Source organism: Aulostomus chinensis, chromosome 1, assembly GCF_037954235.1.
Source record: "Aulostomus chinensis isolate RoL2024-O1b breed Wild chromosome 1, RoL_Achi_v1.0, whole genome shotgun sequence".
NCBI lineage: Eukaryota > Metazoa > Chordata > Actinopteri > Syngnathiformes > Aulostomidae > Aulostomus > Aulostomus chinensis.
In genome coordinates, this window is record NC_141320.1 from 58,388,533 (window position 1) to 58,675,808 (window position 287,276).

Here is a 287,276-nt window from a genome sequence, read left to right on the forward strand (position 1 = left end):
CTTCATTGTTTAACAGGCCTCCGTCGCCACCGAGAGCAGGAAAACTATACATAACAGGCCTTTTTAGGGAAGACAATGAAGGTGATATAATGGGAAAGTAATTGAATCCTTTAATCCTGGTTTATTTTAAGCAGTTTTTCAACTCTTAATTTCCACTAGAGCTGCTCCAGCAATAGGCTGTATTACACAAGCCGGGGGCTCCATACAGGATAATTAACTTAGAATGACTTTTCATGCTCTGAAATCCTTTGAAAATGAGTCTTCTGCATCATCAGCTTGTTTCCTGATGGTTGGAGCGTTGTTTGTTTTTTTGTTGTTGTTGTTTTTTTCTGAGGATGCAGCAGGACACAAAAGGAAGAAGAAGAAGAAGAAAAAACAGGTGCATCTACACAGCAACTACGGGGGGGGGGGGGAGGAAAAAAAGGGAAATATACTCACTTTGTCCTTCGAATTTCCGAATTATTACTCCCAAAAATGTGTTTTGTGGCGCGACATGACCCCTCCGGACAGGCATGGTTCAACCCCCACCCACCCCCCACCCACCCCCAAAAAAGAAAGATGATAAAAATGTAAATATCTGGCTGTCCGAATAGAGAACAAGCCCCTGAACGGCCAAAATAACAAGTTCTACCGGGCGAAAACCGAAGCCAGAAGGGCTCCCGGGTCTCTTTGTCACCAGTCACTCATCCTCCAAAGAAAAATCTCCCCCCTCCTTGCTTGTTTTTTTCTTTTTTTTTCTCTCCTCTCTCTCTTTCCCACCCCCCCCAGAGTCCACACACCCCCCCGTGTTTCCTCCCTCCCCCCCCCTCCTTATTTCAACTCAGACGGGTCCCCGGTTGAGCGCATCGCACGCGCTGCCTCCCCGCGCTTCTCCTCGCCGACGTGAAGCTAAAAAGAAAAGAGCCGGTAAATCGCATCTCACCGCCCGCTCCTCGGAAAACACTGCGAGCGTCTGACTGCGCTGGAGAGACTGAGCGAGCGAGCGTGTGTGTGTGTGAGAGAGAGAGACAGATAGGAGGAGAGAGAGAGAGAGACTCTATTGTTGTGGGAGGGAGACTGATGGTCTCCGAGGCCAATGGCTGAGGGGCTGACAGGCGGCATCGACACCGCCGAGGGAAAGCCCCCCATAGAAGCCTTAGACCAAGCGGCAGACGTGGGGAGAGAGAGACAGAGACAGAGAGAGTGGAGTCGAGGCAGGGCTGGCCAGCTATTTGTAACGGGTCCTGGAAACGGTAACAGTTGCGGTGTCACCAGACAGGTTGTCAGTAAAATACCGTTTAAGAACGGAAGCGCCGGTGTGAAAAGGGAAACACCGGGTACCATGAATGATAGCAGGTGTGCTAGCTAGCCGGGTACCATGAACGATAGCAGGTGTGCTAGCTAGCCGGGTACCATGAATGATAGCAGGTGTGCTAGCTAGCCGGGTACCATGAACGATAGCAGGTGTGCTAGCTAGCCTCACCTCTCTGTTTGAGGAGGGGGGAAAAGAAACTTTCATGTATAAATAAACGCTTATTTACAACTAAGAGTAAAGGAACTGAGTTTTGGAAGTATTTCTTCACCTGTTTTTCAAGTGCCCGCCTCTCTCAGCGTCGGGGAACCTTGAACCGACATGTTTGATGTGTGGAGGTTCCACAGTTCTTGTGTGTGTAAAAAAAAAAAAAAGGGGGGGGGGGAGCAGAGGCCCCGTGGTGCAGCTGCACCAGGAGGCGCTGGCCATGGTGCTGCCGCTGCCGAGGCGACTCTCTTCTCCTCCCGCAGCTGCAGTACCGCACACTGGTGACGGAAGAAGTACTAACAGCGCCTGTACTTGTAGTGTACTCTGTAACAGTAGAAATACCTATGTAAAAATTGTACCCCGGTGAAAGTAGTGAAAGTAAAGTGTAGTTTTCAAGCTCAGAAGTATATAAACTTCATTGCATTTTCTCTATGCAAAATGTTTCATTTGATGAAATCAGTTGGGGTAAATAATATAGGGTATATGAAGTTATATATATATATATATATATATATATATATATATTTCAAGTAAAACCCCTCAATAATGTGCTTAAGTACAGTAATGGAGTAAAAATTCGTAGTTACTTAACCATGTTTGGATGACTTTAAACAAACATTTTGGTTTTGTTCTCACTTATTTTTTGTTCTCTTTTGTCGGTTACCAAACTTTTGCTGGCGCAAATGAATCCAAATCAAGTGTGAAAAGCTTTGTTGGATTCTACCCACAGGGGGCGCTCCAGTGATATTATACCCTGATATGTCGACTTATTACTTTGACTTCAATCATAAATCGGAATTGAATAAAATTTTGCATCTTCGTGACAGCTTAGCAGAATGGAACAAACATCTCCACCTTGTGGTCATTAATCAAACATTATGACATTTAACCATTATATGTTATCCATATAATTGTTTTTAAATGTTGTATTCGTCAAAATTTCACCTGCAGGTGGCACTGTAAGCGTTTTCTAAGTTGTTGCTAGTGCGTTAACTTGCAGCGGTAGCTTCAGTAGCCGCACAGTAGCTACAGTAGCAACAGCTGCAGTCAAAATATCTCCAAGTATTCTTATATAGTATTACTACTTTTGAGCAGAGTTTTCAAGTTTCAGCTACTCAGTATGTCCCTAGTCATACTGTAGCTATTTTACACCTTGTTTGGGTATTTCCATCTGAAAATGTATCAGGGTATTTGTTTAGCATATACTTAGCGTGTCGAGATCGCAGTATAAAAAAAGTACACATTTTTCTCGGAAACGTAGTAAAATTGAAGTACAAAGGAACAATTTATATCCACAAATCTCTGATTTTGAACTGCACAATTGGGCTGATCCCTTCAAAAATTGCCACACACAAAGTGTCTTACTTTTGTTTTGCCCAGTGTGAGAATCATGGCAGGAGATCAAAACTGGAGGTTTTACACGGTTTATACTCTTTCTTTTCATCCCCTCCGTTTATTCCTGACTCGTTCCGCATGTCCGTCTGATTCAGCGCCTCTCCCGGTGTCTTACACTCAGAGACGTAAAGGCAAGAAAGAAAAAAAGAAAAAGCACCCCGAAACATCTGTCCTGGTCTCATACTAGCTCTCCCTCCATCTGCTCCATTGAGAAAAAAAATCTACAATGTGCACAGACGTGGGGGTCGGGGGGGGGGGGGCTGCATATGCTGCTTTTACAACCTTTGGTTCAAACCCGCAGGACATGTGGACACAGGAAAAACCTGCATACGAGAACCCAATGAATGAAGTCAAATGTATTTTTACTGTATTTCAACGGGAAAGTGCAGGTTTTTGTGCCACGCGTTCAGTCAGATCAGCTAAAAATGCAAATACAAATGTAAACTGAAAGCTTTTAACCAACTGTATCAAGTGAATTCATACGTTTTGTTCACGCTAAGGTTTTCTCTCCACCAGTCCGATTCAGTTCCAAGTGGAAGGAGAAGTTTCGACAAAGGCTCTTATTCTTTCTTTCTTTTTGAAAGCGTGCCCGTCGATGAATGGAGCTGGACGATATTAGCTGGGACTCACACACTGAGGCCACAGCGTCAACACTCACCTGATTCAAGAACAGATTTCATCTCAGTATCACAGGAAATGAATATTTCAAACGAGGTTGTTCAAAAGTATGTCGGGTATTTATTGCTGGGTCGTAAAATGAAATTTGGAGACGTTCCAAACCTTCCTTTGACCGCCCACTTTCAGAACAGCTCCGGTTCATTTCCTCCATTGATGTTTCATGAATTTCTAAAAATAAAGTTATGTATAAAATCTGGGACGAAGCCAACCAGCAGGCAGAGATGTAACATAAAACACTGGATTCGTAGCACAAATATAACAGAAATAGAACACAAACATAAAGAAAAGAGCAAAACTGTGAACATTATCGCCCAAATTTTTTTTTTTTTTTTTTAAATAATTACATTTTGTGACTAATCGTTTTTTTCTCTTAATTCGGCAGCCAGATTCACCTCAAACAATCCGGAACTTGTGAAATCGGCAGATGGTGACAAGATCAGTAAGGACTTCCATGGTAACCAATCAGAGAGCTCACTGCTATACTTTGGGATTGTGGGTAATGTAGTAATTCTCTGTGAGATTGTTTTAAAAAAAGTCTTTTTTTTCTGTTTAAAAAGCTGATGTCATAGGAACTTGAGGGTTCGACAAGAATATGAATAGGATTTCCGTTTTCATGAAGCAGAATATCTCTGTACTCAGAAGCTCATTGGCTGTATGAAAGGCCAATCATCAACGCAATTTGTTGCAACTGCGATGCTAATTTTGGCGAGCAACTTTGGCTAATTATTTTGCTAACTCTGATGACTTAGCATTGCACTGCATAGCATAGCACTGCGCAAGGTTGTGCCTGCTATTGCCCCTCGAGGCCAGAAAGATGTGCTCACTATTGCCCCTAGAGGCCAAAGAGAAAATGACGCTTGCGTCCTGCGCCGCACACAAGCAAGCACTCACCTTGCTGGTTCTTTTGTGTCCCACACCCCCTCGTTTTCAAGCTGGACCTGGATATTTTGGCCATAATTGCTTTTTTAATTATTCCCTTCCATGAGCACCGGTGGTTTGAGGGGAACCAGCAGCGGCTTATGGATGGATGACTTATGGACAAATGTTAGACCCGTTATGGATGATCTGAACCTGTTTTTGTGGGACTCTGATGACTCCTGGATCCAGACTTGAGGGTGAGTGCCATCGCTGATGGTTGGCCTGCCAGTTACATGATTAATGTGTGCTGTGTACCTGCCGTAGTGGTTGTGTCTGTGAGTTCCGGAGCAGTTTGCCAACATGGCGATATGAACTTTCGGCTTGACTGTTAGGAACTGTATCAGAGACAAGATGGCCCACTGAAGAGTCACTTCCTGTATCTTAGCAACTGCCCCGCCCCAACGGGTTCTGAATCTTTTCTCTCTAATGAGATGTGGGAATTTTCCTTTCATATAAAATGTAATTTTCAAATTTTTTTTTTTTATTTATTCGTTGGAAACTGCACTTATCACCCGTCCCGCTGTCTCAGCAATATAATCTTCAAGATCTGGCAACGCATCTCTTCTCCCTGGTGTTTGAGCTGTCAGTCTGACTTAATTGCTGTGCTCCTGGTATCACTTTCTTGCCAGATCCAGAGATATTTTAGGGGTTTTAATTTACATATTTTTCTCTTGTTCCCATGGAGTCCTGGTCGAGGCTCCAAACGGTGTTATTGTTGTTGTTATCACGGAGTATCTTTGGTTTGTTTCCTCTGGTCTGACCTTTGTCTTTCTCGAAGGATTTTGCAATTCTTGTGTCACTTCACTACAGCCAGCCTGCAAAGTGGAGCGACCGCCACTTCGAGTTGTGCCGGCAGCGTTAGCATGTTAGCCTCTTCACTAGCACGCTCCCCTTCCCTTGCCATCTCCCGTCTGGTGCAGGACTGAGCTCGTCTACTCGGTGGAAGTCGCACCGACCCGGAGAGGAGAGTTAAATTGGAAGTCCAGAGATCAGGAAGTGGTGTCGTCTCCGATCCAAGATGATGCTTGTATTCAGGCGTGGACAATTTAGAAGATTCGTAATTCAATTTACAGAACACACGCTGTGTTTTGAAATACAAGCGACAGTCACCTTGATATGAAACAACATACACCTCCATGGAAGACTGCAACGCCCATCCGTCAATCCCCCTAATTGCTGGCACCATCAAACTCTCGGTGCGAAAGATTCGGGGGCAACTGACAGGTTGTAGATTAGCAATTAGACTTCTTTATCTAATTATTATCACCAATATTTACAGACTGATCAGAGAGAGTAGCTTTATTGTCTTTGAAACATTAGAATTATATGAGACCAAAGTACCAGGATCTCTCTTTTTTTTTTTTTTTTTACTCATAGTCCTTGAACATCTCAATGTAAATGCTACTGGCAAGGAAACTGAGTGGTTTATGCAGCTATAACTAGATAGAACTGTATATGCTCTCCATTTATTGGGAAGATCTCTTCATCTATTTATGGCCTTCATAAGACTGTGACCTTCAGGCGGGTTTTGAGTCCCACTTAGTGGAGGAAATTATGTTTTATCCCTGAGATGAGTTAAAAGTTTAACACAGACAGTGAAGAGACGGAAACATGAAGTAGTGACTGTTGGTCGTAGTGGTTATGTTGAAGGGAGCCGGGCGGTGATCTCACAGGGTTTGAGAATATCATAGGAGACATTTCGTGTAAGTAAACTGATTTTAGCTTTTAACTCGGAGGTAGCACAACAAACTGCACTACAATAATAAATAGGTGATTGTAGTAGCTTTGGGTACAACTGGTTGGATAACTACCTGGCGTTTACTTGACTTCAAAAGCCAGAAACTACTCAGTACATGTCAAGTTTGTTCGTTCGCAAACTTCAGCTCCTTGAAGAAAAAAAGTACTGCTTTCATTATCAGGGTTTAAAGTAATACTACACCCAAAAACCTGTAATTCTGGCCATTCAAGTACTCTCGAGCACATCATTTTCCATCATGCATTACTTCTCTGTGACTCCCAAACGCAGAAAGAGCCAATCACCTCGAAACTAAAGCATAGCTAAAAAAAAAAAAAAGCTAAAAAAAAAACAACTCCCTAAAAACTTCAGCTCACTAACCTTCAAGTACATTGCCCGGTAAACTCAGCGTGCTGCTTCATCCCCAAACACTTTGATTGGAGTGAAAGGCGCCACCGTCCGCTTGGAGCTAAACATACGTGGCCGGTTCTTCCTGCATCTTTGTGAGCTTGATGCCTTTTTTGTGAGTACTTCAAAAGGTAAAACAGACCTTTTTTTGGGAACATTAAGAGGCTAAAACTACTGTATAAGGTGTGTTTCAGCAGTATTGGGTGTTGTGTTATGGTCTGCGATGTCCCCACAATAGAAAAAGATTGAGCTGAAGCAGCCGTTTTATAATTGGAGCTGAGTCAGCAGGTGAATGATTACAATATTGGCCTACGGGATCATCACAATTATTTTGATGTATTGGAAGGCAAAAAAAAGAGGTCATTACTATACATTGTCACCTTGCCCTGAGCCCTGCTAATTAGATAGACTAATGCCGAACACTGTAAGCTAGTGACAAACTGTCAATCATGTTGCAGATTTAACATCCCACCTGGTTGAGTGATATATCGATCCAGAAGGTGCGAGTAGAAAGATCAGCCTGGGTTCAAGCCCTCTTGACAGCCATCATCCATCCTGCTGAAATGTTCTCCAGCAGGAGCAGGTGCCGAATTCCCACCTGATCCTGACGTCTCTTGGAAAATTAAAATCAATAGAAAACCACATCATTTCCCCATCCACTGTCAGCACTAAATCATTTAAGATTGGCTTTTGCCACGCAGAATTTAGGGATGCAACCGACTGTCAAATAGCCCCCGACCACTCGGATGTGACTCAGGATTTAAAGGTTAGGACCTACAAGGGTTTATTCCGCAGCTTTTGTGAGTGTAGCAAAGCTAACATGGTTAATTACATAGCCTGCCAGCAAACCAGCAATGATTTCCCCTGGTGGTTGTAAAGGATCTCTATTACTATGAGGCGTTTTCTCTGACCTCAGCCCACGAGAGAGGCTCGGTGAACTGTATTCATTAAATGACTGATGCAGACTAATCCACTCACCATCAACTCCTCGATGAGCGTCCCAGCTCCAATCACAAGCGTATCTAAATGCATCTGTTGCGTCCGACTGTCTCTCTATTGCACATCATCGCCTTCAGCTTGAAATGCCATTTTTTTTTATGCTTTACCTAAAAGCAGCGAGTGTCAAAACAATGCTAACGGTAGCTAACGGTATCCTCTGGGGACCAGGAACCGTACGAATTAGTCAAGCCAGAATTTGAGAAGAGAGTCTCCTGTGAACCAAAGTTAGCAACCTTCTCGTGATACAAGGTATAGAATTGAGGACCACCACGATGCTCCTTCTGGGGACTACGAATACGTGAAGTAATGTCACTTTTCCAGCTGCTAATTACATTTAGGAACAATGGCAGTGCTGTGCTGTGAGTGAACGTGAAATTGAACTGCCGATGATGAGGAAGCGGGGTAAATCTGATTGTTGATGATGATTTGGCTTGATGGCGTAACAGCGGTGCTGATTAGCGAGGTTATTCCCCATCGGTACATTCCTGCATGAGAAAATAAATTCCACTGTGCAATAATGGTTCAGCTGAGCCTCCTTGCTGCTTCCTGCAGCTGCCGGGAGGAGTTTTTAGAGGAGAATATCCCCTCATAAGCCTGAGTCTATCAGCTCAGATGTTCCATTCATTTTTTTAGTTGAATCTTTTCACTATGTGGAGCAATTTAAGGCCTGGGTCCCTAATCCATGGATCACTCACTCGGGGCAAATGGCTGCCTACACCCCGGAATTACCCTTTTTCTAGGCTCTCGCTTTTTGTCTGGGAGTTCTTGATGTTTGCTGGCCCTTCATCTCCACTGTGACTGGGAGCCGGGACGAGGGGACATCGCTGGTGGTCGTCACAGTCGAGTGAGAAATAGACAACATCAAACAGAAAGTGTTGGTGAATTAAGTACAGTAGGATGATGTCTCACTCCAGACTTTTTCCACAGCCGGCCCCCCTTCCACAGATAAAGGTCTCACCTTTCCTCATCGGTTTTCTCGCTATCTTTTCGGAGCTGTATAGTTCAGCTTAGTGGTTCATGGGAAATACGCAGTGGGGATGCGGTGTTGGCGTGTAAATGATAACCTCCACGTCACTCCCAGATACTGCTGGCGGCTCTGTGTGAAGCTGCGGCTTTGTCTTGTGTCAGTGTCGCCATCACAGCTAAATGCCTGTGACTGCACAGCTCATCGCTAAAGAGAGGTGTCATCCCAGAGATGCATCACCCCGCACATGTCTCCGACTCTCTGGTAGTCCACTCGAGGTGCCAGAGTGGTGTGACTCTGACTCAGTAATGTGTGTGTGTGTGTGTGTGTGTGTGCTTGTCCCTGTGAGGGCAGATTTAGGTTTGCCATTTCTGTCAAGTCGCATCATTTTGGCTTGTTCATGTAGAGTTGTAACTGTGGCAGGCAACGTCCGAGTGGGGCCTCAGCTCGGCTGGGAGTCGGCTGGCATTGGTCCCCAGACGGTCAACCCAGAAGAGTACACGAGATCCACCGCTGGCCCAGAGGTCGTTTCCTGTCCTCTGAGCCATGTTGCAATGAGCGCCTGACAACTGCGAGTGAGATCAAAAGTTCTGTGCGGTGTTAGACCTCTATTCATTCGTCTCCAGTCTCAGTTGTGTCCCTTTCTGAAAATATCGCTTAATTTACAGAGCGGACTAGCTCCAAACTGAACAAAACCATTCACGGTGGCCAGATCACGTGCATTAATGTATAAACTGCAAACAACATTAACTCCTTCCCGCTATTGCCGCACCTCTATGTCCATAAAGACAAGTGAGGAAGAAGCACCTGTAGAGCCTGAAGAGGGCGCAGATGTTGCGACTCTCTGGGGGGGCCTGTAGCGCTGCTGCACCAGGCCGACTCAGGAGCACTTAAGTCGGGTAGAGGAGGCGGGTGGACGCACTGATTGTCCGACGAAATCAGCGGAAGACAATTGCGGAGGACTGACCTGAAACACGGGTCCGTTTGCTCTGTCTGACAGCCTGCTGTTGCCAGTTATTGGGTGGTTGACCACATTCTGCCTGGCATTTAAATTGGAACATAATTTCTCTCTCCTGCGGGATGGCAGGATTATTTTATTTAGAAACATGTTCATACTTGCTGCACGCTCACGTGAAAATAACTAATTCCAGTGGGTTAAAGTATGTAAAGCTCTTTTTTATTGGCGGTTGCTATGGTGAATTGTAGTGTCAGGGCTCCATTAACGCTGGCTCTTTACAGTTGTGGTGCAACGTGCTAAACTTCGAGTTAACCCACTCAGATTTGATTAATTCAACTCAAATCAGCTGTTCTGAACCCAGAAACTCCGAGTTTTCCGTCTGAGGTTGAATCAACCCAGAGTTCAGAGTTTGACCGAGGGTTGGTTGAACCTCCCTCCTGTAACGGACCTCCAGGACCTCCCTGGACTCCTGCTGGGAGCATCCATCACTGATCCAAATCCAGCTGTGGCATTACAGAGCCCTGTGCTTCCTCCCCCCCGGTGTAGCTGGCCTCTGTAAACACGTGTTAACACCTGAGATTTAGGCTCATCATACATCTCCCCGTGTAATTAAACCAGGCGGTAATTGCCATTACAGATGGTGACAATTGCATCTGTGTACAAGAGCAGCTGGATGTTCTCTGGCTAAAGTCTCACACACACACACACACACACACACACAAACCGCTCCTCTGCTGGCAGCAGTAGTTGGCAGCAGAGCTACTTTGGGCAACACTAAAAACTTGACTGCAGCTCAACTTTCCGCTACCATCCACGTGAGAAGCGCTCTGGCTACTTTTCCCTATCAACTCCCACAGAAAAGGCTTTTTTTTATTGGAAGGATAGCATTTCTCTCTGAGTAATGTGATAATATCGCCGCATAATCTGCGCACAATGACTACACCAGAGTCACGGGCTCAGTTGTTGACAGCGCGCCAAGTTATTTTTAGGCTCCCAATTGATTTTTTTCTCCTCATCCTGGTAATTTGTGTGTTTTATTCCTGATGATTTATTGAGTGTTGCAGCGCGATTACCGGTTATGTTGCACGCTCGTACATGCTGTCTGCAGGTGCCGCAGAGTTCCATCCCGTTCTTCTCTTGTGTTTCTTGCTTTCTCTTTTATTTCACAAACACAAATCATCATCAGCGTCTATTATTTGATAAACTGAATTAACTTCTGACTAAAATTAGAAATCTCTGTGTCTCTGTCTGACTGGATTAAGCGGACGACCATTCACCTGGTCCATATCCATCCATCCATCCATTTTCTTCCTCTTATCCTGTTACGGGTCATGGTGGGGGGGGGTGGAGCCTATCCCAGCAGCCTTCAGGTGAGAGGCAGGGTTCACCCTGGACAGGTCACCAGTCCATCTCAGGGCCAACACATATAGACAGACAACCATTCACACTCACAGTCACACCTACGGTCAATTTAGAGTATCAGTCAGCCTCGTCCCCTCTTGATGTCTTTGGACTGTGGAGGAAGCTGGAGTACCAGAGAGAACCCACACAGGAACAGGGAGAACATGGAGACTCCACACAGAAAGATCCTCTGCTGGAGCCAGGACTCAAGCCTGGAACCTTCTTGCTGTGAGGCCACAGTGCTGACCACTGCACCACCGCGCCCTGGTCCATATCAGTTGCTCAATATCTATAATATATCAATTATATTAATATTTCTGAAGTGTGTGACAAAGCTACAAGTCCAGTTTGTCGCAAAAACTCGCACCAGCTACAGGATAAGCGCTCTAAATAATCCACGATTCACCCGGCGAGTCACTATCTGAATAAATACTCAAGAGACTGATTGGTTTCAGGACCAATTTACGTAACATAGAACATCTAAGTTCTCAAGTTCTTACGTTGTGAGGAGGTAAGGAGGTGAATGTTTACCGTAGTAATACTTCCTTTGTAGATCCACATCAGTTAAAGTGAATATGTGGCCATATGTTCCTCTCCACAAGTGAAGGTCTCCCAGCCTGAAGCTGCCCCGTAGGTTTGGGAGACATCAGCGGGTGCCCCTGGATGGCTCGCCAGACGGCAGCCGGTTGAACAGGCTGCAGTTCGGCTGGAGGACGTTGCCCAGTGTGCCTTCACCTCCCTGGTGTCGCTGGTGCTCTGTAGATGGGTAGCAATGACAATGGGAGGTTTGAATCACCCGTGTGTGTGTGTGTGTGTGTGTGTGTGTGCGCAAGTGGATTAATATGCTAATTTAATATCTGCCTTCAAAGTGAGTCAAAATTTTTCTTAAAGTTATTTTATATCGCGGAAAGAGATTTGTGCATGAGGCATGAGTAGATTAGTTCGTGTGACAACCTCGAGATACAACAGGGTTTGTGTTCCTATCTAAATCACTGAGGCGAAAACCTGCTTCATAAAGAGTGTGTGTGTGTGTGTGTGTGTGTGTGTGTGTGTGTGTGTGTGTGTGTGTGTGTGTGTGTGTGTGTGTGTGTGTGATCAACGATTCTAAAGATCACATGTGTCATGTTCTGTGTTCCAGTACGTCTGTTTGTGTAGAGTTACAGTAAGCCATGTTCCTCTACCACATCCACAGGGAATTTATGTTTGGTAAACACACACACACACACACACACACACACACACACACGCGTCTCATCAGTTCATGAAGAGTTGATGGTTTCAGGCAGCCTAACTATTAAGAGTTTATCCCTCCAGAGACCAGCTCACTATCTGATTGCTCCATCCCTCCTGTTCATTACCGTACTGTTGTCAAAACCTCTGGCAGTTGACCCAAGCAATCTCAACCCCCCCACCCCCCCCACCCCCGTCACCGCCCCCTTCACCCCCATCCTCCAGTCTGTCTCTCGCTCTCTCGCCTGCTTTCATTCTGTGCCAGCTCCAGCCGGTCTGGGGGATCAGGAGCCAGGGTTGCCTTAGCAACGTGTCCTATCCCTATCACTGGATGGATCATTCCTTGATTCTGTTACCTCCAACTCTCCTCGATGTGCACAAACAAACACACACACACACACACACACAGCTGCTGTGGTTCATGTTAATTAGATCAGAGGGTAAAACCAGTGGTCAAAAGTTGGTACTTTGTAGTCGAAAGGTAATCTTTAAGAATGTGTATAAAAACAGAAGGAAAAACATGAGCTGTGGTTTGATTTGTAAAGTTTCAAGATGAAAGATGAATTAATGTAATTATTATGATCCATATTCTATTCAATATCTAATTCTAAGCAATGGTAGTGAATGGGTAGAGTTAGCAGATGCTAAAAAAATGTCTTTCTCTGAATGGTGTGTGCCTGCATCAATATCACTACGGTTGGACGTAACGTTTTCAAGGAAAATATTCGGAGATATTCGGATTCCAGAATCAGACGGAACTACCTTTTTGTCTGATTCTGGGGACGATGGAAGATGAAGTTCATCCAAAATGATGTCGACAGTACTTCTGTGTCACTTCCGGTTACGGAAAAAATGAAGTAACTCCCCCTGGGACAGATGACGCTCGGACCGCTGGGGTATCCCTACTCCACGCCGCCATTTGCAGACATCTATAACCAGGTAAGAGGACATTTTGACCACTTACAGTATTCACAAATGTATTAAGGTAAAAGTGAAGTACTCCCGTTTTCTTATGTGTCCGTGTCGCTCGCATCCTCAAAGTTGCAGTAATCCATGCAATAAAATAGAGCAAAGAACTGCAAAAACGTGTGAGGCGTTTCTTTTGCGTCATCAGTCAATATTTTGCTCCAGGAGGGCCCGTGGTTCTCCTCTGAGGGATTTCTTCCACTGACAGGGCGTTAGTCCGAGGTCAGAGGAAAGCACGGGTCGCATCCTCCAGGGAAGAAATGTAGACGTGCAGCTGCACGCTGGAGAGAGGGGAAGGCTCGATTTGGTCGCACAAACTTAAAACGTACGCAGAAAAGGTGGCACGTGATGAGCGTGCAAAGACGCTCACGCGCGGAGACGCAAGCCCTACCAGGGTCATCGCCGAGAGGGAGGCGCTCAAACGTAACATTCCGCTGCCAGGAGGGATGAGACACCGGTGATTTAATTAGCAGCTCTGTCTAATTGTTCTTCCAGGTACAATTCACAATATTGGTGAACTGGAACAGAACCATTTAGAGACGTGTCCCTCTCAAACACCGTGAGGGACACTGCCTTGAGGAGATTTAGTTTGATGATATTTTATTTTTATTTTATTCTAATCTTGAATTTCTCTTTTAATGTAATATTATATCTTATTTATCACTTTATGACATACCGGAGTGGTCATACATTTATTCCTGTGGCGCTGGCATCACCCCCCCCCCCCAAAAAAAAGTAAAAATACCTATCTTGGACCTGGTTCTAATTTTTATTTTTTTTTCCTGAGTTGAGTGTTCAAAATTGCTAAAATTCTCACAAATGATTTCTTCTTCCTTTTTCAGTTTCGTCTGTGATGGAAGACAATTTAACGTCCTCTTAAATCTCCCCGTTGCCATGGATGTCACGATCTTCTTTTGCGGGGTTTGTTCACGTTGTGTATATTAAAGTATTATTTGTGAGCGGTACTTTGCCTTAAAGTCGTTCCGGGTGATGGTCGGGTTGTTGTACACGGCGACGCCCCTCAATGTCTGAGAGAAAGCAAAAAGACAAAATACTGGATTTAAAAAGTAACTTTTTATTCAAAGCGGAAGCTGTGGAACAAACTTCCAGGGTTTCTGGAACTTCTGGGCTTGTAAGACTGTAGACGAAGCAGAGAACACTATCCCGTCAAGCCAGGATTGTGAGGTTACGTGTATTTCTTTGAGTCTTTGTTCTGTCGCTCCACGCCGTCCTTGCTCAGGGGACTCACGGTCATTTCCCTTGCAAATGTTCTGTCCGGTAGATGGACGACCTGTGTAACCCCCGCGGATTTGTTTACAACATCTCCTCGCTTAACACCAACTTATCGACCTACAGCATGAGCAGGAGAACCAAAGCAAACGGAACACCTGTAGAAGGAGACGTAAAGGAAAGGTTCTCCACGCGGTTCCTTCACTGGGTCACGTCAGGATGTTTCTTTAAATCCTGCGGCGTGATTTAAAGTTCCCAAAAAAAGGTTCCGTTAAAAGGATGCGAAGACCGATGATAAACTACGGGTTCCGGTAATCCCGCAAAAGTCCCCGCAAATCTTTTAGGATTTAAAAATGCTGTCGATTTTACACTCCGAAACATAGGGTGGCGCTAGCGTGCGTAAAGTAAGAAGGCGAGAATGGCTGCCGAATGTTAATATCTTCACTTCTGCTTGAGTCATGACTGCGTGTGCTTTCACCACCTCCGACAGAAACCAGAACTTCCTACCTTCCTTTAGTCACCCCAGTATGGAGTCAACTGACTGTCATCCAGGAAGAACTTGACAGCAGCGTCTCGTCTGTCATGTTGACAGATGGAGTGGCGCAAGATGAGAGGAAACAGGAAACGGCATAAATACAAAGGTTGTTTTAAGGTTTTTATGGATCCATAGCAGATCTTTCAAATGGAGATGATATTAATTAGAAAAATCCATTTTTTTCCGGCCCGGTCCCCTCCCCCTGACCCTACCAGGGCCCCAGAAAATGAGAACAACGATGTAAAAATCGACAGCCCCTCCCATCAAACGTCATCTCGTAATATTGGTTGAAATAACAGCCGATGGAGTGACACCATCACCTCACATGGCCCCCGTGTTACAGGAGCCGCCGTTTCAGCCGCGGCTCTCAAGGGCACGAAGGAAACTATAGAAGCGTCCAACAAACTTAGTCAATTAGCCGTGGAGAGGCAGCGGGATTGAATTTCTCTCCGAGGGCGCCTCTGAGCGCCGCTGGCCTCATTACCGGGAGGGGGAGTCACCTGGAGAATCACCTGAGCCACTTTAGCTCAAATCTTTAAATGTCATTCTTTCCTAAAAAAAAAAAAAAAAAAAAAGATTTTCCTGAGATGGAAGCTGTAGTCATGACAGTATCAGTACAACTTGAAATCAGTAAAAGAAATCTACCTCCATGTACATATGTGTATGTGTACATACTGTCTGTATTTATATGTACATAAATGAGTATTCCACTGTGAAGACGAAGGAATCCTCACAGAACTCAGTGCCAATCAGCTAAAAAAGAAGAAAAAAAGCAAAAAAATTATGGTTAAATCTCAGTAACTTCTGCAGTGTGACAAGAGGAAAAATGTTGCCTCCTCTGGAGAAAAAAAAACTAAGTTTATATCGCCCTCTGCTGGTGAGCTGACGTAAACGCACCTACATAATGGCTGAAAAGCTGAGGTGCCCCAAAATAACATTTAACTGATATGTAAAAAAAAAAAAAAAAAGTAAAAGTAAAGATTGTGATCGCGTTTTACGTGTGGTTTTGTGAATTGTAAACTGCTTCCTGTATTCCAATGAGTTTTCCGGTGTAAAAGGATCAAAATGTATCTCTGATATGTGGTGGTGGAGAAGTAGTTTGCAGTACCAGATATAGAGAAGTAGTAAAAAGTTGCAAATGTACAATAAAGCACAAGTTTGCATAGTAGCAGTTGCAGTATTTCTTTTTCCTTTTTGCAAAATGACAGGAATTTTCCTGTCACTCCAAATTCAAATGTATGTAACAGACAAGATTAAATTTTGTGTACAAGTGGACGGAGACCATCAGTCCAGATTTGCCTGTGTTTACATGATATGATGTTTTAATCCGGATTCGGGAGCTAAAAGAGGAAGTAGGCAGATGCTAAACTGAGCTGCTCAGCTTGCTAACGTCTGATTTGCCCCCCAGCGCACCGCCAGACACCGCAAGTCACACGGAATCTGATTTTGTTCATCCGGATTTGAGACGCTTTCACATGTGGTCCGGAACCAGTTGCAGATCTGATTTGTCAGGGTTCCAGGGTTATCTGGATTCGTGCCGCTTTTTTGTCTCAGGATTGGACCGGGCAGCGAACGTCAGAGCCAAGATGGTCGTAACCGGCTTCACTTGATTCGTTTACAAGTCTGGCTCCGGAGGCGGAACACGATCGGCTATTAGGAGAAAGAGGAGCCGGAACTTTCTTGTTGTCGTGAAAGGGCAAGCTGCCGGAATACGCGACCGCGGGTGTCGGTTGACCTCTGCTGAGCAGGATTCCAAGACGTGACTCCCGTCCCCATCAATCATTCGGCGGCTGCTGCCGCCGTAGCCGAGCACCGCTTTCTGTCATTAACAACTAAAATAAGAGCGGCGTAATATACCTGTCAGGCCGCCGGTGTCTCCATTACTCAGACTGGTTGCCGTTGTAGTACACGCTCCAGCGCTGGATCCCATGGAGATGAAAGACCTTGTCATGTTTGGAGAGATCTAAAGCACTTAGAGGAAAAGCAGCGCTCTGAGCTCCCCGCAGACACCCCAGCGCAGCATTCTGCAGAGAGTCAGATCCGGGAGGAGCCCTGTTTAGCCACAGATAGCGGCCGCGTGCCCTGTTAGTTCACTCTATCCGCAGCCCTTCAAGCTCCAATCCCAAGAGCCTCTTAAGAGACACACTCAAAAGCAGCTGAGCTCAGAAAAACACATTTGTCACAGGAGGGGAGCTTTAGGGCTTTCGGCGCCGGTTACAGTCCATCAGCCTGCTCTTACGCTATCACTGTCACGCCAAGTATTCGCTTTTCATTTTCTCGTGACAGATCGGATAAAAGAGGAGGTGATATTTAGTTTGATTTAAAAACAAGACAAGACGTAGAAGGGATTCACACGCCGGGGACTATTTTTTTTTTTGGGTGCGTAATAATACACATTGAGGAACCTTGTTACACACACAACCTAAAATGGAGAGCAGTGGTGTTGTTTTTCCTCTTTTAAAGCTTCAGATACACGCATGCTATACCTCCAACAGAAAAACTGCAGTATCGTGTTAAGATATAACACGTATGAGAGAGTAAAAACCACCAGTATGTAAAGGCACTGTATGTGTTTTAATTCTGGGTGTTAGTTGCGGTTCAGGGAAGCTAAGTTATGATAACGAGAAGTTAGCGACCCAGTTGGAAGAAACGCCGGACTACGAACTTCCTGAGGGTGAAACTCTTAAGTTAGTCAGTTTACACACACACACACACACACACACACACACACACACACACACACACACACTTGATTTCTGTTTCCTTTATTTTTAAAGTTTGGTATTTGCTTGATCAAACGGTAAAATCCCTCGTTTGTGCTCTTACTGGAGGGACAGAATGACTGACTGAATCTGACTCCTCCCACTTGATGATGTCAGTGAAAGTCAATCAGGAAGAACGCAGTCAATGACGATCAAACAACATATCATGCATCAAAACACCCCCCCCCCCCTATACAGAATCAATAAACATATGTATCTATATGTGCGCGACCGTTCACAAAATATATTTACTCTCCAAAAATATGAATGTTTGGTATTTTCCTTATTTAGGTCATGTGATCAATGTTTATATCCCAATGGAAATAAATGATTAAAATAAAAAACAACTTGAAAACAAACTCTTATTGTTTAAAAAAAAAAAAACAACTTATCTTAATTTAGGGAAAGTACAGAGACAGAATGATCAAGTTTCCTGTCAGCTGGTTTGATCAATAATCAATAAAACGACCCTATTTATCAAATATCAGACGTTGTCACAGCAAAGCTTCGAGAGAGAGAGAGAGAGAGAGAGAGAGAGAGAGAGAGAGAGAGAGAGAGAGAGAAGAACTCAAGTCTTTCTTTCTTTTTTTTTTTAGCTTGGTTTGTGTTGACGTGCGCCGTGTTAAATCATCCGGACGTGCGCATTTAAAAAAAAAAAAGTGATAAATAATAACGATAAAAGCAAAAAACACCAAAAAAAATAGAACAAAGCTTTTTTTGTGTGTCTTATTTTGTGCAGGTAAGATAAAATACATCAAGGGTTCATAAAAATAAAAAAAAAAAACATTTCAGAAAATAAAACTAATATAAAAAAAAAAAACAGCTTCTAATCTAATATTAGCGTAACGATACAAATGTCAGCCATCGGGAACAATTTCATATTCACATATTTTTATCATAGTTTGTGTTGTGGCAGAAGCTCCTTATGGACAGTGGGAAATTGTGAGGAATAATAACCGGGTTTGTGCGGCAGTGCAGGCAAGGGAAGACATTAAGGTGTAGAAAAAGATATAAATATATTAAAAAAAATATGTAAAGTTATGGGTTTTAAATACAGGAATGAAACAAATGAAAGGGGGGAAATGAAGTCAACCACCAGCAGATGGCACTCTTCTTGCATAAATGACAAACCCAAGACCCTCAGTTGACACTGACAAAATCATTCCTCATTTGTCCCTGCTTCTTGTTCTGAATTTTCTTTTTTCTTTTTTTCTTTTTTATAATGCTATTAAATTAATTTGAAAATCCTAAATTTAATTTCAGAATGACGGACGGTGGAATTTCAGGACAAAAAAAAAAAAATCATTGGACATTTCTATCTCTTTTTAAAGCCATTTTGTTTGTTTGTTTGAGCCGTAAATCTGCAGCTTTTTGTCCCCAAAGTTGCGGGTCCCATAAATGGGAGGGAACAAAAACCCTTCAGGTGTCAAACCACTCAAATTCTCCAGTTACCTTTTAAAAAAAAAACAAAAAAATCCCACCAGTTGTGATGTTGCAACGATCCAAGATGTCGCGAGCGAGCGGCCTTTTCTGTTTTTGAGCTTCACGCACAGTCGGAAAATGTGCGTGTAGTTCTATTTAAGGTGATACGTTAAGTAGTACACAAAATAACAAAGGGAACAGCGACAACAAAAAAGTTGAACTCGGAACTCAAAGGTCTGTTTTGTTTTGTTTTTTTGTATAAATTTCAGTTTAGGGGTTTTATGCGATATCTTCCAACATTTCCACTTGTTGTGAATCCATATTTTGCTCAGGTAAAACTCAGGGTTGTTTTTTTTCTTGTTTTGGATTACAGAGGAATTCTTTTGAAGCGCATGCTTCATCCTTCTGTAGTTTTATGAATCATCCGGTGTAAAGAATGAAGCATTCTTCCGGGTATTCTGCGTTATTCTTGTGCAATCAAGCGATTCAAATCGATCGAATTCTTCTCCTCTTAACTGCGTGTCCTGCTCCTGCTCAAGCTAACCGACGCTCTGAGGAATATGGCAGGAGTTCCTCCAATGCTACGTTCCCCTGCACGTTCTCAAGGTGGCGATAAAGTTTAGCTCCTCTTTTATTCTATAAGAAACAGAGGCCGGGTTGGGGTGGGTTGTGCGTCTCATTTCCTGTGTGATTAAGGAGGAGTCGTGCAGGAGCAGCTAATACTTGAGGGAAATGATACCTTTTTAATTCCTCCTTAAATAGCAGGATGTGAGAGGAAGTGAGAGTATCCAAACATGGAGAGGCGTCTGATGTTATGAAGCTGTTGCAGTCCCTCTTTTCATTATGCATGAGTGTCCAAAGCTGCATCGGTGGGGGAAGCGGGAGCCTACAGGTGGGCCTCCTCTCTCTCTCTCGCTCCCTCCCTCCTTCCTTCTCTCTCGGAGCGTGGGAGTGAAGTAGGAAGTAAGGTAACTAAATCAATATCATGTGAATTATTAAGAGCTTCCTCCGTTGTCACACACCACGGATCTCGAGCTTGGAGAGAGAGGGGGGAGATCCACTCTCCTGCCTTCCCTCTCTTGTTTTCCCCTTCTCCCTCCGTACCATTTCCTCTCTTATCGCCACACACACCTCCACTCATTCATGCACACATACTGTATGCCCTGTACTTTCATGCATATACGTATCACCGCGCGCGCACACACATATGCGTGCACACCGGCCACATGCACTGGTCTTTAAGCTCACCCTTGTTGGAGTGCTCATTAGTCAGTGCAGTGATGCAGAGTAGCCCTGTCATTAGCTGAGAGCTCTGTGTCCTCCACTCCCTTCCCTCCGTTTTATTCTTCTTCCTCTGCGAAGGATTCTTCTTCATTTTATCTCACAAGCCAGAGGCATTCCAAAGATCTACATGACAAAGATCTCCCTAATCCCACTGAAGTCTAAATACCCTCAGCAGACTGTCTTTATTAGCAGAATTGAGATCAGGTATCCTAATTGCCTTTGCCACATGTGTCACTTGTTACCGCTGGAGTTGAAACTGTTGAGGGAAGCGTTTGTTAGCCTTTGTTTCTTCTCTTCTGGAAGTCAGAAATTTATCCACTTGAGTCCAAGCGGCTGTGTCCGACAACTCCATCCAGGACACCAGAGGATTGTGGGTAAATCTGATGTACTTATACTGCATTATTTCCATTTCACGCTACTTTATACATCTACTCCAATACCTCTCAGAGAGGAACTGAACTTTTATGTTCTTGACGGCTTTAGCTGCGATACTTTTCAGATTTCCTCTCTATCCTGCTTTCAAACTGAGGTAAAGCTTCACGGGGGAAATGTGAGACTGTAACTTGGTAAAAAAGATTAAATTCAGATTCCTAAAATCAGAGATGGAGAGTGTGCGGAGATAAAAGTCGATCCCTGAGATCAGAGATGGTGGCCGAACAGAGATTAAAGTTGTATTTCTGAGATCAGCGACGGCCAAAACAGAGATTAAAGTGAGAACCCGCAGATCACAGATAAGATTGAGAGATAATAAGAGGGATAATAAGAGCCTTCAGATCACATTTAGAGACTAAAAAGGTATTCAAGTCAGAGATGGATGTCAAAACCGGGAGATCACACTAAGAGACCAAACAGAGATAAAAAGCCAGGACCCTGAGATCAAAGCTGGGGACCAAACAAAGATTAAAGCAAGATCAGAGCAAAAACTACCCTTGCTCCCTCAAAAAACAGGCAAAAGTATGAAGAAAAAGGGGAGGGGCATGGAGTTGTATTGAATTGTGATGTCACATGACCCATAGGTGTACCCCCCCCCCCCCAAAAAAAAAACCAAAAATGGTTAGTGAACTGATGTAGCTCAAGTTCAGCATCGATCACGGAAGCTTAGGGACTAAGATCATCGTTCTGTCCTCACCAATGACGAAATTAAATGATCAAATAATACTGAAGTCCATACTGAGGAGAAGCAAGTGAGATTTCCAGGCCATAACTGTGGTTTTTGTGTTTCCTGCCGACACCAAAGGCACCTTGAGATATTTCCAGCACTGATATGATGTAGTTTTCATTTGGCATCCATCTTAACATGTCAGGTTTTTGGTGTCACTCCTACAGAATCAAAGACAAATGGCCTCTTTTATCATTTCTGCACCCACAGTCAACAATCAGAGAGTCAGAAATACATCATAGGAACACAACGTCTCAGCTGAGCGCAGACTCTGTGATCCAGCATGCAACACAGCCCAGAGACATGCTTTGAGTCAGGGGCTGTCTCTCACATTTACCGGGCTTGAGGACCTTCCTCTGCCACTGCAATCGTTGCTACTGCAGCTCCCCACACCTGAGTATAGCCTGCAGCCGACTACAGCAGGTTCAGAATGCCTTTCACGGGAAAAGCAGGCATTCTGGGAAATGTTGGGAATCGATAACTGACATGATTGGGACTTCAATACACTCACTGGCCAATGTATTAGGTACATGAGCTAATACTGTCGAATAAATCCTCCTACCATGGAGAGTGTAATGTTTGAGAGCTGGGGATTTATTTCCGTAGTCATTCCGGAGACCGTAGGAGTCCTGGATTATACTGAGAGGTGTTGAGAATATTTTGTCTTCTCCAAATATACAAATTACAGTTGTCACCTTCAATTTGACTCTTGCTGAGAGGCACGGAGGAGGTAAAATATTTATTTGCGAGATTGATTGCCGAAAGAATCAGACAAATGGACGTTTCGGTACGACCATGGTCGCTGTTTGTGCCCCTTAACCTTTCACTTCGGCGAAGCCGAAGAGTTTTTGTGGAGGATTAAAGGGACAAATCCCTAGAACAACTTTAGCGCACCTTTATACGATCTACGAGGTTCTAAAAACAGAACCCTCCATTTAGTATTTTGACAAGGATAGTGGACAGATCTTAGTCTCTCTCTGATTGGACGGAATGAGGAATCATCGTGCGCCGTTGCGCGCTGCACGTTTTATTGCATTAAAAAATGATGCGACTGTTGCACTTCACTGCTGCTTTCTCGTAACTCACTGTGCCCGTGCTGAGCGTTCGGTTCTCACTGTGGGTGTAAAAGGGGGTGGATCCAAAACAGGAAGTGATGACTAAATCAGGAAGTGTAACTCGGTTCCCTTCACATGTACCGTAGAAATGTTGAAAAGAACCAGATCGCGATCGTGATTGGGCTTCTCCGTGTGTTTCATCCCAGCTGTTGCAGATGTGCTGGCTCGTGTGATCGGTTCTGCTCAACGACTGAACTAACCGGACGGTTAGACGGTTAGACTAGAGGACGCGTATTCCTGCGTCATGACGGGTCAACCGAGTTCTCCAATTTTCAATAGATTTAAGTAAAAACCACCAGCTCGTTGGTTGTTGGGCTGGGTGGCTCTGAGTCCGTATGTGTGTGTGTGTGTGTCATTTTGAGGAGAAATGGGAGGGGCCTGTCTTGCACAAATAGAACCATAACTTAGTTTTTCACCATCATAACACGTTTTCAATCGTGAATCGCTGCCACATCATAACGCATAAACAGACAAAATCTTGCAAAAAGGTCCCTTGAGGGCAAAAGGGCAAGCTCTCGTGAAATTATATAATTTATTTTTACTAACAAAACCAAAATATTAACAATAAATAATGATTATAGAAGCAGAAAATGGGATTAAGCGTTCAGTATGTTGTGCAAGAGCTGCAGGGACAGATGATGCGCCTGCGCAATGAAACACACCTGAACTCTCGGTCTCTGCTTAGCTCAGGTTGGACCAGGAAGACACTCCTAACGTGTGTGAGGAGAGGAGGAGGAGGAGGGGGAGGAGGAGGAGGAAGAGGCAGACTGATGGGATCTGCTGCCGCATCCGCGTCATGTTACTGTTGGCCTCTAGTTTACTGGTAGTTAAACCACCACCACTGGAAGAATAAATAAATATCCCTTCAGCTAATGACTAGCTTGGCAGCACCCTGGGATGCAGAGGAGTTCGGGCGCTCGGCTCCTCCAGCAGGCAGGACCCCCTTAACAAGTCCACCTCTCCCTTCCTTGCAAAGCCAAAACCGGCAGAATGTGAGCTATTTCTGTTGCATAAACACTCATCACACCCAACCTGCTGTGTTACCGACTACCATCAACAAAGCAATTAATGAACACAATGATGATAGCGCCAGGAGGACATTCCTCTTTGCTCATCACACATTCTGCGCCGCGTGCTATTACAAATGACCAAACACTCCATATAATAGCACATCATTTAGCCGATGTCCTTCGCTGGCTCTGCTCCCCACATACTGGCCATCCGAATCCCTGTGATGGAGCACATTAATTACACCCATCCACAGACAGCGATGATTACGATTTCACACGTTTGAATGGACGACAGCCATTTGCCACAAAACCGCAGAGGCAGAGCAATGACTTTGGCGAAGCGCGGGTGAGCAAGGAGGGGGGAGGAGGGTGGAGGAGGTGGTCGGCGGCGGGGGTGGGGTGATCCTCCGGAGAACTGCAGATGCAGGATATGTGGACGCATGGATGCTGACAGCTCTGGCGTTTAAGCAATGCGCTGTAATTGCATGCAAATGGACCTGAATCTGTATCTTAACACATCTTCATTAGCCGGTTCACAAGTGTCCGCAGCCTAGACGGAGACACAATGGAGGCTTGAAGTTAATTCTGAGCAGGCCGGCTCTGTTTTCATATCGGACAACTTTAATTAAACGATAGATTAAGTTTTGAAGTGATGATTTAACACTTTGAATCCCACGAGTGCTCCGCAGAACAGAATCAGTCAGTCGATATCTAATGGGACGGAGAGAATAAACACACACATCCATATTTACACCGCCGAGTGGCGTTTAAAAAAAAATAAAAATTTCCATTACATCACAAGAACTTTTCTTCTAAGCACAAGCCCCAACAACCCGTTGCCTTCCTGAGACAAAAATGTCCCTTCGTTCATTATGGTCCTTCACCTTTTCACAAAATTATTCATCAAAATCAAGGTCAAAACGTTTGCAGAGGTGAGATGCGGCGCGACTCCAGGTGGCCGAGCCCACGGAAGTCCTCAGAAATGATGCGAGAGTCGAGTTCGCAAAAACCGTTGGTGATAAATAAGGATTTATTCACTTTTTTTAAAAAAAATAGCTGTAAAAAAAATCCGTTGTCACCTGTGGCTCTCTGGACTAGCCGCATGCTAATGAGCTAGCGTGAGGTCAAAACCTCCTTAAGCCTGAACTAAACCTTGTTATCAGCGAACTTATAAATATGAACATTGTATTGTCGCTACACTTCATCTCTTGTTGTAAATACAAACTGTCCTGAGGAAACAAGTAGGAGCTTTGCAGACTTAAGTCATGTCGAGGTTTATTCACATATCCAGCATGGAAGTGACACCCGAGACTCCGAGACTCCAAGACTCCAAACCAGAGCTGTGAGGGGGATCTCGTGTACACGATGGGGAGTTTGTTTTGGTATCTTGCTTCCGTTCCAGCCACATTCAACTGATGAGACACGTCCCTGCAGACCCAGAACACGATGGAGGGATTATATATCTGAACCGGCCTGCGAGGCCCATCTGGATCCCCTTGCTTGGACCAGATCCTGGGTTAGTGTCCGAAAAATAAACCAGCAATTCTCTAATTGTGAAGAATGCCTCCAAGATGTAGGCCCGAAAAGTTTTCATCCTTCACTTCCTGTGGATTTTTGACTAAACGAGAACGGGACGGCAGAAAATCCCCCAAAAAACACGGAGCCTTACGCTCGCCAGCCGTCTTCAAGGAGGACGCTTGAAAGACCGGAACCCGAGAAGTCACGTTCCAGTGTACTGAGACCGTCATACTGTTCAACACCACTTTCTTTACAGACTTTAATAACTCCCTCTTTTCTCTTGACCTCAGCGGGTCATTATTGTTTTCTGAATAAATCACATTCATTTTTTTGATCCTCTGCATAGAGAGGGAAAAAAAAAAACCCAAAAAAAAACCTCAACGCCGAGGTTTCCGCCGCTGTCGAGCCGGCGCCTGCTCTGAGACACGAAGCAGACCGGGTTTCCTTTCAATGTCCTTTTGTGAGCTGCGTTAAAAAGCGTCGGTAGCTTTTGGTCCGATAAATTCAACTAAATCGTTCGACTGTTTTGTCCTTTTGATATATTTCTTGAAATATGATAATATCTTCACTTACGGAGGAAATTCTTTGCTTGACATTCAGACGGATGTAGCAGCTGCGGTTAAAGGCAATAAGATCAAGTTATGTTATTTGTTTCTCCTGAATTATGAACTCTTTTTGTTTTTCGCTAAGAATCAGTAAAATGATTTAATGACTTCGTGATTCACACGGTAAATGAACACGAGGGACATCATGTGTTGGTTTGTTTGTTTGTTTGTTTTCTGTCAACACTATTGTTCAGTGGGCGGGGCATAGATGATACAGCCAGTGGAAAGACTCATGGGATATTTCAGCGTTCCGTTTGCGGCGTTGCCATCATAGTTTGATCAGTTCTGATTCCAGCTGTTGTAGAAAACATCCGTGGCGGAGATACGTTGGCGTCTGGTGCTGTGACGAAACATCGCAGTAATTTAACCACCTGGGTTATATCTTTCATTCCCGTGTCCTTCAAAAAAAAATCAGACTCCTCCAGATTCATATTTGCATTCGTGTGCGCCCCCAATCGCCTGTGCAGCTTTTTTCCCGTCCTGTTGCATCCCCCAGAACGCGCGGCACTGCTGTCCTGCGTTGTGAAGTCCAGATTTCTTTTATACCGGAAAAGCGACAATAAAAGCACCTTATAGCAAGAAATAAAATAAGATATGAATGCCAGTAGTTGTAGCTGTGAGTCTTATTCATCTCTGGCTGTGTAGGGGGAATTTGAACAGCCAAAACAAGAGCTGAAAGAGGCTACAGTCTTTTTTCACGACATCTTCCACCCTCCGCGGATAATACCAAATGACACTTCAGCATAATCACGAATAACAGCTTAGTAACCGCTGTCGGGACGAAGTAGTGGCAGCGCGCATTATAGGGCGTCTAAACTCAGTGTTTTCTTTTTCTTTTTTTCTTTTGTGTCTGGAATCGTTTTTGACCTGTAATCCCAAAGATTATTCCGGGCTAAACTGCCCACTGTGTGTTTTCAAGCTCTTTATCAACTCCCGGAACGCTAGGCTGAGAAGACTGCTGGCCCCTGGATGCCCTTAGCCTGACATTCAGGGATCACAGTGGTAGCTCGCTGTGCTTGTGTGCGTGCGTGCGTGCGTGCGTGCATGCGTTTGTGCCTGAATGAGTCTGCATGAGCACAGGCGTCTCCGGTGCCCTTTGGGCGGAGCCCGGCTCCTAGGAGGTAACAGTGGGTCAGGGGCCACAGCAATTAGGAAGCAGTTGGAAGCATTAATTAGCTGATATATCACTCTTGTTGATATACACTGTGTGTACATTTACTGCAGAAAACTTTCCTTCCTCGTCCCATCAGTCCAGAGTTAGGAGCTAATTGACTCCCATATTTGTAGTCCTCTACCTAAATGAAAGCGGGGGGGGGGGGGGGGGGGGGTGGCACAACACGCTTGGATATGATAATGTCAGAAAATAACAGGTAGGTGAAGCTGAGAGGATGCTCCGCATTGAGAGACTCATTTCAACTCTTTGCCCCGTCTTCAGGCGATGTGTCTCCAGAATTCACATCAGTTTTTTTTGGTGGTGGTGGTGGTGGGGGCGGGGGGCCGGTTGGGGTGGGGGGGGGGGGGGGGTTGAGTAAGGGGTTTGGGGTTTCACCTGTGATCCCAGCCCGCCTTGAGCAGTTTGATTTTCCTCTCTGTGCCTCCAAGCCAGGCTGTGAACTTTCAAAGGCTGCGAGTAAAGCCGCCATGAAAACTCAGAGAGAGGGAGAGAGAGAGAGAGAGAGAGAGAGAGAGAGAGAGAGGAAGGGTGGTGTGGGGGTTTCTAAGCCTGTGAGCTCAGGAGCTCTGCAGCTGTAAAGGATGGTGGATGGGCGGATGCACTCCTCAGCGAGGGGGTTGTTTAGAAGCCGTAGAAATGTGGGGAGTAATGGAGATTGACAAGGCCACTCACGTGAGGGACTTAGCGGCCAGAAATCTGACTGTGCAGGCAGATAGAAACTTCATCAAGCCTCCTGTGTGTGCATGCGCGCACATGCGCGTGCGTGAGTGATTTTATTAGTTCTGGTGGTATCTTCACACGCGACACAACCCTTCAGTCCAACGATAAGGTTCTCCTTGTCGTCGTCGTCCCTCGCTAACCGACGGAGGATAATCGAGAACACCGAGCACCCCTCAGGAGGAGCAGAGGCCATTTTGCCAGGCCAACAAATGATTGACAGGAGCTGACGATAAAGGCAGGGAGGAGCGGCGTTTGAAGGATAGCGGCCTCGGTGATGGAGTGCTCACATGGAAGAGTTGCTATTGAATCCTCTTTTTAATCTGTCCGTCAAGGTTATTGAAAGTGCTGTCTTCGTTATTGCACGCCAGCCTTGGACTCGGAAGTACCATAAGTATGAGAACACACCCTGTTCTTGTGGGCATATAAAAAATTTGGGGGCCATACACACACACACACACACACACACACACACACACACACACACACACACACACACACACACAATAACTCACGTGCAATCATGCATGCGCGTAACATCAGGATGCTTTTAAAGTAAGAAAGTTTTCTCATCATGCAGGGTCACTGGTCCGTCCTATCAGGTGTGGCCACTGATCCTGGTTCACTCTCTTATGAAGCCCCCCCCCCCCCCCCCCCCCGTTAGACGGAGCAGCTCCACTCCAAACTAGACCCCCTCCTCAATCGATGTTCATCAGCGGGTCTTGCAATAAGTTGTCAATGGGATTCTCATTGGGATTCAAGTAGGCTTTTGAAAAATATTGTATAGTACTGAATCACACTGACAGATGACTGCGTGAGTGGCAGTGGAGAGCTTGTCATGGAGTGAATTTTAATCAAAAGAGGGGATGGTGTCAGGCTGAAATTGATGTGTCTGTATCAAACCACTGATGCTGCATGTTCCGCTTTTTGTAGAAAAATCTTTGAAAATTTGTTTACTTAACCTCTTTTACTCTTCCAGCCTTTAAGGGAAGACGACTGACATTTTAAGTACGCGTCAATCCCGTCGCTTAAAGGGGCCGCGTTACGCGCCTCGTTTTCGTCTGTGAGGTGGATTCACCGGTACGAGCATGTACTTATGGTCTAAAAGCACCCAGCTACTACGTCTGCGGGCGCCCCGATGTTTTCGGTTTGTGCTGCGCTTCCCTTCACTCCATTTTAATGGACTAAAAATGACATTTACTGGCATTGCCAACGAGGCCGTACCGTTCAGTAACAACAACAATAACACAGTCAATTGGATAAACTTACATGCTTCAGTTGGTGGCGTTTCTGCGGAGGTGTGATCAGCCGTCCCCTCTCCAGAAGCTGTTTGAGGGCTCTGTAAATATCTTCTGAGTGCATCTAGACAGAGGAAAATGTATTACATTACAAGCTAGCATAAGTAATAATAATAATAATAATAATTATTATAATCATAAGCTCGCATTTGCATCACTTGGCTACTGAAATTCAGCACAATATCAAACGTGCTAAGACAGTAGGAGAACTAAGCACCGGCAGCAGCAACTGTGTCAGTGGGCACACCATCGTTAATATACTCGTGGTGACGGTGGTAAAATTCATTTTCGACGTAATGATGACGTGACCAAACGGAAATAATGTACCAAATCAGAGCGCACATACAGGCAGAGGTGATAACCTGCAGAAAACCAATGAAAACTCGTCACACATCGCTCATGTAACATAAACAGCGCATTTCACAGTAAACGCGACGTAGCCAGTAAGCAGAGCTATGTGCTAGCTAGCTAGCTAGCTTAATTACGTTTGGTTCCATTTGGTTGGCTTTGGTTGGTCATGCAATAACACAGCAAGCAGTGTAGCAAATGGGGGGGGGGGGGGGTTCCCTCTATGATTTACTTTTTAGCTAGCTAGCTAGCTTTATGATTTAGCTAGCTAGCTTTATGATTTAGCTTAAAACGTCTTCACACAATATTTCGTGTGTGTGCTAATAAACGCAAAAATGGTTCAGGCTCGTGTTACCTTTATGTCGCAGCTTCCTCTTCTCCTCCTCTCTCTTTCTGTTCTCCGGACCCGAGGGCTTGGACAGCCTTTTCACCTTGCTAGGAACAAAACCGTCACCTGTCCGTGACCTGACCTCTGATCCCTCTGACCGCCGTCATGTGATCAGCAGCGCCACATTTTAGGAAAATCATTGTTTATTCATTTCATATATTAAATAACATGTTAATATAACATTTTCAAGAGAGGACACACAAAGGAGGGCGACTGGGCATCGAAAATTATTTTTATTTTTATTTATTCATTTATTTTTCCTCGAGGCCAACGGTGCCTGGCGGCGCCCCTCCAGCAGATGGCGCCCTAGGCGACCGCCTGTATCGCCTCTGTCAAGAGCCGACCCTGAATTGTCATTAATATTTCAGGAATAACTTACAGATGGGTTTTTTTTTCCTCTGATGGGCCCCAAACATCCATTGGGACTCGAGGATGAACTGAAAAAAATTTAGCACTCAAAGGCCGAAGATCCCGGTCGGAAAACGCATCACACGAGCAAAATACCCCCGGAAAGCAGAAAGAATTCTCTAAATTTTCCACAAACGTCCACTGGGACTCGAGGATGAACTGCAAACATTTAAGAGGTCAAAGGTCATCGAGATTCAGCTCAGCAGATTTATATCCCAGTGAACGCACAGTTAAGAATGTCTGCCGTTTAATTACGATGGAACCTGTTGGCCCAAAGTAACTGCATAGGGCATGTTTATGAATAAATAAATAAATAAATCATAAATCATAGAGGGAACCCCCCCCCCCCCAATTGCTATACCGCTAGCTGTGTTATTGCATGACCAACCAAAGCCAACCAAATGGAACTAAATGTAATTAAGATCTACTCAAGGTTAATTTGGTCAGTAATGGTATTAACTATGTATGGAGTCGCCAAAATACCAGTCCATTAAATGTGGTATTAAAAGACGATACTGGAATGAGACCGAGCATGTACACATTCAAAATAATTAATTAGTTCCGTGTATTAACGTCATTATTGTGAGAAGTATCTTTTATTTGTTGTCGTCCCTTAAGGTTTGGCGAGTCACTGGCGTTGCAATTTGGTTAGCCCAGGGTGCTAACGCTAACCTTCTACTCTTAAATTCCCTTTTTGTAAAACTCAGCCACACGATTGGCCTTGAATGGAATCATCAGAAAGCTTTTCTATAACAGTCGGTAACCAGTATATATAAATACATGAACGGGTTATATATGTTCCGTCTTTGTTAGCGTTTAGCGTGACATTTATGAAGCCTGACGCATTAAAAACATGTTCTTCCTCTGTGTGTGTGGGTGTGTGTGTGGGTGTGTGTGTGTGTGTGTGTGAGGCTGCACCTCCCTCTTGCCACAGCTGAAACAGGCTCCTCCAGCACATCTAAACCGCTGCACTTTCGTATTCCATACTTCCCTGTCCTACTTGTTGAATTCCCATTTCTACTTTTCACACTTCTATTTTACGTCCCAATATCGACTACTTCTCTTTATCTCTGTTCTGTACTTCTACTTGCATGGTAGCACCTGCAGCTGGAATCAATAAAGTACATCTGATTCTGATAGACCATGAATACGTGAATTAAATCTATAATATTTCACCTAACATTCGAGAAAATGTATGTACACTACAGAAACACGCACGTGTGTCACTCCGGATTCATGTTTGTCGTTCATCACGGTGATATGATTATTACTCCTCAGTGTGTGTGTGTGTGTGTGTGTGTGTGTGTGTGTGTGCCTGCACCTGCACGTGTGCGCGCATGACTGCTGGGAAATATTTGTTTAAAGGAGAGGCTGTTATGACCGTAACATTATCAGCTACAATTTACACCCCAGCAGCAATTAGAAAGTCCGCATGTGTACGCCTGCGCCTGTGCCTGTGTGTGCGCGTGTGTGTGTGTGTGTGCGTGATTGTGTGCACTCAGTCTCACAACATATGCCAGAGTCAGTGGGGAATAGTTTCCCCCTGGAGAGTATTTCACACAGCCCTCCAGTCAGTGTCTCAAATTAGAGAGAGCAGCAGCATAGCCGTGCCTCATCCACTTTAATAGCATTTTAACTGTTATTGGAGCTCCTCTATATGAGAATTCAGCGATGCTGGTCATGCCGACACGCCTATGAAAAGGACAGTGCCACAATAGCCTCCAACTGAACTGTGACAGGCCAATTAATGAGCCTTCATCGGGAAACAGTCGTTACATAGGTCACCTAAGAAGTGTAATTAGAATGCATTATAGATTCTTATTTTTATTGAGAGCGTTAAATTGAAAGAGGGAACGCAATCAATGGCGAGTCGTTAAAACGATGTAGGTTGATAGATTTGGGTTAAAAAAAAAAGAGGGGGGGGGGGCGCGATTGTTTATGGCGGAGATGCAAAGCGGATCATATTTTTAACCGCAAACACACGCGCGCGCGCGCATAAATGTCGCCCGTGAGACTTGATAGATGTGTCACGTTGGGGATGTGAATGGGAGCCAATTACATTTATAATGTCAAACGTGGTGAAGAAATTAGCTTCAGTATTATTATGTGAAGGCTAATTGCAAGGAAATGCTAAAATGATTTAAATCACCAGGGCTATTTCAAGACATTAAGACATTTTGAAGATAGCTACAGCACTAACAATTTGTACCACCCATTTTATAATTACATTTAATAGGTTGTCTTATCAGCACTCTAAAAGTGGATTCGGATTATCGCAGGCTGGACCAGACAGACAGAACAAAATTGTATTTTTTTTTTTTTTTTTTTGAGTGATGAGTGCCGACCGTTCTGCTCATACGAGGAGGAGAGAGAGAGAGAGAGAGAGAGAGAGAGAGAGATAATATTCTGGGGGTTAAACTCTTGGATTGCCTCTTCAAAAAGGTAAAATGGAGCAGAACGCCATTGGCGGGGGCCCTGCTTTGTATTTTCAAGAAGGCAGCCTGGAAGGTCTACTATTGGCATTCACCGCCACTTAACTTCCCACCACAATAGATTTCCTACAGTATGCAAAGACACATACAGAGCGTGTTGCCAAGCCGTCCTCAGAATTGACCCCATCCAGCGGCACTGACCTCACCATTGTCGGCGCTCTCAGCATTCAGATTGTATGCTAATAAGGGCAGAGGATAGAGGGACGGGGAGACATCGACATGCTTTGTTATTAAGTGTACGCAACACTTGAGTTGCTGCCGCTTATTAATGTTCAGGGACCAACACTCCAACTGCGCCACGGCGGGAATTATATTGGGAAAAATACAGAATACAAGCGTTGACCATAAAGAATTATCGTGACAAAACAATAATAATAATATTAAAAAAACCACCACCAACAACAAAAAAACGGTCGAAGATGAATATTCTCCTGGTTTAAAGTTTGAACTCTAAATTTGTTTTCCCCAAGTTACAGCAAGATGGGTTAAGAAGGGCGCGGGGGAGTGATCTGGAAGGTGTGTGCAGCACGTTCTAAAGGAGGTAAAGAGGCGTGTGCACCACAAGAGGAGGCCAAGAAGAGGCGTAGGGACACCTGAAAGCACAGGTGTACCATCAGCTAACTAACTAACTTAACGCTAGGAGCTTAGGCTCATTAATGGCGCATTAACCTCAGGCGCAAATGAACTCCCTCCAGATTTCCAGCAGCAGGCGGAACGCGTTTAACATCGAGCTACGGTGTGTTTCCAGTATAAAACACGACACTCCGTCACGCTTTACTCGTCTGTTAGTGGATGTACAGTCTGGAAGGCGTTTAAGGTCGAAAGATTCCTCAGCGTCACGGTGATTTAATGCTTTAACTTTTAACAACCAGCTGCTTTTCCACGGTATTTTGCGTGGAAGTACAATGAGGCTTTTTTTTTTTTTAAAGGGGGAGGTGTCGCGTGCTAGCTGGTGCGCTAGCACACGGGTCGGGGCCATCGACGTCGACATATTCCAGGGTTTACTGTAATCTGGTCTGTTTATGAAGAAAACACAACCCCACTGAAGATCCCGTGTGTATTCCAACATATCGGTACTGCATAGTACTGCGTATTTGTGCCTTTATTCCACTAGCGCGATACATTTTTTCGCTTTAAAAGTAAAATCAAAGTCAGCCCACACGCCTGGAGTTTTCTGCTCCTCAATTCTAATATTCTGAGCCTCTCATGTAATTGCAGGAGATACTTCAATAAAATAGTGCAGTTAAACAGCCCCGCCGAGTTGTACCCTAGTACTGATGAGAGTGCCGCTTTCCAAGAGCAAGAATTATCTCATGACCTCTTGTGGGGCCCTGACCCAGAGGTTGGAAACCACAGATGACATCACGCAGGACCTCTAAATATCGAATTCATGAAACATCTGGTGGGTATGTTGTGAATATCCTGAACGGGTTACGGCGTAGTGCCGCTTTCCTTTTTTGGGGAATAAACTGCATCACGTAATCTAGGTTCTATTTTAAAAGAGGACATTCCTTCTAATCCCGCGGGAATATTTTGTCTGTGCAGGATTGAGAAGAAGAGAAAACCGTGACACCAGTCGGTGAAAGTAGAAGCCGTAATGAAGCCTTGTGTTCCAAAATGTGTTTACACACACGCGCGCGCGCGCACACACCGAAAGGCTCTGCTAAAAAGAAAAAAAAAAAAAAAAAAAAGGCAAATAAATACATGAATAAAATAAATCCGACACGTTCAAACGGCGGCGCTCTATACGTGAAGCGTCTGTGTCTCTCCGGCTCGCTGTGAGTCATTTACCATTCCAGACGCAGGGTGATCAGCAGAGCCAGCCTGGTCTGAGACAATTAGAGACCCCAGAGGTGGCCGCACATCACAATGAGCCCCTCGGCCATGATTAAAACATCAGCTGCTCTCTGTGTTACACTGATGGGAAGAGAGGGAGAGAGGGAGAGAGAGAGGAGGGGAAGAGATCACAAAAAGATGAAGAGATTCACAGGCTAGTTCTATTAGCTGCCTGTATTTGCGTGATTGAAGCTGGGGGGGGGGCTTTTGGGGGGGGGGGCTTGTTATTCTATAAGCTGTTGACAGTGTTGCAGTTCATTTCTCCCTCATTATATACCAGCTAGGCGCCTGGGAGAGGAGCGGCTGTTTGCACTTTTAGGAGGAAGGAATGCAAAAGACGGTATTTTTGACTGAGTTTATTCTCATATATAAATAGGGACAATGAGTGATACGAGTATTTGTATTCATAACCAGAGAAATACACAGTATCTTGCAATCTTTACATGTTTTCCAGTAAATGTTCCACGCAACCTGAGTTTTGCTTACTACGGAAAAAAAAACTGCTCAGGGAGAAAACTACATTTAGGGACTTTTGACTGAGGTATGCTAACCTGCCCATCCACTACCAGTCATGATGCTAAGCTAACTTGCATCTAGCAGATTTTGAGTTGATCAACCGTAACACACTTTTGAAAAGCAATGCCAAAGTGAAAATTTATGAAAATATTGTCGCATTTTAAACGCTAAAACGCTAATGCTCGTAAAGGCTCTCTGACGAGGCGTTGACGGTTGTCCGTCAACACCTAAACAAATGTAAAGTTCCCGTTTACAACGTCGAGGCCGGAACTTCTCCACTCACCAGTTACTCGTCAACTGAATAAATGTTGGTAGAATAACTTCTTCTGAGCGATTTTAGAACCCGCTAGCGTTCTGGAGCATAATACTTAAGCTACACTACGACAAAGTAGAAGTATATCTGCTAATTTGTGTTGCCGACACCCGACAATCGTCGCTACCTCCAACCAAAACTCTGAACTGAGAGTAACAAGCCTGTTTGTAATGTGAGGGGTAGAGATGTTTGTGTAAAATGTAGGGTGTATATGTGAACGCTAGGGTCAAGTATACCTGAAAAAACTATGTAAGTACAGTAACAAAGTATTTCTAGCTCTAATTAGCGGTGCTAAACTCCAACTTTGGTTAAAAGTTCTATTTAAACTCTGCTAAACTTATCTAGTTACCGAGATAACAATCAATGTTTGGCCCAAATGAGGCCCAAATCTGGCTGCTATCCGGGCAGGGTTCCGCTTATATATGTATATATATATATATATATATATATATATATATATATATATATATATATATATATATATATATATATATATATATATATACACATACACACATATATATATATATATACACATACACACACACACACACACACACACACACACACACACACACACACACACACACACACACACACACTGCTCAGAGGGATCTGTAAGTCTGGTTTAACTTGTAATAACCATAGTTATTTCTGTCTTTCTTTCTTTGCACCTAAGTGACCTCATCCTGCATTTCCACATGTGAGATGTGAAAATACTCCCCGAGCTCACAGATGCACTTGTGTAACAGCCAGTGGATTTACCACTGCTGCAACGTTGCTATCTCCTTTGACATTTGTGGCTTTGATATGTATCTCAGTGAAGGGAGATTTAGATAGCAAATCCCTCAAGTGCTTCATTGAGCCGAGGTGCAACCCATTCAAAACAGCTGACAGAGACGGTCAGAATAATTGAAACACCTCCCGGAATAAAGATCTGAGGCAATACCATGTTTAATGTCACCGACGCATTGAAATGTAGGACTCGTCTTGCCGTGTTCAAGAAAACGGCGTCCATAATGAATGATTGTGCATGTTCAGGGCCGTGTTTTCCATCTATACAGGAAGTAGCGTCCCCTTCATGAAGCATGTCGCCGGGTAAAGGAAGGTCAAGGTGGAGGGTGGACATGCAACTTGTCAAACTGTCACGATGGAGAGCAACGGCTACTGTAGTTGAGAATATAAGTCGTTTGTCTTTCAGATGTGTGCGTGCGTGCGTGTGTGTGTGTGTGTGTGTGTGTGTACAGGACAACATAACTTGTCACAACACGCTTTTAAAAAATACTGCGTGCTTGATTCTGTCACTGTCTTGAAAACATTGGATTTAAAGTCAAATTCCTGTCATCCTTGTGAAATATCAATCGACCTTGTAATCTATCAAACCGCTAAATCGCGATCAGAGCTTCAGATATTTTAGGTGAATGCAAAATCTTTCATCATCTGGCTCGACTCCAATCACACTCATCCAAATACATCTACCACCAGAGCGGCTACTGCACCCGCTCTCCTTTGCTTTCAATTGTACTTGGGTTTATATTTTCTCTTTGACCTCCGTAAACCTGCAGATCCAAACTAACTAGCACATTTACATGGTTTTACTGCTCATTTTAATTAATGTGCATCATCACTTCCTATTAAAAAAAAGTACAAAAATACGAAACCAAATAAAACGTCCGCGAGGGCAAGAGTGAACCTCGCCTGTTCCAGATGAACAACAACCTGAGTCAGTCTGCCGAGGGAAAAGAGGGTCAACGGTATACTGCAGTTACGAAACGGAGGTTCAATGCCAGTACTTTACTTTTGCGGAACCAACACAACCTAAAACATACTGTAGCTGTACTCGTGTGTAAAAGCACACTAACATGAACATTGTTCTTTAGGAACAGAGCAGGTTCTACAGCTACCCAGCTACAAGGTACAAACTTGCAGAACTGGGTTTTATCTTGAACCTAACTCAGGCTGTATTAAACATTGATACTGCAACATATTGCAATACTTTTCCCCCTAAACATATTTAATAACCCAGTTCTAAATATAGATTTTTTAACCAAAAAAATTCACGTTTTATACGCATTGTAAATACATTACAATGTCCTCACAGCTGCTTTGGTAGGTGTCCTATTACAGCTAACTAGCCAACTAGCTAACTGGCGGCACAGCCTTTCCTGTTGTAGTGAGGGAGGCAGGAAGTAAGGAGACAACCTTGTGGTTAGCTGGAAACTTTAAAGCAGATGTTTATCATCTGATGTACATACACAGCAACTTGTATTTTCAGCTTTGTTTTAAATTTTATCACAATATATCATGATACCATCGTATCGTGATACGTATCATATCCTGATACCATCGCATCGTGATACGTATCATATCCTGATACCATCGTATCGTGATACGTATCATATCCTGATACCATCGTATCGTGATACGTATCGTATCGTGATACGTATCGTATCGTGATACGTATCGTATCGTGATACGTATCGCGAAGTACTTGCCGATGTCCAGCCTCAACGGCTTCTGTGTTGTAAGACTCATTTCTTTGCAAAACTTTTATTGTACTGCATCGATTTGTCGTTTCTGTTCTTAAAATCTAAAAATTTGGGCATTCGAGCAATTCAATAATGCTTGACGTAAACATGCTGAACTAAAGATTTGAAAACATAATGACTGGGTCTTTTGTTTATTTCTGGCAAAAAAAAATTTGTATTTTGACAATTCTGATGCCTTTTAATATCCCTGAAACGTACCGATAAAGGTGAGTACAGGAGGGTAATTTCAGTTTAAATCCATTTTGAAATGGCAGGAAGTTCATTGTTTTGTCTTAGTTGACTATTAACCTGATGGATATCGTTGTGTAATCCGTTCAGCGCAATTTAGATGAAGTTAAGGCCGATTTTCGAACAGATCTGGAGACGCGAACTTGACCTGAGATGGATCGTGACCTCCAGGATCCTCAGTGATCGCTGCGACTCCCCCATCGAGTGTCCCCTCTCCTTCCCCAGACAGTGACATTCTAACGCGGGTCTCCATTATCTCGTCCATCTCCTGCAGGTCCACAAATGCTGGTGTCGTAGTAAGAAGGGAAATGTTTGATATGACATTTGAAAACTAAATCCTACATCAGAGGCTGAACAGGTCAGTGTAACATTCAATTAGTACTGTGTCAATCAAGCACGCAATGCTGTTGAGAGGGGAAAAAAGAAACCCGAGCGAGCGCCGTTATCAGCCTGAGAGTTATAACCAACGTGCTATTCCCACAGTGATCTGCCCTCCTATCCCCAGTCCTTACTCCCTCATCTCCCGCTCCAGCCTCTTGCCTCCCAACCCTGCACTGCCTCCCCCCAGAGCCTCACTGTCCTCTGATCTGGAGCAACACCGCCACTTACCCAAGGCACTGCTTCTCCCAGAGAAGGTTGAGCTCTCCCAGAGTCCCTGTGGTGTGCAGCCCTCTGTCCCTCTGTTCTTATGGTTCAGTCACCATTGAGCAAAGCCACATGGGAGCTCCACTCCAGTGCAACCTAACCCCCCCACCACCACCACCACCACCACCAAACCCCCTCATCCACCAGTGGTCCCACCCAAACTCTGCATGCCCAGTGCGCGGCGGGTTCTCGCCGGCGATGCAAAAGAACGTAGCGAGTTCTAGCTTGTGTGGGGGAATGTTTACACTGAAACCAAGAAAAAGCCCCGACCAGCAGATAATTAGGCATTTTTCAGTCAAACCTAAATAACATTTGTCCTGCGCAATATGCTTTGATGAAGTTATGGCTGTCTCGTCGCATTTCGAGATATTGCCGCATCCGCTCGTGTTCTGACACACGCTATAACGGCTAATTAAATGTGATGGCTGGTATTATTCAATTCGGAACAGTCGTACCTCAAAGAGCAAAGAAAATTACAAAATTGATTTGATGACAGCTAAATTGCAAGAGAAGGCCTTGATTTAACCAGCCAATGTAAATGAGTCCAATTTAGAATCGTGTAATGCGGCCGAGAGAACGTGGCGGAAAATGATCAGGCCAGCCAGTCACAGATATTAAAATGAATTATATCTAATCGGAATTTTAGTCACGCTACATTAACTAATAGAAAGTTATTAACATTTCAAGAGCGGAGGGGGTGGAAGGAGAAAAAAAAAAAAAAAACGCTTTTGCCTGCAAAATTAACAGTGCCTGGTCTGACCTGTGGGCCTGCAAATGTGAGCACTGTAATGACAGCATAATGGCATATTTACATTTAAAACCTAGCAGGCTAATATTCAGATTCAGAATTAGACGTTAAGTCAAGGAATATTTGGTTTGCCCTCTTGGCCCCTCTGCAGAGCGTTTCTCTGATTTCAATAGTCTAACTTTTAATTTCCTTCACTATTTCTACCTAATCTCGTTGTGGGGTTTTTTTTTTTTTTTCCCCCACCTCCCCTCCTCCTCCTCCTCCTCCTCCTCCTCCTCCTCCTCCTCCCCTCCCTCATTCCCCACTTGTCACCGCTGTCTTTAGTAAATCTTTCATCACGCGTGTTACAGTAAAGTGCCAGCTCTTTTACTTGTTCCGCCTTTATTGATTCCCCTATTTCTTTCATCCTTTCATTAAAAAGTGTATCTATAGAAATATTGTGTCTTTATCCGCGCTCCTCTCTCTCTCTCTCTCTCTCTCTCTCTCTCTCTCTCTCTCTCGTGACGAGCCCCGTCTGTCACGGGGTTAGAAGGTCATGTCTGACAGCTATTTTACCTCTGGCAACAGAGTTTTGTATTTTAAGTGTTTTACTTTTATATTAATTTTCTTTCGCTCACCAATATCACTTCAGTCACTTGCGATCCATTTTTATTTATTTATTTTTTTTGTAAGTTCAAGGGCTGCAAGGAACACTGGGGAGCGCGTAAAGACGCCAGTGTGTTTTTTTTTTTTTTTTTTTTTTTTTGAGGCTGTTGATACCTGCCAGGTTTTTTTTTTTTTTTTTTTTTTTTTTTGTTGCTAATTTTCAAAGTACAGTGAACATCCATAATGAAACTGCACCCACCAGTCAGCCAAGGACGGCGCAGCATTCAAAGACATTTCATCACTTCATCACACACACTGCCCATTGAGCCATTAGTATTCCCGACATATAACAAGTTTCATGGACATCATGCGAGCTGATTCCGATGAACTCAAAGCGTAGTCAATCCTTAATAAAGGCATCAAAATCTCTCAGTATTCACAAAGTTTGTTTTCATGACCAGGGGTTATTCAAATTTCAGTGTTTTTCAGTAAGTGAATAGAACAATTTACAGGCACACAATGTGAATATCTGTGTGTGTGTGTGTGTGTGTGTGTGTGAGTGTGTTTGTGTGTTATTGTTTCTGGGTTTTGCCAGAGTTTGGCTGACCTCTGCCTCGACACGTTCAGCGCCAGACATCACCGCTCCTCTGCTCGCCTCATTTCCACTCCTCCGCTTGTCTGCTGCTGCTCTCTTCATCCGCAGCAAAGCACTGAATTTTTTACATAGGACAGACTGCCTTTTTTATAATTTAACACAGTATGGGGAAGAGCAGGAATGGATAGCCAGTAGTATAGTGTTGTGATCTATTTAATGTTTGATAAAAAAAAAAAAAATTAAAAAAAGCGGGGGGGGGAGTAAGAAAAACAGACACGTGCTGCTGTCTGCGGGGTTGCCATTGTGGTTTTAAAAACATTCAGGTTCTAGGAAGGAGTTAGTGCTTAAATCTGTGTGTGTGTGTGTGTGTGTGTGTGTGTGTGTGTGTGTGTGTGTGTGTGTGTGTTAAGAGAGACACCCTGGAAGAGTGACATCTATGTTCACCTGTGTCAGGGATGAAAACATAAAATGTTCCCTTTGCAAAAAACAACAACAACAAAAAAAAACAACAACTATGGTATTTGAGGGGAAACCTGAAGTCTTTTGTGTCCTTTTAGTTGACACTTTTAGCTTTTGACATTCATATGGCGCGCGCGAGTGTGTGTGTGTGTGTGTGTGTGTAACATTTAAAAAAAAAAAAAAAAAGACAAAAACAAAAATGTCTCGAGCTCTGACATCCAGCTAGCAGACCTTCATCTCAGCCCACCATCTGCTCCTCAGGTCACCCCCCCCCCCACACACACACACACACACACACAAAAGCATCCTTGTATCTATAGCTTTGTGAGGACCTCACTCACAAAATGCATCCCTCTAGACCCTAATCCTAACCTCACCATGTCCTAATTCTAACCTTGACCCTAAAACAACCTTTGACCTTCAAACAGCCCTTCAGAGTCATGCAGATTGACCACAATGCCCTCACTTTCCCAAAATGTCCTCACTGTGCAGTAAAAAAAAAAAATCGCATTCCAGTCCTCACAATGCAGCAAGTACAAGAACACACACACAAACACATAGAAGCATACACAACCTCACACAAACAGATACCTTGCACTTATGTTTTTGAGAGGACCTCCACTGACTTAATGCATTCCCTACCACTGACCCCTGACCCTTATCCTAGCCCTGACCCTAAAACCAAATTTTGACCTTGAAACGACCCTCAGAAGAATGTAGGACCAGCTAAGATGTCCTCACGTTCCCAAAATGTCCTCACGTTCCCAAAATGTCCTCACGTTCCCAAAACGTTCTCGCTTTCCCGCAGTGTCCTCACTTTGCGGGTTAAAAAAGCGTTCAGGTCCTCATTATGTTGCGAGATCACGCACACAGCAACACCAGTCAATATATTAACTCCTCCTGGAAACCTATCGTGAGAACTGAAGTGCACAAAACTTAGATGCTGAAAGAGTCTTTTTAAGCCGTGTTTACTGAGTGCTGCAGGGGTGACATGTTTTATGTTAGCTTACCCAGCAGTTAGCATGACTGTTAGTTCCCCTGGCCAGAGGTCACTGAGATTTTTACATTGCATTGTGGATTTCTGCCAAAAATAAGCTCTGTTGTGAACACAGATTTCACTCACGTGTTTTGTTCTATTTTTTTTTTTTTGTAAAATAATCTTCACAAATGAAAACCGCTTATGATTTTTTGATAGCGTTGCCTGCAGAGGTAAAAAAAAAAAAAAAAAAGGACAAAAAAATAAATAAATAATTGGCTGATGCCCCCGTATCTGTCGGTCTCCTTCCGCGCCTTGCTGAGATAGTTCCAGATCTAAGAAGCTTTATTGAATTGGACTCTTTGAAATTAAGTTCCGTAGGCGAGACTGTGGTGGAGGTGAGGTGTGTTTTGTGGGGTGGGGGGGGGGGGGGGGGGGTCATGCGCTGATCTATTTTTTATGTCCCTGCGTATGCATGCGTGTACCAAGTTGAGCAGCTAGACAAGTGCGTATGCGTGTTGTCGCGTCTGTCACGCCATCCGTTAGCACCCTGTGGAAAAAAAAAACAACACAAACTCCCCCCACCACTTTACAAATGAAATCAGTGCTGTGAGGCAGTGGATTAATATCATAAGGAAGGCCAGAGTGGGCCATTAGAGCGGTGTAATGTTGCTCCGGGGCCTTGTGATGGATGGCTATCGGCGCTATGGCCCTATTTGCACACAGTCACCTCTGTGGTGGCCGCCATTAGCGGGACACGGGAGGTAAGGGCTAAGGGATGGCGGTGATGTGGCCAGACCAAGGTTTTATTAGAGGTGTGTGTGTGTGTGTGTGTTTGTATCTAACTGTAAATGCCCGTGTGAGTATATGAGTGTTCATATTGCGCAGCATGTGCTTCTGCAATTACGCATGTGTGTGTGTGTGTGTGTGTGTGTGCCTCCACTCTACATCAGACAGATGTTGCGCTCCCTGCTCTCCACTCTATCTAACGTGGCCGTCCCTCTCGGTGGACGGCCGTGGTAGGCAGCAAACACACTCAGTGTAATTAAGACAAATTAGCCCGCATGGCAGCTTGCAGTAACAACAACATATGCTGGGAGGTTTGTGTACAGAAGAGTACAATCAAAATCATCATTAACAAATCACGTATGACGAACACAGTCTACCTAAGAAGCGGATTAATAAGCCGCTTTGATTTGTCTTAATTTATCCATCTCATCTTTCTCCCTTGCCGTGATTCCTTCTTTTTTTTTTGGTGCTCTCACCACTTACTTTATAATTCTCTTTGTTTCCACCGTCCTCTTTCTCTCCGTTGCTTGCCATCTCTCTGTCTTGCTCTATCGCTTTCCATGTCACTCCCCTTCTCTTCACTTCTCTCTCCATCTCCCGCAACATTTCAAGAGAATGAATTACTTTGGGCTGTCACTTGGCCCTGGCAAAGAATTCATTTTTGTGGGTCAAGTGTTTCAACTGTCATCTTTGACAGGAACCATCTCATACAATAACTACATGGATGGACCTTGACTTGGAGAGCTTTCGTTTTCTACCACCCCCCCCCACACACACACACACACACACACGCACCACTCTCCTCCTCCTCTTCTCTTCATATGCATACTAAAAAGATCGCAGCTTTTGTTGGTGCAAGAAAGAGTGAGGGATGGAAAAGATAGGGAAGGTGGAGAGACGAGCCATGAAAAGGGCGGCAGAGCCGAGATCAATACTGGATTAATAGATTCAACTCGACAACATGCAAAGTTTTAGGAGGGATGAAAATATCAAGGGCTCAAACTGAGGAATGAGATGCTCAGATTGGGAAGATAAAGGAAATCACTTGACACAACAGGAGTGCCGGAGCATTTAGCGTCGCCTTTAAACGTTACTAATTCATTTAAGAAAAGGAAAATGCATAAAAAAAGGTTCTGGGTCAGCGTGAACGATGAGGTAAAAACGGCATTGAATTGAACATTAAAACCTGTGTGTGCATGTTTGCTGGGGACAGCAGGGCTTCAGTGGCATTGGACTGGAGCAGACAATCTATTTACAGTGTGCTCAGGGGAGCTTATAAACAAATGTTGAGTAATTTCAGCCAGGAGTAATTACCCTTGCCGCTGACAAGGAGAGTGTGTTAGCACTCCCCTTCACCCTCGGCCCTGTCCAGAAGGCTTCCAGCCCGTGCGCAAACACACACACACACACACACACACTCACACACACATATATATGCACAGACGCACACGGAAGAACTTCCTCGCGTACGTGTGGCATTTGTCCAGGAGTCGATACGGAACGAGACCGAAAAAAGGAGTAAAAAAAAAAAAGCCTCTCACTGTGGCTCTGTTTGAGAATGAGTGGCAGAAAAACCGAATCGTGTATTTTCCTGTGTTCTGAAACCTGAACGTACCACTAAAGCTCCAACACTCCACCAGTTGTTGGCTATAATTGGATGTAATCTGATATTTTATATCCTGCCAATGAAAAATCGATGAGTTTATACAATTAAGTTGCCTGAAAGTCCAGTTTTTGTTTCGATGCTGTTTAAACAGGCAATTAGCGCGAACACTAAATACAGCTTAATTGCAGCGATGTTGCCGCGTGTCACCATCGCATAATGGCAGTTAAAAAGTTGTGGTTGTGTCTTAAGGGAACACACAAACATTTGGGGAAATACCATTAATCACCGTCCTCCTTGGAGCCGGACAAGAAGATAAATAGCCCTCCGTCACCTGGATGTGTATTGGGCAGGTGAGACCCACAGTGATGCTAGTTAGCTTAGCGCAATGAATGGTAGCGGATGGGCAGGTTAGCGTAGCTCCATCTGAAGTTCAAACCAAACACACTTTTCTCCAAACTCCTGTTTGCCATCATAACATTTACTATGAAATAACAATTCAAAATCACGGGACGCTGAAAACCTAGAATCAAATACAGAGCCAGAACTACTTTCCAGACTCGGGTGCGTCGATTTGATAGCTTAAAATTTCTTCCAGACAAAATATTAGTTTACAACTAGCAGAGCAACTGCTGTGACCAATCATGGCCCACTTTGTAAGAGAGGATGAGGGGGATTTGTTCACTATTTGACTTTTGAAGGAGGTGTGCTAACAGTACCCAACCACTACCATTCATTATGCTAAGCTAACTACAGCTTCAGTGGGAATATCTATAGGTATGTGTCCCAAATAAATCTGCAGCGTTCCTTTACTGAAAGATCGTGTACATATCCAACAAGCTAGATTTAACATGCGTGAGCAGCAAGAAAGTATGTTTTTTCGATGTTGGACTGAGCTGAACCCCCTGCTAAGCTAAGCTAAGCTAAGCTAAGCTAAGCTAATCACTTGCTGGCCTTGGCAGGATTTTTAAAGGACAAGTATGAATGTGGACTTTTTTATCCATCGTGTGTGTGTGTGTGTGTGTGTGTGTGTGTGTGTGTGTGTGTGTGTGTGTGTGTGTGTTGTGGGAGGGGGGGCTCAAGGTTAGTGTTTCACATCTCAGTTTTTGTACGGATAAAACAAAGACAAGAGATGAATTAATGATAAGCGGCGATCGCCTGCTGGCTGTGTTCATGTTAACAGGCAAATATGAGAGAATAATTAATCTTCTTGTCTCACTCAGGGCAAAAATCAAACAATATTTGCCAAATTAAACCTGAATGTATGCAACTTTTACTTACTTTAAACAGTTTTTCCACTGAAATCTTGCACTGAAAAGCCACTGCTGTTATTTCTCTCTCAAAAAAAACCCAAACGGTCCACAGAGGCAAACACCACATAGATGTGTTTCAACAACATGTGCTTCTCTCCTTCATTAGGATTCTGTTAGCAGGATCCGTCAAGCCAACAGATCATGCTATCCAACTGGGGGGGGGGGGGGGGGGGGGGGGGCAAGTAATCAAAGTCACATTCATTGCTCCATTGTTTTACATTTTAATCATTGGCACGACTTAATTACAGGATTGAAATATAACTAACGAACAAGCAAATTAATTTTCACCTTAACCTTTGAAAGGCATGCAGGGCAGATACGGGCTTTATCTCATCTGATCGATGATGATCTTTCGGCTTTGAACAGAATAGATTCCCATGCAAATTCAGACGGATCAATTCACATTCCCGTGGAATCGATGGAACACCTTTTCCACACCTGTTCTTGAGACAATTGTATGATTAGGAGATGAGATTATAACAAGCAGAGAAATAACGCCGGATCAGAGCAGATTATATGAATTTCAAAGAAAAAAAGAGAGATTTGTGAACATGAAAGATCCAAATTCCAAATGACGTTTCCAGAGTGGAGGCATTTTCCTCCGGTTCCCCCAGCAGAGAGGCGTGGGAGAGGTGGCTGCTGAGGTCTGATGACACATGCATTCTTGTGGTAAACAGCAAGCGTGTGTGTGTGTGTGTGTGCTGAGCTGTTGCTGAGATAGTTCCAATAACTAAAACCTTACACTGAGAATTTAATAGCTGTAATCAGATTGGGGAAGTCTGATGAAGAGATGAAAGATTAAACCCGTCAGACTCCGATGAATATTCAGATGAACCCTTGGAATGTTTTCGATTTAATTCGCGCTAACGTTACGTTAGCTAGCTAACTTGTTCGCCTGATGCTTTTTAGCTACGAAACCAAAACGATGCGCTTAAAGCAGCAAAAACTCTACGCGGGGCTGAGGGGGTAAATGCAGAATTCCTTGATAACTTTGTCACGAGTCATACCTTTTTAACTTAATTTAAAAATGTTGATTGTAGCAAATTAAAAACTTAATTATTTTTTCATTCGAACACCAGCAAAAGAGTTCCGGTGCAGAAAAATGTGGCTTTAATTTGCTTATAAGAGGAAACAAGAGAAAGACTCTGGCAACTCCAACTTCAATTTTAAAAAAAGTCATTGGTGGTGATGGAAACTTGCTTCTTGCTCTGCTACAAAAGGTGAATACACACTTTCTCCTCACACACTGTGTCATCGGCGTTGTTACGCACAGTAGCGACTGTATGTGTGTTGCACTGTAGCTGTAAATATTCATTGTCCCCCTGCTTGAACAACTTTTTTTTTGTTTTGTTTTGCCATCATATGCTGTTGGGGTGTGAGGGGGTGAGGTGTGTGTGTGTGGGGGGGGGGGGGGGGGGCACTATTGTGTGTTACCTTCACTGAGGACTGCAGGAAGTGTGCTTGGCAGACGGCCCAGAAACAAGGTGAGGACAAACAGTTCCAACAAACACTCGCTGAAATCCTCAAATCCAGACGCATATCAGTAATATGTGTGTGCGTGCGTGCGTGTGTGCGTGTGTGTGCGTGCGTGTGTGTACTGTATGAGCAAGTCCACCTTTCATCTGTGCTGAGATTTGGAAGAGGCTTCACTTTGAACAGGCTCCTTAATTCACCCTTAATTCATTTGTGCTCCAGATCCACTCGGCTGCCTGGGATAACCTGGGAATGATAATGAAGCAGAAGGGGAAAGAAAGAGTTAGAGAGAGAGAGAGAAGAGGGAGGGAGGGAGAGAGAAAGAGATTTAGGGACATGAAAACATCACAGCGCATGGCTCCCTCTCCTATATCCCCTTTGAATTGGTTCAGAATGGATTTAGGGCTTTTCGCCGACTCTTTTAACAGAAGATGGATCTTATTAGCGCTGATTGCTAGTCATAGAACGTTTTCTGCTTTGGGAACCCAACTTAGTTAACCCTTTCACAAAGGCACATGGTGACTAGAGCGGAGGTTTGATAGCATGTGATATCGTGGCATCTTCGCGTTCGATTGAAGTCCGTTTAACTTTTCAACCGCTGCTGGGAAAATGACTCAGGCACGGCAAGAGGAACGTGTTTTTAAACGTACTTTGTGAATGAATTCATTTTCCTATCATTGTTATTATGGATATCAGTAGTAGAGAGTTCAGAGTGTGATATCTAAGAATGGTAAACAGCCCGGTCAAAGCTGTCTCGTCATGAAGGAAGTCAGCAAAAAAAGGATGATGAGGTTTATTAATGATAGATTATCATGGAGAAAAAATAAGTCATAATGGACATAGATTTGAGCTTGTTAAATTAATAAAGGGTGCAACCCCATCGCAGCGGCGAAAAACGCACGGAAACAAAGGACGACACGCTGGTGAGAAGACGTCCAGCGCTGTCTGGGATAGTTCATTATTTTCTTAAACGTTTAAGATGTTCATACTTTATATTTTTACCGTGCAACGTACTCATTGTGATTTATGCTCACAGTTTTGAGCGCTTACCTTGACTTGATAGTCCATAAAGCTGCGTTTAGAGACTTGCTAATGATGCTAAACTAGCTTAAATGTTGACCCGCGTTTATTCAGGTGCGTCCTGAGACTTGGCGCGACTTCCCCGCACCGTCGCGCTTCTATCGTGCTGTTTTGCAGGTACGTTCTTGAAACTGTCTTTAGTTCTTTGTTATCAGCCGTTAGAAGGGCAGCTTTGTCAGTTTACAGTTGCCATAGTAACACCTCAAACGAGCGATTTAGCTTGAGCCGAACGACGTGTGCATATATACGGTTTTAACCAACACCCTGACAGCCAATCAGAAAAGAGCATTCAGCCTGACCATGGTATAAATATAAATACACAGGAGTGTACTGGTAACAACCTTTAACTTCATTTGTAAAGCATTTTGATGGACGGGGGTCTAGAGTTTGAGCTTGGCCTGGAGATCAGTCCAGGACCAGGACCCAGGACCAGTATCAGAAGGCACTTTGAACTCTCAAATGCAGTATAATCTGCAATCCCAGATACTGTGAATAAAGATGTAGCATTTACAAGATTAAAAAAAAAATCTTATATTTTAGTCCAATTCATGTTCTCAGGATGTATTTTGAGTGCATACTAGTGCATATTCCAATATCCTTTCGCAGTACTTCTGAGTTCTGGACCTTTTCACGCAGTATTACTGCTTAAGTAAACCTGGTATTTTAGCAACGTGAGGCTGCCAGAAAACAAGAATGAAACATTTGTTGTCCTGGACTTGTTTGTCTTCTTTGTTACTGTTCATTTGAAGTAACAGATGAGCGGTTTTAGATTTGTTGGCGTAATTAAAACCGTAATTAACAGCAGTGCAGAGGAATTGTGCTTCCGCGTAGGAACATGTAGCTAAAAGCTCCTGTAGAACAAAACCCCTCATGAGTAGCAAGCTGCGGAATCCTCAGAATCCTTCTTTTTTACTCCCCACCCTCATAAAAGTACTCAAACTATCGCCTAAAGTGACTTCGGGTAGTATTTCAAACTACACGGCAAGCAGATTAACGTGTTTTTCACCTAAAACTGCAATACTGTGATAGAATATTTGGTTGGGCGATGACATTTTGTTGACCTCTCAGTCCAATAAAGAGATAAATAAAGAAGCAGGAACCCACGGGTGACGGAGCTGCGCGCGTCTTCATTAAATACGTGTTGCTAATGAGTTCAATTACTTCTCTGTAACTAATTGCAGAGCCTGAACCAACTGCACCAATATAGTCCCAGCAGGACGTAGCGGGCCAGCAAACGCCGCCACTAATTGAAATTATTTCAATTAATACGGAGCCTAACCGAGGCTCAGCGTCGCAGTCCGGCCACAGCTCCTTCACTCCTTTATTTTTCCCGTAACCTCTTTGTTTTGACAATCCGGCCATCCACAATACAGAGAGCGACAATTCATCCCGCGGAGAAGAACAAGCGGGCGCGGGGGTCTGATCGATAAACAGAGTCGGAGCTGTGATTTATTTACCGCTGCGTGTTATGTAGAGGCGGGAGGAGGAGGAGAGGAGCCTGGTGATACGGCCACAGGCAGCCGACATAATGGGGCCCTCTCAATCTTCAGTGAGTGGCTTGTTGGCTTGTCAGGAAGGTTTCTGCCAGTGTTCAAAAGCGCTATCCGATCAAACCCCTGAGACGCGAGCGACCAGACAGATGATTACTCACTTTAAACGATTTGGGAGGGGAGGTTGGGATGGGGGAGGGGGGGGGGGGGGAGAAAAAAGAGAAATGACTAGAGCAGATATTGATGACTCAATAGACTCAGTGACAGACGATTCCATTTGTGTCTGGATAAAGTGTTGACTGTCTTGGATCAATCATAATATGGACGTCTTATTGAGCATAAAAAGCATGTTTAATGTCATTTAATTCTTGCTCGCCCCCCCCCCCTCTCCCCCTCGTCCCCCCCCCCCCCCCCTTCACCTCCTCCTCCCTGTCTTTTGGTAGAACCACACACATATCTGGCAGTCTGCCTCCTACAGTAAAAGTGTTCCAGAAAGAGACAGAGAAGCAATGGGGGGATGGGGATATGTTGGTAGTGGAGGTGAGGAGGAGGAGGAGGAGGAGGGGAGGAAAGGCACGGGTGAGCAAGGAGAGATAGTCAGGGGGAAAAAAAACAGAAACCTCATTCCTGGCAGGTATGTGTGTGTGTGTGTGTGTGTGTGTGTGTGTGTGTGTGTGTGTGTGTGTGTGTATGTGTGTGTGTGTGTGTGTGTTTTTGGAAGTTCTGATGGCACGGACGTGGCTCAGCTAGGGCCAATAACAGTTTACAGACTGCTGATGTCATCACATTTTGACAAACTTCTCAATCTGGAGTGACCTTCGTGGTGCTGAAACACACTCACCTCTCTCTCTCTCTCTCTCTCTCTCTCTCTCTCTCTCTCTCTCTCTCCCTCTCTCCGTCTGCTCGTCTCCCAGAATCTGCCGGATGTCGTGTCCTGATTTCGTACAATAATGAGGAATATAAGGTATCTGTAAGGATCGTGAAGGTCTGAGCAGGGAAAACCGATCAATAACGAATAACAATCTGAGACTGAGAATAAAGGCAGCGACTGTGAGATGACAGCGCACGCGTGAGGGTCAATACGGATGTTGTTGTTTCATCCTGCAGCTGCAGTTGGACAAAGTGAAATAAATGAACAAGAACTGGCTATTCAGCTGCTGGGATTAGAGCTCAGTCAAGACGAACACCTGATCATAATCTGGGCCACACCAGATGATAATCCCATGAGTCTATTTCACACAGGCCTGAGTACAGTTTTCAGCCATGAGCGCCGTTTGGCCTCACTCAAAATTGCAAAATTTTACATAAAAATGTTTATTTACTTGTTTTGAGAGCTCTTTTTAAAAAATATTTTTATTATCATTACATGAAGAAGTTGTCATTGGATCGTGTAAAAACGGTTTCCCAGTTTCTGTTTAACTAAAAAGTCCTCATCCGACGTTCCGATGATTTCAGCTGCTGGTTCGTCTGCGTTCCTGTAAGCAGTGAAAAGATTCAGCTCAACTCCATGCTAGCGCCACAAGCTGCTCTAAGAGTAAAATGAGTTAATACCACAGTTGGGCTCAGGCGTCTGCTCGATACCAGACACTTGAAAATATGACATTGAGATTTGAGTTGAGTTGAATTGACTTGATTTGATTCAAGTTGAGTTTATTTGATTCGATTCGAGTTGAGTTGAGTGGAATTGATTTGATTCGAGTTGAGTTTATTTGATTTGATTCGAGTTGAGTTGAGTTGAATTGATTTGATTCGAGTTGAGTTTATTTGATTTGATTCGAGTTGAGTTTATTTGATTTGATTCGAGTTGAGTTTATTTGATTCGATTCGAATTGAGTTGAATTGATTTGATTCGAGTTGAGTTTATTTCATTCGATTCGAGTTGAGTTGAATTGATTTGATTCGAGTTGAGTTGCATTGATTTGATTCGAGTTGAGTTGAATTGAGACTTCAGTTTATTTGAACTGAGTTGAGTTGAAATGAACTGGGTTGAGTTGAGTTGATTTCATTTGATTCGATTCAGGTTGAGTTGAAATGATTTGAATTGAGTTGAGCTGCTTTGAATCGAGTTGAGCTGAGTTGAATTGATTCGATTCAAATCGATTTGATCTTTCCAGTGCATCGCAGGTTCCTTTGGCGAATGTGACTCAGGATCAAGACTTAACGTTGCTCATCTAGCAGGTGATCCTTCAAGCAAGTTGTAATCCAGCGAGCGAGAAGTTTTTCTACGAGGAAGAAAACTCAAGATACCACCAAGATGTCCCGAGGTCTCAATCTGAGCCACATCACGACAGGAAGAGATAATCTGAACGATGCAAGCTCTCTAGTTTAACCGTCTTTATGTGTAACCTGCAGTGTTTTCATCACAGTTATGAATATTATTTATGTCTCATTAGGTTTTATGTCCCGCACATTGAAAATATTTATCTCACGTCTCCTTCACGGTCTCTGTGTCTTTATTTGTGTTACGTAAATTATTCCTTACAGTTTTATGGGTTTCTGCCTGTTCTTGTAGCTTAATTGTCTTTGCGTGGAGCGCCGCACCACCGGTTTTAAAAAGAGTTGTGCTTCTACTTTACAGGGATCTGGAGCCGGACCCAGGGGATGCTGGGTAGTACGGGGGGGGCTGCAAACCCTGGACAGGTCACCTGTCAATCACAGGGCCAATACAGAGTCGGACAATAATTCACACCTGTAGGCAGGCGTGCGTTTGTCTGCCAGCTACTTGATACGAGCTGTAGCCGACCCCACCTGGATTCAGCCGTTCAGTACGATCGTTTGACAACCCACCGTGTGTCAGCTAGCATGTAGCGTTAGCTCACTTTGGTACCTCCAAAAATGAACGACTGTTTGTCTCAAGTTTCACCGCTAAGAGAGACGTCTGCCGCAAATTTTCCCGATGCGAGGCGCTGACCACGGCTAGCGTGAATATCAGGGGTCAAACGCAAGACGCGGTCCTGCGAGCACGGGAGGCTAACTTAGCATAGCCAGCCAGCAACCACGACTGTAGTCCACGGCCACAAAAGCACACCAACTCTGCAAATCGGCCCCGTCTACGTAGAACGCCTATGTTTTTGGCTTAAATACTCTTTAAATATACACAAACAGTAGTAGTACAAGGACATTGGTGGTATTCTTCTCCCCTGAGCTCGACTTGGAGGGTCTCAGTTGACTCTGGGGTTCAAATCTGGACTTATTCTACGTTGCTGATTGTGTGTGTAGCTTGTTAGACGCATCTACTTATTTTTATTTGCCATAAATATAATACATTACATTGCAAGCGCAATAAAGGCTCGCCTCAAGAGGACTACAATGCTACATTGTAGCTTGTATTTGTAGCGTTAAATGCTAATCGGTTATTCGTAGTTTTTTTTGGGGGGGGGGGACTTGTATGAAGGTTTCAAAGACAAACAAGGATGAGCCGAAAGGACTTGATCAATTAGATTTTCTTTTCTTTTTTAAAGGAAATGATCAATCAATGGATTAATCATTAGGAAAACACTCGTTAGTGGCAAGCAGCCCAGCAGCTCAGAGGAATTGTAATTAGGGAATTCTGCTTTTGCTTAAAAAAAAAGTTTAAAAAAAAAGTACTTTGACAGTAAAAATCCGCCTCACCAACCTGAGTGAACCAGGAGATGATGTGGTAAACCTGTGGAGGAATCCGGCGTTGACACTCACCTCATCAGTCAGACCCCATCCTTGTCAAGCTCCACCTCCCCCCCCGAAGACTTCTACCAGATCTCTCCACCCGCCCCACCTTCCACCCCCACCGCTGGAGGCCTTCACCCTGGGGCCCACCTGACTGACAGCTGTTGATTTGGATCTCTCCATCACACGCCAGATAAAAGAGGGATTCACTTCTCATTCCTGCTTCTCCCTCTGCTCCATTCCTCCCTCCAATCCCTGGCGCAAACACAATTCCCAGGCACCGGACTTCTACAGGCCCCCCTAATGAAGTCATTCCCGGCACACATGATTGGGTGAGATTGCCACCCACCCCCTCCACCACCAACCCCACCCCCACCACCACAACTACCAGCACCGCCGCTCCTGCCACAATCTCAGGTCTCCCATCCCCCCCCACCCCAATCCCCTTCTGATTCTTCTCATGCGGAAACGGCGAGTGGTTGTGTGTGCATCCATTCTCCTCCATGCACGTGTGTGTTTGAACACCCGCGACATGTGTGTGTGGGTGTGTGTTCTTAACTAAGCTAACACAGCCTGACTGGCTACTAATTGGACGTCTCCATACGCGATGCAGCATTACAACCCAGAGAGAGTCACGCAGGAAGCTACACCTCCAACGCCGGGGAGAAAATAGAACGGTGGCGAGGGATTTTCCTCGCAGGAAATGGCGTTGGAACGGCACTCGCGGAGTTGAAGGAAAAAAAATCTATCAAAGGAGCAGAAATCCAGTCGTTTCAATCCATCCATCATTGTCTGGAAAGATGAAAGCTTCTGTTGAGTGATGATCTGGAAAGAAGGGAGACAGCTAATGAGTCTCTCATAATGTCAACCACACACACACACACACACACAAACAAACAAACAAACAAACAAACAAAAAAGAAGTATTTTCGGGGTCTCTTGCACAGCTTAGCGCGCATCATCACAGTCCCTGATAGTCGGCTCAGCGACACCTGCTCAGTAGGAATCCTCCAGAGACGAGCCGGCTGTCTGTCAGTCGGTCCGTCTGCCACTCAGCGCTAACGCGACAGCCTGTCCCTGAGTGCCTGTGAACACTCCGCCACAATTCTGACAACACACACACACACACACACACACACACACACACAAAGTGAAAGTGTTTGAGAATGTACCCTCCTGTGACGAGGCTCGTTTAAAGTTTTGTCTATGGAGGGGGTGGGGGGTTCTGAGTGAGGATGAGTCACATCTGAGTGGCTGCTATCAAATAGGTCCGTTTTTATTAGCGTCTTTGGATACCAGGAAGCGGTTCAAGATGATGAATCCACCCAAAAGTGTGTATTCGGAGTAATTATACACGTTGTTTTTTTTTTTCCCAGCAGATCGAAGTATTCCTGATAAGTGTCAATTATGAAACTCCTGAAGTAAAATTTGCATAACAATAAATGCAGTTCATTATCAATACGCCAACATGGTGCATCATTAGAGATGGATATCATTATCATAGTAGGACATTAGCATAATGAAGAACGCCATTTGCATGGGAGATGTTCCTGTAAACCCACAAAGGATTCACGCGCCTCAGCAATCCATGAACCCGAGAGGCGACCGACTCCCAAACGAAGGGTCGCCGGTTCGACCCTCTTGCCGCCGATGAGTCGGCGGTCGGCGCCCTAGCACGGTAGCATCCACCGTCAGCGTGAATGAGGCAACGCCGTAAAGCTCTTTGAGTAACGCTAAAAGAGACCGATAGTTGGGACGTTCCTGCATGAATGTTGAGAGGAATCGGAGTCGTGCGTTCAAGTGCTTCTCCTAAGCTAGCGGCTGTCTCCGCTTCCCTTGGCGTCATTTAAAGTGATGCTTTGGGTCTCACAAACAGCTGTCTTGGCATCGTGACACGGCAGGCGAAAGTCGGCGCGGATATGCGCCGGCCGACGTTCTCGAGAGTTTGCGAGCGGTCGAGCTGTCGTCATTTGTCGGTCTCCGTTAGCTCGGGGCTAAATAGCGACAACTGGCTTGGTTTTTTTTTTGGTGTTTTTTTTCTTCCAGACTCCTGGAGTGATAAAGAAGGAACGGGATAAAAACGTCTTTGTGAGCTGAAGAATCCTGTTTGTTGGTGTTTGAACTGCAGGACACTTTAAAGTATCGCCTTAAGGCCAACTTGACCTTCTTAGCTGTGACGGAGGAGGTTCATGTGAAACGACATCCAACAGTTGAAGTCCCATGGTGAGGCTTCTTTTTTCAGACCTGTGCTACGCTGCTCAGCCACGTTGTTGCACTTGCATTCATCAGACGCTGTTCCTCCCCTTCATGTTTCCTACCATCACTCCACCACACCAACCTCCCGCTTTGCTCTTAAGTTTCCTTTTTTTTTTTTTTTCGTGCCGTGTGTCACGTTGGATGCCCCAGTCACCGTGACAACAGAAAGGAGCGAGAGGTGTTGTTGAGACGCAGCGTAGCACGTGTCTTCGGCGGTACGCTGATGTCGTTGCGTTGTTGTTGTTGTTGTTTTGTTTGTTTTTTTTACTCGAGCCTGACTGAGTGATGTTGGCGTGTGTCCCTGCTTGAACGCCGGTGAGAAGACTCTCGAAGTCACCGAAGTTAGCGGCGGAGGCGGGTGATCGAACAGTGGAACCGGGGTTTTTTTTTTCCCTCACCCTTCCTCCTGTGTGTCGTGAACTTTGACCCCTCGCCCAGTCTTCATCCGTGTGGTTTGCGTAGTGAATTCATGAGTGATTCAAATTGCTGCTACGTCTCTAAACATTTAGGCCGCGGTCGTACGCCCCCTCCATGCGTGGCCTTCACGGTGACCTCTGACCTCCTTCGGGTCCTCCCCCTTGATTCCAGAGGACGTTTTTTTTGTTTTTTTTTGGATGACATTTAAAGGAACGAGCAGCCGTATTTGTTTTCCTCATCATGACGAATGCTCCCCCGATCGCTCTCGCAGCTCGTCACGTGACATCGCTGTGGATTCTTGATGGGGGCTGCGTCTTTCCATGTTTGACTTTTCCTCCCACAAATAAAAATCATTCCCATGACATCAATGAATACGGATTATTCCTCCGCATCCTTCCTGCGTTCCATACCGTAGTCCCGCCTCATCAACGTGTGGCAGCAGTTAAAACAGGATTAATTGCAATCTGACGCTACACGGAATCGTATTAATATTTTTTTTTTGGTGGGGAGGGGGGGGGGGGCATTAAATCAGAAAGATTTTGAGTTTGATTCAAAGTGAAGCAATGAAGCGGCCACGAAACAAAGCAAAGGCACTTAGCATGTGTTCTCCTAGTTAAGATTCCCTCTCAGCAGTAATACAACGTTTCTGAGTGTCTGCTGGAAAACAAGCGGAAGGTCAAGAACACGAACAATAGATGTTGATTCCAATTATGTGTAAAGCATTGAACAAGATGCGCTAATGATGGCGTTGTCGGGAGAAAAAAGGTGTTTATGCGCTACTCTCCCAAAGCCCGTGGAACACTTTATTAAGCAAAGGCTTTATTTTCATAAAGGCTGATAAGACTTCAAATGATTCACTGAAAAACAGTCCTGGCATCAGCGCGTGTGCGTGCGCGCGTGCGTGCCGGCGCGCGTGCGTGCGTGTATTTATCTCTCCAGACCCTGGGAGACAATCAAGACAAAGATGATAGCACATTTTTGAAATGCAGCACGCAGACATAATGAGATTGCAGCTACTTCAGGAACAAAACCAGACAAAATGCTTCTTCTTTTTTTTTTTTTTCCTTGTCTTTTTCCGTTTTATAAACGGCTCCGTGTTTTAGTTTATTCGCTCGCGCCTAAAAAAAGAAAAAAAAAAAAGCCATCGTTTTCAATTAATGAAGCGGGGAATGAGTCCGAGGTCCTGCGGGATGTGGATTAACTATGATGGCTTGAGGGCCCAATCTCACACTGAGTCTGCGCTGCTGCGGTCCGCATGGTGGAATCTCTCATTCAAGGCCTCCGTCAACCTTCCTCCTCCACCCCCCCCCACCCACCCTCTTCTTCCTCCACCTCCACCTCCTACCTCCAACTCATCCCTTCATTCCTCATCCTAAGGTGAGTTGCTTCAGTGTAGACCGCAATTAGTGGTGGGGGGAGATAAAACTGTAAGTGTTGCACCCAATTAGTGCATCAGTGACCGCTCCGCGCCTCCTCCGTGGCGAGGCCCTGCGAGGGAGGGAAGGAGGGAGGAGGGGCAGCGGCTGAGTGAAAGATCGGAGGAGGGATGACAGGAAAGGAGAGAATGTGCTGTGGGAAGGAGCGAGATAAAGGGAGGACGAGGGATGAAACAGAAAACCAGAGAGGGAGAGAGAGAGAGAGAAATGACTAAAAAATGGCTTAAGCATTCATTTTGAGTGGCGAGACAGGTCCTATTAACATTTAACAGCATTTGCGCAACTTGGTTTAGAGGTTAGGATGCAAATGAGGAGGAATTAAAACTGGCCAGAGGTTTGTCATTGATGGATTGCAGTCTGGCGGTACTCACCACTTCCTAGTGTCCATCACAGACGATTACTGTATAATTAAACCTTATTTCTGGACTCTCCGACGCATAATTACTTGTGTGGGAATGTAACCATCATCTAAAAGCTCCCGCAAAATGCTTTAGCATTTAGTCTGCAGTCACTTCATGGAGCGGTGACGGATCGTCGCGTCCGACGATCGGCAAAAGAACAGTCACTTTTAATAAGAGGTGTGAAAAAAATATTAGGCGACAGTGTGCTGATTATAGGAAAATTAGGCTTTCAAGTGGTAAAGTCCTTTGTGTTATTTGCATAATTTATTCCAGCTTTGCTCCCCCGTTCAACCACCTCTGGATTTTTAGGAGCTGTGGGCAATTTCCTCTCCTATTTGAATAGATTGCACATTTAAGACTACTTAAGGAAAATGGTCACTTAGCATATTTTAATTGTCGTGCAAAGAGTGGAACAGAGGTGTGAGGCGAAGCTTATGAAACGAGGACCCTTTAAAGTGAAGAGGACACAACAGTGTTGTGGCAGATAACCTCGGTGTTACGCGCGCGCGCACGCACGGGCGCTGACTCACACCTGATTGCGCGCTCGGTCCTGGATCTCTTTCACACACACACACGCACACACACGTGCGCGCGCGCAAAAAAAAACCCCTACTTTTTGTCTTCCGATGCAGCTACAACTTGTTTTTATTAAAGTTCCGCGCAAGATTCGGAAAAATCAGTTGCTCGGTTCGTCCCCCGGACAGAAAACAGCGTCCTTGCACGTCAGCGAACCGCGTTTTCGTCACAAACACCCGAATTCGTCGTTCTTCTTGTGAACCGTGACCCCCTGGAGGGAAGATGGCGGCCACACGCCCGGATACTTCGACCAGGGGTTTCGCACTCAAAGTCGTAGAGTTCATGCGTCCGTATTGAATTCTTGGGAGGGAGAATCGTTTTTTGAATTTAAGATCCGTTCGCTAACTTAAAGGTTCAGCGAAACGTTTGTTTGTTATGAGCGAATCTTTCTACGTCGCTCCAAAACGCAGACGCAGACGCGTGATGACTCATCAAGACTTGCTTTGTGCTTCGGTTCCGCTCGCTAACGGTTTAGAACACAGGCAGAACATCTGCTAGAACATGAGCGAGCAGCACTTTAGGCCCGGTGTGAACTTTTCTACACATTCAATTCAAACAGGTTCAAGAAGAAAAAGAACCCCAATTTCAGTGTAAGAACTACTTTGGTTGGTAGTTTTGCAGTTGCGGCCCGTTTGGATCAACATGAGTCTGTATTATTTGCTGACACCCCCCCCCCCCCCCCCCCGCTGAAGCAAAAACAGCTTATTTACCGCGTTTATGAGAACAACAACAACAAAATGACCGAATCTCGGACCGAGCCAGAAAAAAAAAACACGACGGTTTAAAACGGCTCCTGGCTTTTGTCTTTTTTTTTGGTCTTTTTTAACGTTAGAAACTTCCTCCCGATCATACGTGTAGCACGTTTCCAAGAGGCAAAACATAGAAAAGAAGACAAAATTAATAATAATAATAATAATAATAATAAATAAATAAAAAACAACCCCAGCAGCCCCTGCGCGCCCTCTAACCTCCCGTGAAGCATTTCGGTTCTCACAAATAATTACACAGGCTAGAGCGGAGCTCCCACACCTCAGCAGCAGCGGCGGCGGCGGCGGCGCCATAATGATACCTCGGAAAACGCAGCGGGCAAACGTACATCATTTTCATTTAAGAGTACTCGTATAATCCCCATTTCTTTTTTGTGATGGAGAGAGATAATTAATGCTTTAATGTTTTGGTCTTGCCACTCTTACCACAGCAAGAGAAATGAATTGTTACATTTTAATGAGAGAAGCGACATCACTGGCTTCCCGCGCAACACGGGTGATTTTATAATTGCACACAAGGGTGACTAACTCAACGCTCATTAAGGCCATTTTTCAACCGGGCTATTTTTTTTATTATTTTTTTATTTTTTTTGGCAGGACAATGCATTGATTTCCCCCCCCCCCCCCTCTTCCGCTCATAAATAAATTCAGCTATTCATCTTATTTTATCCTCCCCCGGCGAGATTTAAGGCGACGTACATTTCCACATACATAAAAAGAATACAATGTACAAGATTATAATCTCCCAAGAAAATGTCTTTAATGAATTGTTGGCTGCTGCTTGTACCTCAGATTACATGAAAATACATTTAGGTTGACTGCAAGTATGGCAACATATTCACACATATAAACAAGTGGTGCATTTGTATTGTATGTATAGGTATGTACAACAGAAACACGTTACACTCTGGTTTAAAGTTGTGCAAGTGTGTTATATATACTAACAATTTATAAAATTCAACACACTAAATGAAAAAAAAAAGAAAAAAAGAAAAAAAAAAAAAGAGAGTGTGCCCACATATATACACACATTCACACGCACACAACCACGGTAGTTCACGAAAGATTAAAGCAAATGCACGGGGTTGTACGCCTCCAGGTTCGACCACGATGGTTCCTCCTTCCTCTCTCTTCAAAAAAGAAAAAAAGAAAAAAAATCGCTCGTTTTTGCTCAATCGGTGTGTGTGTGTTTGCTTGTGAGCTCGGTTCTGACACACTGACGCGCGCGCGCGCGCACACTCACTCACACACACGCACACACACTAGGCTATGCTGAATCCTGCGGTTGCACCATCAGCTAAATGTCGTAAGTACAGTCGTCTGAGGTAGACTGCGCAAAAAAAAAAAAAAAAAAAACAAAAAAAAAACGTCACGGTCTCCCCCATTTCTTCTTTTTTATTTTTTTCTAAAAAAAAAAAAGAAGAAAAAAAAAAAGGATTTTCCAATGTTTTTTTTGTTTGTTTTGTTTTTATTTTGACCCCTCCCCCTCCCCCCCCTCCAAAAAAAAAATAAATGTTTGGAAAAGACATAAATCAAATACCACGAATGTTTATATCGTAGCCATGAGGTAGAAATGCTTTAAAAAGAACTCTGGCGTTCTATTTAAAGAAAGGTTGTCGTCTTAAAAAAAAAAAAAAAAAAACACACACACACAAAAAAAAGAAGCTAGTTTTTGACACCACGTAGAAAAAGACACAAACGTAGGACCACGAACACAAACGAGCGTAGCGCTGAGCGGCGCGTCTCAAGTCCTCCGTTGGCCGGCGTCTTCCGCCATGACGCCTGTGCTGTTGTTGTGTACTGAAGTGCTTTTCTTTCTTTCGCTTTTTTTTTCTTCCCGGGGTCTGAAGGGACTCTCTCTCTGGAGGATTTGCTGACAGAAGGAATTCTGGTACAGATTGTTTTGAGGGTGGTTTTCTGACGGACCACTCTGCCCCCCCCCCCCCCACCCACACACACACACCCCCACACACACACACACACACACACACACACACACACCCCCACCCTTCCCTTGTGCTGCTGCGGCCACGTTGCCTGCCTGTCTTTCTTTTCCATCAATTTTGCTGACGCTCAGCAGAACCCCGCCCACCCTCCACCCCCAGGTGCTGCACCGATGCCGTCTGTACCGCACAGCAAACACAGAGTGGACCTGCACCTTTTTGGCTCCTACTTCCACAATGATTTTTTTTTTTTTTTAAATAAATAAATCAAACAAGAGCAGAATCATATTTTGAAGAAAAAAAAAACAACAACTGATTTTGGATACAGAGAAGAAAGGAAGAAAGTAAAAAAAGACATTTCAACAAAACGAGAACACACGGAGAACAATTGTAACGACTGCCGTGACACCAGAGACAGAAATACAACCCGAAGCAAGACAGCGAGCAAACCTCAGGAACGAAGGACCAAAAACCTCCCATCGCTTAAACAGCAGATAAAGAATCTCTGATTGTAACTTGATCAGAAGCTGCTTCCTCTCAACTGCTGCTACCAAATGACCTCAGGAAACCGGCAGGACTTTACTTTGGAGTTTCTGTTGTCCACAGCTGAGGAACAAGTGAATTAACCTCCAGGAGTTTAAACGAAAGGAGCGGCGTTCCGTTTGAAAAAGCGGCCGTCGAGTAACAGAAGGGTCGGCGGTTCGATCCCCACTTCCCCCGGCGACCATGTCCAAGTGTTCTTGAGCAAGATACTGAGCCCCTGATTGCTTCCTGATGGCCCTGCGATGGACCGGCGACCTGTCCAGGGTGAACCCCGCCTCTCACCCAATGCCAGCTGGGATAGGCTCCACCCCCCATGAGCCTGAAAGGATAGGCGGAGCAGAACATGGACGGATGGATGGACGTTCCTTTTGTGAGCGTTGAAGCAGCTCGGCATGAAAAACCAAACCGTGGAGGTCTAAAAACAATACAGACGTAAACAAACGACAAAAGGGTGAGTTTGTCCGGTTCAGTCTGAAGGACGTTTATGACTCAAGGAAAGGAAAATGGCCGTCTCACCACCCTGGCCCTTCGTTTTGGTGAGAAGCCTTCATTTGCCTTCTTGCCAAGTCAGACGACGAGGTTGATACCGCGATCGCATCAGGGAGGGGAGACAGCGCGGGAGCAGCTCGTTAGATTCGACACATCCATCCGTCCATTTTCTATACCTCTTACCCGTTAAGGGTCGCGGCCCCCGACTCTCGCCTAGAGGCGGGGTTCACCCTGGACGGGTCGGCAGTCCGACGCAGGGAGATTAGAGACATTAACCTTCTTCGTAGTCCTGATTCGGCCACGCGACCTCACAGAAATACATGATGGAACCACAGACTCCCCCAAGAAACCCTAATAATAATAATAAGAATAATAAATTTTGTTTACATTATTATCTGAAAGATGTCCACGACGTATCAATCCAGGTAAGGTCCGGTTAGGGTCAGGGTCAGGGTCAGGGTTAGGCACTGACGAGACTTTTTACGTTCAGGAAATCACAAGTCACTGTTTGGGTTCCAGGTGTGAATGGAACCTCTCCAACCTCGCGTCTGAAGTCTATAAACTCGAGGATTTATCAACTACAGCCGTCAGAAAAACGCCGCTGAGGGAAAAGTTCCAACACTCAACCGTGGAATGCAGTTGGGAGAAAATCAGCGGAACATTTAGGAATTTAGGTATGAAGTTTAACAGTGGAGGTTGTGGCGATTTCGCGCGTCTTCGGAAGTCGCGCTGGAGATTAACACAGATTGGGGGTGTCACTTGAAATTTTGGTGATCTGTAACAGCTGGACAAAATATCCCCAGAGCTCAAAGACAAACTGGGTATCGAAATATGAAAACGAAATCATGCATTTCAAAGTAAACACAGTTTAATTAAACACCTGCTGCGCCCGTTTTGTTTCTGTCGTGATGCTAAAATGTTGCTACGCCTGTTGTATCAGCCGCCATTCTAAAAGTCCAGTGTTTCTAGTACGGAACCTTAAGTATTAATACTTTTGGTACCATAGTAAAACAAGTACTGCCGTACCATCATGTATTCAGAATTTTGGTATCAACTCTGTACTGATGTATACTTGATTTGTTCACCGCTAACAGCACCAGGCTAGCTGTTTGTCCCGTCTTCTTTGAGCGTACTGTAGCTAAGCTAACGGTAGCTGAGCTATCGTTTCGTCTAACTCGATAAGAAAGAGAAGAAAGCATATTTCAAAACTTGCCAAATAATTACTTTCATTTATTTGGGATCGTTAGCATGAAGTTCATCCACATCACACATCAGTAGCTCTTTCCTCGAGACAAAATTAGCTCAATTTTTGCGCAGGAGTTTGCTGAGAAACTGACGGAGCCTCGATGCAGCCAAGATAAACAGTGTTGAATTTCGCTTGTTTTCATAAATACACAACTTCCACCACCCCTACACCTGCTTGCCTTTTAAAACCCCCAAAACAGCAAAACGGGGAAATACTGTTGAATGACTTTAGGGGGACGATGCAGATAAGCTTCGGAATCGGTCAAGTAGAAACACAGCACCCGCTGTGAGGAAAACAAGATGAAAAGTCATAGTTCTTTTTCATTCTCAGTATTGATTATGTTCCACCATTCCAGAACACATCTAGTACATTCATTGTCACCCCCTTGCTATTTACCCTAGCCAGTTGAGGTTCACCTAACACCGCTTCGCTAGACATAAATTGCCAAACTGCCTCGGATTCCCCCCTCAGATCTTAGTGCTTTTCGTCAAAATATCTTGAGGTACTGTACAATTCACAAACGCTTTCCTGAGTTTTGTTTGTTATGTTTGTTTTGCAGACACAGGATCAGAAGAGATGAGTGTGTGTGAGTCAGGGCCCAGACTACTGTTGCCCTCAAGGATTACTGCTCTTAGCAAGACGAGAAAAGAATGACTGACCGCCGCCGATGGCGGCTGTCAAGTCGTAGTTTTTCAGACTCAGCGCTGAAGGTTTTAAAGCTCTTAATAATCATCAGCTCATGCCATGAATGTAGATTGTGAGGCAAATCAAGAAAAACAAAAAACAAAAAAAAAACAAAAAAATCAGAAAGCACCACTTCAGGCACTTGGATAGCCAACTAAATCTCAAGAACAGAAACGTAACGATATATTTACACAGACACTGGGGCGTCTCATCCTAAGCCATCTTTGCTTGCATGTGTAAACACCACGTGGCTTTCTAGAATGTCAAGCACTGAAATTAAAACTCCTTAACGGCAACATTGCCAGTTGTCTCATCAAACCATGTCTTTTGACGCATCTCAACCGCATTTGTGAGAACTCGGTAGGCCTGTGGTGGCCTTGTGTGTGCCTTTCCCTCCAGCACAATGCTTCTGCCCTGAGGAAAGGAATTGTGGATGCCTCTTTTTCTCAAGGGCGGAATCTACCTTTTCACTGGCTGCAGCCGAACATTTTGTTCCACTCAGTATACATGTCAATCTCTTTCTGCGATATACTGGCTTGGAATTTACAAAAGACACTCTCAAAGTCCTGGTAGGTGAGTGGCCTGATCTGTCCCCTGGGCATCATTCCTGCCATGTCCATGCCCTGTGCAGAGACATGTAACAGACCTACAAAGGCCTCTTGACAAAGTCTGGCCAGGTCCAATCCAGAGAAACCCTCGGTACGTTGGACCAGCAGCGCCAGCTCCTCCTCGCTCATGCAGTACTTGTGCTGAGACTGGGCCAGGAGCTGGTTCACGATCTGATGTCGGGCCGTGCTATCTGGCAGGGTCACCAGGACCCTGCGAGCGAAGTACCTGCGCAACCCTTCATCCATGTCCTGGGGTCTGCTTGTGGAGCAAACTACCAACACTTGGTTGCTTCCGTCCTCACCTGAGCCCATTAGTAGTGAGTCCAACTGGGCCAGTAGCTCCCCCTTCAGCCGGTTGATCGGACTCTCTTCAGTGAGTTGAGCTGACAGCAGCATGTCCACCTCGCTAATGAACAGTACTGAGGGTTGCCGACAGCGCGCCACCAGGAAAGATGCTCGGATAATTTTCTCTCCATCTGCCAGCCACTTGGTGGCCAAAGTTGAACCACTGAGCTGAAGGAGTGGCGCCCCCAACTGGCTTGCCAAGCAGCGGCCCAGCAACGTCCTGCCGCTTCCTCTGGGGCCAAACAACAGCACACAACGTGGGGTCGGTCCTAAACTGCTGAACATGTCTGGGCGCAGAATGGGCCAGAGGACCTCCTCTTTCAGGGTAGCTTTGGCCAGTTCTAAGCCTGCAATGTCACTCCAATCCACCGGGGGGCCCTGCTGAACAATTTCAGAGGTAACCATGTCTAAGAGGTGAGGGTCACTGGTTTTTAGCTGCTCTTCAGCAGGCCGGGAAGAGGAAGTGGAAGAGGAGGAGGTAGCCCCCGGCGCTGAGTGGGAGAGGTGGAGACGGTGATCATCAGCACCTTGCTCACTGAGCGAGGGGGATGTGAAACTGGCAAGTGAGTCTGCTGAGCGGGAACCCCCAAGGGTGGAGGAAACATAGGCTGGTGGAGTTAGCGGTCCACCTGTTGCCTGGCTGTTGTACTTCCTCTGCTGCTCCGAGGGCATCGTGGACTGCTTCTGAGGATTAAAAGCTAAAGATGACTTTTCAGCACTCCTGTCAAATCCACCACCGCTGGCACTGTTGGAGACTCCGTTTGCGCTGCTGCTGTCTGCTACCCTGTACATCGGGCTCTCAGCTGAGCTCCGAGCCTGGCCGTAGCCAAAGTTCCCATAAGATGAGTCTATCTCTCCTTGGCCGGTCATGTAGAAGGCTTTCCTCTTCAGTGAATTGGAGGAGCTACTGTTGAGAGGGGTTGGGGCAATTGGGGTGAGGTTGTGGTTATGATATGGGTATCCAGGTAAAGCGGACGATGGGGGAAGGGGTGTTGGTGCAGCAATGCCTGAGGGGAGGTATGAGGATGGAGGGGGTGCACCCCCGGGGCTGTATCCCGGCCCCACTGAGCTCTGGGCTGGGTAGCCTGCTGTGGGGTAATTATAACTCGACAAGTTGGGGGAGCCTCCGTTGTAAGCTGGGACTAAAGTGGGGTGGGGGGGCGGTGGAGGGGGTGGCTGCAAGAGCCCAGAGCTGTGCAGTGGGGAAGGAATTGCGGGGGCGGGGGCAGATTGGGAACTGTAACTACTGTGCAGGTAGGAGCCGCTGTATGCTGCGCCATATTCCTGAGAGGGCATAGAGGAGGAGTGGAGGGCGGTGGCAGTGTGGCTCCCACAGCTGCTGCTGGAGTAGCTGGGCTCACTCAGAGTGCTGGAGGCGAGACCCGGAGAGCTGCACATACCAGTCACGACTTCAGACGCTGCCGCCACCCCTCCCTTTCTGACCGAAACCCCCTCAGGGATGCAGCTCATGGGATAGACACCATCCTGCCAGGGCTCTGATTCACCTTTCCGTCCGTTCATCACTCCTGGAACGCCGGGTGCCTCCGAATAGGAGCCGGGCATCTCCAGAATGCCAGAATACTTCTCTGCGTATTTCTTGAGCAGGTTGGAGGCGGTGAGGGCTGAGATGTCGTCATTAGCCCAGGCGTACTGGTAAGCAGCCGAGCGCTGCAGGTGACCAGGCACTGCCCTGTAGGCCTCAGCCTTGTGGGCTGGAGAGCGCGTGGTCGAGGAGATGTCAAAATGCTGTTCGGCCCACTGGCTGTGCTCGGGGGTCCACTGCATCTTTAAGCCTGGAAGCAAAAAAATAAACAAAAAAAACAAACAACAAAAACAAAAAACAAAACAAAACAAACATGAAGATGATAAATTCATTCCAGCAATAAGCATCATAACACCTTCGAGAACAAAGGGTGGTCTATTCATACGGATGCTTTGTTGCTGTAGTATTTTTATTCATATATTCTTGTTTTGTGTCCAGCTATAAATGATTTGTTCACATCCACAGATCGAACGGAGGACACAGCGTCTGTCAGCAGGTAGAGAGGTGGCTGGTTACAGCAGACTAATGCACCCAGACCAGACCAATAAGACAGTGGCAGAGAGGGTCACTCTATAATCCCCGGCTCATCTGAGGTGGCTAGAGATGGGTTTGAAAATGTGCCTCGCCGAGTGACACAAAGCATTTCACACACACACACACACACACAACCCTCTCTGCTCATGTGCTTTCATCGAACACACGTGCACAGACACACAAACTGTGCCTGCACACTCAGGAGTGCTGGCATGCATGCGTGTGCGTACACACACACACACACACGCGCACGAGCGCGCGCGCAGGCTCAAATCCACTGACCCAGACGGACAAACACAGGCATGCACACAGGAGCTGTAGCGAGCGATGAATTACAACACGTTGTGTCTCAAGCTTAGTTCCTGTCTGCACAGTTCCACCTTGACCTCCTCTCTCTCTCTCTCTCTCTCTCTCTCTTTACCTTCTGCCTCTCTTCTTCATGCCTCCCTGCTGCCTCCTCTTCCCTCTTAGTCTTTTTTCTTCCATTTTCCAACCCCCCCTGCTCGATCCTTCTTTACTTCTCCTCAGCTCCTTTATTCTGACACCACCTATTTCAATACATATCTCCTTCTTTTCATTCCCTCTCTGCTCTTTCTTCGTGACCACCCCTCCTCTTATTTACTCCCCCTGTGCTCGCTTGCTTCGCCTCCTACCCTCCCCTCCTTCCTCGCTCCATCTCATCTCAGACACACTCACCTGGCTCTCTCCCCTTTATTGCCTCAGGAGGCTGGAGAGCCACTGTTTCCTTTAATCCCAGCCAATGCCATCTGCAAACACTGACAGTCACACAGCGACTCCATCGTTGTCTCACTATCAAAGCTGTGGCGCCATCAAAGGCTGGACGGGGCGTAATCACAGCAGCCGCACGGCAGATTGAACCCCGTTTGATTTGACTTAGTGCACACAAATAAAGGATAATATTGGTGTCATTTAGGCTGCTTCCTCCGACTTATTGACTGGCAGTGGTTGCATGTAGAGATCCACAGTTGGGGGTCTGGTGAGCAATGATGCCTGCCTCTGAATTGGTTTATCTGTGTGTGCACGCGCGCGCGTGTGTGTGTGTGTGTGTGTTTGTGTGAATAAAGGAGGCATGCACAATAAATCCATTCATGAAGGAGCAAATCTCCTCTTTCCCCCGTCCATTTATGCGACTGCAAACACAGGTACACACAAAAAATCGTGCGCGCACAAACACATTCACGCTCTCTTGCTCTCTTTTCCTGGGGCCCTGTGTTTGTTTGGTAACAACACAAGAAGGGAGAAGGGGAGAGAGAGAGAGAGAGAGAGAGAGAGAGAGAGAGAGAGAGAGAGAGAGAGAGAGAGAGAGAGGAGGAGGAGGGGGAGTCCCCAGACTCCTATTTCCTCTCTGATTCTCTTCTCTAGCCATCTCTCAGCAGAAGCCAGTGGCTAATTAGCAGAATGGCGATCTGCTAATTGTGTTAATTTACAACATTTTAGCCGAGGGGAGTCTGGCAGGGGCTGGCAAGCCTGTCGCCCTCCCAGTACACTAAGCAGGGAACACCTCAGACAAAGAGCTGAGCCCGGGAAAGTTCTGTATTAGCTGGGTGGTTCTTTAATATCGAGAACATAATAAGGGAAAGAGCGCCATAAAAGACCAGCGTTTCAAAGAGGGGGGAGAAAAAAAAAAAAAACACAAATCAGGACAAATTAGGAGAAGCCTGCTGAGGGCTAAATAACCATCTCACAGCAGCGCCACATGATCTGTGTGCCGTTCTGTTTTTTTCAGGCCCATTTTGAGGTAAAATCAAGAGTTTTAACGTTCCTCCCGCGCCAACAGTCGGAGGATATCGAGCGTTCCGGATTTTGAGCCGGAGGTGAAAGAGCCGAGTCGTCGAGCTGGTTCTCATTCGACTCGATTTTTGTAGAACAGAAGCAGGACACAACATGGAGACCTGCCGTGTGTCGCGTGATTCTTGATTGGTTCTATGTCGGGACGGTTTCAACTTCTGGGAACAGGACACGGATCTAAATTGTGCCTTTTTGTGACCTCATGAACTGACATGATCATGAACTGACATGAACTCATGGTTCGTTTGTTTTTGTTTTTGTTTTGGTTCTTCTTCTTCTGCTTTTATTACTTTTGGAACCTTTTCCAAACTTTCCTCTACAAGTTGAATGTCATTCATAGCTCCGCCTAGTGGCTGCAAGGAGACTTACATCAAAATGACACGTGTCTTTGCGCCGTGCACAGCGATGTGACGCACAGTAAATGTGAGTTTGGTCTTACGATGTCAGAGGGACAACAGATGCGAATTAGCTTGGAGCTGACATTTTTAATTGCGCGCCGCCCCTTTAAAAAAAAAAAAACGTCGCTCATGAATTCATCACGTTTGGAGAATATTGGGCCCTGAAAATGTTTGTGTAACCCTGCTAACACAAGAAAACATCACATCATGGTGGAGGTTACAGATTACATACTGTGTGTGTGTGTGTGTATATATATAAAATACACACACACACACAATAGAAGATGATTTCTGAGAGGAAGAAATGACAGCCTGTCTAGTCCTCCCGACAACTTCAATCTACATTTAACTGGAGTGAAGTCGTGTCTGCTGTACTCGTTTAATTCATCACAAAATATCAAACCCAACAGGAATTTTCTATACACTCTCATCTTTTATTCAGTGGACTCATCACACTACGAGGGGGGGGGGGGGGAGAGAGAGGAAAAGATTCATAGATAAATATACGAATTAACTGGTCTGATGGAAGCATTTTGAGTCGTTTTTACAGGTTTTGAGATTTAGATGTCCTCAAATTGCCTGTTAAACTGACGCGCTCTGGGAAAACACACGTCGAAGGCTGGAGGCCAAGATGCAGTCATCAGTGGGTGACGTCCGCAGCTAATTCACAGTCCGCTCGGCTGTCCTGTTCAGGCGCCACAGTCACCGCAGACTTCTCTTTCACAGCGGCTGCTCTCTGAGCTTGAAAACTGCACGGCAACACCTTCATTGTTGCGGGGGATTCTGCTGCGCAAATAATCCACCTTCACGAGTCATTAAAAAAAAAAAAAAAAACGGTAGTGCTCGCTTATCTAATATTGACCTCAAGAAATGACGTCGTGGTCATCAAGCGCTTGACCCCCAGCCTGTTAAATGACGGGCCGATGAGTTGACGGTGGTCAGCTGGTGCGGCTCGGACAGTCTGGACACGTTTGCTTGCTCGTCTTGAATGGCTGAGCGGCGTTTTGCAGAGTTACGGACATCATACAGCATTTTAGGCCACTCCTCCTCCAGCTCTGTCCTCATGTATTTGCTTTTCTACTCTCCTGACGTACTTTTGTGTCCCTGTCTCATCTCACGAACCCCAGCTAGCTTGTAGCGCATTTCCAGCGCAGGGCGCAACGGGATGTTGTGTCCTGAAAACAAAGACCGCAGTCCAACAAGTTCAAAACGAGCTTCTTCTCCTTATGTACAGTGACGCGCTTCCCTCCCCCTGCTTTAAAATGATGCAACAATCCAAATCTCAAATTAGCCTATTTTACTACGTCCTGTACCTTTAAACCCAAGCTAATGAGGCACTCCAATTAACACCAATCACACAAACATATATTTGCCTCTGGCGGTTTTCTGGGGTTCCAGCGCCAATCGTGAGTTTTGTTGAAACGCGTTGGCGATTACACGGTACGTATTGTTAACACATCATGCTAGCGCGGCTGTGGCCGGCGTACGGCGGCGTTCGGGGCCCGAGAGGTGCGCTGATCTAGTTCTACGTTTGCGGGGGCGCGTCTGCTTTTTTTTTTTTTGGAAGAGCTCTGCGGTGTTTCAAGAGAGCCGCCCTCCCCCGGTCTGAGGACGATTTGCCGGCTGATTTTCCACGTTTTACGACGCACCACGTTTAGGTCGCGGACGAGGGGTTTGGGGTGAAGAGAGGACTGTGTGTGTGTGTGTGTGTGTGTGTGTGTGTAAAAAATAAAAGACAAGCCTTGTGAATCACACAAACTATTCCCTCCTATACTTTGCCACTCCATCAAACTCCGCTATGTCTCCCATTTAAAGAAACATGGATCTTTCTAATTCTGCCATTAATAAAGATAACATGTATAAAAGAGTGTGTCAGGCTCCATCAGGGCTTTCATCTGGTCTGTAATGAGGTTAATGCAGAGACGCAGTGATTTACCCAGCAATGCAAATGAAGGCCAAATGATAACTTGCACTATTAAATAAGGTAATAACGATTACTCTACGTTATTCAAATGAGGAGAGATGCTTTGAACTGAGCACTTTTGAACTCGCTGCTCCTTCTCCGAAACGCACAGACGAGGTCCGCGCGTGCGTGCGTGTGTCGTGCGTGTGTGTGTGTGTGTGTGGGCCCTTAGCATCATTCAGGGCGCATCCTTAATTCAATGCGATGTAAGCAAGGGCAACGGGGCAAAGTCATGTGTGCAGGACGGGGAGCAGATGCCAAGTTTAAAAAAAAAAAAAAAAAAAAAGAACAAAAAAAATTAAAATCTTTAAATATTAAACGCGGATCAAAATCAAACCCGACCAGATTTGGTTGTTACATTGTGGCGGTCACCATATTTCCATTAACTTTCAAGGCTGTTTTTTTATTTTTTCTCTTTAAAATGTAAAAAAAAAAAAAAAAAAAAAAAAAAAAAAAAAAAAGGGTTTTTGGCAGCTAAAGCTTTCGTCAGGGTCACAGGTCTGCACGCTTGGAAAAACAAAAAGAAGATTAATTCCTCGATATTTTGTAGTAAATGATGACATTTAAGCGCTGTGATGGAGCTGCGAGGTTGCAGCGTGCTCCCGCTTCCTGTATGTTCCCCTGTCTTTCAAGGAGTTTGGCCTGGCAGACGGACGACACACGGTTAAGTGTGCGAGCGGGGAAAGAGAGAAAGATTTGTATGTTTATGTTGAAGAGAGAGGGGGGGGGGTGAGACATGGAGCACTCAGCTGAAACAACATCCAACAGAAACTGTCCTCCACCTTCTCAAAAGTCTGCCCCCCCCCCTCCAGCAGCCTCCACAGAGAGGCCTAATCATTCTCATTACACTCGGCGTCCATCTGCATCAACGGCGCTGCCTATTACCCCGCGTGTGTGTGTGTGTGTGTGTGTGTGTGTGTGTGCAGTAAACAGCTCTTTAGAGAGCGCTAATGAGCTCTTTTAAGTCTATCCACTGTGTGATTCTGCAAGCAGGGTGTCAGAGCAAACTGCCCATTTTGGTAACGTCATAATTAAGCTGTGTGTGTGTGTGTGTGTGTGTGTGTGGTGTGTGTGTGTGTGTGTGTGTGTGTGTGTGTGGAGGAGACGCACACGCGGGCACGCTCGCGCACTCCGAGACGCACAGATGTACAAACGTTTCCCGACAGAAACAGACACTGAAGACCTTCAAAAGCTTCGTGTCGTGCTGCTGCTGCTGTTGTTGTTGTTTTTTTTTTTCTTCTCCCTGTTTCTTTATCTGCATTTGCGGGCGCGCGGAGCTGCGGGAGGAGAAGCGTCTGCACGACAGGAGACAACTTCATCAGGAGAGACCCGTTTTCTGGTACCACCGGCGACTCAAACCCTCGGCAAACACACCGGAGGGCATCTTTTAACCTTTAAATCAGCGCGCACGGGCCACGCAACGCTGAACATACGCCATTGTGGAGGTGTTGTTTTGCTTCCGTGTGTATTCTCGGGTGTTGACAACCTGTGGACCACCTCGGTAATGAGTCCCGCACAGTCGTCTTGGTTTTAACTCCAAGTCATCGTATGTTTGCATTAACTCACCGGTTTGGGACGTAACAGCAATGTGTGTGTGTGTGTGTGTGTGTGTGTGTGTGTGTGGCGATCACGGAGCTAATTTGGCTGTTCTGGGATCAGCGCGGTACCCGACCTGCGACGTGAAGGGCGGGAAACGAACGCTGAATTTCAAGCGACGACACGAGGGTCACGCGCTTCAAGGGTCGAGCGTTTCTTCTTTGAGACCGTTAGTGGACGTAGCGAATTTTCTTTGGAAAGCGGTTTTTTTTTTTTGCGGTAAAATTGCAGTGACGGTCAAAATTTGTGGCAAAAAATTGCCACCTTTGCAGCACATTTTGCTGGTGTAGGCGAAGTGCGAGGCCATGACGTGTCACTCGGCGTCGTACTGGCGTCTCTTCTCTTTGGCGCCAGCGAAAAATGCGACGTTTTTCAAACTTTTTGAGGCAGAAGTGCAGGAACGAAAATCACAGTTTTCTCGAGCGACTTGATTTCGTTACAGACCAACGAGGCGCCGGTGAATCCAAACGTCGCGTGTGGAGCGACAACATTTCGAGAAGGTCTTCATTTTGAGGCTTTACTGGTTTAGAATTCGGTCGAAAGAAATCGAAAAAAAGACGAGCTCCGACTGTCTCCATCCCACGGACGGACAAAACTCTCGTCTCGGGTCGGGCTTTCGCTCTGAAGAAGACCAGGAATCCACTTTGGAGCTCAGCCTGAACTCGCCAGTACAACACAACTGCAGGCGGCGACGACAACAACAACAACAACAGATGAGGGAGTAAACAGAGGGAGTTCAAAGTCTAGACGGCGAGCAGTGGACCGGGAGAGATGAGCTGTCACTAACTCAAAAACAGCGAGGGGGGGGGGGTGTGACAGCTTAGAGCTACGATATGAGGATATCTGACAAATGACAGCCAAGTTTTTCCTTAAACAAAATTAAATAAATCAATCTAACATTCATATTACGAGCGAACTTTGACCTCGTGACACCACAGAGTTCCCTGCAGCCGTGAAAACTCTGGACGCCAGCAGCCGGCGATATCTGGAATAGAATTAGAGACACTGAATGGAAACGTTTCAGAAACATTAGCCGGCTTAACCGCCATAAATCTTGAAGTAAATTCAAGAGGCGTATCATGGTCAGCCCTGCCTGCAGTATCAGATCTTCCTCTGCGCTGTATAAATTGACACTGTCTAAATTTCCTTTTACTAGACAGACTATTGAATGGGCGGGTTAAATGGTTAGGGCGCCGTTAAACAAATGCTCCGGATCAAGGAAATTGTGCGTAGCTTCTTTTGTCATCAGAGAGGAAATTGAGAGATATTCGACGGGGGCTCGGAGCCGCAAACGCATGGCATTCATCTATAATGCACTCAGCCTGTCCGTCAGCTACTCCATTTCCGTGACTAGCGCAGCGTGCTTAATCACCCGGCTCCACGCAGGGTTCCTTCTCTCAAAGACAGCACACACACACGCGCACGCACGCACGCCGAGGCGAGGAAGAAGGACACAAACACGTATGGAGACATCAGGCCTGCTGAGGCAAACAGATTATTCTTATCTGCGAACAAAACATCTGTAAAGACCTTCAGCACCACTGTGCTTTAACAGTGCCATGACCCTAACAGCAGCTCCTCTTTCATCACTCAGAAAGAAAGAAGAAGAAGAAAGAGGAAGAAAAAAAACCTTTCAGAAGCCAGGAGACATTCAGGTACACATCATCAGTGGGGGAGACACACACACACTCACACAGTATACATTAATATATCCATCAGGCTTTTTGGTAAAGGCGAGTTGTGGCTCCGTCAATTCAAAATCAAGGTAAACCATAAAATGTTGCGTCTCGGTATTTTAATTCTTTTATTACACCGTTCATAGCGGCCGCACTTCTCACGTAACCCATGATCTGTGCATTGTTGACAGACGTTTTACCGACTTGGGATGAAAACCGCGGCACGCACTCGTCACAGGAAACCCTTCAAAACACGTCCTCTTTAGTCGTATAAATTGATATCCTGGATGAAAACACTACGAGCTTCGGAGTGAAGCGGCATGTCAGTGTTACAGAGCTGTAATTCACCATGGAATAATTGCATATTTTACATACTGAATATTTTCCCCGTATGAATCAATAGCAAAAATGCGGTTATTTATTTCTTATATTTCATGTATAAATATTACAAAACCGATGAGATAAAGCAAACATAGTCAACTTATCCAGCTGCAATCTTTGAATTCATCAGCAAGTCTCCACATTCTGTACTCGCTGGACGAACGCGTTAAAAACATTGTCAGTTTAAAAAACAAAAAAACAAAAACAAAAAAAACAACCTTCTTTATTTCCTCCGTAATGATCGCATAAATTATGTACGGGTCAAATTTGACCCTTGATCACGTCATCTGATTCTTCGCGAATTCAGACGTCGATTATTAAATGATAAGCTGATGATAATACAATAGGTAACCTGGCTAAAGCTAACGAGCAGATCTACGGGGTTCTGTTCCCCCGCCGCCGCTCGACATCGGCCCGTCAGTCGGCCGGCGGGGCCCGGTCGCGCCTCTCCTTCGGCATCCCCTCCGGCGGCTCTCGGGCCCGCCGCCGCGCTGCTGCGCCTCAAGTGCAGTCAACAGGATCTTTTAGAGTGGCCCCGGGGTTAACACGGGGCCACACGCTATCGATACTCCTCTGACTCCCGGATCCATACATGTGCTCCACCACCACTTTGTTTACCTGTGTGTTCAGTAATTAAAATAGATTTCTGAGAGAGGCCTAATCCTTTTAGAAATGACATCGATCCCACATGCAAGAGAGCCGGGGTGTGTAATTTTGTTGTTGTTTTTTCCCTCACCTCCCTCTCTCTCTCTCTCTCTCTCTCCCTCTCTCTCTCTAACTCACTCACTCACTCACCTCCCCACACACACACTAATCATCCGTCCCCCCTCCTATTCCTCCTCCGATGAAACTTTGGAAAAGTCCTCGACGTCAAAAAAAGGACGTCATCTAGGGTCGTGTAGAGGAGAGGGGGGGGGGGGCTGACAAGGGGGTGTCGGGGGGAGAGATAATAGAGAGGGAGCCTCTAACCTCATCTAAAGCTGTCTGTCTTCGTAAATAAAATGAGGATAATTATTGAGTGAGCGACGCTCTGCGCGGACGACGCTCTCTTTTCTCCTCACCCCCTCCCTGCGGGCGGAGTTGTAAATCTCAACAAAACACGGTGCTTTTGGACATTAAGTGCTCACTAAGCACAGTGGGATGCATCATATTTCAAGAGCAGGCGTTGTGTGGGTGAGGATGGGTGAGGAGATGGGGAAAATGGAGTGTAATGGTTATCCATTATCTTATATGGCAACGGCGGCGATGATCATTTTCAAGTGAGTCATTTCTGGAAGCACCTATCTATTGGCCACTTGGAGAGACGAAGACTTTGATGGCTAATCCAAAACAACTATTCAGAGGTCATTTAGTGCAGCGGCTCAGAGATACTCGGCACAAGAGAACGCTCCAGCCTCCCTCATTATTCAAATACAATCCTCGGGAAGATCTGCATCACAAACAGTGGTGCTGCGGCGGCGGCGGCGGCGGCAGCCCAGAGTGGGCGATTACCTACACGGGCCCAGAGTGGAAACATTAACAATGCATCAACAATCCAAGAGTGAAAGAGATATTTGTCCCGGGAATTAAATAGCGATATTGTTGCTGTATTAACATAAACAGTCTGGGAGGGAAGTTTGCCGTTATTCGGTCACATATTAAGACGCTTTCGCCGCCGAAGCCCGTTTATTTTTAGAAGTGTAGGTGCCATGTTTGTTTGTGTGTGTGGTCTCGGCTCCACATGAATGGTTACTTAACACCACGCTGATTTCCCCTCAGCAGTTAGAGAGAAACCAGCCCATGCTCAATGATGCATCGCCGTGTTTGTTGCCGCCAGGCTGTGTGTTTGTGCGTGCATATGTCTGCCTGTGTGTGTCGGAGTGTGTGTGTGTAAGTGTGTGTGTGTCTTGTCATCGCTGGCACGTAGACAGACAGCCCAGGAGTGACTGCCGGAGTGTCACCATCTGTGGATGCATTTATGTCTGTCTGCACAGAGCTGCGTTTTTGTGTGTCTCTCAATATCTGTGTGTGTGTGTAAGAGTGGGTGGTTTGTGTGTGTGTGTGTGTGTGTGGGGGGGGGGGGGTCAGTCAGACAGTAGACTGGACCAGAGCTCCACAGTTTGTTACTTCTAACAACAACTTTGTGCCAAACTTCACTCCCAAACCTCGCCAGTTGGACACAATGACAATTTAACGCCTTCGAAATAATCACCCGAGTGTTGCTAAGCAAAGCGCGGGATTCGCAAATTCGTCGAGCGATCTCGCCGAACGTGCATTTTTTGAAAATTCGAAACAAATACAACCGACGACGACACACACACACACACACACACACACAAAAATCAAACCGTGTTAAATAGCCAAAGACGGATTTTTGCAGTGCATGAAACACTTGGCAAGCAGGTGAGATTAGAGTTCAACAGCAGTTGGTGGAGATTAGCGGCCGCCTCGAGTGGAGAGTGTGTGTGTGTGTGTGTGTGTGTGTGTTACTGAGGAGGCCCTAGTTGGGATAACCTCTACCCCCAGGCTGTGAACTCGCAGGATCCTTCACGCTGCATGTTTGAAGTGTCAAATGCTGCACGCTTCGTATAGATTCAGGCAACTCGCACTCTCTCTCAATAAATAGATTCAAAATAAAAAATAAAAAAAAGGCAGGTTTGTAGCCGCCACCCCCCCCCCCCCCGGTAATTATTCATCAACTCCTCCACTAATAATAAACTACAAACACGTCCTTTACCTGCAGCTGCAGTCTGCTGTGAGTCACCACCAGGCCGCCACCGACTTCAACCCTTCCTCCTTCTACTTTGAATTCGCTTGCATATTTGCAGCTGTTACCGACGCTCAGGTATGACACATTCAGCAGCCGCGCGCACGCACGCACGCACGCGGCTCATGTGGAGCCTGCGCGCGTGTCTTTAAATCCACTGTGGCTCTCGCATTATGCTGGATTTCACACAGGTTGTCTAAACAGTCAAACAGCGGATCAATACCCCAATCGATCGGTGGCATTGAGACTGAACTGGTCGTGTCGAGGGGGCAGCAGATTCTCACTACGGCGTTCTGCACGCTGCTGGCTGGAGGACGCACGTACACACCCACTACACGGTCAAGGCTCAGGTGCTCTAGCAGAACCGCAAGTATCTGTGGATGCATGCATATGGATTTATGAATTTGTTTGTGTGCGAAAACTTCGTTGGGACACAAACTACCTCCAGAAAACCGAGCAGGTTCGGGTCCTGCCTGTTCCAGTCGGGGCGAGGCTGCTGGCAGTTTGTCTCAAAGCGAGGGCATCCAGTCAGCTTCAGCAGCTGAATATCAAGCCGCCGCCGCCACCGCGTCTCCTAGCTCGCGCTGAACTGACACAGTCGATAGCTCTGCATTATTCATGGGGGACGGCGATGAGATGGCCTCTCGCTGAGGGTGGATTTCAACAGTCCCAAATTTTTATTCTTTTTTTTTTTTTTTACAAGGAGTGGCGGACGCGTGACACCTTCAACGACTGTTTATCGTCAGCGAAAGTGACAACAGGGAAGCGCGCCAAAAGGGCACGCGACTTTTAAAATAGATCCGAGTTTAGGACGCGGCGAGGCAAGAGAGTCTGGAGCTCTTGAATGAGCCTGTACAGTTGAGTTGAAAGACGCAACCCCCCCCCCCCCCCCCTTTCAAATATAAGAGCTAAAACAGCCCCCGCCTGACAAAATAAAACACATAGTGGGACTTTCTTGTCAGCTCCTCTTGTTTGCTATCAAGTCAATAAACACGGATCACAAAGTTAACATGAAAACTTGAAGCGGCCTCTTTGGCGCTAATAAAAAGACAAGAAATCATAATTTCAAATCGCGCCGTGTTTGCTGATTTCCATTACACAGACGGGTTTTTTTTCTCCCTTTTTTCTTTTTTTTCTTTAAAAAAAAAAAAAAACCCACATCAATTAGCAAGAGGGGAGAAGAAAGAGCGGAAGGGAAGAAAAAAAAAAAAGTTAAATCAAACAAGAGAAGCAGAGGCGATAAAGAACGTCAGGCTGCTTGATATCAGATCTCGGAGGAGAAATTTGATGGGCACCGATGAGCAGAAGGCATCTCAAGAGAATTGGACAGAGGAGAGATTTAATGCGATCATAAGGGACGCTCATCTTTCAGGGAACGGGGTAATAATGAGCAATCAATAACGTCCTTAACAGAGTTAGAGAGAGTGGCTGACAGCAGATGTAAGGCTGCGGCTAACAGGCTACGTCTGATCTCACATTACCACGCTGGGGCTGGGCGCGCGCACACACACACACACACACACACATACACACACACACACACGCCGGCGCGGACGCAAGCATGCGGAAACACACGCGCGCTCCTCAGGTGACACGCGTCGGCGGCGTCTTCTCAGGCAGGTGAAACGGCGACTGACGCGGCTCGATTTGATCAGCTGGTACAACAACAACTCCTAAACAGGAGGTAAAAGCGCAGTTCTCCACGGCTATCAATACCGCTTACAGCGGGGGGCACGCGGGAGATGGGTGGGACGCCGCGGCGCTGCGGTCTCCCGCAGGCAGCAGCTGAGCGCACACACACACACACACACACACACACACACCATCTCTCTGTCTGCTTGTGCGGCCACAGCTGGAATGGAATAAGTATGTCATTTAAATCCCGAGAGCCTGCTTTCTAATAAAAAAAATAAATAACTAAAATTCAAAAAAAAATAATACTGCACGTTTCCATCGTCTGTGTCATCACGAGGTGGTCAAGTCGAACAGGTTGGAAAACACTGGATGCTTATTTTACAGTCCTGAATGACGAAACCTCCAAAATACAATCAATAATTGACGTCTGACCCGCAGAAATAAGGGAAATATTCCAGGGGGTGATGAATGACAGCACTTACATAACTCAGCGCGATAACACCGGCGCCTGGATCAACAGATATCCTTTCGTCTGAAGTTCACTAGTGTGTGTGTGTGTCTCTTCTTTTTTACTCCATTGCTATTTAAAAAAAAATGATACATTTTCTCTGTAAGTATAAAATGTTAATGTCACATAAACTTGTTTATGTGGGAATAAAACGGATAAAAAATATCAGCTGTGAACTAAATCCGTTTCAAAAGGATCGGTATGAAAGAAATGTTGTGCGTCCTTAAGGTTTTTTTTTTTCATTAAATGTCAGATTGTAGGAGGCGGTCATGAAAGCAAAGTTTGTGACATCACCAAGGTAAAGAGCACAGAACTCGGTGAGGTAGAAGAGCGGGATGCATTTCAAGTATTTGTACACACATCTGAGTATTTTTGTGTACTTTTACATAGAGTTGATCCAATCCTGGCTGTTAGAGGAAGTGATTCAGTTCCACTTTTTTCCTTTCCTGCTCTCTCTTTTGTTTCTCTAAATCACAAATAATCGATAATTGTTCATTTTTAACGGTGATGTGCGCGGCAACTTCGGCACCCAAGACAGTTGTAAAATAAAATAAAATAAATGAACGGCTGCTTCTCCTGTAAAAAAAAAAACAACAAAAAATGCCACGAGAGGTAAATGATGGCAAACATCCAACGAAGAAGCAGGTCTAAATTTGATGATCCGTTCAGTTTCATGCTGGTTAAACTCACACGTTTGACAACAATCTTAAAAATAGAAAATCTCCTTTCACGTACCGCCCCCCCCCCCCCTTCAGAAAACTATTTTGTTTAAGATGCAAATCATAAATTTCAAGGGCCTAAACGACCTGGAAACGGTCTGTCTTGCAGTACTGCTTTGTTCCTGGGGGGGGGGGGCGGGCGATGGTGAGTCCAGTAGTATGCAGGCGCGTCTGCTACAGTCGGGTTTCCGTCTACTTTTTTTTTTTTCCTCCCCCCACAGCTACAGCGATGCAGGTTGTTTAAACCGCCATCTTTACAATCCAAACCAGCTGACAGGTTCTTCTTTAATCCACAATTCACTTCAATTCTACAGGGCAAACAAAACTCTTTTCTTGACTTCCCAAAAAAACCCGAGGCGAGTGTTGGGATATAATTCGACCAGCAACAGTCTCCCTCAGCCTCAGCTCAGGCTAAGGAAGTTAGCGTCGTCCTGTTTCTTACGCGAGCACGACATGTGCAGTGCTAGCTTGCTCAGGCTACCTCGTGACGTATGCTGCATTCATGCTTTATTGTTGTTTCGTCAGACACTTAAGCCTCCTGTCCGCTGCTGCTGGTTACACACTCCAGCTGCGTGTCTCCGCCAACAGCTGGAAAGAGGCTAAGAAAGGCACAAATTATTGCAACTGGTGTTTATTGATGATGGAGAAAAGCACGTGGCGCTTTCTATCATAACCTCCAGCACACGCTTTTTTTTTCTTTTTCTTTTTTGACTAAAACCTACACATTGCAACTTTAATTGTTTGTTTCCTTTGTCAGTGAGAGCCCCACAATTTACTTAGCTAATAAAGTTAATTAATAGCAATGACAATATTTGCTTAATAAGAACTCCATCTGCCTCCAAGTTTCTTCATACTTTCTCGGCTTAAAAAAAAGAAGAAAAAAAAACATTCTCTGACCAGGCCGAACCCCCGCCAGCAGAAATATTCATCATCCGTGTTTTCATAATTCGGCTTGCAGCGCTGGAACAGATTTTTTTTTTTTTTTTTTTAACGGACGCCCTGAACTCACCACGAAGACGACAGCTTTGACGCCCAACTTCCCCGTCTGTTTCTGCCTGATCTGGAGTCAGAAAGATCAGGACCCTTCATGTGGATGTTTATATTTGGAGCGAGCTTTGCCAACTTAATATTCTTGATATATTTTGTTGAGTTTTATGAAATATATTATATATATATATATATATATACATATCGTTTCTGGTGCAATATTTCTGAAGGCAAACAGACTGTTACTAAATAAATAATTACAGCTTTATTACTGTGGGACGCAGCTTCCAGCCTGAGGCAAACACCGGATCTGTTTGTCATCTGGATACCAATCAAAAGAAGTTATCAAGGTTTCATTTCTCTTCTGCTTCTTTACCTGTCCCCCCCCCCCCCTTTTCTTCTTCTGCTTCTCAGCTCTGATTCCAGATGGGTGCGGTACATAAATGCGCCAGGTGGAGAGGTAGAAAGCAGCGGGCGGAAAAGGGGCATGATGTATTTACTGAGGAGGAGAGTTGTGACATCAGATAAGTTGGAAGAGGAACGTCATTCCAACACCGAAGGTCCCGGGAGGGGAATGAGTCAAGGCTGAGGAACGGCCGCTGCAGCCTGGGATATTCTCATTTTTGCAAAGTTGTTGCAGTAATTTCCTGCTAAATAAAACCAAATACACCCCCCCACAAACACACACAGACACAGCTATGAATCCATCCATCCACATGCTGTAATCATTATCAGGCTCCAGCCCTCGTCAACAACTAACAGCTGACCAGATGTGTCAGAGGGTTTTCAACGTCTCCTAGCAACAGTAAAGTGTTCTGGTGCTGCGGGCAAATCTGCAACCACACGCCGCTGATTTTTGTTAGTGTGTCATATCACAGTTTACTGCATGAAAATCATGTGCTGATTGTTTGAGTTGTTGTTATTGTTTCCCCCTTCTTTCCCGGCACTCGTGTGTCACCTGGAACTACATCACGGCTTTAGCGCTCATCAGGTTGTTAGTCGCGCCGAAGCTCTCAAGACTATAGCGGCGCTTCTTATCTTATCAGTCAATCTTGCGACGGCGTGCAGGAAATGAGACACACGACAGCGATACTGCCAACAACGCTCATCTGTCAGAGACGTGTTGGCTCAATTACCACAGCGGAGCACGGGAGCTACACACACACACAAAACAGGAGCTACGGCGTGGTGGCGATGGCGGCGAAATTGAACAGCTGACCGTCCTACAAGCTCAATCATTAGTCACGTCCATGTAGGGAAACTAACAAGGAGAGGAGAACTTTATGCAGCCTGGGTATAAATCTGAATTTTTCTAATGTTTGTTTTTGATGCAGCCTCCTTAGATTACTGTTTGCTGCCAGAGCCTGGAGAAAAAGAGAAGACGGGGGGGGGGGGTACATGAAAAGAAACAGACTGAAACAGATAAACAGAGAGAGAGAGAGAGAGAGAGAGAAACACAGATGTAGAAATAGATGGAGAGAGATAGAAGGAGGATGCGAGATGTGTGTGTTTGTGTGTGCGCTGCCTCCCGAGGGATCACTTACTCAGTATAGACACAATACTGGAGGACAGAGCACAACAAGGGTTCACTGGCCAAAATCTCTCCACACACACACACACACACACACACACACACACACACACACACACAACCCCTCCAAGCAATATTCCTGTAAGCACTCATCCACTGAGAATAACCGCACTGACTGAAGAGGAAAGGAGGAAGGACTGTAAGAGGACGATAGAATGAAGGAGGGGATAAAAATAAAAAAAGGAGGGGATCGGAAGGAAGCAGGAAGGAGGAGGAGGAGGAGGAGGAGTGTCCACCTGGCTGGTGTCCAGGGGGAATTAAAGTGTGTGTTTACAGCTCCCAGCGCCTCAGCAGCGCCATGTTAGCCTAATGGCATGGACATGAAGCCAATTGATTTGTGGACCAATAGACCTGTCCCACAGCACGGGCAGATTACCGAGATCACTGGCTCGCCATCGAGCGCACATCGCTCCTCATTCGCACCCCACAGGCGGCGGAACGAGAAGGTGCGGACATACCGGGGAGCCAGGAGGAGGAAATGAGGGGGCTGGTTTCTGTCTGGACCTGCAGTCATCGGCTGGGAGCTCTCGCCAGGGTGTTATTTGAGCGAGGACCCACTCGGCGCCGCTCAAGGGAAACACTCCAGGCCTGCATTGCATAACATAAACGTAGCCGCGGGTAATCGTGGTAGAAAAAAAACACCCCTCTGCACGTTTCAGGTGTTAATCCTCAGGCCTGCGTTTGCGCTCCGCTCGAGGTGCTTGAGCCAATATTTACGCCTCCATTTTCTTCTCCTTACAGAAGTCTGCTGGGATCCAAAAGTCTCAAGATTGTCGCTACGTGATTCAACGCCACAGAGGCCAGAAGGACGACATCGGTCCGATTCATCCTCACATGAGTTTAGTTGGGGTTTTCTTTCCCAAATGAACTCAAACCAAAATGTGTCATAAGGCGGAGTCTGCTAACAGCAGCGGGGAGCAACACGGGGGGGGGGGGGGACTGACGTCGCAGTACTTGTTACCAGGTACGATATCGATACTACAGCTTTTAACATTGATCTTCCACAATTATGAAGAGCACAGGACAGCTACCGTGCTGAGCCAAACCTCCCCTACAGGTAGTCGGTCACACGGTGGAGGAACGTTTGGAGGCACTTTGGCTGAAAAGAAAAAAAAAGGGAATGAAAACAAAAATTAAGAACCGGGGGAAAGGAAATTAGTTGCAAGAACACATCTGTTCCTGAGTATCGCAATCTATCGGAAGATGGCGACCCGTATCACTCCACCTCCTCCTGCATTAGATCAGGAACGAGACGATAACGCAGCGCCAGGATTGTTAGAGTGTTTGTCCCTTGTCAGTCACACCCTGTGCTGGGTTTCTGACTTCAGATGCTCAGTTACTGGACTTATATTTGATTGGTAAATGCTGATACATTCATCAAGCCGATCAAATGCGTCTCACAGAAACTGTTAGCCTGCAGGATTTGTATCAGACGTCTCTGAAAGGCTATTTTTAGGTTCAGAACACTGCCAGAAACACAACAACACACACACACACACACACACACTACTTCTGGAACACACATGAAAACAACTTCAACTTGTCTAATCTGAGTCTCAGGCAACAGCGAGCGAGGACTAATAGAGACGGAGAAGGAAACTTTGGTGGAGTTGCGTGTTTGAATGTGGAACTACAATGAGTAGAATCTGCATGGTGGCACAATCAAACCATCACTCGGGGAGAAAAGCAAATATGGTGGCCACATTCTCATCCTTCATGATCTATTATCATTATACCCCCACACACAGAGACAGACAGACACACACACACACACACAAAGGGCTAACTCAAAGTTTAACTTGAAGTACAACAGCCCCCAAAACTTCTTTCTTGTGTCTATAATGGACGTCACTGTCTTGTGTGTGTGTGTGTTACCAAGCGTCCCTCCTGTCACCTGCTGCCAAGCTAGCAAGATCTAGGTATTTTCATTCCAACACACGTTCTCTGACGTTTAAAAAGCAGACATCCTGCTCCACTCCTTCTCCTCTTCAGCTCTGTTGGGCGGCGTTTGTGAGGACGCTCAGACCCGGAAGCGAACCTAACTGAGCCCGAGATGCAGGTTTCACAAATACTTTAACTGTTGTGTACTTGGATGACGTGCTTTGCGGTGATACGTCCACGTAGGGAGAAGCATCATGATCAGATTCTGCTGCTGGGGCCCATTTAGGTAGCATAATGTAGCATTTTGGGGGGGCCGTTTCGCTGGCAACACAAAGAATCAGCTACATCTGCTCCAACTGGCGTGGTCTTTACACAGCGGGGGGGGGGGTCCACATATCCAGATACAGGTTCGTGGTTGTTCTGTGGTCTGTGACAACCGCTAGAGCAAAAGCGGAGTCTTCACACGAACCCGGTTCTGAAGGCGCTCCTGACGAAAAACTGAGATGAATCTGGTCGACCTGCTCGGATGACATCATCGTTTTTTTACAAACAAACAAACGAACAAGCAGAAGCTGTCGTTTCCTGCTGCCACTAGCTTTTCTGAACTCCTGCTGACAAACACTGAGGACAAGTCTTTTTTTTTTTTTTTTTTAAAGAATTATAAATAGACTCAGCGAGACACATCAGTTGATGATGTAATTTAAAAAAACAACAAGTGTTTTCCAGTTAAAATACTTCACTCGCTCCCACTGAGGTTTTAATATACCACAATTAATCCAAACGACCATGTTGTGATGCAGAAAACCTCTCTGCTCACTAAGCATGAATGAGGAGAGAACTGATCCCGACGTTTAACAGGAGAATAAAACAAAATCTTCAAATCATTCTTGGCATCTGTGACGTATCGTAACGGCAAGAGGAGTCACGTGGGAAAGGGCGGCCGGCGCGGCGCGGCCCGGCGGAGGTTTGCGGCTTTCGACGGCGCGATTATTCCACATTCAAAAAGGTTTCAATGAAGTAAAAGAGGGAAAGAAAGAAGAAGAAGAAGAAGAAGAAGTTGAAGAAGAAAAAAAAAAAAACGCCTCGCTGCGGCCGGACAATAAAAGACCACACACACTTGAAACTACAGTTGCCCGTGTGTACCAGCAAGGAGTGACAATAATTCCACTTTCTCCACAGTTTTCACTCATGTCAGTATTCCAGTTGATAACCATGAAAATCCATTTATCTACAAAGGAACTGTACGGTCCACACTGGACAATGTCTCTTTCATTGTCCCTCGCAGGCCCGTTTTTGTCCACAAAGCCACCCAGCTGACTCCGGCACGTTTGTAATAGGCCACATTCATTTGATATAGGCACATCAAGGGAGGTTCGGCCAGGGAGGGGCTGTGGTTTTGGGGTTTTTTTCCCTTCTTTTTGCAACGCATCAAGAGAAGTGGAGCTGCTTCAGAGAGGCAGCAGTATGCTCTGAACATAAAAGAACAATGGATGCAAGGTAAAAGCGGGGAGACGACAACAACAACAAAAGAGAGAGAGAGAGAGAGGGAGGGAGGTGGCGATCGTAGCGCAGGCCCCCGTGCGAACGCGCAACACGTATGCCTGCCTGCGTGCGCGCCAGGCGAGACACGTCGTTACCGTTCAGCCTCCTGTTTCGCCGGACTCAGAGCGGGAGATCCAGAATTAGGCCTCTAAGGAGGAAGAGGAGGCAGAGGGAAAAGGGGGAGGAGGAGGAGGAGGAGCCGTCAGATTACAGATTAGAAGGTGGGGAAGAGGTGGGATTAAACACGCGGTCTTGAAGGTAGCCCGACTAATACCGCTCACAGCTCGGCTAAGGACGTTGTCAAATTTAGTCGGGTGGATTATACTGCCGGCCGTCTATCGACAAGCTTCACTGAGGGAAATATTTAAAAGAAAAACAACTCTCCTGGAGATTCTGAGTCAAACTGCTCCAGCCAGCGTTATTCATAGCTCATCTAATCCATATTTGTGTAAATGAGGTGCCGGGGCTTTACAACACAAGGCAGACACAAAAACCTTTGAGACTTTGGTATTAACAATGATGCTACATCTTATCCACCCCCTGGCTAATGCAGCTAATGAGTGAGAAAGTGCTAGCAGGCTAACGGCTCTAATTCTCCTTCACAAGCTATCATGTTGCAGCCCAGAGACGGATCAATACCATTTGCTCAACACACAAGAGGCCTGGGAATCTATAAAAGGGCTTTTATTGAGTAATTAAACACCCATTACTGTCCCGTGCAGCCAAACAATAAATTTGATCAGGCTCTCAGGCGCAGATCCAGCCGTGATTAATACTCAGTGCATGCATGACATAAGAAGAACACAATGACATTTTGCTACGTCCCGTCTTTGAGCCCGCAAGAGCGGCAGTCAGCGGGTCGGCTCACGCACACCGGCGGACGCACGGGGAGAGTCTGGAGCCTCCGGCTGTCCTGAGACGAGCGGCACTCCCCCAAATAAACGACCAACAACAACACAAAAACAACTCCCACCCTCGAATTTTAAAAACGGTGAAGCTGCACTACCATGAGTTCATATTCCCAGATTTGTAAAACTGCTTTGAGCAAATTATGGCAGCGTGTTAATACTTTCCTACGGAATTGTGAAGTTTGCCTCCGCCTCTGTCCGATTTTATAGTTTGTTGTTCTCCTATTCATGGCCGTCAGTATAGAACTGCATCCGATCGATATTCCATACGAGAAGCTATGATGATAAGCAGCGCAGTTGTGATTATTCTACAGGAGAGGGGGCAGAATGAGCTCTGCTGTTTGAACGCCGCGCGCTCATTTGTACGCGTATTTGCAGTCTTTATACTAACTTCACATATTCTTCAATAACAGATCTTTTTTTAAAAAAAAATCCTGCACCCCCCCCCCCGCTCCTAAATATCTGCGGCGCAAAAAAAAAAAACACATCGTGTTAAATCTCACGGGCGGAATTCTCAGACGTTTTAAGGTTGATCATTGAGGGTGGGGGGTGGGGGTGCTTTCAAATGCATCAAAAAGACAAGTTGCGAAAAACGTATTTCAGTTGCAAAATGGAACCTGCAATTGCTTCACCATTAAAATCAGCACCGACCGCTGTCGGGAGCGGCAAATCTATGGACTCTTACATGAGGAGAAAACTAAATAAAAGATTAGCGGCAGAATTAGAGCGCTATCGTGTTACTGTTCATCCTTCTCACCACACAAGGAGAGCCAGTGAAGGCTGGACACTTCTCTCTCTCTCTCTCGCTCTCCCCCCCAATTTTCCAATGTCCTTCTCCACACTCACACAATTCAAAAACCTGTTACAATCCCATCCTTGTTGGAGAATATTTAGCGTTGTTGAGCCAACAATATGGCATCTGGGTGATTCTCCTAAATATGAATGGCCCATTCACGGAGCTCAATGGAGTCACTTGGCAATGGGCCTTCTTCCCCTCCCTCCTCCGTACTCAAAACAATATTCAGCGCAGCAGTCTTGGCACTTTTCCCCGAAATCAACAAAAGAGGAACTCGAAGCTGTCCCTGGAACCCTCAAAGCATTAAGCCTCTCTGAGATGCAAGTACTTGGCACAAGCAGAGCGATTTAGCGACAATGGGCAAATCATACAGTGCTTTGTGAGATTTAGGGGATACAATAGCACTCCGTTTCCAAAGCACACATTAGTAAGCATGTCATTGGGACCCCCTGGGGGATTTGAGCAGCCTGGAGGATTGTGTAGCGGAGAGGATAAATATATGTTACTGGGCAAGAAGATGGACCACAGCCAACGTCTTTCTCCTTCCACGCAACGCAGCGCGAGAAGAGGAGGAGCACGCGGAATACATTAATAGAATAAATGTTAGGGAGCGTGTAATAATGCAAACTGGGCCCGCAAACTGAACCCATTTAGCTTGTTAAGTGTATACATTGCGTGGCGTCCAAAAATCAATTTACAACCATTTAACGGAGCTCAAGAGGTGCAGATAAGCAGGGATTGCTTTGCTTTGCTGCTGCTGCTGCTAAAAAAAAAAAAAAAAAAAAAAAACGCATAAAAAAAAGAGAGAGAGAGCTCTCGCCGTATAAAAAAAATAAATAAATAAAAACAACACAATACTTGTTATAAATGTGCAGCGCTTGCAGCCATACTGACCTCCGAGTGCTAAACAAAACCAACAACGGACAAGCAGACGCCCACTCAAAAGTCAATACCATGCGTGCCTCCTCTTCCTCTTGTATGGTTAATGCATGATGCCAGGTAGGGGAGACAGACGGAGAGTAGGATCTCATTATACGCTGCATGCTATCATTAGCTATCCATCCTGCCAACTGAGTCGTACAAGCAACATCCTAATGCTCTCGCCTGCTTCCAGTGGGGAAACTTGTTCCCCCCCCCCACACACACACACACACACACACACACACACACAGTAGAAACACGTAATAAACACAGATAGGCAGACAAACAGGGTATGAATATACTACAGCTGCAATAAGACTGTTTTTGTTTTTTTCCCAGGGAGGGGTGTGTGTGTGTGTGTGTGTGTGTGTGTGTGTTGGGGGGGGGGGGGTAAAAACTCTGAATATCCTCCGATATTCTGAAGTATAAAAAAAAAGTATGAAAAGATGAGCATTTATTACCCAGACGAATAAATTAAGAGCTCCTGTGGGAAGTTTACACGTCAGACAGCAAAGACGTTCTCAGCCAAAGCATTAAAACCAGTGGCACTTGTTCAGTTGTTCTGGTTCATACTGGGAGCTGGTGCTAATATCCTGTTCCTTAAACTGAACCGAGGAAATATGACACCGGCCGGATCAGCTCCTCTCAGGCTGATCTGATGGGTTCTGATTCAGGAGGATTTATGGGAAGGGGATGTTTTACGGGAGGGTGGGCGCAGCTCTGAAAACTCAGTATCGGCAAACCGGGGAGAAACCGCCGGTGATTCGGCACGTCAGTGACCATCTGTAAAAAAGACAGCACTTCTTTAAAAGATATGAAATCCTTTTTTCAGATATTTCACATAACCCTGTCTCATGAGTGAGGATCTGTTATTGTTAAGACAGAAGCAGGGAACCTCTGGGATGTCATGGACCAACTACGACATAAATCTTTAGCGCATCAAAACGCTGACTTTTTTTTTTTTTTTTTGCCAACACACGGACGTGAGCGCTGAGAGAAATTAAAAAAAAACAACAACAAACAAAACAAAGCAAAAAAACCAACTAGAAGCCACTGGGCGACAGTGGCGGTGGTCTTAGCGCTCGCTCCGTTCGTGTCCACCTCCCGGAGGCCACATGCAGCTCAGTGATGCTGTGCCACACGCCCAGCCACTCAACATCCTTTGTGTCCATCGCCTGGCAGCCTGCCAAGCTTACACACACACACACACGCCCCCCTCACACCCAATCAACCATTGTTCATTAGCACACACACACACACACACACACACACGCACACCTTTACCGCCTCCAAAGTACCCTACTTACTTCCTTGCTAGTGATGCCTCGCTAATCAAGATGTTCAAACTTAGCTGCAGATGGGTGGTGAGAGGGGTGTGTGTGTGTGTGTTAGGGTGGAGGAGGAGGAGGAGGAGGTGGTGGTGGGGGGGCAGCAGTGGCAGACGGCCACTATCTAGCCGAGGCTTGCTGTTAACAAAATCAGATCATCCAGCCAGAGCCAGAGAGAGAACAGCAGCGGTGACGGGAGATTACAGTCAGATCCTTCCTCTCTGGCCCTGTGGAGGAGAGAGAGGAAGACCCGTCTGCTTCTCCTCCTTCCATCCACCCTTCCATCCTTCCCAGCTCTCCTCCTCCGTCGCCGGGCCAAACGAGTGGCGAGCTACCCCACGTATCAATGCACAATTTAACTTAAGACTTCCGTGGCAAGAACCTAATTAGAAACTTCTCATTTGAAGGCACAATGTGAGCGATAAGCTGCGCGCCGCCATGTCTCTGCAGGTCTAATGGAGTGGAATATTCCAAAGTGGAAGTTAGATTTTCTTTTTTTTTTTTTCAAATAAGTCCTTAGCATATTTAACACTTCCACACGCTAAAATGGTTTAATATCTAGCAGAGAATCCGGGCCATGGGTGGTGCAGATTGCTGGGAAAGAGTAGAGGGAGGTGAGCGGGGGTCTGTTTAAAATTCAGAAAAGAGGACAGCGGATTGTAAAAAGAAGGTAGAGGGAGGGAGGGAGGGGTTGGATGTACAGCTTTGATTTGATTAAACCTATGAAAATGACGCATTACATAAAAAAGGAGAACTTCAAACATTTTCGGGGGGGATTGAGAGTTCAAAGAAAGTGAGATAATGCTTTTAATGCTGGAATTAACATGGAAATGAATTTAGCTGAATGTCTGTACTTGGAGGGGGGGGGCAGAATTTGGGTTTGAGTTCTCAGGTGTTCAAACTTCCGTTAAATCTCTCTTTTTAAAAAAAAAAAAAATTTTACATTCAGTCTTAAAAACTTTTAGAGAGGCATCCCACTCCACCACCCTCAAAAACACACACACACACACACACACACACACACACACACACACGGGTGTTACGGCGTGTTCGGCCACGATACATAAAAGCATTATCTGGGTGTTACAACAGGGTTGGCAGCCGTAAGCTGCTACATTTATTCCACCTCCTGTGCCGTTACTCCCTTCGCTTTAAGTACACCCATCAGATTTGGACTGGATAATAACCAGTCAGCACTGGGAGAAACACTTGAGGGCAGATGAATAGAAATCGGAGTTGTGCGTGTATATATATATATATATATATATATATATATATATATGCAAGTGTGTGTGTGTGTGTGTGTGAGAGGGAGAAAAAGGTTGACTTCTATTGCAACATGGAGGGGGGGGAATCCATCAAGCGGCAACTGTCACTCACAACAACACTCGCCTCACTATAAAAAAAAAAAACCCCAAACGCCCTTTTTGAAAGCGAGCAAGCTTCCCCCACTTCTAAAAAAGAAGGGAAGGGAGGGTGAGGGAGGGAGGGAGGGAGGGTGAGGGAGGGAGGAGAAGATTGAGTGGATCAGGGTGTCAAGGATTTTAAGGAATTGGCGTCTGCTCATCGAGAGTGAAACGCATCTCGGGCAGCGAGCGCTACCCCGACAGCTGCCCACCGTCTCCGGGAGAAGTTAGATCAGCGAGGAGGGGCTGTCAGCGAGCACGCAGGGAAACACACAAAGACTACACAGCCCTCGCTACAGTACAGTTAGCTGACACACAGCCCCGGCACTGTCTTCTGGGACGAGGGAGGGAGGGAGAGAGAGAGAGGAGGGAGGCGAGGGAGGGAGGAGGGGTGGTGGTATAAGTGGACAAAGAGTGAAATAGATGAGAGAGCAAGGAGACAAGACGGGCTGACGCACTGTCGGGCAAATGTGGAGAAAGGAGAAAAAAAAGAGAGAGAGAGAAGGAGGGAGGGGAGGGTGAGAAGACAGAGAGAGATGGAGAGAGTGAAACAGACAGACAGGTCCGAGAGGGATTTGTTCTATTTGCATGCGGCAGGCTCCCATGGGGTCCAGTGCCGCTCAGCGAGCCGCGAGCACAAAAGATAACACTTAACATATTTGCTAAAAGATGACAACCCTGCCTGGATCTCGTTTGAAGAGGCCCTTTGTCAGGACGCGCAGACAGGAGAAACCTACTGATACGGATGTGGCGGGGACTCACAAACGTCTCTCTCTCTCTCTCTCCCTGTGTGTGTGTGTGTGTGTGTTTAAAAAAAAGAAAAAAGAAAGCACAATATTTCCTCACATCGCCTTACATCTGGCAGGAGTCCCACAGGGAGAGATGGCGATGAGGGGGGGGGGGGGGGGGGGGCAGGCTAGATCGCACGCCAGTGGCTCCAGGATGGTAAAACAGCTTTTAATGGTAAACATTACAGACTGATAGAAAGTGTCAGGATAATTTATTTATACGGCCCCACGGGGACTAGCTTAGCCACCCTCACGGCTCTATTCGTTTGAGGGAAAGTCCGTGTTTATAAATAAAGCTACAAAAAAAAAGGGAGGGGGAAGAGTGGAAAAAAGGGGGTCCCTGTTTGCGGGCCGTTTTTCTTCACTTCCTATTATCTCTCTTCTCTCTCTCTGTCCCTATTAGCTGTATCAGGGGGCCACCGGAGATGTGAGGCGATACGTTATGTGTATAATGAGGGGGATTATTGCTACTGTCACCGCAACACGCGCAGACGGCGGCTGCAGAGCACGCATCTTAAGCCGAGGACTGGAGCAAACAAATAGACATCGAGGAAGGAGGGATGGAGGGGAGGGGAGAGGAGGGGGTAAACAAACGCGTGACATTATTTACATTACACTCCAAAGTAACACACCACCTGTGCGTGGCCGCGTCTCTCGCGCGCACAGACACGCATCAGGCACCCCCGTCAGTCCCCGTACCTCCATGTCCATCACGTCAAAGCCGTGACCTCACGGTTATAATACATCAGTAAAAGCTCCCGTTCACACCCCAGCATGAGAGGATTCTACAGAATGAATGTATCCATGTCGATGGGAATGTAGAAACACGCAACATGCGGAAGTTCAAACGAGCTGCGGGTGCTATTTTTGAAGAAAAACAACAAAATAAGAGCCCGAAAACAAGCCTTGTTATCCTGTTTTAATGAGTTTGTGAAGTTCGGACATCTAAGAGTGTAAATAATGAATATGCACCACTTAGGTAGGAAACACACACACACGCACACACACAGCAAAACAGCATGAAGCAAATAACGTGTGTGTGTGTGTGTGTGTGTGTGTCCTGAGTAAAAAGACGGAAGGTGAAAGTTTGAGTCATCACTAATACCTGCAAGAAAAAAAATTGAATTTGTGCAGTCGCGGCTGCTGGTGCGAGCTTTTAAACTTCTCAGTCTGTGTGTGTGTGTGTGTGTGTGTGTGTGTGTGTGTGTGTGTGTCCACAGAAAGCACATTGTAGTGATTATTCATTGGAGAACTATCCGCTGGCGGCTTGTAACGGGGTGGGATGGCTATTTCATATTTCAACAATCGCACCATTGTCCTACATGAGCGCAGAGTTAAACTACAAAAGAAATAAACAACAACAGCTAGAATTCAACGCATCAGAGACTCGTCCGCCGCGTCCTGAACGACCCACGGCCGGCGAGTCTCGCAAGAACCTGAAAAATTAAGATTCCCCTGTGAAACACTCGCAGATTTATTCAGAAATTCAACATGAACCAAATCAGGTACCGATCACGGACGCGTTTGCACCCAGCAGCGACCCAGGCCACGCTCACCATTACCAATAAATAATCAATTATGGGAGCGTGCTTTTTTTTTTTTTTTTTTTTTAAAGGGTTAAAAGTGGGTGAGCGAGATAATAACTCGTTTCTGACATTCATGTGATCAATGAGCAGAGCTGGTGGTGCAGGAAAGTTTGAGAATACTGTAGATTTGTGTCTTCAAGGGTGAAAAATCTAAAATTAATGAAGAATGTTATTGATAAGTTGGCTTTCATAGTTATTATTCATGACCAGAAAATATGTGTGTGTGTGTGTGTGTGTGTGTGTGTGTGTGTGTGTGTGTGTGTGTGATGTACAAAAGCTGCGATTCTGGAAATGTTTCTTCCAAAAATAATGACAATAATACACAATTTAAATTCCAGCTCAAGGTGTGAAAACACACACACACACACACACACACTCCCTCTCTCTCCCACACACACACACACCCAGTTTGTTAGTGAGTTTCCTTAAAATATGTCCTTGTTTTACACCCAAATCCTCCTCCTGTGTGCAGCCTGCAGAAACTCCTGGGTGCATAATTTCACCCTCTGCTGCATTAAACAACAACAACAAAAACAAACCAAACAACAACATCAACAAAAGTGCACGAGTGAAAGGAGGATAAACCTACCATAGACGCTGCTGCTGCTGATCATGTCGTGCTGGAAGAAGGAGAGGAGACGAGAGCATCGGGATTAATTTATGGAGAGAGAGAAAGCGGAAGGATTCCCCCTCTACAGAAAGATTTACACTTCAGACAAGATCTGTCTTTTCTTTTCTTTTTTTGCCCCCCTCTCTGTTTTTTTTTTCTAAAACGTGCGTGAGGTCCTGTTCGGCCCTAGCGAGATGGAAGTGCGGGAGCGACGCTCGGCTCGGTGCGTGGAGAGGAGAGGAGGCAACTGGTGCGGCTCAGCTGATTGAGAAAGGAGGACATCAAACCGGGTGATGACGCCCTAAAACCTCTCCTGCTTCTTCCTCTTTTTTTTATAAAACAGCCCGCTGCGGTGACATTGTACCCGCTCTCCTCGCGCACGCAGGGGCAACTTGTTGTAACACCGCAGCAGGCTGCCGGAGGATGGGGGGGGGGGGGGGGTTAAAAAAAAAAGCCCTAGCGCGCCTGCAAGTTGTGTAATTTTCTTATTTGGTGACACACACACACACACACACACACACACACACACAGATGGTGCAGCCTACGTGTCCACCGCGATGATTTAACAGTGGCGCAGGTGCGCTCCGACCACATCAGACTGACAACAACGCGGCGGTTCACGCTCGTTTACCGTTTGCAAACCGAAACAAAAATTATTTTTTTTAAATACATAAAAAAATAAAAATGAAAAAAAAAACTTGTTAAATCCCAAACTGCACGTGCGTGATTCGGGGTGTGCGTTAACGGGCTCTCCTCTCCAGACGCGGCTGTCTGCTCTGACCACTAATTGCAGACGCAGCGGATCAACCCCCACCACCACCACCACCACCCCTCCACACACACACACATACACACACACACGCTATGATTCTCTTACCTGTTTTTATCGCCACAGGTCGACCTCTGACGTGGGGATTTAGGGTCGCATCGATCCCGGGGAGGAGTTCTGCTGGTAGACGTCGCGCGGTGGCGGTTAAACCCGGTCGCAGGAGAGCTGAAACCATCCCAAGTTAACGCAGGAAACACTGACCACAGCCACTGCCATGTTGGAATTTCACCAGCCCTGAACAGCTGCTTCTTAGACTGACCAGTACACTCCCCACTGCGCATGCGTCTGGAGAGAGAGCGCGAGAGAGAGAGAGAGAGAGAGTGAGAGAGCGAGAGAGAAGGGGCGCGCGCACATACACGCGCACGCACTTACGCGCGCGCGCACACACACATGCAATTCCAATTATTACCCATAAGGTTGTTATAGGCTCGTGTGTTAAGGTTGGTGAGGTGTTCAGAAATGGAGAGAAGAAGAACACAGACGTTTAGATCACAGCGGCTGGGGGTGAGGGAGGGGGTGAGGGAGGGAGGGAGGGGAGGGGGTGAGGGAGGGGTGGGTGTATCCAAATGAATCCCCTAAAGGTGATTGAGCAATAAGTTTAGGAGCTTTTCTGAGCATCTATGTGTTGATGTATGTTAGTGGAAATGTTTGGTAATGTACACGTGTGTGTGTGTGTGTGTGTGTGCGTGTACATAAATATACACATATATATTGTCAGAAACTTGCTTATTGAACCGGTCAGCCTGTGTGGTGGCACCCTCAGCTGCTGACCCCCCTTGCCAGGTGTCCCCCAGCACCCAGAGAGAAGTGCACGGGCAGGTGGGTGGGACAGCGTGGGTGGGGTGGGGGTGGGGTTACGTCAGCGCCCGCCCTCTCTGAAACTCCCCGCAAACGCCCGGCAGCGCCCACGTCTCTCCCGGTTGTAATTATAGCAGCAAATATGGAATTATAGCAATCGAAGCGCTAATTAGAATGAAAACGTCCCAGTTAGCGCGCTATCAAAGCGTATTTAAAGAAGACATCAAAGATGGAGGAAGTGTCAGCTCACTGTTCCCTCAACACCCCCCCCCACACACACACACACACACACACACACTGCACATTACACCCTCAGAAACTTCTACTGTGGTTTCATTACATCACCCAAGGATTTGTTTAGCCTGCACCATCAAAATCGATCGTGGGGATTGTACATCTGTTGTTTTTCTCATGTTAACATGACTAAATATATAAAAATATGGGTATGTGTAGGAAGAGAAGGTGTTCCACAAGTGAGGACAACTACATGCAGCTATTAGCAAGCAGCCTCTCCCTGGGCTGATTTCCATACTGAAGGCAAAGGTATAATTCGAGTGTGTTGAATATGCAGCGTTGCTATAAAAGGCTCCGGCGGCGGCCGCGCCAGCACCCAGAACTATTGCAGGACCGGGCCTCAGGTTTAATTTCATAACTTTTTTTTTCTTTCTGATTTGTGACCGTCAAATACGTTTGCGCGCGCGCACGTGTGTGTTTGTATGTGTGTGTGTGTGTGTGTGTGTGTGTGTGTGTGTGTGTGTGTGAGTGGATGAGATTTAACTGCAACATAAATCCAAATAGATTTTAACTCATTAGCCATTGGAGAGGTAATGATGTAAGTCTGCTACTAATGAGCTTAAGCTCTTAATTGAAAAGGAGGAGGGAGGACGGGCACACACACACACACACACACACACACACACACACACACACACACACTGCATGGACACACACCATCCACACACCTACAAATACAATCCCATCTCCTGTTTCTCCCCTCTTTCCTCCTCTCTCTCTCTCTCTCTCTCTCTCTCTCTCTAGGGTCATGAGGGGGGAGTCACAGTCACATGACGGGCTAAATTTCAACTCCAGTGCCTGCGGACTTCAGTGTCAGCCCTCATCACTTCACCACTGCACCTTTTTTACGTTCCCTCCACACACACTGGAAAAAGGAAGAAAAAAAAAACAACCCACATTAATTGTCATGTGACATTTATCGTCTGAATAAATAAGTGAGCCACAAACAAAACGCGTTTTTGGTGGTGGTTTTTGTTTTTCCCCCTCCACGCTGAGGACCTCATCAAAGACTAATTCCCACTGATCAAATGTTCCATATTCACGGTATAAGAGAGGAAATCAGGCTTTGATGTCACCTCTACCGCGCGCGTTTCCTACTTCTTCTTCTTCTTCTTCTTCTTTTTTTATTCATCTCTTCCAAATAATTATCAGCACTTAACCTACCGTGTCTACCAAGACGTAAAAACGTCAGAATCAATTTGAGCGCAGAGGAAAGCTTATAGGATAAAATATCCATTCTCTAAACTGTGTAATACATTTAGAATAGACCGGGTTCCCATGATAATACCGGCAAATGAAAAATGATGATATCCAATTTCTTAGTGTCTTCTATCAAGAGCTGCCCGATATAAACAAAACCCCCCGTGAACGAGGACAATGATGGGGAAATCCAGAGGGAGGAGAAGAAGAAGAAGAGATTAGAAAAGCCCAGACGGTGTTGTTCACATAAAGAGGGGGGACAGTGTGAGAAAACAGACGAGAGGATGAGTCGTCTTTGCTCTCGGAGGCGAGTGTGTGGCCAATCCTCTTTTATCAGCCCGGAATAACGCCCCGATGGGACGCGGCGTTACATTTGAGCACAGCCTATTGAGCATAAGCTGCTAAATTTGGCAATAAAGGGAATGTGATTTACTGTAAGCTTCACTACACACACGCACGCACACACACCTAGAGAGAGAGAGACAGAGAGAGAGGGAGAGAGAGAGAGAGAGAGAGAGAGTGGATAAAAAAACCCACGCAGGAGACACACTTGTTCACTAACAATAACTCCCTCGCTCTGTTACTGTCTCTTGCTCTCTCTCTCTCTCTCGCTGACACACACACATATTGAAGCACGCCTGGCCGGCTCGCCTCTGAGCCACACACACACACACACACACACACACACACACACACACACACACACACTCACGCAGCCACTCATGCTGCTCAGCAGCAGTGACTTTGACAAATAACCAGGAAGTCGTGGTGTTGGCTTAAAAACTCCAACTTGTTCAGTTGCAATTCTGCATTTGTCCTGCTTTAATGGCTGTGGAAGTGGCTTTGGAGGTAATCTGTCAGTGATTGATTAGACCCCCAGACGTATACACCCCCCCCCACACACACACACACACACACACTGAACACATTGGTAGGCTGCAGGTCTGCCTGCCTCTGGAGAGACACGCCGAGACACAGGAAGAGACAGGAAAACCATGTATCTGTATTAACTCGCATCAGAATTCAATAAAAGCAAAAAAAAAACATCAGAATTCCTGGTGTTGATACCTGACGTCCAAATAAATATAAATAATAATAATATTTCTACCGATTCAGCTCATTAATCATGCCAAAAGGTGTTTAAACCTTCAAAATTTCACCAATGGGGCTTATAAATGCAATCGGCATGACAAAATCTAGAGATAAATATTCCTATCGCATCAAATTTTTAAGAAGAAATATCCTTTTTTGGAGCTGACTGGAAAAAAAACACTACCTGATGATATTATACATTAAAAATAACGAGGAAAATGGTATTCGTGATCTAATAACTCCGTATGAAAATTGCCAAATTGAAAATTGATTCAATATTACGCATTTTAACGCTCATCTAAATACAGCAAAACGTCAAAAAGCGAGCGTTTCCATATTTTACGAGCAGAGTATAACCGTTTAACATTCATTGAGCGTTAAGGTGGTGATAAACGTCCAACACTACATGACAGGTGCGTTAAAAAACACAAATATGTCCGTTTAATAAATATTAATGGGTCATAATTACAGTAGATCAGTAACGAGTAGGTCGAAGGAGTAGGAGTCATTTTGTCGAAAATCCACGCTTCCTTTAGATTTTATTTCTTTCCTCTCAAATGTTGACAGGCGCTGAGAGGACTTAAGAACTTTCCGAATCCTTCTTAACTAGAAATTAAGTGGCCCTTAAAGATCCATAAGGGAAATTAACACTTGAGTCCTGTGGGTTGTTGTTGGGTTTTTTTTCTTATAATCATACACCTGAAGTTTTTACACACGCGTTTAAAATCTTAATTTTCACCAATCCAGCGACTGGTACATCGAATTAAAGCTCTGAGCACTCCGCTGGGGTCGCCAGGATACCGCCGCTTTGCTCGAGAGCGCCTCAACAGCGTTTCGCGACACACACACGCCGCACGAGGACTCACGCGAGCTTGTGACGCTCATGTAACGCGCCTCTTAAAACCCTAAACGGATCCCTAATCTGGAATAATCTCGGTTTCTACAAGAGCCGCGTGCGTCTCTTTGCAGCGCGCTCCTGTCGTCTTGTAAAAAATGAAAATGGAATCTCTTTCCACGTAAGGAGATTAAAACCAGTCTGTTTATGGCGCTGATGAGTCGAATCTGCTGCACCAAACACTCCTTCAGTGCGTTTTAATGAGGGCGTTTGTACTCAAACTCCATAAGATCGATTGTGGAGTAACGACTATTTAACGGCGTTAAAAATGGTCCGCCATGCTACCCGCCATTTTCTAATCAGAACTCATTTCTGCAGCGAAAAAGCATTCCTTTTCTTTTTCATCTTTTCTCTCATAATCACAGATGATCGAGTCTCTTATTTTTATTTTATTTTTTTTTCCCCGCGTTGCAGCTCTGACCATGAAAATGTTGAGCATTAATCTTAGTATCACTTAAGTGATAATTATTCCGCTCGCCACAAACCTGACGAACAAAATGGAATTCAATCAGAGCCTGTGCATAATGACAGTCATTATGAAAATAATGAATAAAAAAGTAATGATGACATCCCTATCTGCATTCAGACCCTCTTTTCTCACACATCTCCATGGTGATCTGAATTTTTTTTTTTTTCCTTTTTTTTCCAACTCTGCATTCTGGCTGGCCCACGGCCGCTTTAATCACATTGTTTATGGTAAACCAAGCGTTGTGTGGTAGCTCTGTGCTTGGATTCATTTAATTAACCACTTGAGAGGTGTAGCTGAGCCTACAGTAGTCCAGCGTCGTCTCCTGCAGTGGTGAGTGCAGGGTTATTGTGGCTGACCGGTCCATCTCTCTCTCTCTCTCTCTCTCTCCCTCCCTCTCTCTCTCTCTCTCTGCAGCTCTCTGCTAGCTCTTTGAAATGAAACATATCTCCCTCCGTGTCAGAATTTGCCTTTCCGCCGCCGACGTGAATCGGCGCCTGACAATGAGGAAGCGTATAAATTATGGAGGGAATTTTTTTTTTAAAAAATATATAAATAAATAAATAAAATAAAACATGGAGAGACGGATTATACATGCTGAAAATAAATGGTGTAAACGTAAAGATAAAATGTTGTTTTTTAACTTTTATATCCTAAAGATTTCTGGATTCAAATATCTAAAGTAGAGCCTGAATGTAGTCGGTAGAATTACATAAACATTGCTGACAAAAAGTACTTTGCGTACCAAAATTAATTCGATATTTGGAAAATGAAAAATTTACAGTGTTTTTACTGCAAATATATGAGCAGCATTTAAATGTCACGTTAATTTCGACACAGTTTAGAAGCTGTTCTTGTGTTATACATAAAATATGAATCTGAAATGCGGTGAAAAATTTGACCGATTTATGCGTGAAAGGCTCCATCATCATCGGTGACATCATCGGTTACTTTATCAGCACCGTCATTTGTTAGACGAGTGTATGTTTCCAGGTGTGGAACACACGTACCTGCATTTGTGCGTGAAATACAGTTTGTGTGTGTGTGTGTGTGTGTGTGTGTGTGTGTGTGTGTGTGTGTGTTGTGCCTGCTTCTATCTTGTGAAGCTTTTCCTTTTTTTTTTTTTTTTTGAGTTTCCACACCACAGTAGATGTGTGTGTGGTGGACCATGTCCTTGAGGTTTACTCTTTTGATTCAATAGCGCTCCACATGGATGGACTCAATCAGATACCTCAAACCCAGTGAAGGGTGATGCTCAATGAAGCTGAAGTTACACTACTGCAGCTCCACCGAGAGAAGACGACCTGCTCCTCCGACCATGTTTACATGTAAAGACACTACTTGCCAGCGCACAAACCGCAGAGAACGGGAGTTTTATGTGTAAATAACACCACTTGACGTGTTGACATGGCTACACTACTTAATTGCTGTCGCCGTGCGCGTGTTTTCTTTGTCGTTATTCTCCTCTGGAGATATTCAAGGCTACGCTTGAATTAATATATTTGATGTGCTTTTTTTTTCTTTTTTTTTTGCTGATGTTTGTTTTTTTCTCCCTACTGTCAAATCAATTTTAAAGCAAAAAAAAAAAAAAAACAGTTTTAAAAGTGTATTTAAACCTTCAGAGGCGCAACATGAGATGAGACGCGAGAAACTGAAAAGGGTGCCTGGATAGCGGGGTTTTTGTTGTTTTTTGTTTTTTTTCTGTGTCTGCAAAACATTTCCACGAACAACGCAGGCAGGCCAGAAGACTTGAAATGGCCTGAGAAGCCATTACTTCTTGAATACCTTGAGGATAATGAAAGTGGGCCAGGGGAGTGCAGAGATGGAAAACTGTGCTGTTGGAGTGCACTCAGCCATCGCAAATTTGTGTTTGAACCCATAACACTGTGGCCATGTGACAATTGATACCAAACATGGAGCCTGGGTCACTGGGGGAAGATTATTAGCTGAGTTGAAACCACAACATAAAACTAGTGCGAGGCTTCGAGTAAAGTCAGGAACTATTGTTTATCCCAATTCTGTGTGGAAGAACTCTTTTGTCTTTCTAGAATTTGACATTTTGGGAAATTATTTGCTCTCTTTATGTGATATTACACACAAAAAGCGCAATATGACTTACAAGTACCCACCATTTTTAAGCTAACATAGTCTGAGTACAAGTTGAATGCGCAAGCTAGCCACAAGTACCCACCATTTTTAAGCTAACATAGTCTGAGTACAGCTGAAGGCGCAAGCTAGCCACACTTAACCACAAAAGCTCCAGTTTATTTACTGTTAACTCAAATCAAAAGTGTTTGTGTATTAAGGATATGGATGATACCAGACGAAGCACTGGAAAGCTTGTAAACTCACATTTTTGGGCAGTTTGCAGTTGCTAGTAGCCGCTCTCCGTTAGCTGTGCGGCTAGCTGTCACTGAATCCTGGGGTCACAGAGAAATCATGAAAGAGGGAAAAAAAAAAAAAGAACTGCATTAGTTACACCAAAAAGTAAAGAATTAAAAAAGGCAAATTACACTTCTGGGTATCAAGTTTCGCTTGAAGAAAACCACCAATGTGTCACTTATGTTTGTATAAATGAATACCTTTTCTTTTTTCAACCCTAGCACCCTACTTAGTCTTTCGGCTAGGTGACGCTAACGGTCTCCTGTCTCCCAAATTAGCCATTTCTAAGATTCATTATCAGTACAAGTCATTAAATATCTCTCTTTTTTTTTTTTACGTTCTTTTTGTGAAACCGTGTCACAGTACAATCATGCTATCGGTTTCCTTGGTGTTGAGAAATAAATGTTTTGCAGCATGAAGGACTGCCCACACTATTTCTGCTGCGATTCACATGTCAATTTGTTCTAGTTCTATCTGAGAAGTGAACATTGGCTGGGAGCGGACTTCCTGATTGGTCATTTTGAAGCAGAAAAGTACGTCTGCGTGTCCTGACCTCTGCCCGTTGTTTCTTCATGCTCTGCTGTATAACAAGACCATCACACAGCACCGACGGGAGACAGGTCTCAGCTGCTCACACTCTTATCAGAATGGGTTGTACAGAGTGAGACGCCTCAAGGAAGTATCAGTAAACAACACTATAGGGTTCCAGTTGCTATATGCTCATGCAAAATTCAGCACTTTGTATGTAGACGGAGACGGAGCCAAGGCAGGAGGCAGGGGTTATGTTTTAACTGGTGAACCTTCAGTACTCCACAATTCCCCCTTTAATTCTGAAGGAAATGTTTGTGAATTTGACCCGAGAATCTGAAAGAGAAATATTAATTGCTACACTTTATACATGAAGAAATTGAAGCGGTTGCCGTTGCAGAGCTGGAGCTGTAACCAGTTATCTTCCTCTGTCTTCCTCCAAGTCCTTTAATGGTGTGATCGCCCTTAACTCCACTGTAAATCTCTCCCCAATGGCTTATGGTTCAAATTAATGGCCCTGCCATAAGTGTTTGAATTTCATGAATTGTAATAATACTTACATCACAAGACACATGAAGTCATGTCTCCCCCTCTACAGTAGAGATATGATACATTTTAGAGGGATGCACAAAGTGGTCCCCTGGTAGAGTAGTGATGTATTCTAATAGACTGTGCTGGCCAACCCCCGGGTGCAGATATTCATGATTCATATTTGAAAGCTGCAGAACATTTAAATGGGACATTAAGTGGCAAAGAAGATTAAAACATGGCGTTGTGGAAAAACTGGGGTGTAATGCTTTCTTTTCTTTTTTCTTTTTTTTTTTAAAAACCCTAATAATTCCTCCGGAGCGCTGTAAAGTCAATCTGAAATGTAAATTATCATCATTTTATTATCATTTTGTGTAAGGATGTATTAACGGGATTGATTCTGAAGCTATTGCTGATTTTTTTTTTTTCCCTCTCTCTCTCTAAGAGGTGAGCGGAGCAAGTGTGACATCACCCACTGGTGCGAGGACGGTTGGGAAGCTGCAAGTTTGGGTTCATCTGCTGCAGACATAGATGTCTATATTTAGTCCATGTACATAATTTGGAATGAATCAATCATTTTTTTTATAAAGCCCCAAAATTGCAAACCAGACTTTGCCTCAAGGAGCTGCGCATCCATCAGGATAAACTTCAGGCTGTTATCTAATTTAAATGTGTAATTATGTACAGATTCAGCCCTTAAATAGTAATAAAATGGGCAATTAACTTTATAAACCCAAATTGATTTTTGTATCAGGCTGGAACCAGGTTTATATCTGCTGTAAAGCAGAGCACCTCATCATGAGCTCGACTAATCTTTGGCTCCTCCCTCAAGTGGTCGTGAGAGGAACTGCAGTTTGTTTGTTTTTTGCCGCCTCAGTTTATAAGCCTTGACGTTAGCGCTTGAGTTCATAACGGTTCTTGACACGCTTAAGCTAACTAATGTTGAAATTCCCACCCCGACGCGATTAATGCCGATTAACATTAAAGAGCTAACGCTGCTAACAGATGCTAGCGTTCTCATTCGCTGACGTCTCTGGGCAGGAAGGCGTTTTATATTCCCCGTGCTAATTAGCAGCGGCGCAGAACGTTCATCGTTAAGCAGACGATACCCAACCTGTACAATGAATTAGATGAAAGCGACTGATTTTTAATCTGAAGCAGAACTTGGGCCTGAACCTCTCAGAAACCCTGGCCTTGCTTCAGCATCCTGCACCTCTTCGTGACCTCAAATCAGGACAAAAGAAAAAAAAAAAAAGTAGCTTTTCCCCCCCCGCGTCATGTTACCAAAACCTGCACGCGTAAGTTCACACGCTACTGCGCTAGCAACAGCGTGGCTGGCTAGACTTTGCTGCCTCTTGCTGTCAGGTTTGAAAACTGCACGTGTCGAACTGAACATGCTGGCGTGACCTGATAAATCCCCCCCCCCCCCACCCCGGCGATCCAGGACGGCGCTGTAGGCGTGATAACAGGAAGTAGCCTATTAGGTTGGATTGGTACATGCGCTGCGAATTTGGTGACAAAAGAATTCTGTCATTGCCATTTTACAACTGAATCTGTTCATTATCATAATGTGTGTTTGCGTGTGTGCGAAAGAGAGCGAGGGCATGATAGTGGATAATATAGGTGTGTGTGTGTGTGTGTGTGTGTGAGTGTGTGTGTTTGTGTGGGGAGCAGGAGGACAGACTTGATGATCCCCTGTCTCCTGGTGACTGTGTGCAGCCAGCCAGCCGTGGCGAGGCTGCCACAACTACCAGTTGAGCTCTGTCAGGGAGATGACCCACTCTCTATTCAACAAGGCCTGCCACCCTGACAGACAGAGAGCATGACGGACAGTCAGACAGGCGGGCAGAAAGACAAAAGACACAGCATGCGAATATTTAAGCTCTCGACTAAATCCGAGAACAAACTGTTTCGCAGAGGAAAAAAATGCCGTGGGTGTAATTGGACCTCAGCAGCACGGGTCAGGAGTCAATGGTCTTATTTGAGGGCTAACACCATTTAAGACTAATTTAAGAGTATGTGTTATTGTGCCTTAAACTAAGTTTCTTACCTGATCCGTTGCAGAGGTCCATTGTGCTTTTAAAAGAGACCTGCTGCCCTGCAAAAGGCCATCTAATGGTTTTTCAAACCCACAGTATTACTTTAATGTGCTGTAGATCAAAGGATAAAACTACCACTCCTGCAAATGGGGGGGTGAAGTGCAGAGATTTGAAATTTTCTTCATGAGGAGCTCACGTGGGTTCTAAGTGTTGCAAATTCACGATTTAACAGCATTTAAGGAACGATCTAAGCACCGAAACTGTACGCCATCGCTTCTATTTAGCAAATGGATGAATTTATGAATTGTATCATAAATGTAGAGGGAAGAAAATCCTCTCGCTTCCAGGTCGAAGGATTTTTTTTCCCGCGTGCTGAACACAGTTTCGTGGCACGAAACAAGCTCCTTTTTCAGAAAGCCTTTCTCATACTGGGTGCGGTAGTCGGGAAACAACGAGTTGTAAGCAAAATATAAAAGTTGTCTGGTGTTGTACGGCTCGGTTCCGTAAAAAGACATAGAACATAGGCTTGAGCTGCAAAAACAAAAGAGAATGAGGTGCTTTAATTTCACAAAAAATCAAATAATAATAATAATAAAAGTGAGAAAGCAAAGTCAGACTTTTACAGCGACAGGAAAAGCATTTTTAGCCTCCCGACACACTCGCAGTCACTCTGGCACCGTCGTGAACAAAGATCTCGAAATCTTAAGACCATCCAACTACGAATTAATCAGTTCATCCTGAATATTTTGTTTTAAAACCCCGACATTCTACCGGCAATTATTAAACCGAAAAAACTCCATATAATACAGAAAAACCTTAAATATCAATCAAAAATGAGCAATGGCGCCTGGGATCTGCTCAGAATGGTATCTTCCACCACCGGCACACAGGCGTGTAATTGCTCCGGCCTCCGTGAAAGCTGCCAGCACGCATTGGCTCGGTTTAGCACTCAGGAACTGAAGAGGAACGTCAGATGATCACAATATAAAAGACTTTCTAGCAAGACGACAGAAAAACAACAACAGTGGATGCTTGTGAAGTGGTGTGTTTTTACACCAGTGTGGTTTATTGTGGCGCGCGCACTCACCAGAGGGGGAATAATGGGTTCGGTTGCCTGCTTGCAAGCGTATCCCTCGGTGTTGTCGTTATCAAGTGCAACCGGCGGGGAAGTGCGAGGGCCCGCGCGTGGATGTTTTTCAAAAAAAAAAAAAAAATAAATTTTTGACTCATGCAAAAGAGATTCAATGCACAAATCAGGAGATGGGAACACATTCGGCGAAAACCAAACTCATCTTTCTGCTGACCGCGTCTCGAACAGCCGTTACTCCTTATGCCAAAACATATTCACAATAATGTGTATGTTGCCAGGGTAACTGCTGGTTGTGTTTGTCGTGAATTCAGGGGAAACTAATTGCGAATAGTTTAGCTGTTTCCTGTGGAACTCCGTCAAAGTTGGAGCGACGCCACGCGTTTGTTACAGCTGAGGTTTTAGTGAGGGGTTCTCTGCATCGGAACAAATGTTTATTGGATTTTTCATTATAAACCAGGAACTTTCTACTGTGTGTGTGTGTGTGTGTGTGTGTGTGTGTGTTCTCAGTGACTGCTGCTCCAGTCTACCCATGCTGCGCTGTGTCCATTTTGTCATTGGTGTCTTTGCGAGGAGGTGGAAGTGTGTAAGTTGCAGGGTCAAGACCCGGGCTGGAGGCTTGTCCCTGGGGAGCTCGCCTCCAGCGTGGCCAACTAACACCACAAACAATTAAAAAAAAACCTCCCCCCGACCCCCCCTACCCAACTCAACCCAGCTCAGGCTGGAGAAAATGCTGCTGCACAGGATTCCACACTCGGTATCTGGTCTATAACGATGTCGAGCAACGCTGAAGATGGAGAGGCAGAATCAATACGGCTACAGCCTGTGGACCAACGTGGAAGCAGAGGGCTATTATTAGGACGTCCTTTCTTTACCACCTGAGCCACACTTAGGATAGTCACACACACACACACACACACACACACACACACACACACACACACACACACACTCTTGTACATTCAACTCTTCCTCAGCTCATAAAGCGTCTCCACAAGAGGAAATAAATGCTTTAGACTGCGCCGCTCCCGTTACAACAAGTTCTCCCTCCACTTAAGTCTGCCGCAAAATTAAAAACGACTTGTGAGCGAAGAAATAATTCAGTCATCGTTGTGTTTGATGCAACGCAGACACAGAGCGGGCCTCGCATCCGGAGCCATGTCTGTTTGAATTAAAGTATCTGCTTTTATTAGTGGAGTGGACACAGATAGCGCACCAGCTAGTCAGTAAGATAACCAGTCAGCCAAGTTATCTCTCTGGGCATATGCTGAGTCCACTGCTCCAGAGCCCCACTGTCAAAGCCATTGTGAATCCTAATGATCACAGCGCATCCCAACCGCTCAAAACACACAAACACACACACACGCCGGCATACATATATACACGCACGCACACACACACACGCTTCGCTCCAGGGGTCCTGACAAAACAGGAGACGGTGGGGACTCGTCAGAAGACAGCGCTACCGGTGCGCTCCACCTGCTCACTGATTCTTACGCCTGGAGGAGCCTGAAGGCACTGCCATCACACACTCTCCCTGTCCGGGGCACGCACACACACACACACACACACACATAAATATAAAATCAATAGACATACACATATGCCCATAACAGACACACATAGATCCACAATGCACAGATACACCCAGATCACCTCCACTCCTTCTTACCTCCCACTTCTCTTCCTAACGTCCTTTTTCCGCACCCTCTACCCATATCCTGTTGTTTGTCCTCCTCACCCCTCAGCACCCCCACCCCCACCCCCACCCCCAACTGCACAACATACACAACCTCACCTGTCAGGTAACATCAGAGAAAAGGAGAATTGAAGAGACGTGACAGTGTGCTAAAGGAATTGTGTGCCAGAAACACAGAGCTCTCCCCCTCTTTCTTACTCTCTCTCTCTCTCTCTCTCTCCGTTCACCTCTGCTGTGCTGGAACACAACGAGCTGCAGCCCCTCACCTTTGTTTAGGATCAGACCTGTTTGTAGAATGCTGGAGAACCTCCAACACTCACAGTGGTGAAGACACACTGAGGAGAGCAGAAATATATATTCCAGAGTTGAGACGAAGTTCCAATAATCAATAAGCAGAGAGAGGAAGAAACAAAAATGGAAGGAGGAAAGAAAGTATGGGGTAGGAAGCCAACACACGAAGCCCAAAGGCCTTTTCACTATCCATCAAATTCAACAAGTTGGCCTGAGAGCTTACAGCTGCCATATGTGGTGAACAATTTACACCGAAAAGTCCAACAAGTCAGCAGCAGCCCGGCGGATATTTCATCAGGAAAAAGAAGAAAAAAAATCACCATGAAAATCTTCAATGCTGTTTGAAATACAGTTAACAGTGATTCATTCATTGGTGTGTGTGTGTGTGTGTGTGTGTGTGTGTGTGTGTGTGTGTGTGTGTGTGTGTGATAAGAGGCCTTATCTGTCAGAATCAAATCATTGTCAACCATATCCACATAGGTTGCTATGGAAACGATACAAGTTCTTGGTAATCAGCACTAACTTTTCACAGGGGTAGCTCAGTTACTCCTCACATGGTAACATGACGCATCGATGATGTATTTGCGGTGATATTTTTTGGAGTAACTTGCGCCAGTAACAAGTGATGCAACCCGCCCAGGCACTAAAGAAGGAACCGCCAAGATCAAAGGGAGGAGTCTAAGATCAAAGTCAGAGATCAAAGCTCAACTTCCGACCACGACTAGTCAAAATCAATAAAATGTCATTGGTTAACATGTATGAAAGATGCAGTACTTCGTAAAATCTGAGCCTTACGGATTAATGAGTGAGGTTCGAAGGGTTTAACCTGTTGACTAATGATCATGTTGTTAACTAGTGTACAAAGTATGGCCACTAGTTAACAACTGAGCTGATTCCATGTTTGACTATTTACATGCGAGAGTTTGTGAAGCTCACAAGTTAACCAGAAGACTTCTGGCTCTGGTTACTAATTAATTCCAGACGCCACTAGAACTTAAAAAATTAGTCGGGACTTAAGTGCTACTACTGCAGCACCCAGTGCAACTGGTAAGGCTTCCGTTGGTACTAGTCGGATGAGAGTTCCGGTGGTTGCTGAAAAAAAAAACATGACTGGTAAGAGTTCTTGTTCAACTAGTACAACAAAATGATGAATTAGTACAACGAAGCGTAACCTCATCAGAGAAAACAGATATCTGATATCAAGAATATGGGATAAATGCTCAAAAAGTTCGCCGTTGACGGTTGGTCTTTGTGGGTTTGTTCTACTCCTCCTAAGCAACTTGGAAGTTGTTCGGGGCTTCACCACAAGTTGAACACGTCTTAAATCTCAGCAGCTCGAGAAAAAAAACACGTAGAAAATTTTAACGTTGCGGACCTCATGCTCCTTTGCTCTCCGGTAAAAAAAAATTTCTAGTTTTATTATGAAAAGTATCCAATTTTCTCAATTTGTTTCACTTCCTGTGTGTAAGGTTTTCACTTCTCGTTATTAGTCAGTCCTCGTCTGTTCCCTTCATCTCCTCAGGCAATTGACTCCTTGCCTGCCCTCATTTTCTCCCACCTGTGTCTTGCGGTACGTGTGATATATCCTGTATTTCCATGTTCTCTTTGTGCCTTTGTCAGATCCTGTCTTTAATTTTTTTTTTTATTAAATTTAAAGTTGTACACTCTGTCGCCTAATGATTTCTTGAATGGAAAAGCCACTAAGGGTTATGGGGCTAGGATTTTCTTTTTAATTTGTTGTTTATCATCATCATTATTATCATCATTATTATTATTATTATTATTATTATTATTATTATTCACATATAGATCAGAAATAGGAAGTTAGAGGTGAGAATTTCCCTTTATAGAGCACAAATCATTCAACCATAATTGGTCAAAGCGGCTCACTAACGCTGAATGATCGGTGGTTGTGTGTTGTGGATAATGGCAGCAACCCCGAGGAAGAAGGATCTTAATTGTCATTGTCAATAAACTGGGGGGATCAACTTGAGATCTTCCCGCCAGCATCTTGATCAGAGCACTTACAAGAGGATTAAGCTAACACATAAGTCTTTGATGGTGGAGGAAAACGACACCCCCAAAGGGAGTCCATATAGATACAAGGAGAACATGGAACCTGCACTCAAATAAAGTAAATTGAATTAACGTCCGATGTGAAGTGAAATTAAATGCGTGTGAGGCATCATTATGCAATACATACCACCTGCTCACCCGCTCCCCACAACCCTCGAATATTTCTTACACATAGATAAAAGGTTACTTAAAGGTGCGCACACTGTCGGTCCATTTATTTGTCCAAGGCCTTTGACACTGTTGACCATTCCATTCCATAATTTAAAATAATCCGGTCTGATCTGTTTGTAGTCAGATTATTAGTCAGCCAGAACACAGTGAGCTCAGTTTGTCTTCCAGTTATCTTAAGACAAAAGGAGTTCCCCAGGGGTTCTGTACCTGGACCCCTACTGTTTACATTTATTTAAATCATCTTTGTGATAATTTATGTAATTCTGCATCCCTTTCATGTAGATATCATGATCTGTTACTCATAAAGTACACAAGCGTTATCATACATCAGAGCGTGTCGATGAAACAACGTTTTTAAGGTAAAAAGGTAATTGAAGTGCAGTTTTTTTTTTTAACTAATGTTGGACTATGGTGACCTGCTGTCAATGAATGCCCCTGACTAGCGCCCTGATAGTAATGCTTCAATTTTTATCAGGGGTTTTGAAAATATTGCACGATACTCTACTTTGTACAGTTCTTCTTGTAATAACATTAAATCTTACAATATGCGGCAGCTGATAGTCACCAGAGTGGGAACAGTCCTAACGCAGTACGGAGACGGACTTGGAAGTGTCAGATCGGACTACTTTGGGAATTTAAGTCATAGCTCATTCAAATCCTTTTTATGAAATTGTATCTTTTTTTGCTCTCATTTTGATTTTAATCTTTAAGGGTCATAACTAGACGTTGTCTCTCGTTTGAGTCGTACTTATTCATCTGGTTAAATAAAGAATGCATACATTACAAAAAAAAACACAACCCGACAGCATGCAAAGCTCAGTGCAGCAATGGCCAATGGCACAGTCAAGCAAACCTTACGGCGCAGACTTGTGCGTTGCCTCCTGCTTTGGAGAGAACGTTAAAAGCTTTCGCAACTAATTGGTTCCCCGGCCTCCTGTTTGTCATGGCGCAACGCTGCAATCAGTGCCCTCCATCAACTCCTCCAGAATTGGGAAGTGAAACAACAGGGTGGTTGGCTTGTGTCACACCAAATAGACTGTCAGTCGGGTATTAGTGAAGACTGATGCCACACATTAATCACTTACGGAGGGGGGGAGGGGGTCCATTTCTGTCCTGATCTGCCCTTCCCCTTGTTTAGTAGCTTTAAGTCATTACAAAAAATAAACTACTTCAATTATCATAAACAAAATGACTCCTAAGTTTCATTTACTTCTCACACTCCACGTTGATTCCAGTTTCTTTATTCCGTTTACTTTGAGGGAGCGCACCGGCATTTATATTGAAGAGAAGCCCTTCACACAGATTTGAGGGGCTATTTGCAAGTTAGAGAATGTCCTCTTGAACAATAACTACCTATTTCTAGTGTTCGTTATCCTCTGTATCCACAAGAGCTATTTTCACTAAAGGGGGGGGGGGGGATGATTTTGCTTCATCAGGAATAAGTGGATCTTCTAAAAACAGTCATTTTGTTTTGCACGTCTTCCTCCCGGCCCCTACACCCACCCCACCGCCCCCCACCCCTCACACCTCGAGAGACAGAGCGGGCTGAATCTCTATGTGAAGTGCCTCTTAAAACTTACATCATGCATTGTTTCACTGGCTGGCATGTTTAGCAGGCTCTTGGCCCATTTGGGTGCTGGATTGAGTGTGTGTAGGTTAGTGGGTGGGCAGCAGGAGTGGGCTCTCTGCAAGGGGCAGTAGATGCTGGAGTTCCTAATAGAATGTAATTGAAAATGAGCACTTAGAAGCTGCTGGCTTTTATTTTCCTCACGCTCAGCGATGGGCTGTGGTAATCATGTGCTAGACTTTTGTACTCAACTTGCATTGGAAGAGCTCATTAGCGAAAACTATGCAGAATATAGGTGTTCCATATACATTCAAAAAGAAACGGGCCATGCGGACTGCTTAGGGATTTCCTTTGCAGAATTTGTACTGAACAACTTGTCGCTGCGCTAGCCTTGAAACTTTTACTTAAATGTGACAAAATTTTATGAGTAGGCTGCCAGAGGATGTGAAGTGGATGGTTCACAGAAAAAGCCTCCACTTCAGTATTCCTACTCTTTCTCTGTTTTCCATGGCTGTTGGGACAAATGGTACCCTGAGCTACTTTTGTCACCCTTAGATAGATTTGAGGTTTCAGCAGATGCTTCCCAGAGAATGAGGCCTTGTCTCATTTGTGCAAGTTGAGAAGCAAAAAAACAAACTCTTAAGAATAGGTTGAGGATGAGGTATTGTCACCGCACTGAAGGACATGCTGTCAGGAAGTGGGAAACGGTGAAAAGGTCAGAAAATTGCATTGAATGGCATCACTGCTATTTGCGTCCTTTGTGCTCGTTGAGAGTGTGCTGATACACATTTCACGCGCGAGAATAGACTTGGGAGGGGTAATAAATTGATTTAAAGAGCAGAGAGATGAGAAGAAAAGAGTAAGACAAGAGAGGAGTTAACTGAAAAGTAGCAGGGGTGCAAACTTGTCATCTTTCAATAGAAAACTGGCGGTTTTTGAATGCGAAATACTTCGTTTGTGCGGATGTGTTAAGATGTCAGGGTCTGTGGGGAGGATGAAATGAGAACTTTCTCCACCCATTTGGAGTTGAACTGTACCGCAACTAGCAAAGTGAACACGCATCTTGACTCCCTGCTTTAAGGGATCTTACTGTATTATTAACTTCCATGATTGTGGTTCAAGTTTGAGGACATTATTTTAACCGATACTTCACCCAAAAAAAGTATATTTTGCTTTTCAAGTACTCACAAATAAGTGTCTTGAGCTAGCAAATATGTTTTATGTTGTTTTTTTTTTAACCTGATTCCAGAATGCAGAAAGAACCAGCCATGTATATTTAGCTTGAAGCTAATGGCGACTGATGCTAACAACTGAAAAATCCCTTCAAGAACATCCGTGCTCGGAAAACCCAGAAAGATCTGAGCTGAGAAGAAAGCAAGACACCTCCAAAATAACACACGCATTCACAGTTTTAGTTAGCCGTCAGTCACCGTTAGCTCAAAGCTAACGGTGACTGACTGACATTCTAGAGTGACAGACAAGTAACGCAGGAGTGTAAATCATCTTAGCGAGCTCAAGACACCCATTAGAGGAAGACAAAATATTTTCAGGTAGAATTGTTTGAACGGATGCCTCCTAACATTACTTACGGAGCAGTAAGATTACCCTTTAAATTCCAAAAAATAAAGGCTTAAAGATTACATTTCTTTGTTAACCGGAAAGAGTGAAATGATCCTGTTCCACTTCTGATGCGTTGTAGTGGTTCACCAACGACAGAACTTCAAGTCTATAGCTGTCGGCCTCACTCAATCAGTCCCAATATCTTGCTCCAGGAAACAGAAGCTGTGGTGCTGCCGCTTAGCGCCAGGATAATGATCAGATTAAAAGCTTTGACTGGTGAGATTTGGACTAATGCCAGGTGATGGGAGCAATTCGCTGCCCAATCAACGAAGGAGGTAGAGGAGCCCCATTGGCTGCTGGTTACAGTGGGGAGGGGGATACGGGGGGCTAAGACACCGAGTTTGGAGGCATCCCAACCCTAAAAATCATCTGGTGATTCAACAGTTCCTGCTGTCAGGTTCTATCATCGTCCTTGTCGCTTCACTCTGGTTCTGTCTTTGTCCCTTAGTCCCGTTCTTCGTCTAATCAAGTCCTGTCCCTGTCTTTCTCACTTTCACTCAAAATAAAAAATAGATGGTCAGCAGAAGGCCTTTTCGCTGAGAAATATTACTGTGTTTGGCTTTAGTCTCACACACACACACACACACACAGAGTAAAGCTCACAGTAGAAATAAAGAGAAGGAAGTGAGGTTGAGCAGAGACTCTGATGTCTTTGTCAGGGAGAGAAAGACAAGAGTGGCCCAGCGAGCTAATCATCGATCCGATGATTAAGGCAGATGAGGAGGGCTTTTTTCCCCCAGTGAAGGATCTGATTGTTGGTCTCCTCCCGCCTGGTGTCCAGGGAGCACGCCGGCGGCAGCGGCTCAGGATCGATACACTCGATCACGGCTGAGAGGGGCAGCGTCAGTCACGCTGTGCCAGACTATTAGAACCAAGTAGGCGGACAGTGAATAACTCCATGCTTCTCCAGTCCCGCCTCACTCCACAGGGGGAGGCCATGAAGTGCCTGACTAGCTGGATGGAGTGTGTATGAGCGTGTGTGTGTGAGAGTGAGATTGTGCGAGTGAATGTGTCACACCTGCTTCCTGTTTAGTCAAAAGGTTACGCGAGTAATATCGAGACGCGCCGCACATTTGTGAGAGACCAGTCTAAGACTCACCCGTGGAACAAGGTGAAGTCGTCGCCAACGTTTTAGCAAATTTGTGAAAAAAATTTGGGAGAAACATTTTTTGTGTGTGGTTCTGACACTGGGGAGCTCTTAACCTTGAGTTAACAGAGTAAAACTGGAACGGTGGTAGCGTGTTTTTGTTTTTGTTTTTTTGCTCCACCTGCATTCCTCCGCACAAACCCTGCGAGACGTCCGGTTTTGCACGATCGTGACATCATCTTTTTTTTCTTTTTTTTTTAAAGGGCGCGTTTTTTTTGCATTATCGGTCGTTTTCAGCCCGAAGAAATTAATCCGAATAAATCCGAAACAACAACAAAAAAAACGGGAAAACGGCACTGATATTTCTGCCTGAGTCGAGAACCAGGCGCCGTTGCGACACAGCGCGATGGATTAAAGTCACAGAAATGTCCTGAAAACTTCAAACGGGTTGCCTTAGTTGATCACCAAACTTTTTTTTCTCTTCGCACCTGATTCCTTTTTTCCTGTACTCCGCGGAACATTAATTAGAGGGGAAAAGAATCCTTTTAAAAATACAGCGATGACAGCAAAGCCGTTAGAACCCGTGAAGCACATACCAACAAAGACGCACCTTTTTATTTTAGTCACGCGTTCATTGTTGGGATGAAAACACCACTCTACTTTTTAAACTACTGTATTGTAAGAAACATGTTGTAAAATCAATAAAAGACTCTTCAGCTGCGCCCCGTCCTTGTAAGACAAAAGGCGACATTCCAGCTTTTCAACACAGTCTTTGGACATGAAATAGTACTTAAGATACACTGACTTGCACGGGGAAAAAAAAAATCCTATTTGGTTTGTACTTGTACTTAAAAAAACAGTAATTGTGCATTCCTGAAGTTTAAAGAGAGTTATAACATTCAAATGAAATCGTATCAACCGAGACTTCGACGGGAGTGCCTGGCGAAAGTGAAGGGCCGGATTTAATTTGACAATTTCACGACTGAAACCGACCACTTCGCCTGTCGTGATGTTCTCCGTATTTTGCGGGAAAATGACCGAATAAATGTTTTCTTCAGATTTTTGTTGTTTTATTTCATTCCTCCTTGCGTTTTTCTCCTTCTCTTCCTTATTTTCTCCACTCCTCCTCCTTCTTGAGAAGCCGTGATGTCGCTTCCTATACGTTTTCAATTACAGTTTAAATTCTTTTCGGAGGCGTGTCAAAGTTCTTGACGGAGGGTCAGGGTTTTGCGAAATGTTGACAACCAAACGAGGCAGGGAAACGGGAGATGCTGTATCAAGTAAAGCCTTAAAACTCCTGAAAACACTTAAAAAGTGGAAAAGTACCACAAAACCGGTGAGCTCACAGTATAAATGTACTTTCATGAACTACAAAATGGGTTGGAAGTACATAAAGTGAGTATACCTGGGAATAATTTCGAGTTATTCAAAATCCGGAGCCTTCAAAGTCAGTGGGATTATTGAATGTGTTTAATCAGGTTCTATCTTAAGATATTTTTTGTTTCATTGCCAAAAATAAGTCACATGAGAGAATTCCGAAGTATTTTCATGCATCTTTAAAAAGCCTACAAGTGGATAAATGAGGTTTGAGAGGTGATGGTGGGTATCAAACACCACAAGTGTGATGCCAGCTGTTGTGACAGGTGATGTCAGGTGGCCACTGCGCGGTTTGTCGATTCGAAAAGGGTTCGGCTTGATCTGCGGTACTCATGCGCCATCCATCAAATACCGACTCGACGCTTCTGGGAGACGCCTGAATGTGCGCTTCTGACGGAAACTCCAACCTCTATCCAGAATGGATGCCATCAGCTGTGACTGTTGGAAATGAGAGAAAAGTCTCATATCATCATATTTGTATCAAACAATAAACCAAACCCTCCAGGTGGAGGGAACCCGTGCTCACTTCCTGGTAGGACTTAAAAAAATTCCCCATCTCTGCTGCAAACAAAAACTCGTGTGCTTAAAAGTCGAGCTCTATCAAACTTAGAATATCCTTACATTTAGTCCCAAGAGGTACTGAAGTAGTACATTTAAAGTAATACTAGTTAGTACATTGCCAGCGAGTTTTGCTGTTCTGGGAGACGCCAGGAATTCTGGAATTTACAAGGTATCCGAAGCCAAACCGCGTCGTCCTGAGAGAAAGACTCGTTAGCGCGGACGGAAAGAAAAAAAGGAGAAGAGGAAGAGGAAGAGGAGGAAGGGAGGACAGCGCCGTTCTGACAGATGTGTCCCTGACAGACAATGGATGGGCCAGGTCCATCTGGACGCCGCAGCCCTGGACCAGTATGATGTATACATCTTCACTAGCCAATGGGTGTCATCAATCGCTCGTTCGCCACGGTGACCGGCGGTGACAGCTAGCCAAGGACCAGATCCGCCATCCATCCTTCCATCCATCTTTATCTTTGTCATTAGGGATGCAAGTACATACGACGCGTGACTGGGATTAGTTTCCATAATGAGATCACGTCCGAACAACTTTTTTTTTTTCAGTAATATTTTTTTGTGTCATACTTTAACTCAAATTAAAAGACAAATAAGAATAAATCAAGAAATCCCGGAAAACATCTTTATCATCTCGAGGAGGCAAAACTGAAGTGAATCCTCTCCTACGGATGCGACTATGGATTAAATATTGCATTTAAAATGTTGATGAATTACGTGTTACTCCGATGTGTCGGTCAGTACATTTTTGTACCGCTCTCTCCTCTGTAGCCTGTGTACTGACACATGGCGCAAACATTTTTGACCCTTCAGCGTGGACTGTTACAGCCTAGGCTCCGCCGACGTCTACGCTACTCGTTCTTGCACAAAATGGAGGATAAATTGATTTAAACGTCACTAAACCTCTTTGAAACGACGACAACGAGCTGCGTGACGCTTCCGCGTCCAAGCTACAGTAGCAAAGGGCTAACCGTGCTAACCGCGGAGCACGCCCAAAAGCTTCGGAACCAGTCTTCCGGAACATTCCTTCCGATTTCATGGACTTTTCGGTTGGAAGAAAAAACCCGCGACACAAACCTGCAACTCATTTCACATTTTTTTTCTTGCCGGTTTATGTTTTTTTCTGATTATCATCATTTTTATCAAGAAGAACTGCTTTTTCCAAAATGGGTTATTTTCTTTGTGTGACAGTGAATATTCTCTTCTATGGTGAATACAGGAAATACCTTGTTAGACACAGTTTAACAAGTACAGACATATTTTTTATTTTTGTATGTGTGCATTAACTGATAGTACATTTTATTTTTCTTATCTATACGCCTATCCCGAGGATTTGGAATTCAATAACCTTTTATACTTCCTGCTTTTGAGTTGAGTGTTTGCAGAATTCCTCTCTAAACTCCGGCTTTTAGAAAAAAAAAAAAAAGAACAAAATCGCAGACAACCTTGTCAGTTGAGCAGTGGAGATGCAAAGAGGAATTGGAGGAACGGCCTTGCTGCAGGACCATTCTGAATATGTTAACAGCTCTGCTTCCCTTGAACTGTCACAACCTGAAAATCCACGGTGTTAAGAGCTTCACATGCAGGGAGCCATGAATATCTACCGTTTCCATAGACTTGGCCGCACACGCTCTTAAAAAGCACTTGTTGTAATACATGACCAATTTCCCGGCAGCGAGTGCAGAGGAGTATTAACATCTCCTCAGCCTGGTTCAGTTTAATGTGATGGAGATGTTATTAGAGCCATCACAGGCCCCAATGAATGGTCGGTGGAAACGCCACAGCAGGAGAGAGAGAGTAGCAGGGGGGGTGTGGGGGGTGGGGACACATCGACCTTCGCCTTACCAAGGACAAGGACACTTGTGCTCATAAAAAGGGGTGGTCCACTTGTTCACACTAGCCGTGGCTGCTGAACCAAGCCTTGGAGTCAGGCTCTCACGATTGATTCTCCTGCGCTTGGATTTAAGTCCGGACTAAAGACGGGAAGTAGATTCATCGATGAGAGCGCGTCTTCTGACGGTATCGTTCATGAAGGAACGTCATTAACGGCTGCTTCTGCTCAGCTCACACTAGTTCAGTGAATATGATTCATATTTGTGTCCTGCATCATCATAGCGGGGAGGGGTGGTGGTGGTGGTGGGGCGGCCAGTTCTCCCCGTGACAAGAGGTGCTCTCTTCTTTGAACACCTCTCCTGCCCGCCGCGCCGCCCCCCCCCCCCCCCGTGCTCCCTTTGAAGTATAATTATTTCACTTTAATTAGAAGCGAATCATGCTTAGTAAACACAAAAACACGCTCTCTTCAGATTAATAAGCCGCGGTAATGCGTTAGGCACGGGGAGTTGCTTTGAATGGCTTTTTGGCTCCGCTCCAATTTAGGCATGATTCTCATTGTGCCGCGGCTCCCCAGCCTTGACGGAGCGACCGGCCGACGAGCCGCGGCGGAGAGGAGAGCGAAGATAAAGCAGAGAAGCAGGTCCGACACGGAACAACACTATTGTCTCAACGCGGAACATGTTGTTCTTTGTTGTCTGAGCTTAATAATACATTTGTTCCAATCTGGAAGACAAACATTAGACGTGAGGGACTTCTGTTGAAAGTCCAGACTGAGTAACTGACGCAGGAAATGCAACATTTTAGGAATTTCTTTTTTAAAACCTTTAAAACGAGACAAAGCGGATGTCCGAATGGACGTTAAGAGAGAAAAGTCTCATAGCAAACAATCTTTAGAAGAATCCAACAACCTTTTCCTAACATGCTCAATTATACTATCAAACCAGAAAGATAAAATGCTCTAATATTTACTTGGCGGGTTTCAACAGCTATGCAAAGGGAGCGGAGGGTGTGTGTGTGTGTGTGTGTGTGTGTGTGTGAGGGGAAGGGGGGGGGGTGTCGCTCTCCCCAGCAACTAATTACTTAAGCAGTTGTCAAAGGTTTGAAGCTCGCTCTTGAATTCCAATGAACACTGTCCATGGACAGCGGTGGTTTTGCATATATTATGAATATTTCAGCTTCTCCCAGTAACCTTGGTGTCGTTTGGCAGATAGGGGCTGGCAGAGAGCCATTTAAAAGCTTCTCTGTTGCAGAAGGGAGGAGACAGGGTATTAAGCTTTATCTATACTTGACATTTCCAAGCATTTGTAATTAATTCATATAGAACCCCCCCCCCCCCCCCCCCCCACACACACACACCCTCCTTCTCTGTCTTTCTAAATGACTGGCCGAACAGTCAGAGGTAACAGCTATTGTTTCAGTGAAAGGACACCATCCAGACCGGTGCACGGCGAAGTTGCACATCAGAGAAAGACTTGTGCACATTCACTTTTTTTGGGGGGGGGGGGGGGTGCTGAAGACGTCCGCTGCTGCACAAGATCCGAGAAAAGAGCTCCGGTTTGAGCGGGAATGATAGAGACGCGCATGTTAAGAGGAGGGGGCGAAAAAAAGAAAAAGTGAAAGCTCAGCCAGATGGACACAACTATAGTCTGTCTGCATGTCACAACTGGCTGGCAGGGAGCCAAAGATGCAGGTGCACGAGTGCATGAAGACACACACACACACACACACATTCTTAATCCTTTGATATCCAGATGACCAAGTAGAAAATGAAAGTTGGGGGGGGGGGTTTTTGCGCGGCGCGTGCGTTTTGTACAGCACTCTCACGTCTCTCCAAACACCCACAGGTATACGCGCACATTGTAAGTTTTCATTCCTCCCCTGCATCATAAAAAAGAGATGAATATATTCCTTTTGTATCTTTTTTGTGTAGGTAACTGAAAAGGCTGGAACAAAATACTTTGAAAATACACAAATCAGACCTTCAGACAGCCTCAACAACTTGGCCTCGCGCAAAAGCTCTCAGCAGTCTTCCAACGTGGCCACGAGCAGTTTTAAAGGCATTGGTAACCTCCAGGGAAGAATGGTTTAAAGCTGGTCCTTTTCTATATATTTATACTGTATATATATATATATATATATATATATATATATATATATATATATATATATATATATATATATATAAAAACATTTTGCCAAAGAAACACATCTGGAAATGAAGCGCAACCCTCAACTCTGGCAGAGACGAATCAGCCCTTTACCCCCCAAAAAAGGGCCTTTTTGCCACACGTGTTGCAGGTAGGACGGTATTTAACGGCGCACACGTAGTGTAGTAAGCGGATGCTTGCTGGTGGCAGCAGCCGTGGCTCCGGCTCCAACCATACTACTGCGAACCTCCGCTTGCAAGATGGCTCTCTAACTTGTAGGCCACCACTACGTGTGCGCCGGTAAATACCGTCCTACCTGCAACACGTGTGGCAAAAAGGTCCTTTTTTTTTTGTAAAAAACATCTCGGCTGAAAGGGTGAGGTGCCTGTGTGGTGCGTTTGAGTGCGAGCAGGAGGAGTCAATTTGCCTTTCACACTTCCAACCTAAATGAAGTCGGGCGCATGTTCCTGAGAGGAGATGGACGCCATGATGAGGACTCACGTAAATTACCCCCGTACCCGTGATGAAGAAAAGAATTTAAAACTGTATCGCTCCCTCAAATAATATCAAGCAGCTGAAGACTGGGTTGAAGTTGCATATCTGGGTCACCATCTTGCTCAGTCGTGCCTTTAAAGGGAAACTCTGAATTAAGAGATTGTTCCCACTTCTCCCAGTTGGGGGGCCTTTTTTGTTTTCCGAGTTCCGAGTACAGCGGAACGTGGCATCGGCACACAATCTCGGAACCCATCAACACGTTTGCAAGGTTGTGTCTCAACTTATACCCATGTGACACACAAGTCGTCCTGCGCTGACACTGAATGATGACACTGGTTGTAAATCATTAGCTTCTACAGAGACGTCCTGGGCCGTATGTCGGTACTTTGATCTGTCCACGCACGTCCACTAGATGAAGTGATTCAGGTGTCAAATTAGAAAGAGATCAGCAATTAAATGGATTTAGGAATTAATACTCTATTAAAGAGGCTAAAAACTTCACTAAATACTGCAGTATTTCCCTTTTTGAACTCTCCAGTAACAGTACTGCCTCATTCCTGGAGGTGATGTCAATCCACTGTGATGACTACACAAGTGTAAAGACTTCAATCTCGCCTCATCTAAAGCCCAACCTATCCACACACTATTGTGTCCATTTTCTAAAAGACTGAGTGAGTTAGAGCAGCATGGGGGTAGTGTGTTTGTGTGTGTGCGCGCACGCGTGTGTGTGTGTGTTTGTTCGTTTGTTTGTGTGTAGTGAGTAGGTTGCCAACTGGGATTAGGGGAATGTGAATCAGTGAGGGACCACCGCGGTGGTATCCAGTGGTGTTGAAGAGTGTGTCCCCTCCAACACACACACACACACACACACACACACACACACGCGCGCGAACCACCACCCCTCCCAGCCCCCGCCTCGTCCCTTGTTTCTGCCTCCAGCTTTAGCACTTCCTAGTTTACTTCTGCCTGAGCACAGAGCAGCTCTCTCTCCAATTTAGTGAGTGGCAGGAAAGATGCGGCCTGACACTGTAGTGATTCAGTGGAGTGTGTATATGTGTGTGTGTGTGTGTGTGTGTGTGTGTGTGTGTGTGTGTGTGTGCGCGCAAGTGGAGAGGCAAACTGGGAAAAATAAAATTTCTGCATCTAGGAAAGAAGTAAAATATTTCATTCCCTCGCGAACCCCGTGTCCTAATTAATATCCCGCTCATGTGAGAATAAAAAGAGACGTTATAAAATCATAAATCATATCAGCTATCGGTCTTATCGCTAAATCCTCTCTTTTCATAGTGAGGACTGGTGTTTGCAGGGCTGCTTCCTGCTGAAGCCCGTATGTGTAGAAAAAGCCCTGGCTCTCTATGAGAAGGCCAGCTCTCAGTCTTCAGGGTGCCATCCTGTGGCAACATCAGAAGAAATGTCAAAGATTTTGAAGGCTTGGTTAAATACGACTGGATTTCTTTGCCTTAAACCTTCAATGACATTTTTGGCTGTCGGAAAGGTCAGCGTGCAGCTCCTGTGAAATGTTAGCTCTTTTGGGGTGAACTTCAATACAGGATAATAAATCCCTCTCTTTCTCTCTCTCTTTCTCGCTCTCTCTCTTTTCCCTCCATACCAGTGTCGACAGTGACACAATAGCCCGTCAACAAGTACAAAAAAATGGCATGATGGATATATCCGATTCACTTCCATGTGAAACACAGCATTGGCAAAGTCTTTAAGGGAATATTTAAAGCCAGTTTGGGAAAAGATTTGAGAATCTCATCCGTGTAATCCTATCAGGTGGCACCAGGATTTCTTCTCTCCTGATCATGAGTTCAGTTTCTTCATATGGAGGTTCAGGCAGTTAAAGTGATATTATGCTAACACTGAAGCTAACGGTCGCTATGAGCCGCTCTAATTTCACGACCCCCCTTCCCCTTCCTTGGTCCCCCTCACAACCAGAGGCTTCTTCTCTTAAAATTGTTACGTATGAACATTTTGCATTTTTCTTCATTTATAAAACAGATAAATATTTTATATGTTTTCTTCTTAATCTGAGTATATTCCATAGTCTAAACCTTTAATCATAAACCATCCTCTTAGTCAGGAGGTTCAGGCAGTTACAGTGAAAATAAGCTAACAGTGAAGCTAACGGTTGCTAAGAGCTGCTCTAACTTCAAGGCCCCCTTTCCTCTTCCATGATCCCCCTCTTCATTTGAAAAAAAAATCATATAATCATTCAACATTCTCTTAGTCGGGATGAATATTGTTTTGGTGTGGTAAGTTCTGCATGATTAACTGTTGTTTGCATTTTCTAAAGTGAACTAGAAAATTAACAAAATAAAATAACATTTAGTTTTGATTTTCTGTCTTTTTCTTTCCTTTTTTGTTTGTATTCATGTAAATGACCTGCAGTAGGTCACAGCTTGAAGGTCACTGGGATTATCTTATAAACAATGGTGATGATAATGCAGCATATTCTAATATAAATTATGAATTATATTAGAAATTAAAGCAGAGTAATAAGAGGAGAGGACAATGGTGGCATTGAAAATATTCTGTGTTAATGATAAAAACAGTAGAGTGAGAAGGAAAATGAAGTTCTCCGTCTCTGCACAGTGTCATTGAGCGGTGGGACTTACCAGCCATGATGGAGAGCCATGTGTCCAGTGACCTCCTCTTCCTCACTGGCTCAAACCTCTCCAGGATTACACCAGCGATGGTACCGGTCTTGTGAGCGGGTTTATTGATCCTGCTGTCAGCAACTAACGGGCTGATTCTGCCCCCCCAGCAGCACCATGGAGGGTGCTAGCGAGTGGATGGGTTGAAAACCTCCAGCATCATTTTGCACAGAGAGATCATAACTACTCTGATGGTTTTATTAAAAATGACAGTGCCATCAGGCAGGAGTGAGCAGGTGAAGATCAGGAACACCTACATAGTCAAACTGTTCAGGGTCCAGAACAGGTTTAGTTTGCAGTTAAGGGTGGGCTCAATTTCTCCTGCACCTCCGTGTCGTGTCATGTAAGGGCGAGAGATCTGTAGTTGAAGTCCCAACACCAGGACGATTAGTTTTTACAGCTGGACTCTAACAATAAACACCATGGTTTCCCTATTTTCACATTTTCTGACTTTTTAAGACAATAAGTTAGATATCAGAAACAAAAACTTGAAATTGCTGCTGCCAGTTTTGAGAACTGTTAAGTACATTATGCAGTCTGCTCACGCTACAATAAATATGTACGGACTGGGAAATCTATCCAGTTGTCCCTGCTTCTGGAATTACATTTCTCTGAAAGGAGAGTCGATGGAGCTAACGGACGCACAATGGCCATTCTGATGGAGGCGAGCTAACGTCAATAGCAACATCGTTGACCCAAACTTCACGGAGAGATGACACCAGCTTTCCTTGCAAGTTATTCCCACTTTTATATCTATTAAGTTCCCGATGACAAAGCCTAAACCAGTCAGAATCGGTCTTGTTCAAGTCTTGTCCCATATCAGATCCAATCTTGGCTGTGTTACAACATCCAGATCAACCTCAGTGAATAAAAGACTAAAATGTAGGAATTCCAGACCAACATTTCTTTCATTTCACCTTTTATTTCCACCAACCTAAAGACCAGATGCTTGAAACTGATGTTCATACCTAATAAAAACTGAAAATCTCAGTCATTATTTGAACATGCATTAGTACATTAGTACACGTACATTATTAGCCTACTTCCCTGTGAGTAGTTGTTGCTGCTCATTATAGTTCTTAATACATGTTTCATTCTAATTATGTCATTATTTAGACTACATAACATGCATGTGTGTGTTCTGTGTCTAATGCATGTACAAGCTAATGTATATATTCATGTCTGCAGCTAAGTAAGGTAAAATGAATGCTAAATAACATAAATGCTAATGAGCTGGTGAGCCCGACAACAGAGCTTCAACCAGAACTGGAGCGGTAAGCTAACGTTAGCGCTGCTAATAGGATAGCAAAGGAAATAAACAGGGGGAAATTAAAAGCTGTTTTTTTTCTCCCCCTGATTCAGGAAGGTGAGAGAGAGGGAGACGCCCCCCCCCCCCCTCGAAAATAGATGAGCACATGGCTTCCATTCATGCAACAACATCACCACCGTTACCATAGCGCCCGCGGTGACTACTGATTCACCTCATATCAATCCACTCTGGAGTTCTGTGGGAACAGAATACGTTTTCACTCACATTCTAGATAGACGGGGCTTTATGAAACAAAAAAAAAAAGAGTTTCTGAATCTGTTTGTGGAGAGTAACATGAAAGTGGGCGTGGCTTTGACACAGGAAGTGTGTTTTGTAGAATTTTTGAACTGTCTGGACACCCCCCCCCGCCCCGCCTTGAACTACGGTATATTCAGCAAACTGGAAATAAAAGGATAATCAATGTTTCTACTAAATTTTTTTTTTCAATTTTCATTTCACGCGCTACTCTCATACATTTCTTCGTGTAAAACGGCCTAAACGCGTGATTTGTGTGTACACACGCTTTATACATCTTCCCTCAGATGACATTTTTGAGTTTTAAAACTTCAAATGTCATCTAACGGTACGATTCCTTTGATAGGGCCTTCACCCGGATGAACCCTCATTCATTTATTTGCCTTTTATCGCAACGTTGGGGTCAAAATAGTCGCATCAACACGTTGAATAGAGCAAATAAAGGCTTTGACATCGTTGCTACCTCGTCTGTAAGTGAATCCAGCAAACGGTTTGCGGTGCCGTCGGCTGATTCACTTCCACACAAAATAACACAAATTTTGACTTTAAAAAAGAATTTTTTTTTTATAAAAATCATAAAAAGCAATTAACAAACAAAAAGGGGAAAAAAAAAGTGCAACATCCCTCATATAATATTTCGAAACTGGAATGTCCAGCTGTAATTTTACCAGTGAACGTTGCACTCCACCATCCCCAGCGACGCGCAATTACTCCTTCAATATGATGCCGCACAAAGACGATTTGGAGAGATGGAGAATCTGATGAAAAGCATTGAACAGGAATTAAATCATGTTTTCCACACCATAGGTTCAGAAAATGGTGCTTGAGACACTGGAGAGCCCGGCAGCCGGATTCCAATCTGTGGACTGAAATTGGAAATGAACAGCGGCGCCGTCTCCATTCTGACAGCCCCGTGTCAATAAAAGTCAGCTTCCCTCCATTGCTTCCCATCACTGACCACAAAGGGACTTTTGTCAGCTTACAGCAGAAGAAGCTCTGGATGGCTAATATCGTGCTAACGTGGAGAAAATGGCAATTGCGTGTGCGACCTGTGAGTTTTAAACAATTAATTTGAATATAAGTGACCAAAAAAATAAATAAAAGGAGGTGTGTGTGTGTGTGTGGGGGGGGGGGGGGGCAGTATATTTTAACAACGCCTGTAAGTGCCATATGAATTCCTGCATTCAGAGTGAACACACACGCCAGCTCCCAGTGCAGAGGAGATCATATAATGTGATTTATGGTTCTGGAGTGAATTATGGAAACACTGACCTTCCCTTTACATCCCATCAAACAGATAACTGGCCAGTAAGTTGCTGTTATGATAGCAGGAGGAGGAAGAGGAGGAGGAGGAAGAGGAGGAGGAGCGGGGGGGGGGGGCAGTGTCATGGCTGTTTCCATGTTCTGTTGCAATCGCACATGGTTTTACATTCATATCCAATGTTGCTTTTTGATAAAAGGGTCTGAAATTCTGTTTTCTCAGCCTTTTGTTCAAAATACCATCAGGCACCTTTCTAAATAATATTCAATGTCTTTAAATCCAATCGAGATATTGATTTTTTGTTTTTCGTTGTTTTTCCTCTGAACGGGGAGGTTCTCTTCTTTCCGAGGCACCCTGAACGCCACCTCTCTGACAATCGGGGCGCATCGCATGACGTCATTCGGAGGTAAATGACAACATTCTCTCGTATATTAAAAGGCGAGGTTGTTTTAAGGACTTAACGGCGCCTCAGATGCGTTATCGCGTTATATAAATATAAGCAGCGTCAAAATATATTCGTAAAAGGAGCAAAAAAAAAATGCTGTAACTCATCAAGAAAACACGGATTTGCTTCACGTGGAACTTTTTACTTTCAATTGCCACGTCGAACGTGGAGCTACTCAACAAAAACAAGCCCTTTTTTATATTCTTTGATTAAATACGGTGCGTTCAGGGTCCCGTGATGTATGATGCCGACTTTTCTCTGCAACAGAATGAAAGATCAAGTTCCCCTGAATGGTAAAACGTATAAAAATTGATACCGAATGAAGAAAAAGGTCGGAAATGATTAAAAAAAAAACAAAAAAAAAAACAGTCCAGGCGTTTCTTTGCGAATGTAGAAGGTTAATAGCGATACCTCGCAGTTTTCCTTACGAGTGAATGTCACGACTAAACCATCTCACAGATTTTATTAGTTTAAAAAAAAAAGACGCCCCCCCCCCCCCCCAAACACACACACACACACACACACACACACACACACGCACCACCACCTTTGTTTGCACTTTCAATTTGCATATCAAAGAAATCCCATCGGGACCTGCTTTGCATATTTACATCTTATTAGTAACTTTAAATGAACATGTCAAAAATGGTCGAGTTTGGTGTTTTTGAACGCGCGAGGGCTACCTAGCTTGTATAATTAGTGCCAGCACATGTAACGTAGCCAAGAAACAAAACAAGCTGATTTCAAACAACACAAGAAGCACCTTTTATATTGCCTTTCATTAGGCGTACTCAAATACTCCTGTCTCACCTTGGACCTCCCAAGCTTGCTAAATGATAACTCCCTTCCAATGATAAAGACAAAAATATGTAGCGTATGTTTGTGGTAATATTTCTTTGCGATGACATCGGGTCTTGTAAATTCTATCAGTTGGCTTCTGATGGGAATATTTTTAGATGTACGGCGGAAGAGTTTGAAAAGAGAACGGTTGGGGTTGGAGGTCGGGTAGTCGCGTGACAAAAACAATCTGTCTGCTTATCGTCATATAGTTCAAAGTCACAATAGGCTAAAGTGAGATTCTGTCTTTTTACCTGACAGCAGTCTCCATGCTGACATGTTATTCCTCTCATTCTAGAGACCGGCGATGAGATCTAAAACCAAATTTAAACATTTCCTTTTGCCTGTTTTGTCACATGTGGGACAGGAGAGAGGGACTCAAGGGCCTGTGTCTTCTTATTTCCGCCAAATTTGACATGTTTGACACTGTGTGTGTGTGTGTGTGTGTGTGCGCTGCGGCGTGTCAAGAAACTTTTTCCAGCGGAAACTGGAATGTGTGTGTGCGAGCGCAATGGGAGCCTAAAAATGAACTATGTGATTAATAATTGGAGTCTATTTTGATTCAGTATTCCACGCCGCACATCGTCACGGGCCCTCGGTGGGATTGTGTCTGCATAGCAGGGTGTGTGTGGAGAGAGGAAGAAAGGCGCTGGTGTGTGTGTGGAGGGAAAGGGGGGGGGGGGGGTTAGTCTGCAAGGCTGTGTGCCGTTTGGAGCACGGCTCGCTACCCGCACATCGGCATACCAATGAGTGGGGTTAAGAAGGCACGGCTCCTCGTGGAGACGGCGTTCCTTCGGCAGACCCAATCCGCCAAGTCTCCACGGACCTATTTCCAAAAGCTGCTCCTAATGTGGGCTTGTGTCAATCACCCCCACAGACAGCTCCCCCTCTCCCCTCTCTCCTGTCCATATGAAATAGTCATACATTAGGAACCAGGGGAGAGCACCTCACTGTCTAGGAGTCCTCATGTATTCTAATGCTATTCAAACGCTATGGGTAGTTAAGTAGAAGACCGGTTGTTCCGCTCGCTCGCCGCCGTTCCTCCGTTTTGTTTTGTTGTTGTTTTTTTTCGGCTTTCAAAGAGTTGAATTTCGACATGCGAGCACCGGGGCCGTCTTTTGTCTGTGTTTGTTTGTTTATGAAGAGTCACACTGCGCGGGATTTAACAGAAGCGTCGTTCTGTCAGCCGGCGGACGGGGGCTAGATATTGGATCTTGGAGTGACATGTTTATGTGACAACACCGTTTGACAGCTTTGACACTCCGTAGACAAACACCTTCAAAAGGCCCGACAGTATACCTGCTGGAGAAGTGTAGGGATACCTTTATGCTGCCAGATGTACACTTAGTTGATGGCTAATTTGGATTTTTCTTTTCTTTATTTTTAAGTGTTAGAGCTGGTGGTGTATTTCAAACATCGTCAGGGCAACATCTGGCAGATTCGCCCTCAGTACCTCAACTTTTGTTGCGTGAGTGACTGCTGGAAGACGCTAGAAGTCCCGACACATGAAGTATTCCATTCGATTTATGATGGTTTTTGTACGTTTCGCCTCATTTACGTTCTGATAGTATTCGATATTCCCACCACGAGGTGGCTCTTGGCCCTGAACCTTGAGGTTCGTTATTACAGGAGGAGGAATCGGTTCCAAAAACGGGAGGCCGTTTTAGTTTTTAAACTAAAGTCGTCAGTCTCCACGAGTTAAGGATTTGTGGAATGTTCCACGATTTGGAAAAAACATTTCCACAGGACGTTCCAGGAGCTATTTATTTGAGATCGAATTTGTTCAAAATCCTTTCCGTCCATCCTTGAATCCCAGCGGATGTTCGGGGAAAAATTTGGAAAAAGGTGTTGAATCGTGTTTACCTCAATTTTTGACCGTCAAAAAAAAAAACCCAAACAAACAAACGTCCCAGTGGACGTTTGATCCGTTGTCGAAAAGTTCTATCGCGGACGGTTCGGACGGGCGAAAACAATCAAACGATGCCTCCGATCCACAACTGTCTGTGTTTTCAGGGAGAAAAACATTTGGGAAATCCAGATTTGAATCAATCAGAGAAGAGGATTATGGGTAATTACAGGAGTGGCGCAGACAGCTGATTGGTCACCTTACATCAGGAGTAACAAGGGAGATCCCTCTCTTGGTTTATGGACCCTTGCATTAACGCGGCCTCCAGTCTTACCGCTCTATGACTAACACATTATCCCACTGTAAGGAGTCGTACTGCGCCACCGCCGCAAGCGAGCGAGGATCCAATCTCCTCTGGGGTCAAAGCAGATAGCCGGTCCAATAACGGCGTGTTTGGCTGAGTGCGGCCCACGCTGGGCTGGAGGTATAGCGGCAAGTCCACGGGATGTGAGGTAGGATGAGCAAACCGCAGGGATCTGAGTGGATTTAATCTCCTGCCAGCATCCTTTTTTTGCTCAGTAGTGCACCTGTTCCACCGGTTCAAGGTGTTACACGGCAACAAAGACACAAAGAAGCCGGACGGGGAGAGACACGGCCTTACAGGAACCGGTTCTAACCTCCGGGGCTTATAATTAAGCCCTGGATGAAAGACTCACAGTGAGAATGATCAGAACCCTGATCGTACCGAAGCTTTTGGTTCGCGTTTATCGACGTACCTCCCAACTTATTTTACCGTATCTAACAGGAAGTTGATAACCCGATTAATTTTGAAGAAGTCCGGCATGTAGAGAACGTCTTTTTGATAGACTCATTTAAGATAAAAATGCGAGGGGGGCGGGGCGGGGGGAGAATATCACCGTCCTGTGAAAATTACCTTTCAAATACGAGGCCGGAGAATTGATCCGCTCACATTTCAGCGCCTCCATGCCGCTGCCGCCAGGAGCTAGAGGTGTTCTATGTGTGTAGTGGGTGCCTCAAATTTGCATCCATCCATTGTCTTCCGCTTATTCCTGTGAAGGGTCGCGGGGGGGTGGAGCCTACCCCAGCGGCTACGTGCGAGAGGAGGGTTCACCCTGGACAGGTCGCCAGTCCATCACAGGGCCAACACATAGAGACAGACAACCATTCACACTCACAGTCACACCTACGGTCAATTTAGAGTATCAATCAGCCTCGTCCCCTCTTGATGTCTTTGGACTGAGGGAGGAAGCTGGAGTACCAGAGAGAACCCACACAGGAACAGGGAGAACATGGAGAGTCACACAGGAAGATCTGGGGCTCGAACCTGGAACCTTCTTGCTGTGAGGCCACAGTGCTGACCACTGCACCACCGTGCTGCCGCCTTCTCAACGTCTTGAAGGAATTTCTTCAAATTTGGCACAAACGTCCAGTGGGATTCAAGGATGAAGTGAAAAGATTTTGGAGGTCAAAGGTCACTGTGACAGCTGGCATGGGTGATTTTCTATATTTTTTGTAACGAAAGAGCTAAAGGTAAAACACAACCCAAAAATAACAGAATCCCCTACAGAAGAAGCCATTTCTGATTGGTCAGATTAGAAATAAGAGCGCGGATTAGGATGAAGAGGGACTAAGAGGTTACGATTTTGTTCTTTTCGCTGAAGGGCGGGTGGCGTGACATTTTCGGGAAAGTAACGGCGCGTCTTTGAAAATGTTCTCAGCCTAGATTCAGAGCAGAGAGCTGACAGCGCCGCTAAGTATTCATTCGGTAAATCCGAAAGAAAGCGGCGAAAACAACAAGTCGTCGCCGCCCGACGGGAGAAAAAAAAAAACAACCCAAAAACTAAAACGCGTGGTTTTTTTTAAGCGAAGCTACGAGTTCCCGGCTGTTTCCTCCGGCCCCCAAAATTGCACGGATTCTAAAGCTTCGGTAAAAGAAATCTTTTTTTTTTCTTTTTCCGGAAATCCATCTTACGTAAGATCTTGAACTCTGCCGGACTCTGGGGGGGGGGGGGGGGGGGGGTCTTTCCACACAGTATTGGGCACAGCTGCTGGAGAACATGAAGCCCAATGGAGGAATTTATCATTACTGTGCGAACCCTGGTGGTATGTGTGCTTTTAAAATTAATGACAGAAGCTCTCTGACTTTTAGTCCATCTGAAATTTTTATTAAATTTCATTATTCAGCGGTCTCTGTGGCCCTGAATTAATAAACTCCAGGTATCATACCATGAATTCATATCACATTTGAGGGAGGTAGACATGAGCATGTCGGTACTTTTTGCACTTTTGAATATATATATATAAATACACATGTATGTATATATATATATATATATATATATATATATATTGTATGTGAATGTAGTGTGTGTATATATGTCGCCCCCCCCCCCCCCCATTTCAAAACATCCTGAAGAACAACTTTGCCTTGAAAGTACATTGTGAAGTCAAGAAAGATTGGAAGGGAAAATACGGTATGTCTTCATATTTTCGCTGGGGACATTTATATAATTATTTCTAGAAAGCGTTAATCCCTCGCAGCAAAATTTAAGGGGGGGGGGGGGGAGAAAGAATCCCGCTGAATTTCAAATTGAGGTAAGAGGCGGATTGTCTGGGAAAAAAAAAAGGGGGGGGGGTAGAGAACATTTGGGAAAGTTCTTCCTGTAGGAAAGACAAACCATCTGCAGACAGAACGGAAAATTTGTCTTAAAGTCCATACACACTTTCTGGCACACAGCAGCAGATTTTGAAGAGTGGATCTCGCTGCGTGTAGGGTTCATGTTTGTTTACTCTACGTTTGATGGCACTGAGGTCAGAGCTACCTTTAGGCTCTCTAAAGAAGCGGGAGGCGGCGTGAACACCTGTTAATAGCGCGGCCCCGCAACTTCTCCTTTAACAAATTCTTTAAAATGCGATTTTTACATCAGCTTTTGCTTTTCACTTCCAGTCTCTCGGGTTCTGAACCTTCCACCTTAAACTCGTCAAAACCCCGAGATGCGAAGTTGGAGCGCTGCAGCGAAACAAGTTGAGGAGGAAGAGGAGGGTCGGTGGAGGGACATACAGGTGAAAAAAGGCCCGGTTTGGCCCCGTAAGAGGTAAACGCAGGAAGTAGGTGTCAACGTAGAGTCCTGGAAAGAAAAGTCATTTACTGCTTTTAAAGCTTTTATCCTCTCCCTCCGGAGGAAAACACACACGAGCTTCCGAGACTGCACCGATCCTTCTTTCCTCTACGTTTGTTTCTGTTTAATAGTCCAACAAACGGCGAGCAAAACGTCACAAAAAGGGAAATTAGGCCTGAAACCCACTGTAGAGGTGGAGATCTGAATCGAAATGGTTCCGTTTATACTGCGGGGGGTGCGTGGCAAGTGTACAAAAACTTCATGTATATTATTTTACTTTCTCCTGGCACGATACTTCAAAGCGTGCAGAGAAACCCCGCTTTCTTTAAGGGGGTAAACGATACTCTGAATGTAAAGAAACTCCTGTGGCTGCGGGGTCACATTACAGATTAGCTGTGTTTACATGATGCGCCGCGGCTAAGCTAATTAGCGGCTAATTAGCCATTTAGCTCAGACAAAACACGGAGGAGGAGACCTGCAGAAATCCAGATCTGACTGGATAAGATATGTGAAGATTCGCAGGCCTTCATTGTACAGAAATGTGAAACTATCGTTGGTCTTTTTTTGAACTTTTTCAGTTGTCTTTTTCACAAAGATTCAACTCAGGACGAGATACTTAGAGCAGCGGGAGACCAGAAATATCATACAATCGCAGTTTTTGACAATCGGGCAAATTTTTAAAAAAGGCCAATCGGGAGGGTTTTGGTTTTTTTTAGCAGTTTTTGACATTTGACAAATTAAATATTAGGGATTTAACGTTTGAATGACCTCGTAATTGAACCGGATTGGATGCTATTTGAGTGGTAAAGTTTACAACCTGCTCCTCACAGAGAAGCTCGAAAAAACGCGGCGACGTCGGGAGTCGTGAAGAAGAAGAAGAAGAAGAAGAAGAAGAAGAAGAAGAAAAAAAAAGTGTAAATAAATGTGTTTTGATACGTTTTTCACCCTGGGAGAAAGAAATCCATTCACCAGCAATGGGATTAGAAAAAAAAAAAACACCAATAAATCCAAAAGATTCTGAATAAGAAGTTTTCTTTTTGTCACGATTTAATAATAGAAGTCATTAAAAAGTTCCCGTCCGTAGGTGGTCCAGAAGCGTCCATTGTGATCCTGAAGAATGGCATTATTCTGCTTTACTGGTTACACGGCTCATACTCGCAACGACCTTCCGCCACATTCCCATTAACAACCTACAGTATTAAGGTTAAGGGAAAAAAAAAAAGAAGAAAAAAAAAAACAACCTTGTGTATCCAATGGTGTGATGGTGAGGTGCACGGGTCCCTCTTTGAATCTTCAGAAATCTTTTAAAGGCGAAACGGGAAAGGAAAGAAAGAAAAAAAAAAAAGGTGTTTTTTTTTTTTCCTCTCCAGAGCTGCTGTGAAAGATTTAATTGTTCCGTTTGTCACTTATTTTATTTAGTTGTAGTTGTTGTTGTTGTTGTTGTCGTAATAAATAAAAGTGGGACCGTGCGACATAATTAGTGTTTCATTTTTTTTTTGAATCCATCGCTCCTCGGTGAGGAGTAGCCAACTGTGGTGGGGAAGACAACCATGGCAACGGAGGAGACAAATGTAACTAATTGTCAAGTAACCTCAAATTGGGGGGCAGGAAAGTGTCTAAATAATGGCGGCTAATTTGCCTCGTATTGTGCTTTCTTGATGGGTTTAAATTGAATGAGTCAGGGTCCATTCTGGCGTAATGTGAAAGCTGGGGCACCGGTTCACACCGGAGACATTCAAGGTCGAGCTCTTCCAAATGAAGGAGTGATGGAGGGGTGTGTGTGTGTGTGTGTGTGTGTAGGGGGGGGGGGTGGTGGTGGTGGAGAGATTTAAAGTAAGGCAGCTGACTCAATGGACAGCAGCCGGGGCTGCGGAATTGGCACAGTATTCAGGTAACCTTGAATTATTGTTTCTTTTTTCTTTTTTTTCCCCGCATTGAAAGCTTTTCTAGCTTTCCCTTAAAAAAAAAAAAAAAAAAAAAAAAAAAAAAGCTTCTTTTTTTTTTTTTTTTTGTCAGCCGCATTAACGACACAATCGGCACAAAAAAAAAAAAAAAAAATTTGCAGTCACAAATTATTCATTGTAATCTTCCATTTGAGGACCCTAATGCCTCTAATTGGGCTTTTATGACTTACAAACTGTAGCCTCCCAACCCTTTTTATTTCTTTATTTTTCCCCCTCTGGCGTTTGTTTTTCTTCCTTCCCGCCACGCTGTGGAGTGACATTGAGCCTCTCCCTGTCGGGGTGCTCTCTTGTCTCACTCCAGTGCACATTTTCCCTGTCCCCTTCTCCCCCCCCCCCCCCCCAACCCACCCCCACCCCCTCCTCCTCTCCCTTAGACAATGAGCTTTTGACTGAATATATTATCTGGAGCTGTTGTTCTGTTTGTTGTTGTTTTAGCATCCAAGAAAAGAGATGAATTATTAATGATGGCGGACGACAAAAAAAAAAAAAAAAAAAAAAAGACAATAAAGAGTTTTTTAAAAAATATTGTATTTTTCAAAAGGGAACGGCGGAGAAATTTGAGTTTAGTTGAAATCCCCGGATCCAGGATTGGCGTCCGACCCACCTTGATCCTGTATAATAACGTACAAGCGACACTGAAACGACGATTCTCAGGTGGGAAACTTCCGCATTTGAGCTGATGGTCAGTGACTTCTCCGGGAGGGAAAACTGAGAATATCCATAAAAGTTCAGTTCAAGACATTCGGATCTTTTTTTTTCTGTCTTTTTTTTTTTTTTTTTAATTTCTAGACAAGAAGAACAACAAAAATCACGCAAACTTTATTAATCACCAATGATTGTGTGTCCACAGGCATCGGTGAATTCTGGGGCCCCGAGTGCAAAGCTGCTGATCTGGAAGCAGGGATTACTGTGCCCCCTGTTGGTTACACATCAGCACTGCGTTATAATTCAAAGCCTCATTAAAAACAGATATAAGTCTGGACGTCAGATGGACTGGGGGGGGGGGGGGCGCACACTGTTTTTTTTTTTTTGCGTTAAAAGTGTGTGTTTGGCGGTATAGAATCAGAGGGCAGGGCCGGGTGTGTGTTGTGATCAAAGGGACGGCTGGCGGTGACAAATTAACTGCTGTGATTGTGTCAGTTTGTCAGCGCGGTGAATCGGCGACATCAATCATTCATCAGGGAGCAGAGCTGCACTTTTTCTCCTCCCGTGATGAGGGCTCGTCCGTTCACAGCAACAGGGCCCGGCGTGTTCAAGCATCAAACGCTGACTCTGTCATATATACGTGTGTGTGTGTGTGTATATATGTATATATATACACACACACACACATAATGTACTGCTGTCATGAGTCAAGTTTGTGAGGAAAAACTACGTCCCGCGACTTAGCAAGGAGGCCGATTTCTGCCGCGCTGGTGAATCCAGAAGTTTGATTGATTTGAATACAACTCCGTTTCAGATAACATCTTTTTTTTTTTATTGTTTCTTCCTATCGTTTGTATTTATAGAACCTCTTTAAGTCTTCTTCCCTCAACCGGGGGGGGGGGGGGGTAGAGAAGAAGAAGGAGGAGGAAGAGAAAAAAAAAGAAAAAGGCCCGCCTGTTTGGAGTTTACAGGATCAAAGAAGAGGTAAATATCATTTCCATAACATTTGAACCAGTTAACCACCAGCACAATGCAGAGAAACACTACTGTAAGCGCCTGACAATGCCAATGAGGCGAGAACCGTGTGATATGCCGCTTTGCCAAAGAGGAGGGAAGCAGGCGCAAACACGGGAGAGGTTAAAGGTCAACTGTGCTCTCCCCGCATCACTTTCCAAGCAGCCCCTCAAGCGCTGGTGATGTTTTAGGCAACCGTACCTCACTTTGGGGGGAGGCCTGATGGATGCCGTTCCCAAGGTGAATGGAAAGAATAGCATTAAGCTGCAACCGCGCTGCCTGGGGAGAACAACACTGCTCTGGGTGATTCATCTATTGATTATTTCTACCCAAGCATGGTGCTGCCATGTAAACACACATATATTAGTAGTCTACAATGCACATGTGCAACCCCAACACACACACACACACACACATCCACGCCTGGGGCCTACTCACTGTTTTATAATCAGATGCTGACTCGCACCGGCTTGTGGGCATCTTCACACTACGAGGCCGATACTTCTGATGGATAACTAAATCGAGATGAATGAAGGGATGAAGGAATAAATAAATGATAAATGAGCATTACCGGTACTTATGTGGGCCAGCTTGGTGTGTGTGTGTGTGTGTGTGCGTGCGTGCGCGCGCGTTATTGATTTAAGATGTGGGGTTTTTGTTTTTCTTTTCTTTTGTGTGTGTGTGTGTGTGTGCGCGCGCGTGTAGTAGTAGGTTTCACGTGGGCCAACTTATATAGTTGGGCTCATTTTGTTATAGAAAAAAAAAAAAAAAAAAAAAAAAACAAAGGCGTGGGGCGGTAAAGGTACCGGGGAAAAAAGAAAAAGAAAAAAAAAAAAGAGAGAAATTCTGAAAAGTTTGAGCTCGTGCGAAACTTCTTGCTACTTTAAATACCCACATCGACACCAACTTATCAATTTTTACACCTTTATTCAGATTTTTCCTTTGATTCGGCACCAATCAGGAAATATCCCAGTACATGTTAGCTTGTGGATACATTTTTTTTCACGCATTATGAAGCGAAATTTTATTTCTTCATTTTTGGAATAATTTCTCGTAAATATGTCTCGACTCTCCACGGCAGGAGTGAAGTTTAAGCCCAAGCTTCTTCTTTTTTTCCCCCCCCCATTTACATATTTTGAGTTTTGCAATTAGAATACAGTTCATATCATTTTTGATAAACGGCTGGATTATCTTGCGGCACCTGCACAGGGTAAAATAAAAGCGATTTTTAAAAAAAAATTAAAGTAAAATGCCGTTTCATTCTTTTACAGTCCATCACCCCCGCTGGCAGCCGAGTGTGTGTTCAGGTGTGTGTGTTTGAGGAAGAGTGATCTCTGCTTTGGTGCGGCAGGATCCTCGTTAACTGGTGTGAGCAGGCTGAACTACCCTCCTGGATTTTACCATACACTCTTTGTTCCACCTCATCTCCAGAGACAATAATCGACAAATCCTCTTTATGTCGACGTCCGGTTTTATATTTTTGTATTTTTTTTTTGTTGTTCTGAGGTTCAAAGCGTCTCGTGTCACGCGCTGGACGGTAAACGTGCGCGACGGGCTAACATTTCATGTTGTGCTGGATTATATATCCAGGTTTATTTTGTCTGCATAATCATGAGATTGAGTTAAACATTGTTGCTCAAGTTGAAATCCAACCTTTCACTGTGAAAAAAGCAGGGGGTGATAATGCCAGAGTTGTCACTTCTGCTGGATATCATGGCTTTGAGCGGAAAAAGAGCTTCTCCCAGGCATGAGTGTATTTCTTGTGCCAGACTTTTTTTATTTATTTTTTTTTTATAAGAAAACGTTCGACGAGTCTCTCTCCCTTAGGGGCAGTAATGGCATTCTCCATGACAACGGCGGTGTGACACGGCTGTGCCCTTGAGGGCCGGGCGCCCCCTCTGGGGGGAGTGCCGCGGAAACACGACAGGGTCAACGGTCACCTCCCATCATCCACCGGCAAAACCGTCCTCCACTCTCTCTATCTCTCTCTCTCACAGAAAAGGTGGAGCAAAGAATGTTAGAGAGAGAAAGTCTTGAAGCGAGCCCACTCAGTCCAGGCCTGGCAAACATGGAGCTGTAGCCACAGGCGGTTCTGGCTAGGTCTCTACCTCCAGAGCTCCTTGCTGTTCCTCCAAGGCCAGGGCTGGATCAATACATATAGTAGTGCGGATTCTTTTGGCACCCAAGTATAGCTATGCAGTATTGCCTTAAGGTATGGGTCCGTTAAAGACATAACCGAGTGTGTGTGTGTGTGTGTGTGTGTGTGTGTGTTAGCAGAGTGGACTGAGTTTATTCAGGAAGGTGTTGAAATGTTTGGCATAGAAGAGATTATTCCTGCAAGGATTTATTTGCTTTGGTTGCTACAAATTCAGCATATTCTCATGTCCGTGTTACATATTCCATGTTATACACCTGAATGCCTTCAGGAAAATTAATTACAGTAGAATATGGTTCCTTCATGGCTGCTGTGCACGCAGTAACCAGTATTTGGCATCATTTCTTGGAATATAAAACAAATATTGTAAGTGAGAGTGCACTCGAGCTGGAACTGTGCAGAAGGCCTCACACGCTGAGCCTCCTTTACAGCAGCGGTGCACTTCTGCCACCTGCTGGCAAAGAAGCAAACCGGCGTGGCTGCAGGAGTTCAGGGCTTTGCTGCACTGTTCAGAGCATTCGAACATACATGGGGGGGGGGGGGGGGCAGCACAAATAAAGACATTTTCTTTTGTTTTACACGGATAAAATGAAAGAGCTCTCACGTCGGCGTTGCATCCCCTTTGGCACGTCTTCAACGAAAAATGAGACGGAAGCAACGTAGAGGGGGAAGGGAAAAAAAAACAGAACAGGACATTTTTAGTTCAACAACTCATGTCCAGCACAATTGGCCTTGACCACCACACAGAATGTTTATACTCCACCAGTGGATATAAAGTCGAGGATAAAGGGAGACAGCGCGGCGGCGGCGGCGGCGCCTCGCACGGGGAAGTTAAAACAGCCGTACTAATGAATGAGCTGACCGTCTGATGGGAGGAGGCCAGTCAGGCACCTGAAGGAGGAGATGGAAAACATCTTGGCGTCACTTCTTCCTCTGACAAGATCGAAGTCACGCGGCATGAAATGAGTCTTTTAAACGGCGAGCAAATCTATTTCGATGCGAGCGGCTGGGTGTTGTCGGCAGGTTTGGTGAGATTTAGTCGACGAGCCTGAAGAGTTTTGGTTCTTTTTCTTACTACATACGTAATATCTCATTATTTTGAACCTTTGTGACGGTACGTTATTGGGCCGCGTGTGACATTTATCGATCATCAAGCACACCGAGTTGTTTTTCTGCTTTTTAAATTCTATTGAAAAATTACTTTTCACCGTAAAAAGGCTGCAATTTATTCCGCAAATGTGCCACTTTCAATGTGGAGAAGCTGAAACAAGAATTTTTTCTTCAAAAATATAACTTTTATCAAATTAAAAGAATAAAAAGTCGAATTTGTTTCATGGGTTATTGTATAAATTTTAAAAACAACTGCAAGTACAAGACCCATTTTTAAAACTGAACTAGGGATCTTCGACCGTGTGTCGCATTATTTTTAAACTCATCATCACGCATGAAATACTTAAATGAAATCGTGCAATTCCTCTGCTGGGATTTGGGGTTAAACCAGAAGATCACTTCTGTACAGCACGCATGAGATGCAGCTTTATGTCAACGTGGCCTGATGCAGGACTGAGTATTTGAAGGAAGGGTGACTAATGTTTCTGCGTCTGTTCGCGGGTGTTAAATCGGGCTGGTGGCTTCATTCTGAAGCTCCGATGCGTCCGGCTAAGTGTGCTCGCCATCTCCTGAGTGTTCCAACAACAACTGGCACTCACCGTACTGGTACGTAGATCTGGGTGTTGAGGAGAGGGATCCGTTCGGACCGCTGGGGCCCCCTGGGACTGAACCTTTTGTGCGCCTCTGCAGGGCCAGCGCTACTGCTTGTGCAAACAGGGACGGGGCCGAGCTGACGTCGTCACCTGAGGACTGCTCAGGCTCGGCTGAGGCGGGCCCGGTTTGAACTCCTTCAGGGAAGCGTCAGTTTGGAGGTTTGGACTGTTGGAGGCAGGACTTGGAGGCCGGGAACATTTAGGAGTGGAAGCACTGGTTTCTTCTCCGGCCTCTGGGGCTTCAACACCTTCATCGTTGTAATACACAGGAGGAGGAGGGGGAGGGAAGCTCTCTTCCTCTGGTGGAACGTCTTCCTCAGGTTCCTTCTCATCGGTGCAAGAACCACATCGGTCCGTGTGTGGGCCAGGAGACTCTGACCCAGTGATTTGGGGGGATTCACTCTGCTCATCACCAGGAAGTTCTTCATCGGCACAGTCTGACGGTCCACCAGTTGTTGCATCTTCGGGTTCTTCCTGTCCTGTGTCCAGTTTGACATCTCCGGCCTCAGAACGAGGAGAACCTGGATCGTCCTGGCAGCCATGTGAAGGCGGAAGTCGGTGAGGAGGTTCGGTCTCCTCAGAGAAAGGTTCTGAATGTGGTTCCACCTCGATCTGGGTTTGTTTACTTGTAGTCTCAGGAGAGGCCGGGGGGATTTCTGGATCATTAGAGGTGGTTATATTGGAGGGGACCACTTTGAACGTGGTCAGGCCCTTCCTCTGTACCGGATCCTCCCAGTCGTTCTCCGTGGGGAGGTTGGAATTCAGAACCGATTCAAGCTCTGCGCCGAAACCCTCATCATCCCGACTCCTCTGGGACGCAGAGGAGGAGCCGTTGTATAATTTCGGGAAGTTTGTGTTCCTCAAACGCTTGACCAGTGTTCCGTTGGAAATGGAGGACGTCAGAACTCTGGCAAGAGCGCAGCGAGCATCAGTTAAGTCTTTAGCGTGACATGTAGGTAGATACGGTTCAGCCACTTCACGGAGATGAGCCAGTGACGGACGCGAGGAGGAGGAGGAGGAGGAGGAGGAGGAGGACGGTGGCTGTGACGGACGTGGGGATGAAGATGAAGACGGCCATATGTTTACAGAGTCTGACTCATCGCTTTCTCTCAGATCATCCAGAGTGTTGAGGGACTCTACTGGAGAAACAAGAGGAATTTAGTGACAGGGCATGAGTTCAAGACCCGCTATGTTTCATCAGGAGTATATATTATATTCTCTATACGCATAGATCCAGACATGGATTTATAGATCTAAAAATAACATTAGATGCAAAAGTTACATTCGATATTCACCATTTTATTGTATTAAGAGAAAAATACTTGAGTAAAAAGATCTTTACCGATGAATTATTGGAAAAGAACTGCAAGTAAAGTTGCAAAGTACATTATAGAGACACGATACAAAGTAATAATACACAATAGGTGGCCTACTACACAACACAAGTTGGTTTTTTTTAGGTTTGGAAGAAGTGTATCACTTGAAAATGTCAGTTGATTTGGCTATAAAAACACAACCAAAACAAAAAAAAAGGCACAGCTATTTGTTTACAAGCGCTAATACGGCAACAACAACGACAAAAAAAAAGAAACACAAAAAAGAAGAAATCGAGGAAAAGACAACAAAGTTTACAGAACAGCAGGACTGAAATGAGGAGACAATGCAAACCGGTTCCGATCAAACAGTAATTAAGTGCAGCAGGCAACAGGGAGACGCGTCCACAAAAGCCGCTAAGACGGGAAGGAGGAGGAAGAAGAAGCCGACGCAGGAGAAGGGCGGAGAGGAGGAAAGGGTACGGTGGGAGGAGCAGAGGGAAAGGAGGCGGCGGCGGCGGTGGCGGCTGCGGCCCTCAGTCCCACTGCTCAGGTGACACCGAGTCTGTGGGCAGGGAGAGAGAGCGTGGCTTTAGGGCTGGAGAAGAAAATAAACATGACCCCACCGGACCTTTACAATTTAATAACTACAAGAGGAGAGGAAAAACACTGGCGTAGGAATATTTCACTTCAACACACTGTAATTACAGAAGTGTGGGAGGGTCGTCAACTTAGCTGGGAGGCGTTTCCCAACTTGGCGTGGTAGCAAGTCAGCAGTGCGTTGAAGAACCGGCGGCGAAAAGAAAACAAAGGGGGGGGGGGCGAAGCAAGACACCGCCGGGGGAAATTTAGTCCGGAGCAAAATAAAAGAGTGCCCTAAACTTTTATTTGAAAAGAAAACAAATGTTAAGCCAATGCAGATTGGCTGATCCCTAATAACAGCAGGGTCATTGTCCATTTAAATCTGCCATCAGTGAAAATGAGGCACGAGCAGAGAGAACCTGCGCCGGAGCAGCGGAGGCATGTCAGCCAGACTAATGCAGGGGAATGAAAGCTGGGACTAGAGAGGGATTTATCTGAAGCGAGGCAGAGGGCCACTATAATTGCCCTCAACAGGGTTAAATTGTTCTGCCTGATAACGGCTTCATTTCACACCGCGATTTAACTACTAAATCTCCCATTTGATGGTATTGGCTTTGACATTTTAATCTTGATTTAACTTCAATCTTTCCTGACCTCGTGTGACACCGACTGAAGCCGTAAAGGATTTGGAAGATACAAGAATTCAGCCCACTCTAAATCCATTTGATTTCCAGTGAAATACTGTAAAAGGTCAATTGGGATTATTCCACCAGTGCATTTGATCTCCTCTCCACTAGATGGCAAAATAAACACAAGGCTGGCTACAGATGGCAAAACAAAATGGCCAGAGCTTCAGAGGCTAATTGGAGGGGGCTTGTCCACTAGCTGGGAGTCAGATAGTATAAAAATCTCTCCCAGTGCAGTAGCCAATACTTCTACCTTGATTTGTTACCTCAGTAAACAGTTTACGTAATGAGTATTGGGTCTGAGTTACTCCTCTTCCTGTTCATTTAGGAAATTATGGTCCTATTAAGAGTAAAACACACAATAAAACAGGGTGATTCGGGGCGTGGTGAACTTGCCGGGGCTCTCAACTACCCCCCCCCCTCCCCTCCCGGGGCAGTCACAAAATACCCTCTCTCATGAGGGTGCAGTCGCAGCCCTGTGTGACGCCAACAACAAGAATGTTTAACATTCACAGGTTTGGCATGAAGATATAACCTACACGCTCATCGGGACGCGAGCGACAGAGATACAGAGCATCAACGTTACCATAGTAAAGTACCGTTTCCAGGTAGAAAAAACTGACATGGCTTAGTCCTTTTATTTTCAAGGAAATGCACACGTGGCCAACAGTTGGGAGCCCTGCTGTACATTTGGCCAGAAGCTGAGAGCAGCTCCACTCACTGTGAACGCAAAGGCACCCAGCAAGCATCAGTCAGCCTTATGTTTATCGCTTGTGACACTTGCAGGGTTTTTTCCCCTCAGTTCTTGTCCCTAAATACATTTAAATCCTGCCGGATTCTATTTCAAGCTGTCCAGGGACAGAGGGACGTCCCATCACTCCCGCCGCCTGCGTGTCTCACTCTGATCAGCCCTTCGCTCCTGTCCAGCTCCACCCTCAAACCCAAACACGGGTGGCAGACATATTGCCAGAGTGGGTGACGTGATGGGAGGGACAGAGACGAACAGTGGAGACTCTCGAGATACTCTGATGGAATCATGACACAGCGATTCTGTCATATTTGAAATATTGTAAGATACGACACATTAATATGTTCCTGACAGCAAAAAGACAACTAGTCGCCGTGGTTTGATCACTGCATCGTGTTGTTGGATAAATTAGACAAATGAGAGGCAAGCATGCACATTTCAGCTGAGTTCCTCCAGTGAAGGGGAGGCTCCGGTGTGATCAGACATCAAGAAGTACAATCGAATCTACTACCTATGAGTAGGCTACTCCTTAAAAGCAGTGGAGAGTTTACCTTTAGCTGGCGCGTCAGCCTGCAGCTCCTGGTCGGCGCTCACACAGGGAGGGAGCGGGGCTCTCCTCTTGGTTCTCCCCAAGGTGGACTCTGCTGAGTGCTACGGGGAAACAAAGAAAATGACTTTTTCCTGTTTTTTAACTTTCCACGAGATCACGTTGACATCTGAAGGAGGAAAGACCCCCCCCCCCCCCCAACCCACCTGTGCTCCCTTGAGGTGGCAGGTGCTGAGGTTGTTAGGGACACTCACTGACGCGCCCATGGGCGGCTGAGGGGCTCGCCTCTTCTTAGGCACATCTGCTGGCAGGATGTAAGAGGAGGCATCCAGCGCGTTCGTGCTACTGGATGTTTGTTTGTTGAAGCCGGGAGATGTAGGAGCGCTCGCCGCCCCGTCCTGTGAGGAGAGAGTTGTTGATCAGAGGCAGGTTTGAGGAACTGCGCGCTCAAGTACAAGCACTCCAACATACCATCTCAGGTTTATTCTTCCGTCTTCTGAATAAGCTGAGGAACCCCATGTTCTCCTTCCGTTTCTTCTTCTTCTTTGGCAGATCTATGAAGTGCAGCAGCTTGGTTAGTGACTGACACACAGCAGGGGAGATGGAAGTCGTCTGAAGAGAGTTGTTTTACCTGGAAGCGGAGGTGGCGATATGACCACTGATGGTGTGACAGCTGTAGCAAAACAAATAAATGTCTCATTATGATTATGATAGTTGCGATTTTACAGCATGACCACTCAATTCTTCACGCATAATCTTAATCCAAGCTACCAAAGGCCTGCTTGTGGCCCGTGACATCACACAGGGTTGAAGACGGCTCCCTGGGAGGTCTGGGTGATCGCTACTTCTAATTCTGCGTTGATTTAATTGAAATAACGGGATCGGAATACAGTGACGGCATTTATGTAACGGATTCTCCCGTCCGTCCACGAGAGAAGCGTTTAGAAAAGCCTCGGCGAATCTTGCACCTCAGAGGGATTTAAGAGTGAAAGATCCACAAAGAAATGACGCTGCCAGTACATTTTTATACCGACGTCAGCAAAAGGATGCTTGTGTGCGCCGGAGGAGTTCTGATTCACACTGTTTACATGTTTTTAGTATGTACATGATGCGAATAACACACAAACTAGTTTTTAAACATATATTGTTGATGTCAGCTGTTTTCATCAGCCAAATTCGCCTGTTAAAGTAGCAGGCAAACAAGATTAAATAAATAAATTAGCAACGCAGCTCAAGTGTGCGCTAAATCTGATGCTAGAGTTGGGCGATTAGCTTAGCTTAGCTTAGCATGAAGTCAGAGGACCAGCAGAATTTTAAGCACAAACCATAAATTTGATCTTTTGCACGTGTTGTTTACCTTGTTGGATCCAACTCACATGTTCGACTTAATCCAAGGTGGAACTGATTTGTAAATCCTTAAAGTCAACGTTTCCTCAGACTTACCTCGTTCGGGGGTCTGGGGTTGGCGCAGGCGGTCGGCCGTGTCTTTAGCGTACACTTCCCTCAGCCCGTACTCGTTTAAGGTCTTGGTGATGTCCAGCGGCTCTTTGGAGTGATTGTCTCTCAGTAAGACGGTGGTTTCTACTTCAAACTCACACTTGTCACACACCACTGGCAGCAGCTTCTCCAGGGGAACTCTGGGATTCACTCGCACCACGGCCTTGTGGGACTTCTTGTAGTTCACCAAGAGACGCACAGTTGCCTGGAACGTGACCTCTCGTTATCTGCTTTATTCATTAAAAAGTGGACTAAAAGTTTGCTAAAAACGATCAGTATTGCTCTCTAACCAATAACAGCTTTACTTCTTCAATTAAATGTATTAAATATATTTGTACTTCACCTCAGGCATGTATGGCCTCTTGATTTTTTCCTCCATCCCTTTAGGCTTTAGCACAATCTTCTCCGCCTCCAGCGAGCCGATAGGGGAGTTCGGTTTGAAACTGATGTTGTTTTTGTTAGGAGAGAGAAATTCCACCGTGAAGTCGGACAGATTCAGGTGGTTACTCCCGCAAAGCGTCACCAGGAAGTCCATAACAGGTGTACTTAAAACAACAACAACAAAAAGAGCGGGAAATCAACCCAGAGGATGTTCACTGAGGCCTCGCTAGGAGCTAAATGTGGTTTTCTAAAGACATTCAAATGAAAAAATTAGAGCAAAGACCTGTCAAGGGCATCAAAACCCTTTTCAAAAATTCTAAAATGTAATTTACCTCCCGTGTACTGTGGCATTTTTCTCCAGCCCCCCCGGCAGGACCACAGAGAGAACGTGGTCCTTCTCCAGTGGGTTCTCCTGCTCATCCATCCCAAAGGAACTCGAGGGCCGCTCCGGATGTGACGTTGCTCCCACTGTCATGAAAACCTCCTGAGAAATAATCCAGTAAACCAAGAAGAAAAGTTTATTTTGTGCACTTCCATTTGATCAATAAGGAAATAATTGGGGGGGGGGGTACACCTGCGCGAATTACACAGGATTAAATTCAGCACAACCGACAAAGACGTGTTTGAGAAGAAATAAAGTAAATTGATCGTGACTTTGCAGCAATTTTTTAGACGAGCAGGGAGTAACTGAGTAATCCTAGCAGCTTTAATTCACTCTCTTATTTCAACTGCACTGCTATTCTTTTTTTTTTTTAAATCTTACGCAAAAGAAATATTAAATTCCAGAGGTTAGACAGGTTTTTTGTGACGTAGCCTCTTTAGATTCAACTTTTTTTTTCAGGCTGGTTAGGAAGACCTGCTATTTATGTTTATTTTGTTTGTTTTTTTCTTAAATTTGAAGAAAACACACAAACACGAGCTTAGAAATGTCCTCAAATTTGTTTTCAGGTGAACTCCCACCTTAGGGACATTGCAAATTTTCGCTGAAGTGAATTTAAATTTTCAACTTCTTCTAATGCTTCTGGTTTTGAAAATAATACGTAATAAAACTAAAGAAATGTGGAAAAAAATATTACCGGAAAGGTGTTTTGCTACAACGAAAAATCACACGACCTGACAACTTCCTCATGTGAACAACAAAAATATCCCCCAACGGAAGACCAATTAAATTTGTCGACGTTCCCTTGGAACCTCGCGGCGTTTTCAATTAGCAACAACGGCAGGAAGTGAGTGTTTAGCTAGCTTGTTCCTCCTCCCCGTGTCTGACCGGTGTCCAGCTCCTCCGGTGACCTCGCCCGGCTGGTTCCCGCCGCTTTGTACCGATCTATTTAAACAGTTCCGTTAAAAGACGAAGCCCCGTGTGTATTCACGGCCGCCTGCTCACTGGCGCGTGCCAGCCAAACAGCTGGGACTCTCCCTTCATCAACACGTGCGCGTGACACTTAACAGTCGGCCCGGCGCGCGGGAGGCGGGAGGGTCACTCGTGCGCGCGCGTGGGACAATAATCATAACGATAAAACAATAAAAAAAAAACCTTTAAAATTCACCCAAACACGGTTTAAACTATTAGTATAAAGTTATGCCCTCGAGCTGTGGTTAAAAAAAAAAAAAAAAAAAAAAGTGGCCACACACTAGACGGAGATTTCATAATTTGTCATTTAACCAAATATAAATAACAGCCGTTAATTGTGTCCAAACAAACAAACAAACAAAACAGGGAAGTTAAATAATCCCTCAGGGAATAAATGAACAGTTTAGAGGACCAGCTCTCCTAACTCGGAGTTTTCAGGGGTAAAAGTACCAACCACTACACTGTCACTAGTAACCAGCGCAGTAGAAAGTCCGTGCGTCCTCAGCCATGTTGTTCTAGCGGTAATTCTCAGGTCCGAATGAGTTTACACCGTCTCTAAAGGGACAGGGATTAGTGCTTTTTTATTTTAACAGAAGACTGCCTCTCTCCATGGTACCAAACGGAGTATTTACTGAATGAACTACACCTCCGGTGGTATAAGCGCGGCCCGCGGCCCGCACACGTACCTGCACCCACAGACGAGACCCATTCTGCCGAGTCGAAGCCGGAGAGAGGATGAGAAGGACGGGGTTCTTTCCCCTTGGTAATCCCTGGTTAGGCTACCACACCTACAGGTTCCTCCCTGTCACGTGACTGGTATTTGCGTATGTGTGTTGTTGGTGAGGGAGGGTGGGTGTGTGTGTGTGTGTGGGGGGGGGGGGTGCAAGAGCATGCACATGGTAACCAGTCTAATGTGAAAACACCTATTTGCACTTAAGCAGAGGCTACATTCCCTTAAATTTGTATAAGAAAGGTCTTTAATCCACATTAAGAGTCATTTATTTCAAATGACTCTCCCTTGCCAGGGGAAACAAAAAGAAAAAAAAAAGAAAACGATCGCAAAGGCGGGGAGGGAGGGGGGTTGAGAAGTTCCTTAAAAGCAGTGGTAGGAATGAAAGTAACCAGGTTTTAAATGACAGCCTTCAAACATCAACATCTGGCCAAAGACGAGTTCGATTCATTGGCACCAATGAGGAAGAATTAAAAAAAAAAAAAAAAAAGCAGTTAGTTGTGTAACAGTGTTTTGTTTTTGCTTTTAAGGAACTGAAACAACTGAGGCTGCGTTTCACCGAGGCGTTCGGCGTATGTTCCCCCGCGTAACTGCGTCAGCAAGGGCAGGAATTCCACGGAGGAGGCAGAGACAGGGTGCCATCTCCGGTTCTGGGCTTCCGTTTGAGTTGGCAAGTCGCACTCTCCTATGAAATCTCCTTGTGGCGCCCGGCTAAATGGAACAAGTTCATGTTAGCCACTCTGGGGACAAATTGAGGGAAGGTGTGCGGACCAAAAACAACTCCCGGAGGTTGCTGGCAGCTCACATTTGAGTTGTTACATCTCATTTTAACTTTTTTTTAACCACGCTGGAGTTGCCAGATTGGGCAGTTTTCCATCCAGTTTGCTGATACCAGGCCGAGAGAACAGAACCAAGTGGGTCCATACGGGCCTTATTGCTAGTTAAAGGGTTTTCTCAATTGAGCAGTCGGATCAGATGATATTTGCCAGTATAAAAGCATGTGATGTAACATTAGAAATAAAGAAACAGGAGGTCAAACACCGGACACGCCAAAAGACACGATGTCACATTAAATATCCTCTCTCACACCCGCGACACACTGCTTGTTTTGTGCTCCGTGTGAAACCTGACCGACAAAACAATGGGATATATCAGCAGTGGCGGTGTCACCCAAAGGTCCCGCGTCATCTGCATAGAGTGGGTGAGCAGGAGCCGGCGGTTCAGTGGGAGTTTTAATCAAATTAAGGCCGAGGACGACCACATGTCCACGCTGGCTGTAATCTTGTAATCTCATTGTGGAGTCTATCAGTGGACTCAATGGGCCCCTGCAGTAAACACGTCACCCTGCCACTGTCTAGGTTTCTTTTTGATGGCTAACACACAGACCGCGCATGAGAGGTGGGCGGAGCCTGGGTAAAAGCACCCCTCGCAGTGGAGGCCGGTGATTATCAACCTAGGGGTTGGGACCCCTCCTGTGCTCGCGGGTTTACCGTAAAAGATGAATAAAACTAGCAAAACAAATACAGATGTAATTTTTACGTTGTGTCACGTGTAGCAGTGATATACTTTGTCATGGCAGAGAGTTTATTGAAACTGCTCTTGAAAAGTTAAACCGGTGTTAAAAAAAAACAACAACAACAACAAAAAAACTATAAAAGAAACATAACAATTCAACCAAATCCTGGAAATCTTTCGTGTCACGTATCCGGAAGCACCAACATGGGTTAATTTCGGCAAAAACAACAGGATTTTTGCAGATGGAAACACAAATAAAGTTGTTTTTTTTTTTTCATGATTTGTTTTTAATTATTTTGGAACGTTTTGGTAAAAGAAAAGAAAAAAAAAGAGGGACTTGCGCGATTCCTTTTCGCAAGACAACCCTTTTACAAATAAGCAACAGCGTTGACATCTTTGGAGCGTAATTATGAACCTTGATGATTATTCTGCGGGTCAGAACTCAGGATAACCGCTTGTGTGGAATACTTTTGGATGTTAGGAGTTTGGCGTTTTTAACCTTTGCCGTTTTGGGTTTGGGTATGTTTAACGTGGGACATTTACATATCAAATCAGTGTAAAAAGCAAGAACGGATGGATAAACTCAAAGAATTTAGCGCGAGGCGACCCGCGCTTGCTTGATGCGTCGCCAAAACGATCATCGGCTTAACTGGGGAGAGAAACATTTTTAAAACGGTTTGTTTTTCCTTCAATATTTCAGTGTTATTTTAATCAAATTACTGCTAAATCACAGCAGGAGTTGGAACTGGACTGACCTGTCAATCACACGGAGCCACGCCCTCAATCATACCCTGCAAAAGCACTTTTGCTTTGCCTGTCAGACCTCCAAGTTCTGTCTTTTCCACAGTCTCAACTCCAGTCTGCTGCTCCGTGTCATCGCTTGTGTTGCGAAACGGAAGAGGGCCAGGACAAACACAAGCGGGGACCCACAGACAGTTGAGGTGTTAAAAAGTCCCCTTGTATCCATCTTGCGTCATTTCTAGCCTTCGCCGTGCGTTGAGCTTTCATCCTGTCGGAGGAAACTAAAAAGGCAACACTATGAGTTCATTTCCACCGCTGTTATCTTCCATTCATGCGCGGGTTCATGTAAACGGTTCTATTGAATAGTTTGACGTAAACTCAGGAAGCTCTGTGCTGCGTTTGTGAACCGCTCGTTCTGTTTTTCATTCGAACTCATGCGAGCTATCTTTGTTTTTTGCCACGTTTTACATTTAACGAGGAGCCCGGCCAGAAAAAAAAAAAGAACAAAAAAAACAAAGTCTAATTTGGAGTGTTGTGCACAGAGAGACCCTGCCAAGTGGGAGCTCTCCCTCCAGCAGCGTGACGCGCTCCAACCTAATTCTGCAGTCTGTAGACGGCTTCCAAATTCACCACCCTGCTTCTAATGAAACAAGCAGCAAAGTCACAGGGAGCTGCTAAGGGGCTGGGCTGTAACCTCAAGCTCCGGAGGCACCGCTGACACTGAGAATGCAGCGCACTGGAAACTCTCTTTAGCGGTTTAGCACTTCAGTTCTGCTTACAACAAATCATAAATGTCTAATTCTCTTCAGGTTTATGTTTTGAAGTGTTTTTTACTAAAGTTCTGTACTCGGTGCGTTTCATCAGGGACTTTCTCTCTGAATCCAATTTACTCTGAGGTGGTGTTTTAGTACCAGTCTTGGTCACTTTTTAAAGGTTTCGTTCTTGTCTTGGAATCCAATTTTTGCATCTGGCAGACTTGAGGTTTTATGTCAAGACAACAACTGCGGTGATATTGTTAAATTGTTTGTGTTTTATTTGATTGGGCATTAAAGAAAAACGCTTCAAATGCAACCAGTTACTTCACAGTTTACTTTGTGACAATACTAGTAGCTTTACGGCTAACGGTCGCTACCCCGTCACATGCTTCAACTGTCCATGGAAGAAGCGTATACCCTTTTCACACTGAAAAACGCGTGTCAATGCGGGTTTTTGGATCCGCGTTTGCTCGGCATTTGGGGTGCATTCAAGCTTCCAGGAGACCCGGGTCTGAACTCCCCCTGTGACGGCTGCGTGCCTGTGTTTCTCTCTCTCGTACGTCATCACGCTGACAACGTCATCATTTCACATAAACGTGCGCCGGATCACTGAGAGGTAAACAAACGACAACGTGGACGTTGCCAAGTTGAACGTTAGCGTTGTCGTTGCGTGCATGTTAATGTTGTCTCTTCTGAAAAGCGTACAAACTCGCAGCGGGTTGGAAAATGTCTGAGCGCTAATGCAGCGAAGGAGGATGGGGTTTTTGGCGAGTCTGGAAGGGAGCCGAAGAAGCTACAGGCGAAGTCTGACAGGCGGCGCAGTGACAAAATCAGGACTGTCGCGTGAAACCTGAGCCGAGCCGCTAAACACCCGGGTTGCTTGGCGAGTCGCTCGACGCGGGTCGAAATGCCGAGTCGAGCCTTTCAGCGTGTCCAAACACCCATGTTGACCTGCGTTTCTGATGCGGTGTGACAGGGGCTTTAGAGGAAGATGTCAGCTGTTTTTTTTTTTTAATTTGACTGAACAAACAATAAAGCTTTCACATGCAAGCAAACATTTGGGGAAATTAAAAAAAACAAAAAACAAAACTCCACAGTCTCAGTCGTGACCTCTAAAACTCCTGGTCCTGTTCTGAGCTCAATACTCTCCAGGCTTGATCTGGTCTCGGTCACTTTAGGTGGTCTGGACCACGACGCCACTCTGCAGAATAGAAGATTGTGTACTTTAATGTGTAAAGCATAGCAACGTCATGCTGACACAATCAGAGCAGGGCAACCGGAACACAAAACACTCAAACGTGACGTTTAAGGGCCGACCGCTCGTGATTCCAACACCCTTGAAAACACAGATACTGAAAATAAACAAAATACTTTTACATGCATCATTTTCAATGAAAACTTTTAGTACTTATTTATAACTTTTTTTTAAAAATTTATTTGAAGACTTTCATCTAAAGAATTCCGATGTTCAGAAACTGTAAATGATGTTGACATGTGAAAGCGCTCACGCCTGGCTGGGCTCCTCTGGGGCGTGACCACCTCTTCTCACTCCCTCTTCTTCACTGGTTGTAGCTCTTAATGTTAGAGGCTGAATTATAAATATCACAGTTTCTACTTCAACCACAGTCCAACACGAAATATGTGACGTGTGTTGAGTACATTTTCTCTATTTTTTTTTTTTTTTGGGGGGGGGGGGAGGTGGGGGTGTAATTTAAATATCTGACCGACAGGTGGCAGCATTTGACAAGTTTCTCCAACGTGTTCATCACGAGAGCGCGCATCCATTTCAGCCAAATCTAATTAAAATAAAATGAGAAATCAAACATGTAGCATTCTAAGAATTGAATAGAGTAAGATAGTAAAAAAAAAAACAAAAAAAGGGTAAATTTGAATAATTATGTCGTGTTTTTAACTTATTTGATCCAGTCAGTTTTCAGTACACAAAGACTTCATATCAATGCTATTCTGTTGTTCTCGTGAGTGACAGCAGGTGGAGGTTCTAAAGGTTCTCCTACCTGCCTGGTAGGTTCTAGAAGTGTACATCCAGGCCATCTTGCGGCTGTCACCGCTATGAGGACGTTCTCCCTCAGACTGTGTGATGTCTAACCAGCCGGAAGCGCGGATTGATTTATACACGGCGAGCAAGCGCGGGTGAAAAAGAGAAGGGGGAGAGAGAGGGAGAGGGAGAGGGAGAGAGAGAGAGGAAAAATCAAAGGAGCGTATACTTGATGGTGATCCCTCAACCCTCGGACGAGATTTCTATACAGGAAACGTTTAAATCTCATATTAACGACTTCTTATAAAGAAAACCGGATTCTTCTTCCAAATATGGAGTGTACCTTCTTCAGGGTCCCCACCTGCTGAGCACCGTTATGGTGGTGAGTATCTCTGGAGCATCTCGCTGCCTCTCCTCAACGTGGCAGCTGACTTTTATTCAAGGGCTACTTCATAGCTTCCTTAAATGTACACAAATGAATAAAAAAAATTATGTTTTATGAGGGGGGAAAGTGGGCGAAATAGAGATATTTTTGTGACGCTATTTCATCTTTTTTAATGATATCCATCCGCTAATTGCGTTCGTGATGGGCCTTGACATCAACAGGATATAAATATTTAAAACACTCCACCTCCAAGATTTATTCTTCGTAGTTGTGAGATAAGCTACCCAAGCTTCTACCCAGCTGAAATTACGTTGGTTTACGTTGGACTTTTTGATGGTAATTTGCTAATTTTCACCAATTTCCTAACCCTACAGACGAAAAATAACCTTCAAACACTAGCATCCCTCCGCGCTGGGAGGGGATAGCCTCCGTAGCTCCCGGCCTTCTGCTGTGACAATGATATATTCATGAGATGTAAATCGGGTAGAAACTACATCCAGTTTCATAAATAATCTACCGGGCAGGGTGGCAAGCAAACAAAGGTCTATTTTTGGTGAAACCAGTTGCTCCCCTGGACGGGATTGACTGGAGGCTAGAGACCCACATCTGGCGAGGACACGCCCAGACTCATTCACGGCCGCTCTCCTGACATCAGAGCTGGAAGAATTCACACTTAACGCTCGTTAAAAGGTTCCATCTCAGACTAGGGGTGTGTGTGTGTGTGTGTGTGTGTGGAGAAATGACGAGAGGGAACACGAGCTGCGAGATCCATCAGTGGACGGCGTCAAATAAATGTTGATTTAACGCAACTTAAGGACCCCAGGTGACCCCCGCTCAGGCGCCGCCGCCTAGGATCCAAGTTGAGGTACCGCCGTCCTTCGGGGGATGGTGATAGGCGGCTGCGGCTCCACCTCGTCGGTGTGTGTGTGTGTGTGTGTGTGTGTGTGTGTGTGTTGGGAATTGTCATGCCGGAGGGTGGGGGTGTGGGAGACGATGGCCGTGGCTGCCTCGACCAGCTCTCGTCGTATATATATATATATATACATACATACACACATACACAGGACATAACCAACATGGCGGCAGCTGCCGGGGCTCCTTGGGAAAACGCGACAATTAAGGTACAGGTCTTCTTTTGTAATGTCACCACACCTGTAACATCCACCTGTGGTCGCTCAATCACTGCGGTAGCCCCTAAATGTTGGAGTAAGCCGTGTCTGCTAGCTTTAGCTCACTGAACGGACCTCGTGAGGTAAATTAGCCATTAAGTAGCTCCGTGGAAACGTCTCGCAGGTGTCACCGGGCTCTTGCTCCCCTCCTCTCCTTTTGCTCTTCACGCACCCAGACAGGTGAAACCTTTGAAATTCGAGTCAAACAAAAGCAAACACGTCGCCTGTGGGTGCTGCTACAGGGAGGCGTGTGTTCGTTGCGGGTGCCACAGGGAGGAAGGTTTCCACCTGTCTGTCTGCTCCATGTAGAGACGCAGGTGGAACCTGTCAGCATCGAGGCATAGAAATAGTTCCACTTCTCTGGAGACACTTCATGAGGGACAAAGGGTGTGTGTGTGTGTATATATATATATATATATACACACACACACAATCCTTGTCTTTAACAATCTTGCAAAAGTTGTGGAATTTAATTATATTTATTTCCGGGCCTGGAAAATCTCCTGAAAACAATTTAAAAAAAATAAAATAAATTAAATTAGCTCCTTAATATCTAGAGATTGTAATTGTAATACAAAATTTGTATCGAACCAGAGTTTACCTTTTGAATTTATTTAAATATACAGGCAGTTTTCTGATAGTTAATTCGAACTTTACCTCAAATTCTTAGTAAAGTTGAGGAAAAAAGGATTTTTAATTAGTTGCTCTTTACAGATTTTTCGATATTTTTGAATGGCTTTCTGGAATTTGTTCTGGACTATCCACATTTTTTTTTTTTTGTCCAGAGGGATAAAGCTGCAGATTTTACCGCCACCGTGTCGACACCTGGCGTGTTTACACAGATCCAAACAATGCCAGTGTGCTGCTGCCGGAGTGTGGGATTTTATATCCGGTGCTCCTCTGTCAGACGTGTTACTGGCTGTCCCTTTTACACCGATATTGACTCTGCGCTGTGACTACCTCCTCTACCGGAACATTATGTCCCCCATTCTGTCTCAGAGCATGTTTTTGCAGATGGCGAGGTGTAACAGCAGTATAATATCCCCGCCGTGAACAGGCTGGGCAAAGTGAGGTCCGATCAGATCTGAGAGGCTTCGCCTAAATCTCCTGTTTTCGTGATCATAAGTAACGGTGTGTTGAATTCATTCAAGACTGACAGCTGTAAGGAAGCTTCCAGCAAGGTTCAGAGGAAAGAAGCTTCACATGCGGATGGAGATAAACCTTTTGATCTCTTGTAGTAATGCAAAGCTTGTTATTAGAGCGATTTAATTACATATAAAATCAATGCAAAGACATGAATAGGCGGGGGGGGGGGTGAGGTGTTCACCTCCGTGTTTGAACACCAGAGCTGGCGTGTCTAACCACGCCACAGATATCCCAGCTAGTGGATGGTTTTGGGATGTTCTGGCAACGTGGCTTCAAGCTTGGAGCGGCTGCAGCGTGCCAGCCGTCCTCGCTAACAGGAAGTGTTTGACCAGTTGCGAATGGACTGACGGCCAACGCCACGCAAGCGAGGAATAGCTTTGTTTCAGCCTTTACGTGGGTGAATCAAGTTGGTGTGTGACGGATTCTGTAGCGGTGGCGAGGCGAAAATTGACGTGGCATTCTTCGCAAACATGAGTAATGCCGTAAAAATACAGGTAAAAAAATAAACAACCAACCTTTGAAATATGGAAAACAGAAACAGCTGCATCCATAGGAGACACATAAACCCTGAGCCTGATTGCTTGTGATGTCATAGATCCGAAGGGTCGCCCTAAGTGCAAGCATACATAGGCGCAGAAATGTCGTCTCTCCCCACATGTTCTCGGTCTGTCATGGCATATCTGACTAAACGCATGATCCGGCTGATAGCTGAGCTCAGAGGTCGCTGTGGAGGTCTGGCCTACAAGCATCGATCGGGCCACATCTCAACCCTCCGCCTCCACGGCCCTCCAGCTCATCCCAGACAAGCCCCCGGGCCGCACGTGGGACATAAGCAGATGTGTTCATGAGTCTAGCCTACAGGAGAAGCTGCAGGTTATGCCTGGTGAATTCCTAGAAACATCCAGTGCCTCCCTAACAGCCTGCTGCGGCAGTGTTATTGCACTGTTAAACGCTCCGGATATTTATCTGTTTTTTTTTTGCGAAAATGAGAGCAAACCAGAGATGCTTGTCGGTGGATTGTTGTCATATCCGGACAGACGACTCTCTCCTCCCGTTTCTGCTCTTTCTGCCACGCTAGCCTGTTCAGCCGCCGGCCTCTGTTGAGAAAACCAGGGCGTTTATCGATCTCCACTTTGCAAGAATGTGAATGATTGTGTCTCCTGAAGTGTGGAAGTATTTACTTCTGTCAGCTCATAACACCTTCCAGGAGAACACTCACTGAAACCACAGTAGGTTTTGAGGGCAGTTTTTAAGGCTCAAAGTGACGCGGTACATAAACGGAGAGGCGAAGTTTGATTTCACTTCTGACAAGCACATATTTCTACTCAATTTGCAGCTTCTCGGTCTCCTTTATGCTGCCTGAAAGATATTAAAACGTCCGCCGGCACTGTTCGGTTCACTGTACTTCAACTGCTTGTGGTCATTTTACTGTGTTATTTGGCTCGTGAAGCATCGGTGCTTCTTCAATCACGATTTACCATCCACCTTCGTGAAAAAAGTCCATGGTCTTGTGAGCTGGAGTTGGTTTTCTTTTTTATCTACATCTTGAAAGCACTTCTTTTCTCCTGCTGCTGCTTGTTCAACTTGATTGTCACTCGCATATATATATATATATATATATATATATGTGTGTCACTCCAGGAGTGAGTGCACTACAGGTGCTGTGTTTGGTTGCGCTGTGGACATGTGACACGATGACAGATCAACTGGTGCATGACATCAGCCGTTATGTGTTATCGGGGGGGGGGGGGGGGTTGGTAGCTGAATGCACAAGTAGCTCTTAATGTTGTTGTTTTGTTTTTCACCCCTGCCTTTTCCAGTGGAAAGAAAAATTGGATTACAGGGGCTGCGCCTCCATTTCTATTCAAGGAGACATCAATTTTAAGATTGCTCCGAGGGGTGGTTCCTGTTTTCTGGGCTAGTGCAGTGTCCCACGAGGGACGAGACCCACCTGAGAGACCAGGAGGCACTGAGGACACGCCTGATAATGGCTCACCAGGGTTTATTGGGAAGCTGTTTGTGTGCCTTTCACCTCTCCCCGGTGGAAGGGTGATGGGCTTCTGGGTGTGAGCGGTGGTGAACGTGTTGTTGCGCTCATTGGTTCACAGGAGAGAAATCAATAACTACTGGCGACTTGTTTTCTACTGAGAGCTGTTGTGGGAGCAGCTCGTTCAAGTCCTTCACTCCCGATATGAGGTCGTTTTAATTGCGCAAATTAAATGACAGTTTATTTCAAAGCCCCAACTCTCCAGAAACCTCCGTCTCCATAAAATGCAACAATAAATGGAACCGAGGAAACGATGGAACCGCTCGGCGTTGTTGTTTTCTCATGTTGCCGCCGGCTGTGTGCAGGAGCTCCACGGCGTCTCACCACTCGAGTCTGCCTCTCGTTCCCGCAGCCTCCACCCCGAGACCCGTGACCTCAAGCCACTTCACTTATCAACTTAGACATCGCGAGATCCGGGGCAAGACGTTTGCTTCTCCTCCAGATGACAGTCGACAGACAGTTGGTTTACCGGATATTCAAATATTTGTTGTTTTTTTTTTTATTTTTCAACATGATGATTCTGAGAAGAATCCTAGTCAACACTCGGCGCTTACAAAAGAGGCGGCTATTGTGTCGAAGGCACTCATATTGGGATTAGTCACTCCGTAGCATTTGCATGTGAAATGTTCTCTCTTTTATGCTTTTTTCTCTCCCCCCCCCCCCCCCCCACCACCCAAGCAAACACACCCAGACCGCTATATTACCTCTTTCATGCCAGTTATGATTCACCAACAGGAATAATATGAAATCACTTCACTCCAAAATGATAGTCCTGCAGTCATAATCCATCAGCCCTGCAGCCGGGAGATGAAGAGAAACCCTCCCACCGCCGCAGAGCATCACGCCAGCATCGTGGCTCCTTCTATAAATGCCACGTTTGAGGAACGGTCACCTCCTGACTGACGGCCGTTCTTCTCACAGCTCCGGTTACTCACAGCGCTAAAGAATCAGTTTTTCCATAAATGCACCACCCAGCGAGGAGCTTGTTCTACTCTCTAGAGCTGCTGTGAAGGTATTTCCAGAAGCCCGGTGACGTCTCTGTTCTATTCAGGTACCTAGAACATACCCAAGCCAAATGTTCCATTGTTACAAAATACTGAAATTGTAACGGGTGGAGTTACAGTTTTGGATGACACCTTCTGTTTCAGATTATTGATTTCATCTTCTTTTCTGGGATTATCTTCAAAAAAGTTTATAGCTGTTTTGAGAAAGATCAAAAAGAATACAGCTCACAAAGAAGCTGATGAAGTTTAAGATTCTGACTTTGAAAGAGACTAAGTCGGCCATGTTCCAGCCCAGGAGGTCACACTCACAGCATGACCCTTGAAGATCCCGTGCACTGACCTCCAAAGGTCAGGGTCCCCACTGTTGTCTTGACCTACTTCCCCCTCATGCCTGCAGCTCTCTGTCCAAGCTGAGTCCCTCGCTGCCTTCTGAAGGAGCAGGATGACAAGATGGCACAGCTGCTTGTACCGCCGGGACTTGACAGCTTCCGCCCCTTCCTCCCCGAGTCGCTGGCCGCCATCGAGAGGCGTATCACCGAGGAGGAGGCCCGGAGACCACGGTCGGAGCGCCGCAGCGACTGCGACGATGACAATGGGCCCAAGCCCAACAGTGACCTGGAGGCAGGGAAATCTCTCCCTTTCATCTATGGGGACATCCCTCCCCACCTGGTGTCCATTCCTCTGGAGGACATGGACCCCTTCTACAGCAATCAGAAGGTATCTGGGGAGGGAACCAGCCCTTCAGAATAGACTGAGAACAACCCCATAGAGTCCCCCTGATTAGCTGTATGTTCAGCTGTATCAGGACAAAAGTTGTCCCGTGACACTACAAGTAGAGGAGGTCTAGAACTAGGTCCAGGTCTAGAACTGCACCAAACAAAGACGCCCAACTTTTTTTTTTCCATGAGCAAGCAACTTGGTGAAGAGAAATAACCCCGTGTTAGCAGTCAGAGACGCTCGAGCAGAGGTGGGCGGCCATCTTTAAAGCAGCAGTTAGCTTTCAACCGCTTTAATTGTGGCATGACACAGCAGTTTCCGCCCAGACAAACGGATACTTAGTTAGCAAGAGCAAATCTGCCTCCACTGAAAGTTGCATTGCACTGAGTAATGGTAAGATTCTGCATACTCAAATGCTCTTGAACGCCTCGTTCTGATTTTTAACTGCTCCTCTCCTCTGTCTTCTCTTTCAGACCTTCATAGTATTGAATCGCGGGAAGGCAATCTTCCGTTTCAACGGCACTCCTGCCTTGTACATCTTAAGCCCCTTCAACCCTCTTCGGAGGATAGCTATTAGAGTTTTAGTACACGCATATCCTTTCAGAGACGGCTACGGCCACAGCTTGATTTGGATTAACTGGTTTTATCAGACAAAAGAGGGATTAAAATGCTGCTGCTGATGAAGACTAATGTCATGATTGGCTTAAGACGCATCAGCCTTTACAGCAGCAGTTGAACTCTCCTTGGATGGCGGGTGAACAGAAACACGCCCAACGTTTTTTTTATCCAAAGGTGTTTCGGTTTGTTTCGGGGGGGGTTTTGTTGTTTTTTTTTGTTCAGGTAGCGGTGATGGATGGAGAAATTTCACCGCACCTCTGTGCCATCTAATTCCTTGACTCTGTTTCTACGCTGTTCAGCATGTTGATCATGCTCACCATCCTGACCAACTGTGCTTTCATGACCCTCAGTAACCCTCCGGAATGGGCCAAGAATGTAGAGTAAGTCACTCTCCTCTTTGTCTGTAAAATTTCAATACTTATTGAATTGTTGATGCACGAACGTTCATGTTTCTTCGCAAATTTAACAAGATTTTCCCTTTTAACTGCACAAGAACTGGCAGTAGAGTTTGCAGTGAGAGAACTGCCCGCCTGCACAATTCAAGCATTATGGGAGCTGTAGTTTTTGGGACTGCAGTTTTAGCACAAGGGTTGGTGATGCGGTGATTTTTTATTTTATTTTTTTCAATTTTTTGACAGGCGCTCGGAGACAAAGGCCGATATTTTTCACCAAGTTGAAAGAGTCCTCCTCTCGGTGTTATGCATTCTTCCTTCGGTGAGGAGGTTCGATTTCAGTTTGGTGATCATGGTTTTTACATAACCCTGTTGTTCGCAAACAAACAAACGGTTGGGTAATAAGAGGCCATGGCAACCGCAGAGAGCAGACACATCAATGAGGAGAAACGGCATTCGAGTACAAGCTGCTTCTTTTGAGCTGCACGGTGAGATCAGATGAGGTGGTAGGTAGGAAGTTAGGCTAAAAAGCCAAGGAGCATGCTCCTCAAATCAGACTAGGAGTGACAACATCCATGAATGTGACACTACAGAGCTACAGGGCACACAGCATAGACGATCTGATCCCATTTCCTGTGGTCGGTGACGTAGGAATTCAGTACCGTCACGCTTCCTTTAAGTGTTGGACCCTTGTCCCCTGTCCAACAGGTACACGTTCACAGGGATTTACACCTTCGAGTCTCTCATCAAGATCCTGGCCAGAGGCTTCTGTGTGGGGAAGTTCACTTTCCTCAGGGACCCGTGGAACTGGCTGGATTTCAGCGTTATCCTCATGGCGTAAGTATCAAACCAAGCACGCTTAAAAAAAAAAAAACATCTTACCCAGCGTAGACGACGGGGGCTTTTAATGCTAATGATCACGGCATCCTGTGAAGGGGGGGGGGGTGGGGGGGTACAGACGAGCATGACAATCTACAGTTTTTCTGTGTACTTTTGGAAAGCATGACCACAAACGTCATCTCTACTCTGTTGTCATGGATGTGAGCCCCCAGAGCATGGACTATCTTGGCCCATATACGCCCCACGCCTCAGTGACTTCACTTACTTGTCTTGAAAACACAAAATAAAGCCTGTGGCATTACTCTAGTGCATGTTTTTGTGATCAGTTGACATGAATTTATTGGCCTGATAATAGAACTAGAATCTCCTTTTGCCCCCCCTCCCCTCCCCGATGAGAGATTTCTGTGATGCGTACGCTTTTGAGAGGTGGTTTGATTTCTCACGCACATGTGATGGGGTTATGTGATGCTGTGCAGTAACTGTGCATTTAATCCTGCAGGTATATAACAGAGTTTGTAAACCTAGGCAATGTTTCAGCTCTGCGCACGTTCAGAGTATTGCGAGCTTTGAAAACTATCTCAGTAATACCAGGTAAGGCTGCCCTCGCCTGCTGCCTGCACTCCTGCCATTTGTCCTCTGTGTGTGACCGTTTGCCGTTCCCTCCTCTCCCCTCCCCTTCCCGTAACCCTTCCTCTTGTCTCGTCACACCATGGGCGTGGGTGTCTGTTTTGTGCGTGCGTGAATGTGCGTGCGTGTCCCCCTACCCCCCCTCCCATCCACAAAAAAACAAAAAAACGCCCCACCCACCCAACTCCCCTCCCTCCTTCCTTCCTTCCCTCCTTCCTACCTTCCCTCCCTTCCTCCCTTACAGATATGTCACAGAGTTTGTGGACCTGGGCAATGTCTCAGCACTGCGAACCTTCAGGGTTCTGCGAGCCCTGAAAACTATATCAGTCATCCCAGGTGAGAGAGAGCCATCAAGGCTTTAAAAAAAAAAAAAAAAAAAAGAAAGAAAAGGGCTAATGAGATGCTAACAGCTAACTGGCATTTCGCTAACATTGAAGCATCCCTCACCCCCTCTCAGCTCATCTCACTAGCAAAGCCTGAAGACGCCCGTTGCTGTCCCTCATGTTGCCTTTATCCCAAGGCCAGTGAAAGCAGGAATCTGGCTCCAATCTGCACAGATTGACAGGATTCTTAGCTTTTAGTTACATCCTTCAAGGCAGAATTCTTTTTTCTTTTTTTTCTTTTTTTTCTTTTTGAAATCTGTTCTTGCCTTGGGAGCCTTACAAGTGGATTTTGTGCACTATTTGTTTTTTTTTTCGTTTGTTTTTGTTTTGTTTTGTTTTTTTTCCTTTTTGCATGAGACATTGCAAAAGCCGATTTTCTGGTGGCGAGCACTTGTGTGTGTAGGGTTCTTCCTTACCTCGTTTTCCTGTGCACGTCTCGTTCAGTGTTGTGTGTTTTTCGGGAGAAAATGTGAACCAGCAAAAGTTGTCATAACACTAACAGCACTACAACACTAACAAAAGTGTCATGCTATGCGCATACGCTGTCGTTGGATTTGTGAATTGAAACCATCATCTAAATCTACATACCCATTTGGACCCAGTTTGAACAGCCTGGACTCTGTTTTTAGAGCAGCGCAAAGCCTAGTGCGTAGTCTTAGTATGTTTCGATATTTCCTTGAGGTCAAATTTGCATTCAACCCTTTTCCATGAGTAGTTTATAGCTTATTGGGTGCTGCTGCACCACATTTATACAAGTATTTCTCATCACTCTTATGTCTTTAGACTACAGGAAACGCCAGCTAGCAAGAATTAGCTTCAAAACCCAACCTATACAGGATTTCATGCTAAGCTAGTCACCTGTTGAATACTTAACATACCGGGCGTACAGATATGGAAGCAGTTTTATATTGAAAACACTGAAACAACTTGTCAATTAAAAAGAAAAAAAAAGATTCTGGTGTCAAGGACAAACGGAGATCTGAAACACATCACGGTTAGCCGTGGACGCAGCCTCACGTCGCCGCCGACATTTATCGAAATGAAAGATCCTAATGAACATTTTTAAAATTAAAATAAATAGATTTAACAACCCATGCACCCTCGCTGAGAGTCGACTTGGAAACTCTGAGACCAGAGAAGCGAGCGGCTGAGAGGATAACGATTAATCACCGCAATCACCCTCCAATTTATCTTCCACTTCACTCAAACCCTCTTGCACCTCGCGCACCATCCCCACGTGGATAAAAACAGCACGCCGGTTCTCCTTGACCTTGTACACAACCCAGTGCTTTGCAGCTGCGCTCACTAAAAAAAGAGTCCCAATTAACCCCTTCAAGGAGGTTCTGTAGAATATATTTATACACACATTTTCCCAGAGCAGTAGCAGAGTGATGGGCAGGGATCTGCATCAGCTTGGTTCCTGCATGCATACAGCTCATACAGGAACCTCCAGTGCAGATCCCCCCCCCTGGCTGCTTGCTGATGTAAGCTCTTATTAGCAGCTTCTCCTCTTTACAAGCTTGTGGCCGTAATCAACAGACGCTAATCATTCCCCGATCTCCCCCGACCCACCCCACCCCCCACCCCCCTTTGCCCTGTCTTCCGTTCAGGCTTGAAGACTATAGTTGGCGCGCTGATCCAGTCTGTAAAAAAGCTCTCGGACGTGATGATCCTCACTGTGTTCTGCCTCAGCGTGTTTGCACTCATTGGCCTGCAGCTCTTCATGGGCAACCTGAGGCAGAAGTGCGTGCGTTTCCCGATCCACGTCAACGCCACCAACAGCACCAACGGCACCTTGGACAACATGTTGTTTTTCAATGAAACCCTGCAGGAAACCAACACCACGCAGAACGCCTTTAACTGGACGGAGTACATCAGCGATGAGGGTAAGCCGAGCGAAGAGGCGTTAACGTGCAGTTACATGTCCGCCGGCCACACCAGGGTTAACAAGGGTCAAGTTAGCGTCCGCCCCAGACGGCATGAGTCAGATAGTGGCTACTTTATATGCAGAGATGGGTGAGTGTGTTGTGTGTGTGTGTGTGTGTGTGTGTGTGTGTGTGTGTGTGTGTGTGTGTGTGTGTGTTGCGCGTGCCGTTCGGCCTGCCATGATAGAGAGTGACAGCGATGGCTGGGAGCAAGCTCACCAACAAGTGCTGGTGGGAGAATGCAGCAAATGTGGCGGATAATCGCCACAACAGTAAAACCCTCTACTTTCACCCCCACGCTGCCCTTCATCATTCTTCAATAGCCCATCTGTGTGGCATGAGCAGCCTAAAGTACTAAGAGGCTGAGTCACTGACCGCCAGCAGGATATCAAGAAGACGCGCACCAGCTACGTGACAAACTGTTGCGAGAGGGAACAAGAGAACCATGAGAGTCGGAGCTGCTTATAATTGCATCGATGCGTCAAATCCTGGCGTCTTAAATCAACCAAAACAAAAAATAGATATATCCGATGCGGTTTTGATTTCATAAGAGTGGCATAAATGAAGAGAAACATTCTACTGCCGTGTGTTTTCTCCTCTCCATTGATCTTTCAAGTTTCTTCATCTCCAACTGACTGTCTCCCTCTCTTCCAGTCAATTACTATTTCCTCCCTGGCCGTAGGGATGCTCTGCTCTGTGGGAATGGCAGCGGTGCCGGGTAAGTTTGACATGTTTTATTTATATGGTCAATTAGACGCACCACAAAGCTGCGATCGCGTACAGTAATTAGTGTCCCCGCTCACTGTTGCTCTAAAGCATCCAAACTGCCGGGTGTATTTTTACAACGTGTGTTTTTTTTCAAATGTTACTAATTGAAGGTCGCGCTGTACGTGGAAGCAGTTTCTGATTTAATCTTCTCCCCTTTTGTAAGAATTTCTACGGTTTACTACATGTACAAGAGACAGGAGTTGACGACGATCTCTTCATGTTTCACATTTCAAGCGCTCTGATGTGTGTCCTGGCAGGCTTTGTCCAGAGGGCTACATCTGCATCAAAGCGGGCCGTAATCCAGATTATGGCTACACCAGCTTCGACACCTTCAGCTGGGCCTTCCTCTCTCTGTTCCGACTCATGACCCAAGACTACTGGGAAAACCTCTACCAGCAGGTTGATTCATTTATTTTTGATTTATGACTTGACTTTGCCGCGTCATCTCCATTTGCAGCATGAACATTCGGAACTGTCTCACAAACGTAACGTTGTTCTCTCCCATGGAGCGCACGCTTCCACATGCGTTGCGCTGCCAAAAAACCACAAATGCGACACAACGCAAGCGAGCAGAACACAGGTGCAGTGAGACACTTGGGACTTTACTTGGACCTGCGAGAAGAAACTTGCCAGTGTCCCCGGCTGAGGGGCGTGTCACCCTTCAATTACTTATGTAATGTTCCGTGCTGCAGGAGCAGTACTACAATGAGACTTGACATTTGTGAAGCCCAAAAAAAAAAATGAGACGATCACCCACAAGACTGAGTTTTCTGTTTTCATAAAATATAAGAAAGGAAGTCTGGATTTGTTTGGACTGACCTTCTCATCTCTGCTCGCTGTTGAATCCGTCAGACGTTGCGCGCTGCGGGGAAGCCCTACATGATCTTCTTCGTGCTGGTGATCTTCCTGGGCTCCTTCTACCTGGTTAACCTGATCTTGGCCGTGGTGGCGATGGCGTACGACGAGCAGAACCAGGCCACCATCGAGGAGGCTCAGCAGAAGGAGGAGGAGTTCCAGGCCATGCTGGAGCAGCTGAAGAGACAACAGGAAGAGGCTCAGGCAAGATACCAAGTCGTTCTGTGTGGCAGTGGAATTATAAGATCCCCCTTTTTTGTGTCACTACTCATCACTGCTACATTGCTTTTATTCTCTCTCTCTCTCTCTCTCTCTCTCTCTCTCTCTCTCTCTCTATATATATATATGATGTTAACATGATGATGTTGAACATCAATGATATCTGCAGCGTTGCCCCCTGCGCGTTGGGCTGGATTCTGATTGGTGTTCCTATTGTCACAAAAGCGCTCTGAAGGCGGCCTGACGTTCTTGTCTGAGAGAGACGTGCGTGTCTATTAAAGCGACGCATTGTTTTGTGTCCAAAAGATTGAACGCGTCGCCCGAAATGTCACACGGTAACAATACATGTTACTCTCCCTTCCCGGTTGATCCGATGTGATCAGAAATGCTTTATGTTTCCTGTCAGACCTCCATCTTGACCCCTGCTCCTCTGCCTGTCTTATCAAACCCTTGCACATTCAGATTGTTGTTGATTGTGTTGCAGTTGCCATGACAGAAAAGTACATGATTTTGTGCGCGGTTGCTTTCCTAAGCCGTTCTGTCGTAGTGTATTTTAAATGTTTCGTGGAACAAAAGAGAAATTCTCTGTATTGAGGTGGACAAATCTAATTCGTATGAGTTACTACTTTGTGAAAATCTGAATTAGATGCCAGAAAATCATTTTGTTCAATTGTTGCATTCGTAATTTGTAACTATGGAACATCTTTCCATGCATAAATGGTTTTACTGACTCAGATTCCGAACCAGTTTCTTTCCTTCTCTCGTTGGTTTGACATTTCTTTCTTCATGCATTGATTTGATGCATGAAAAGGCTGTTGACTGACTCACCAGCCAAACGCGTTCCATCACTCGTGCAGAAATGTAAGAATTTCGGAATGTTTTGGTTTGTAACATTCAGGCTCCCATTTTTAGAAGGTGTCAGAGGCTTATTTGTCTCTTCATGCTGCTGCGGCTGCTCTCAGCTGCCAGCCTCTCTCCTCCGCTCTAGTCAGCCAGAGCCTTTGAGACAGGCACCAGGTCGCCATGACAACTGTGTTTGTGCTCTGATTGGCTGGCAGGTTGCCGCGGCAGCAGCCACGGAGAGCGGAGAGTACAGTGGGAGAGGGGGCCCCACCTCCGAGTCATCCTCAGGGATGTCTAAGCTCAGCTCCAAAAGTGCCAAGGAGCGACGCAACAGGCGGAAGAAGAGGAAGCAGAGGGAGGAAGAGGAGGAGAGGGGGGGCCACACCAAGTTCCACAAGTCTGAGTCGGAGGATAGCATCAAGAAATCCAGCTTCCGCTTCTCTATTGATGCAAACAGACTCTCCTATGATAAGAGATGCTCCTCACCCAACCAGGTAGATACACCTGGCAAAGAGGAATAAGGGTCTAAACCCTCTCAGACACATCATCACCATTTACTTTTATTACAGTATGGAGGCCTCATCGTTCTAGTAACAAGTTGTGTAAATTTCAGGTGTAGCTCAGATGTGTTTTTTTTTTTTTTAACTTTTCATTATCGGCTTCCTTGAGATGGACCAGAAAGTATCTTTGCATGTCACGGCCATTAAAAAACCCAAAGGAATTCAGTAAGAGACAAATGTAGCTCTATTTAATCTCGACACTAAAGTGTCTCTCAATCTGTCAGAGTTCTGGAGGTCAAAGTTCTAAGGCCTAAAGACGGGCCCAACGTGAATCAAGAACAGCTCAGCAACTATCAGGTCGATTTCTTTGATCAGTTGGACTTCAGACAATATTCTCCCAGTGCCAGTGACGCTGCTGCTGTCAGTTACAGGTGTACTGACCAGTCACACTCTTCCTGAAGTGTTCCAGGCTTCTAGCTCCCGCCACCCTCTCACACCTTTTTCGCTTTCCTCCCTCCCTCCCTCAGTCTCTCCTCAGTATACGCGGCTCTCTCTTCTCACCACGGAGAAACAGTCGGGCCAGCCTTTTCAGCTTCCGTGGCCGGGCGCGCGACATGGGCTCCGAAAACGACTTTGCAGACGATGAGCACAGTACCTTCGAGGAGAGCGACAGCCGGCGAGGCTCGCTGTTCTTGCCGCGCCGGCTGGAGCGCCGCTGCAGCGCCGTCAGCCAGACCAGCCTAGGGGCTCCACGGGTCATGCTGCCTGCCAACGGCAAGATGCACTGTGCTGTAGACTGCAACGGTGTGGTGTCACTGGTTGGTGGAACTTCTGTAACAACCTCCCCTGTAGGTCTCCTGCTGCCTGAGGTGACTTGATTGTATCATGCGTTACTTTCCCATTGACCTAGGTTTTTACCCATCAGCACCTTCGGTTCCCTTCTCAGTCGTCCATCTTTGATTTTTGAATTCCTAGTTATCACATTACTTCGCAACAATGTTCCTTTCAAATCCAGATGTTCTGGGTTTTAAGGAATCGCTGTAGACGGTGGATAGAAGTTAAGTCAAGGTCCTTGATGTCTCTCTCCTGGGAAAGTGTTGTACCCAATTCTAATGCACTTGTGCTCTTCTCCAGCTGAGAGTGATCATAATATTTGATATTCGTACATCATCATATTATCTTCTATTCGTATCAGTTAAAAAATGTGTGTCCAATGGTTTGTGGATGATCAAAAACCTGTAAAGCATTTAGCAAATTTACAGCAACATAATAACATGGTTGTATGTTTTTACGTGTATAGATTTCCTAGTGAACATCAGCATAACTGGCGTTGTTAAACATTTTAGCACGCTAACATTAGCATTTAGCCATGCTTTGTCGAAGCTTCAGGCTTTGTCGAAAAAGATGCGTTAGGGTTTGGATTGTAAAGATGCGGGCCAGGGGTTCGCGTGCTGTACCAGAGGATCAAAGTCAGTCATGTGGTCGTTCCTGCGACAGTAGCAGTCTGCAGGACCGCGTCTTTTTGGTGACACACACATGCGTGGATGCACAAGATGAGAGCAGCTTCAGCAGCTAATAAGCAGAAGAAACTAAATTATTTGTATTCATTTTAAAAGAGCAACATAGTCCATGTTTTTGAAAGCTTAATTCTCTTGGTACAAACCACCTCCATGCATTATTACCACCTAGGGGACAACGACTGATACGGAGCTGAAGAAGCGGCGCTCCGGATTTCACCAGCCCTCCATGGATTATTTAGATGAACCAGGAGGAAGGCAAAGAGCCATGAGTGTGGCTAGCATCCTCACCAACACCATGGAAGGTCAGAATAAAACCATATTTCTACTAATTCTGTTATTTTCTAGAAAAGGGGAGAACTTGCGCGGTATAAAGTTGTAATCTTTGCACTGCTATGGCCTCCAAATAAATGTGGACATTTCTCCTTTTCCAGAGCTTGAAGAGTCGAGACAGAAGTGCCCCCCCTGCTGGTATAGATTTGCCAACACCGGTCTGATCTGGGATTGTTGCCCTGCATGGCTCAAAATCAAAGAGGTTGTCAGCATGGTGGTGATGGACCCATTTGTGGATCTGGCTATCACAATTTGTATCGTCCTTAATACCCTTTTCATGGCCATGGAGCATTACCCCATGACTAAAGAGTTTGATAATGTCCTCTCAGTTGGAAACCTGGCAAGTATCGAGAGCTGCACTTCAAGCTCGTATCTGGCTCGACATCAGGAGAGCTGGATTGAGCTCAAGATGTCTCTTTTTGTCATCACTAGGTGTTCACAGGCATCTTCACAGCAGAGATGTGCTTCAAGATCGTTGCTCTGGACCCGTACTATTACTTCCAGGAGGGCTGGAACATCTTTGACAGCATCATTGTTAGCCTGAGTCTGATGGAGCTGGGCTTGGCCAACGTAGAAGGCCTGTCTGTGCTCAGGTCCTTCCGATTGGTAAGAGCTCTGGCGAAGCGGCGTTTACCTGAGAGTCCGTGTGTTACACATCAAGATGCGCTCGTGCTCTAGCAAGATAATGATGTAGCGGGAATACATCCGCTTCAGGCATGTTTTGTTGTGCTGTTGCGTCTTTACACACTCGTTTTTATTGATTTTTGTTTTCATTTTAACAGCTGAGGGTCTTCAAACTGGCCAAGTCTTGGCCCACTCTGAACATGCTGATCAAGATCATCGGCAACTCCGTGGGCGCTCTGGGAAACTTGACTCTGGTGCTCGCCATCATCGTCTTCATCTTCGCAGTGGTGGGCATGCAACTGTTTGGCAAGAGCTACAAAGAGTGCGTGTGTAAGATTTCTGATGAATGTCAGCTACCACGCTGGCACATGCACGATTTCTTCCACTCCTTCCTCATCGTCTTCCGGGTGCTGTGTGGGGAGTGGATAGAGACCATGTGGGACTGCATGGAGGTCGCAGGACAGACGATGTGCCTGATCGTCTTCATGATGGTCATGGTCATTGGAAACCTGGTGGTACGGGATTGTTCTGCTTCATTTCCTTAATCAAGATGATGCCGAATGTGGTTTGTTTTGCATTTTAAGTTTTGTATTTTATTTGTTCTTCACGCGCCTCGTTTATTATCCGTCTCTTCCCAGGTTCTAAACCTGTTCCTGGCTCTCCTCCTGAGCTCATTCAGCGCTGACAACCTGGCAGCGACTGACGATGACAGTGAGATGAATAATCTGCAGATTGCTGTAGGCCGGATCCAGCGTGGCATCGCCTTCGTCAAATCCACAATTCGACAGTTCTTCCAGAGCCTCTGCTTCAGCGGAGGAGGGAAGGGCTCCGGTCTGGCTGAGGAAAGCAAACCCCTGGATGAACTGCACAGCAATGGCAAAGGCAACTGCATCACCAATCACACCACGGTGGAGATCACCAAAGACCCCAGTGGGGTGTACATGGCAGAGGGCAATGGACGTCCAGGAGGAGGGCTGGTGGTTGGGGTTGGGGTTGGGGTTGGGGTTGGGGTTGGGGTTGGGGGGGACAGCACTGGGAAGTACCCCATGGACGAGTGTGACTACATGTCATTTATTCATAACCCTAGCCTTACAGTCACGGTGCCCATCGCCGTGGGCGAGTCGGACTTTGAGAACCTGAACACGGAAGACTTCAGCAGCGACTCGTCAGATGTGGAGGGCAGCAAAGAGGTAAGAAATATATGGGGGGGGGAAAAAACAGATTACACTGACCTACCTTTTCAATCACACACCTTTCCTGTTTATTTGCGCAAAAGTTAACACCAAGCCAGTCAACGATTGGCAGAGAGGTGGTCTCTCACAGCACTTGTGTAACGCCTCACACACTTGCTGACTCATTTGTACACGCCTCACGCTGTGCAGCAGATAATCGTCTGCAGTCTTTAGTTATGAACCTTTTTACAACAGAAAACCAAAGCAAATGATTACTCAAATTTGACCCTGCGTGGCCCGTTCATTGTGTACGCGCACTCTCTCGACTGATTTTCAGCGTTTGAGTACAGTGTTAACATGGTCGACTTGACGACTGGACCAGCAAGTGTACTTCACTATTATACGCCACAGATGCTGCGTAATTCATTACTAAATGATGCTCCTGTGAAAGAGAAGCGCATTTGTGCACACGTCCTTTTGTAAAGAAGGAATTAATGGAGCAGCAGATTAGATCAGAAATATAGACGTTCACTTGAGTAACCAATTGTCGGCATGCGAAGCGTCCATATCTAAAAGAAAACAAATATTCCAAAAATCTAATACTGCACATCCAAATGAGGCTTCTTTTTTTTTTTCTTCCCCTCCTTCTATTTGTATTAATTCCTTATTCTTCCAGAGCAAATGCCACGTTTGCTGTTAAGTCTTGCCAGGCTGACAGAGCAGTGGGTTCCCTGATGATGTCAACCTGCCATCATGGGTGTGGTGCCAATTCCCTCTGATTCAAAACAACCCCGGGGACTATTTCTAGTCATTGCACCACATGCTCCATATAAGGATCACGCAGTGTCACTGCTCAGCTTCATACCCTGTAACCAGGGTTTTTGAGACTCATGGAGAACATTTGGACATGCCTACACCCAATGGTATACACTTGTTGCAAAAAAAAATGTCACACGATGAACATTTGCTACGCGTTTGCTGCGCGTGTGTCGGGTGCCAGCGGAGGAAAACCTGTTTTCTTCTCTGCGGCGACCGCTAAGCCTTGTGGTTAACCAGTGAAAGCAGACTATGAGGTTGTATGCTGGCTTTTGGTGTGTGTATGACTTACTTTGTTTAACCCCCCATTTGTGATTGCAGCTGTGTCACAGACGCTCTCAAGGTTTTCAGTGAGAGGAGAATTGTAAGACCATTTTATTGTACCATAGCACTAACCATGAGGACTGCCTATGCCATTTACAGACAACATAATTTCTCTCATACCTTCAATGGATTGCCCATTTTCGTTCTTTGCCTGGTCTGCCCTCCGTCCCTAACCCACCGACCCCAGCCTATTTTCTTTCTACTACCCCCCCCATACTGCAGCACATTCAATGCTGTAATCTTTTCCTTTGACACCCCCCCCCCTTTCATATTTTACCCCCAAGCATCAGGATGTACTGTATTGCAGTTACATTAGGAATGAACAGCACCACGTTTTTTTTTTTTTTTTTTAACCATTGACAGACAAACTCATCTAACATTTATCTTTGCTTTTGATTTCATTGCTTGGTTATGACTTCGTTTTTGGGGTTACTTGATTGGCATCCAACACTCAGCATAAGAATGAAGGAAGAGAGAGAGAGAGAGACGGTGAAGGAGAGTGAAAGTTTAAAAAAAAAAAAAGAGAGAAGTGGAATGGAGGAATGAATTTTGCTGTAGTTTGCCAAAATTCATTCGTCTGGTTCATAGTCCATACATGCACACATGAAATACTTGTACTGTTTTCTGTGATAGTGGAATGATGAAAGATTCTTCTCAGGATTCTTTCTGAAGAAGATTTCAAATAATTTAGCGCCGTTGTTGGGGACAAAATAAGGTAACACACGTATGGCAGTGAAGGTAATTCATTCTGTTTCTTTTCTCATCTCCCTCAAATATGAAAGAAAAGGAGAACACTAGATTAAAGGTAGAGTCCGTTGTTGTTGTGGCTTTTCAACCCAACCCCGCCACACCGACTCAATAGCACCAGAACCCTACACCCCCCCCCCAACCCCTGTCAACGTGAACACTCCCACCCAGCCCTGCAATCACCTGCAAGCTAACCACCGGTTAGCACATGCTAAACGCCAGCTAGAACAAGCGAACCAGCGGCAAAGCCAATAGTAAACGCTGGCTAGCAAGAGTGAGCAGCCGTTGTTTGTCACCTCCAGGAGACAGCGGGCCAACTCCACATCCACTGCCTCTCCTTCAGTGCTCAAAAGCGGGTGAAAGCCAAACCAAGATTCACTCTTCTTCTGGAGGGAGCTTTACCCGCTAGCCGTTTCGCCTCAGTTGGGCTGTATTCATTGCCTTAGCTTGCTCCTTCCAACATCCGCCGTTTTTTTGTTGTTGTTGTTGTTGTTTTTTTCAGGAATCAATTTCGTCTTGTCACTGCGTTTTATTCCCTCCCAACCTCACCTGCGTGCTGTCGTTGGGGGGTGCAGACACCACCACGCACGTCTAGAACTATATTTATATAGTATATATACTATATATATTATATACTAATATTTCGGGGCAGGGGGGTTAAGGAAAATGCTGGAGACTCTACCTTTGAATCAGATTTGCACGTTAAGTATCCGTTATCCTTTTTAGACGCTGCCATGCCTGTGTGTCCACTCTAATCCACTGCAACTCTTTTGTCACCCAACAAAATCTGCCACTTATGTAAAAGCTTGTCAGGTTACGAGTAAATAGATATACTCCACAATCTAAAGAGATTAAAGGGGCTTCTTACCGAAGGGAGAGAACCAGAGCGGGAGGGAAACACCCTTCCAGAGAACGATGCACATGTGAGCAGCATGCTTCCATCATTCCCATGCCGTATTAGCTGGGTTCCATGGCAATCAGGGCTGCTGCACTGTCTAGGATGACATGTTCCCACACATCACACGGATCAATACATTTTGTAGGATTAGCGTCGTCAGGGATCGAAATTCAAGATAGCAAGGAAGAGCGAGCCAAACGAACTCCAGCTGAAAACACTTGTGCTTACATGTGTTTTGCACAACCTGTATGTTTTATGGGTAGGCATGGGTGGTAATCCAACACGTCTTTACCAATGCCAGACTACATGCTGTCTTATAAACAGTGCACAGTACTTGTTTTTGCTGGTAAGCTAATGTGGTTCTCCGTCAACACAAACAGAAGAAGCTTGTACACTGCTTTCAAGGAATGGAAATAACGTGTTTTCATGTCACTGAGGAAAATACTCGTCAGTCGTCTGCTGGGTGGTTTCTAGGTTTTGAGGGTGGCAGATTTGTTTCTGTTTTTCTTTGTTTTTAACGGCGCAGCTTTCAAAATGGGTTCATTGAAAAGAGAAACTGATTGATTTTTCAGTGGACATGAAAATACTTCAGCACACGTTCTGCTTGGTACTACGTCAGGCTTGGATTGATAATGCACTGGAATACTGCATGCACTCTTCCTCGAACTGAGGTCACATCAAATGTACCCACAGCGCATTTCCGTAACACCAACCTCCTCATGCCACATAATCTGATTTGAGCCATCAGTCAAAACTCATACCGAAGCCTGTAGGTACATTTGATCGATGCTGCATGTGATGATAATGACAATGACTCCAAAGAGCCCAACTCTTGTGAGCTATTACAGTGCCTAGCCCTCCGTATGTAGTTGTGGCACATGTAAAGCAAGAATCACAATAACCAGCTCAGAAGGTTGGCTCCTATGACCACTGACGCTGTGTGGCTGGAGACATCCTTGTATAACTGTATATTCTCATCTTCTTCCTCCCTCGCCCATGCAGAAGCTTGACGCGGAGCCCCAGCCTCTCAGCTCTTCAGAGGGGAGCACTGTTGATATTCGCCCCCCAGGAGATGGGGTTGATTCAGTGGAGCTGGAGCCAGAGGAGTCACTGGATCCAGAGGCCTGCTTCACCGAGGGTGAGAGCAATGTGATAGACAGGGAGGGAGGGAGGGGAGCAGAGCCTAAAAAAAAGGTGGGGGAGCAAGTGCTTCCATAGCACATTTGAAGACGTAGAGTAAATCGTATTAACTGCTTGCGCTTAGCAGCGGTCTGTTATACTCACCGCTGAGTGGCAGTGAATACAAATGCTCAGCAGGACAGAAAGAAAAGTAGTCTGTGGACTTCTCTTGGTTTGTAATGTAACCTGACATTTGGTCTGACGCACCTCCCGTATAATTCAGAATCTGCAATCGCTCTTTCACGAGGGTGGAATTAAGAAATAAAATTAGATTCTCTCTTAGTTGTTTTTCATCAAGGAGAATAAAAATATGTTTGGGCATGTGGCTCTTGCACCAAGAGAGGAATATGCTTTGCTTAGTAAGTGTATCTGCCAGAACCAGTGCAGCAGGGCCATGAAGATAGCCAGCAGAGATGCTACGGTAAAACATCCAGGTAACGAGAACCGACTGCGTAAAATAGACGAGGTTTGATCGTACAATCGTCTCTCGTGAACGTGCGGCCACACAGTGTCGTTCCCTGGTGTCTGCAGGCTGTGTGAGCAGGTTCCAGTGCTGCCAGATAAACGAGGAAGGAGCCAAGTATAAAAGCTGGTGGACGCTGAGGAAAACCTGCTTCATCATAGTGGAGCACAACTGGTTCGAATCCTTCATCATATTCATGATCCTGCTCAGCAGCGGAGCACTGGTGAGTGTGTGTGTGTGTGTGTGTGTGCGTGTGTGTATTCTGCTGCCAAAGTCTGGCGAACAGAACACTATAAATAGACCTGAGATGTGAAAGCATTTTAGTCCATGCCGAACTCTGATTAACACCTGAGACTTCCTTTCAGTTGCCATTGATGCCAACAGCCATCTTCTTTCTTATGTGCTTGTCAGGCATTTGAGGACATTTACATCGAGCAGAGGAGGGCCATCAAAACCATGCTGGAGTACGCGGACAAGGTCTTCACGTACGTTTTCATCCTGGAGATGCTGCTGAAGTGGGTGGCATATGGCTTCGTTAAGTACTTCACCAACGCCTGGTGCTGGCTCGACTTCCTCATCGTGGACGTATGTATATGAAACGTCGTTTCCTAAGAGGATTCTTCTTCATATCTGTTAATCCGGCATTAAATCAAAGGAAGGGAAAAATACATGTGTTTAGCTGCTAATAGCTGTTTCTCCATACTTAGAGAGTTTCAGAGTTCCACCTAGTAGTTTGTAGCTTTTGCTTGTAGCTCTTTCTTGTAGCTTGTAGCTCTCTCTCATAGCTTTTAGCTCTCTCTCTTGGCATGTAGCTCTCTCTCTCCTAGCGTGTAGCTCTCTCTCATAGCTTTTAGCTCTCTCTCGGCGTGTAGCTCTCTCTCCTAGTGTGTAGCTCTCTCTCTCCTAGCGTGTAGCTCTCTCTGTCTTAGCGTGTGGCTTTCTCTTGTTGCTTGTAGCTTTCTGTCTGAGCGTGTTGCTCTCTCTCCTAGCGTGTAGCTCTCTTGTAGCATGTAGCTTTCTCTCTGAGCGTGTTGCTCTCTCTCCTAGCGTGTACCTCTCTTGTAGCTTGTAGCTTTCTCTCTGAACGTGTAGCTTTCTCTCTTAGCATGTAACTCTCTTGTAGCTTGTAGCTTTCTCTTGTTGCTTGTAGCGCTTTCTTAGCGTGTAGCTTCTCTCTCTTAGCATGTAGCTCCTCTCTCTCTTAACGCATAGCTCTATCTCTTAGCTTGTTGCACTCTTGTAGCTTGAAGCTTTCTCTTTTAACTCGTTGCTCTCTCTTGTAGCTTCATGTTAAACATACAGATATGAGAGTGCCATCAGTATTCTTTGTGATGCATTTGCCAAAATGTCAGATTGTTCCTTTAATGGTTATATTATACTATATTGTATATTATGCTATATATGTGTGTGTGTGTGTGTGTGTGTGTGTGTGTGTGTTTCCATCCACTCAAGTCCATTATTATCACGATCAACCTTGTTGTAACATCAGTCATCAGATCAGTAGCTCTCATTCATCTTTCAACTGCTTTATATCTTTTTTATATTTCCTTCGATTTTCTTCAGATAAATGGCGAGTGGCTCATTAACCGTCTTGCTCTTGTTGTTTCCTCCTCTCACCCTGCCTCATCCCAGGTGTCCCTGGTCAGTCTGGTAGCCAACGCTCTGGGCTACTCTGAGCTGAGCGCTATCAAATCTCTACGGACACTGCGAGCCCTCCGGCCCTTGAGGGCCTTGTCTCGGTTTGAGGGCATGAGGGTAAGAATATTTAGCATAACGGTGACAGGAAACCGCTTCATAAAGTTTATTCTTTGTGGGAGACTACATTTTTTATTAGATTCTCACGTACATCTTCCGTCCGCCTTCTTGGTTTATGTTCAGATTTGAGGTGTAATTGTAATATATTTAAAACTGTCAGACATTCAGGAAATAATAATTCTAGAAGTCTTTGTCATGTGACTCTTGACGAGAAATCAAATAACCTTTTTTCCTAACGACCGTTTTCCGTCAATTTTGTTCCTCTAGCCACAATTTTTTAAATTAAAAAAAAAAAAAAAATTTCCCTGTCACGGTGCACAGCCAGGCTTCACATTTTCAAATATGCTTGATATAAATTATGGCGTTTTTTTTTTTTTTGCAGACGACAAAAAAAAAAAAAAAAAAAAAAAAAAGGTCAGCGAGTCTGACTGTAAGACTAAAAACGATCTTTCCCTCGCAGTTCAACACTGTACTTCTTCTATCTGCATGGCGCTCCTCACACCGTGTCGATAGATGACTGTATGTAGCTGCTCTCAGGCACTGTTTTCTGACATTGCTTGTGTGGTGCCTTTGACCTGTAATTTTTTTCTTTGTTGTGTGTCTTTTTTCATTTACAGTCAAACAAAATGTTGTGACTTCATCCCGCCTCTCTAAGGTTTTTTTCTGTTTTGCTTTTTCCCTATCAAATGTTAACTTTTTCACCGATCCACCTTCCTCTTTCCAACTGTCACGTTGTTAGATTTGGTAGCCGCATGGTGCTAAGAGCATTTGTGTGCAGACATTACATTTTAAATGCAGCTTTCAGTGACGCAGCAACTCCTGTCAGTGTTAGCCGTAGCATCAGATTTAGAGCTCAGTCAGATCAGGTGACCACATTTGAGAGCAGTTAAGTGATTAGACGATTGTTATGGCCTCTTATCCAAAGTCACACAGCCTTTCTGTGTTGCCGAGCAGGGCCCCTGCAGCGCTGAGGTTGTCCCTGTGCTTCGTCATCTCCAGGTGGTGGTGAACGCGCTGCTGGGGGCCATCCCCTCCATCATGAACGTGCTGCTGGTCTGCCTCATCTTCTGGCTCATCTTCAGCATCATGGGCGTCAACCTGTTCGCGGGGAAGTACTATTACTGCGTCAACACCACCACGAATGAGGTCATCTCCATAGACGTGGTCAACAATATGAGCGACTGCCTGAGGTTTGTCAACGACAGCGCCCGCTGGAAGAATGTCAAGATCAACTTCGACAACGTTGGCGCCGGCTACCTGGCCCTGCTACAAGTGGTAGGTTTCACTTGGGGCAAGCATGTCACAGCAAGCATGTTTATTTTAGAAGTTTTAAAGCCTGAACTCTCAAAATGGCCTCATGCATGTAACAGTGCTTGGACTGCACCTTTTAGGTTTTGTAATTTGAAGTGCTGCCCTTAAGGTACGAAGACTGCATTAATTATCTCTGTTTTCTTTTGGATGTGCATGTCACGCTTGGCAATAGCTCACATTTGTTCATTGCATGAAGATGCACACAGACTGTGTGCGTGTGCGCAGCCGCTGCGGCGGCGATGATGTCGTCCGTGTTTAATTCGACAGTGGCGCCATCTGTATTCACTTCCCAACACCGCTTTGTGCTCCCGCTGCTGCGTTACATCAACTTTTGCCTTCTCCTCAAACGACTTCCAGCGCGATTAGCAAACACTTAAAACGGAGAGCACGGCACAAACGCGGCGCCCCGTTCACTGCATCGGACTGGGCTGTGATTCAGACATGAATAACAGAACGCCTATCAGGTTACTGCTCGCTCAGACTCCCTGTGCCTCCAGTGACCGAGCATGCGGGGCTGAGTTTTACGACGCCCCTCACACAGACTGCCAGCAAGAACTTCCCCAGCGAGCCTGGTGCGCTTTTTGAGGCGTTGGTATGAAATGCAGGAACTCGTACCAGTCGCCAATTGCAAGCCGATTGCTCGTTATACCACGAATTCATCGAAATGTGTCCTTTTTTTCGCTAATAGCGCAGGCCTTGGCTCTATTTGATACGAGTTATTTAACATTTCCTCTTGAAAACAGCGGCAAGGAAAACAAGATTTGTGTTTTGTGAAGCAAATGCATCAAAATACTGGCCCCTAACTCCATGTACCGGCGTTTTTACTCAAGCCAGGTCCAGCGCCTTAAACCTGAGTCCAACTTCAATCCCATAATCTATGACAATTCTTCTTGCGGATACGAGGTCTAAGTGGGGACTTAGTAGAGAAAATCAGCCTGACTCCAACCTTTCCTTTAGGCAGAAACCATATGAAAAACGCCTCTGTTGTTCAACCCCTGCTTTGACCTCATACTGGTAGGAATTTAAGAGAAAGCAAATGATCGACTTTCGCTTTAATAATGAACTTAACGTGGCGAGGGGCATTTTCAGCTATCCGGCTAACCAGGGTCCTACTGAGGGATCGTGAATGTCTCAAGACAGAAGTTTTTGTCGTTTTTTTTTGTGTGTTTTTTTTTAATTGTTAGACTTTTTCGACTGCGTGAATAAAAGATTTGACGAACTACAGCAAGACTCGCGGGTTTTAAGGAGCATTGTTGTACAGGCGCTTGGAAGTAGAAACGTGTGAGCTCGTTCCGTTTAGGTGCCAGTTGAGAGAACCAGATGTTGGACCTCATGGATGTTTGTCTGCTCGCTCTCTCTCTCTCTCTCTCTCTCTCTCTCTCTCTCTCTCTCTCTCTCTCTCTCAAGGCAACATTCAAAGGTTGGATGGACATCATGTACGCAGCTGTGGACTCTCGTGGCGTAAGTCTCATTTCAAAAGGCAACAAACGATGAAATCCAACGAGGGTTTTTTTTTTTTTGTTTGTCGTTGTTTTGTTTTTTTAAGCGTTTCTGTTTCTTGTTTGTTCCAGTTGGAAGAGCAGCCCCAGTACGAGGTGAACCTGTACATGTACCTCTACTTCGTCATCTTCATCATCTTCGGCTCCTTCTTCACCCTCAACCTGTTCATCGGTGTCATCATCGACAACTTCAACCAGCAGAAGAAAAAGATAAGTTGCTTTTAGCAGCAGCCTCGCGCAGGAACTCCTCAGATGCCTCTGTACTCCACAGCAGAGTGAGAATGGGCGGTACTGCATACAGCAGCGGTTCGTGGCTCCTTTAATCGCTAGCGTTACGGCCGCGAACGATCGGCGCCACCGTGACTTCGAGTCCCGTCACAACAACCAAGCCTCCCGCTTTAGTTCCTGCTCTCATTGGGATGAACCTTGCTATCAACCAACTGTCTTTAAGACGCGTAGAAAAGCGCGAATGTGGCGTTTACTGATGTCATTTTAGCTGTGGGACAAATGAAAGGGGGGGGGGGGGGGGTCGGAGGACATTTACAACCACCAGCCCAGTGACCTTGAGATGAGAGACCCGCCACTCTAGACGACTTCCACGAGCTTCCGTAGGTGCAATAACGCTCGCATCACAGTTGTCAGGCCTGAGTTCGCTGCACAGGAGGAACTCCAGCATTTTTAGCTGACGCAAAGCCACGGCTGTGTTAGAGACGCCGCCATTCTGTTTATTTGTATCAGGGTTGAGGACCCGCCATGCTGAGGATTACCGAGAGGGTGCGTGAGTCACTGAGAAACACCCTGCCTACACACACACACACACACACACACGCACGCACGCACACGCACTGTCACAGCAAATGTAATCTGGAAGTGTGCCGTCCATTCAAGCAAGACAGGCTGGCAACGCCCAAGAGAGAAGGATGTGGGCGGGTTGCTGCTGCTGCTGCATCCTGGCAGGTCTGACTTGACTGACTGGGACACTGTTAGTGTGGTTCAGCAGCCCTGCAGCCACAGATGGTTGTTTGGTGTTGACACCAGCCCCCCCCCCCCCCCCCGACACACATTATACACTCAGTGAGCAGCTCTCACAATGGGATGTGTGCGTGTCTAAAGAAGGGAGGCTAATTTTCTTTGATTAATGAGAGCTCATTAGCTGTGTTGGATGAATTTTGACAGACGTTATATTCTAAAATACAAAACAAAACAACCCCCTTCTCCCAGATTGAAACATCCGTCTATGAATGTGCACCCGCCAGACACATCGATGGGAGGACATCAGCTCGGCCCGCATCAGTACACAAGACAGCGACAGCCAGAGGGTCACATGACAAAACGCAGTTACTGTCTGGAATGCTGTGAAGCAACGGCGTCACCGGCCCCTGCAAGCTGCTGGTATTGCTGTCCATTCTGAGCGGTCAGGTGTACGCGCGACTCCCGGTGTCTCTGAAATTGCATCCAGAGGTGGTCGGGACCACATGTGGCCTGGGGGGGAGGGGGGCAACTTGCAGTGGGACTGTCTGTTTTTTTTTTGCCCTGCGATGCATGAGGAGCCCCAGCGTGTGTAACTCTGGACTGGTCTGCAGGCTGCATGTGTGCAGCGCTGGAGCGCACAGCCCCCGCCTGGCACAGGCTCTTGACAGCAGGCTTGGCTAAAAGGCTGGAATGCACACAGAAGAGGACTGGTAAAATCCTCCTTGGCCGGGGGGAATCATGACACTCAGATTGCGAACTCCAGCGGACGCACGCGCTCATGTGTGGGTTGACCTTGGCAGAAAGCCGCTCAAGTCCAACTTGAACTGCTCCCGAGCGTCTCTCAGGCAGGCGCTCACAGTCTATGTCCAGACTTTTACCCTGTGGTTCTCTGTGGTTCTCGTATTTCACCAATAAAACAATTCCATGCTTTTGATACCAAATAACTTTCAGAAACCGTGATGATGCTTCGATAAACTAACCCTAAACCCTGTTAGTCACGCTGCTTTTAAGGATATTCCGAGTTCTTTGTAAGGGTTCTAACCAAGTTCTGTCATGCTCTCTTTACTTTGGAGGTCAAGACATCTTCATGACCGAGGAACAAAAGAAATATTACAACGCCATGAAGAAACTGGGCTCCAAGAAGCCACAAAAACCGATACCTCGACCAACAGTAAGACTGTATTCAGTAATGCCGAAGTGCTCAGACTGTGGACTTTGCTTGGAGCTCTCAGTTACTGCTCGTGGACTGGAAGTGGAGCTCGAAACTGACCGATGCTTTCCTGTCCCCCGTCCTGCTCTTCCCTCAGAATGCGTTCCAAGGCTGTGTGTTCGACTGCATCACCAAACAGGCCTTTGACATAGTTATCATGATCCTCATCTGCCTTAACATGGTGACCATGATGGTGGAGACGGACGACCAGACGGAGGAGATGGACAGAATCCTCTACTGGATCAACCTGGTCTTCATCGTGCTCTTCACGGGGGAGTGTGTCCTGAAGATGATCTCCCTGCGTCACTATTACTTCACCATCGGATGGAACATATTTGACTTTGTCGTGGTGATCCTGTCGATTGTAGGTAAGGAGATCCGGCGGCCGTCCCCGGTATTGATCGATTGGTGATTTTTCCCGCAGCGTCTGATTAATTGTTCTGGCTTTTGCAGGTATGTTTTTGTCTGAAGTTATCGAGAAATACTTCGTGTCCCCCACGCTGTTCCGTGTGATCCGTCTGGCAAGGATCGGTCGCATCCTCCGCCTTATTAAAGGTGCCAAGGGTATTCGGACACTTCTCTTCGCTTTGATGATGTCGCTACCCGCCCTGTTCAATATTGGCCTCCTCCTCTTCCTGGTCATGTTCATCTACGCCATATTTGGCATGTCTAACTTCGCCTACGTCAAGCGCGAGGGTGGAATTGACGACATGTTCAACTTCGAGACCTTCGGGAACAGTATGATCTGCTTGTTTCAGATCACCACCTCAGCTGGGTGGGACGGCCTGCTAGCACCCATACTGAACAAGTGGGAGCCCGACTGCGACAGCCTGCTGGAGCACCCGGGCAACAACTACAAAGGCAACTGTGGCAGCCCACCAGTGGGCATCTTCTTCTTCGTCAGCTACATCATCATCTGCTTCCTGATTGTGGTCAACATGTACATCGCCGTCATCTTGGAAAATTTCAGCGTGGCAACAGAGGAGAGCGCAGAGCCGCTGAGCGAGGACGATTTCGAGATGTTCTACGAAGTGTGGGAGCGTTTCGATCCGGACGCCACCCAATTCATGGAGTACAGCAAGCTCTCTGACTTTGCGGATGCCCTCGATCCACCGCTGCGCATGCCTAAGCCTAACATGATCCAGCTCATCTCCATGGACCTGCCCATGGTCAGTGGCGAACGCATCCACTGCCTTGATATCTTGTTTGCCTTCACCAAGCGAGTGTTGGGCGAAGGTGGCGAGATGGACGTGTTACGCGGACAGATGGAGGAGCGCTTCATGGCCTCCAACCCCTCCAAGGTGTCTTACGAGCCCATCACCACCACCCTCCGCCGCAAGCAGGAGGACATCGCCGCCGTTATCATCCAGAGAGCCTTCCGCCGCTACATGATCCGCCTGGCCATGAAGAAGGCGTCCGCCCTCTACAAGGAGAAGCTGAAGGAGGGCATTCGCGACCCGGATAAGGACGTGATGGTTATCTGCAAACTTAATGAGAACTCCACTTCAGACAAAACAGACATGACACCCTCCACAGCCTCCCCGCCCTCCTACAACAGCGTGACGAAATCGGACAAGGACAAATACGAGACGGAAAATAAAGAAAAAGAAAACAAAGGGAAAGACTTGAAAGACAGAAAGAAAAAGACTTTTTAAAAGAAAAAAAAAAAGGAAACAACGAAGGAACAAAAATAAAATAAAATAAAAATGCATCAGAGACATGAGGCAAATTTGTTTACAGCTTCTAAAGGGGACAGATCGCTAGAGGGTTAAGAGAGGGGGAAGGCGTAGCCCGGGAGGGCAGTTATGTACCATTCCTATATAAATACACACTCACTCCTCAGTGGGGATCCAGTCGACACTGCCAGAGATTGAATGGAACGTTGAAAAGCCTCTTTGCAAAACGCTTGTGAATTTCCTATTGGTTGTTGTTACTATCTGACACACTTGAGTGTACTGTTAAGTTGTCTGTAGCTAGTGCTGCTGCTACTACTATAAATCCAGTGTCTTGAATTGAAGAAAAAAAAATCGCTGTATTACTTAACAAGTACTCTGCTTTTTTTTTTTTTTTGGTTTGTTTGTTCGTTTGTTTTTTCGTTCTGGGTTTCTTTTTTACGAGAAAGAATGTTTTCTACTTTTTCGTGTCATTATCGTGAGAATGTGTCCACTGCTTTTTCACTGTTGTAAAAAAAAAACAAAAAAAAAACAAAAAGAAAGACAGAAAAAATATCACCAAGGGCAGACAAAGTCGATGCTTGAATCATCCATCTGAAAACCTGTGCACCGTACAGGATCAGTGCCAGAATGAGTCCTACCGTATACCAAGCTTGGAAAAAAGGAAAAAAAAACTCTTAAAGGGACAAGGAACAAGTACAATGTAGTCGCTGATGTGCCGTCAGTGATTCTTCAGATCTCTATCGTGCTTCTATCTAGACTGCCCCCCCCCCCCCACACACACATCACTAGAAAATCCAAGTCTCTAAATACAGAGAAGCTGAATGTATGCAAGCTGAAGGAATCCTTTTACATGGCGACTGTTGTTTTTATTCACATTCTGAGATTTAGAGGAGAAGATCGATTCTACTCCTGTGCTTGTGATGGGCTGCGGAGTTAAAGAAGCCCCTCGCCGCTACGCCTGCTAACCAGCTGCTAGCGTTGCTGCGATACGTCGTGAACGAACTTCCCACGGTTCCTGCTAAATTGTAGCCCACCGATTCATCGCCCGTTGAAGGAGGCGGGCAGAGAGAAAACGATCCGAGAGAATTTTAAGCGGGAAACGGAGAACGCTACGACCTAAATGGTGCAACCAGCGTTAACTGTTGACAAAACACAGTCATGACCCAATTAGCTTCAGACCAGCTATCGTTCTGACTCCAAAGCTCAACAGTAAATCTACTACCAGCATGCAAAGTTCAATAAGTGATTTTCTGTCATTCTGTTTGGAAAAAAAGCCAAAATGAAAGCAACCAGGTGGTATTTTACAGGCACATGTGTGTGTATAGTACAAATATTAAGCTCCAGTGTATTCGTGTATGTTGTTGATGACGTCTGATGTTCCAAGTTTCAGGCACAGTATGGAACCGTTTCGTAACCGAAGTCAAGCTGCTAACGGTTGGTCAGACCTCTCTTGTTAAACATTTAAAGGTGCGTTGTTTAAGTGCTTTAAACTGTCAAAAACAGCAATTACACACAGATATGAAGAAAAAAACTGTTGTGGATTTACCTAAAAAAAAAATAAGTAGTGGGATGCGAAGATATCGGCTCGATAGCAGCACGCTAACTAGCCAGCGCCGGGCTGTCCCATCCTGTAATACAATGTTTTAGCACAGGGGGGCGACAGTGAGTCGTCATTACAACATTAGAAGGCGATGAAGGCAAACGAGCCAGGCGTTATGACCTTATTTGGACGTTTCTTGTAGGATCTTTAGTGCAGCTAACGACAACACAACCATACCAACAACAAAAAAAAACCAATTTCTAAATAACTTTTTTTTAACCAAAAACAGCCATAATCTGAAGGATTATACACATAAAAATCAAAAGTATAAATATTTATAGCAAATTAACATTTTACAAATGAGCCACAGCGTTCTAGAGACTTTGGAGCTTTGGAGCGAGCTGAGTCATTCTAGTATTAGCACTTCTGCGCGGCAAGCTAACGGATGGAGGCGGCGAACACAGCACTGAGAGCTGGATTGATTTTCTCTCATAACCCCCCCCCCCCCCCCTCCCTCAGAACTCTTGTAAAGTAGGACAAAAACACGCTGAAGTACTGAAACAAGAACTTGTCGATCTCAAACCAGAACATGACGATATATCGCATTTACAGATTATAATCTCACAAATATTTGTACAGATATTCATGTTCTCGATTGAGAAGCGAGAGGTTTTACCGGAGTGGTTTGTAAATATTGGGGCCCACAGTATGCATCACACTTACATTTGATGTAAGAGCACTTTTTAATCCCCACTGCTATGTTATAACACGTGTGGCGGTCATACATGTAAGTGTGCGTGAGAAACTGATGTGTTGTATATGTATATTTGTAAGGAAGGGAGAGTGGGAGAGAATGTAAGTGCGCGCACGTGCGTGTGTGTGTGTGTGTGTGTGTGTGTGTGTGTGTGTGTGTGTGTGTGTGTGTGTGTGTGTGTGTGTTCAACTGGGCTCTGCGGGTTGCTTACCAATTATAAATAGCATTTTTACTGTAGATGTGAGTGTGATTTTCCAGTCTTTCAGATTTGATTTCCTTATTTATTTTATTTTTATTTTTTTTAGAATTTTTCATTTTCTGCACTGTAACACACAACGACACACATGTATGGTTCCCGTATCTATAGACACACACCATGAAGCAACCAGTAGCCATCTCTCATTGCGCTTGTAGTGTTTTAGTGAACTGCATGCAAGAAGTGACTACTGTCCGCTCATATGGTAATATAATTTTAAAGCCAAAAGAATAAAGGACATATTTTTTGTAAATGCTTGCTTATTTTTTCAATTTCATTTTCAAAAAATTTTTTTGTTGGTTTTTGTTTTTTTTTTTGTTTTTTTTTCCCTGTGTGTGACATCGGGTGTGTGATTCGAACCCGCGGTGTGATTCCCGGATCATTCGCGTAGTTCATGTGACTGTGTATCGGTTTTACAACAACAACAACAAAAAAAACAACAAAAAAAATGTGACTTTTTTTTTTTTTTGTTATCACCAAAGATGTGGCCGCAAAACACACACGAAAAAAATCTAGATTTCCAAAATAAAAAAAAAAAAAAAATTTTGGAAAACATTTTTTTTGCATGAAAGACGCATTCATTGTGGGGTGAGAGGTGAAGAGCATCAGTAAACGCGAAGTATTAACGTAAGAAAATACACGAACGATACAGAGATGATGGGACAGTTCTAGATGAAATGACCAGATGTGGGGGGGGTCAACTGGGGGAGGAGTATCGCTCCTTGACACTCTTCAGGTGAAGCAGTGATGGGGCTACCGTTCTCTCTCCCGCGACCTGCCCCGGGTCGAGGGGGCATCTCAGGACAGAACCAGCCGTCCTTATGATTTTGTCCAGTCACTTCCTGTCCTCCCCCTTGAGAAGGAAGCGTTAACCATATTAGGAGACGTTGACGCTGGAGTGGAGTTGAGGGGCCCGGCGACTTGAAACCATCAGGAAAACGTCGACTGAGGTAATAAAGATCTCGATTCACGCGTCCGACCAGGAAGCTACGGTCCGGTCACTGGGGTCAAAGGTCATGACTATGATGACATTAGGAACCACTTAAAGGGTTCACGCTGAAGATCTACAGTAGCTTTGAATGAAGCGATGACAAAAGCACAGAGGTTTTTGTGACATCATCATGGGGGGGGGTGTCAAAGTGACGCAGCTTGCATGAAGAAACAAAAACTCAGTAAATATGAAGACTTTAGCTGAGAGATGAGAGTATTTTCATCATGTTTACTTCATAAACAAATGATGTTGCACTTCAAACCACCCCCCCCCCAAAAAAAAGAAAGAGGAGAGAGCGAACGACAGAAGAGGAGAAGAAGAATAGAATGATGGGGTGGACAGGAAGGAGATGCAGGTGAAAAACTGAGACTACCCCCACCCTCTAAACTGCTGCTCCTGCTCCTCCCTCTCCCCTTCCTGTTGCCTGGCAACCAAACATCATAGCCCCCTGGCCTGTGATTGATTAGCAGCATCTCTAAGCCTGTTTACCCACAATACTTTGCTGGAAGAAAAAAAAAACTGACATTCTCATGCCTGAACATGTGTGTGTGTGTGTGTGTGTGTGTGTGTGTGTGTGTGTGTGTCAAGATTGGACACACACCTTAGTGGTTTGATTACGTAAGAGAGGTCAGATGATGACCTTGTGTTCCTCATAGAATCATAGCTAGGGTGTGTGTGTGTGTCTCTCTCTCTCTCTCTCTCTCTCTCTACAGGCACCTGTTATCGAGTGAGTGTGTGTGTGTGTGTGTGTGTGTGTGTGTCTCTCTCTACAGGCACCTGTTATCGAGTGAGTGTGTGTGTGTGAGGAAAATAAAAATTATGGATGATTCAGCCCGACATACGTCACCGTGCTGAGGATGAAGAAGGGAACAGAGGTGTGACGCAGCAGCGACGAGCGCGCCTCGAGAGGGCGATGACGTTTTACACGCACGTTGTTTTGATTTTTTTTTGGGGGGGGGGGTGGAGTTTTTTTTCTTCATAAATTAATAACGAATTTTCCAAATAAGGACCGATGTCCTCAGCAAAAAGCTCCCGTCACAGATTTTCCCGAGGCAGAGAACAAATAATCAACAAATTTACTGACGTCATGAAAGAAAGAAAGATTTAACCCCTCGTGTTTTTCTGTTTGTCAAACTCAGCTAATGAGTGACAGACGCCATCTGCTGGCAGACAAGTAGAAGACAAAACAGCAGCCCGTATTACTAAGGTTCTGAAGGGATACTTGATATTCCGCTCCGATATTTTTATTAACACAATTAATTCACAACCTTTAAGCAGAGAAGGATGTTAAAATCGGTTTTAATCACATTCATGGAAATGTACAGTTGTTTGAAAAAGAAATAAGTCGACCTTGGCCCCAGGTTCTGGCAGTAATCAGACAGATTACAAAAAAATGGACAGTTTAAACACATTTCCCACAAAATGGAAAAAAACAAAAAGTATACATTTTATTTTGTATTTGTTTCTTCAACAGGGACGGTCCCAGCTCAAGCTAGATAATTTAAATTCATCAGCAGAAGAAGAAGAATCGTGGCGTCGAATCTTGAAAACAGTTCAAAATTAAAAATGACATCACATTAAATTATGACACAATTTTATTTTTTAACCAGGTTTTTTTTTTTTTTTTTTTTTTTTTTTAATGCACGTGGACACCAGTTTGACCAACACCTGACGACACTGACAGCAGAAAAGAGAAGCAGGAGAAAAACGTGGGAATGTGAAATTACCGGCAAGCAAAATTAAATATGCTGTATTAAATTTGACGAACTGGCCGTGTTGCTCAGGGGAAACGTCATCAAATTGGACCAGCAGCTCTAGATGAAGTCGTGTTTCATGCTAAGTCGACATGTTATTTTTTAAAATATAAAGATAAATTATGTTAAAATTATTATTTTCTAATTTATATATTTTTTTTGGCCAGTATTGCGCTGTGATATTCACATATATTGTTTTTCTTTTTTTATTTCCTAAGCTAATGCACGGGGCTAAGGGATGCTATCGTTAAGTTTAAAAGAAAAAAAACAACAACAATGTTTCCGATCAAATTTCTGGTGGTTGTCTGCTAGTGCCGTGTGTGTGTCAAATAACGTGTGTGTGTGTCTGTGTGGGGGCTGTTGTGTGTTCTAATAAGATGAGCGTACAGGAGCAAAAGAAGAAGAGGAGGATTACAAGAGCTAGATCAGCGGTTCATAGCCGCTGGCTGTAGCTGCACTGTTAGCATAGCCAAGTTTACCCCTCTTTAAAAACCTCGTTCCCAAGATTTCAAAGTGAATATTTATGTATTTAAAGAGAGATTAAGCTAGGAGGAGATACTGATTAGCGTTTAGAAAATTCCACTGCACACCAGTGACTTTCACCGTCTGACTTGCGTACCTCTGGTTAGCGCTCAGCTAACGAATGCTCATAAAAAAAACTAGTTTGAGGAGACATTTAAAGGGGCTAAACAGATGCTTGTGTTTGGCCCACTTCTCTGTAACGCACCCCAGCACAGCTCTGGTGCCAGCCATGCTCTGTGAGTCCATGACCAATAAACCTTAATACTACAGGCTATGGTGTATGGACATAACTGCTAGGAGCAAACTGCTAACATGCTAAGACCCATTCTGAAGCTTACGGTCGGCAGCTAACGTTCACAATCTCGCTGGTGCGTGAATATTTTCAAGGGCACAAAGCACAAAGTCGTTTGTTTTGCAGTTATTTTATCATAAAACGCTGGAAACAGGGAAGTTGGCTGGAGCCGGGTGAGTAGTTACACTCCCAGGTGGTTGTTTTTGACACTTTTCTGTCAATGCTAACGTTCTGTTTTTAGATGGTGAAGTTTTTAGCACATGCGACTTGTACACATTCAGTAGCTATTTTTCATTTGGGCTCAATAAATGAATCATATTCAGCAGTTAGTGGCTAACTTGTTGTCAGGCTTCCTTCAAACTACAACTTATGTTTTATTTTGCGGTATTAGTATTTATTTATGGTCAAAAAAACCTCCAAGTTCCAGCTTTACAGGCCAGAACTCTGGAACAAACACGCCGTTTGGATTCCTCCCCCCTCCTCCAAAAAGCCCCCTCTGGTGTTATTAGAGTGAGTGTTGGAGTGCGTCGGAAAAGGACACGCCCCTTATTTGGAGCTAGTGGTTAAAATTCAAAGGAAGCCCCCCTATGATGCGTTAAGGGGCATCAAATCTTAACGGCTCGTTGAATCACGGGACTACAGAGCAAGAGATCTGAGACCAAAATGGCTGGGTTGACTTGTGTGGCAGTTTGTGCGTTAACTGGCACATTAGAGACCCAAATGTATACACAAGCTTTGAAAAGGGGAGTTTTCATAAGGGGGGGGGGGGGTCTCTAATGCAGCCAAGATTCATGGGGAAACTGGTTGCGGGTGACGCAATGAAACTTCGAAATCTGCTTTGAGAGTACGGGGCATCCCCACAGAGATGGAGAAATTGGAGGTTTAGATCAGCAAAAATCCGATCTCAGCTGGTTTTCAGTTGCCCGGATTGTCTAAAATCCATCTGAATATGCTTAAAAAAAAAAAAAAAAAATCAGATTTAGGCTGCAGTCTGAACACGACCATTGACGTTTAGGCCTGAGGGTTTGTCAAAATACTGCTGGCGGAAACACCAAGAGACGATTGAATCCTTCCTCTCCTTACAAAAATACCAATTATAGCAGCTTTTATTAAAAATTTCAAATGTACCCCATGAGGAATGCGAATATCGGTGGTTGGCGTCGACGTGTTTTCGCCGCTGACATCGTTTTACGGTTCGCTTCAACATCTCAGGTAAACAGAATATTTGCTGTACAGACGGGCGTTAAGAACAATTAGCAGCAATGCTCAGAGACACCGGCACAGTGAAAATAGAGAAACAATACAGGCATCTCAAATTCCGCTGGAGTTGTCATAGATGCCGCCGCCAGAAAACATGCTGTAGTGGTCGGGGACTTTTTAAATTATACTCTATATACTCACAAGTACAGAAACACCGTTTTATTCATAGGAACCAACGAACATGGGATCGTTTTTATGGTCTAAACCGATAATCCAATTGAACTAAAATTAGATCAACTCATCCGGCGTTCTCCATCCAAACCGGCTAAAGCAAATCGGCGTGACTCACTCTCTCTTTGGAAGTGCACTTATCCAGAATGAATGGCGCTTGAAAGTTTCCCCCGAATATGAACTGTTTCTTCTCGGTTTCATTTGAGGCGTCAGATGGACGGCGAGCGCGGCACGTCTGTCTTTTCAGCCGCGTCTTCCTGCGCTTGCAGACCTGGTAGCTGCTTTATTTCCCCCGCCGTCTGCTCCACGGTCCCACACGGAACCTCAGTCTGTGAGTCATGACGGTCGGGGTCGTGCTGGAGGTCGCGTTTGTCGGATTGGCCTGCGGGGGCAGTGTTACTCTCAGGGGTGTCAAGGTGTGATTGGAGCATGAGGGACTTGGGAGGGAAATGGCAGGGGATGTTCTGTTGGACCGTGTGGCAGGGAAGTTCTGTCTTCATGTCGGACTCTAGCGCGGGTTCCACCGCGGGGAGGGAGGGGGCGACGGGGGCGCCGTCACCTCTAAAAGCCGCAGCGGAGCTGTCTGTCTGATAGTGCTGCATGGAGGGGGGGCTGTGGAAGGGGTTACTGAGGCTCATCAGTGTGTTGTTGGAGTAACCCAGCACAGACGGCAGCGGAACCGAGTACGGCGGGTGATTCGCCCCGTGCATAGAACAATCCCAGTCTTCCTCATCCTCGTCCTCCTCATCATCATCATCGTCATCCTCGTCGTCATCTTCATCGTCTTCTTGGTCATCCTCATCCTCTTCTCCATCTTCTGGGTCGATTGTTTCTAAACTGTGCGTGCTGCAGTCTGATAACCCGCTGCAGACGCTGCTGCCATCCTCATCATCCTCATAAGCTTCATCATCATCATCTTCATCCTCCTCCTCCTCCTCCTCCTCCTCCTCATCTTCCTCCTCATCTTCCTCTTCATCATCTAGATGTGAATCTGTGTCGCCTGTGTTCTGGAGGTGCAGGATGGGAATGTGCGTTGTGTTGCTCATCAGTGGAAACTGCAGGTTTGGCTGCTGCTGGACCAAGGAGGAGTCACCATGGTAACTGTTGCCATTGGTTACAAGCTGCCGCTCAGGCTGCTGATGCTGATGCTGCTGCTGCTGCTGCTGCTGCTGCTGCTCCTCACGGCTCTTCTCCAGCTCCAGCTTCATGATGGTATGCAGGAAGTGGGTGCGTACCCGGACCGGGTTGAACTCCAGGCGTCCGGTGGTGTTGCTGCAACCGTCTTTGGTGCAGCCGCAGGGGAAGGACATGCGGTCCACCTAGAGACGAAGCAAACGATTTGAATACACCAGCGGTAACGAAAGGTAAATCCAGCTGCCAGTCACAGCTGGTCATGCTTGAAGGGAAACTGCAGGATCGACCGCTTGTCGTATAAAAGAAAACCCCAAAAACTCCAATACATGAAAAGCTGATACACAGGAAATATTTCAGTACGATTTTTGTTTTGCACTCCTACAGACGGACACAATTTTCTCCCGGCTGAGGTGCATCTGCCTCTCTTTGGCTCGCCGTATCCAGAAGGCGCCATTACTACGTCGCTTTTCTGCTCGCAAGCTAAGCCGGTCGTCGGTGAGGGCAAATGACCCGACTGTCAAAACTCAGCCGGTAATGTAGGGCACACATGTGACCAGAGAGAAAGACAGACAGGAAGAAAGAGGGTCAGATTTCTTGGTGACAGTTTTGTGCTATGGAGTCCTGGAGTGGACGAAGAGAAAATAAGATGTGGGCAGAACCAGCAAAAAAAAAAAAAAAAAAAATATATATATATATATATATATATATATTTTTTTTTTTTTAATATTCCGAAGCCTCTACATCTCACTTGTTTGTGTATTTTAACTCATCAAAAATTCACATTATGGTTAATGAAGTAATATTATCGTTGTATTTGTAGCAGTACCTGCTCCTCTCTTTCATCTGCTCGAGGCAGATGGCCGCTGACAAAAGAACGCCGATTCAAACGGTAAATTCTTGTTGTGATTCGTTTCCATGCGAACGTGGCCTCAAAATAAAAAACTGATAAAGTTTCTCTGAGAGCTCATGGTCATGTTGAGTTTCACACATACAGACATGTAGGACACTTTAATATTATAGATGGGCCTCACCACGGTTCCATTTACCTGGCACTTAATGCCGGCCAGGCTGCAAGCACACGTCTCTGGGTCACAAATCCCCCGGCAGCGGCAGCCGCACTCCTCTCTAGACATGCGCAGGGTCCGCAGCTCGTGCTTCTCCTCCACGTCGATGCGTCGCACCCCCGAGGCGCGTAGGAGGGCGCGTCGCCTCCTGGTGGTAAGAGGCTGGAGGAAGAAGTAATCGTCCACCTCCGTGTTGTCTACGTCCAGGTCGTCCTCGGAGATGTCGTCGAGAGTCAGGGTGTCCGCCTCCGCCGATGACACGGTACCGTTCTTAGTCAGCTGGAGGACAGAGAAGCTGCGTTAAACACTGGACCACAAATGGAACATAGAGAAGATGAATTGAGGAGCGTTGGATTAAGTGACATCTAAAATTTGGAGCACTCTTCTCACTCACAGAGTAACTGAATTGAATGATTCCTAAAACCTTCAAACCACCCCTTTAATGAAGCAGCTAAAGCGCTACATGAGCGTGCGTCCCACTGACTTTGAGCTTGATGGCGTTCAGTTTTTCCTCCTTCAGGTGATCTCTCAGCATGTTCCTGTGGCTCCGTTTCTGCTCCATGGCGAACTCCCTCAGGGTGAAGCGCTTCACGCCGCTGTGACGTGGCGACATCCCCAGGGTGCTGCCGCCCTGAGTGGGCACGCTGGTGAAACCCTGTCGTCGGTTGAAGTAGTAAACCGTCACGCTCTCGAAGTGCACGTTACGAACCCGGAGCCGCTTCGCCTGCTGCTGGAGAGACGAAGCTGAGATTGAAGACGAGAGATCAGAGACATAAATAAATGTGGCTCCCATTCTATTGTTTTTGTAGTTTTTCCTCTACATTTGTGTCTGTTACCTCAGCGCTTCCTGTCATGGCCGTGTCATACACTGATTTGTTGCAGCGAGGATGCAAATGGACGGCAGAAACCTTGATAGCGTCGGCGTTAAGATGAAATGTGCTAAACGTTGTTTTGATTTTTTTTTTCCCCGTTTTATTCTTCCTAGAATCCATTGGTGATTCAAAAGTGGCCTTAAATTAGAGCCCAGGGGAACATCACCTGGTGCAAACGACAGGCATCTAAGCCAATTATGGGGCAGATTCACCTCTCCGGAGAACTGGGTCGGTGTTACGGTCCGAACTGATGCAGATGAAGCAGACTGTCTCAGCCACATTAGGCACGTTTAAAATGGAAATCCTGCCGCGCAGGTCTGAGACCTGAAATGGAAGGGGGAATCTAGCTTGTTAGCATTAGCTAGCACTGTCTGAGACCTGAAATGGAAGGGGGAATCTAGCTTGTTAGCATTAGCTAGCACTGTCTGAGACCTGAAATGGAAGGGGGAATCTAGCTTGTTAGCATTAGCTAGCACTGTCTGAGACCTGAAATGGAAGGGGGAATCTAGCTTGTTAGCATGAGCTAGCACTGTCTGAGACCTGAAATGGAAGGGGGAATCTAGCTTGTTAGCATTAGCTCGCACTGTCTGAGACCTCAAACTCATGCTGAAAACCATGTCAACAACCATTTCTCTCTCTCTCTCTCTCTCTCTCTCTCTCTCTCTCTCTCTCTCTCTTACACTCCAGCAGTCCCGAGGGAACAGGATGGTTGAGGCTGTCGCTGCTGTTGCCGCTGTCGCTGCAGGAAACTTCATCATCATCAGACCCTTGAAGGGACAGGTAAGGGGAGGGGCCCTCTTCAAGCTTCCTCTTTAGGATCCCACTCATCATGTGACTCCTCCCACTTCTCACACCTGCACAAAGGACACAGGTAAAACGGGGCGTGACCCGGGGATGCCTCAGAAAACTAATATTGACACTTTAGACAGATTTATTATTTTTTTACCCTTTTTTTCCCGCAAATAAACGATATTTACTTAATTTCAAAACCCGCAAATTTAATACCAACAAAGCGAGTCTCCGTGAGTAAATATCTACGCGTCTTTGCAGCGATGATTGACACCTCCAACGCTGTATGACAGGAAGTGACCTTGACAACTTTGGTGATAAACGATGAGAAATCAGCTCGTTAGGGACAAATATTCTCACCTTTGTGTTTGTGGGAAATTTAAAAAAACAAAAAAACAAAATCAGGTTGGAGATGAATTGTAAACATTTCTAGTCGCGTCTTCCGTCCCCTTCCCCTCAATCGCTCTACTTTGTCGATACTTCTCTATCGGATGTGTAAAGACGGTTGAGCCCACGGCCTGCGAGCTGGACTGGTAGAGGATTACATCATATGCAGCAGAGCTGAATGCCGGGCCAAGCTTTCCCTCTCTGACGGGCTTTGTCTCCGTTCTCCTTCTCTCAGAACCTGCCGGCGCTCACTTCCCCGGCGTCTCTTTATTTCCTCCCCTCTGTCGTAACGTTCAAATTTGCCTCCTTCTTCTCCTTCCTGCTGCTAACGATAATTAACTATGATCGTGATGGATAGGAGCCTCCTCTGTGTACACATGCGGGCGCTGTTGCGGGTCTTGTGGATCCAGGAGGATTCCCGGGGTCCGGCTTTGCCATTTAAGACAACTAAACACACACACACACCTTTGCTCGCGTGTCTGCATGCATGCACAACCTCCCACTCCCTCTGGATGTACACTAACACACTAACAGTAACCAGGGGATTCCGACTGACCAACAGATGCAGCATCCTGGGACATGACAGCCCGTCTGGCTCCCCTCTGAGCGTGGGTTCCGTCACTGACCTGTTTCCTTGGCTCGCCTTTGGTTTCCAGGAAGTCCTCCTCAACTCTCCTCCGCATCACACAGTGCTCACCAGAAGCGGCGGCGGCGGCAGCATCAGCAGCAGCCAAACATCCCCATGTGTCGTGATGATGCAGTGAGCGCTGCCATGATGCCAGCTCTCGCTCTCCGTCTCTCTCGCTCTCTCTCTGTCTGTCTAGCAGCCTCTGGCACTATTATACACCACTAAACACCTCTGCCTCCATCACAGTCTTAAGCATTCCCTTTCTGCACCCTCAGCCTCACACTGTCTGATTCTCCTCCTGCTCTCTCTCTCTCTCCCTCCCTCTCTCTCTCTCTCTCTCCCTCCCTCTTTCTCTCTCTCTCTCTCCTCACAAAGACTTGTTAGCTGGATGCTGCTGCCGGCTGGATCACTGGAGCTTGACTGAGGTGAAGCGAGCCCTGCAAGATCTCGGAGAGAAAGGAGGGAAGGGGGGGTGGTGGTGGTGGGGGGTGGATGTAACAGGGTGGGGGTGGGAAGTGTAGATTCTGCTATGGGTTTCTTCCACAGTTCTGGAGAGAATAATTGCTAAAAATGTCAAAGCTATTCTTCCAATATGGAGACGGTTGTTGAAATATTCCGTTCACTGACAGTGAATGTATTCAACACATGTCAATAAAGCTTAAAAGTGACTTAAGGGACAAGAACTACGATGACTGCTGGTCATTTGATGTCTTCTTGTGCACAAAGTAATAGGAGCAGTAACTATAGTAACCATGAACATCAGTCGGTGCAGCCGATGTCACACTACCGCCAGCAGGGGGCGACGTATCACCAGAAACTTGGGTTTTTCAGTTCCATTGTAAGAAACAAGGAAGTGCTAACTTCCTTAGCATGAGCATGGAGCGTGTGTGTATTGTGTTAAAACTAACATAAATCCAGAGCTTTCGATTCAAATTTGTAGAAAAAAAAACTTCAAATTCTCTTTGATTTATTCAGCGTATCAGTGACTGCATACCAGTGTACATTTTGCACAGAAAAAGAAGAAGAAAGAAAGAAAAACAATAAATCACGTGTTTCGGATCACCTCGTTTTCTCTCAGAAAAGAAGGAGTGGAAACGTTTTAGAGAGAGAGAGAGAGAGAGAGAGAGAGAGCCTTCCAATCAGCTTCCATGGCAACCGGTCAGGAGAGGGAGGTGGGTGTGTGGGGGTGAGAGGCAGCTGGAGGGGATGTGGGGGGGGGGTGGGGGCTGGGATGTGGCGCCTCCACGAGAGGAGGCTACTCGTTCACGGCCAGAAACAACGGAAAAAAACTGGTCTGAGCAGGAGAGGCGCCGCTGAAACGCGTGAGGTGAACAACACCCAATGGCCGTTTTCCTCAACCCGTTAACTCAAGGTTATTAAATCAAATCCTTTTGACAACTTTCTCATTTCCTCTTCTTCTGTCTCTCTTCTTCACCGAACAGCGAGCGACAGTCCGAACACCCGAGACGTCGTTGTCTAACCGAATTTCGGTCCTGACGTCAGGCGAACGTCAGGACCTGGATGCGAACAAGAACCTCAACGAGTGTTAAAAAAAAAAAAAATTTAAAAAAGCGTTGAAAAAGTTGGATTCTTGCAGGAGTGTGACAGTCTCACTAAACAGTCGTGTCATTTTTCATCAAAAAATTACAAGATTTCTAACTAAATCGGGGCTGTTAAGCAGTTTTGTCCACTTTTTTGACTCGTAAATGCTGAATTTTTATTCAAATTTTTCCAAAAGTTTCATTTTGGCTCCTTTTTTTTTTTAGCAACTTTCCTGAGAGGAAAAAAAAAAAGCACTTTTTTGGACGAAATAAATGTCAAAGATGGCGGGGGGGGGGGGAGGAAGGATAAATCAAAATAAGATTAAAATAAGAATAAATAATAATTATAATCCTCTGATCGTCCCATGCATACATCCGGGTTTTTAATGCTTGATTGACAGTCGGACCAAATGTGACATCACCACTGGGAGCTGAACACACAAGAGGCGTTCAATAGCTGGTCGGGGGTCCGCAGGGATCACGTCAAACACAACCTGGCTTTATGAATCAATTAAACAATCGCTGATGTGAAATGTCTTTTTGCTTAAATGTGAATATAAAACTTAAGTTAAGGGACAGTCTGGATTTTTTTTTTTTTGAAAGAAAAACAACGTGCGTCTGTGTTTTGGGCCTCCAAAGGAAAAAGGGTGTTCCCCCAGATTCAGATTTTTTTTTTTAAATTTAAAAAAATGTAATAATCAACTCATTCAAATTCTTAAATGAATTTAAAAAAAAACAAAATTATGAACGCTAGTCCTGGAAATCCAGAAGACGATTTGTGTTCATGAAAGTAATTAAAAAACAAAAAAAAACAGCTTTTGTTTGTTTGTTTGTTTGTTAGTTGTTTTATTAGCAGCTCAGACAGCACCTTGCTATGCTGAAAACATCTCTTTATGCTCTCTGGCGAGAATAAAATATTACAATATAACATAGAACACTGTTTCTTTGTATCTGTACACCGGTACATTACAAAAGACCATCACACGCACGCACACGCACGCACACGCACACACACAATCAAGATGTTGCGACACAGTGCAAAAGAAATCATTGTAAAAAAGCAAATTTACATTATAAAAGAACAAATGATTCGAGAAATAAACAGAAAAATATCCAGAGTAACATCTAAAAAAAAAACAAATTAATATCCCACGATTTTGTTGTGTTTTTTTTTTTTTAAGCCAAAGTGGCAAGCGAAGTGTCAATCTGAGCTAATCCCGCCTCAGCACCGTCTCACTCACTCATCCGTTCACACGTTCACGCCACAGCCGCTCGGACGCCGAACAGCTGCTATATCTTGGTCTGTGCCACTTTCTGCTCCTCGTCGGAGCTGGAATCAGAACTCCTCCTTTCCTCGTCGCATTTCTCAACTGAGTCCTTCTTCTTCATCTCGACGCTCCTCCTCTTCTCCTCCTCCTTGTCTTTGGGCGTCTTCTGAGCAAACTGGGCTTCTATCTGGCAGGGGTCGATGTAGGTGTAGAAGAAGGCCATGACGGCGAAGAAGACACACACCCCCACCAGCAGGGAACCGAAGAGGATGTACTCGGCCCACTGGGGGAGAACACAAGTCTGCGGTTAACTCGTCGCTAACGACCTGACTTTTCTCAGCGTCTGAGGAACGCTGGACGCTCAGCGAGCATCGAGCTTGAGACGAACCACGTTTCTATCCTCATACGCAGATGATGGTGTCATTTTACATCACGTTCTCATGAAGGAAAACTCACTCCAGCTTCGTTCCACTGGCTTTTTCCTGGTAATCAATTAGTACTTGATTTATTACTTGATTTTTTTTTTTTCAAATGTTGTTACTGTTTATTGTGTATGGGTTGTTGTTTTTTTTCACATTATTTTGCAGGACCGCAATTTAAAATTCCATTTTGAAGGACTTCATTCCGCAAATTCAGGACCAGTTGAATTTTTTATAACATAAATTCAGGTTTCTGATTAAATGATATGAATTTGTATAGTCCAGTATATATATATATATATATATATATATATATATATATATATATATATATATATATATATATATATATATATATATATATATGAAATTTCCAACCTACCTGTTCTGAGACCAGTTTAATCTCAGCCAAAATGAGCACGATGATGTTACCAACGGCAACAGTTAGCAACCAACCAGCCTGCAGCACAGACTTCATGTTGCTCGGTGCCTGATAAGTAAAAAAAAAAAAAAAACAAAAAAACAACAAAAAAAAAACATTTTAGAGCAAATGTAGAAATGTAAACCGAAAAAAAAAAAAAGCGTGAGAAGAAAGCGGCCTCCACCTGTGAGTAGGAGAACTCCAGCCCCGTCACGGAGAAGACCACCTCCCCCGCCGTGATGAGGAAGTACTGGGGGATCTGCCAGGCCATGTGGACCGTGTTGGGCTGGATGTCCACCACTTCCTGGACGCTCAGTTCACACTAAAAGACACAGGCGCGTTACGTCAGCCGCAGCCGGGTGAAGCAGCACTGTAACTGCTGATGTGACGTACGTTTACTCCAGATGTGCGAATGGAGGTGATGACTAAAGTGAAAGCGCTGCCGAAGCCCAGATCTTGCGTGTGGGTGCAGCTCAATCCATCGCTTGTCTTGATCAGGAACTTTGCGCTTCGACAGTGATGAGACAAATATCAGTTAAAAGAAGATACTCTCTCTATAATGTACAAACGAAAGGTGAAAAATAAAGATCCCGCTTACGTTCCCTGCGGGACTTCAACATATGGTGACATGGCGTAAGTGCTGATGTTCCCGAAACCCAGATTGCCGGCTCTTATGTTCACGACGGTGCCGAGGCCGTTCAAAAACCTGCGGGAGGGAAGAACAGCACGCAGCTCACAACCTCCGTGACAGAATTCAACATTTATGGACTTTATTGAATGCAAACGCGTTGCTATTAGCACAACCGCTAACTTTCATCCTGAGGCAGCTGTACGATACACGGGGGATGGATCCACGACGAAAGACATTGACCTTTGTGAAGTACAAATATCCATCATACCATATTATATAATACTTAAATGTACTATGTCACTATGACGTTTCCCCTTTAGATCTACCTGCCAAACCAAAAAACTACAATTCATCAAATTTCCATGGAAAACTACAAAGGCCAAGAACAAAGTAAGATAGCTCGTATAAATATATTCTCCTTTAAATAGAATACATTTTTGGGGGAGTCACACAAAAAAGAATAAAAGTACATAAAAATCACTTGTTTTGTCACCCCAAGACAAAAGGGACCGTGTCCAACTTGCCTTATGGCGTTGGCGCCCTGTTCCGGCTTCTTCATGATGTCACTGAACTGTCGATGGAGAGAGATTTTAGAGGATCCACATCTTTTGTTTCAAATCAAATCCCCGATGATCGAGGCGGTCTTGCTCACCACCATCGGCGCTGACGCGACGGGATCATCCAGCACGATGGCCACAGTTTTCCGCGTCCCCCTTGTGAAGCTGATTGGGTGACTGACACCAGGACCCAGGTTTAGGTTAAACTGCTGCTTGAAGGACAAATAATCCTCACTGGCCTGGAGGAGAGAAGCTGGGTCAGCACAATCTGGTGTGTGTGTGTGTGTGTGTGTGTGTGTGTGTGTGTGTGTGTGTGTGTGTGTGTGTGTGAGAGAGAGTCATTAATTAGTGAGAGTAACCTTGTACGCCCCCAGATTCAGGTCCAAGGATCCAGCGCTGAAGTCCAGAGTTTTGTTGTTCATGTTGATGAACTTGAATTGTGCCTCAGAGCTGGATGGGAAATTGGGGAGGGTTTGCTAGGAGGGGAGAGGAAGCGTGAGTGTGCTTCATAATATCTAGGAAGATTTTCAGTGTGTGTGTGTGTGTGTGTGTGTGTGTGTGTGTGTGTGTGTGACACTCACGTTGATCTGAATCTGGACGAAACCGGCTAATATGAACGCAAGAGCAGCGAGGAACATCCCCACGGTCATCCTCTTCAATGGACTGCATCACACACAATATCAGTCTTTATGAGGACTTTCATGAACACACCCCCTTCCATAGCCCCTGAACATATCCATCACGACCCCTGACCCCTGACCCTCAACCCAGGTCTTGTCCTCACAAGTGAAATGTCCTCACTGTGCAGGTGTTCTGTCAAGGGTTGATACATGCAAAAATAGAAAGACACACACACACACACACACACACACACACACACACAAACTGCATCACCTACTATACACTACCTCTTGTACTAGTAAAATCCTTTTCATTCTACTGCTCTTTTTTTGACTTTTTAATGCACGCATCTTTTCATTTTGTAGTTTTACGGTCTGTCGAAGGGGGCGGGGCTTTCAGAAAGAGCAGGTGTGCGCGCGTGCTTGTTTGATTCCTCCGAACAAACTCACGTGAAATTTAACTTGCACTTGGCTATCAGCGGGTAGAGCACGCTGTCCACGAGCGGAACCAGGATCAGGATCAGGATGGGGTTGACGGTCTGGTGGGAGGAAGGACGATCCGTCAAAACCTAACCTGCTAATTCGCGTGAATAACGACAACAAGCTAAATTAGCCAAATAAAAAAAGGTGTCTCACCTGCATCTGGTCGGGCTGAATGATGAGAACTCCCTGTGGAAGAAAAAGAAAAAGCGAGACGGATTATAAAACAGTTCTTCCTCTCGTGGGAGCTCAAAACGTCAGAAAATAAAACACTTACGAAATCTCCGTTCATGGTGGTGGCCTGGAGGGTCCATCTCGACCCCTGCGGAGGACACACAAGCTCCTTTTTAGTCAGATTTTCCGCAAAACATCTCCGTATTTTCTTTTCATAGCGGAATTTTGTGCGTTCATGTCTGCTAGGAGAAAAAAATCCCCCCCCCCCCGCTGTTTCAGTTTTTAGACGCAAAAAAAGAAAAAAAAAATCTCGAAGACGATTTGACGCTTTTAGGGTGTTGATCCTGATCTTTGTTGATGCTACATCCTGCTAGCTGCAGCGTTAGCATGGTAGGAGACACTGCGGTTAGCGGACTACAAATTCAGATGAAACTTTGGGCGAATCCTGGTGTTTATTTAATCTCGTACGTGTTATTAATTTGTACTGTGCCGAGGAGGTAAAAGATAGAAGTCTAAGTCCCACCCTGCCAGATTTGTAGTATTCTTGCACAGGTTTGTAGTACATGTGAGGGAGGTAGTAGTACCTGCTGGTCAAAGAGAGCCCAGAACATGGGGAGAGGGATGTAGAGGAACAGAACCTTCAGTACCATCTTCACTTGTGCAATCAGAAGTTTCTGAAAAAAAACAAGAGAACCGTTGATTTTTCTGTGTATCTTGTGTGTGTGTGTGTGTGTGTGTGTGTGTGTGCGCGCGCGCTCACATCATATCTCTCCTCAGCCCAGTCCATCCAGTGTTCTCTCTTGGGGTATTGGGGACTTCGATGCCTGAAGCGGTTGCTGATAGCGAACTACAAAAATGCAGAAAAGTATATTTCCCGTTGGAATTTGGCTTCATCCGTTACCACGGAAACGTCTCCCCACGCCTCCGAATGCGCTTGCCGAAGTTTCGGCCGCCACTCACCCAGATGCATCTGATGACTTTCACCATGATGTTTCCTTGAGGAGCGGTTTTGTTGTACATTCCACTTCCAACCATGAACACGACTGCAGACACACACACACACACACACACACACACACACACGAGCGAGCTGAGTCTCAGAGGAATTTCTTTACAATTTCAACTTTTTCTTTCCATTCCAACGTTCCTTTTTTCCTGTTTTATTGTCGCTAAGCGCCAACGTCTCCATTAAAACTCACCTACACCTTTAAAAACTCTCTTAATTTCACTCTTTTGTGTTCTTTTCTCACGTTCAGCATCTTTAAGTGCCTCAAAATTTGCTTCAAAGGTACCGAGTATTATCGTTATCATCAATTATTGTCTATTAATGCTTTGAATAAACATCTCAGCGTTTGTTTTAGTTTAACACCCGAGTGAAGCATCAACGCGCGGCAAAGAACCTCGTCAGTCCCGACATTTAAAGCAGCATTGTGTAGGTTTGCTGACAAGTAGCGAGTTCTTGGGATACTGCTTCATTCTACCGCGGTACCTCAATACAAGGTTCTCCTCAGCTCGAGCGGTACAGAACCTTCTTTTTAAGGGATGGTTTGCATCATTCCGCTCATCGCAAATCCTCAAAAATGATGCAAAAGTTGCAACACAGCATGGTTTTAGCTTCTCGGGCAAATAAAGCAAATTACACCGGGGAAGGTGGACCTCAGCTTCAACTACTGTCACTTTAACAAAGCGGCGGCGTGGTTCTGCGTTGGAGGTGAGGGGTTCTTACTCAGAGCTACGACCATGAGAGCAGCAGGGACACCGAAGGCCAGAGGGTAGCACTTCTGCTGGGTGTGAATCCCGCACTCCTGAGCTACAACACACACACACACACACACACACACACACACACACACACATTACAACATTTGCTTTTGCGGTTTGTCATTCCCATATTTCGTTCTTGCAGCTTCCCTGCGTCCTACCTCGGAGGATGGGGGTGATGACGGTGGACAGCAGGCTGCCTGCATTGATGGACAGATAGAAGATGGAGAAGAAGGTGCTTCTCTGCCTCTCCTGTGGGACACAAGAAGTTTATACTATATTTGATGGGTTTTTTTTGCCCCCCCCCCTCCCCAGTTCTTGTATGATATGCAGTTTCACCGCCGTCATCAATATTACGGAGTAATCTTTGTCCCCGCCAGCCTTGAACGACGTAATAAAATCCCCAGACAAATGAACATGTGGTTATTAAACAACTAGCAGGAGAAACGCTGACGAGCTGGCGCTGATAGCCGACTCGCTTTAATTACCGCGTGTGTCAGAGAGAGAGAGAGAGAGAGAGAGAGGGAGAGGGAGTGAGAGAGAGAGAGTACTTTCTGTACTGCATGCAGCGTGTGTGTGCATGCAGTACATGGGGACTTCTGTGCCTGTATGTGTTATAATATGTGTTTTAGTGCATCTGCATCACTGTATTTATGATGTTCGCATTATATGAATGTATATACATGTGTGTATAGTGTGTACAAGTACACACATTACTCACTCCCATTCGCAGACTGACTGTAGCAATAAAGTATCTCGCAGAAAAGAACGTATCCAGTAATTTCAACATTATACACACACACGCACACATATATATGCTTTACCAAAAAACTGCAGTTTTTGTCACTGCAGATGTTGTGATTATACTAGTACAACATGATGTAATCAACAGTTTACTTCGTAATGTTGTCTACCTGCTCAGAAGTGTACTTAGGTTGTACTTTTAAACTACTGTACGTATCAGAGTACAGTCGCAGAACAAAGATAGCAATTAACTGCGTACTCGAGGCCGGATTAGAGAAATTACACTGCCTTCAAAAACTCAAGTTCATAGAAGTATTGCAGTAGTACACATACGAGTCATGAGGGTGTTTGCGTGTTTCCGAGGGTCGATTTGATTCGAAGAAAAAGTGAAATGTGAGTTTTGTCACGGTGAATCAGGGTTCAGGCTTCAGGTTCAGGTCTAGTTTACTGGGTGCAGTAATGACCTCATGGTCTTGGAACTGGTCTCCCCCGAAGGCGGCCACGCAGGGTTTGATTCCTCCTGTTCCCAAGGCGATGAGGATCAAACCCACCATGGACAGAGCCCTGAAGGACAAACACAGCCTGTCAGCACCTGCCGGTTGGCTTACACGTGCGTGTGCGTGTGTGTGTGTGTGTGTGTGTGTGTAGCTCACACGTGGACGGTCATGTTGTCAGGGGTGCCATCCTGGTTTACGTCTGTGATGTCATGGATGGCGCTTATAGCCATGATCACCTGACCCAGCGCGTACACGATGGACAGGTAAACAATCGTCCTGCGCACAGAGGGGAGGGGCGGAGTTTACGGGCCTGCTTTACATTCCATCTAAAGATCTCCACGACCCCAAAAAAGAAGTGAGCTCAGCTGCCAAATTTGAAACTCACTTGAACTTCCCCAGCCATGAGTCGGCGATGATGGCCCCAAGTATGGGCGTCAGGTAGCAGAGAGCCACAAAGGTGTGATAGATGGTGGTGGCGAAGTCGTCATCCCACCGCAGGAAGTACTTGAAGTACAACACCAGCACAGCTGTGGAGGGAGACGGTTTAAATCTTTCACGGTCAGGAGTAGTACGGGCGGAGTAGAAGTACAAGACCCAGAACTCACCTCGCATTCCATAGTAGGAGAAGCGCTCGCAGAACTCGTTGACCACGATGAAGAAGATGCTGATGGGGTAGCCGCAGACCCTCACCTTGGGGAGGACACGGCGTTTAGAAATGTGAACCTAAGAAGACCGAACATTTACTGAAGGACAAGATTTGGTCCTGGCAGACAAAACTCGGGGCAGACTTACGCTTCTCGACCTCTTCTCATCTCTGTCTGCAAAAACAAGTTGTTGTTGTTTTTAAAAAAGAAATCCTCACGTTTGATTTTCTGGTGTTAGGAAAGTTGCAAAGCTCACCTGCCATGGTTGCCTCGCGTGACCTCGGACCCCCCCTCTGACTGAATCCTTCAAAAATACAAATAGAAAGAGAGAGAGACGAGGGACCCTGGTCCAGATCTACAACCTGAAGACCGAGCCGAGGAACACGGGGCTTCTTATATAACCTCCCATCGACCTCTGATGCTGCTGGATCTCGCTCTCTCTCTCTCTCTCTCTCACACACACACACACACACACACGCTTGCATGTTTTCCTGCACCGCCCATCGTGCAGCTTTATGGCTCAGGTAACTCAGGTGTGACTCACAGATAAAGATGGAAGGTTCTTCAGCCGATGAAGCTCCCCGTGATTCCGGTTCCAGTTATCAACTCACACAGACAGCGAGCGGAGAACTCCTGCTGTCACGACGTCACACCAGTGCTGATGTTTTTCAACAGAACTTTTAAATAAAGATGATTCAAATGAGGTCCGTATTTGGGACGTTGTGGGACGTTCAATAAATCTGTGGCGTCACCTTTTTAGAATATTTCAAAAGAATTTCACGTTACCTTCTATAAACTAATTCAAGTCATAATTAGAACCAGAGGAGCCGAACGTGGCCCACGTCGGAACCAGAGGAGCCGAACGTGGCCCACGTCGGAACCAGAGGAGCCAAACGTGGCCCACGTCGGAGCCAGAGGAGCCGAACGTGGCCCACGTCGGAACCAGAGGAGCCGAACGTGGCCCACGTCGGAGCCAGAGGAGCCGAACGTGGCCCACGTCGGAGCCAGAGGAGCCGAACGTGGCCCACGTCGGAGCCAGAGGAGCCGAACGTGGGCCACATCGGAACCAGAGGAGCTTAATGTCAAAATACATTTTGTTGTTATTTTAAGAGTTTTGTTTGTCAGAAATCCTGCAGTATTCCTTGTTGTTGTTTTGATAAATCAGATGCTCAAACGTGTTCAAACACCGAGGCGGAGCTGTTCTGATGCCAGAGCAACAGCAGCGACAACATCAGGAAATGGTGCACACAAAAAACACAACTTCAACACACACAAACACACCATCAAATACCAGCAGGACTCACGCAAGACACATGATGTTTAGATGCCCGACTCAATGACACACTCGTGGTGTTTGTCCGCTCCTAAATGGTGACACCACAAATCTGTGTGTGTGTGTGTGTGTGTGTGTGTGTGTAGCCCCTGGCATTGATGAGAGGTGGGATTAGCGGTTCTTTTACATGACACAGAGCACAGCGCAGCTTTTACGGGAGTCAGCATCCACTTGTTTCTGAGATCAGTATAAAACACACACGGCTCTGTTCACCGACAACAACGCGCATGCTCTGAAGTCTCTCTCTCTCACACACACACACACACACACACACTCCAGCTTTAAAGTTCACACAAGCTATAATTTATTTATGTGGGTGTTAGTGACATGAGAGCAGCTGCTGCAGCTGTAAAATGATTTGACTGATAAAAGTTACCCCCCCCCATGATTTTTGGGTTGGACCAGATTAGCCCCGCCCCCTTTTAGGAGAGTAGCAGCAGGTCCAGTTCACTGTCATGGCAGAGGTTCTTTCTCCCCACAAAGGGAAAACATTCAGCTTCATTTCTTCTCTCCGAGGGACTAAAAGGTTCCTGGTGCCTGTGGACTGATGGAAGAACGTGAAAATCCGGCCGGTTGCTGTGGGGCAAAGATCACGCCACGCCCCCAAAGTTCCTTGGACATGGGAAAGCACAATCCTTTTCCCATGGTGAATCAATGGCCCAAGAACCAAATTTAGACCCATGTTCTAGAGTTCCTCTCAAAGTTCCTCCGCTGGAAACGTAGCTTATGTCGCACATCTTCAAATCACTGTGACATTAAAACGGTATTTTTAGACGAGAAATCGTGACACGCGTCAGTTGCGCATCTCTCAGGCCCTGAGAACACCTGGTATTATTAACTGATCCCATCACAAGCCGTCAGTCTCAATTCCAGGTGTGAACACACTCCCCGATGCCGCACGAGGCTGCATTCTTTCAGTAGCGGGAGTGCAGTGGTGTCCCGGGTCACCTCGTCAGCTGACGTACTGCTCGTTACGGGATGATACCTCCTCTGAGCGTGCGAACCTGTGTGTCAATACGTCTGAAAAGCTGCCGGAGAGATGCATGGAACATCTGTGTGGGTTCGGTTTGTCAGGAACACGCTGAGGAGCAGACCCCGCCTGTGCCGTGGTGACTCCTCCCTCTTCTGTTGTATAATATCAAACTCATTAAAGCGACCCTTTAATAAAAATGTTAAAAACTTTCTGTGCATCCATTTAGAGGACAGGAAGTATGTGTGCGTGCGTGCGTGCGTGTGTGTGTGTGTGTGTGTGCGCGCGCGTCTGGTAAAGCGGGATCTTTGTTACCGAGCATCTTTGGTTGCGCGAAAACGCACATTTCAGGTTCGCATGGAAGTTTGGAGACTTGTGTAGCAGAAGTACGCTACTAATGGTAATATAGGGCCTGTACTTACCCACAGTAAGCAGTATTAGCAGTAATCAGTAATACCCAAAGTATCATGGCGATATTACAGTATTTTCTGGCTGCAGGGTGTAGCAGTTTCTGCTCCACAGATAACGGGCAGCAGTTTCTGCCTCAATGATAAGGGAGCTTTGACTCTGAACCAGCTGACGGGTTCAGACCCGACTAAACGCCGAGGAGCCGCACCGCAGCACTGACGCAGGAAGTGAAGTCCCCTTTAGGACTTTTATAAAGTCAGTTTTAACCTTCCGTTGTGCTCGTACGTTACACTTTTCTTCGCGCTCCTTTTCTTTCAAGAGCCGGTATTTCTAGAGGGTTCTTGTTTTATTTTGAAAATCTGTTCGCCGTTCTCCCTGTGTTTGTTTCCCCCGCTTTTTTTGTGTGTGTTTTTGGAAGCGACCCACCATGTTTTGACATGACGCGCAACCGCACAAGAGTGGAAGCATTTGTCCTCAACGGCGTAGAAGAGAACGTAGACCATTAACAAAGACATAAAAGAAGGGATTGCCAGACATTTCAGAAGAAGTTCCCACGCGATATCACCAAGTAAAAATGTCTTTTTATTTATTTGACCTCACAGATAATAAAAAGCGAGTACTGTACACGAAGAGCAAGATCTTGCATCGCACAGTCTTTTCTGTTCTTTGGCAGAAGAGTGGATTTCTGTGCAGCCTCTTCGACGATAGAAAATATTGCACGCACGTTTGTTGTCGTTTTTTTTTTTTTAAACGTTTTTACAGAAAATAGGTTAAATTACTGTGGATATTTTGGCTTCGAAAGAGGAAAAAAGGGAAGGCGAGAACAGAAACGCGTTAAAAAAAAAAAAATACTGTGCATCCGCCGAAGAACGTAAGGTTATAATCGCTTACAAACGCTGTACAAAAACGGAATCCCTACAGTAAAAAAAAACAAACAAAGAAGTAGGGTCCCTTTAAGGTCTCCACTCTGAAAAAAAAAAGGGTGACCGTCCTTGACACCAGGACAGTTCTCCATGTGTGGAACGTGTAGAATGGAACTAATAAAGAAACGCCAGGGACGTGGATCGCGCCGCAGTTCTTAAAGCCGTTAAAAAATATTCACTTTAGTCTCCATAGGAAACAATAACGACGAACTGAAAAAAACAAAGGACGACGGCTGAGACCCATCACAGGATGGTGCTGGAGCCGTGCGGGTTGGCACTGGTCGGCGTGCCGCTGATGGCGTTGAAGATTCCCATAGAGTCGGACAGAGTGCTCCGAGCGCCATCGTCCACCGGGTTTATCTGGAAAGGACGAGATCCGGTAGAAAAATAAGGTTTTGCTCCGTGGAAAAGTGCCCAGAATGTTTAGGGACCGTGGGAGAATTATTCAGGTGGAGAGAAGGTCTTTCAGACACAACACTTGAGTCCTTGCTAAGTTCATTTCCTTCAGTTACTAAAGTCTGTGAAGGTTTTTTTTGACTGTTAAATAACGAAAGGTTTCTCCAAAATGAAGCAGGAGTTGAGTGGCGAGTTCATGGAAAGTAAACGGTTCACAACAGTTAGAGGTATTATTGGTAGGTTAAAAAATAATAATAGGGGCTCATAAAGTGTATTTCAGTCGTGTTCAAAGTGCAGTGTGTGTGTGTGTGTGTGTGTGTGTGTGTGTGTGTGTACTGGACACCTTTTTTGGTATAAACACAAACCTTATCAGAACCTCTAGTCCTCATGGGGACCAAAGGCCGGTCTTAATGAGGCACAACATAATTTCTGAGTTCTTGGCTAGAGTTAGAGTGAAGGTTTGAACTGAGGTTAGGTCAAATTTAGGATTAGGATTAACTTTAGGCTTCCCATGGACGGGAAGCCAAACATATTTTCTAATATTTACGACGTAATGTGATATTTCTGACACACTGGAAGGAGACTACATGGACTGCGTTTGTACGTTAACTTCTACAAACAACTCAACCCCTCGACGCCTTCACACAGCCCAATAATTGTCAGACGGTCCCCTAACTATGTCACGAAAGCTTCAGCAAAAGAGAAAGTAGCATTACCATCCGATCTGTGGAGGCCAGCAGGGGGAGAGCAGGGCAGACAGGAGAATGGTGGTTAGTGGACGAGCAGGAAGATGTTTGAACAGTTAGTCACATAAACATGTTCACGCTCACGAACTGGAATGCTGGACAATCCCAACCTTGGAGGGTGAGACGGATTATTTTGAACAATAATCCTAAAATTCTCAGTATGAAGTGTTTTTTTTTTTTTTTTAGCAAGTTCTTTTTTTGGTCATGAAGAAGTCAATTAGAAAGAAATCATCCAGAAATGGAGATGATCGTAAAAACAATGTGAAAATCCATAAATGTGTCAAATAACCAGGAAATTAGCACCAAAAATGAATAAATCGGACGTTTAGGAACTATTTTTTTTATGTCCGAGCACGCTTGTTTGATTTCTTGCGTCGATGTAAAAGGGAGTTTAAACTCCACCCCCTCACATCTCTCAGATGCGGGTTTATTAGTCATTCTGGGTCACGAAATTTCTGTAACACTCCAAAACCCACAATCCCTCACTCACACCTACGTGATGCAGGGATTGGTCAGTTGTGCTGCTCTGGCTTTTCACCTTGGCGGTGCAACCATTTCTGATTGTTTCGCCGCCACTCCACCCTTGACCCCACCTGTTCATGCATGATGTTCGACAGCTCCCTGGCCTGGTCCCTGTAGTTAGCCTTCATCTCGTCATGGTACTCCTGCTGGTCCTCTTTGATCAGGCGCTCGTTCACGCCCAGCGCCTGACCACAGGCGTCCACAAACTGCCTGAGAAAGAGATGCAAAACTTCTCAGCTGAGCACCGCCTGCTCTTCCGGTGCCGTCATCCATCTACGCAGATGATGTGTTCCTGTCAGTACCTGAAGACCTCTTTCAGCTGTTTGACCTTGTTGTCCGGGTATTTTTTCGCACTGCTGTCATCTAGGAAGGCTCTGGCGTAGGCTAGAGGACCGGCATTGACCTGGAAGAGAAGAGAGGTCAAAGGTCATCGTTCCTAAGAACTAGGATTTAACCTTTGCGTTCGCGGCGTATTCCTACTAAGATCCGTATTCTGGTGAAGATAATTTTCCACCTTCCTTGTTTATTTGAGCTGTAGTTTATTTGTTAGTTGGCATACTCAGAATAAACTACGTGTGTGTGTGTGGGGGGGGAGAACACGCAAAAATAAACCCCTTCCATTTCCGGTTTGTTGCTAGGTAACCTCGCTAAACTTTCATTTCCCAAAATTTGTATGAAACTCAATCATAACCACCCCCCCCCCAAAAAAAAACCAACAACTAAGGCTTCACATCATAAATACTCTCAAGAGTAGAAAGCAAATGTAACACAACAAAATATACATTTACCCTCTGGGTCGTCATGGCAACATGTTTGCTTGACGGTGTTGTTGCGTTGTAGCTATAGCAATCAAATATGCTCCCACCCGTTAACGTGACTCGGAACAGGAAAATGAACTTAATCGAGTTTTGGCAGGTGTTCACAGGTCTCGTACGCAATGGAAGTACTGTCAGATATGGAGGAATCCAGGGATACAGTGTTAGCATGTAAGAATCCAGGGATACGGTGTTAGCATGTAAGAATCCAGGGATACGGTGTTCGCATGTAAGAATCCAGGGATACGGTGTTAGCATGTAAGAATCCAGGGATACGGTGTTCACATGTAAGAATTCAGGGATACGGTGTTAGCATGTAAGAATTCAGGGATACGGTGTTAGCATGTAAGAATTCAGGGATACGGTGTTAGCATGTAAGAATTCAGGGATACAGTGTTAGCATGTAAGAATCCAGGGATACGGTGTTAGCATGTAAGAATCCAGGGATACGGTGTTCGCATGTAAGAATCCAGGGATACGGTGTTAGCATGTAAGAATCCAGGGATACGGTGTTAGCATGTAAGAATCCAGGGATACGGTGTTCGCATGTAAGAATCCAGGGATACGGTGTTAGCATGTAAGAATTCAGGGATACGGTGTTAGCATGTAAGAATTCAGGGATACGGTGTTAGCATGTAAGAATTCAGGGATACGGTGTTAGCATGTAAGAATTCAGGGATACGGTGTTAGCATGTAAGAATTCAGGGATACGGTGTTAGCATGTAAGAATCCAGGGATACGGTGTTAGCATGTAAGCGTGATGGTTGATCCCCTCGTACCTGAACACTGATGCTGCCTTGCAGCTTCAGCTGCAGGCGGATCATGTCCACCTCAGAGGCCGAGCACAGCAGACGCAGCTCGGCCACCTTGGCGCTCATCTCGTCTATGGCCACCTCGATGGGGCTCAGGTCGGTCTGGTGCTGGTACATGACGGCTATACGCTTCTTCACGTAAGGGAAACAGTGGGTCGCTGAGTGGAGAGGCGAACAGGAGGAGCGTGATTAGGTTACACTCCTAACCAGCTCGGCTTTGCATATAAGCACTGTCCTAAAAGCAACTCGCTATCAGTCAACTTGATGATTAACGAGAAGATAATACCTGAACTTTGGGATTAAGTGGACAGTACAGCAATAAAGTTCACCTGGGCTTATCTGATCTCAGGTCATTTGTGCTTGGACGTAACAGAAAGAGGAAGAGATTCACTAATTCTTCACATTTACGTTGCGATAAGCCTAAGAAGAAAAGCCTGTTGCGTTTAGAGGGAATATCAACCTCTTTATTACACCTGCAGTATTTCCTCCTCCCAGTGCTTCTGTAAGTCTTTGATAAGAAGTCGTTTTTAGGAACCTACTGGTTAGAATGGTTCTGCGTTTACACTGCTCCTCCACCCCGCCCTGCTTCTTGCCCGACACCGTGAACGGCGTCTCGAACACAAAACGTCGGATGTTGTGGCTTTTCTCAAAGTCGGTCTTCCTGTCCTCCAGTTCCTTGTCGTCCAGGTACGGCGTGACGTGGGTCACCTGGATGTAGGCGTACTTGGAGTCCAGGTCCTTGGGGTTCACCTGAGAAAGCGGCAGACGTGAAACAAGACATAAGTAGCCGCATCGAGAAACAGCTGCCATGTCACATTTGAGGAGATTAAACACGGAGTCGATAATTCAGATTAAATCTGGCGGAACGACAGAAGACAGAAACACGAATTTTAGTTTCTCACTCCGTCAAAAAACAACAACAAAAAAAACTATTCTTGTAACTTAGAAAAGTTACTTAATGGAACTTGAGCCACCAAGTTGATGTCATTTTATAAAAATTCTTTGAATCATTCCAGAAATACTTGTCTCCTCGAGTTCCATCAATTTAAAATTTTAAGCGCCCTAAATTAGAAGAAAACATGACGCCGTCTGAGTCCCTGTTCTCGGCCTTTTACGCCGCGGCGAGGTGTCTACATCGAAACAAAAATGGGACCCCCACCCTTCCCGAGTCCTGAATGATCTTGACGTTCTCCTGACCGAACTTGTCGGAGTAGAGCTTCAGGAGCCTCTGGGAGATCTCGGACAGCGGAGTGAACTTGGGCTCCTTGTAGATGTACTCCTTACCATCCTCGTCCTCGAAGAAGCCCTGCGGAGGAGGGGAAGGCATTCAGAAGGTTCGCTACCATTCGAAGCTCTTCAAAAAATAAATACCTATAAAAATATATACGTAAACACGATGACCTCCAATTCCTACACACACACACAGTTAATACAGCAAAGCAAATTGAGGCTGCGTATCATGCATATATAGATTTAAATACACAACACGTGAATCTTTGAGTGTGGAAACAGGACGGTATAATCACTGAGGAGAGCGAATCCCGGCGCTATAAGGGCCAATGGAGAGGAAGTTACCCGGGGGAACACGTAGAAAGAAGAGCTGAACGATACAACAGAATATCAATACGCCTCCTATCTTCTTTTTTCCACGTCAGAGCTGCAACATTTTGCCGCTGAGTAAACTTAAAAACAGAACAAAACAAAACAAAAAAACGTCGGGACTCAAACGGAGCCTTAAGGGTGCACTAGGATGATGCGAGGACAAGGTGGAGCACGTCGGGCCACACACACACACACACACACGCGCACACACACACTTACCGCAGCCTTGCGTGTGCAAGGAAGAAAAAAGGGGAGAAATCTCTATTAAAGAGTTTTTGTCACTGTGTGCGTATGAAGTCAGAGAAACAGTTACTGCAAATTTTTATAGCATTTTGGAAGTGGAAACTCTTACCTGTCCGAAAAAGGCCACCCTGAAGAAGGTGCCCAGCAGCCTTTTGCCGGTGTGCATCACCTCCATCACTTTGGTGTAGGCACGGTGGAGTGTGTCGTACAGGTGCGTCAGTTTCTGCGCCGCAAAACACGAGCAGAGGCTGTGTTTAATCGCTAATTTGACGAGCTATTTGCTTAGCTGGTGACGTTTAGAAACACTTAGCTCATTAGATTTGAATGAACTTTTTTTTTTTTTTTTTAAATCTAATGTATTTAGAAGAAAAATTTGGGAGGAAATACGCTTATTAAACATTATTTCTTAAAGCCAGACGAGCAGGTAGAGACCCTTCGCTTCTCTCTGTGCTAGCTAGCTAAGCTAGCTGCTAGTTAGTTTAGCTGCAGTGTATGCTAGCAGTGAGGCAGTAGAGAAAGACTTCACCTTTATCAGTAGAACTAAGGTTGTGTAGGAGAGTTGATGGGAAAAAAGGTTTATTCTTTCAAGAAGTTGCTATTTTACTGTCATATACATGCCTGGAACTACTTTCCTGACTAGGCGGAAGGATTTGACATAACAGTTGTGTCTTCGGTCAACAAAAATTTGCTGATTTCTCTATAATTACTTTTGTTTTCCCAAATTCTCCAGCAATTTTCTGGAAATGTTATTATCATGCAGCTGGACAGAGATGAAATGTCAAATACAAGTCAGCAAACTGAAATATCAGTGACCCCAAAACAATTTCTTGGTGTTTCCCGCTTTTATTTTAGTCACATGACAGATTCCCAGTGACACTGAGAGTTGAATAATTTTAGAATTAGGTGATTTTTTTTTTTTTAAATAAAAAATCAAAATTATGACACACACCTTGTTCTTAGCAGGTATGGAGAAGCTACACTGCACCATGGGATTGGCGTGTGCGCTTCTTTATCGCGGTTCAGATTACCTCAAAGTCCCTGCGCTGTTCATAGATAGGAATGATGAGCCTGTAGACATCGGCGATGAGCTCATAACGCTCCGCCTTCCAAAGGCCGTCAGCACACTCCTCCAACAGCTCCATCAACACCTCCTGCACACACACACACACACACAAACACACATAAGTAGAAATACTTGTACTGGACCTCCCCTCCTCCCTGCATTTAGAAATGTAATTGTAGCAAAGAGGGTCATTTCTGTCAGGACTTGTTTGTCCAGGAGGCTGTAGAGCACTTAGTGTTCCAGTAAAGACAGCAGGCGGAGGAGGAAATGGTCCGATCATCTCCGTTCTACTTTTTTTTATAGGACACAAGGCAGAATTTACTTTAAGAAAGTGTTGCGTAAATATGCGCCGCAGGTCTCGGCGGGTTTGCGGCTGCACATCTGCACGTATTCCTCCCTGCTACACAGCGTGAGAGATGAGCTGACAGCGAGGGAGAGCTCAAAGTTCAGGGGCAGGATCTATTCGATGAGATCCGACTGTGTTGTATACAGTGAAGACTTTGGCTGAGGTATAAAAAACAAATTAAAAAAAAAAATCACGTCTATTACGAAAAATACGGTAATGTACAAAAGATGCTAAAAGGTAAAACAAGGGTTTACACACATTACCAGCAATTATCAGTGAATTTGCAGTTCAGTGGTAAGAAGTTTGGTCTCTGCACTTTCACTTTTGTGTCTAAAAATAATTTGCATGTGTGTATCTTCAGTGGGTTTATTACCCCCCCCCCCCCCAAAGTCCCATCTGTGCTGTGTACACAAGGAAACTGGTAAAACTGCGGTTAACACGTAGCTGCTTTCTGTTTGCAGAATGCACCCGTGATGAGGAAACGCCGCCGGAATCAAAACTGTTGCGGGGCTACGGCAGCAAGTTGGGCTCATTTAAAAGAGAGTGAGAGGCCAAAAAGGACATAAAAGCTTCAAAAATCTGTCGACACGCGTTCTCAAGCTAGCGCTTTCAGTTTCACGCGGTTAGCGGCACAGTCGCGTGACATCTAAAGAGAGAATTTAAAAAGTGAATCTTTTACATCGGCTGGAAATACGGAAGCTGTCGAACGAGCTTTCGCGATATTATTTTGCAACTCCCCTTGAACCTTTCCGGACATGCAGCGGCGAGATTACTTCCAAAACCATCGCCGCGTTTGTTACCTGCATGTTTTCGTTTGAAATTTGGATCGATCTCCCCTGAAAGGTCGGCGCCTGACATTTTCAGAATGGCCTTCTCTTAAACGGCACTTAGCTTTTATCAATATTTGTTTTAAAGTCTTTTCCGGCTTGTTCTTTGTGTGTGTGTGTGTGTGTGTGTGTGTTTATGCTTGTTTTTAAAACGTGCTGCTCCGGTCCCTAGGCGGTTCTAAGAGTGCCGGCCCCGTCCCCCTTTGTCAGATTTAACACCACTCTCGTCTCGGCAGCGTGTGGATTTGTTTACAGGAGTGACACACGAGCCAAACCCCGTGCCAAAGTCTACCGCAGCGTCTGCTCTTGATACTCTTTCCGGATAAGAGCGTCCCTCTGTGACATGTGAGGAACCTAAAATACATCCAGAATAATCACCGCTAAGCACAGAACAGGTGACCACACCTCGTTGAAGTGAACGTCCTGCATCCCCACGTCCTCCATCATGGCCGCCTCCTCATCGATGTTCGGTGTGATGACGCGGAAGGCCGAGCAGCCCTGCCGGAACATTCCTTCCGGGTAGCGAGCAGAGGAGAGAACACACCAGAATGAACAAAAACAGGCGTACTGACGTTCTGGCGCTCATCAGCGTGGCGTAGTCGGCGTGCGTGAACGCATTCACACTCGTCAGAGTCATCAGATATGAAAACTGGGACAAAGAGACAGGGTGAAGACCGGTTCTGGATCCAGGTTCCATAAGCAGAGTAGAATTCTCCCTCGTATTCTTCCACCGGAAAACTCCAGAATGCAGTTTTTTTCATGTTTGGGTCCATAACACATGTAGTACAGGTTGAAGTACTTTAATTAAAAGTACGTGGTGTACCCTTCTGTTCCTGAGTTATGGAGTCAAACATGACCGGTGTACTTCTTTTATTATGATGTCACAGGGGAAATTGACCTTTGACCCTTTTGGATATGGAATGTTATCATTTCTTTTAGTGTAAATTGGGTTAAACAAACAAATTGAGTTATGGATAAGTGTGTGTGTTTTTTGTTTTGGTGAGGTCATATCAAGCTTGACCTTTGACCTCTTATATCAAATTACTTTTACTGTGCATTTGGACGCATACCGGGAAGGCGGTCCAGGCGTTCCGAGCTACTGAATGTGACGGACAACCTGAGAACCCTGACGTTAAAGTGACCCTTTGAATCGTCGTCACTCACGAATTAGGCACGCAAGTAGGTCAAAGGTCATCCCTCAAGTTGCAGACTTCAGCGAATGAGCAAAGACACTGAATTCAGAAATATGAACAAGGTGATGTTAATAACCCGGTAAATATTTGTCCAGTGCACTCAACCGCTGACTTCTTACGCAACAGCTCGGGAGCACGGGAACCGCTCTGATACGTGGAGAACCATTATCTAGGGAATGCAGCGTCGGTGCGTTGTTGGGGTTTTTTTAAATGGGAAGGAACGAATGACCCTTGGACGTGTGTCTGGCAGGACACACGTTTATAAAGACGCCGGGACAGAGCTCTCAATTTTGCATCTTATTTCCATTAAAGCACACACACACACACACACACACACACACACACACATGTGCGCGCGTGTAGGATGAACTCACCTTTCCTCCACAGGTACTCCGCCACCAGAGCAGCAACATGTACATAGCACATGGCCGCCTGCGGGGGAAATAGTGACGTAGATACAAGTTAGCGCCAGTGGAAGTGCTTTGTTTGCTACTTTTTTTTATCATTACCTCTGAGAGATCCCCGTTCTTGTTGTGGATGCGAGCCATGCTGTCCAGCCAGGTCTTACGGAGCTCAGGCGTGCTCGTGTAGGATTTAGCCAAACTGTACTGGAGGTCCACCAGCATCTCGGGGTCGTTCTCGTGTTCCTTCATTTGTTCTGTGGCCATCAGCACCGTTCTGATGCGCTTGGTTAGGTCCTTCACGTCCGAGGAGAACGCCGTGTGCTGTGGGGGAACGTTTGGGGCTTTTAGGCACGAGAGGGCTCGCCGTTATTACGTCACGTATTGCATTTCAGCGGCAAAAGGACGTAAATTCGCCGCCGACACTTCTAAAAACAGAGTAGCGACTTCAAATGAAGTAATTGAAAAAAACATTACTGGGAATTAATGGAGCGGAATTCATCCCACTTCCTATTTTGACTACTTGGGATGGGAACATTTGAAACTAATAATGAACTCACTGAAGGAGGATTATTCCCCAAATTAAAAAAACCAAAAACATTTAATTAAACCCCCCACCAAACAGGAAATAAAAATATCTGCGCTGTCTCATCTTAACATCTGATAAACATGGAGGCTTTCATAACCGTAATGCATTTTTCATTAATTAGTAATAATTTTATGGTGCGACGAACAACATCAATAAAGTTTAATCACGTGTATTTTCTCGCGCTGCGGCTGCACGCCGCCCTCACCTTGATGTTCTTGTCACTGTTTGCACAGTTGTTAATGATAGAGAGAGACTGCTGGAAACGTGTGCCTCCGATGCCGATGACATCAGCAATCAGCTGACTGACGGCTATCACCACCTGAGTAACGCCAAGGAGAAGACACAGAGGCGTGACCGAGCGCCGGGTCAGAACGTTCGGGGGGTGGCAGGAACGGGGACGCGTACCTGCAGGTGCGTTCTCACAAAAGATTTGCGGCCGGTGTAGTCAAAGTTACTCTTCATGAGGAAGTAAAGGAGATGGGCGGCGTCGCTGCGGATGGAGCTCAGCTTTGAGTTGCAGCACTTGAGGATTTCATAGCACAGAGAGGCGCACATGTCGGCCCGGCCGTCGAAGAACGTGCAGGGGAACTGGGGGACACGTTGAGAGAGAGAGAGAGAGAGAGAGAGAGAGAGAGAGAGAGAGAGGCTTGTAGAGTTTTAAAGTGAATCGGCGTGTTGTTTTTAACCATAAACCTGTAAATTAAACTGCATTAATTCAAGTTTATAGTCTAAAACCTGGTGCAGAACGTAAACTTCACTCCATGGTGTGAAAACACACACACACACACACACACACACACACACACACACACACCCATGCAATGGCTTCATCCTTCCCAAGAGTTGGAAATCTGGTGATTTTGAATCACCTTGCAGACAAAGACACAAATGAACCATCATAAAAAGGAAGCTGAATCACCTTGAGGAGATCTTTAAAGATACATTAAAGGTGAAGCTGATCTGTAGGTGACGTCAGCGCTCACTGTCGCCTCCTCAGGAACAACGCGGTATTGCGACACAGCCTTAAAGGACAGATCCCAGCCTCACCATGTGACGTGAGCTCTCTCACCTTGTAGATGAAGGTCCTGAGCGAGGTGAAGACCTGTTTGAGAGCCGCCTCGGACTGGGGGATCTGGAGGAAGCACAAATGGACCTGGAAGACCTTCTTCATCAGGGGGTTGTGACCAAGATCGGAGTTCAGCTGGGTCTGAGGGTGGAGGCGGCGGTTATAACCGGGACAAACACACGCGGCGCCGCGTTTCCTCGGTAGATTTGATACCTTGAATCCCATGATGAAGATGCTGAGTGTGTCCAGCACCGTCAGGCAGACTTCGGTGGAGACGTTGGCCTCCAGCAGACACTGGCTGCTCACGTCGGCGTCTGTGTGGGAGAACACTGAAAACACGCCGGAGATTTCATCAACTCAAACCCCGCCATGTATTTTATCTGACACGCAGCTTTGATGTCGTTTGTCTCTCGGCCGCGGCAGATTCTGTCACATCTTCCCTTGAGCTACGCCGCACCGGTGTTACGACACATAAACCTTTCGTGCGGGCGCCGTCGGGTTATCTGATGCTGTTTCCATGATTCAGACGAATGACAGGGTGATTGATGGCAGAAGCGTCTCGATGAAATACCCTGATACTGCAGACACAATCTCTTATCAGTATAAACGAGAACACCAATAAAAAGTGGCCTTTATTAAGTACCCTCAAGCACAGTTGAAGTATATTTACTTAAGTACACCTTATAAATATCATTCTACGTGCAACTACTACTAAGCGTACTTTAATGGATGGAAGTAAAACTTGAAATCAACTTTAATGGGGCAATAAACGAGAGATGTGATTTAATTTATTTATGAAGTACACCCTGACTGTACACTGTTGTACTTGCAGTACAATAACAACGTATCAGCGTTTACACCGGCCACCTGAAAGTACTTTTACTAGATTATCGCTTTCTTATGTAAAAGTACAAGACTGTTCTAGTTGTTTTTCCTCTATATTGCTATGTAATTTTGTTACGAATATTTCTTAAAAGTACACAAAAAGTACACTGACAGCTGTTCTTCATAAGATAATGCTTGTATTTTTTTCTTTATTCAAATTGATATCAGGTTTAAATCTTAGTTTTAATGAATTTAAAACCTCAAGATGCTCATATAAAAAACAAGAAAGCGATTCAGTTAAAATCACCTTTTGCGTTTATGTTTTTTTAAAATTTGTTTTTAACTTTATGTACATTTTGAAGCGAGCTGCACTCCCCCGTGTGTGGCGCCTTAATCCTCCGAAAGAAAAAAAAGAAAAAAAAGCTTGTGTGGGTGGGGCGATGTATCTGTCATCCATTGGTAGGGTCTTACTGTTGTTGAAGGTGTGAGCGTTCTCCAGAGTTCCCAGCTGCTGTAAGCGGGCGTGAAGCATCCCCGCCCTGTTCCGAGACACAGGCAGAGTCAGAGACTTCCTCTCTGGAGCTACGGGTCCTGACCCCTCTTGACTCCTGGTTTGGGAGAGGAGAATGGAGAAAAAAAAAAAAAAGTCCTTACAAGGTAGAATTTTAAAAGGGTTGATGAAAAAAAGAAAAAGAAAAGACAAATCCATGACGAGGAAGAAAGGGAGTCTGATCAGAGAAAGCCTGGACGAATGGAGGAATCGTGCATTTACAGCAAAAAGAACCGGTTCTTACCCATGCGGGAGGGGCCCAGAGCCGTGCCGTTAACCATAAAACAACTTGCCAGCAGCGTTAATGGTGAGAGAACACAGCAGAAGCAAGGACTTCAAATATTCACAGGGTTATTAGTTGAATTAGTTCAAGCTCAAAATTAAATCTCAAACCAAGTCAGGTTTAGCTGGCTCGGTAAAGCAGCGTCTACTGTACCTGGCGATGAATCTCTTCCCCATGTATCTGAACTGATGGAGGCAGACTCTGCGGGATGAAACAAACAAACAACAACAAATCAGCGAACCGCGGCGCCAAGAAAGACTTCCGGCGGACGAACGCGGTTTAGCGGGAGACAGGAGACGCAAACATTTGATCTTGAAGTCATCGATTTGCATCGAATAATTACAGCTGCTTGTTCCTAAGTAGTTACTCACTCTATTAATGTAAAAAAGTCCATCAGCTCCGAGGAAGCTGCTTTGTTCCAGTATGCAAAAAGCGCCTCTGAAACCACACAGTGAGAAAATGTGACTGTAGACCAGATTCTGCTACGAGGTTGTGTTACTTTTCTAAAGTTGGGGGGGCGACTCTACCCTCTGACATGCTCTTGAGGATATGAAGGAAACACATGAGCAGATTTTTGATCTCCTCCCGGTCCAGTTTGTCACATCGTAGCACAGTACTGCCCAGAGCTGAAGCGCACTGGTTCTGATGCGGAGAGAGAGAGAGGGAGAGAGAGGGAGGGAGAGGGAGAGAGGGGGAGAGAGCAAATCAAAGAGGCAAAGCTTTAGTTATCAGCAGTACCAGAAAAATCCAAACTTGAAAGAGACTTCAAAGAACACCACTCTCAACACCCCCCCCTCCCCACACACACACACACACACACACACACACACACACACACACACACTCCTCAGAACTTCACAGATAAGAAATGTCAAGTATTATCCTCAGACGGGAGGGAGAAGCTCACACGAGCAAATAAAAGCACATCTGCGGCAGCGGCTTTGAGATATTAACATCAACTCCAGATTTGTAGAAATAGAAATGAATTTGAGCATCTAAGGAAATAGATGGGGGGGGATTCCTGCAGGGTCAGCACACACACACACACACACACACACACACACACACACAGAAACACTCCCTGATGTGGGACACTCTGAAAACTGGGAGGGTTTTGGATGCGTTTGTACAGATATCCGCAAACACCAAGAGAGCGTTGTTTTTTTTTTATCCCGACAGGAATGAACCGGTGACAGTTTGCCGATTCTCTGTACAACTCTGCCAAAGACAGAACGCAGACGTCAGGAATACTTGGATGTTTTCCTCCTGATTCCAGTCCTCCCCTCGCTCCTGACCGGCCCGGCCTGCAGCGGCCACCTTATGATCGCTATTGCTGTCGGGGAGGGGTACAGAGAGCAGGGAGAAGTCCATGGTGACCCGCTTGGTCGCGCGGTCTAGCGGCGCGGTTCGGTTCTCGGGGTCCAGGTGGAGAGGGGGTACGTTGACAGAGCGACTCCTGGTGAATCTCTCCTTAGGGGGGGCGTGGGAGGTTACGGAGGAAGGGGAAGGGGTGTGGGAGCTCTACAGGATGAGAGCGCGGACGTCCAGGAGTGCAGATGATACAACAAAGGTGAAGGTTATGAAACATTCATTACATTAAATAAGCAAAATATATTTACACAAACATTTTTGACCTTCCAATAAATCACCTGTATTTAATAACATCGTGTTTTTAGTCTTGGATCGGGGAAATAATGAGGCAGGAGAGCGGGCACCTGAACATTAAAAACACGATTTATGAAATCGTTATTTTTTTTTTGAAGTTTATGAATCATAACCGACGGATTTCATTCGTGAAATATTAAAAACGGCCAAAATTAGGTCCAGTCCGAACAAGGGTACAGAGGTAATCTGACAATCACGTATATTATAGTTTGTTTGTATTCTGAATTTTAAAAAAAAAAAGAAGAGTTCTACAGTGGAACCAGCGACGTGTGTGTTGATCTACCTTCTCCAGGGAGTTGGTCTTGTCGCTGCTCTTGTCCAGCAGGCTGTTCCCGGAGTCGGTGGAGATCAGAGAGCCTCTGGAGTCTGCGTGGTGAACGGAGCAGACGTTGGGAGTGGAGCTGTGAGGGGAGGCTGGAGCCATAGATCACACCGTGTCAGAACAACTTATCCCGGAAGGAAAGCACGTGCCTTCGCGTCTACGTTCTAACTCGATCAAAGCTGGTTTCATTTGTATTCCAGGGAGGAAATAAGTTGATGCGTTCAGAGCAAAACATCTGAATCTACTGAATACGTAACTGCATGTTTCTATCTGGCACAAAATGGTGGCGTAGGGACGAACCTGTTCCAGAGATGACCCCGAACACATCCTTGTGGAGAGCGTTTTCGATACAACTCCCGGGTTTCTGGGGGGTCACCGTGGAGTTCTGCACCAGCGCGTCCTCCCTCACGTTCTAATGACAGAAGCAACAAAGCATTATGGGAAAAAAAAACCACAATTTAAACTTGATCTTTGCTTCCTCTTGTTTGTTGACAGTGTTTTGAATCCCACCTGTATCAGGTCTTTGCCCGTGTCAGGATTGTCGTCCAGAGATAATAAAGTTTTGTTGGATTCAAGTGCTTTAAAAGTGTGTGTGTGTGTGTGTGTGTGTGTGTGTAGGTGTGTGTGTGTGCGCTTGATCACAGGAGAAAACACCAGTGTTCCCTAACATGAACATTCGGTCACTCGTGACCCAGACAGAACCAGCAGTATCAGATGCAAGTTGCTATTCATGAATTCACCACTAGGTGTCATGCTTACATTATGGTTGCTGAGGGGGGCTGAGTCCTTGATGTCCAGTCTGTAGACGTTTTCCTGGAGCAGACCGAACAGAGGGAGGTAGAGGGTGGCCAGTCTGCCCTGCTGACTCTGGAATTTCACAAGTTTGTAATGAGTGAAGAGCTCATTGAGGTCGATCGATCCCTTCGCAAAAGGAACCCACTCTGATTCAAACTAATCTGCGTGTGGTCTACTGGCCGTCCAACTCACTTTGGCAGCGTAGCGGTCGTCAAACGTGTGTTTGATCATGAGCCCCTTGAGGACCTGGACGGCAATTTGACGGATCTCTCTGAACTCCTGAAGAGCCCCGCCCACTTCCCTCAGCAGCAAACCCACCAGGAAATGGTTCCGACAGAAGTCATCGGTTAAGGAATAGTCCAGCTGAAGGTCTGCGGTAGACGACAATGGACAAAAACGACATTTGGTCAAAGAGGAAAAGCCATCAAAGCGAACGGGATCTAAAGAACAAGGGGAATATCAGATCCACTGAGATGAAAGTGTCTTGGAGGGTAATTATCCGTACCCTGGAATCTCTGTATCCTGCCTTTTCCGAAGGGCATGGGTAGATTCAGAGGGATGTAGTGCTCGTGGCTGCAGACGACCCTCAGGAACTCAAACTTAAACTCGTACAAAGTCTGGTGGGAAAATAAGAGAAAAAGTATTTTAGAGAAGCTTATGTCGCTTTAAGGTGGCTTTAGCTTGCAGTGTGATAGGGTGGATTAAAAAAAAAAAAGAAAAAAGAAGAAGAAGTAAGAAAACGGCGGCGTTTTAAAACCTTTGGGTCTCCCGGGACGAAGCAGTTCATGTAGTTGTTGATCTGCTTGAATACGAATCCTCTGTCCATGAAGGTGAAGCAGCGCTGAAGGACAACCGAACAACGCAGAGATGAATCAATCAAATCAAACTGAATTACTTGTTATTTGTTATTTTGAATAATCTCCCACTGAGCCTAAAGCAAAAGGCCACAACGCCAGTCTCCACCCCTCTAGCGGGTGCTCCTAGGAGGGGCGCCAACCTTGATGAACACCGCCAGGCTGTGGTTGGCATTGCGAGCAGCATCCAGGTTGTCCTTGTATTTCTGGGTGATGTGTGGCATCAGCATATTGACCAAAGTTTCAACTGCGTGGTAGAAAGACGCCGAGAAACGCTGGTTCCTGGAGAGCTGCAGGAGGAGGGGGAGGGACTAAGCTTAGGGCTTTAGCGAGAGGAGGTTTACTGGTATGGCGCCGAAGCCGGAGACCCGGACCTACCTTGACTTTGCAACTCTCGATGAGATAATGAGCCATCGATTTCACCAGGGCTTCAAAGAAGTACCAGGAGTGCTGCGACAGGAGAACACAGTCAGATATGTCTATTTTTTTGGAAGTACCCCAAATATAAATATTTTATATCTCTATGTGTAACGGACAAGACAAACTTGGAGCGAAGAGGAATAGGACAGCAAATACACAACTGAACCGGACATTTTTCGACATCTGGTCTCTCAAACGCAAGCATAATATCGTATAAATCTATACTTATTGTGAACTCTCTGTCCCATCTTTACTGTAATGCTTAGAATACGGCTGCACACAAAATTGTAGCTAACGCAGAGTACCTTAAGCAGCTTGTTGCTGGTGAGGAAGTCAGTGGATGGCTTGAGAATGGCGGTCATGGCTTTAGCCAGCTCCTCGTGAACCGTTTTGACATTGGTGGAGGAATAAGGCTCCGGTCTAAAAACAAACTGTGAATAAAGACTAATTAAAAAAAAATAAATAAAAAAAAAGCTTCCTTTTCACAGGGGAACACAGTGATATTGTGCGTATTGTCAGTGTGAATAGAGGAAGAGAAGACGGCACCTTGACGTAAGATCTCAGGTAGTGTTCAAGGCCCTCTTCATGGCACTGAGCTACGACATGAACCATCACTCTGAAGAGGAGGAGAGGGACAGAGAGAGGAGGTGAGGCACGCTAAAGCACCTTGTTTATGCATTTCCTACTGAGCTTCAAAGAGTAGAGTCTCTCACACTCACACACACACACACACACACACACACACACACTCTGAGATGTAAACCATATCCTTGAGGTTGAAATGAGAAAGAAAATGATTCGGCCTATTAAAGAGAAGCGAGGGAAGATGCTGTTTAGGAATGAGAAACAGATGAAAGTGTTGCTATCATTTTTCTACAAAGTTTTATTACATACAACTGTGTGCGCGCGCGCGTGTGTGTGTGCGTGCGCGTCTTGCCTCGTCACGTTGACGGCCACATCCTCGTGTGTGGCTCTCTTCAGGACGCAGAAGAGCTGGTTGAGGATGGTGGGCAGGAAGTTGACCATGACGTGACCTTCCATTGCGTGGAGACTCTGGGGAGAAAACAGACAAAGAGAGAAAAGGAGAAATACATCTTAAAGTGACGCAGGCAGAAGAGTGTCACACCGCTTTCGGCGTTGAATGAGAGCGTATGTGACGGGACATGAATAGCGGGCGTGTTTTATTTTCCTTGGGGCTTTAGAAATAAAATACCTTCAAGAATTTCACCAGCCCGCCCTCTGAAACTTGTTCTGACATATCCATGCTTTGACAGTGGTGGAAGAAGTTGTGCAGGTGCTGATCCTAAAGGAAATTAATACACATTTTTACGTTTATTTGCGTATCAGAGCACAGGAGGTTGCAGAACATCATGCCACTCGTGGGTGTAATGGTTATACCTGCGTGTAAACAGTGGAAACGAGATGCGTTGAGACTTTGAAGAGCGGTTTCCCTCCATCGACCCACTTGATCTCAGAGGCGGAGTGCTGGAATCAGAAGCGAGCGGCTGGCGTAAATGCTAAATTAAACCGTCGTTCAGCGTAAAGCTCTAAAATATCAGAGCGCTTTTTTTGAACGTGCGTATGTACAGTAAGTAACATGCAGATTTGACAACTCCAGTTACTCGAGTAAAGCTGCTGCAAGACATGTAAGGGTTGCTGTGCTCACCAGGCACTCTCAAAATGGATAAAAAATCATATTAGTTAGCTAACATTAGCAAGCCAGGCCCCGATCCATGCTGGTCAGAGCTGATTGATGCGTAGGGCTTCTGCTGCTTCAGCTTGCAGAGAGACTCTTGTCACAGGAGGAAAAACACAGATGCTCCTGAGCCCAGAGTCATCGTGTAAATAGTTTATAATAAGTGTAATAAATCATAGCGTAAATAAACAAAAACACCGTGTTTTCAAATGTTTTCATGGCTCAACGTCATACGGTGAAATAAAATCACGCGCATGTGATTTCTTTTTTTAGTTGGTCTTGTTTATGTGTTGCTGACTTGTAAATAAGTCGGGCGTTCTGCAAAAATAATTGAGCTGAGTTTGAATGTGCATTTTTTTTAGTCTAAAAGCCTATTGGTGCGGTATAAGCTGTCCATGTCTTCATAATTACTACATCTGATCCTGCAGTAACGAAGAAAATCCGATATTTTTGAACGTTTTCCTCAACCGACACAGGGAAACAATTAGCGGTGCGTCCTCCGCTAACGGAATATTGCAACCATAGACAACAAAAAAGATTGTAGATTCGCAACTCTCTCATGACCATAAGATGTTATTACCACGCGCAACTCTTTATAGTAACCTATTTATTTTGTTTATCACCTTGGTGACGACGTCCTGGCAGCCGAGGTAGCCCGCGGGCAGATTGGCAGCCACGGTCAGCTGCTGCTCGTTCATGACGACTCTGCCGTCTCTCAGCAGAGGCAGCCACGCCGACCCCACTGTGGAGACACAACAGGTTTTAAATATCTCCCACTGTTGGGGAAAATGGGAATAGTGTCCAAAAAAAAAAAAGAAGTTTTGTTTTGGAGAATGTTGTTTCAGCCATTATGGGAAATAGAAATCTACTGGAGGAAATGATGGAAGTAGCCTGAAACGTGTGGCTAAGCTAACGGTGTGGAGGGTGACTTCTAGAACCGGTGTGGTGACGAAATGGAGGCGCTTCACCGCCGTTACTGAAAAAGCAGTTGGGATCTGGAGCGTTTCCCGGCTCCGTGCGCAGCTCGAGTTACCAGAAAATAAAACAACACAGATATAATTCTAAAAAAATGATTTAAAAAATATATCTTTGACTTGCATTACTGCAACTTTGTTCCCGTCTGCTAATGCTCAAACATCCATACGGCGTTGCAGAAAGCGAACACGGCGTTGCTCACTGCTGTTGGCAAATGGAGGCGTTCGAATAAAAGCTGTAGCCTGGCTGAGCGCTAATTAAAACCCACAGATCTAATTAGAAAAAAAAAAAAATCATTATAGCAGATTTGATTTGACACACAATCAAACTTTTGCTCACATTTTGTGAGGAATATATCAATATCAATGTACTTTTTTAAGGGGGAATATTTATACACACCCGCTTGTGTTTTCATTCCAAGGTTGGGGAACGGGAGGGGGGCCTACCTGGAGTCTCCACCAGATCTTTCTTCTTGCTGTTGCTGTCACAGCTAACGTGATAGAAGGTGAAGAGAAGGTGGTGCTTTTCATGCAGCTGAGTCGGCAGCTCTATCTTTATCTGAAGGTGAGAGGAACATGGATTTCTGGGCTTGGTTCCCTAATACAAAGGAAGCTTTGTTCATGGAAATAAAAGTGAAAAGTGCATGTGGAGCTTTTCCTGTGAGGATTCCATACAGAGCTGAACTGTGCTCACACATCATAGGAAGAGCTCTTACTTTTTTAGACTTGGTGCGGTTGAGTGGTTAATAAGAATATTACATTCTGAGCGGAATCATCACCTCATCGTAGAACTCGGGGTTCTGCTGGTGGTGCAGGACGGCCGCATACGCCTGCTTGGTGAATAAAGGACCTCCTGGGCGACCGTAGATGCACTGCAGCGGATAGAAAATTAAGACCCACATCAGGACTAACTAATCTCCGGTGCCACGTCAAGATCAAAAAGAACAAAGTCTAGACCAGCATGTCTGGAGTGAAGACGCAGGTCTTGACTTGACACAGGTCTAAAGACCCACATCAGCACTAACTAATCTCCAGTGCCGTGTCAAGATAAAAAAGAACAAAGTCTAGACCAACAAGTCCTGGGTTGAGACACAGGTCTTGACTTGACACAGGTCTAAAGACCCACATCAGCACTAACTAATCTCCAGTGCCGTGTCAAGATGAAAAAGAACAAAGTCTAGACCAACAAGTCCTGGGTTGAGACACAGGTCTTGACTTGACACAGGTCTAAAGACCCACATCAGCACTAACTAATCTCCAGTGCCGTGTCAAGATGAAAAAGAACAAAGTCTAGACCAACAAGTCCTGGGTTGAGACACAGGTCTTTACTTGACACAGGTCTAAACACCCACATCAGGTCTAACTAATCTCCGGAGCCATGTCAAGATGAAAAAGAACAAAGTCTAGACAAACAAGTCCTGGGTTGAGATGCAGGTCTTCACTTAACACAGGTCTAAACACCCACATCAAGCCCAACAAGTCCAAAGTCATAAATATAAGGTACAAAACAAAGTCTCAAGTCAATATTAACAAGTCCTTATGTGTCCTTAAGTCAAACCCCAAAGTCAAACCAACAAGTAGAGTCAAGATCATCGAGTCAAGACCAAACACTCTCAGTCAATATCAAGACTTTTCTGGGTCAAAACCCACATCAGGAGCAACAAATCTGGAATTTCATGTCAGGACCAAAAGGTCTAAAGTCCAAACACAAGTCCAACAAGTCCCAACTGAACTCCAAGTCCTGCACACATCTTCATTTGCTGATTTATCCAAAAGCATCTGTTGTCAATATATCAGGGAGCTTTTTAATCCTGTCAGTTCGTAGTCAGAAATAATTGGGTCAAAGGATTGAGCGTTCTTTATTTCTAGTCATGTGACTTCCTTCCACACTGCTGTTGCTTTTTTTTTTTTTACACACCGCTTATTTGTTTCAAACGCACCTTCACCGGCTGAGCTTCGTCCTCATCGGAATCCTTGAACTCGATGGAGACGGCGATGTTCCTCGCCTGAGGAGGAGACAGGAAAGAAGAAGTAAATCAAAGAGTAGAAACACACTCGGTCCTCTACAAAGGCTACCAACCCTCCGCCGGCTTTCATTAAAACCTTGTTGCGTAATCCTGCCGTCAGACGGACAATCTGACATCTAGGTAGGTAAACATGACGGAAAAGCAGGAGCCGGTTCCAAGAGATCCCTGCTGGCAAAGCACCGATTTACAGCCTTCTCTTTGTGCCCCTTTCGTGTTAAATTTAAGACCATTACTTTCAATAAAGGGAGGAAAACTATGTCGGGGGGGGGGGGGGGGGATCGCCGGGTTTGATGTCAAATAAAAAAGGAGGGCACGGAGGCAGATGGTGGAGAGAAGGCAGGTTGGGTTTTCCTGTATGGAGCTGACCTAGTGAAAATAACAAGCCTGCATTAATGTATTAATCAGAAGCTGCTGCGCTGCGTAAAGATAATTCCATCCAGATCTTGGCTGAATGAGCCTGAAGTGTTTGCCAGTTGTCTTTTAGCTTTGACACAAAACGATGATGACAGGAGAATGCGAGCCCGTATAAAAAGGTTTCCAGTGATTTATAGGTCACACGTGAGGCGTTACGAGCGCTTACCTTGGCGAAGGACTTCTGCCCGTCGTACTTGAGGTGTTTCGGGTAAACATAGAGGTGGTTTTTATAGATGGTGAAGGGTTGGGAACACTTAGCGATGCAGGGTACAAACTCCTCCACCTCTAGGAGAGCGCTGCCTGGCCCGTCGCCTTGGAAGTTTCTCACAGGTATGTAGGAGGAAGTGACACAATCTGCAGCCAGGAAATGAGAGGTTAAAGTCTGGCGATTATAAGCTAAGAGGGGGTTAAACAAATAAAGTGATTTTTGGAAATATCTGGAGCGTTTACTGGTCACATCTGGGGCCACACTATCAATGGTTACATCCAAGTTTCCTAAGAGCACAGGAAGTTTGGCCATTTTCTCGGGTCTATTGGGAAAACAGAAATAGAATTAGCAAGTACAGACATGAATGGAAAGACAGTAACTGATATGTTGCAGGGATGGAAAGAGAGAGAGAGAGAGAGAGAGAGAGAGAGAGAGAGAGAGGAGAGGAAACTTACTTTCTGAAGTCAGTGAGCAGTTTGAACATGTCCTCATCTGACAGTTTGCTGCTGTCCTGTCTATAAAGAGCCGAGAATCGAGCGCTTTTGTCCAAAGTTCCTGACGCATCTTTGAACACAGGCCTGCGGAGACACAGAGAAACTAATTGAATCCACGGCGCCGAGCCTCACATTTACAGTTCCGAGCGAGCGGTTAAAAACCATGTCTGCTTTCCAGACGGCTTTTGGACAGTATTTCCATTCCGTTTGCGAAGAGTATCTTAGATCTGAGACGCTAACGGGTGGGATCATAACACAAGAGAGTGCAGCATTGATTTTTAATCGCTTAACTTCAGCTCTCGAGCTATTTATGGCTACGTTGCAGCCGAGACAATAATTATTCGCCCGAGGAAGCCAAGAAAAGATGTAATTGCAAAACTTTTTTTAATCTCCAGATAAAGAGATATTATTGTGTTTAAGTTCCCTTGAGCGAGTTACTGAACCCCTAATTGCTCCTGGTGAGTAAGTTGGTGGCTTGCATGGCGGCCTGCACCATCAGTGTGTGTGTGTGTGTGTGTGAGAATGAGGCTACACAAACCACTTTGAGCGCCGCTAAGGTAGGAAAGCGCTACATAGATAGAGTTCATTTACCATTTAGACGATGACCTTCAGCGTCAGGTGACAGCAGCATAAACTGACTTTACGTCACCTCACAACGGTGAGATGATTAACTTGTTCTGTGAATATAACGGGACACTGAACGAGATCACGAGACGGTAACTCGTTATGATGAGATAATAATCGCAGTTTCACGTGTTGGAAAACCCGCTTATTTGTTCCCGTTACACGGAGAATGACACCAGTCACGTCTGGTCAGGTTGCAGGTACCTTCTTGTAGCATGAATGCTTAAATGTGCATTTTTTTTGGTACATAAAGAAGAAATTTTAGGGTAAACAATGAAGAAAAAAATAACGTGGGGTTTGTTTTTGTACCTCGCAGACCAGGCAAATGGCATCCTGTACTGTCCCAGTCGGCTGCAGGCTGTCTTTGCGTTCTTCAGCACCTTCTGAGCCATCTAGCCAAGACAAGAGGAGGTTCAGTTTTCATCATCGGATTGTAAGACCTAGCGAACTGGAGCATGCATTCATTCACGGCGCCACCTTCGCTGAGTCCGAGCTCTTCATGTAGGGTTCAGTGCAATGGGTGATCCCCCCTTGCAGGACCTTCTCAATCCTGGCCACCAGGAAGATCTCTGGATGGGGGCAGGTGACTGAAAACACCCCCTGTTTGGGGTACTGGAGAGTCACTTCCGGAAGCTTGCGGCCACCCAGAGGACCATCATTCCTGCTACCGTTGATTTGCAAGTCCTGGCTCGACGATGACGTCATTTGTCGCACCAAAGGGTGGTTGAGATCCACGTGGAAGTCGGCCGAGATTTTTCGACTGTTCTGAACGTCGAACAGGGAAAGAACCACGTAGAACGGTTCCACCTTTCAAGGAAGAGAGGGTAAAAATGATGGACCGAATTTAAGAAACCGAGAAAACAGCAGAGAAAAAAAAAACAACAGTCAAAATGTGTCATTCATCTCCCCGGTCAATCTTTCCATTGGTCTACAATGCATTTCCATGTGTGTGTGTGTGTGTGTGTGTGTGTGTGTGTGTGTCAGAGCTGAGAGTTGAGTGTAAAAAGAATCCTCCCACTACAGAGACAGAGACCTTGAAGAGTGACTGCAGGAAACCAGACTCAGACTGGTGTTAATACACGGTGGGAGGCCCGGGCTGGTTGTCATGGTAACGGTTGTTTCTATGTGCCAAAACCACCAGTGTTGACAAGGGTCAGCCAAGTGGGCCATCTGAGCTGCCTGTGATCGTCCTCACAATTTAGACCTCACCCTTGTTTGCTAGGACCCCTGATTCCCTGATTCACGCGTCAACTCTTCACTCCTTCACATTTTTTAACTTTAACAAAAACGCAGTCCGTCTTTTCACTTCGGCTATTTTTTTTTCTTCTTCTTCTGGGTAATTTTGAAAACGTACATTTGTCGTCGGCCCCTCTTCATTTTCCGCAATACATCCCTGCAGGTTGAAGGACAAGTCATGACAGCTGACCAGGATCCTCTTCCCGAACTTTTCTTCAAACTGACGCACGTCGGGCTCGATTCCGGTGAAGTCTAGTTTCTGTGGAAGCGAGCGCTCTTGTCAGAAAGCTACAAATAAATTGTCACAACAAGAAAAAAATATATACATACGTATATAATAATCAGATAGCATTGGTTTGGGATGATCAACTGGCATCACCTGTGTGTCAGGGTCCAGGGTGAAGAGTTTCAGGCGAGCTTCACTCCTCATCTTGGACTCAATATCTCTGGCAGTCTGTTGATGAACACAGACGAGATTCACCTTCAAATTAATGGCAGGATATTTGGTGATAAATCTGTGCAAGCTCATTAATAACTCAAGACCTGCCCTTTTAATCGAACTTATTTCTATTTACTCACCTGTGCTTCTTTTTTACTCGTTTGTTCTCTTAACTATGTAGCTTTTACGCGGTAAAAGTTGTACCCTGTAACAATTATTACACATTTCATTTATTTTAGATATCTTTACGTTTTTTTTTTTTTTATCACTTTCACTCACGAGTGTTTTTGTTTAATCTAGTTATTTTAATCGATATTTGTCATGTTGACGTTCCGTCTCTGCGCCTTGATTTTACCGTGTGAAGCACTTTTGTGTCACAATAACTTTTGATATCTCCTCTGTTTCAGCTTGTAATGCAATCGCGCCGTGTGATTGGCGACTGTTCACTCAATTAATTTTTTTTTTTTTTGCCACTCGTGGGCGCCGCAGCAAGCTGTGAGCAACAGTTTGACATATTATCGCATCTGATGGTGAGATCAGGAGCTAAAACGCAACACAGCACCTTAAGACTTCAATCGAATCAGCAGTCTTCTTTGGTGTATTTGGTTACTGAACACTCGCTGAATGCCTCTCTGTTTTTACAGCTGAAGTTTAAGTTAATAGAACGCCTTTCCAACAACCTTTTCTCCAAATTAATAACATGCTAACTTTTGTCATTGCACTCCACAACAACACAGGTTAGCGTTTTATGACCACCCACTGCTGCGCTCCTGTTCAGACCTTTTCTGATCTCTACATTTGGAGGCTATACACTCTATTCCAGATGTTTTCTTGGTTTGTACCGACAGGAAAATCAGGGACCCCGGTGACAGGAAGTACAGGTTTAGCTATTTAGCTTATGGCCTTCCAAGAAAAGTCACACGGCACCTCAGACCGCCCAAACACCTCTGCAGCATGTGGGCCTGCAATCCACACAAATTAATCCATATGGTGTGAGATCTGGTTTGTTATGTTGTCAAAAATACAATGTGAACACGTGACTGTAGGATGTGGAAAACAGGCTACCTGAAAACTGTCTTGAAAACTTCCAAGGGTGAGGTCTGTTTTTCCATGATCCTCATCTGTTGGAGAGATCAACACGTTAGCTGACGCAATTAAAGAGAACTTAATGATGTGTTGGCTTTTCTGTGAATAGAGCGGGGATGATTATATAACGCAGAATTGATGATAAATGTGTTTATCAAGCATGAAAGATCTCTATCAGGAAATATCTCGGATGAATTTTTCCATGGGGACCAAACAGCCAAAGGCGCTACGTGAGAAGCATCAAAAACCCATGAGGACAAACAAATGTTAAATCAGTAGTTCAGTAGATTTTCAAAAGGATGAAACATCTTCATTTATTTACGCTCGACTGACATCATCCATACAGCCAAATACATCATTTTCCTTTTTTTCATGAGGCCACCAAGCACAGGTTCCCATGCTGAGTGACCGGGAGAGTCTGTGCGTATCTCACATGACGCACAGGTGAGGTAAAGCTGTCTTTACCTGTTCTTTTTTTTTTTAATGTTATTTTCCCTCTTTTAAACAACAAGACAGTTCATAATACATTTGTGTGGATGCCCTTTGCTGAAGCTAGTCATCTAAAAAAGAAAAAAAAGTTAAAAGTTGATTTGAGAATAACAAAAAAATGTATCTCCAGTGTCAAACACTGGATGTAACTGAAAAGTCAGTGTAGCTCGTACCTCAGTCGGTGCATCCCTAATTCAAATCACATCGCCAAGCAAACTATCGGGCATTATGTTTCCCAATTTCGTTACCAGTTGAATTTCAGAACCAATATTACCAGTGAAAGCAAAAATGTTCACATTGTGGGGAAGAAAATACAAATTATATGGGAGCACTGTGTCTGGAAACTTAAATTCCCTACTTTTGGTCTTAACAATTATTATCAATAAATACCCAAGTAAAACCAAACACCTGAGACACGATATACAGAGAGTTCATGTTTCATATTTTCGATAAGCAAGCAAAAAAGAATAATCATCTTATTAACTGGATTTATCCAAGTTTTGGAGAGTTTCATAAAGTTAATAGCATGTCATCACTGTATCATTGTTAAGAGCAATGAAAAAAAGATATGGGATAAAGATAGAGCCCTGTGGAACACCACATAGTAAAGGTGCTGATGATGAAACCTGACCCTGATCAAGGAGAACTGAGTCAATGATACATTCAGTCCCTGACATCCCCAATTACCCTTTGAGCGTGTCAGCAGTACCACGCAGGACGTGAAAGAACCACAACATCAGTGCACAACATCATACCGTCATGTAGCTCCCCGTTCCTCTTCTCCTGCATGGCCTGCTCAAAGCTGCTGTGGAGGATTTTGTTGAGGGTATTGATCCACTCCTCCATCTCTGTCTCGCTGTCTGCAGCCAGCAGGAATGTGCTCTTATCCTGCATCTTCAGCTCGAAGGCAAAACGTCTCACTTTGCTGTTCTGAAAGGCCACGGCATTCAAGATTCATGTTTATCGTCAAGCACAAACGGTGTGTGACGAGGATGGGACTCTGTTAAACTAGGACAAACCTCTGTTACTGCGAACCAAAGGCGGTGATTTGAGGCACTGCTCACAAACACCATCCACATACACAAACTACTCTTTAATGCGCTGGTCATTTTTGAGATTTTGGCTGTTTCGTGCTGAACATTTATGCAAATCGGCAAATACTTGATTAGATAAATATACTTGTTTGACATAAAACAATATCATAAGAAATATAACACTCTTAATGTGAATAAGTGTTATTTATGTACAGTGTCTTACTTCTTTACTAAAAGTGTTTGGAATTTGACATGACGAATCTACTGAATGCTTTTTTTCTCTTATTTTTTTGTTTTTCTCCAGTCTGTGAGCTGAGTACTGGAAAGGTTCTAGTCTGTAAGGTGTTCCCTACCTGAACAACGCCCATGCACGAGTCCAGGAAGATGGTTCCTTTAGGTTCTTTGGAGGTGTTTTCATCTTTATAGAAGTTGAGGTTGTAGGATCCATCGCCCAGCTGAGCCAGATGGAAGTATCTCCTCTTGAAGGACTAGAGAAGGACAATAGAGGACGTCAACGTTTTTAAATTTGACTTTAAAGACACTGTAAGCAGATATGAGGACATTTTTAAAGTCGAACGTGGGTGTTGTAAAAGAATGTGCTGTTTCTGTACCCACCCGCATCGTCACACTGATTGCACTGTTCATGTTGCCTTTGTACAGCCAGCCATGTTTAGACACTCCTCCCTTCTGAGAGCCAAGGGAGGCCGTATCCTGCAGGAGGAGGCGAAGAAAACGCAGATTCATACATACCGACATGTTCTCTTGTAACCTTATTAGCGATCAAAACTCATGTTTACACGCTTCCTTTCCTCCCACACACACACACACATTTATTTTTAGATTGAAGAAACATCTGCTGAGCGTCTTCCAGGTGGCATCAACTGCCCATTAAGATGTCTGATCTCTAGGGATTGCAGCCATGACGGTTTGTCCATTAAAGGTTGCTGACCGTCAGTTCAATCAATGCCTTGAGTGTGGTGATGAAACCGACTTGATGCGCTCTTAAGATGCTACAAATGTCATAAAGATGTTTGCTGTTAAGGAAACGCGTGGTAAAGGCGTGGCATAAATTAAAAACACGACACTTTATCGGTTTTACCTCGTCTTTTTCCACATCTTCATCCACTTCGAACAGGTGAGCGGCCAGTTTCTCCGGTCGTGATATCTTACTGGAAAAACAAACAAACAAACACAATGAAACACAATTTAAACTCCCCTTTCAGTTTGGGGATTTTCAGTTTTTTTTATGAATGGTGGACTTTTTGGTCATTTTCGTCCAGTCCGTGCGAGGGTTAAACAAACGTGATTAATGTCTGTTTAATCCTTTGACTTTTCAGACAAAGAAAAACCAGCTGTTTCCAGCATCGGTGCCGTGCTATCGTTACTCTCCTCCTGATTTTATATTTAGTTCGCAGATATGTGAGTTGATATAAGAGGAAACGAATGTTTACCCGACTGGGAAAGACGTTGTCGCAGAAAAAGGATGAGTTTTTAAGCCTCGGAAAAGTAGGACGGCTCGACGCTGCAACCAAAGGCATTTTGCTTCTCTAATGGGGGAAACATATTTAATTATTCCAATGCTATAATTAATCCTGAAAGTTATGTCTGATAAACTGGCAGGTTTTACATCATTTATTTGCTCTGAGCACTTTTTTTTTTTTTTTTTAAAAAGCGCATAAAGATTTGAAGTTCACTCAGAGGGGAAAAGCTTTTCCAGTTTAAGTGCTGCAGCAGCTCAACCCTCAGAAGGACAGTTTGCTCTTTGAACTGTGCGAGACCCAACCTGCTCTGGGGAGCGACTAGGATAACAATGTCAAGGCCGAGGCCAGCTGGGCTCGTCTTGTTTTTATTCGACGACGTCTTAAACATGACGCAGAACATCTGTAAAGTGCATTCCTTTCCTTGAGGAACGCGGCTCACCCATAGATGTGGACATGGCCGGCGTGACCTCTCTTATTTTTGGAGAAGCTTTCTTTTTTTTTGCCATGTATGGTTGCTGGTAAAAAAAATAAATTAAAAAAAAATATATATATATGAATATGTGCTCTTGAATTTTTGTTTTGTGTTATACAGATAACCAGAAATACGCTCTGATTGTCAATGCGCTCGTGTGTCCATGAAGTTCCTCAGCCCGTCAATCACGAGGTAGCTCAGTCCTACATCCGCCAACCACGGCGCCCTCTAGCTGAGGCTGAGGTAAATCTCGAATATTAATCTACAATCACAAAGGAGCGTTGTCAAACTGGCCGTATAAAGTTTATAAAAACGTTACGATAAGAACCTATTGGAGGTACAAAATAAAAACGGTCGTAAATTAGACTGTGGCGCGGCGTATCGAAGATATTAAATAGAACAGATCAGAAAAACGCAGGACTGATGATAAAACTCATATCAGTGGCGATTTTCTATTTCACTCTTGATTTGACCATAATTTAATAAAAGAAGATGTTGCTGTAGTGAACAAGACTCTAAACTATAGACTGAAATTTATTCATGTCTGCTGGGGTTGTAAATCAAGTGGGAGAGAGTCCGTTTTTTCCATTCTTTTTCTGTTGCCAGCTTCAGTTGTCAGACCCAACGTGCCAGCCCGGTTGTTTTAAACCCTATGTGAGCTCAGCCAAGGACACATGGATTTACACCCTTGTAGGATTTCCCGTCGCTGATACCAATCAAGAGTGGGCCCAGAATAGCGCCTCTTATCCTTGAGGAGGGAGAAACATAGGAAGACTCCTATTGTCTCGATGTTGGTTACAGTTCAGACACGTTTCTAGGCTTCTGGTTAAAACATTCACAGGGCTGTAAACAACGCCGCGCGCGCTACGCAGCGGGGCGAAGGAGAGCGGGTGCTGACCAGTCCATATATTTACAAAGACCATAAGGAGCTACATTTTAATCATCGGTGCCATTTTTTAGGCAAGAAAAAAAGCGCAAATCGCTTTCATTTAATGATCTCGAAGGGGAAATTAGGTGATTTTGCATTGCACTTTTATTAGAAGGAACCTCTAAAGTAGTAGTCAATGTTATGTAATGGAATAGAAGCTTGATGTTTCATCCCTGGTTTTGGTCAAGATATAAAAGGATGAGGAACTTTGGTTTTATTTTATTCCATTAGCATTTCAACAAAAGGAAACAACTGCACGTGTTGCTGTCCATCAAAAGCGTGTGTCTGTTTCAGGAGGAAGTGCTTTTTTAGTATCAGTGTCTTTTCGACGAATAAAAACTTGATTTACACTTTCAGCATTACAAAATGGCAGCAGCGGGTTAGGACAGAGGGAATGTTTCACTCTAAAATAATAAAAGAATGGTCTGGTGACTTATGAGTACAGCTGACACACACACACACACACATACACACACACACACATACACACACACACACACACACTCACTTTGGGAGCTGACGGAAGTCTCCGGAATACTCCTCATACTTGTAGTTGACCACATGCCAGTCCGACTTGTAGGTTTTGATGCACTGAGGAGGCAGAAAGTGGAGAGCGAATAAGGAAAAGTACTTTCACGCAAAGACCAGATCGGGTTCAGGTTCAGTTTTGTGTAAAACCAGCAGAGAAAAAGGATTTTGAAAAGCCAAGGAGAGGCAGGAAGGAGCCCAGAGAGAGCGAGTACATTCAACTACATTCACTTGTTGAATTAGTTAACACAATCATTTTCCACGGATATGGAACTTGTCAAATGTGTTGTGAAGGTCTTTTTGCATTAAAATGCTTTTTATATTACTTGAGTGACACTTTTATTTCAGGAAGGAATCTGAACACTTCTTCCACCACTGGAACTGAAGAAGGTTTGACCACAAAAAACAACATTATTCTTATTGTACGTCAGTTAGCGGGAAACACAGGTCGAGCGCGTGTCTGAAGCTCCGGCACAGACGGAAGGAGCTTAAACCCCGACATGACAGCCGTCTAGTTTATGAGCTCGGAGTTTTGAGGTTAGACTTACTTTTGCTTTCATGGTCAGTTAAAATGATTTTCAGCTGTCGCAGTGCAAAGCTGATGAAACTACCAGCAAAATAGCTTCCCACGCGTTTAAAAACGCGAGAGGTACCGACGGGGACGCCTCCCTGCTCTGCGCTCGCCTGCGAAACCGGCGGGAAAACGAGAAAGTTGAACCACATTCCTTTATCTAAGAGTTACGTGAATAAAGGCTTCCCGCTGCAGTGTTAAACAATGCACAAAATGAATACCTCGGTTTGCAGGAACGTCAGAAACACATAAAAACAAAGCAAAAAAAACAAAAAACCTCGACGGAATATATCGAATATATGAGCGGGAAGCAAAAGACGAGTAGAGAGGAAAAGAAAATATGAATAAATATAATAACGAAGGAATATGGCGCCTTAGACTTCCTGTCCAATCTATTCATCGTGATTATTTTTACAGATTAGTGTAAATTTACTCAGTAATTCACACGTCGTATATCCGTATAACATTTAACATGGGTTTTTTATTATTATTATTATTATTATTTGAAACAACCTCTGAGTTCAGGTGATGATTTTTGCTCTAAGTGAACTGTAAGCATCGCTGCTGTTGTAACAGCGGGGTTTTTGTTAATATTTCTAAGGTCTCAACGTCCCATCAGGCCACACGGAGTCTCCAGATGTAACGATGATGTCATCTCTAGCTGCAGCCGCCAGGGGACTACATCCTCTATCTGTTACTATCAGGCCGCACCCAAACCGACTCAAACAAACTCTGAACCATCAATGAACTGTGGACACCATCTGTGGCTGAGTATTCAGGAAAACACCGGAGGGTGGGGAACGCGGGCGAAAGTTCATTCCGAGGCCAACATTTTTGACCTGCGGCGTGTTTTCTTTTCCCCTGGCGGTTAACACTTTTCTTTTTGGGTCTTAAATCAAATCAGCTCAGTTTTTTATTCATAAACAAATCAAAAGAAGTCGTCCTGCATGTATGAACTTGACGGTTCACGGAGTGTGAGAACCGCTCGGATTCTGCGCTAAGAACGGACACGAACCACCTGTGGAAGTAAAGGAAATGTAGCTGCAGCCAAATAAGAAAAAAAAAACAACAGTCAAGATAGAGGGATGAAGAATTGACAAAGCAGGCTTGTGTCCATGTGTTAGTTTTACCTCTTGGACAAACAGCGAGTGAGCTTCTTTTTCAGCAGTTTCTGGAACAGTGGAGAACAGAGTCCTGCCCTGGCGCCTCAGAGTGGAGATCTGAAGGAGAGAAACACGCCATGATACCCGCCGCTTGCCGCTCTTTTCGCCGATTACATTTTTAGTGAGCACCCGTATCGTTAGCTGTTCGGAAAAAAAAAAAAAAAACTCTTGCAAAAACAAACAAACAAACAAAAACACTTGCAAAAACAAACAAACAAACAAACAAACAAAAACACTTGCTGCCTGGAAATCTCATCCGACCAGACTGCAGGAAGTCACAAATCCTGCAGCCCCCCTCTGAAAACTCACAAATTTTAGTCTTCAAAATAAGACGCCACGAAATTGAGCTTCAGTTAAAAAGGCTGTAACGCACACGACGATCTCCTCTCCTATCGTTTACTGTTCTACAACTTCTGCAACACATCCAGTGACTCTTCGGGTCAGAACTTTGGACACGAAACCTTTTCATGATTCGTTACTGCCAAAACCCAAGCAGTGTAACATATATATTTTTAAAGTTATCAGACTTTCTCACCATTAAATGATTTCATACAGAAAAAGAAGTAATTTTAACGGTATAAATACTACAATTCTACCAAGGAGACGCTGTAATAACTAACATTTATCGGTTGTAAGTGTTCCTGCTGCTGTTATGCTAGCCGTTGCGCTAATTCCTGCGTGCATAAAGTGATGCTACTGCTGAATGTGTTAACAATTTTAGCAACTGCGCAAAGTGTGTGTGTGTGTGTGTGTTTGCGTGTGCGCACGAGTGTCTGAACTTCATTAAGAACCCTTCAGCGGTTTAACCGAAGAATCACCGACTGGGGAAATGGAGCACGAGCCTCCCAGCTCTAGCATCCAGTATTCCCAAAATGACGGAAATCCTCCTTTTTAATGGAGTCTGAAACCATCTGAAGTCAGATGAGATGAAAGACCGACAGAGAAATAAGTGACAGAGAGAAAAACAGAGGAGGAATCCACAGCGGCGGAGCAAAAAAAAGGGCACCTCTGGGCATCGAGACAGTCGGACCGGCAAATCCTCCCAACGCCGCTCACCATCTAGTGTTCTGATTTCCTGCACAGGAAGAGAGCAGCACAGTGACCTAGTTTGGTCCTGGATCTCTTCTATCTCTTACCCTGACAGTTATTGACCGCCTGGCCCATTTGTGACACTTGGCTCTCGAGGCGGCTATCAAGGATGAGTCGGTTAAAAAAAAAAAAGCTCATTCATCACATTTAATCCGTTGAAGAAGCCAGGGAGGCGTGAGGAATCACATCTCACTGGTTCTTCAGGGTGGTTTTGGTTACAAAAGGACTGGATCGCTCTCGCCGACTTTTAGTGCTTCGCTCTCTCTCTGTTAAATATTAACGAAGGCGTGAGAGGGCTTTCCACCCTCTAAACTTCCGGTGATGTCAGAGGATTCCTTCTCTGATGATTCCCTGTGATCAAAAATTGAAATAAAGCGATCACGGCGGAATGTTTGTTCGCCGATCAGCAGAGGAGTTGTTCCAACGGAAAGGCGCAGCTGTACGTGTCATAACAACGACGGGGGGCTAAAACTGACACGATCAGAAACATAAATAAATAATGACGACCTCAGAGAAACACAAGAAGGAATAAAGGAACGAACTTGCTTGAAAGTAACTAAAATATGCGCAGAAATGGAAAGATGAAGGAGGGAGTTCTGTAGGGAGGGTTTGATTGCTAACGCCTGAATAGACACACGGGATGCAACAATAAAGAAAACTGTATAAAATGAGCAAAATAGCAAAAAAGAGAAAGGCATGTAAACAAAAATTTAAAAAAAGCATTTTGGATGATTAACGTGAAATCTAGTGAGGAGTCAGACAGCATAATTCCAACAAGGAAGTGACCTGGATAGAGAATGTGAGCATCATCGCCTGACATAAGTCTTGCGGGTCATCAGGAAGCTACTAACTAAAATATTAATACCAGTCCTGATCCAGGATCTGCAGTCTGAGCCACATCACTTTCAAAAGTTAATCACTTGTTCTTTGTAATAAAGTCTTTCCACTGAAATCCTGATGAGAGATTCTCCATACAAGAAAGGCAAATAAAAACCAACAGCAAGCCGTTGTTAACTTCCAATTCATAACGGTTCTGGTATGTGACCGACACACACACACACACACACACACACACACACACACACACACACACACACACACACACATGCAGCCTGTTAATTGGACCAGTCACCCTCAGAGCCTGAAGGACAACCGTGTCAATCAAGTGCAAGCCAGAACTGCTGGCTGCCAATTAACAGCATTCCTTTCACCGTCATTAAACCAGAGCTGTGATGGCTTCCACTGGCTGGAGCAGCAAGGTCCCAGAGGCAGGACGGGACAGGGCGGGACAGGACAGACGGGCTGATGCCAGGTGCTACTTCCTCTCCCTCCACCATGGTTACAGTGGTTCAGGATAGGGGGAGGGAGAAAGATGGAAAGATGAATGACCAGTTCACCCGTTTATCTCTCCCTCGAATCTGAATGAATGGACATGAACAGCAACTCTTCATATATGTGTGTGTGTGTGTGTGTGTGTGTGTGCGCGCGCACATGCAAGACCCCTATAACCAGTTGCCCCCCCACCTTCTCCCTCAGCTTGGTGATGTAAAACATATGGTAGGTTAGACAGATGGATGGACTGTGTCAGGCCAGGCGTGTGCGTGCGCACACACACACACACACACACACACACACACACACACACACACACACACACCACACACAGTTCTGGGCAGTTCCTAGTGGCTGTGTGCTGCAGACAGCCTTGTAATGAAAACCACTCATCATCCACTGATTGGGGGAACGGCCTGGACTCCACACTTCCCAACACATGCTCTTATTTCTACCGATGTTTCTTCCTTTTTTTTTTTAATTCTCTCCGTCGATTTAATTTGAAGATCGCAGCCTTGTACATACACACGCTCAGCTAGCGCGGTATTTTGTGAGTTTCCTCGACGCAGACACTCAGAGACGGTTCGGGTTTATAGCGGCAATCCTCCCCACCGCCCGCCGCCCCTGTGCAACGAAGTCATTTGTCGCGAATGTCATTCATCGAGAGAATGATTGTTGTCTCTTAAAAAAGTGTTCTCAATGCGTTTTACTTTGAAGTACGCTGTGGAGCATTAGACTTTACTTTTTTAGTGTTTTTTTTTTTTTACATGAGTATCTACTTCTACTTGAACGTGTGTACTTATGCCATCTCTGTCAGTACTTTGGTATCGGTACCTGTTGTAGGTATTGGAGATATCGGACAGCAACACCAACAACATCTAGAGGTGCAGAAACTAAGAATTCATTCATTTCATTATTTTATGATTTTATTTTTGTGGGATCAAATTCAGTATGAAGACTGTTAGAAATTGGTTTCACTGGTTTTCAGAACTTTCCCAGTAAAGTTAAGTAACAACAATAACGTGATGAACTAGAGGTGCTTTGTGAGTGACGTGCAACGCAGACGGGCGAAGGGGTTTCACCTTCACATCCCGCTATCAGGTGGGAACAGCCTGCAGTGTGTGTGTATGTGTGTATGTGTGTGTGTGTGTGTGTATGTGTGTGTTGCATGTGCTTGGCTCTCACTCTCCAGGGTCCTTGCTTCACCAGCACACCTGCTCTGCTTTCTATTGTCAGTTCACCTGCCTGCCATCAGCTCATCATCTCCAAACTCGTCTTTAATTTCAGTCCCCGTGTGACCATTCAGCTAAACAGCTCTTAGTATTTTCCCTTTGTGTGTGTGTGTGTGTGTGTGTGTGTGCTTTTGTGCTGGTTCTACTGTAGTTCCTCCTGTGTCGCTCTTCCTCCTTTGTGTTCCCTCATCTACATGCGCCACATCGGGCCCCGTCTGCCTTCATCTTCAGCAGTCTGCTCCTGGTTCACCAGACGGCCCGTCCACAACCTCAGCCAGCCGCCTCACTCGCCCTGCTGCCCTATCTCTGCTGCAGCCAGACTCCACCACACAGACCCCCCCCCCTTTTTTTTTCTCCTTAAATAATCTCACTTACTACCAAACTGTCTGAGTATGCATTTGGGTCTTAGACACAACTGTTACATAATCTTGGAGAGCTGCAGCACCAGCTGTGTGTGTCCCCTTCCGTTAGCGTGTGATGTCACACTTCAGTGTTTGTTAGCTTGATTCGAAATCAGCGTCCATGTTTGACGCTCGGCTACATCAACAGAGAGGCAGCCGTCGGCCACATCGGTCTTCTCGACACGTTTCTGATCGCATTAATAGATTGCTTTAAAGGTCCTATGGCGTGAAAGTGTATTATGGTTGTATTTTTTTGCTAAAAATTCAACGTAGACACTGGATATCGCACACCAGAGCTCGCAGCTCATCAAATAACAACCTCCTAATTTTTATATGATTGTTCTCAACTTCATTGAAAGAACCCCCCTGAATGATATCAGTGTGTTGTGGGGATCTATGTCAAACAGGCATTTCTGCAGCACCACAATATTTAATCTAAAGTGGCATTTTCACAAGCGTCTCTTGAAGAGGCCGTGTTGAAATCTTGATTAATATTTGATTAAATGTGCGACCGAATGTTAGAAGCGGCAACTAATCCGCTAACACCAGCATCAACCCACCCACACGTAGCTTTCGTCGACACTGAGGTAGAAAGTCCGTGTGACACATGCGTTCGATTCCTGGCTGCAACCACAAGATGCTGGTTTACAACAAACAGCTAACACACAAGTTAGTTTTTTGTCGCAGTGTAGCTTTCCATCGGCCACTGACTGTCTGCTTCATGATGCTACCGTGGAGCTAACGGGCTACTAACTGCTATGTTTATGAGCAAGTTATCTATCTAATCTTTTACTATTGTTTTAACTGACATCTGAATTTGTCTTATCATGTCTTCTTATGTTACTGTGATTCTTTGTTTTTTTTTTGTTTTTGCTGTACCGCATTTAGCACAAAATCAAAACAATATCCAATCATTTTTTTAGACTTCACAACAACATTTCTTTATATCGCTCGCGTTTAAGGTGCTGATGTTAAATTTACAAGCAAGGATGTTCAATAACGGTCGCATTCTGCTGACAACAAAAGAAAGACCAAACCAAACCCAACCAAAATGTCAACCGGGTGACGTCCACTTCCTGGTAGTCCTTGACGAGCGCCAACAAAACTGGGTCCAAGGTCAGCCCTGTCTGAGTCTGCCAAAATATACCTGCCGGTCTCAAAAATGACCCCCCATGTGCATTTTACCTGAAAGTCATCCGGAGGGAACTGCAGCATGTCCCGTAGAACGTCACTGATGATCTGGGTTTTCCTCTGGATGAGCACATTTTCATAGTCCAGAGGTTCTATAATCTTCGGTTTCACCTAAAGGAGCAAAAAACAAAATGAAAAGGAGGTCAAACATCTGGAAAAGTGGATGACCTACAGCTTGGTCATATTCTCCCCCAGCTGTTTTTGCTCTTTCCTTAATGGTTTGTGAACCTTGAGCCATTTACATAGAAATAACGCCACGTTATCTTCCCCTGATGCAAGACAACATGCTCTCTAGTGCCACCTGGTGGATGCAGGAAGTGATATTTGCCCCACAGCGCGAGTCTTCACCGCTGTGCGATGGTTACCCTTTCCCTTGAAGGGCACGGTTGGGTTATGGTCCGCTTCTCGTGTCCTCCGGCTTTAATTTGAGCTCAAGCACGAAAAGGAGCCAAAGTTTCACCCTGTTAGCTCTTTTAGCGCAAATAAACACACATGAAATGAGGGTGTGGGTTTATACGGAGTCGTAGGATGAGTTACACTGAGAGAGTCCGGGGTATTCAAACTGTCTGGACAAGTTGCCATTGTTCTTTCATAGAGAAACTGGTTGACAGCTACAGCATCTACGCTAAGGACAGGGAGGGATGGACGGATGAGTCTGTGAGTCATTGTACCAGTCACTATGTCATGAGTTCCAAACCTGAACAAAGACAGAGGCCCTCGCAGCTTAAATCGCTGATAAATGGCAGCAGTCCCTTCAGGATTATTCCTAAAGCTTAAGTCTAACAGTGAGGGCATTTACACATTCACGCTCCACCGCAGAGGTAAGACAGTGAGGCTCAGCTCATGATCGAACTGATATTAAACTCCTCGTGCGCCGCAGATGTAACATTCCCCAACAGGAAACACACGAGAGATTCCTCCAGCATGTCCTCCCTCAAATAGCCCCGCTACGAGAACACAAAGCTTGACATATGACACGCATGTGTGTCTGCAGATTAAAACTGGAGGGACTTTGATCTATTTAGAGATGAACTAAGACAGAAATTCATGGAAATACCGCAGATTCTTGACGCTCGACATCGGGCTGGAGCAGAACTCACGCATCTGTAGGGATATTTTAAGTTAAGGACACCTGTGACGATACGGCGAGCTCCAACTGGACGGATGAGAGAAAGCAAGGCTTGTCGAGCCTGATGCGCTGCAGCGCGAAAAGAAACACACAACAGCTTTCGCAGAGCTTACACACCTCTAACATCACATTACCATTATTACCATCCGCAAACTGTATTACAGATAATTGAGGGAAGACTAAATTTCATCAGGCCTCTGGTTTGTTAATTGTAGCTGCTATAAATAGCTGCCAGACGGCTGCTCTGGTCTCATCTGAGGGACTAAGACAGCGCATCCTTCTGGTTTTCTGTCTGATGAACTGCTTCAGGCTTATAAGTACACTCCTTGTATTGTGTGAGGAACCGGTTCCAGTTTTAGGGCGCCAGACCAGGATTAACAGTTCCTGTTGGTCCTCAAATTGTGCCGATGCCTGTTTCTTTTTTACTTCCACTGGGTCTTTTGCTATATTCGACTGTCTGCTTCGTCCTTTAAACTCTGTAATTTTCATCCCATCCAAAACAAGAGATCACCAAATACAAGATTTAATTCCCTCCGCCTCTCTAATGAATGTCGTAACTGTAGTATAAACTTTTTACACATGCAAATGATTAATTAAAGGAGTGTGTACATCAACTCGAGGCTGAAGATGGACATGGAAACTAGGCTTGTGCACATGCATGCACACATTTACAGCATGAAGGACCCAGAACCAACAGAAAAGAAGAATATTTCTGCATCTGGTTCCTGCTGTGTCAAACCACTTAAATAATGCAGCTTTATACGACAAAAAAGAAGCACAAACAAAAACAGAAAACTACGCTGGCTGCTCTGGAGTTTATGATCAAAACAATAAATGAACAAATGAAATATAGATTAAAAAAAATACATTTAAAAAGTTCTTAAGTGTTCGATAAATTACAATGAATATATAACAGGTGTTACTGTTAGCATGCTTACAAATTCTCAACGATAGCAACGTGTTTTTTGTAGCTTGTTAGCATAGCAGCATTCGTTTATAGCACTGAGCGCAGGTACATGGAGGTCTAATCAGGATCACGTTTTTACAATTAAGTCTCGTGAAAATGAATTTTGTGAGAAAATGTACCTTGCAAACCCGTCGGGGATTAAAAGTTCATCGCTCAGCATCTCTGCGCACTGCTAAATTGTTTCATTGCTCAGGCTCCATCGCGGCGAGGCGTTGACGGCGATCCAGATTATTTGGATTAACCTCTTGGTCAGGGTCCAATGAACACATCATAAACTCAGGCCAATTACACCGGCTGACCATTTTGACTTGGCATATAATCCTCTTGATGATGTCATGAAAATATCCCCTCCATATCTCTTAGTCCTTTGGATGTAAAGATCATCCGATAAGTGGAAAATCGCCGGTTCTGGTTTCCAACTGGACTGTTGCCATTCAGAACAGAGAGGAATAGCAGCAGCAGCAGCTGAGAACTATTAAGAGAAGCTGATAAAGACGTGGTTGTAAAGTTCTCAAAGGTAAAAAAAAAATAAAAAATCTCTTTCATAATTGTGTCTATCTAGTAACCGTGGCTCATTGATCAAACTATACTAAAATGCGGCACTGAATTGGAAGCTCTACTTCTAAAAACGCTCCTTTTTTGTTTGCTTTTTCCGCAAAAGCATTTATACAACAAACTCTTTGCAGCGAATTTGCGACCAACTTGTCAAACTCCTTGACTCAATGAGGTACAGGAAGAGTTAATGAACAAAGGGAGCCACAAGTGCCCCATTTCCTAAAAAAAGATCAACATTCAACCCCCTGGAGAGGTATACCCAGAAGCTACTATTTCCCATTTCCGTCCGAAGCCTTTAAAAGAAAAAAAAAGGGGGGGGGGGGATCTTCAAAGCTGCTCTTGAAAGGGGATCTACGAGACTTAAATGTGTTTAAACAGTCAGATCAGATCTGGTTTCACATGATTAGAGAGAAATGTAAGTTTAGGTGTGTCAAAGAAGGAAGACGCAGACTTACCGCTGCCACCTGTGAGCCAGCCTCCACCTCTGCTTCAATCTCAGCCAAACTCTTGTACTGCTGGGGTGACTCTATCACCATCTCCCTTCTAGGAGCTTTGCCTGTCCGGCCCTGCATCCTGGTCCAATCCTGTTGTGTGTGTGTGTGTGTATGTGTGGCTTAAGATCAGGTGTAAATCTTAGTGCAGCTACACCGCCATGGCAGAAAGTTGCCTGCAGTGTGTGACGTCCAGTGAGATTCCCTCTCTAGTCAATCATGATAGCCTGGCCTCTCTCCCTCTCCCTCCCTCCCTCTCTCTCTCTCTCTCTCTCTCTGTCTCTTGCTCACAGAGGGCTCGGGCCCCTCCCATCCTCACAGCTGTGCATCCGTGTGTGTACAGTATGTGATGTGTGTGTGAGGGAGGGGAACCAACCACTCCTCCGGAGCCCTGGGAATCACGCTGTCCTGTGCCTGCTCCACCTGCCTGAGTGTTGAAAATGGAATGTAAAGTCGAAAAAAGTAGTAGAAGAAGAAGAAGAAGAAAAAACGGGGGGAGTAAAAATAACTGTTACCAGATGCAGTAACAGTATTTGGATACTCTTCTGATAAAGTTCTACTCCCCGTTGATATTCTTGTTTCTGTTCCTGCACTGCATCCGTTGCAGCAGGCACCCACAGCGGGGTCTGTTTAAACACACTTCGCCTTATCCGGCTCATGGGTGCAACACACACACACACACACACACACACACACACACACACACACACACACACACACACACACACACACACACACACACACTCCAGCTGCTCCAGGAACAGTTTAGAATAACCTCTTGTCTGTCCATCCACTCATCGCTCTCCTTTAATCTCAGCGAGACAGGCGCCTCAGCTCAGCTGTTTTCTACTGGTGATGACATTTAAAGTTTCTGGGTGAGGGATTACTCTGATGCAAATACAAGTTACACCCCCCCCCCCCAAAACAAACAAACAAACAAAAAAAAACGTGCCAATGTTTACAAGCCACTGAATCTTTCTGACTCAACAAGCACGATTAATAAACCATCCAATTATCTCTGTGGGTAGACAAGTTTTAAGCTCCCTCATGCACATTAGAGGGAGAGGGAGAGCGAGGGGGGGGGGGGGGCGACGCGCCGCGGGTACGAGGACGACGGCGACGACTTCAAAAGCCCGTCATCTCTGCAGTTTTCATCGCTCCTGACAAAATGTAGCACAAAGACAGGCAAGGTTGTGGTCGTGTGTGTGCGTGTGTGTGTGTGTGTGTGAATTTTTTTTTGTACGGCAAGGTTCTCTGATGTGCTCGTCATTTGCATAACTTGTTTTAACTGTACTCTCTTCAAAGGGGCTTCTTTTAAAAACACAGGAAATTTGAAAAAATAAAGGACTATTCCACTTTGCCAGGGTTATTGGGGGCTATGGAAAAGGTTGGGTTAGAGGGGAAAACGTGTAGTATGATATGAGTATGGCATTCTTGAAGTAATTGTACATAGAAACACTATAGGAATACTGAATCCACATTTGTAGCCATTCCAACAATTAAAAGTTTCTTCGCAGTGATTTATTATAAGTACACTTGTACTATCGTTCAATATGTAGTTGCACATTGTACTTTTACAACCACAACTACACTTTCGTGGGGTTTGACCTGGCAACCCTCTGGTCCCAAGCTCGCTTTTCTAAACTTTAGGACAATTTACACATGGAGTCTCGCCCAAAACAATTACCCACAATTCCTTGTTCAATAGAAGACATGGACTTCAGAGCACTAGCTCGTCGCTATGTGGTGAAAGAATTCTGCTCCGTTATCTTCTCAGTCCAACAAACTTAATTCACATCAAATTGCAGGTGTGGTTCATCGATTCCGAACGTCAAGACAAACCCAACGCCTCAGTTTTTCAGGGTCCAAATCGAAACATTCTGAAATATTCTGATAATACGGCTCTAATTCTTCCTCTGTGTTCTGAGCCTTGTGTAATAACACGTCACTATCGTCTCTGTCCTCAACCTCAACCGTGTCTTTAACAGTTTGTTCCCATCAGAGCACTACTACTCACTGCTAAAGTACTCTTTTGTGGCAGTAAATCTGAGATTAATCGGATATTTGCCGAGGCGATTGTCATCTGCATGTGTAGTGAAGCGTTTAGCTTCAACGGATTAAAGTGAGCAGGCAAAAATGCAGATGGAGCAGAGAAAAACTCAAAAGTGCAATTTTTTTGGGTACTTTTACATACTTTTACTTGATTAAATAGGTCTAATATCTATCTACTTTTACCGGCCTTTTTTTTTTCTTACAGAAATATCTGCACTGTTCCTCGAGTAGTGAAATTGTGTACTTTGTTGCTTCTGCTTACGCGTAACCAAACCACTGTATATACACCATGTTGATGTGAACACTTTTAAAAGCAGAACTCTGGATCTGGTTGTTGGCAAATGTAAGAGAACTGGTGCCACAATGCTGCATTAAGTGTGTTAAAGCTGGCGATACTAAGCGGGGAAACAGTGTGTGTTCTACATCTCAATGCTAGGCATCTCTCTCTTGGACTGGGCCTCAGTGACGGCGTCACCATCTCAGCGTGATAATTTGCCCCTTGTCAAAGCCCTGGCTGCTCTGAGGTCATCTCGCTTCATTCAGCCGCATCTCTGGAGCCCTCCCGCACCATCCCGCTCCCCAGAGCCGAAGCCAGTGCCATGCCAGGAATGTGTGTACGTTGGGTGAAGGGAGCGTAAATCGGTTCACAGGGCTGAGAGCTGGACGTAAACACCGTCAGAGAGGAGAAGCAGGAAGTGGGGAATGATGTTGTCTCACATTACTTGAACCCTTTCAAAACACGCGAGCCTTCCACACCCTTCCCAAGAGTCCCACACATATGTAGACGTTGAACGTCACACACGTCTGTTGAGGATTACGCAAGAGGAGGTTGATGTAATGTTTGGGAGCTAACCATCACTACAGGCACCCCGGAGGGGGGGGGGGGGGGGGGGGGGGAGTGTGAGGGTGTTGCCTGAAAAGAAGCAAACCTCCCTTTTTTTTCTTTACTGATCTGCTAAACACACACACACACACACACACACACAAACACACACACACACACACACACTATGAATGATCAGCAGAGAGAGCCGCAACAAAGTAATAAAATGCTAAATATTGTATCATCTCAAAGAGGAGCTCACGGCGCCTCGCGGCCAACGTTCAACTGCAGCAAGTGCAGGTATAGCATGAGAAAACATGTGGGACGAGTTAAATGTGATATGTGAGAGGAGAGTTCCTGGAGTCGCTATGATGTCAGAGCTCTCAGAGGTGCTGCTGAAAGTCCCTGCCTGGGATTACTCCATAGGAACAAAATGAAGATCCCACACACACACACACACACACACACACACACACACACACACACACACACACACACACACACACACACACACACACACACACACACACACACACACACATTCATTGATTCAGCCATTCTTCTGTTTTCCTACAAAGGCACCATCCGCTAGAGTACTATAGGAGCTGCTCTAGGAGCTGTTCCAGAGCCTCTAATATTCTATTATGTGGGAATAGAAGGTATAATAAATCAGCCTTTAATACTGTGAAGGAAAACAGAATCTAAATGCCACTTAAGAGGCCCATTAAACCCAGCCGACATTTATCTCATGACAAGCGGCAGAGTCGTAATGTGAGGTCACGGCGGCGTTTAAGAAAGGCAAAACAGGTTGATTCCAATGGAGTTCAAGTCTGACGACGACGTTCCTGCGGCCGATCCAGCAGTGAGTTGTCAGCGCAGCAGCGAGATCCAAAATGAAGGAAGAGACGGGTCTCATTCATGGAACGTTCCAAACACGCTGTGGGACTTTAGTGTATTTTGAAGACTGTAATGTAGTCCTACAGACAGGAAGCAAACTCCCGACATCTGCTGCGTTCCTCCGCTAACTGTCAATCATCTTAGCGTTCATGGACTTTAGGAGCTACACAACAGAAGTTAGGGTCAAGGAGTTATCAGGCATTGCTTCCCTTTCTGTAAGACTAAAATGAGGGCTTAAAAAAAAAAGTCCTTTGTCAGAACAAATTTATGCCTGTTTCATTAACGAACCCTCCTCACATGGATAGGGGATTTAACAATCAGAGAGCGAGGCAGTAGAGCAGCTTGAATGGAACAGCCGATCATGTAAACAAACAGGAGGGCACTGAGAAGCCTGCTTCGGTTTCCTCAGAAACAGAGCATCTTTTGTTGAAACCATGAGCCGGCAAGTCTTTTCTTCTGTGTCCGTCTTTGTGTTTCCTCCTCTACGCCAAACAAAGATGAAGCCGCGCATCAGAGTGAAAGCGAAAGTGGGAAGCATCAGCAGTCAACATCTCCTTGCGCTTCCTTCATGAGGTTTTGATTATCTTTTTTCTTTTAAAAAAAAAAAAAAAATTAATACATGTAGATCCTTATAATTCCTTGAAATATTTGTACATTAATACATTCTCGGCGGTTCCCTTTTCCACCTCGTGATTATTTGTGCAGAATATCGGAGCATTTTTGATGTGGTCCTGCATTTTTATATCCATGAACCTGAAAACAGTCCTCTACTTCCAAACTCTGCTCGTACATTCGACAGTGGCAACGAAAAAAAAAGAAAAACGCATTTCTGACCCGAGGGATCCCTTAAATTCTTAGCCAGGAAATCCGAATCTGCATTTTGGATTTGGATTCTGGATGTTTCAAGCGTTTTCCTTTTTTTTTTTTTTTGGTATAATTTTGGACTATGAATGGAAAGACACAATCTGCTGCGACTGCAGATGTTTTTAATGGCAAAGGGTACGCAAGACAGAACCACAAATGAAGGGTTGTAGAGGAAACGCTGCATCAAGTGATAATGGTTAAGTGAACGTCCTTGACTCAGTGCACGAGAAACCCTACTTAACCTCCTTGCTATTACTGGCTAATGGAGCTAACTTCATGTATCAGTGTCTAATGGAACACGGGCTGAGGCAGGAGGAGGACTTCCCAAACCCCGATTTTACTTGCTCTGAACAAGCGCACATTCTGACACGTATTTTATATCTACTTGTAGCCAAATGTCGAGCTTTTGATGTGTTGCAGCGGCGAATGTACAATTGGGGGCACTGAAAGAAGTACCTCTACATCTAGTTCCTCGGGGGACTCCATTAGAGGGATTATTGGCTAAAATTCTGCTTATCTGTGCAGTAACTCATGTTTAATCCAACAAGTCTGCGCTTCATCTGTAAATTATTCAATCTTTTTTCTTCTTCTTCTTCTTCTTCTTCTTTTTTTTTAACCTCATTTCCATTCTGTAAAAGACATGAAATTAAAAAAAGAAGCCAGTTCTAGCAAGTGATCAAACATAGAGAGCAAAGCATCTGAATATTCTCTTAAAACCCATTTTGGAATAGAATGCAGCTGCGTGGATAAAATGGAAACGTTAATAATTTAGTCTTGATTAGTAATTCCACTAATGATTTTTTTTGTTGTTGTTGCGTATTCTCTTGGCGAATCAGAAAATCTATACAATATTTTGTGAGGGAACAGTTGCGCGGTGGACTCCGCGTCAACGGATTTCAGAAGGGTGGAAAATGATCGGACTTAAAAATGGGAATGATGCTGGTACAAATTCTTTACCAGAGCGGTGGTTGGCATCCAAAGTTGCGATCCCCTCAGACTCACTGTTTCCTCCTCCTCCTCCACAGCCGCCAGGTCCACCATCCCCTTGATGTAGCCACAGTTCCTCTCCAGGATGGAGCGCAGCCCCTCCAACACGACCACGCTGGTGGTGCATCCCATGGTGCCACGGGGGTCTCACTGCCACCATGCAGGAAAAATAATCTCCCGGTTGGACCTTTATTTGCCTAAATGTCAGCTCCAGGTAGCAACCCGACGCGTCTCGGACTAGAACCTGCTTCCCCGCGCAGAAAGTCACCTTTAAGAGTCCTTTGACACTTTCACAGGTGCGCCGACTTCTCTCGGAGGATTTCCATCTACCTTTGAAAGCAAATCGCAGCCCAAGTGTGAATGCTTGTGGGCTGCTGAGTCCAACACTCCTGTGTGCGGCTCAGCGGGGATGGAAGGATGAGCGCCCCGGAGGAGAAAAGCTGCTCATTCAGCCGGAGCAGGGCGTTGACTCTCCGACTCCTCTTCCTTCCTCCTTCTGCTGGGGGATGAGGATGCTCAGACGCTTGCTATTGCTCACTGGTTTGCCTTCTCTCCCTTACTCATGCATGTCACTTTCACTTCTTCACTCTCTTTTTCTCTCACCCAGCAAGCTATCTCCCCTCCTCCCTCCCTCTGTCTCTCTCTCTCTCTCTCTCACAGCTTAGTCATTTCTCTGACTCTGCATGCTTTCTTAAGTGCGTACTGTTACCAACAAAGATACACACACACACAGACTCACCCACACACACACAAACACGCTGCTCAAGACTTTCCCTCCTTTCTCATTCTGCAATTGACGATGCGATTACAAGGGATGCGGTCATCTTTCTGATGTCATTAACATGCACTTGAAAGGCAAATGAAAAAAAAAAAATTGGAATGATTTAACTTCTCTTGACCCGTGTTGCCAGGCCCGCAGCCATTATCGCCATGTGGGACTGTTTCATCAAGCTTGATGCGTCATAGGACAACCAGGACAAAGCTAGCAACCCTCTGTAAATCACCACCCGATCGACACCACACTCTCCTCACACTCTTCCTGCAGCGAGGTTGTTAGGAGATGAGGCATACAGGCTTGTTGGTGTTAGTTGAATTTCAATGCACATAAATATTTCATCTGCAGCTGACACAGTCACCTATGATGCAATACAACGGGTAACAAGGAAGGGAATCGTATCAAGAGCAAAAAGCAACAGCCGCAAAAAAACTACTGGCAACAGGACTGTAGTTAATCTCGCTAGCACTTCCTCAGTATCTGTAGAGGGGCAGTCGTATTTTGAGCTAAGAGAGTTTGCGTCAACATGCCAGCATGCTTGCAACATGCTAATGTGATTCTATAGAGGGCCCCATTTAAGCAATCGATGGCGGGAGGCGGTTAGCGGAACTAGCAGTTGCCGCATAACACCACTGAGCAAAGACCATCCCCTTCTCGGCCTATGAATCAAAACATCAATGCGCCATGGTTACGCCAGACCACGCCTCTTTAAGATACTTACGCACCCGCTGATGTGGGCAAGTTCATTTGCTAGATGGCGAGGGCGCTTGGCATGAAAACATCATTTCACGCTAGCAATGACGCTGGCGCTTGACACAACGCCAGCTAGCACCATGCTTTAAATAGGATACAAAATGCTCATTATGTTCGCCATCTTTGTTTAGCGAAACACGATAAAACAAATTTTTTTTTAGAGACGGGATATTATGAATAGTCCAGCTAGCATCTCATATACGGAGGGAAAGTGGTGATTTGATTTGAGCCAAGTGTCACAGGAACGGCACGTCAAATGTCCGTCTTACAGGACAGTCCACCCTAGACATTCAGTAGTTACTGCTAACTTCTGAACTAATGACACGCGAGACACAGGAAGCTGTCTCGACTTGTAGCGCGCTTATCGTACTAAAAACAGCATCAATCCTTGATGGATTCATTGCTACATTCACAGCTATAAACTCACGCACCAAAGTGTCAAACATACATTATTCACCGTTCCGCTGAGACAGTGGGGTATCGTGCGAAATAAAAATGTAAAGAGGAAGCAAAAAACAAACAATGACCATCAGCCAATCAGAGGTAGAGTAGAGGCGGGTCTCCGTGAAATTCATCCAATACAGAAGGAAGACGCAGAACCAACAACATCAGACTGCAGAGAGAAATGACCCTCGGGGTAGCGATTTATGAAAATATGTTGCCGGTGCAGATATCTGCCTCAGATTCCCGCCGTTGTCTCCAGTCTCAACTGTTGTGTGTGAAGTGAAGTCTGCAAGCACGCACGAGACACTTTGGTGGCCTTCTGAACAAAAAAGTTTGGGTGTTTTGGGAGGAAAACAAAGACTTTTGTGTCTTCAGAGTTTTAAATGAAAGCAGCGGCCGGTTACGCAACAGTTCTAGTCAGGCAACAAAAACATGCTGCGGCGCGACCGGGCCTAATCCGTGAGCCGCTAGCATGGCTAATCGTGGCTAATGATCCTACCGCGATTCTCCTGAAGCAACCTTTTTTTTGGGCCATTAGGTGGCAGTGCAAACAAGATGTAAACGCACCAGTGACATACTATCAAGGCATAATGCTGCTGATTTTACTGAGTTATCAGTAAACACAGTCAGAACACTAGTGATTCATTAGGGATTTTTGTTTACCTGCTGAATTACAATCTAATAATCATTCTCTTTTGCTTGGTTCTGCACAAACCACTGAGGGAAATAGTATTTGGTGTTTTAGCTGCATAATGCAACACTTCCCTCACTTACAAAACCGCTGAAGCGCCCCTGTGAGGCCATTAGTTTGTTAAATTTGCAGTGTTTTCAGACCCATTCAAAAAGGCTCAGCAGTACATCCCCTTCTCGGCGATTATTCGCGCAATGCATTACTCTAATGAAATCCAAACTGCACCCATTAACCTTTCCACACACATCTACACAAACCAGGGGGACGGATCCAGGGAGAGCCAATAGTGCCCAGAAATGATTTAACTGGAATTAACATCCAAACAACAACAACAACAACAAACTTTTTAGTTGTTTAATCATGAAAATGCTACAGAGCATGATTAAAAAGATCCAAATAAAAATGGTCTTGGATGTTAATAGCAGTACTCATATCTTTGACCATAATGCTGGTCCTAAAACTTCAGGATTGCAGTCTTTGCCTGAAGAAAAAAAAAAAAAAAAATTATGTGTATTTTTGCTTTTGCAGAACACTTAACAACATGCAGTCTTTTATCCTGAAAAATACTGCATGAGAGTTGAAGTTTGACACTTGGCAAACAAACACTTTTTTTTTGGGGGGGGGGGGGGGGGTCCCGAATATAAATGATTCACCGACATGTTTGGTGCCAGGAAGATTCTCTCACTGAACAAGATGCATAAAGCAAATAAATCAAGCCAGACTTGCAGATTTACAGGCTACTGGTCCAAACATGTCTGGATGCTTTCATGATCATGGTGCCTCCAGGACAGAGGAGAGCCTGCCAAGATACACACGCATCACTGCTGCCCCCTACGGGCTGCTGACGACAATGCAACAACACTGAAGCATGATGACTCACTGAAAAAACAGCCAGACGATTCCTCTTAACTCATCTTTTTCTTTCCTTTTCTTTCTTTTTTTTTTTTTTTTTTAATAGATTTTGGGAACACTCCCTCAACAATCAAAGAAAACTAAATGAAGCCTCTGCCAAAATGTAATGTCACCCAGAGAGCTGGCAAACCGGAGCAATGTTTCCAAAGACAGCACGGCGGCCAAGTTTCGTTGCAGTGGTTTGATGTGAGGGACGTGGAAAAACCATCTTCAGTTTGTTTTGCAAAACAGGAGATAGATCCCTGAGAGATCTCTCCAGCTCTGTTTTTATTATATTCTGTTTGGACAGTGAATGCACCCACAGGCGGTTCAAGCCTCGTTCAGATATCAGCGCGTGTGTGATCACGCTGGATTTACACGCCGTTACAAGGCAGGACCCTACCAGTAAATGACTAGAGGGCGCGAGAGTCTTAAATTCATGTCTAAATGTTAATTTTGGTCACGATTTCTACTCTGGCTCTTTGTGATGATAAACACACTTTTGATTTGATTGCAGATTTAATCGATTGCATTTTCTCACTGTGAGCCCGATAATTCCACATTAGCAGCATTCATCGCAAACACAAAAGTTTTACTCCTTTCGGTATTGAAGAAGTACTGAGGGTTACTGTCAGCTGGGAAAGGCTCCAACCCCCCAGGGACCCTTCATGGATATTGACAATGGACGGATGGACGGATGGAGTACTGAGGGTTTTCTTGTATATCATTTGTTGCATTTTTCTCTCTCATTCCTGATTAAAACTAAATAGACACATCTACAGTTGAATCTTAAATAAATCCAAATCTAAAAAAAAAACAAAACCCAACCTTCAGAGACCACTTTGCCGCCCCGAAAAAATGAACTGGAATCATCAGGAGCATTTTGAACCTGGTTTTTAATTTACGTTTCTGTTCGGGAAATATATGCAAATTTACACATAATGCTTAATTTGCATATACAGTATATACAGTATATATATACACACATACAATTTCAAAGAAAAAAAAAAAGGGCAGACAAAATTTGTCAATCATCTCGGGAGTTTTATCTATCAAAAACAAACATCAGCGCAAAAATGTGCAGGGAAAGCGGCGTACCGTGGGTTTCGTAGGTCAGCCTGGCTGAATACGAGTGGGACCTAGGTTCGTGTATATGCTGCATCCGGGTGCGTGTCTCGTTCCGGGATCTCATTCGGAAGGGCAAAGCCTCTCATTATGCTTTCATAGCGCAAGTTTAACTGTAATCCCTCTCTTCATCTCACACAAATGTGTCGATATTCTCAACGGAGACCTACATCCAGGCTAATAATAATGAATGTTACTGGAGAATCTGGGTTACACGCGTGGGATTTGGGTATTGAGTATTTCGTGAAGGGCCTGCAGGTATTTTGGCAGACAGAAAAGGGAATCTGGTTATTGTTAATTCCACCAATCGCAGATGGAACCTTTGGGATGGAAGAATTCTCCGGCAGCCAAAAAGGAAAAAAAAAAAAAAAAAAAAAGGCCATGAATGTTTTTTCCACACTGAAGTGTAACATGGTTATTTTTTTACACACGCGACAGAGAGCTGGATGTGCAATTGTGTCAACTGGGTCAGAGGAAATTTTCATGGTCAGTGCCCAATTTTAGCAGACAAGGCCCACTGCAATAGTGAAATAACAACTGTTTCTTTAATGGCGGTTGCATCAAACACACTCACGTCTACTCAGTGTGCAAATGAACCAAAGGAGAAATACACTATTTCATCATAAAGGTCGGTTACCCACCGCGGGGAGTACTAATCAGCCTGTGAAAACAGCACTCCTCTGTAGCTCGAGAGACTCTCTGAAAAGAACCCTGATTGTGTCATTGTGATGTCATCAGGGTAATCTCAGTTTGGAGATTTAGAGGAGGTAAGAGAAATCCAGCCTGGTCATATCATTTAAAGGGTAGTATTTGGCTGAATGTAGGTTGTGAGAGGAACTCAAGCTCTCGCCATTCCGGTTTGATTTATGCTCCAACACTCAGCAATGGTCAAGAGCTTCGGGTAGTGACTGACAGAATGAGATCTCAGAAGCTGAAATTCAGGTCCTCTTAGAGACACAGTGAGGTACTTGGTCATTTGGGGTACAACCCCTACAACCAGAGGAATCCGCGTTTGATACCTTTTGTAATGTTGGACATTTTCCTAGCATGTCCTACCGCTGGGAAGCCCAGTAGACCTAGAACACGCTTGAGAGATTATGTATCTCAGCTGGCCGCAGAACGCCTTATGGTTCCACAGGAGGAGCTGGAAGTATTGCTGTGGAAAGGGACATCTGTGGTACCTTAGTCAGTCTGCTGCCTTCACAACTTGGTTCCAGATAAGCAGCAGAACATTGACAGACGGACGGACGGCGAATGCAAACGATAACTTGATACGCTAACGACAGGTGACACTGATGTGTTGTTGCTTTTGCGTAAAGAACCATCCATCCTTTTTTTACCGCATATCCTGTTAAGGGTCGCGGGGGGGCTGGAGCCTATCCCAGCAGCTTTTGGGTTCAAAATGGACAGGTCACCAGTCCATCACAGGACCAACACATAGAGACAGACAACCATTCACACTCACAGCTAAACCTACAGTCAATTTAGAGTATCAATCAGCCTCGTCCCCTCTTGATGTCTTTGGACTGTGGGAGGAAGCTGGAGTACCAGAGAGAACCCACACAGGAACAGGGAGAACATGCAGACTCCACACAGAAAGATCCTGTGATGGAGCCGGGGCTCGAACCCGGAACCTTCTTGCTGTGAGGCCACAGTGCTGACCACTGCACCACCGTGCCGCCTTGTTAAGAACCCAAATACCAGTGACTTGGGCACGATGTTAACACATGATGTTCCAAAATTGTAAGACACTGAAATTTACCTCCAAAAACCATGAGGCCAATTTTAGCAATATTTAATGGAGGGCCATTCATTTTGGTGGTGGATTAGTCATAGCACCACCGAGTGGCAACAAGAAATCGCATGCTTGTGTTTTTTCTCTACACTTGTATGAACTACATCTTGTGGGTTTATCATATCCATCTACAATTGGGACAGAAATGCCATAAGAACTTGGCGGTGGGTTATTTTGACACCAGCAAGTCTGTGTTAAGCGATGTTATCGCGGCTAAAAAGCCATTTCCGCCAATGAACAGGAAATCGCAATAATTGGACTCTGCCAGATCTGCTTGCTACTTAGCGGAAGCAGGAAGTGATTTTGGCACCAGAGCGCAAGTCCAAATTCTATCTGGTGCCATTCTCTTGCTGTACGGAACAAGACGCGAGGGTCTGCCCACCGCTTCTTGTAGCTCTAACCAGGAAGCATCGAAGCGTCAGGGGCCGAAAGGATTTCTGGAATTAGATTTAAAAAAGTCACAAACTAGAGGAATAGATTCTGGAGGACGACATTGAGCACGCAAACTTCACCCCTCATTGTTTGTTGCATGTCGGCCAACTTTATGTGCATCGGACTAAACTGCCAAACATGAGATACAACTTTGACACCATATTATCTCATGGGATGTTTGCAAATTCTTAGTTTTGAGTAACAAATGTTCTGTTCCTCAAACAATAAGGCCTCCTCTAATATGAGTACATAAAGGCTACTCATGCAAATTGTGTTTTGCATGCGCACACAAGCATTATCCACACACAGATGCACAAACATAACTGAGCGCAGGATATAATTTCAACCGAGACGCATTTTTTTTAGCTCATATTTCCGTAATGCCCGCTGTAAATCTAAACACAGCACAACACAAGCAGTTTTCGGCAGAACCTGAGGCTGATATTTACAATAAACACCAGGAAGAAACCTTGAAGATGTCGCAATAGCCTGAAACACTCTTGAATCAACACCGCAGGCCGTGGCGCAGAAACCCAAACATGTAGCAACTATCCAATAAAAATGATGTGGCGCTGGAGAACAAAACAACACAAGCAGGCTTCACTTGGCGAGCCTGCAGGCTACAGAGAATGATGACAGCCCTATTTGCTGAACTGGATTGATTGGCAACGTATCAAAATCATGTCATGTAGCAGGAATTGTGTTGCCACAGCAATGTTGCTGAGCCTTTTTTTTTTTTTTTTTAAGTGAAGGAGAAATAAAGTTTAATGCTCTCAGGCCGGCAAATGACATACAAGACTCTGAAATGTACTCAACCACACCCATGCTGGAATGGCAGCGAAAGCAAAAAGACAGCGGGTGTTTATGCAAGCGTAAGGGTGGTAACGACACACAGTATGATGAGGTAGCCTAAATAAAGAAGACATGGAAACCACATGGCCAGAAAAACCCTAGCCTCAGCTATCAGCGGCAGCAACACGGGGCTCGACCGTAAACCCAGCAGATGACCAAACGCCCTCAGCTCCCGTATCATGACCCAGATATGCAGTAGGTCAGCAATGCTAAAGCATCTGCAAATCTGCAGATTATCTCTGCCAGGTATTTTTATGCTCTAATCAGACAAAATCCTCTAGAGTGGAGTTTACTCTTAAGTGGCGTTCCACAGTCTGAACCGCTGGTTTTAACAACTGTAAATGAGGCGGTATTAAGGTATCAGGATGCATATTATGAGGTTAGTGTTTCCCGCGAGCCGAGGTTTGAGTGTTTATTTGGGCGGAACAGGAGTCTCGCGGGGATAAAGGGAAGAAAGAGAGAGATAGACAAAATGAGGAAAATATAAACAGACAATCGCGCGTATCACTACGGGAGACCAAATGGGAACAGGGAAGTTCATCTTCTCCTGATAGTAAAAAACAAATCGATTATATTGGAGGTCATATGAGCAAATGTTGAACAGGATTAATAATCCGCTGACAACTTTATGAGGTTTTGGGACGATTTCTTTGCTCGCAGAGTTGCCTGACTGTCGTGGTGATCTGGTTTTATTAGCGCTGTAAAAGGAATATTCACGCATTTGTCAAAGGCCTTTTGTTATACTGCCGTTACAACTGGAAAGCCTGTGTGTTTATATATATATGAATAAATAAAACCTGAGTGTTTTTTGTGTATATAATGTATGTGTGCGCGCACATGTGTGCCAATATTCATTTTGTGTGGCGAGACGAAGGCAGAAAGCAGTATAAAAACCTCGGGCTAAGCATGTCCCACAGTTGGAAGTGATTATTAAAACTGCAGGAGCTGTCTGTAGCGCTACACTACTTAGCCTCCACTTTTCACTAAAAGGTATATCCGAAAACCTTGGCGTGTCCCATGTGCTGCCAGAGCTTCTCTCAGCCGCGGATGTAAATGATATATCATGTATTGTATGCAAGCATTCATAATTAATGGTCTCTTGGGTGCTTGGTGGGACATCAATTTGTGGAAGAAAGAGAGAGAGAGAGAGAGAAAGAGAGAGAGAGAGAGAGGGCAGGTTTAAAAATAGCTAGAGCACCTACCATCGTCTTATCCATTATTGAATACGGCCCAGAGATCTGACCTGACATCCACGCTGCCGCTACACCAGGCTGAATAGACCGCTATGACATAATTGCCTAAATTAGAGGTGAGGATTAAGAGTGAATAATGGATTATGTCGCGGGTTGATTTGCGGCACCTGCACTTCACCTGCATTCTTCGGGTTTAAAATTACAAAACTGTTGTCATTAGTCAGATAGCATCCAACCGCCGCTTCTAGCTGGAGGAAATCTGACCCGTTGGGGAAGTTGTTTGATGTATATTTGCTTTTACCATACCGGCATGTCAATGAAGTGCAAATGTGAAGGGTAACAGCTGTGCCAAGTGCGCACGGTCAAAAATAGAGGAAGAGGTAAATGTACCACATCAGGTGCACAGCTTCTGAGCCAACATGAAGAGTCTCTTGAAGGTTAAAGCGCTCATTTTTGCTCATTCAACCTGAACTAAATGTATAGCTTCTGAACTCTGTTGAAGGGGAACTCCACCAATTGTACTCACAGAGGTCAATTACAGGGCAGGAACAGGCTCCGGCAGAGCTCCTCTGTGTTGGAGATAAACACCATGACGAGGGTATAACCATTCATCAAGAAGCTGCATCAGCTAGCGTTGCTAAACTTCAAGGAGCACGCCAACTTTTTGGGAAATATGTTTCGTGTCCATCCTCCCCAGAGTCAGACAAGAAGCTAGAGACGCCTCTCTCCTCTGTGCTGCATTGGAGACCCACGATGCTAGTTAGCTTAGCGAGATGAACGGTAGTGGACGAGTTGTGTAGCATAGCTGTATCGAAATACACTTTTCTCCAAAACGGTCTTTTTTTTTTCTTGCATTACAGAACTAAGGTTGCTAAGATACAACAATTTGACATTGCAATATATAACAATTTTAAATTAGAGTCCAAGCAGGAACTATTTATTTTGATGCAGCACCTCCAAAAAAAACCCTGTGAAGAACGACAACGCTGTTACTAATTTGTCGATTACTTTGGAACAAATCCTGAACTGGATCTACCTGAACCAGGGAGTATGTTGAATGTTGAACTCCTACATTTTGGATGCTGAGTGGGCATAATCCACTTCATTGTGCTAAGCTAATTAGCATCCAGCTGGTCTCCCGGGGTCTCTAATGCAGCACAGCAGAGAGAAGGGGATCTATTTTTTTTTTGTGTCTGCCTCTGGGAAGGATGTTCACTTAGGGTTTTTTCCTAAAAAGGGGACGTGAAGGACGACCCGAGCTCACCCTCTCATCTATATATCGTCACCACTGACAACATCTGACGGCCAAGAGCTTCCCTGCTCACGTGACGTAAAGAATTTGAATAATTTTCATATTTAATACTGTTTTACTTTTGAACTGGGCTAAGCAAGGAAAAACTATTTATTCACATTTTATGGATTAACGCTGTACTAAAACTCTGCAGGCTCAAGACACTTGATTTAACAGTGACGCGTGTAGCATGTAATGACATGTATGATGGAAAAACTGTGCTGCAGATTAAGGTTGCTTGCTGGTACAGGACATGTTGGTATTTTTACCACAGGTTTGGCTGGATTTTTTGCAAAAAATAAATAAAAAAATTATGTGATATTCACCAGTGGGGCAACATACGTCAGTGCAGTACATCTCCATCGAATACTTCTTAATATTACTGTGTATGTACAGTGCATTACTGCACTATGTCTGACATCCATCCATCCACTTATCCTTTAAGGGTCGGGGGGTGGAGCCTATCTCAGTTGACATTGGATGAGAGGCGGGGTTCACCCTGGACAGGCCGCCAGTCCTTCGCAGGGCCATCAGGAGCAAGTAGGGGTTCAGTATCTTGCTCAAGGATACTTGGACGTGATCACCGGGGGAAGTGAGGATCGAACCAGCGACCCTTCGGTTGCTAGATGGCTGCTCTACCTCTGAGCCATGCCGCCCCAGTCTGACTTAGTAAAGAAATAAAAGTCTTAAACTATCTTCACCTGGTCATTACTCAGGTGAGCCTATCCGGTTACAAGGTAGGCTTCCTTGTACCTTTTGAGCAGGCGGTGTATATTTCCGTTACCTGGCAACCCCCTTTTGAGAAAGTTCTAACAAAGACACCCTGCAGAGTCTGACAAGGGGGAATATGAGTCAGAGTATAACTACAAAAGTCTTTGAATAAACGAGTTATTTAGCATGAAAATGGTCCACGTTTTTAATCTTAAACTGCTCTGCTGAGGTGTTCTTGAGCAAGGCAGTGACATTTGTACCAAGACTGATGTTGGACCCTGACCACCTCAAATACGATATATCATATTTGTGTGTGTGTGTGTGTGTGTGTGTGTGTGTGTGTGTGTGTGTGTGTGTATAACTTTCTCTCTTACCACCAACACTGACGTCCTGACAGCCTCAGACACGCTTTGCCTCAGCTCTGCGGCGGTGCCCGGTTTGTTGAGCCCTCGGGTAAACTTCCTGGCCTCAGGCGGAGCAGAAGCAGCCATAGTCACCACTCATCAGGCGGCCAGGTGATGAGGCGATATGAGGGACGTCCCGAGTTGTAAAGCGAAGGCTGAAATTCTGGAAATCCTGCGCACTCGGCGTGCGTAAAAAGGCAATCTGGCACCGTTTAACATACCATTACGCGCGCGGTTGAACTTTCTATCACGGTATCGGTGCCACTCCAGATCAGTATCCCCAGTATGACTTCCTTCTTAGCAGCCGGAGAGCAGAGCAGCGCTCCACTACTGTGGGCTCAGTCCGGACAGCAGAGGTACCGTTGCGCGCACAGACACGCCCCCTCTCCTGTGCGCGAGGAGCCGAGTGGGACGGAAATGAATTCATCCATGATAACCGGATGCAGCTACACCCAGTGTTACTATATCTGACATTACTTTATATACATATACAGGAGAGTACAGACACCACGTTGTGGTATTTAGAGGCTGAGTATTTGAGCAGCACTACATAATATTCTGGTCTTATATAATCAGACGCTGCACACGTTGCGCCGTGACGCAGGCTGACATTGCCACCTGCTGGAGTCATTTCTGTTGTTACCACAAACTGGTAATATGGAATTTTATTTTATTTTACTTTGCATAAAGTTATTTGACCACACAGAGGCAGTAAAGTAACACTGACTGTTGAATAATAACAGAGTGATGCTTTTAGTGGCAGTAGGAAAACGCAATTCCCCCAAAAAACGTGGAACTTATGAATACTACTACTAATAAAAACAACCTGAAAAAACCTGAAGTACCTTCAGGCGAAGGCCCTAATTATAAGGTAATAACAAGGCACCAACTGTGTCCGATGTTCTATAATTTATATTAGTTCCAAGCAGACACTTAGCATGTAAATAGTCGGTACACTTTTAAAGAGTCAATGGGCCGATATCAATATTGTCCACTAGATCAATTATATTCTTTTTAATTGATCGATACCATCGTGATTTACGAATGATAATCTATTATTTCCCTCTATATTTTTGTTTACTTGTTAAATTACGCCTCCGAAGCGATTCTGCACTTCCATCTGGTATATTTAGCATTATTTCATGCCCGCACTCTGTCTTCCACTTGTTATTTTTACAGTTTGCGACCGTTTATGACCAATTCCTGCCTGAAGGGTGAGTTATGGGTGCAGCGGGTCCACATACCTCCTTCCCTCCGGGCTCAGTCAGTGATTGATTGCGCGGAGAGCCTGAATTCAGCCCGATGTTTCCTGGCTGTTGTGTGCATAGTCTGCGGCACAGCGGCGCTGCAGCACCTACTGATTGTGTAGGACTGTCCTCCTCCTCCACTCCCCCCCAACACCAACCCACAGCAACCTGATACCGGAGACGAGCGGTCCAGACAAGCCTGCAAACGAGGCGTTCCCAGCCGCCCTGCCTGTCTGTCTGCCTGCTTCGCGGAGCTCCAAATCGTCAATGCCAAGCGCAGTGGACCGCCCCGGGGAAGATCAAACCATGAGATATGCATCTCTCCTGCGTCGTGTGGCAGCTTTTGAGTAATATTTCAGTCTGTTTGCGACCGGAGAACTCGCCGTAAGCGCTTTAGCCCACCATGAAGACCGTGAAATGAGACGGGACGCGGATAACTCCCTGGCTAGCTGTTAGGCTACCGTCGGCTAGCTCCCTCCGATAGCACTCCGCTCGCGAGCCAACCGTCTAACCGAGCTAATTGGCTGGCGTCTATTTGCCAAATTCCTGCCCGTAGTGTCGAAACAGTGACGGACTTTAAAACGTACACAACCGAGAATGGTGTGCGGGTAGCTGAATGAAGTGTACGTAGGTTATTTTTTTCCCATCTTTACCTAAGTTTTCCAGTATCAGACGGTCGCCCCGGGCAGCTAGCATGTCAGCTAGCAGAGATGGACGTTGTTCGCTGGCTTGTTTTAGATGGAAGATCCGCCAAACAAGTTAGCTGCCTGGATTATCTGTCCGATTTATGCCGGAGTCAATCGCGGGACTTCCATTAGTCATCAACAACAACAGACCAAAAAAAAGAAGAAGAAAAGAAAAGAAGAAGACAACACCCCCCTCTCTCTTTTCTTTCTTTTTTTTTTTTGCATGAAACCTCAATGTGCAGTTCCATGCCTGAGAGAGCAGTTCAAGTTATTGAGCTGACGTGAGGAAAAGAGGGTGAAAACAAAGTAGTAGGTGCAATCCGAGTCAAAAGAAGATTTTTTTTTGGAGGAACTCAACTGCTAGACCAAAGCTGATGTATGCTGTCATGGCTGTGGGCCGAATCACGATGAAATCCTTGGCTAATTTTGGATTTTGCCTGGCGATTCTCCTGACTTCTGTAGCTGGTAAGCAGCTCAGTTATAAACTGATTTATTTGTATTTATTTTGGAGTCGGTGGAATATCTGAAGCCGTCTTTTGGTTTCAAACCTGTATTTTCCCTCATATGACTAAAGTTACTTTAACCTGTCAACAGCTTCTTTCTTCAATCAGGATGTGTTGCTGCTTATATATATATTTTTTTGTAATTTAATCTGAAATCATAGATAAACTACACGATCCTTCCTGGTTCCTCTGCCTCTCCTCCCTTATCTATCCTCCCCATCCTGATGTCTGCTTGACTAATTCCTGCAGTGATCTGCTGATCTCTCTTCATTGTAGCCTTCATAGATATCTCAAACTAGAACAGAGCAGTAAATACTCCCCTGGCTCCTTTTAATCATTCTGTGTACAAAAGGCCTGGAAAAACACTGCTGAACATACTGCAGTCCTTGTCTGCCAAGATGTGCCCCCTGTTCAAGACTTTTGGGCTGAAGCCAGGCTTCTGTGAGACCTTGAGCGTGATAAGATAGTGGCTGGGTTGCAAGGAGACACAGGAACAGTGTATGCGGGGGGGAAGAATGCGGAATGTGTGGGAAGACCGAAAAGGTATTTTACAAGATGATGGGTATTTAAGCAGATAAAAGTTCCACAGGGTGCTGAGGCGTCGTGCTTGAAAATAGTTGGCCTCGTCGCCTTGTGTATAAGCAAGCATGTATTATGATTTCTGCGAGTGTGAGTGTGTGGTGTTAGGCGTCCTCCATTCACAGTCGTGGTATTATCAGAAGCTCAGAATAAAAAGGGCTGTTGCAGAGGGAAATAGTGAGTGTAAGAGCATAATTTGAATATGCTCATTACTTATAGCTGGTAGTGCAGAGAGACTATGTCCAAATTTGCATTTACATTTGCATTTAGCAGACAAGTAGTGGACTTTATATCTCTTCAAGTTCCCATTTAATTTAAATGACAAGCAGGAACTCTTTTTGACAACGTAGCAACAGCCAGATACTATTCCTGTGACCCAGAGTCCCGACCGGTACTGGCCCTGGTTTGGCAGGTAGCGGTTATTCACCATTATTGATGTTATCTCCATCAAAGAAGTTGATATGATGCGCCGAAAAATACAACAGATTTATTGTCGTTTCCTCATCGTGAATGATGAGCAAGCAAGACACTTGCTGACGCAGATATAAACGTCAGTTACTGGGCCGACACCGATGATGTACTCATATTATTGTGCAAATTGTTTTTCTTTTTAAAAAAAAAAAAAGATGATTTGTTTTCAACGTACTACCGCCGTCAAGCTCGCTGTGAGAGTAACGCGACAACTCAGTTTCGAAACCCAATTTTAATGACTTTCAACTCAAGGCAGAAACGCCTTTCTTGCTTATGTCACAGCGGCGCTCCACCGTCAATCGACTGCCGATGCTTTATGTTTGTAAAATATATGTTTTGTTACCGATTTACTTCATTTTGACTATATTTGTATCGATCTTATTTCGCTACACATCCGCCAACACTGATACTGATCCAGAGCTTTTCTTAGGTAATTTTATCATCAATGGTGTTGATGATCTGCAGCAGTTTTCATTATCAGTCCAAAAACACACTTCAGTGTTCCGAAAAGGCTGAGTCGTGACAAACAGGTCTGCAGATTTTTATAATTCAATAGCATTGTCAAATTTTTATTCTTCCAGTGCACCTTCGAGCGGTTTAAACAGCCTTTTGTATTTCCCACTGTGTCCAAGGTTTCCTCCGAATTCTGAAATCCGCCACAAAAAAATAGATTCTTGCGAATATAACAAAAAGAGACCCAGCGAAACACATTTTTTTTAATCTCAATATTATGTTTGCCTTCAATAAAACCAAGTCGTGATTTGCCAAATGAATATCTCCTCAAAAGGCTGGTTTAGCTGTTACAGTTAATATCAAGTGATGGGGTGGTGGGGGGGGTGGGGTGGAGGAGGACTGTAGAAATGCACAGAAATTTTCATTTTCTGCTCTGGTTCACTCCCCTCATTATTTATAGAGAAGGTCCTGTGTGAACTGGGTCGTGATGGTTTGGTTTTGTTGAAAACCAGCGACAAAACTTTTGGGGGAAACACTGATTCATAGATCCTTGATTCATGAACAAGTGGCTCTTTTAGGAGATAAGAAATGAAAGTGTGTGTGGGGGGGGGGGGGGATGCGCTGAGAGTATGACGTCCCCCCCCCCCCCCCCCCCCCCTTTAGAGGTGAATTGTCAGGTTGTATTGTAGAATCAGGGGTGGGGATGTCGTGGGAGGTAATTTATCACTCCCGGTTACACAGTGCGCACGCTGTTCATCATCACCAAATGTTACTAATGTGAGGAGCTTAACTTCATGAGACATGACATGCTAATGAGTACTCCCAGGCAGCAGGTTAACTGGCAGAGCGAACAGGCGACTCCTGTGAACGTGAATCATGCATAACACCGCTCTCCCAACAATGACAGGAAGCGAGCGGTTCTAAACGCGCAGGAACGCGTTTGTCCTTTCCCGTCGCGCCTTTCTCAGTTCCATCAGGTTTCCCAACTCGCCGTTTACCCTTTTTGCTGATTTGTTCTGAGAAATTGTCATGCATCTTTCTCCAACTGCCACTTGTGTAACCTGTCCGCAGTTCCCTTCTGACTAATCTGTGTGTGAGTGTGTGTGTGTGTGTGTGTGTGTGTGTGTGTCTGTGTGGGTTTATGCCTGCTGCTCAGAGGGGAAAAAAAAAAAAAATCTGGAGTAGAATCTGTTCTGAACGCAGCACAAGCCTGCAGACACTACCTGCAGCACCGCCACAGGTGTTCCACAAGTATTAGATCGAGGCAATTCACCATCCTCCCCATGCATGGGTCACTTGTGTCCCAGGTGAGGTCGAAGTTTGGGGAGTCCAAAAGGGGGGAAGTGTCTCCTGGGCTCACGTCCGTGGCGTCGGCAGTGATCGGTTCAAGGTTACAGACTGAATACTGAACGGCTGGGAATCTGCTTGTGTGAGCATCCAAGCTCGCCGCCTCACCCGTGATTTTGTTGCCACCGATTCCGAACGCACTCGCATGAATGGAATAAATTCTCAGGAAGTGGCGCCGGTGAGACTTTTGTTTTATTGAGTCAGGAAAGTCTGTCACAGTGTAGAGGGAGTGCAAGAGTGATGCTTTATTTTCATAGCGGCTTTCAACCAAACGCATTGAAATTCAAAGCGCGGAAGGTAATGATCAACAGAGGAGGTTGAAATGAGACAAGTACACTTAGAAACTGATGCACGCCGAACACTCAAAAGATGAGAAAATACAGTTATGAACAATAAAAATGTAAATGGCAAAATGATAGATATGAGGGGGGGGGGGGAATCGGTTGAAAATACTAAATGTTATAAAAGCTGTTTAAATTGTTCAATGTAATACAGTGAACTAATGAGAAAATCGATCATTGACCTGATGTAGAGACGTGCATGTGAAGGGAAGACTGGAAGAATGTTGCACAGTAATTGGAAGAAGCTGTAGAAGCTCAAATTGGCGAGGCGCCGTTGTGTATGATGGCGGCAGGTGAATCAACTTCGGCCCTTATTCTCGACTGTGGCCGGGGTTTTTAATGCTAATTTGGCGAGAAGCACGCAGTAAAACCTACATGAACGCAATTAAGTAGCTTAATTAGCTGGAAGTCGCTAAATTAGCCCCTGAAATGCTAAAATCAATTGTAAAGCTGCCGCGCCACCGGCACACAGCAGCAGAGGAGGCAGCAGTCTGCCGTCTGTGTTCGCACAACTTTGATGCAGTGGAAACATGAAAACGGCGCAGCAGCTGGAGTTTGAGGATAAAAAAGCACGACAAGCGCTTTGATTCCACAATATTTTGTACCCAGGCCACATCATTATTCCGCGAGAGGAGATGACACTGGCTGCAGTGTCGATGAATGCTGTAATGAGGGGGGGGGGGGGGGGGGCATTCGGTCCCTAATACCGCAAGCCTTGCACTTCATTTGAAAAAATAACAAACAAATCAGTGACCGTCTCTCTCAGTACCTCGGCCATAATTCTGAGCAGAGGTAAAAGCAAAGCCTGATACAATAGGATAGTGTTCAGCCAACCTTCTGGTTTGGTTAAGAAGAGGAGAAATTAGTGGATGTTTGAGAAAACAAAAGGTGCAGCCTTGAGACGGTAACTCAGAGTGACAGCCTGCGATTAATAGGAGGCGTTCTCCTTGAGCAGCAGGGACAATAAGTCTGGAGCAAGTGTAGACAAACTGTTTGCGAAATTTTCCTCGATTGTTAAGCTTGCGTTTGATTGTGTAGGAATAAAACGTCGAACTCCGTGGTGTGATGTGATATCCCCAGCGAGAAGACGTCGCTCCCTGTCGGAGCTGCTGAAACAGCGCTTGATCAGTACAGTTTTGAAACAAAATGTAGGTTCAGGTACGTTCGAACATGTGTGCACAACTTTCCTGTCAGAGAAAGCTATTTATTGATTTATTTTTGAGCCGTCCTGCAATTGTCGCGTGTGACGTTTTGAGCCGTGAAACTGTGAGCCGCTCTCCCGAACGTGCTCCGGCTCTTTGCCGATGACAGTTAGCTGCGGACTGAAGTCGAATTGGCGCCCTTCTGCCCGACGTCGGTGTCTCAGTCGAGACACTCGCGCGTGCGTCTGCCAGGCAGTGCCGGTAGACCCCAGCCGTGGTAAAGCTGAGCAGCGCTGCAGCGGTACCAGGATGAGACGGACAAAAGCGCTCGAAAAAAACGACCTTCTGCTAGTTGTGATCCAGTCACATGGAGCAGGATTGAACTTCGGTACAGATTCCGACGATCCACTCGGGACTCATTAAGAGTCTCTCTGCAGTTGTCCAATCAGTGTATGTTTTCTATCTTCAGCCCCTGGTACGTTTCTACCCAATAAGCATAAATCAGATTCGGAATGAAAGTGTAATTCCTGACGGTTAGTTCAGTTTCAGTTTTGTATGATTATGAAGGCCATGTCTACTGGTAAAGAAATTCCAGCATCCGAAGAGGATCCGCAACTCAAGAACTCCCCGTCGCTCAAAACACGTCCACGGAAAAATAAATCTTGGTATCCTTGACATTGCCAACGATCTGATTTTATAATTCGGCCCGTCGCGATTCAGTATGATGCAACAACAAACAATAAAGCGATATAAAATAATACAACATTAATTTGTTTTTTTGGTTTTTTTACTTTTAGTGTCAAGACAAAATCCTAACATGTATTAAATCCTCATCATTTCAATGTGGTTTTTAAATTCTGTCTTAATCATTTGAATCATATTGCGTTTGCAATATCAGTCTGAACATTTACAATTAGATCCTCCGTTGTTTAAGTCCTAAATCAAGATTGAAACGACCAAGGAGGGTGTATCAACTCTTCCTGGGGTTAATTTGTTTGATTTAGCACGTATATAATGTTGTATTTGCTGTTACGTTTTAATGTTTTTTGTACTTTTGTCTGTTTATTGCCTTTTATAATTATGTTACCTGCTGAGTGACGGTGCTCTCTTCTGCTAACGGGCATATTTACAGACGTATTTCATCAGTTCATTAATATACACCGTCGCCTTTCAGATAAATAAGAAGTCTCTAATTGTGATTGAGGTAAATTATGAAATAATTGTACTCTTAATTAAAAGTAGATGGGAGTGGGGAGAGCGCTGATGCTCTTATTTTGTAGGAACATCTTCCATCTCTCGTAAAAACTCAATTTTAATAACGGCTTCCTGTTTCAGAAGGTTTATTAGCAGCATGTTTATCATTTGCTCTCCGCTCGCTTTTGTGCAAATGAAGAACAGAAACCGGAGAGGGTGGAGGGAGCGCAGCGGGAGGCACAGGGACTGATGCAAGAGGAGAGAAAACAGGACAAAGTAACAACAACAGCAGGTTGTTTATGGGAAAAAAAATGGAACACGCGCATTAAGATCCATCGATATGGTGCACGTCAAACTGATTCACCTGCGGTTGGCGTCCAGCTCTTCACTGATGTAACCGTTAGATATCCCGCCAGCACGTGTGATGCACGCCATCGCACCTTCAACACGCTTACAATGCGTCACATTGCGCTCCAAAGGAATCGTTTCAGCGCATGCGTCGATTTTTGCCAGGAAAGCGTGGTGGTATTGATAAGCGTGGTCAATTTTGGTCACCCGCACCAGCGTTTTCTTTTCTTACAATAGAAGAAGCAGAAGAGTAATGTGTCACTCCTACAACTCAGTACTGGATCCCCCACCTCCCCAATACCAGACAACCACAGACAGGCCTCCACAGTTGAGTGGGTGGACGAGCAGAGAAAATCAGCCCGTCATGTTAGTATGTAGCCTGACAGGCCTGTAATTCATTCATTCAACAAGGAAATGATGTTGTTGCTACACAAAGCTTAGAAACTCAGATGCAAAAAAGAAAAAGAAATGTTTGCCTGCTCATAAATAATCTGAGATTATCCCCCCCCGTGGTGTGATAGCAAACACCACCTTGAGTGCGCTGTCATCTGTGTTTTCATCACATATTCGGGAAAGTTGAGTTACAGAGGGGGGGGGGGGGGAGGCGGATTTTGGTATAAATGCATTGTGGTCAATAATGGTGGCCTCTAAGCTTTGAGGGCAGTGTAAGCTCTGGGATTAGCATAACTGTACCAGACCCAGACAGACACAGACTGAGTGTGGTGGTGTGTGTGTGTGTGTGTGTGTGTGTGTGTGTGTGTGTGTGTGTGTGTGTGTGTGTGTGTGTATGTGTGTTTTAAGGGGGTGGTAGTCCCAGGGCAACAGATGGGCCAGATTAAAACCCTTAACTCCCACCCCTCTCTCTCACACATCCTTAAACTACAAGCCTACAGAGTTGAAAAATTGGGGGTGTCAGCAAATGCCCCTGAATCCTGTCCATCCTACCTCAGCAACAAACGCGCACCCAAACAGCAGCAGCAGGTGAGATTAGAGGCACGAGGGTGGCGTGCAGGTTAAGGTCGGCAGATTGTCGAGAGCCCAAACTGCGCCGTGGTCCGTCACACGTGTTTAGCTCGTTAACACCCAACAGTCACGATCAGATCCCGAATAAAATATTTGATTTTTACCCCGAGCAAAGTCTGACGCTCCGTGCCATTCTGGGCCGCCCTAAAGGAAGGAACACCGTCGTTACGGCGTCATGGTCAATGATAGCTTGGGACGAAAATAGTGACAGCGGACAGAAATTAGGCATGACTGCGTCAGCGTCTGACTGCGACTCACGTCCACTAGCCAACCAACAGAAATGCGGCATCATGCTTGAAACAAATCAAACTGCCGCTACATGTAAACAAACGTTAGCGTGGAGGCCAAACGCGCTAAGAGAAATGCGGAACTCCCCCCAAAACAGGAAAGCCGGGTGGAGTGTTGCCGTTCATGCTCGGCGACACGGTTCTTCCTGGTTTTCCTCCATGGATGCAGCATGCTGGTGAAGGAATACTCTTGCGTATCGACATACGCCATTGTGTAGTTCATGCTGTACCCAAGTTTATTAAATCGTTGCAGCACAATAGCGTGTTATAAACCTATAAGACTGCTGATCGATGGTTACATCGGCACCTACGCGATCCTTGTTAAATCCAGAATATTGTCATTGTCTGAGGAATAGTTGAATAAGTATTATAAGTGTTGAAGAACTTATAAGAATACGTGTTGTAGTGTTTTTGTTGGTGGATCACTCGCAGGACGCGTTGATTTTTTTCTCTTCAGCTTCTCAGCTCGGATTAAACCCAGGATGATAACGGCACACAGCGATTGCAGCGTGTGAGAAAATGCAAACCACCTCTTTCCGTTTCTTCTTTTCTCTTCTTTTTTGAACATTTCTGTCGATGGATAAGTCAGCCGTGCATGATGGTGCATTGCGTGCTCCTCTGCTACACTTAGAGGCAAAAGTAAACAATAGTGAAGAGCCACCGCCCATAGGAGCATGTTTAAATTATACCCTTCACATACACATCTCACCATCGACTTCTTGCAGCCTTTGGAGTTTGTCTTGTGAAAAACGCCGTGCAGAGAACTCAGCCTAAGTGGGTAGAGCCGGTGCATGCGTGCCTGCAGAAGACTTTGTGCATGCATGGGTGCATCAACTATGTTTATCGTCAAGTTTTGCTCTCTTTTCTTCTCCCTCCTCCTCCCACCCTCTGTTTCTGTCTTTAATCTTGGATTTGAAGTCAGAAATAGTTGAGGAGTGAAAACAGCCAACACATCAGTGCGCACACTGTGATTTTCTGCAGTCTTGTATCTCTCCTTTGGGCCTTGGCAGTAGGAAGGAGAGAGCCAGATAGGATCGCTGTTGTTTTTTAGCAGCGAGGCTGAGGGGAAGGGGGTAGTTTTAGGGGGGGTGGGAGGGGGCACCGAAGGCCAATTGGGGGAGGAGGGTTAAGAGGGGAGGGAGATTAGCAAATAACTGGGCCATGGGTAAACACTCAGCAGTGCCCGCCATCATCCAATGAGCAAGCTTGAAGCAGAAAACTACTCCCAAGCCTTTTGATATGACTACCCTCTCTCTCTCTCTCTCTCTCTCTCTCTCGCTCTCCCCCCCCCCTTCTCCCTCTCTCTCTCATCTGCCTCGCTCCACTAGCTTTGCTTGCATACTCTAACCCACAATCCAAAACAGCAATGGAAGCCAAGATCACACAGCAAGCTCCACAAAGCTGAACCGGGGACATAGCCTGCCACGGCCAATCAGAGATGAACACAGAGATTGGCATCCAACCAGAAACACTCCTAAGAAAGTCCAAATTCAGTGAGCCAATCGCTGCCGAGCAGAGCTGCAGACAGACCAATGAGGACTGTCTGGAGGAGTGCTCGTGTGGCTCGGACTGCAAATGAGCAAAGCCTGGGTTTTGACAGCTTTTGTTAGAGCTCCATCCCATCGTGCTCCTGTCTTAACGAACTCCGTTCTCTCTTTTATTATCTTTTTGCAGACAGGCCTGCGTTTCCTGTTTAGTACATAATGTAAACTCGAAGCTCTCTCCATGTTTATCTTGACAAATTAACTCTATCCACTGCTCTGCCCCCCGGGCAATGTCACGACTGAGATAAATGCCTCGTCTACAAAGTCCACATTAGTTTTCTTGCGGGCATCTCTTCAGAGGTTGACATTTAATTTGGGAAAACATCTGCAGACTGGTGAATATAACATTAGCAGTGGTGGCGAGGAAATCAACAGTTAGCCGAAGATGTACACTTCAAATGATTACACCATTCCCCCTGCTGTCAGTTATCATCGGCACACTTGGAGAAATGTGGGTTCCGAAGTCGCTGAATTTACATGTTTTCAACGCTACTACATCTGCTGTGTATAGTACAGCAATGCACTCAATAACTAGTCCAAAGGATGTCCGTCGTGCGTAGGGGGGAGAGCGTCATCATTAGCAGCAGCGCTGTCTCAGAATGTAGACATAAGCTTGATTCAGACGTACGTTTGTAGCGACATCCCTGCATTCGTGATCAATATTTCTGTGCACACGCACATTTATGCAGCCCCATGACAAAACTATTTCCTGTGTGCGCGCGCAAACCAAAAATAAGCACAAATTCACATGATCTCAATCAGTACCTGAGAGAACACCGTGGTGCTGGCAGTACAGTCTGCCTCAGGTGACATGAGACAAAGTGAGGAAGAGCTCCTGAATACTTGAGACTCACTTAAAGGTCCCTCATTTATGTAGATGTTTGTTTGTTTTTTTGCCCCCCAGTTGTAAATTGCGTAAATCAGCTGACGCATCCACTGAAAATAACCCTTTCCCTTAGAACATCAGGTTCGAAATACCAAAATATATTTCCAGCATCAGCGCAGGGCATAATCCTGTAGCTTGAGTTTCACTTTTTTCTTTTTTATACCCAAAAGCTCTTGTAGACAGCTTTATTATGTGGTGTGTTATTTCATAGCCTTGAATTGTAGAAAAAAAATTAATAATTCATGTCAGGGTACGCTACAGTATCTACCCAGCGCGGAGAGAAAGATAGGAGATACTCTCTGTTATGGATTTCAGTTCCACCAACTCTGTTGCACAAGGTCAGTCTATTTGTCTAGCTGTCTATGGGTGTTGTCACTGGCTCTGCACTTCCATCTATTGTTCCTTTAAGTTTCCTCCTCGACAAATTTTTACCCTGGATTCCACCTCCCACTCGCTGGTTTCCAGTAATTAGAAAAAGTCTTGTATCCGTAGCGGAAAAGATTGTACCCTCTTATTTCTTTTTGTTGCCGTGGAGGTATAAGGTGCCGTCTGAAGTGACTTGTAACCGGCGTGAGACGATACACAAAGCGTAGCGCTTCGGCTTAATATGACATGAGCACGAGTTAAAAGCCTGAATTGGTGGCTGTGCCTCCGTTAGATGCCGATGTATTTAAGATTCATTTAAAATCAAACTTTCAAGAGGTAATTACACGTGACGTGGTCCCATTTGATGGTTCAGTCCTTGAGGGATTGCCGTTTGCTCGGAGAAGACCCAAAAAAAAAGGTGAAGTTGCAATGCAGCTCAGTAAGTTGAGTAAAGGATTAAAATACTACTTTGCCGTTTTGATATTGGAGCCTTACGAAGAGGTGTTGTGTTGGTGTTCGAACACCCACTAGACTCAGTCCGTATGTGAGTTTACATTCTGCACCTCTCATTCAAAAACACCCTTTCCTTGCAGAAAGTTTTGCTATAATTAAAGCGTCATTATTCCCCTGTTGCCTCCAAACTGGAGTGCGGAACATAACTTACATACTCAAGTCGCTTTCTCATTGGATAGCGTTTTTCGTTTCATTTTGGATTTTCAGGCGAAACGGCAGCCATGACTGCAAAAGTCGTTGATTTCCTCCCCAATGAAAACACCAGGAATCGCCTGTTTTTTAGCTGCGGCACCCACCCCCAGCCTGTAGGGGGAGCTGGTATCGCTTCATTCTTTTGCTCAATCAGCACCAATTTTGTCAAATTTCCTTCTCATATAAAAGTAATCCACTGCAGTAAATCTGACAGAGAAACTAATCTGCTTTGTACGTTTCCTTCTCAACAGAGTATTTCAGCTAGAAGAGCCTCATCCACTGACCTACACACTCATTTGGGAGCCAGTGGTGGCATATTATTATTATTAGTAGTAGTAGTAGTAGTATTTCATACATTTGATATTTTTATAAAGCCCATTGCCCATATTTAAACTTAAGATACACAAATGTGTCGCACAACAACTGGTTCATCCTTGTGGAGAGTTCTGGCCTTGACCAGGGTGACAAAGAAAGAAAAAGAACAAGAAATGACTTTCTAAAAACAAACTTTATTTCAAATATTCACAGTTTAGACAGGAACTAAGTGCTTGGCTTGTCCTTTACTTACTCCGCGCCTCTATGATGCTTGTCAGCTGGTTCCTGGAGTCCAAACGGGACAGCGTCCAGTTCAGCCTCTCTTTGGTCCTCCAGCTTATTGTGGACCGTTTACTGGGACGAGAGTCTTTAGCCCCTCATCAGCTTCCTTTCTCTTTGTCCCTTGCCTGGCAGAAGTTTGTCCCTCTGCCCGTTAAACGAATCTTTACTGGGTTAACTGACTAGAACCTCCCCCTGAAATGGTGAATACTGATGAGACTTGTCCGTGTGGAGCCTACTTAGCTGCTTTTTCAGCCGTTTTTGGAGATTAGATGTTTGTCTCGTGTCCTCAGTCCCCCCTTTCCTACTGGACTGGAAGCTAGTGGTGGGCTTCCCACCGCTGCGGGGATGTGCACCGATGGATATGTGTTGACTGCTCCTTTCAGCAGCAGCAGCAGGAGGAGGAGGAGGAGGAGGAGGAGGAGGAAGGGTCAGCTGTGTGACGGCCTGGTCTGAGAGACCGCCAGTGAGGTGTAAGAAACATTTTGAATGTTGTCTTCATTCCCACAGTACCCAACTTTCATAGGCGAATTCTAGATCAGAACGATGAGAACTGGGTCCTCTGTCAGGTCGTTGGCCTCTCTGTGACGGGGCTCACAGTTCTTGATTGAACCTTCCCCTCAAGGAGAGAGCGTTCACCAAAAACCCAACTGACGTCGAACTGAGCTCTGAATTTCTGCAGAAAAACTAGGATGAAGTTCGAGATTGCACCGATACAGCAAACACGACAGAGCCCTAGAGGAAATCCTCCGTGTCCTCACAGAAGTCCTGAGGCACTCATCCTTCATTCACGTTGTCCTTGGAACTTGTAGTTTTTCTGGTAGGAGGACATTTACGACGGCAGATTTTGGCTTTTTGGGAGCCTTTCTCTGTTTCTGTCCAACATCGGGTGCAGAGGGGCTCTGTCACCATAGCAACAACACAGCGATACTTCACCTAAAAGTGTGTTGTTTTTTTTTTAACCATACAAATACTCATATCGGTGTCCTGAGCTCCCGAAGGTGCCTCTTCAGAATGCAGTAAGAGCCAGCCATGTTTAGGCGATCATTCACGGCTGTGGTTCGCGGTACCACCAGGATTTTTTTTTGGGAAGATGTTTCTAAAGACATTTCCACATGTATTGTCCAAGTAGCCAACATTTATCGAGTGGAGTGTGTGTGTGTGTGTGTGTGTGTGTGTGTGTATGGATGATATAAAAAGGTTGAAACAAATTGAACAAATTGTAACCTTGCCATAAGAATATAACACAGCAAACCAGGTGCAATGTGTCAGAACACCTTATTTTCGTGTGGGTTTGTAGCTTTCCAGACAAGAAACATTTCTAATTTGGCGTTTTTAAATGTGCCAACCATCAAACTTCACATCAAGGCAGATTTTCCCCCTGCAGGAGTAGAGAAGTGTTTAAATATGAATGAAACGCTGTCATCTGTGTCTTCCTGGGAAATCGCAACGTTCTGTTCGACTTGTGGAGCTGGTTTACGAAATCTCCCCTGCAGGGTCAGTCCCATAAGCCAGTAGGCAGCCGAGGCCCACAGGCTGAGGGCAGCCGAGGCCCACAGTGGGCCAGAGTTGATCGCTTTATCTGTGGACGGGAGCAGAGGAGGAAAGTTGGCCGCGAGCCCAGCAGAGCTACCACTCCACCGCGTCACCCTCTGCCTACACAGGCTAGCTTGACCTTGGATGGGCACAGGCAGCCCTCCCCTCCCTTCCCCTCCATAACAGACACCCCCCATCCCCTCCCCCCTTTTTTCCGGATGGAGGAAAGGGAGGAGCTGGTAGAAAGGGAAACAAACTAGCACATCATGTTTCCCTTATCTGAGATTAGCCATGATGCACGCTACACACACACACACACACACACACCCCCGTCTCAAAGGCATTCCCTGCAAATCAGCAAGAAAAACTATGATAACTGTATTTGCTGTTAAGATAAATGAACCACAAAATGAAGACAATCCATTTTTTTTATGCCGTTACCACAGCTTAAAAAATCAAGTGAATGTATAAAGCTGATCGGTTTCCTCACATATTCTGCGTGATGCCTGTCACTCTCTCTCTCTCTCTCTCGGCCACGTGTGTATTGCCGTCATGTCGGGTTTTTTTTGGGCGATATTTTTAATTAAGGTTCTTTCTAAGCCTGGGTTTCCTTGTTCCTCGGTGCCTCAGTATATGTGGCATCCTTCAGGCAAGAGTTAAAAATCGATATTTCTATTGATCTCCTGCTTGTGAGGGGTGGCGGTTTATTTTTCAGCTGTGGCTCCTTCGTCTATAAACACAGACGCAGCAGAAGTTTACATATTAAAATGTGTTTTTTTTTTTTTTAGTCTGCCCCCCCCCCCCCGATATGAGTGAGTTTCTTCTGCAACAACTGACAGTCTTGGTAGACTGAGACAGCCATCAATGAAGAGATGCCAGCTGCCACGTGTAGCGAGCAGAGCGGCATCTCTCCTCATTACACACGCTCGTAACTCACAAGCCACCTTTGTCGTAAACTTTAACGAGCTTGTCTCTTATCATCACGCTATATTATTCACTCCTGCTGCCCTGGAAAGCAACAGGAGCCCCGCTCGGCTGCGACGACGCCACTCACCTGTCCCTCTCTTCACAGCGGCGCAGGGCGAGGAGAGGGAGTGCGCCTTCACGGACCAGCAGCAGCAGTGGGAGGTGGAGCGAGTGGCAGGGGGCGAAGGCCGGGTCTCCCCGGAGAACACCACCATCCGATGCGCCAAGGGCAGCCACTGTTTTGGCCTGTGGGAGAAAAGCCCGCCAGGCGAAGTGCGACTAGTCAAACAAGGTAGGAGATATGAACCGTGCAGTTACCCCAAAATATCGTCTTGATTATGTAAAACGCATCTGTGACATCACAAGCCGTCTGTAGATTGACAGAAGTCCCAAGACAGCAGTGACCTGATAAGGATTTTCACTCTTTAGTGTCATAGAATAAAGAAAAGCCAACTGCAGAATTTGAAATAAGATATTTGGAGTCACAGATTTATGAAGAATGTTCTGACCCTCTTCACCAACTGCCCGAATCGTCCGCTTCAACATCTCTCCCGCCGTCGCCCCTCTCCTTCAGGTTGCTGGACTCACCTCGGCGACCACCAGGGTTGCCGTGACGACCGCTGCGTCGTGACCAACCTCCCCCCGCAGATCCAGAATGGGACGTACCACTTCTGCTGCTGCGGTAGCGACATGTGCAACGTCAACTTCACAGAGGACTTCCCGCCACCCAGTCCCACCACTGCACTGCCCATCCGTGAGCGCGCGCACACACACACAAACACACACACACACACACAAACACACACACAGATCCTGTTCATTGCTTCGTCACTCGCCCCTATGTTTGGAAGTGAAACAAGCAAGTCAAACCAGGTTGGAGGCAGGACTTCAGTCTACGCTCCAATTGTTAGCTAAGGTTTCCAAAGTAATAAAAAAAAAAAAATTGAAATGTTGGTTCATAATCTGATGTTTGCGGAGCAACTGGGGGCAGATCAATCGAAAGACAGCCTGGGGACAAACTCAAAACTGATGTTTCTTCTTTTTTTTCCACACGCACTTATTTGACATTCGTTCTATTTTTTAACTCTCACAGCAGAGATTAGAATAGACCTCATACCCCAAACATCTTCGGTTAAAAGACAGCGAATTATTTTTAACGGTACTCCAAAAAAAAAAAAAAGGTGCGATAAAAGGGTGAAAAAGAAAATATTCGGATGAAAAGGGTATCAGTTGCACGCTTGTTGTCAATGTGACGAGTATAATTAGCTTTGCAAGAAGTCTCTCATGAACCGTCGACACGGCCCCAGAGACTCCTGTTGAACAGCTTTAACCACCTCTGAGGTGCAGACGCTTCTCTCTTTAAAAGCCTGACGCCTGTCCAGCATCTCGGACAGCGATCGCTTTCCCCTGAAGCTAGCGGTGCCGCCGAGAGGGCTGCCGTGATTAATGAAGCACTTGACATTCTGCGAGAGGATAAAACTTATCTGCTCTCGGAGTCAGTCATTTCTCACGCAGACACCCCTACCTCAGGTGAGGTAAAAATAAAGGAGAGTGTGTTTGCGAGGGGTAAAGCTGCATAAAAGACCCGCGCGGTTCTGAGAGACCACGCCATTATTGGAACGAAAAGGAGCTCGATACCATCAGAGTCGTCGCGGCTACGCCGTCTTGTAATTACTTTCTTCCCTTTTCTCGTCTTCATCATCAGATCTGAGCTTCCTGTCATCCATTATCAGCCTTCAAAACCGTAAATTGTCGCGCACGACAAGCAATAAGTGTCTTCTTGCGTCTACGTTGTCTCTGCCGGTGTGGAGCGTAGCGCCAACGCTACTTTCTGTCTGTTTGTATCAGCCCCCCATCTGTAATGGTTTAGAAGTTCTTGGAGAGTTCTTTGTAAGGCTTCAAACAAAGCAAACAGATGTATTGTTAATTGTTCTCTTCTTAAGGTTTAGCCGTGAATGGGAAGCGATGTGTGTGGCGGGAGGAGGAGGCGGTGGTGGTGTGTGGCGGGAGCAGCTCGTCATCTCCTCCTGCCTAAACGCTCACATCAAGACAAACACACACACACACACACACACACACACACACCCATTCTGCCGTCCATGTTGTTTCTCTACATTCCTGGGATTACAAGGCGTCTGCTCTATCTGTCTGTCTGCGGGCGTGGTGACTGTTCCTCTGAGTGCACCGATGATGAGACAGAAGAAGGAAAAGGGAGAAGAAAAAAAAAGACGAGAGAAAGTTAAAGGGGAAATTGGTGACAGACGGATGTTGGATTAATGAGTGATTTTAAAATAAGATAATCAAGTTTTCCTTGCATTACGAGGCTGAATCCTCCTGTTTGTGCGAGGTTGTTAATTCCTGACAAGTCCAGGCAGCCGTCGGCAGCCGGTATTATTAGAAGAAGGAAATGTTTTCTGTGTGATCCGGAGCCAAGAAGCATAGGTGACGACATTTGAGGCGAGGCAGTGATGGAAAGAATACTCAGACGCTGTGACGCACAACAACATTGCCAGAATAATGAACAGTTCTTC

General features: G+C 45.2%; 8 protein-coding genes and 2 long non-coding RNA genes across 35 annotated transcripts in view; 3 read left to right on the plus strand and 7 right to left on the minus strand.

Annotated features, from left to right (window-relative positions):
* LOC147272443 (voltage-gated inwardly rectifying potassium channel KCNH7-like) overlaps positions 1-514 on the minus strand; it is a 64,583-nt gene extending 64,069 nt beyond the window's left edge. For all 6 annotated transcript variants that reach the window (XM_086218258.1, XM_086218100.1, XM_086218182.1 and 3 more), the window contains exon 1: positions 439-514. In XM_086218258.1, coding sequence (XP_086074384.1) covers positions 439-514 — 76 coding nt within the window. The remainder of the gene's footprint in view (positions 1-438) is intronic.
* Positions 515-24,710: 24,196 nt separating this feature from the next.
* Positions 24,711-29,814, minus strand: LOC147272444 (uncharacterized). Its single transcript, XR_015115887.1, has 3 exons — positions 29,683-29,814; positions 28,951-29,043; positions 24,711-25,095 (listed from the first exon to the last, which is right to left on the minus strand). It is a non-coding gene; the product is annotated as an uncharacterized LOC147272444 (long non-coding RNA).
* An 18,362-nt stretch (positions 29,815-48,176) lies between these two features.
* Positions 48,177-52,212, plus strand: LOC147272445 (uncharacterized). The gene is made up of 3 exons (XR_015115890.1): positions 48,177-48,440; positions 50,728-50,777; positions 51,928-52,212. It is a non-coding gene; the product is annotated as an uncharacterized LOC147272445 (long non-coding RNA).
* Positions 52,213-61,427: 9,215 nt separating this feature from the next.
* On the minus strand, positions 61,428-125,252 carry LOC147272446 (fidgetin-like). Of its 4 annotated transcripts, none has more exons than XM_086218492.1 (5): positions 124,708-125,252; positions 102,948-103,015; positions 95,899-96,135; positions 95,001-95,031; positions 61,428-66,962 (listed from the first exon to the last, which is right to left on the minus strand). In XM_086218492.1, exons 4-5 carry the CDS (start codon positions 95,023-95,025, stop codon positions 64,684-64,686), a joined length of 2,304 nt encoding a protein of 767 aa, XP_086074618.1. In that variant the 5' UTR covers positions 95,026-95,031; positions 95,899-96,135; positions 102,948-103,015; positions 124,708-125,252; the 3' UTR covers positions 61,428-64,683. The 4 variants fall into 4 exon arrangements, with proteins under 4 accessions (XP_086074618.1, XP_086074767.1, XP_086074692.1 ...); XM_086218641.1 differs by lacking the exon at positions 124,708-125,252 and adding an exon at positions 104,066-104,113; XM_086218566.1 differs by lacking the exon at positions 124,708-125,252 and adding an exon at positions 103,531-103,788.
* Positions 125,253-138,432: 13,180 nt separating this feature from the next.
* LOC147272447 (uncharacterized) lies at positions 138,433-149,305 on the minus strand. Of its 4 annotated transcripts, none has more exons than XM_086219044.1 (10): positions 149,172-149,305; positions 147,467-147,618; positions 147,097-147,298; positions 146,700-146,958; positions 145,888-145,929; positions 145,728-145,810; positions 145,463-145,654; positions 145,261-145,360; positions 141,327-142,516; positions 138,433-140,508 (listed from the first exon to the last, which is right to left on the minus strand). In XM_086219044.1, the coding sequence occupies exons 2-9, from the start codon at positions 147,607-147,609 to the stop codon at positions 141,426-141,428; spliced, it is 2,112 nt and encodes a 703-aa protein (XP_086075170.1). In that variant the 5' UTR covers positions 147,610-147,618; positions 149,172-149,305; the 3' UTR covers positions 138,433-140,508; positions 141,327-141,425. The 4 variants fall into 4 exon arrangements, with proteins under 4 accessions (XP_086075170.1, XP_086074957.1, XP_086075032.1 ...); XM_086218831.1 differs by having other exon boundaries at positions 138,435-140,508; positions 141,327-142,519; XM_086218906.1 differs by lacking the exon at positions 149,172-149,305 and adding an exon at positions 148,402-148,565 and having other exon boundaries at positions 138,435-140,508; positions 141,327-142,519.
* A 5,019-nt stretch (positions 149,306-154,324) lies between these two features.
* Positions 154,325-188,142, plus strand: LOC147272448 (sodium channel protein type 2 subunit alpha-like). 8 transcript variants are annotated; one of them, XM_086219157.1, is made up of 27 exons: positions 154,325-154,604; positions 160,371-160,690; positions 161,164-161,281; positions 161,598-161,688; positions 162,409-162,537; positions 163,412-163,503; positions 165,161-165,436; positions 166,130-166,193; positions 166,501-166,642; positions 167,096-167,302; positions 168,376-168,654; positions 169,188-169,529; positions 170,350-170,482; positions 170,612-170,850; positions 170,943-171,116; positions 171,293-171,649; positions 171,773-172,324; positions 176,094-176,229; positions 176,802-176,956; positions 177,145-177,318; positions 178,366-178,488; positions 179,488-179,763; positions 181,207-181,260; positions 181,371-181,508; positions 183,337-183,441; positions 183,578-183,848; positions 183,934-188,142. In XM_086219157.1, the coding sequence occupies exons 2-27, from the start codon at positions 160,424-160,426 to the stop codon at positions 185,133-185,135; spliced, it is 6,096 nt and encodes a 2,031-aa protein (XP_086075283.1). In that variant the 5' UTR covers positions 154,325-154,604; positions 160,371-160,423; the 3' UTR covers positions 185,136-188,142. The 8 variants fall into 8 exon arrangements, with proteins under 8 accessions (XP_086075283.1, XP_086075564.1, XP_086075708.1 ...); XM_086219438.1 differs by having other exon boundaries at positions 169,188-169,508; XM_086219582.1 differs by having other exon boundaries at positions 169,188-169,478.
* Positions 188,143-189,931: 1,789 nt separating this feature from the next.
* Positions 189,932-197,896, minus strand: LOC147272449 (uncharacterized). 3 transcript variants are annotated; one of them, XM_086219850.1, is made up of 5 exons: positions 197,569-197,896; positions 196,447-196,620; positions 195,379-195,638; positions 194,877-195,173; positions 189,932-194,015 (listed from the first exon to the last, which is right to left on the minus strand). In XM_086219850.1, exons 2-5 carry the CDS (start codon positions 196,595-196,597, stop codon positions 192,906-192,908), a joined length of 1,818 nt encoding a protein of 605 aa, XP_086075976.1. In that variant the 5' UTR covers positions 196,598-196,620; positions 197,569-197,896; the 3' UTR covers positions 189,932-192,905. The 3 variants fall into 3 exon arrangements, with proteins under 3 accessions (XP_086075976.1, XP_086075900.1, XP_086076058.1); XM_086219774.1 differs by having other exon boundaries at positions 194,862-195,173; XM_086219932.1 differs by lacking the exons at positions 196,447-196,620; positions 197,569-197,896 and adding an exon at positions 195,731-196,406 and having other exon boundaries at positions 194,862-195,173.
* Positions 197,897-199,946: 2,050 nt separating this feature from the next.
* LOC147272450 (solute carrier family 15 member 1-like) lies at positions 199,947-208,255 on the minus strand. Its single transcript, XM_086220702.1, has 23 exons — positions 207,584-208,255; positions 207,476-207,501; positions 207,289-207,373; positions 207,069-207,210; positions 206,840-206,959; positions 206,651-206,750; positions 205,604-205,694; positions 205,408-205,491; positions 204,642-204,724; positions 204,442-204,528; positions 204,266-204,355; positions 203,785-203,829; positions 203,664-203,696; positions 203,478-203,566; positions 202,989-203,070; positions 202,767-202,883; positions 202,503-202,646; positions 202,375-202,421; positions 201,818-201,925; positions 201,613-201,727; positions 201,404-201,541; positions 201,181-201,288; positions 199,947-200,662 (listed from the first exon to the last, which is right to left on the minus strand). Exons 1-23 carry the CDS (start codon positions 207,810-207,812, stop codon positions 200,402-200,404), a joined length of 2,424 nt encoding a protein of 807 aa, XP_086076828.1. The 5' UTR covers positions 207,813-208,255; the 3' UTR covers positions 199,947-200,401.
* Positions 208,256-210,599: 2,344 nt separating this feature from the next.
* Positions 210,600-270,693, minus strand: dock9b (dedicator of cytokinesis 9b). Of its 6 annotated transcripts, none has more exons than XM_086220132.1 (52): positions 268,498-270,693; positions 248,400-248,516; positions 243,128-243,217; positions 241,407-241,489; positions 239,117-239,186; positions 238,633-238,728; positions 238,371-238,505; positions 237,739-237,913; positions 236,474-236,529; positions 235,349-235,423; positions 235,088-235,228; positions 234,211-234,540; positions 234,043-234,125; positions 233,071-233,193; positions 232,858-232,937; positions 232,574-232,761; positions 231,907-231,972; positions 230,746-230,838; positions 230,414-230,525; positions 229,616-229,734; positions 228,695-228,781; positions 228,510-228,599; positions 228,234-228,349; positions 227,843-227,912; positions 227,602-227,727; positions 227,255-227,326; positions 227,020-227,166; positions 226,780-226,863; positions 226,528-226,639; positions 226,215-226,393; positions 225,987-226,094; positions 225,528-225,639; positions 225,189-225,319; positions 223,768-223,882; positions 223,612-223,678; positions 223,394-223,441; positions 222,879-223,015; positions 221,796-221,911; positions 221,586-221,723; positions 220,922-221,104; positions 220,722-220,835; positions 220,036-220,251; positions 219,901-219,958; positions 218,739-218,845; positions 217,126-217,248; positions 216,207-216,320; positions 215,412-215,558; positions 214,792-215,002; positions 214,220-214,410; positions 212,928-213,028; positions 212,697-212,835; positions 210,600-211,321 (listed from the first exon to the last, which is right to left on the minus strand). In XM_086220132.1, exons 1-52 carry the CDS (start codon positions 268,612-268,614, stop codon positions 211,205-211,207), a joined length of 6,225 nt encoding a protein of 2,074 aa, XP_086076258.1. In that variant the 5' UTR covers positions 268,615-270,693; the 3' UTR covers positions 210,600-211,204. The 6 variants fall into 6 exon arrangements, with proteins under 6 accessions (XP_086076258.1, XP_086076596.1, XP_086076432.1 ...); XM_086220470.1 differs by having other exon boundaries at positions 222,879-222,946; positions 268,498-270,692; XM_086220306.1 differs by lacking the exon at positions 268,498-270,693 and adding an exon at positions 257,141-257,712 and having other exon boundaries at positions 222,879-222,946.
* Positions 269,802-287,276, plus strand: part of LOC147272452 (bone morphogenetic protein receptor type-2-like) — a 31,988-nt gene continuing 14,513 nt past the window's right edge. Inside the window, exons 1-3 of the mRNA XM_086220584.1 lie at positions 269,802-270,925; positions 284,852-285,037; positions 285,320-285,499. Coding sequence (XP_086076710.1) covers positions 270,835-270,925; positions 284,852-285,037; positions 285,320-285,499 — 457 coding nt within the window. The 5' untranslated portion in view covers positions 269,802-270,834. The remainder of the gene's footprint in view (positions 270,926-284,851; positions 285,038-285,319; positions 285,500-287,276) is intronic.

Bases quoted from the DNA above. Each gene is read 5' to 3' on its own strand.
- dock9b (XM_086220054.1), bottom strand. From the start codon at position 257,302: ATGGGATGCACCACCAGCGTGGTCGTGTTGGAGGGGCTGCGCTCCATC. The intron at 243,218-248,399 runs GTAAAATGCACA...TCTCTCCTTCAG, and splicing joins TCCCTCCGGATGACTTTCAG to ATCTCCACTCTGAGGCGCCA. The intron at 235,424-236,473 runs GTAGCCTGTTTT...GTTCATCAACAG, and splicing joins GTTTTCAAGACAGTTTTCAG to ACTGCCAGAGATATTGAGTC.
- LOC147272450 (XM_086220702.1), bottom strand. From the start codon at position 207,812: ATGCAAGCGTGTGTGTGTGTGTGTGTGTGTGAGAGAGAGAGAGAGAGA. The intron at 206,960-207,068 runs GTGAGTTTCAAA...CTCTGTGCGCAG, and splicing joins TCATGGCTGGGGAAGTTCAA to GACGATTGTTTACCTGTCCA. The intron at 201,289-201,403 runs GTGGAGGCCGCT...TTTACTTATCAG, and splicing joins TGGAGTTCTCCTACTCACAG to GCACCGAGCAACATGAAGTC.
- LOC147272449 (XM_086219774.1), bottom strand. From the start codon at position 196,597: ATGATGAGTGGGATCCTAAAGAGGAAGCTTGAAGAGGGCCCCTCCCCT. The intron at 195,174-195,378 runs GTCAGTGGGACG...TCTGTCCTCCAG, and splicing joins TGAACGCCATCAAGCTCAAA to CTGACTAAGAACGGTACCGT. The intron at 194,016-194,861 runs GTGAGGCCCATC...CTTCGTCTCTAG, and splicing joins GCCAGGTAAATGGAACCGTG to GTGGACCGCATGTCCTTCCC.
- LOC147272448 (XM_086219157.1), top strand. From the start codon at position 160,424: ATGGCACAGCTGCTTGTACCGCCGGGACTTGACAGCTTCCGCCCCTTC. The intron at 167,303-168,375 runs GCAAGATACCAA...ATTGGCTGGCAG, and splicing joins GACAACAGGAAGAGGCTCAG to GTTGCCGCGGCAGCAGCCAC. The intron at 183,442-183,577 runs GTAAGACTGTAT...CTCTTCCCTCAG, and splicing joins AACCGATACCTCGACCAACA to AATGCGTTCCAAGGCTGTGT.
- LOC147272447 (XM_086218831.1), bottom strand. From the start codon at position 147,609: ATGACAGTGGGAGCAACGTCACATCCGGAGCGGCCCTCGAGTTCCTTT. The intron at 145,361-145,462 runs GTGGGTTGGGGG...GTTTCCCCGTAG, and splicing joins GCCACCTCAAGGGAGCACAG to CACTCAGCAGAGTCCACCTT. The intron at 142,520-145,260 runs GTAAACTCTCCA...TTGTTTCTCCAG, and splicing joins GGCTGACGCGCCAGCTAAAG to TAGAGTCCCTCAACACTCTG.
- LOC147272446 (XM_086218492.1), bottom strand. From the start codon at position 95,025: ATGATCAGCAGCAGCAGCGTCTATG. The intron at 66,963-95,000 runs GTAGGTTTATCC...TTTTGCTTCCAG, and splicing joins CAGCAGCAGCAGCGTCTATG to GCTTAAAGATGCAGTGGACC.